The sequence below is a fragment of the Uloborus diversus genome, chromosome 10 (assembly GCF_026930045.1).
Source record: "Uloborus diversus isolate 005 chromosome 10, Udiv.v.3.1, whole genome shotgun sequence".
In the NCBI taxonomy this organism is placed as follows: domain Eukaryota; kingdom Metazoa; phylum Arthropoda; class Arachnida; order Araneae; family Uloboridae; genus Uloborus; species Uloborus diversus.
In genome coordinates, this window is record NC_072740.1 from 8,138,632 (window position 1) to 8,368,995 (window position 230,364).

The window sequence follows — 230,364 nt, forward strand, 5'->3', positions numbered from 1 at the left end:
TCTAATATTTTTAAACTTTCATGTCTAGTTAACATTATTAGATTTTATTTACATTAATATGAAAATTGGCTGAAAAAAATTGCATGAAATTTGGAATTTTTTTTGGAAAATTGGGAAAGAGAAAAATCGTCTCTAAGAAACAAACTGTTTTAACTATTTCTAAAGTCAAAAAAAAAAAAAAAAGAAAAGAAAAAAGAAGTGACGGAGGAATTGGTAGCATTAAAAATATTCATTATGATTATTAATCGACCAGAGCCGATTAATCAGCCGATTATCAACAGCCGATTAATCGGTAATCGGCCAATTTGCTTATTGGTGCATTCCTAATACGTATACAGTTTAATTCTCCTGGCTAGAAGAAAATGAGATACAGTCGAGTCCCGACTTACGCGAGGGATGCGTTCCAAGACTCCTCGCGTAAGTCGGAATTTCGCGTTGTGGAAAAATATATACATACAAATTTTTTAAAGCATACCAAATTCTTTTAGACACTTATAAACACCCCTCAAACTGTTCGAAAGTATTCCTCAACCATACACTACAGTTTTCTACATATAGAAATGAACTTTTACTGTATTTAAAAAATAAAAAAATGTTTTATTCAACATGAAGTACTTTAAGATGCACAAAATGAATGACCAATGGGTAGGAAAGACACACGGAAGTTAAAACAACACGGTACGCACATCACGCAGTAATAATAAAATGATGCACTATAACAGTACTGTTCAGTAGATAGAGTAACACTATTTACGAGTTTAAAAAAATGAAGATAATGATGATTTATGCTCCACATGATCAGATCTTTATTCTTATCTAATACATTTTTAAATACGGTTGCTTCGCTTTTTCTTTTGTAACGTTTCAATTTGTGACAACATCTCCTCTTCCTGATCTTTTTATTTATCCACAGTTAGTACAAAAGCAGCTTCCATTTTCATAATATATACTTTGCTAGACTTCTCTGCAAGCCTCAACAAGAAACCAAGTTCTGAACTTTTTGTTTTGACTTTTAATTGTACGTCTGGAAGATTCACTCATATTTATTGTCGCGCTACCGTGAACGTTTTGTAGTTGTTCAAGCATATCGAGAATCTTAGCCTTTTTTTGTTAAATCAGAAACTTTCTTTTTCTTCCCATCTTCACAAACTTTAGAGGAAGGTGCCACTAAGGAGCTCTTGTATTTCATCAACTTTAATATTTAAAATGAAAAAAAATAAATAAAAGAAAGATGCTGAGTGGTTATTTGATGCACTAACAACACGATGCGTAGACTAGTTTAGTGTGGGAAGTTTTGCTGTCAGTGCTGCTTGAAAGGATGTAATAACATTCTCGAAAACCTCCTTCCAAAAAAAATTCGTGTTGTGCGCGAAAAATTCGCGTTATAGCCATTTCGCGTAAGTCGAATCGCGTTGTAGCGGGAGTCGACTGTACAAACAATTCAATGGTCCAGTTTCGCAGTAAACTTAAATCGTGCAGAAAATATCTGGGTAGTATTATTGAAGCTGTAAGCTCCTCTCCCAGAAAATCCTATTTCAGATAAGCTCTAGGAACTGCTTCTGTTTATTGAGAAAATATAATAAACGATCCCGCTATATAAATAGCTCATCTAGATTCTATCCTGCGAAGGCTGCGAGAAGTTCTAGATCGCAGAGGAAATAATACTTCTTCCTATTTTCTAAGAAATATACGAGAATGTTGAAATTCAGTTGGTGATGACAAAAAAAAAAAAAAAAAAAATAATAATAATAATAATAATAATTACACATTTATAGCGAATAGCTTTAGTTTCCTTTGAAAACATTTCGTGTTTTTTTCAATTCATTTCCGTTACCTGATATCGTTCGACTTCGAACGAAGCATCTTAATTGTACAAGTGGTGATTATATATTTTGCTTGCTAGTTAGAATGCAATCAAATATGGTACTTTGACTTATATTTGCCTTTCAAATTTATTAATGCAGTAAAAACTGTGGGTTTCTAATCAAAAATTCAAGGTTTGTGTTCACTTTACTTGGTATACGGTCCCTCATAAAAATGTTATTCTAATAACTTTAAAGAAGACTTGAATCCATGTCGATGACTTTTCGTAGTGGAAAAATGTGGGGCAAAGTGAAATAGTTAAGCTAACTTGCATTTTTTAAAATGAGCAATTTGGAAATTTGTTATGAAAATTAGAGTACATAAAGAAGGAGCGATCTATTTTATAGTAGAAACTTGCATTGAAACATTATTTTTAATTTTTTGTCAGTAAATTTTTATAACTGGCTTGTTATATACGTTTAACATCCCTGGAATATTTAAGTCGACTGAAAAGCTTCTTATAGAAAGAAATTGATCCGTCTCTGCTGCTTCACCAAACCATGCTTGATAGCAGCCTCTTGAGAGAGAAATCTAGCGCTATAATCTATGAAACTTATGTATCGGCTAGAGGGATAATTTTTACTAAGGGACTGTACATAAATGATGTCACACTTTTTTCTCCATTTATGACCCCCTCCCTCTTTTGTCACGAAATGTCACACTTCACCTTACCCCTCCCCTCTCTGTCACATGTCACGCTGTTTTTCAATTACATAGTCTAAAAAAAGTGTGACGTCATATGTGTCTTGTTACCCCCCCTTCCCCGTTTCTCTCCCCCAAAACTCACAATTTCATGACCCCCCCCCCCTCATAGCGTTTCATCATTTGTGGGTTAAGGTAATACTAGACTTTCCAGATTTCTGAAGTGTTCAACCGGGACACTGGAAGACCCCCCCCCCCCCCCCAAGTGTTACGGTTATTCAAAAGGGTTCACAGCCTCAGCTGGTTTTTAGAGTGTTTTAGAGGGAGTTCATTCTTAACGCTATGAATAAATGATTATTAAATTATGAACCAAAACCAGGAGTAATAACACATGACCCGAGCAGATAAATTTAAACATTTTATTTCTTACATGTTAATATTTTCAAGTTTCTTAAGTAAGCAGAAACACTTTCAATAAAAAATTGAACAATATTTACAGTCGTATCCCGTTACAACGCGATCCGACTTACGCGAAATGGCTATAACGCGAGTTTTTCCTATGTAATGAATTTTTTTTATTGCTGACGCTAATTGCTCGCCTGCAACATGAAATTTTTTGGAAAGGAGCGGCGGAACGTTAGAATGGGCTTCATTGATACTAAATATTGGTTCTGTGACTGGACTTTCATCCCTTTAGCATCACTGAAAGCGGAAGTTCACACACTGTATTATTATAGTCTAAACCTAAGCAACGCTTTGCTTTATTAGTTTATACAAATATCCGCTCCGATGTTTGTATAACTTCGATTCTCATTCTACATATGAACGTTGATAAAATAGAATGGCTCCCAAACACATTTTTTCATCTAAAGTTGACGAAATTGGAAAGAAAATGAGAAAGTTTCTCACCATTAAAGAAAAGGTCAAGATTCTCGATATGCTTGAACAATTAAAAAAAAATTGATTGAAAGTAGCACGGCAATTAGGTATAAGTGAATCTTCGATACGTGCAATTAAAATTCAAGAGAAGGAGATCCGTAAAAATTCAGAACTTAGCTTTAACAATGAAGCTAACAGAGTAATAGGAACATCAATAGTAAATCAGAGTAATACAAATACAAACATCATGAAAATAGAAGCTGCACTTTCATTGTGGCTTAAAGAGAAAGAGGGGCGGTTCCGACTCTGTATAAGCCATCATCTTCATTACTTTAAAAATTATAATCAAGTTTACGATATCTACTGTTCAGTGCTATTATAAAGCAGTAATGTACTTAATGTAAGTACCGTATTGTTTTAATTAATGTCTCTCATTGATCATTGATTTTTGTGCTTCATAGCAGTAATTTATGTTAAATTGTTACGCTTTTTCCAAAATGCAGTAAAAAATTATTTCTTTATAAAAGATACGGTAATATATATATGTATATAGTTAAGAAATGGTTTTAAACAATTTAAAGGGTGTTAATACGTTTCTGAAATAATTGGGTATGCTTATAAAAAAATTTCAACACACGTTGTTCCACAACGCGAAATTTCGACTTACGCGAGGGGTCTTGGAAAGCATCCCTCGCGTAAGTCGGGATTCGACTGTACATGTTTTTTTTTTATTGGCTAGAACTCTTTTGGTTTTAACATTGTTGTAAAAACCTTCACAAGCTAATTCAATATTAATGTTACAAATGATAAAGTCCTAAATAATCATTCACAATTAATTATTTTTGGACTTTTTTGGTCATCTATAATCAAATGTATCATTTTCCGGGAAGTGAAGTAAACCGGCCGGGACACCGGAATTTTGTCTGAAAATCGAGACGTCTGGTTAGCCTAGGCTGGGTAATACAGACTTACTAATGTAGTGGATAGAGAATATCAGACTCTAAGTAAGATGGCTAAGCAGCCTGTTGATAATAACAAGGGGATAGCTCGCTTCGCGAGCCAACTTCCTGCGAAAGTATTATTTTCCTCTTGAAATGCCTTATTCATTTTATGTGGCTCCGTTTTCCAAAGTATTCAATGAGCCACTTCTCACATTTTCCCCCTGTCAATTCCAATAAAATTGTCGAAATTTTATCATAATTTTTCAACACCCCAGTGGCTGGAGAATGCATGTATAGTAGACGCCGCTTAATGTGATCACTTTGGGACAAATACTATTTGATAACAATAACCGACTGACAATAACCGACTGATAACAATAATCGAAAGGAATCCAGGAGACACAAAATAATGATTTTTTCCAATTAAGGTGCATTTATTTTGGCAACCTCATTTAGTACCAATACTCGTGTAACTTGCCCAACAAAATAACACAAATCTCTTTTTGTTGCAAATTTTACAACAACAAAGTCTTCAAAATCAAATTTATTATTTTCTACTATAAAATCTTGTATTTCTTCTTCAGTGCAGCTAAAAGGTGTGTCAATATTGTATTTCTCTGTGTTAGTAGTAATAATTTATTCATAAAAAATTAGTATTTATAAAAAAAAAAATTATAACAGAGAAACTTTTTCAGAAAAATTAACTTAAATTTGCAAATTTTCCTCAAAAACCAAATTTTTTTTTTGGAATAAATCTAGAGATTATTCCAAAATTAATTAGGCGTTGTTTAATGTGATCACTTTGGGACAAATACAATTTGATAACAATAACCAACTGATAACAATAACAGAAAAGAATCCAGGAGACACAAAATAATGATTTTTTTTCCAATTAAGGTGCATTTATTTTGGCAACCTCAAATTAAAATCACAATGACTCAACTAAACGCAGTTTTAAATTATAAATTATTAAATTAACAGAATGGAAATATCTGAATAATAAAAAGTTAAAGGTAAATTATGCAATTTTTAATCACATAGTAATAGGTGAAGTAAAATATGACCGTTTTCCCTGACATCCGTAAACCAGTTTTAATACACATTCAGCTTTTCTATCCTTTCCAGCATGGTTTTGCTTGTTGTTTAAATTTTAATTTAACTTCGCTTTGATTTCAATCTCGACACAATCCTTTAATAGTTTACAAAGTAATAGCAACAATGGAGGTCCTACATCAATGCCTTCAACATGTCCAGCGACTAAATTTTTTTAGGTGCAAAATAAAGTTTTCTTAGGGGGAGCCTGTGGTCACTGGGGGCGAACTTTCTGTAGCTTCATTCCTAGAAAAAATTTGAACTGCTATTGAAAACCACAAAATGCTACACAGAAAGTTAGTCTCGTCAGGGTTTGCCTATGTATTTCTATTAATTGGGGAACAAAAACGGGGAAAAAATGAAAGTTTATGAAAAAGTGATAACAATAAACGAAGACGCTGATTACAATATCCGACTTTTGTAACGTGTGTTAACATACAAGTGTTCCGGGACGATTCTGATAACATTAAGCGAATGATAACATTAACCGTGATCACATTAAGCGGCGCCTACTGTATATTCACCGCGTGGGGCACAGTGGCTTTATTTTGGCAATGTTGTTTGTTCACTGGGCAATGTGCTAAATCTTCGTGAACGGAAGTTCACACAGATTTTACTTTCGCCTTAGAAAAAAAAAAAATCCCTAACTGTTGCAAATACTGCCGTGTGCAGGTAAACGGCAGTATCTGCAGAAATGAGTTTTCGAGATATTTGAAGAAATGTATGTTGGATTCAACGCTAACAATAGGGAAATGTTGGAATGAGGCGTCTTTTTCGCTCCTTTTTTTCAGCGGAAACGAAATAAGCGAGCTTGTACAATAAAGATAACGTACAATAGATGACAAAAAAGCAAGAAAATGAAAAATGAAAAATTTGCAGTTACTGCCCTTTACTTGCACACGGCAGAATAGTCTAAAGAATTTTTCACTTCTCTTGAAGAGTCAGAAACCGATTTCATTATTAGGACACAGTTAATTGATGAATCTTATTCATTCATTCACACCTGAATGTCATAGCAATGACATTCTGTTAATTCTCCTCTCCCGAAACCAATTTGACTTTTTTCTCAAACGTTTTTGATATATCAGCTGCGTGCTCCTGTTACAATAATTCTATGCCTCCCTTGAGACATTCCCGTCATTTGAAATTTTCCCTTGAGTGGGGGGGGGGGGGTCAAAAGGTATATGGATGATTCTGCAGAAGTGGGAAAAATTGGTTTCCGCACTGATTTTTATTCTGTTTGATTTGTTAAAAAAGCTTTATTCTGGGAACTTTTATACTTCTTTAGATTGTAATTTCAATATTTAACTATGCCCAATAAAAAAAAAAGCGCCATTAAAAATAAAATTTTTCAGTGAAATGTCACTGTCTGAATGGCTATAGTTCTCATGTTTAAAAAAAGTAAACAAAAACTGATTAGAGATTTCAGCTACATTTTTTTGCAATGAAATATGTATGTCTTAAGAATATTTGTCATGAAAAAACTTCTAAACTAAGATAATGGTAATAAACGAATTATAACCTTGCAATATGAAAACATCATCTCAAAAAACGAGTGTAAACGTTGTCCGTAGGACTGTCAGCCATCCAAATGGTTGGAAAATAAACCTTTTTTTCCCTTGGAACATTTGCTCAAACTGTTGCTACACTACTTGAAAACAAGCATTTTAGTTTATTTTAATCTGATACAAGCTGCATTTTCACGTTCTTTACGCATTTTGTTTATTGGAGAAAACTTTAATTTCATTTTTTAGGTTTGTGTTTTTATTCCCTGTGGGGTTTTTATATTCCAGTAAAATATAAATCTAGTTAAATTTTGATAATATCCAGTAATGCAACTTGGAATTCGAAATTCTTGACAAAAGTTAAGCCTAAAAAGCTTCTAAACAATTTCTAAGATAAATTTTGATACTCTTTTGTCATGGATATGCACTTTGTGTTATATCACTGGTATGGTGAATAAAAACCAATAAAATGTATACATAATTAAATGTCAAAAATAAATAGTGATAAACCTTGCAACTCGAAGTTCTTGATAGAAGTTGGATTAGAAATTTGTTGTTGTTTTTTAAATTAACAGATTATAGTATATGATTCACTGTTATGACATTCACATATCTACGAAAAACACAATTACTAAAATAAAATAAGATACAAATAATTAAGCTCCTGTCATAATTTAATTCGTAACGTTTCAAGTATTTTCTTTCTTTTTTTTTCAGTTTTTTTAAATAAAATTATTATTTTTTAAACAAATGCGCCAAACGTTCTCTTTTTTATAGAATTTTCCATACACTCAATGCATATGAAAATAACGAGCTGATGTGTGCATCACATGACTTCCTTTTACACCAATTTAATGCTATTTCCCTATTATTGCAATTTTAATGGGATTCTCTCTCTAACTCTTTAAATATCACTAGCAATGGCCACATTGAAAGCAGATTTAAAAAAAAAAAAAAAAAAAAATCGCCAAATTTGTCGCCAAGTTGGCGACAAAACTTGGCAACCAAAAGACTGGCGATATATCGCCAAGTGACCGCCAAATTATAACACCACTTGAGTTTGCATCGAAATTAACAATGATTTCCCCCCAAAAAGGTGCAAAAGACCCCTTTAGAAACACCCGAATGCAACCAAAATAGGAGGTGCACAACTAGACCCCACTACGAGTCTATGTACCAAATTTCAACTTTCTAGGACATACCATTTTTGAGTTATGCGAGATACATACGCACATACGCACATACGCACATACACACATACGCACATACATACAGACGTCACGAGAAAAGTCGTTGTAATTACCTCGGTGATGGTCAAAATGGATATTTCGCGTGTCTATACATTCTTAGGCACTTTTCCGCATGTGGTCGAATCGAAAAAAAAACTCAACATTCATTTGGGGGTGAGCAAAATGGAAATTAAGGGCGATTTTTGAGTGAAAATTTTTTCGCGAATACAATACTTCCTTTTTTGTAAAAGGAAGTAAAAAACAACAAAACCCATGTCCACGTATATGTAAATACGTTATTTTCTAATTTCTTAAAGTCAGGGGGCAAATTACCCCGCTTGACCCCTCCAAATAACGGGACTGTGTAGAGACGCACACCGGACAGGTAGAAAACAACTGGCTTGCATAGAAAACAAACAACACGTGGAAATAGAATTAAATTCTAATCAGAAGACGATGCGATCAAAAATAAGTAGAAGGAAGAAAAAAAAATAACTGCCTTTTCACACTCTAAGTTTTAAAATTATTATTTCAATAAAATTTGTTCAGAAAGGTATGATTATTAGTAGATAATTTTATGTTAAGCTTTAATAGCTAAAAGGAGAATTATTTATTCTATTAAAATTTACAAAAGTCGGAAAATTTCAAAAAAATAGAATTAACCTCATTTGCTTCGAGAGGACTCATTTAGTATTAAAATAATTATTGTACGAGAGCAGACCTGATTAACATGCATTCCGGAGCGACTTGATGGGAGGTCACTGTGGCCTCCCAAAAAAACTTCCTTTTCGGACAAGTTAGTCTGACGAGTTGGCAAATTTGAGATAGTTAATAGCAAAATATTGCTTTAAAAATATTTTCATTAGATGTGGGTAATTGTGAATTTCATTCAGGAAATTGAGAAATACCCCCTCTGATAAGATCGGAGCGCCCCTACATGCATTACACTAAACAGGATTGTACTTACCTGTCGGTCTCTTGCCTTTTTGAAGATAGTTCAATGGATGTTGGTGGTGATTCAGTTGATAAAAATCGCTGAGGTTCATTTGATGTTGACGTTTGCTACATTTTTCTGTTTTAAGCCACCTCTCCATAGCTGTAATCGATATGTAAAAAAGTACAGTAGAACCTCCATTAAGGGACACCTCCAAATAAGGGACACCTCTATTTAAGGGACATTTTTTCTGGTCCCAGTCCCTTTGAATAGGGACTTCTATGTATTTACCTCTAATTAAGGAACACTCTGTTTAAGGGACAGTCACAAAACAAAAACAAACCAAAAAAAAAAAAAAAAAAATGCAAGAAATAATGTATAGAATACATTAGACATAAGAAATAGTGAATTTACTGGAATTCAAGTTTCACTTTTCCTCTAAAAATTAAATGAGGTAAGTTTGACATAAACATATGTGAAGGAGACAAGTTATGTATTGCAAAAAAAAAAAAAAAAAAAACTTGCTGAAATTAACATGCATAATTTGCCCTCTCAACAATTTATTCAAGTAGGTTCCGGGCCGACGAAGAATGCACAGCAACTAATTAGTTTTGTATATAAAACTTAAAAAATTTGGACATTAATTGTAATTCACGCAATATTACATTGTAAATTACGTAACATAAAGCAAGCACATGTAATGAATTACTTCAAAATTATTTCTGTATGCTAAAAAAACTTTGACATTACAAAATGTTTGATTAAATTTTAATTAATAAAATAATATAAACCTAGACATTTGAATAATTATAAATTTTATTTAACGTAATGACACATTTTCAGTATTTAATCTTAAGTGTAAATAGGTAATGCTTATTGCGATATTATACTACTTAGTACACAGTATGCATCAAATCATCCACCTCCGAAAAAAGGGACACCTCTATTTAAGGGACAAAATCTGGTCCCCTTAGTGTCCCTTATTGAGAGGTATCTACTGTATAACAACCGAAATAGGGGAGCGCTCTTCAGGTCTCCTACTCACATGGAGATCAAAAGACCACATGATATAATCTTTACTTTTGTTGCAACTTTTATCAAGAGAGGTAGCTCATTTTATTTCTGTCATTTTTTTTCTGAATTCATTTTTGAGCAATCACGATTGCTTATTGTTCTCATTTGACAGTCCTTGACGTTGTGATTATTTTTCAGCTTGGACCAGCAGCACCACCGCCCACCGGCGCGGCGGCGGCACGGCTGCTCTGGTCCTGAGCACTGTCCCCCGGAATCCACTTCTGCTGGGTGGTGGCGTCCATGTCCTTCACACGTATGCTCATACACACTCGCCAACGCGTGAGCGCCTTTACACACATACACAGACCTACGTGCACACACTTAAGCCTTGCACACACACAACTATACACACATAACCACCCAGGAGGAGGGACATGCTTGGGGGGGGGAGCCATTTCTGGAAACAATAACTCTAATGAGTAGGGTTTTGTCGCAACTCGTGATTGCGAAAACATAATTTGAATTCAAAGTTTCAGAATTCAAATTAGAGTTGATTAGAGGAAGAGGGTCACAGGTTTTTTTCTTTGTGTTTCTTTTTTCGTTGGTCTATCCGAAGTGACATCGCAGTGTTCATCGTTCTGCTGGCTTATGATTTGTTTTCGATTCTTTCTTTTTTTTTCTGTAACATACTCGTTTTCGTGATTTTCGGTCAAAATTTAGATGCCGCAAACACATTTATTAGGAAGCTGCGTTTCGGTAAGGTGCTTTGAAGCCACGTGTGGAAAAATTTCAAACACATGACACATCCTTTCCCCTTTCCATTCCAAGTTTAACCTTTGACCAGAAAAGTGGTCTTCAAAAATTTTTAGCATCCTTTTGCGAAGAAGTTCTTGCCAGCTGCAAAAAACCGGCAAAGAGGTCTGGTGTTTCATTTTGTTTGGGTGACATTGGGGTCAGGCATTTGGGGACATAAATTGAATCGAATTGGAGAAACAAACACTGCAAACTGGAAACAGAAACCTGCAAGCGCCGAGTACCGAGATAAGAAAGAAAGGGGAGAAAAGATCCCCGTTCTGACTTCTAGAGTAAAAAAAGGGGGGGAGGGGTCATTCATCAGGTTGCAGTATCTCAAAGCTGTCCAACTGTTTCCCCCAAATAGCAACAAATGCGTTGGAATCATTCTTCTTTAAGCCAGGGACTGACTCCCAGTGTTTTCAATATCGGACATAGGAATTTTTAGTGAGTAGGGATCCCCCAGCTAAAAACAACAATTTACCCTCTGTGGCACATTTTTTTCAACAGCGGGTTGGATCTGGAACGGGCTGGAAATTCGATATCATTATACATGTGAACAGCGCAACTGTTATCACTTGACCAGAAAACTTATGGGTATTGTTATATTTTATAGTTTTCTCTATAATTTTTAAACAGCACATTTATGTTTTATTCAAAATAGAGTAGAAAATCCACAAACTCAATATAATACATTAATCTTAAAATATATATATATATATATATATATATATATTGAAATGAAAATTTCTTAATACGTTTTTCGGTTAAAATATGGCAATTCAAGGCCCATTTCGGAAGTCGGACGTCGAAGTAGTAAACCTATTTAGGAAGTTGGACTATTTTGTTACTAAATGGTAGGTAATGGGTTAGCATTAATTACAAAGATGATTAGTACTAATTAAGTAATATAAAACATATTGAATAAAAAAATATGATAATGAAATCAATATTAATCATCAAACCTTTCAGAAATATGTACATATTTTGTTAAATTTTCTTGAAAAATAGCCCCAGGGAACCGAAAAGGAAAGAGCCAAATTTTGAGCACGAATCAACTAGTGCATTTTTTTTTTAATGCTTCGCCTGCGTATATTTTGATATCACTACTTGCATTTCGTTATTTTTCTTATTTTCGATGTTCCTTTTGTTTTGTTTGATATGAATTAAACGTAATAAATTATGCATTATGTAACTGCTTAAAGTCTTTTAAATTATTGTTGAAACAGTTATAATGTCTACCAAAATAACGAATTTTATCTTAACAATTATCGAGGGGGTTTGATTTTCAGTTATTGAGGGGGTCCGATTCTCAAACATTGAGGGTGTCCGAACCCTTTGGACCCCTGGTCGCGACGCCCATGGTGGTTAGTTTTGACACAGGGGTTGTCCATAAATGATGCCATTTTTTTTTCTTCAAGATATTTGACTCCTCTCCCACCTTGGTCCCTTCACCTTGCCTGTTTCCCTACTCTTGTCACATGTCACGCTACATTATATAAATAGAGTGCTGAAAATACTTTTATTTCAATCGAAATGTGTGATTTCACACTTCTTGTTGCCTCCTCTTCTCCATTAAAGTCTGACATAATTTGTAAAAGGCCCCACAGTGAATTACGTTGTGTCTATCAGCCAAAAAGACAGGCCCGGATCTGCGTATCTGCAGACCCCGCGGTGCGGCAGGGGGAAGAAGGGGGGGGGGGGCACGCCCTTAAGGGGCACAACGGCCCAAAAAAAAAAAAAAGAAAAACAAGTTGTAAACAACTAGCACTAACACTTATTAACGTTGCAAATCTACACTGCTGGCCTCTGGGGAAGGGTTCTACAGATTTTGCTGCAGGGAGGTCCAAAATGTATAGATTCGGGCCTGCAAGAAGAATTAATATCGCCCCACATAAAGAATCATTTCTGTACTTGTGAGGTAAAGGGTGCGATGCAGGGGTGAACTGGCCCATCGGTTCGCGGGTCGGTGCGCCCTTTTACATGTGCACCCTTGCATCCTCGAACCGGTGCGTCTTCGTTTTTTTTTGAATAAAATCTGATTTGCGTGGAAAGATTTTACTGATGCCGGATGCAAAAACTAAGATTTTTTAAAAACTTTCCGTACGAAGTTGTGATTATAGCCTGGTTGGGGGGAGGGGGGCAAAACGTTTCCGGCGAGGACTATTGCCTCTTCTGAATATGTTCAATGTTATCGCGAGACCTCTCCGACGGGAAGGTTTTTCTCACAACAGCCATCTTAAACATACTCACTGTTGAGCATCGGACTGGTCGACTTGTCCAGCCCAACCCTTCTGGATCGGAATGACGTCCACTCTAGATGGAGCAAACCCAACCTGGCAGCGTTCGTCGTAATGTTGTGCGTAGCCTTCACAATGCTGCCAGCCTAGGTTTACACCAATTATAATTATCATCAATAGTTCATTTGATAATGGTAATAAACGAATTATAACTTAAAAAGGGAAGTCAGCTGGAAGCTACATTTCTTGCTGTAAATAAGTATGTAAATTACATTCCTTGATATGTGATTTAAAAAATCTCTTTTTCACTTCCTTTTTTTCTTTTTCTTTTTTCTTTTCCTTCTTCGTTCGTTTCAGCTTTGAAATATTGTTCACGATTGTGTTTCGATTTTTCGCTTAAAAAAGAATATTCATTATTTAACTCTGATTTAAGACACATTAAACATTAACGAAATATATGACATCGTTTTTTCAGTATTTGACAAGGTCATGCAGCAAGTAAACTACCATTAAAGATAATAACTTCACAAGTGGTGCCACAAAATCACTTTATTGATGGCACGGATGTTAGTAGCGTTCTCTATGAACTAATTTACTACATACTATAGGTGGGGCAAACCTAACCTGGCAGCGTTGTGAAGACTAGGCTGGTCATAGTCACTATCCGGTTAGATGTTTGCCTCAACTATAGATTCTTTGATTGCCTTTGATACTATACCACTAACATTACGCTTTTCACTTTTAAGTTACTGTTGGGGTTTCTAAATAACTGTTTCAGTGCTCTAAAAAAGAAAATTACAAAATAATCTAGGGGGGGGGGGTAGAAAGCATAAAGCGGGAAAGTCCTAGTATTTACCCTCCTTTAACTCTAGTAAAAAAACTGCAGGGCTTGAAAGAATCTTCCGCATAGACAAATTACAGCACAGTTCCCTAGCGTATGTGCATTTAAAGTAAGACGTTAACAAAGATTTTGCTGGTTTGATTAAAATATTTCAACGTTCTTTAATTCTGACTGCTCTAAAATGGTACATATAGTGCTTGTTGCCTCCAAAAAAATAAATAATTAATTAACAGTTTTTGGCTATCTTGGGTCGCATTTAGGGGGGTCATGACCCAAGCCTTGAATCCGCGCTTGCCCATAATTAACTCAGAAATTCCCATCCGTCCAAGAGCCCCCTCAAATTCCACGAAGACCCTATTCAAGACCAAGAGCAATCCAAAAAAGAGAAAAATGTTCCTAAAAACACCTCCCTGGAAATGTCGATGTCAGTTTACGCCAAAAGCATATACAGTACCCACCGCTAATAAAATCACTGGATTGTAAAATCGAATCTGGAAGAACAGAATCATTGCAATATCAAAACATGTTAAAACCATCTTTTAATTAAAATCACTATCGCCGTTTTATAAAATCAAACTTTTGAACATCATACGTAAGAATTTTTTAAAGAAGCACCAAGAAGTGAAGGAATCGGTCTCAGAAGATGAGGAAATCTCAGAGTCAAATTTGCCTCTTCATTTTCAATAGATGTCAGAAAAGCGCTTGATAACGTACGATGCACTTTAGAACAAAGAGGAAAATGTGCTGAATGTTACAAAACACTATGTAAACTCTCAAACGATATTGAATCTTAGCTCTCCCAATTCTGCTAAGCAAACAACAATACACCTACATTTTAAGATCCTTGTGCAAATAATTACTAAAAAAAATGCACCTCATGTTTAGTTAAAATGATAACTGCCTTTTGAAATACTTAAAACAGAAATAAATGAACTAATTCCATTCATTTTTAGAGTATTTAAACTTCAAAACCTTTCATTTTTTTGAATGTCGGATAATAAAATCAGCAGCTTTATAAAATCAAATATACCCCGAACGAATGTGATTTTAATAAGCGGCGGGCACTGTATAGGAATTTTTGTGGGGAGCCCTAGTCAAATATTGTGAGAAACTTCCAAATTTAAGTTTGAAAATAAAATCTTTATTCGAAATGAGTGGGTAAAAACTTATTTTGGAGGGTCCCGGGCACCTTTGGCATCCCCCCGATATACGCCATCGGTTTGCACCACGACCCCCAGGATGCTGCTTTTACCCGCTACGAGAACCAGTGATTCCTGAGAGCGTGAACTCAAAAAGAGTTCTTTACAGGAAAAGTAACGGTAAAGTCTTCTCGCCGTCGTTTTCAATGCCATCGTGTCAAGTGCATCGACGTGTTCACCGTCCCCACCTGCGGTGAATAGTGTTCTTTTCCACCACTGGATGGCGCTACGAACGGCACCGGTTAAGAGTAGCTGTCTCGTACTGCAGAAGCAGAACTCTTGACAACACAGATTAGTTTAGGACGTCCGTAAAGTAACGGGAGCGATGCCGAGTGGAACTTAGCGCTGAGCCGGGCCTAGATTGCCGGGTGCTGATTTCAATTCCTAGTTTTAGAATCATTCCTAGTTTTTGTTTTGCTTCAATTTGTGCCTATACGATGAGAACTCCTCCAGTGATCAAATGATATTGGGATTATTTGGATCGGGCCCCATTTTGGGTCATTCATATTTGTGTGTGCGGACCGAACTGACATTTTGGAACTAAGTGAATTAATTAGATGAGAGTAAAAATGCCTCTTTGCAGGGTTTTAGTGGCTGGACTGATCTTGATATTATTGCATTGTGCAGCGGCAGCTTTTTATCAAGGTAAGCCACAATTTTCTTACTTTGCAATGATGTTCTTTTATATTTCATTAAAATTTGTATTTAGTGCCCATCTCTCGCATTTTACTCCAAATGAGAAATAAAAGAGAACAACTGCAAAAATGTGAACTGTTAAGAAGTTTTTTTTTTTTTAATTTTGATTTCTGTTATTTTTTTTTTTTTTTTTTTTTTACAATTGTGAATATAATATTTATTTATCAACCAATACTTAAACTAACGGTTTACTATTTTTAACGGTTAGAACGAAGATCTACGTTACCGTCTTACTAAATTTCACTCCAGGGGTGCCCATCCCCCTCAAGTTCAATGGCGCAAATCCCCCCCCTCTACCAATTTTTCTCAACCCTCTTTCCCTTTTTTTATGTTTTAGCTCTCTTTTCTTTATTTTATTTATTGAAAATGATTTTTATTTATTTATTTTTTAAATAATTTTTATTTATTTATTTATTTTAATATTTTTTATTTACTTATTTATACATTTATTTATTATTATTATTATTATTTTATTAGAAAAATTCTGTGCTACGTCAATGATATACACACACACACAAACAAACAAACTAAATAAATAAATGAAATAAAATTCAAACAATAAAATAAAATGATTTAAATTAAAAATAAATCAATAAGTAAATTTAAAAAAAAATTAAAAATCCCCCCCCCACATTTAGATGACGCATTTTTCACCATAATTCCCCCCCCCCCCCCGTGGGCACCCCTGTTTCACTCGTTTACCTAAAATTGGTTTAAGTTTCCAAGACAAACGAGTTTAATGCAGGGGCGCTCCGAAGATAAGTCCCAGTAGGTCATTGAGACCTCCCAAAAGTTTCTTATTCGGCACATTTTAGAAAATACTAGTGCAGAATTGCGCCCCCCCCCCCCTTCTCATGCTTATAACATATTATCTTTTCATTAAATGATGTGTGCGATCGTATTTTATCATTCGGTACAATTTGAAATTTCATTCGACAAATTGAAAATTCTCCCCATCCCAAAAATTTAAGTTCGGGGTGGCGCTGGTTCAATGCCTAGATACCAGAATGTCTAATCGGAGGAAATTTTGTTAATAAAATAGATAACTTTTATTGATTGAGTATGGGCAGTGAAATTGTGTCAGTTGCATTGATGAACTATGTATCTTGTTTGGATTTAAGAAAGGATGATTGTTTGATTTTTACGCTATCACGTATTAATAAAATTAATACATGATTAAAAAAATATTAATAAAATTAATTTAGATTTTATAAAGAAAAAGTAGAATGCAGCTTTTTTTTGAATATTCTAACTAAATTTTGAACCAAACTGCAAGAATCCAACGTCGATTTTGCCAAAGCCCGTTTTAATACAAAGTTTTCAGTTTTACGAAATGCAATGTCATCCCCCTCCCCCTTTTTTTTTTCTTGTGCCAAAGAGCGATAAAACACACATGATATTGTGTAAAATCGCGTGAAGAACAAGTACTGTAATATCAGGGGTGGCTATCCGCCCAAGAGTGATGGCCCGTTCTCTCAAAACTGCTCCCTCCCCCCCGGAAACGGTATCGTTGAAACAAACCCTCTTTAAAAATTTCAAGGCTGCAATCTGCGCAATGATCCCCCTTCTTACCCCTTCCCCTTCTAATGAGAAAATAATAAAAGTAAAACTTTAGTATTTTAAAGATAGTATAACAGAAATACTAGGTTTTTTTTTTTTTTTTTTTCCTGCTGACATACTTGGAAGTATTTTTTAAAAAAGCTTTAGCTCCCTCCCCCCTTCTACATCATCCTCCGTTTTTAATATGTTCTGCAACGAAAACACTCTGAGTCGGTCAATAATGGTAAACTTAACAAAGGAAATTTAAATTACATTACATTATTGCTTCTGCATCGCCACCCCCCGTACTTGCCGTTCTTTAGTAGTAGTGTCGTTATTACGTTCTGTTTTTTTTTTTCCTTTTGAGGCTAACAGTAAAAAATTCATTAATATTCTATTTGAGTGTCTTCACGAGTGACATAGATAGATTTAGGTGCGCCTCCACGCGCATGATTTATAAGTGCAACCCTTATCTTAGATTTGATTTACCACAAAACTTTTAAATTTCAATAGTAACATACAGTGTGGTAGAGAGATATTCTGGCAACATTTATATTCGTTAATTTTATTTTAATACAATAAAAATCATTATTTCGATGAAAAGTCAGAATTTGGTAAAGAAAGCTTGAGGTTCTTCTGCGGTTTCGCGTATTTTTCCGTTTTTGTCATTTTAAATTTTTTTTCTCTTTTTTTGCTTCTTTTTCTTTTCTTTTCTTTTTTTTAAATAGTGTATAAATTTGCTAATTCAGTAGTATAAGCTAGACTGGAGTTGGAAGAGTGTTTTGAGCTAACTGAAATTGGGACAGAACTCATGAAAAAAGACAAGTTTTCCAAAGATGAACCCCCCCCCCCCATTCTCCTATAAGCTCATTTCTTTTGCATTGAAAAGGACGTTCCTTGTAACGCCGAAACACGTGTCTGCTATAATCTGCATTTGACGTTGTTATTTCTTATTTTACTTTTTATGCACAAGGTATTTTTTCAACAAAATTGATCGTTTATGTCCCTTTTCCCCCATATTTACCTCCTGTAATGTGTTTTTCTCTTTTTAATTTATTTTAGTCTCTTTTATCTGATTTTTTCGACCATCAGGTTTAGCTTTTTGAGCTTTTCTCTCTTTCCATTCCATTTACATCAGCATCTGTTGAAGCATGTGCAATATTTTCCATCCTTAACAGAATTTGAAATATTTTCCTTGAGAGCGTTCGCCGATTCTCTACCAAGTGTAGACGAAAATTTTTCAATTTCTTTTAATACATTTTTTTTTTCTTTTTGAGTTTGAAAGTGTGGAATCAAAGTGCAAAAAAATAGTACTTAAATTACTGCTCTTTACTGGAAAGGAGCCAATGAACTTTTAATGACTCTCAACTGAAAATGAAATTCAAAGTTATCATCTTAAATGTTTATTTATTTATTTAATTCAGAGGGAACATTTGTACAGTTTCAGTACGTTAAAAAATATTCAGAGATGAAATCTGCGCCACAGTGAGTCTAATTGAAATCTACGCCAATGCGGCAATCTTCTCAAGTCATTATATAGTGGGCATGGGAAACATATGGGTTTCTTTTGAAGGAGAGGCGCTTGCGTAAATTTTTGCCTTTCGGTATTAGTAGAGATTACATTTTGAAACTCGAAGAGTAACATTGATTTTGGAAAAAATATATTTTCATTGTATTTCATAGTGCTATTTGTTTCGAAGAATTTTCCGATCGCCCTCCATTAAAGATAATCTAAAATTTTGATCTTATGACTTTAGTTTTGAAAAATTTCTGGTGGATAAAATTCGACTATACTTTTGCCCGAACATTGCACCTGCGATCAGGATCGTGTTACTAATTCTCCTAACACCCATAACGTTTTGATAGAAGGTACGGTTTGATTTTTCTAAGGCCTTACACCCTCACTAATTTTGGCCACAGCACCACTGCCCAAATAAAATTTTAGAAGATCGATTTGGCATCGATTAGTGCTCACTTTTTTTCAGAATTATCAGGGATTCCCGTCCCCCAAGAGTGATGGCACCCCATCGCAAATATTACAAAGTCCCCCAATAAACCAAAAATCCCGCAAAAAAAAAAAAAAAAAGAAACCGGGGGGTGGGGGAACTCCCTAAAATTTTTAATGGAGTTAGTTCATGTGTATGTAGTGTATATACTTAGTTTATAATATGCTAGAATGAGAAAACTACAATGAAGTTGTTTTATGATGTTAATTTTTATGCTAGAAGTAGTGATGTGGATCGGGTAAATACCCAGTGGGTAGGTAAATATTTTTTGGGTATTTACCCAGGTATTTACCCAAGGTCTGGGTAAATACCCAAAAACTGGGTATTTTACAAAAAAATGCAAAAAGTGAATGGGAAATTTTTTTTTAAATCTAAATATGAAATAATTGGTAAAACTGATACATACATATGTATAACACAGTTTATAATATTTTTTTTTTGAAAGATTTGATGAAATTATGAAAAACTTATCGTGAACCAAAGAATCTTTCTTTTCAATGTCATAATTGGAGAAATATAAGTAATTCAATGACGAATTTCAGGATTTCAAAATCACAATCTAGGTTAGTCATATCCAAAAGGAAGCATGAGGGATGTTTGGAAGAATAAACTGAAAAGTTATTAAGACTATGATGTTATTTATTTATTTAATTGCTGTTTAAGTGATAACCTGGCAAATATAGAAACAGTTTTCACATTAAAAAGCAAAAAAAAAAAAAAAAAAATCAAAATATTGTTTTCTGTTGCCTTGCTCATTTGCATTTGCTCCTCGGTACTTCATGAGGAAAATTTGTTCAAACTATTTTTAATACACGCAAATAGTAATGTAGGGTGGGAAGGTTAATATTTTTTTGGGTATTTATCCGAAGGCAGGGTAAATAACCTAGTAATTGCGCATTTTGTAAAAAAAAAAAAAAAAAAAAAAAAATTAGGTGATATCAAAAAGTGATGATTTTCTTTTTAAAAAAACATAAACCGTAAAACATCTTCAAACACATTTTACTGAAAAAGGAATGATCAAGTATTTTTATGCTAACATTTTTGTTGTACTGCATTTATTTTTAGTATTAAATTATTTTGCTCTTTAAATTAAAACATATCAGCTGCAACGTCTCTATTTTATCTCACACTCAATACATATGCTTGAAATACAATATGAAGGGAAAGTCAAAATATCAAAATGAATTAAGCGAACTAAGGACTGATACGCTATCTGCAGAATACACCTAAACACTTGAACTAGGTTTAAAGGAAATTTCTGCATATAGGATATAGGTAAATAAATATTAATAAAATATTGAGCGGCATTTCGTTACATTTTGATGTCATGCAGGGATATATTACTGGGTTATAAAAGACTAGGACCTTAAAAAAATTGATGTTTACTTTTTTTGTAACTAGTTAAGCTTTTTACTTTTTGTAGAATGGCTTTTTGTACCTGAAATTTGGCTATCAACATTGATTAGGCATATCCAACACATTTAATGCGAATATCGTATTAGATTGCTAAGTTGTTTCACACAATAATTCTTTGAATATGTGATTAAAATACAATTTTTGGGCAAAAATTTATTGTTTTGTATATGATTGGTTATATATATACATAGTGGAATACATACAGAAAAGTATTTTAGTTGAATATAAATTTTTGAAATAAATACCCGGGTATATACCCAATTTGGGTATTTACCCGGGTATATACCCTGGGTATTTACCCCTAAAAATAAATACCCAGGTATTTTACATCACTAGCTAGAAGTTATGATACTAGATTATGATAGAAGAGGTGCATACCGAAGGCCCGACTATCGTATGGGGACCACCTGATCTTTAGTCACTAAATCTGAAGGGGCTCAAAAATTACTTCTGGTAAAATTACAAAAAATTTTTTTTTGAATGTGTAAAAAGTTCAAAATCATTGTTATACGTTCATCCAAACACTACTTGCTTTCAATTAGAAATTAGGATCTGTAATGCAGGGCTGTCTATCAATCACCTTCAAGACCATGGGAGCAGGAAGACTCCCCCCCCCCCCAAAAACGTAAAAGACACCCCCCCCCCCAAAAAAAGTTAAAATACACTTAAAAATTCCAATGGCGCAGAGTGCCCCATGCCTTGGGGTGGGGGGGGGGGTTGCATGGAGTAAATTTATACACCCATCTTCTTACTTGAACAACCCCTGTAATAAGTCAGTAAGAGTAAAATAACAAAAAATGCTATTAACCATTCTTAACGGAGGCTTGCGTATCTTAACGGAGGAAGAATTAAAAAGTATCCCTTTAACGAGTCAAACCTTTATAAATTCTTAATAAATTCAAGTGCAGTGAACTTTCACCAAAATGAGTATCGATTCTAAAATGCATTTCAAGGTTTGCCCTTTTGTCTAATTTTATTTATAACAGTAGACAGTATTTTTTTAGTCATGATTAATTTATAAGGCTTAATGAAATCGAAAGAAATCGTCTATTTTCTGTAAAATGAACAGCATTTTTTTTTTTTGTCATTTTTCATAACGATGAAGTGAAACATTCTGTTATATGTTTCAAATATTTATTTTGGCACCATGTTCTTTGAATCTTTGTTTTTGACATTTTAAAATTGTCCGCAAACTCTATTCTCTCTTTTTTTTTTTTCTAAACGAAATAATTTATTGAATTAACTCAACATTGTGTGTAATAATACACTTTTCTCACCAAATAAAAGCCACAACATTCTTCCGCTAGTTTTAACAGCTCGGGGGAAGGTCCTAAATAAGTTCAGTGTTGTTGAGATACATACATCTCAATAACACTGAACTCTCATCACATGTAAAGAAAAGAGTTTGTCTCAGTTTAATATATATATAAAAAAAAAAAAAAAAAAAAAAAAAACATAAATAAGTAAAATAAAATTCATGAAACAAAAATTATAAATAAATCAATCGATAAATAAAATAAAAAATGGAGTTTTAAAACCTTCAAATCGTCAAACATTCAATGCATCAGCAGTCAGATGTTTTATGGCAAAACACTTCGAAGACGTAACCCTTACAAATACTACCTGCTCATCTTGAGATAAAATCATTGCTTAGCAGTTCGTGGTTAATCACCTGAATTCTTATTTTTAAAAAGAAAATGCTGTCAACACATCAACAAGTTTCTTCAATAATTGCCTTTCCTCGGCTAACTGTCATTGTTGCCGTAGAAACACTGCACATAATTAGAGCTGAAACGCACGAGCGTTGTTTAAAAGATACATCCTACTAAAACCATCAGTGGCACATTTTACTCTTAGAAATTGTGGGCTCATTAAATTGGGTTAGCTGCCCTTCAGCACTAGGTTAGGCACGAAGAAGACTGGTTATTAAGAGCTATTATAAGACACAAGAGATATTCAACCGCGATAAATAGATAATGGCCAATTTTACTCCTCACAATGCCTTCGTTTTAGTTTGAAGGTTAATTGGAAAGATAAATTTGGTTTGGGGTAATTAGCGGGTTTTTGCTTTTTGATTAATTATTTGCTCTTTTTTAAAAACGGAATAGGACTCTGATTTTGGCTTGTCAGGCTACTTAGTAGCAGCTGTCAATCTTGATTGCTAATTTAAATTTGCTGAACCCTGATTTAAACGAATTCGCTTAAACCGAAACTTTATGATCTTCCAAGGCAGGAGTTTCAATGGGAGGGAAAATTTTTTCGTTAGCAACAACTCTCCTGCATTGCGTAATTTGAACTGCATTTCTAAAAATGTGCAGCATTTTCTCACTCCGTAATCAAAAAATGTATCCTTATATATTATTTCTGTAGCCTGTTTTTGGTTTCTACGCCAAATTTCCCTCAATTCTTGGTCGATTTCTTTGATTTACGGCTAATTTTATAGCTTATGGTGCTGGCTACTGACGAAAAATAGACCCAAGGTCTAAAAATTGTTTCTTTTAGCCGAAAAACCTGTTTTAAAGAACCAGAATAAGGTTTTCGGTCAAACTTATAACTTTAATTTGCGCTATGACCGACAGAGCTGAGTAGCTTGATCGGCAGAGCGTTCTCTTCGTAACCAGGAGATTACGTGTTCGGGCCCACGTCCGTACAATCTGCAACAAAAAAAATTAGAGAAGTATCGCGCATTACATGAACACTGAATTAAATGAATAACAACTATGAGGGAATAGAATAAATGAGAAGGAAATGCTCCTTGCTGATATGAAAACATTCAGTGATTTTGTGCTAAATTACTTCGAAATTGCACGTGTTTTTTTTTTTTTTTTAAGTTTTGGCTTCGGTAAGGAAAGTAAAGCATAATGTAAGCGAAAATATAAGTAACAGGTTTAAGATTTCAGACTACAATAGAATTGTTTTTTGTTCAGAAAAAAAAATAATAAATCGTATATTGAAATATATATTCTTCTAATGAGTTTTTGACTCTTTGTACAAATAAATAAAATACTACCTCAATTTGAAGGGTAAAATATATATTTTTTCTTCTTTTTGCTAAAAAACAAATAGCTTATCACATTTTTACTACATTCGAAAAGCTACGCTTAAAAAAGAGCATAGTTCAATTTATTTTGTATTTTAACCGTGCTGTTAAATGATGAACACGTGCTGCCATCTAAGTTATAACGGTTTAAGCAGCCTACGATAACAAATTGTAAAAATTTTCAAAAATAAAAACATTTTTCTTCAATATCTTATCTTATATATTAATCCCCTCTCATTTTAAAACTTATCAGGCTGTCCAATGACGAAAAAAAGACTTACGGTCGAAAATTCAAGTTTTCGAAATCGCCTCTTGCTGTTTCAAAACCTTGATGCTGCCTGTAGTTCTTATGCATTTTTTAAAGCAAAGTTCTAATGCAGTTTTCCATTTTTTACGTCGCTTTCGGCAAAAAAAAAAAAAAAAAAACCTTTGTGTGTGTTCATATTTTAATAAAGCTTAACAGCACTGAACTTAGTTGTTCGGTTTAATTGATAAGTTTTTTTTCGGTAGAGCGTTCGGCTATAAACTATCTGAACTTCGGGCAAGCTTGGGCTGTCCGACATAATATCAAATTTATATTAGTATTACGCATTACATGTGCTCATAACATACACACCTAATAAAATAAATGCAGTGGGAATGCTACTTGGTGTTTCGACTCCTTTATGCAGGCTACAGTTATCATTCGGATAAGATGATTGTTAATCGAACTGTGTTCTTTGACTACATCCAGACCAATCAACATAATGTAAGCATAAAAAAGTATTATATTTACCTAAAGAAATCCTTTTTGTGCAGAAAAACATTTTTATTGTATGCTAAAATGTAGCTGTTTCTAAAGCAGTGTTCGACCTTTTGTACAAATGAAAAAATACTACGCCCCATTAAAACTACGAGTTTCACTCAGTAAACCTTTAATTTTTTATTCGCGCGAATACGATATAAAGCATTAAAAGTATTATCAACTTCATTAGCAAGAAATTATTTTCTACTCCTCTGCTTTCTGCTGAAAAAAAAAAATATATTTTGTCTACGTTCGAAAAATTACACTTAAGAACGGACTCAGTTCAACTGGTTTTGGTTTTGAATTTTAAGTGTTCGATTAAAAGAGAAACATGTGAGGGCATTTAAGCCGTAACGGTTAAAGCAACCTTCTATGTGAAATAGTTCAATATTCAAAGATAAAAACACTTATTTTCAATCAAATTTATTACTTCTCTAGAATGTTTGTTTCAATCGCTACGTGAGATCTTCGTCATTCTTTAATCAAATTCCATGCTTTGCGAATAATTTTAAATCGTATCATGCTGGTTAATGACAAAACACAGATGCATGATCTTATTATTATTATTATTATTATTATTATTTTTATTTATTTATTATTTTTTGGCAAAAAGCTTTTTTGCTGTTTTTTACTACGCATTCCTTCAATGAATAGCTTTCGAAAAGGAAGGCGCAATTGCTAGGTTTGTTGGGGTGTCGGGCTGTTAGTCAGAATGGCGCCAATGCGAATACGTGCCAATAAATATCTCTTTAATGTTTTTTTTTTCCCCGTCAGATGCTGACATGTGCAGGACTGTATTTGCCACAACCTGTTTTTTCACATGCACAATTATTGCTTTTTCACGAGTCACCACTCAGCCACACTTTTAATGACATTTATGTTTGCATTGAAAATATGTACGATTAAAAGGGGAGCTATGATCAAATTATCACAACGTTGTATTTAACGAGGTTTTTTTTACCGATGTCTTTAAATTACATGCCTTCTCTTCTGCGCTTACTTTTTTTTTCGGTTCTTCTTCATAATGTTCTTCCTTTGAAATTCTTAAAGAGCGAAATGCCTTATGAAACGATTTGAAGCACAGTGCGGAGTTCCGCACGGGTCGACTAGTCTCGTTTTAATGAATGTTCTAAGAAGCAATTCCACGGTAACAGACGTGTCGATTGTTGTACAAGATAGGGGTAGAGGGGGCACAGTAAGACACGGGGTACAGTGGGACGAATAGAACTTATCCTGCAATTCAAATACTAAAAAAATTAAAAAGATGTTTCATATTTTATTTAGCCTGCATGGCAACATCGTGGAGACTTGCCACTGCACCATTTCTTCTTGTAAGGAAGCTGTTATGTTCGCTATAGTTTTGCTGTATTTTTGCTTTTACCAGCCGATTTATCTGCTGGTACAATTATATTATTGCCTACGTATATTTCTTGTGAATTTCCATTAATCTGAATACATTATTCTGAGTTTTTGTGTTTCCGAACATGTAATAATACTCTAGAATAACCAAAACCTATGGCTTGTGGCGGTTCGAAAATAAGAAAGGAATATATTATAATTTCCCGAAGACTTTTGATGTTTTACTAAGTTAGAATAAAGCTTTGATTATCTTTTATATTTTATCATTCCCATTTTTTTTATCCTTTAATTTTTTATTTTATGTTACTTTTTTATTTCAAAATGACTCAAACGTTGTTTTAGACATTTTTTAAACTGTAACTTGTTCTTTATTATTGTCACTGTTTTTAAGTCTTGTTTAAAAACTGCTTTCATTTGTTTTGTGTACTATTCCGCCGTGAGCAGGTAAAGGGCAGTATCTGCAAATTTTTCTTTCGTTTTTTTTTTTTTTTTTTCGTTTTTATCATCTATTGTCGGTTAGCTTTATTGTACAAGCTTGCTTACTTGGTTTCCGCAGAAAAGAAAAGCACGAAAAAGCTGTCTCATTACGACATTTCCCTAAAATTAGTACTGAATCCAAAACGCGTTTCTTCAAATATCTCGAAAATATATTTCTGCAGATACTACCGTTTACTTGCCCACACCAGTATATATATCTCAACCTATACTTAATTATGTTTTAATAATATAGATGATTCTTATGAGGCTTTCTCAATGTCTCACTGTGCCTCCACTTTGGGAGAAATTAAGGCTCTTTCAAAAATAAATTTTTTAAGAAGGACAACTGAGAAAAAATTATGAAAAAAAAATTAGTGATAGCTAAAGAGTTTTGGAATCATGTTCTGAAATTAAAGTTTCTTCAGAACTACAATTGAAGAAAATATAACAAAAGATATGAAAACTCGCTCTGGGCCTCCTCTCCTTTACGCTAAAAAAACTCCAAATTTGTTGGATCCTTGTTTTTGCATAAAATTCATGAAGATCATAGACTGCTTCTATAGAATCTGTAGGTCCTATAAAAATCTGTTCACGTCCGTCTGTCTGTCCGTCTGAAGCTTTGTGTTCTCGAGAATCACTGCGAGTCGAGATTCGAACGAGAAAATGATCGATTCAAAATTTTCCGAAGAAAACAATAAGACCAGTCTCGTAATTGTACAACTTTAATTAGCGGAGATATTTATTAAAACGTTAATTAACATCACGTTCTCAGGAGTTTTTATTTCTTTCCTGTTGCCATTTTGCATACGGGTTTGCAAATAAAATTCTAATAATTGTTTTAAAGCAGGAAACTTTTAGCTGATATCCAAATCTTGAAACGACTTTTTCGTCTAGAACTTTATTTTAAATTAGCTTCATTTCTCTTTTATTCTGATATATGAATCCTAAAACTACATTTTAAAGCAATTTTTTCGCCTAGAATTCTATTTCAAATTATCTTCTTTTCTTTTTTATTTCAAGCAAAGATTTTTATTTCTTTCTGTTGCCATTTTATAGATATACGTTAACAAATAACGTTTCAATAAATGTTTCTGTAGGACTGACGTCATCAAAAAAGCCAGAGCATAACCTTGATTTATCCTCTGCCTTTTTTATTTTTTGCCAACGTATGGACTAACTCTTTTTATCAAATGAAAGTTGATTCTTTAGTTATATTTATTTATAGTAGTGTAAGTTTTCCATTACCAGCCTCATATCTTGGCAAATTTAGATGTGCGATTAATAGTTTTTTTTTTTACTTTTCCCCTTCATATGGGTGAGTTTTCAAATTAGTATCTCTCTTTTCTCCTCTTTTTTTAACTTTTGAAATTGTGACAATTTGAAAAACATTTTGTTGTAAAGATAAAAGAAGACGTTAAATTAAGAGTTAAGAATTTTTAAAATGAAACAGACGTTCCAAGATTAGAAAAAAAAGTTAGCTTTTAATGATTTTAACTAAATCTTTAGTGAAACTGATGCCTTGGATTAAAAGGATGCCGTAATTGGTACTTAATAAGTCCTGATGCTGTAATTTCATGTAATCAATCAAACAATTTGTGTCATTTTATGCAAAAAGCTGATTTTTATTATACATAAATATTTTGGATACAGTCTATCAGATGCAATTCAGTTTAACGTAAGCACAGGTTATAGTTGCTAATGTATATATTTTCATCTTTTGTGCTAATTGAAAATACTCATAATTTTTATGATTGGCAATTATTGTTAACATTTATGGGAGTTTTACCAAACATTTGTTTTACTGGTGCTTCGCAAACCCTGCATTACACGCAATTATTTAGTCCTTAGCCGTTAGAAACAGATGTCATTGTATTTTACCAAAACATCAACTTGACATCTCTTTCATTTTTGAGATAGCCCTTGCAACGCCGGGCGACGCAGCTAATTTATAAATTTTGAAGATTTCCCGAAACGATATTTCGTTAATATTTTTGGCTCATTAACAGATGTATCTCACAGATGAGAATTATTTGCTTGGCTTCCTAAAAAGCAAAATAGTTTTGAAGCAATAACTCCCAAAATGTTTTCTTGTAATTTATTTCAAAGTATGATAATTATATATAACTTTTATAAAAATTTAATGAATTAAAAAAAATAGAGATCAATAGCCCGTTAATATAAGCATTTGTTTTAATGGAAGTATCAGTTCTATTTTTTTAAACTTTTCTTTACAATGTTTGACAGTTTGCATTAAAAAAAATGACAAAAGAAAAAAAAAGAAAGAAGTATATCTAAGCCTTTTATTTCTTCTGAAAAAGGATGTGTGGGCGGGGGGGGGGGGGGGAGTGACCCTTTAGAAACAATTGAGATTGAACTGCAACTTCGGTTGCTAGGTTAGTTCTCATGAGGACTTGATGATTGAGGATGAGGATTATGATGACCAAACATCAAACAGCAATGACGCGAGCACTGAATCGAAGAAAAGACGATGTCTCGATTGAATGCAGCAATGTAAACGTGTACAGGAAAAAATGCTGAACGTGATAACGGTTTTCCATAGCGGTTCAGACGTTCCACTTGTGGGAATGAGAATTTCATGGAGTCGAGGTAAATTTTTGAATCAATAGCTGTTTTTAACCACCTAATGCATTTGCCCGTGTCTCACACGGGTAATAGTGATGTTACTGGTAAATTTACTCCCGTGTGGTCTCACACTGGCATCTTATATCGCGCGTTATTTTATTTCTGATGCTCATCTGAGATCAGTTCTAGTAAAAATAGATAGGCTAGATAATAATCAAACTTATTTCCCATAAATGGCACCATTTGTCAGCATTTTTCGTGTGTAAACCACGACGTGTATTTTGATGAATAACCATAAGCTTGTTATGAATTCTTTATCATTACACCACTTACTTGTGGTGTGGAAAAAGTAATGTATCTGTTTTCATTGATTTTTTTAGCCATTCTTATGTTTTATAAGTATGAGAATTAAAATTAACTTGAATTAAATAGTTTGAAACTAAAAAAAATGTAATAAATATCGTTTAAATTATGTTTTTATACCATTTTCTTAAGAATATAACTATTATCCCACCCACGCTCACATGTCGCAGCTGAAATTGCAAAAAATAACTCACAAAACACCTATATATTAATTTTCTCTCTCTCCCTCAAAAAAAAAAAAAAAAAAAAAGATCCTTTTTTGCCAGCTTTTCAGAAAAAAATCGAGCCTTAAAGGGTTAAAGAAATTGAGTTTTACTTCTATTAATATTTGAAAGGTTTTCTAACCTATCTTTATTTATTTAAAAAGCAAAGTTAATAACAGAGGAAATGTCTATCGAAATCAAAATTTTGGTTATAAAGTGAGGTTTGAATTGAAAAATCTCACCCGCAAAAAAAATTGTACAGTATTTGCATTTTATATTTTACTTTCGAAAGTGCAATATCTCTGTTACAACTTGTCGTGTGACTGATTAGTTTAACCACTTGTATTTTTTCAACACCAGTTCAATGTCACTTTCGGTTGTATTTTAAACACGCCTGTGCTACTGAATAGTTTAACCACTTGTATTTTAGCAACACCAATTCATAGTCATTTGCAGTGCATTTTGAACGCGCCAGTTTTAACAGTTCTGCATCACCAGCTGTCGCAAAATAGTTAAGATTTATAATTTCCACCTTTTAATCCTAGAATGGTTATGGAAATATGGGAATGGTTGCATAAAACCTCGAAAATTTTGGGGGAAAAAAAGTTTTTCCGATTTCTTTAAAACTTTATTTCCATTCAAAACCATTGAATTTCTGACACAAAATAACGTTCTCAGAAATTTATAATACATTCCAGTGCTTGTTTTCTTTAACTTTTTTTGTGTAAGGTGTCTCACATGAAAACACTAACGTTGAAAATACAAGCTGCAAAATATTTTTTTTTTTTTGTATATGTGTTCCTTTAATGTGTTTGTATTTTTTTATACACATTACTATTATGAATACATATATTTATCATCTAACAAAGTTGGAAAAAAAAAACCAAGCTACTTTCTACTTCAATTTACAAAAAAAAAAAAACCTTACAAATTCATGTCGAAAATTAATTTAATAATCAACAAAAATCATTCTATCCAAAATTAATGATTAAATGATAATTTGACTAAGTTAGATAACTTTTTGGGCTTTGATATAGAAAAGCTACTGGCGGTTACGAAGCAGAAAATTATTAATTTTAAGGATAGTGTTCTCACACAGAAAACAAATGGATTTTCTGTATTTTTAAATGTTCAACACTTTATGCTTGCTCAGAAAATTTAACGATTAAGAAACTACAGTATTCAAGCTAATTTTTCCCCTTTTTTCAGAAAATACAAGGGAATAAACTTTCTTTTTCACTGCCTTAAAATTTCCAGAAATTTTATATCTCTAAATTTTTTGCTATATCAGGCAATGCCGTAGATATTGGAATTTATCTCATTCTAGTTCAATACTAAGACATCTTTAAAAAATTATTTAAATTTTTTGATAGATGTATGGAGTAACTAAGCTTTGTAGCTCTATGGTGAGATAATGTTGAATTAAGGCTATTCTAAGAAGCATTTTCAAAACTAATTTAGAATCAAAATGAGTAATACTGTATTTATGTGGTGCTATGTCACGCAATGTTATACATAATACACTGAAAATTCATCATGGGTTTGGGTTGATATTTTGAACATTCAGTCATTTTGAACACCTTTTCTAAAACTCACTTTTAACCAAAATGACCAGCATTTTTTCCATGCGCGCAATATCACACATATTGTATTCGTATTAATTTTTGAGCATTCCGTCATATTGAACACCCACTTCCGCACTCTACTGCTCAGCAGTTTTCACCATAGTCATTAATACTTTAAACAGCATTTTTTTACCCATTTAGATTCAAAAAGACTGATATGAGTTTTACACGGTGTTGCATTGCGCAATGGCATACAACCGATTTACTATTAGCTTAACCTTTCACCTAATCAAATCATTTTATTTTACGCTGCTCTTCACTTTCAAGACTTTGTCAGTTCTAACCAAAATGTCTGACATGGATTTTATATGGTGCTATATCACCCGCTGCTGTAGAATTCACATAAAATGTAATGTAATGAATACTTTGATTTACTACCAAAGCGTCGGGTTTAAAATACAGCTTTCCTTATAAGATTTGCCTTATTTAATAGCATTCCTCTCCATTGAAGAGCTTCCTTACTGTGCTCATAAGAACTTGGTTAATGCTCAACACGACATATTAGAGTTAACTTGAGTTTTATAAAAAATAAAAAGGGCAATGAAATCAGGTAGACTGAGTACTAAAACAGAGGGTGGGCCTACTTTTCTTTATATTGCAATGAATAATTCAAGCTTTATCTGGTAGAACAAGCCTTTTACTTCGTCACTGAGCGCTATATCAAACGAATTCCGTCTACGCTATTCTTCCTTTCATTTACGTTACTTCATACTTAAGCTTCTATGCGTATCTCTAATTGGATGATATATTTTGACAGTGAAAAGGGTATGGTAGGACTTTAGAAGTAACACAAGTTGTAATTATCCTTCTCTTTTCAAAATTCATGCAAATTTGTTCGAGGTCTTTTACTTGTTTGAGTTCCGAGCAGTTGAAAAAACGTTTCATTTTCGTCAGGAAAAGAAAAGCTTGACTATCCTAAAAAATAAGTAAGTATAAATAAAAGGTGGGTGTGGGGAGAAGATATGAAGAATGAATCTTGTAAAGAAATGGAGGGTACACAAGGGGGAAGCGGGATATAATGTGCTGCCATTGTGAAAATTTAATGCTCAGCAATCCAACAAATCCTTCACTTAAAATGAAATGGAACATCTTTAACTAATATTTTTAAAACTTACGATTCAACATTATACTTAGGTTTTCAACTGTACCTCTGTTTAATAATGCATAAGTATCTGGGGTGGATTTCGGATATTTTCCAGCACCGGAAAACCAAAAGTTAACCCTGAGTCTTGACAAATTTTATGTGAAAGGGAAATTGATTTTCCCAACAAAGCAGTGCCGGAATGGTGTTCCACTGAGCTGCGGCACCAATTCACTCTTGAAATATATATATATATATATATATATATATATATATATATATATATATATATATATATATATAGAAAACCTTTTTAAAAAATATTTTTTAACAAGAGAAAAAACATTCCGAGGAGTAATTTGGTTGCTCTTCCAGATTATTTTTAAATATCTATAGTGCTCCCATAATGGTAAATAATAATTATTCAAAGATTTATTATTATTTTTTCATTTGTTGCCAGTCTCGGAGCGCTTGTTAGAGTTGGCTGATGGCATTTTTTCAGCTTTTGCCATCTTTTTATCGTTAAATTAGCACATAATTCTTCTCATGAAATAGCTATTAGTTTATGAGGGGGGAAAAATCTTTGAATTGAGATTGTAATACAATTTTATCTATTTTTCAGTTCGATGTTTGTTGCTCTTACGGTTGGTAGCTGGTAAGCATTGTAATCTCAATGAAAGCCAAAGGGATCGAATTATATATAGTAATATTACCACTACCCCGGCCTTTTATAACTAGGGGGAGCTGCGGTAAAGGATAGATTACCTTTTCATAGCAAAAGGAGCTGTCGAGAGTTTAGTTTATAGCTTATTTTTATGGTGGTTGAGCCTTTAGGGGAATGAAGACTTTTCATTATGTGCATGGTGCCGTCAGCCTCACTTGTGCAGGAAAACCCCACTTTTCATTCCCGCTTGCTTTGGGGATGTTGGAGGGAAGGGAATGCAGCGTGCTAATGAAATCCCGGGTCCTTTTTGAATTAATAGATGTGTAAAATCCCTACGGGTAAACTTGGTTTATGCTTGGATGCGTTGGGATGGTTCGGAACAGACCAACCCATGTTTTCTACTTACCCTCGGAAAGCTATGTCTACCCCTCATGCGCTTTCCCTTCTGTTTTCAACCGAGTGATGAAAACACTTGCGCTGAGGCATGCGTCATAGCAGCTCATGCCACATGCTTAACGTTCATCTCCCATTTGGATTTTGTCATATAAAAACAAAAGAGTGGCGCATCATGAATGAAAATACGAACGTTCATAAAAAACAAAATACTCAGATATAAATAAAGAAATACGCCATTTGACTCAAATCGTGATCAGTAGTTATTGAAACATAATAGTTTCCCTCTCTCTTATGTGTCATTATTTGTTCCACGATGTCGGAAGCAAAAATATTTGGTACTCCATTTCCACTTCGATTATAAAGACTTTTTTCATGCATTTGAAAGCGTGTGTGGGATATTATCCTTAAGCACACAATGCCCCTCTAAAACAATGATTCAGGTATTCACGACTGAGTTAGCTAAAGTAAAATATGATAGATTACATAAGTGCCAAATTAAAGGTTTACCAAACGGGAAACATGGTATGAACCTTCGATGCGCTAGTCTAGCTAATCCCACAATGGTAAGAATTGCTTGTTCTTCGTCACGTTTTTTACGGCTTTAACTTTGTTGATACCCTCAACATGAGTTTAGTCATGCAGGTCCTGGTTTTTGAGACATGTATCATTATTCGCAGAGTATGATGGTTGAATAAAACTGTTTTAAGACTTGTTAATTTAGAGAGCCCTTTCGAGCTTTTGTTTAAACTACCAGAAATAACTGCGGTAAAAATACTTTAATAAACACAAGAAGCATGAAATTGCTAATGTGTGCGTAAAAAGAGAAGGCAGAACGATTTAATTTAAAATAAAAGCTGGTTTGAATTTTTGAATTTGTGTTGTTTCTATTTTTACCTATAATTTTATTTTGATGAAATATTTTTCCCCCGTCATCTGTAAGAAATGGAGCTTAACTTTTGTTGATATCCTCAGCATGGTTGGGTTTAGTCATTCATGCTAGTCCTAGTTTTTGAGGCATTTAATCATTATTCACTAAATAGGATAATTGATTAAATCTGTTTTAAGGCCTGTTATTTAGGAAGCCCTACCGATACTTTTTTATTCAAACTACCAGAAACAACTATGGTAAAAACATTTAAGTAAACAAAAGAAGCATGGAATTACTAATGTGTGTAATAAGTGTGTAATGTGACGTAAACAGTGAAAGATTTGAAATGGAAACGGTTTTGAAGTTTTGAATTTGTGTTTTTAAATTTTAAATCGAAAATATTATTTCGATGTAATAATTTTTCCCATCATCTGTAAGAAATAGAGCTGATGCTTTGGTCAGAAAGTAAAAAGTTTGGTCAGAAAGTATACAACGTTTGAACCAATTTTTATTCCAGACTTTTGTAGCTCACCAGGATTTCTAAGAAAATAAGAATCTCAGGTTGACAATGAGATTTTTCGTTAAAAAAAAGAAAAATAAATGTTCCATGTGAGCAAGAATTTATGATTGCTCTGGAGATTGAATAAATAAAAAATAACATTTCGTGTTTTTAGTCAGCTTTCAGTAGGTCATTAGTTTAAATTTTGTTGAAAATTATCAAAATGAATCAATCAAATTCGTTTTTAAAAGAAAATTCATTCACTATTTCCAGCATTATTTAGTGTGCGTATTTATTTAACTAATATATTACACGTTAACTATTCCTTAAATTATTTTCTTATGGGACGTGTTAGTTTAATACCCCTGGTGTTTAGTACAAGCACCACTTTAAGTTAGTCATTGATTTATCTCCCTCCCTCTTAGCTAAGTAAACAATTAAGTCCAGAATAATGTAAACATGTTTTTTTTTTTTTTTTGTAAGCTAGGTTTTGCCAGATAATTTTATGTTTGATAAGCAGTATAGAAAACTCATAGCTACAGTACCTTAAAACGGTGTTTAATAACGTAACAAATATGTACAACAACAATACATTTAACGTAACAAATATGCATGTTGCTTTCATGGTTTAAACGGCCTGCTGCATTTTATGAAAAAAATCTGTTATTGTTAGTCCAATTAGTTTATGTAGCCATTTATAAATACAGCAAAATCCAACGATGTCAACTTATTTTGTATGTTTCAAACAGTATCTACCTAGCATTATGAAAGTTGTCCAAAATCATACGACATGTCAACCATTGAACTTTGTTAAACTAGTTAGTTTGACGAACATAGTAATAGTGACGTTATTCAAACATGCAAATTAAATTACGCATATGTGTTTCGGGTTTACAAGGGAGCAAGTGTCACCTAAGTGGTGGTGATTTTAATGATTGGCAGAAGTCAGATTACTGTCGATTAAAGATCAGTTAAACGATAGGTATTCTCGCGGAAAATCTCTCCGACTAATGTCAAAAATACTGTCACAAGTTAAAGTTAAATGCTTTAGGCGTGTATTCATCCATTTGAAACTTTAAACATTGATAATTTACCAGCCAGTGAATTCCCGGAGAAAATTACATTGTTACAGATTCTTAACAATTAGAAGACTATTAAAATTGAGTTTCGCTGTTTACAGCAATACACTAAAATAAAAAAAAAAAACGCAATTATTAGTTCAGAGTCTTGTTGGTCCTGTGCTAAAAAGAACACAAGACATTGAGCAAGTTTTTTCTAATTTTCAAAATAGGGTTCCGAGATTCGCACCGTCGGCAGAAACTATATAATATATGAAATTTCATGTATCTAGGCCTTTCAGTTTTCTCAAAACGCACCCCACAATCAAACACGAAAGCATTTATTTCATTACTAGCTGCCTTCAGCGGATTAGATCACTTTTTTGATTATGCCGCTCTTGATCACATTCAGCTACTAACGACAAGAACGCCGCCTTTTTGCGGCTGCTTAAATAAATTTAGCTGATCGTTGCTTCAAAGCAACAGTAGGATATCTGTTATCTCTGCGTTTAGATATCTTACTGGTGCTCTGAAGCGACGATATGTATCTCTATAAATCTATCCATTTAACCCATAAAATAAAACTAATCCCTCATCGTGTTCATCGAAAACGTCTCTATGTTCATCAATCTATATCGATCTATGAAGAATCTACACCTCTCTTTCCCAAATCTCATCTTTCTGTCTTCATGGGAAACGCACCACAAACTCATAAGCTTCCAAACTTATTCCAAACTCACAACGATTAAGAAATAAGTGAAAATTGTTGGCTGTTTTAACATAGACCCACCGATAGATACATTGCATAATTCATAACAATGTATTTTTATTTTTACCTTGAACAGATCTTTAGAGGAAAATTTCATTGTTAGACTTTTAACAATTAGGAGGCAGTAAAATTGAGTTTCGCTGCTGTCAATACATAAACACATTAATTTGTACAGGCTCTATTGAATAAAAAAAAAATGCTGTGCTGAAAAACACAATTATGTGCTGAAAAACACATAAAACATGAAATAATTTTTTTCTAATTTATCAAAAATCTTGCTGCGAGGCAGAATCTACATTTTTATGCCAGATTTCATGTTTCTAGTTCCTACAGTTATCCCTAGAAGCGCGCTGTAACTCATACAAACCAAACATTCTATTTCATTATATGGAAATAAATGTATCGATGATCTAAAAAGGTTTAGGAGAAACTAGGGAGACTCGACCCAATTTTTGTTTTTTCATTTCCCATTTTTTTCGTGGAATAGTTAGAACGAAATAAAAAATATAAATAAATAATTTGCCATTTTGCACATAATTATGGCTCAAAATAATAGCATAATTCCATGTAGAAATGGTACAAAAAAATTATATTCATCAAGTCTGCAAATGGGTCAAGTGTCCCTAGAGCTAGGGAGACATGACCCCCCTCCTGAATATAAGAAGAATAATAGATATTGAAATCAAAAACGCAGGTTTGATGGTGTTTTTCGTTTAAATAAATGATAGTTGAAGTAAATATGCAAAATGTTCACTCTTTAGGGGTGAAGTGTTACATATATATATATATATATATATATATATATATATATATATATATATATATATATATATATATATATATATATATATATATATATATATATATATATTTCTTAAATTAATCTTACTCCATATCAGCAGGAAGATTCATAGATATTGAAATCAAAAACACAGGTTTGATGGTGTTTTTTTGTTTTAATAAGTGATACTTAAAGCGAATATACAAATTTTTCACTCTTTAGGTGAAGTGCTACGTATATATTTTTTTATTATTATTTATCTTACTCCATATCAGCAGGAGACAGAAGTCGAATTCAAAACTTTATCAGATCATACCTATGTAAAATTACAGTTATTTTACTAAGTAACAACTCATTGGGCTCAAAGATTATTAGTATTTTAGTTATTTGTCAAATGAAAACAATTTTTAGACCAAATTATTATATATTATAGTTATTCATTAAAAGAAAAAAAAATCAGGCCTTCATATTCACAATATTAGAGTCATTGCATGAATAAAATCAAATCATCCAGCACAAATGACGATACTTTATCTATTTAAAAATAAAAGGTAATTGAAAAAAAAAAAAAAAACAGCAAATTAAACAAAAAATATCAAATTAATCTTTGGGTCAAGTCTCCCTACTTAGCTTGGGTCAAAGCTCTCTAGTTAACTTTCTTTCGTTTACCTTAAATTTTTAGCAACTTAGATTAAAGGTATATAAAACTACTGTATATCAATAGATAGCTATTGAAAAATGACTAAATCACACATGCATACTTTCAAAATCTTCAAACTTTACTTTTAAGATGCAGTATCATTTAACACTGAATTTCTTGAAAACCACTGACAATTCTGAAATGGCTTCTCCTTGCAAAATACTGTTGTGTGACTGTTCAACCAATAATATGAGTAGATTTTCCCCTAAATATCCTTTTCATGGAAATTCTTGAAAACCACTGACAATTCTGAAATGGCTTGTTCTTACAAAATACTGTTGTGTGACTGGTCAACCAATAATATGAGTAGCATTTCCCTTAAATATCCTTTTCATGGAAAAAAAATCATCGTGGGTCAAGTCTCCCTATGGGTCAAACCTTCCTAGTTTCCCCTGTTTTCAAACTACGCGAAAACAAAGTTATTGTTCTTTTAAAAATTAGCATTTTTAGATCATCCTCACATGCATAGAATAAACGGTTAACGACATCTTATTTGTGGCATTTATTCCCGTATGAAGTCATATATAATGCAACATTGTAACAGTTTCATGATATCATTTATTCAATATTCACTTTTGGTAATCTTTAAAATTCCCCAGACTAAAAGGGCTAAATTTAAATCCGGTGTTAAGTTACTGAGTGGTTTTACGCTGCATGAAACAAAATTTTACTTCAACTTACAGAATAAATTTATACACTACGTAAAAAAAAATCTACTCTGGTTTCAGATGCTGGAGTAACAATGTCTCCGCTTCAAAAGTTACAGAAAGTTCTCTTTTTCTTGGCGAACATGCTTAGAATTCTTATTATGCATTTACGCAAAAAGGAGCGATTTATTTTTTTTTTCGCCGCGACGAAAATTTATTTCTTCCAGCTAGCTGTCTCCTGAAAACGAATGTTACTTGGGAGGAAGATTAGGAGTTTCATCTTTCCGTTTCATGTTTAATTTTCTTTGCGGGTCTCTGAACACGGTGAGGCTCAGTAGCGCTAGTGCAAAATCACGTTAAAGATTAATTTGAGCATGAATGCTGAAGGCATCGTATATTTTAATATTTTTGTTGATTAGTTTTATTTTTGCATCGGATTTTCCAATAATGAGTAAGAAAAAATTAACAAGGGAATTGAACTTTTTCAGCAGCAGATTAAAATCAGATACTAAATTTAAAAAAAAAAAAAAAAAAAAAAGCATCCATAAATTTTCAGAAAATATATTATAGTAATAAGCATAGTAGCGCACTGTCTTAGAACATTTTCATGTTTCAAAAAGTTGAAGCGAAAAAAAAAACAGCATTTATATAATTATTGAAGAAAGAAATAAAAATTGCATGTGTTCATGTACTCGTGTTAGACGTTATGCATTTTAAATTCACACTTTTAAAAATAAAGTTTTGGATAAGTTTAGAGTGCCATTTCGATATGCAAACAATTTACGACACCATGACGTTAGTTCTTTTTAATTTTTGCCCTGTGTTAAAATTAAAATGTAAATTTTTCTAGAGTTGTTTAACTTTTTTTTTTGAGAATACAGTAATTGAAATTATATTGCTTCTAATTTTTAAAAAAAGTAAGACTGTTAATTGGTGCTCATTATGTAGTGGTTAGGAACCTCGCAAACTGCGTGTACAGCCCAGATTCAAATAATGATCGAAAATGTCTGCACTTAAATTTTGTACCACGCAAAGCTAAGATACGTTAAAAAAAAAAATACATATACAAATTACCCTCTTATAGCTCTAAACGAAGTATAATTTCAAAATATTTTGAAAAAATATGACTTCGCAACATAACATCAATTTTATACAGCTTATCAAACGTTTGCATGTAAATTGCTAAGCATGATTGCAAAATAAAAATCTTATCAAATTCTTAAATGTTTCATCAATAGAATTAAAATTTGTCTGAAATTTAAATCGTGCTGCCATATATCTATTTCTGCATGAGCTTAGAGTTAATCTAAAATTTAGGGCAAAAAGTTAAGCTCTTTCGAGGTGTACCATGTCCCAAGGTTCTCCACCATTAAATGAAATGTGAATATAAGTAAATTACGTCACATTTTAAAATGCATAGCAATTTTGATGTATTTTGAGGGAGGATTGGGAGTCCTGTCCTTAAATTTCTTTTTCTCATAAGAAAGTTTTCCGCCTTTTTTCAATCTTTATCTCAGTCATATCCATAAAGACGGAATTTATTCCAATTGTGAGAGCTTTTGCACTCGTGGTAGACACCTCCTGGAAGAAATAGTTGTAATTTTTGACATTTCGTTTGATCTAGGGAACTGGCACATTTCCGGAACAACATTCAAAAACTTACTGTACGTAAAAAATTCGGTGAAAAACAACATCAGTGATGGTTGCCGAACACTGATTCATCAAAACTCGCTAGAACGCCACCAAATGTAAACGTTCTTTTAAATCATCTCGACCTGAAAGATTCAGGCTAACACCATCGAAAACAATTTCGTAAAACGGCACTTTGAGCATCTATTTTTAGTCTTCACTCTAAAAACATGATTATTTAGAAGAAGTATGATTTCTTTCTAGTTCTGTTCCCTCTCTCTTAAATGTTTAACTGAGAAATCTAGATCGACGCTTTTCGAATATTCAGGCATATGATCTTTGGATTCTTAGTAAATATTAGTGTGTTCTAAATATGCGTAGTTTATCTGCTAAACTAAATATTATCACATATACGAAAATTATCAGAGAATATCGCAATTATTTCTTGGAATCCAAAAAAAAAATATTTGAACTTAGGATTCGCTGTGAATATTAGTGTATGTTACATGTACATAGTACATCTGTTGATTGATTTTAACTTTATCACATCAAAAAAAAAAAAAAAAAATCATCACAGTATACTGCAATTATTTTTTAGAATACAAAAACTATTTGAATTTAAGATCCATAGTGAATATTAGTCTATTTTACACATACATAGTTCATCTGTTGATTAAACTTAGCATTATCATATATATATATATATATATATATATATATATATATATATATATATATATATATATAGCAGTATATCGCAATTATTTTTTCGTGTCCAAAAAATAACTTGTGCCCTAGATATCTGTGAATTAATTTCAGGAACTAGAATTGATGAGGGTATTTTCAATGTGCAGTAAATTATTTTAACAAATTTTAAGCTTCCAGCATTAGATTTTTTCTATGAATGCTTTTTCTATTTCGTTAAGCTTGGGGCACTGAGGTTAAAGAAAGTCGTCTTAAAAGGTAAAAGGCCTCACGTTCAGTCATTTTTCTTATTTATTAGTGGTGCTGCACTTTTCCCCTCTCCCCTCAGTAGCTTAATCACTTTGCCCGCAGTGTTGTGTGGGGAAAATAAAAATCCCCTTCTGCCTTGAGGGAGAAAAATGCCGATTTCGATTTTAAAGAAAAAAAAAGGAGATTATTTTATGTTTGCTTCCTTTCTATCATTTTTTTTCTCCTGTTCTTTTGTTGTTAAAAATTCCAACCATTTAACTTCTTAAATTCAGAAAAAAAATGCTTATTTTTCCATTAAAAAATATTTTTACGGAATTCCGTAAATACGTTCATTCTGGTTAGAAAATTAATTGAAGTTATATGGTTATATTGTTGTTACTTGCCTTCAAAGCTGGATTTCAAATTAAGAAATGAATATCAGCTTCTGAAAAACAGGAATAGTGTGGTTCTCGAAAAAATGTCCCGTGAGTAACGCTAAGTTTTTTATTTTTTCCAGCTAACCAAAGCCTTCAAAAAATAATGCTGTTGGGGAATAATACATGCTTAAATATACTTTCAAAGCATAACAGTTAATCCCATATTTAATCAAGAGTTACTTGAATAAAATAAAAAACTTAGCGTTACGCACGGGATATTATTTCGAGAATCGCCCATTAATCTTTAAAAAATAAGAAATTCATAAACAAATAAAAGAAACAGAACGATTGATAATTAATGGGTAGAAACTGATTTTGAAAATGTGTTATGAAATTTTACATTCTGTGTTATAGTTTCTGACTTAAAATCATTTTTATGACCTGGGGTAGAGCAGTTTAAAATAAATATATTTGCTTTTACTTTTCATTGTTATTTTTTATTTTGTTAAAAATTATTTACTTGAAAGTGTGTAGCTTTTCAATGCGTCAAAAGTGGTTCTCATTTCCACTTTTACTTGAATTATATCCAAAGACAGTCTATGGACCAAATAAATCAATTAAAAACAAATAAATTAATAAATGTAGAATTGTCATAAAGAGATGAATGGATAAAATTTAAAGAAATAGAAAAAAAAAAATACATGAAAAATACGTGATTTTGTTGAAATTCTTGTTATCTTGATATTATGTTAAATAGTTAAGTAAAACGATCAGCTAAAAAAAATCAGCAACTGGGTTTCCTTTTTTAAAAGAAAGACAAACTAAGGTGGCTCAGCTGAGGGGGAGCTTGCTGTTTTTCTGGGGGGGGGGGGTATTGTTGTGTCACAAAGTTATTCATCTGAATACCCTAATAAATAAATAAATTAATTAAACTAAATAAAGAAAGTGAATATCGTCGCCTCAGAGCAACAGTAAGGTATCTTAGTGTTATTTCTGGGATTAGATACCTTATTGTTGCTCTGAGGTGACGATATATATATTAAATAAATAAGTTTTACTCCAATTTTAAAGTGCGCAGAAGATTTAATTTTACTCCAAAAAAAAAAAAAAAAATCTCTTAAAACTGTATCATTTGTTAGTGTTACCAACTGAGTACATTATTAGCAAGCTTTATTACAGAATATTTCAGAATTCTACCAAATTCTTCTCTGTAACGCAATTTTATTACTATATTACAGAATTCGGAGACCAATTCTTATCTTTTATAAAATGAAACACGGTTTGCTTTTTAAGTTACCTTTTGTGAAAGTAAACAGGTGCGAACGAAATTTGAGACTAAGCTGGCAAAAATAAGTAGATCAGCGAAAAGATTTATCAATCAAGCTCTTGCCAAGATACTCCTTGACAGGAGAAGCATGTAGAGGGAATTGAATGTATGATTTTTCTTGCAGCGTCCTAAAGATTTCGAAAAAACAACTTCACGGAAATCGATTTTTCTGTCGGATCTTTCCGTGTAAGATGAAGCTTCCAAGACAAAGAAATCTGTCTGACAAACTAAATTTTCATCTTTTTCAAGATATTCTTTTGTCTGGAAGATCCCCCCCCCCACTTAGTAGGGGGTGGCGTTCGTTGCAAAATCGACTGCAAGATTGGAACTCGGGGAACATAGTGATGATGATATTATTCTGGAAAATCGATGTGAAATCGCTTCTAATGGCACCTCCTGAAATCGATTCTTAGAATGTTCTAATCGGGAGCTCTTCGCCCCCCTAAGGCGAAAACTGAGTAGTAGAGGCCATAAAGAAAATAAGTAATACATGAAGAAAAATGAGCCTCACTTGTTCACTCACCGAGCCCAGCTGACCTTGCCTGAGGTACTCGTAGCTCCAAGAACCCTAGCTACTTATATGTATAAGTTGCATTTATACGGGGTGCTGCTGGTCGCGTGATGCGTTATAATCTGGATTGTTGTTCGACGCGAGTCGTATAATTCTGTAAGTAGAGGGAGGATTTAAAAATTAAAAGTTGGAATTTTTCTTGATTGTCGATAATATCTGACGATATCTGTTTAAACAATCGCCGAAAGACAATATTCTTCATTCAGCCTCAGTGACTTTGAAGTTTTCGTACCTCGTGAGCCAGTTGATTAATAATTTAGTGACAAAACTAAAATATTAATCAAAAATAGTAATAGTAATATAAAAATAGTAATTGTATAAAATAGTAATAGTAATATAAAAATAGTAATTGTATAAAATAGTAATAGTAATATAAAAATAGTAATAGTATAAAATAGTAATAGTAAAATTTAAAAATTAGAATTTTTCTTGATTGTCGATAATATCTGACGATATCTCTCTAAACAATCGCCGAAAGACAATATTCTTCACTCAGCCTCAGTGACTTTCAAGTTTTCGTACATTGTTTGAGCCATTTGATAAATAATTTAGTGACAAAACTGAAGGGTTTACAGTTCTAAAGGATTTAGCGTATTGGTTTTAAATGGAATTGAAATTAAAATAAGGGCAAAATTAAACTGTAACTTAAGAATAATAGTAATTTATTCTTTCTTCTATCAGTTAAATGAACTACGAATATTTGCAGCACAGTGAAATGAACAGAGGGAAATAAATTCATTCGTGTAAAACGTAGATACCCTATTAAAAAGGAACTAAGATTTCTGGGAAGAATCCGTTTTTGACAGATACATCAGTATTTCAAGATTCCTTCCCTTTCAAGCTCTTTTTGGTATGAACTAATAGAATAGGTACTATGTCTGGTACATAACCAATCGTCGATCTTAGAATATCATTGCTTCATTTTTCAAGGTGTGGACAACTTAAGAGGAGGATCAAAACTTGGATATGATAGCTCATTTTCGGAACTTTTCGTTGTGGTGTTTTGTTCCAACAATTGCTCTTCAACCACATTATTATCTTATTGATAAAAGCTTTCATTTTTAAAAACTAGGTTCTTTCCCCTTTTTCTTTTCATCATTTCTTAATTTGCCCCTACAGATAGGAAATGGTTGATTAACCGTGCTTCTCATCTAGGCTTGTTGCATATCCCACATTTATAGCGGATAAAATAAAATCGTTCCCTATACTAAGGTTAATTTCTTGCAGTTTGTTTAACAATTAAGAACTAGGAAATACGGGGCAATTGAGGTGTCTCTGTGCGAAGATGCTTGCTGCATAGCCTATAGTTTACATACAAAAGAAAAAAAAAAGAACCGTCTTGAACAGAAATGAGTTTGCTGCGTATCCTATATTTGAGTCGTTTATTTTGAAGTGAGGCAAGTCCATTTTTAAAAGGAAGGAAAATGAAATTTATGGCGTGTGTAGATAGAAGTGAATCTGATCTGTTTGACTATTTCTAAAATTTAGAACCAACAAAAAGAGAAAAAGGATCAAAATCCTAATTTTTGGGAGATGGAAGTTTTAGCTCTCTATTAATAAACCTGATTATTGAAGTGCCTATTTCGCAATAACAAAAAATGAACTTGCCCCACTTTCAAAATAAACGACTCATTTGTAACTCGAAATGAAGATGTGTGTTAAAAAAGAAAGGTTATTATTTTTGGCAGCATGAAAGCTTGTGCCATTTTTTTTTTTCATGTGAATTTCGAATTACTTTTGTAATGAAAAAGAAAAACTCATTTCAATTTGAAACTTTTTTTTCTTTGTTATCTTAAATAATATCAATTTCATGACATAAATGATCTTGTATCAAAAACTCTGCACTTACATTTTTTATTAAAGAAATGAAACTCTTAAAAGAACAATATTATTTCAGATATAGTCCCCGAAACTGATGGAAATTCTAGAGAGAGAAAAAAAAGTGCGAGATGAGCTGCCAAACGGATGCCCGTCAAATGAATCGTTGCTGGCTTAGCTTTCGTCATAAAGGGGGAGGGGGGGAGAAGAACGCCTGATCAGATTTTTTCGCTTTTCTTTCCAAGAGTTCTTATAGATGAAGTTTCGTAAGTGCGGAGTCGAGGAAAGGGACAAGATTCTAATTATGATAGCCCAACGTCAAATTCTCCATCTGTAAAGATTTCTCTGGCAACGGTAATTTGGACATCATTCCATTAAGAAAGATGGTGCGGTTGACAAATTGATATTTGGGAGGTCCGACATGCCAACTAGAACATTGTTATTTATTCCACATAGCCTGACTTCCCTTTAATTAACTGGATATTAAACACTCTGCTGTTCTTTGCACGAGTTTTGCGTCCCGTTCGTGTGCGGAAAATAAAAAATATATATATATAAAAGTTTTATTATCTGCCCGATTTGGAGTATCAGGTTAGATTATTTCGAGGAAGTTTTCTGCTTTGTTTCATCAGTAAAAGGAAAATTATAGTGTGTGACAAGCTAAAAGTTCATTTGCGTCCACGCATATGTAGCCTTTATTACAGATAGCAGTGTAACAATAGTTATGTACGCGATTCGAGTAATAATTGAAGAGCTGCAAAATAATTCTCTTTTTTCAGTCTAGTATTTCGCATTATTAATTTTTTATATGCTTACCCTCATATTAATTAAAGACTGCTTCGTAGCCAACATCTCTACTCTGTTGTGACCATCAGAACTGATATTATTTTTTTTTTTGCAAAGCTGATTATGATTGGTTAGTCCAACGAGGCTTTGTTTCAGAGAAGTTTTCTTGTCCTGCAAATTGCTAGTTGCATAGATTCTTTAATGTATGGTATATGTTTACTGCAATTTTTTAGAAGGCGATTCATTAACTTTTACTAATGTTGTTTTCTGTTTTTGTTCTTGCATTCGAAATTCTGGTGATTGAGTTTCTCTTTATTAATCCTTTAAAATTGTTCAAAAGATGTCCATACATTGTCTTCTGCTGCAATATTACTGTACTGAAACAAATTTAATCTAAAAACGAATGAATAATATTAAACAACTGTGCATTTGATTATATGTTGCATGACATATCTATTCTGAATACGCTGACAATGGGAGTATTTGACTCGAATGGCGCTGTCGCATAATGAATTGTGTTCCAATCAGTTCATACATACTCAAATATACTTCTATATCATACATACTCAAACGGATAATTTTAATTTTCCCAAGCAGGCTTATATACAATTCGTTATTGGATTGGATAAATATGTTGTGCTTATATTTCAAGTATTTCGCAGATTATCTTCACAAATATGAATGACACAAATGGGAAAAAAAGTGGCATTTCTTACCGGTAAGGTTTTTTCTTCAGTCAAGTACAGTCACTCTGGATAACTTTCAGCCATTCTGGTTAACTTTGCGCCACATCAAATTTTTTTGTATATTTTACTATTGAAGCCGGAAGGCTTGTACTCGGTTATGTGAAATAAGTTTTCTATTCTCTATTGTAAAAAAAGAAAGTTGGTAATCTTGTACGCAGCTCATTGCATCGTTCAATAATCCTGAAGTTACTCTTTGGGAGCTATTTTTGAAGTTTTTCAAAGTGATCTTCCTGCAATATTCAATGCAATATTATAAATGGTAGAACTCTGGGGATGTTATTGAGCATAAAGCGGGAGATTTTTAACATTTAGAAATTTTCTTTGCTGCATTCAAGCTCTACTTTTATTTAAAAAATTTTTTTGCATCTCTGACTGGTTACTCTAAATGATAGGATTTCTAAACACTAACAAATAATCTATCTTAAATGGATTTAGTAAGTATTTTTTAAATATTTTGATAACTATACATCAGCTTAGAAGTGCTTCTTACGCTTTATACCAATAAAATACAAGAAATTTTTTGAAGTACGGGAGGGCAACTGCAGAAGAAATTAATGCTCAAAGTAATTTTGAATGCTGTACATCGGTTTAGAATAACTATACATCAGTTTAGGAGTTTTTCTTTTGTTTTATACCGAAGAAATACAAATAATTTTAAAATATGAGTGGGTCAGTTACAGAAATTTGCTGCTCAAAGTTATTCCAAATGCTATATTTTGTATTGTATTTTTCACAAAATAGATTTTAGTTATGCGCAGGGTCACCGATTCTTTTGTCAGTTTGGTCACCGTTCTCCCCCCCCCCCTTAAAATTTGCGAAACATATACTACTCCGATTCCGAGCCTGGCGCTCACAATGATCGGATCCCTAGTTTCCGACTAGGCTGACATGGCCTCGTTGGCCCTAGCTATGCAAGAACTTTAAAGAACCGTGACTGAATTTTTACTTTCAACGCGAAGTAGGAATGATATTTTGACTGCACAGATTTTCCTCTTTAGAAATTTCGATTAATCAGCAGCAGTATATCTTTTAATGTGGCTTTAAAAAAATGTAATTTCAAATTTTCCTTTGAAGTTTTTGTGTAGTAAAATCGCATAGCAATCTAATTAAATTATGTACCTCCTTGAAATTTCTCCTAATTATTCTCAGCTTGAAAATTTCATATCTTTATAATCTTCAACTAAAGTGACAAACTTCAACGTTTTCTTTTTTTTTCTGGAAACGAACTAATTTCCAAAATAAAGAAAAACGTAATGAACCGATAACAAATGATTTTAAAAATATGTAATAGACTGAGCAAGTTTTATGTCGTATGCGTCTTAAAAATAATTTAGTAATTCGAACACGGCATGGAAAGTTGAGAAATTTATTTAGAGAAAGTGTTTGGGAAAAAAAAATTAACTTTTCTTCCTCCTAGTTTTTAGAATTAGCATATTTATTATAGTTTAGCGGCTTTTAAAATGTCTCAATATGATCAGAAACAAAAGAAGTTCATTAATTATAATACGAGAGTTCTTGAAAAATAATGTTCTGATTTAATACGACAAAACTAGAGCCTCTAACTGCAAGCATTATTCAGAATTCAAGTGAAAGAATAGTACGGAAAATGAACGGATTGGTGACAAAATTGACATTGATAAAAGAGAAAGAAGCTGATTGATGATGAAATCAAGAAAAGTTCTTTCATGATAAATTGAGAATTATAAAAAGGAAAAAATAAACCTTGTAAGATGGTACAATAAAATGAATGAATAAAATGTAGTACTTAAAAAGAATCAATGTGATTTTGAACATTTCGGGGGAGGGGGGGGGGAATGACAGAGAGAAAATAAACCTCTCGACACATTTCGTTTTATTGTTTTCATTGCGTGTCAGAAACAGAAAGTCGTCGGAAAACATTGGATTAACGCGAAATTAAATTACTCAAAAGAAGAAAAAAAATAGAGTAAGCAATCTAACAATGGCTTTGTGCCTGGCAAAATATCAGAGAATGGCGCAAAAGTAAGAAAAATCCACAAATCGCGTTTCGAATTTATTAGTTATGCCTTGATCCGTCGAGCTCTAGCTCTAAGCCACGCACAACAAGTTGAGTTAGCGTTGAGCAAAACTGATGCTCTTTTCCTCTGCCTTCAAACCAAAAGGAGGGTTATTATGATTAATGTCGCGTTGCGTAGCAACGAACTGGCAGTGATCAGCGTTGTGGTTTTCTACCGTATATGACTCGTGACAAGCCCGCCAATTCCGAGAAAAATATCGCTTGCGAGAGACGATATTTCTTTTACACGTGATGAAAAAGACGCATGATGAAGTTTGATGCCTGCTGTCCGGATTAAAGAAGAGGAACTTTTACCCTTGAAAATCAATTTGTTTAATGAATTGCTTCTTAAATTGAATACTTACATTATTGAAGTCGTTATATTGAAAGCAAATTATTAGAACAGTAAGGATCATTGTGTTTATTAAATAGTGAAATAACAGGGTATTAAACTCTAGGTTGAGTCATAAGTTTTGCAATAGATTACTTACTTATTTCGTAAGTAATACATTAAACTAAGTAATGAATTACTAAAGAAATAAGTAATCGAAATAAGTAATCAAAATAAATAAAATAACAAGTAATCGTAAATAATAATCGCATCAGAACTCAATAGTAATGTAAGTTTAGAAAGCATTCGAAGTACAGGCCATCCTGTTTTTTCGTTTTAAGCCATCTTTCAGCCATTTCTTCGATACTACGGCAGAAACATTTTATTATGATCTTATGATGGTAATCATTACCAGTATAATTTTAAGTTATATTAGCCAACTTGTTGCAGTGATGTAGTCACCCGAGCCTTCACATTTAAGCATAGCACATGTTTCGTGCAGTCCAAGTTGCATTTGGCCTTACTCGAATTTATAAAGCAAAAGTTCTCCAATTGACTTAGTTTGGCTAGCCATTTTCAATACTCCTGTTACATATACCCCGTATCAGAACTCAATAATATTGCTTAAGAAAGCCTAAATACTGGCTTTTTTATTGGTTTTCTTGCTCAATTCACTGACATTCTTGCAAGTTAACAGTACATTGTGAAGATTCACACATGTCAAATATTGAAAAACTTATGACTCACCCTGGTATAAAAGAGTAAAAGTTATTTTATTTTTTCAAGACATTTAACTTTTAAAGTAAATACGTTGTGCTGTAAAGGATAAAAAATTTCTTCAAAAGAAAGCCTTTTACCCAAGACTTAATATTTTCCATTCAGAATCCAAGTTATCTTATCTTACATTTTACTAATGCATATCGTTGAATTTGATTCTGCTAAATATTTGTGGCTTGCCGAAGTCTTTCCCTGAAACAAACTTGCTTTCATCGCTGTTATACTTAGAAGAAAAAACATTGTGTTCTTAATGCAGCATTTCCTCTGCAGAGAATCTTGGTCAAACTTCTGTTTTTGACAATTAATATTTTCCATTTCGAAACCTGTTTCTCTTCTCGTACGTTTATTTGATGAATGTCACCAAAAATCAAGTTAATTAAGCTGCATATTAGTGGTTCACTAAAATCTTTGCCTGAAACGTTTATTTGTCATTTGTCTTCATCACTGAACACCACAACTGGTTGCTGGAAAACACCAATCCTAACTTTTGAATTTAAATTTTTAGCATATTTTTGTTGAGATGCAATAATGTGTAACTGAATTTAGTCTGAATAATCATTAACTAAGTCTACAAGTGATCCGACTGCTACATGTCCAGGTCAATTTGTTAACAACATTAGTTTACTCTGTCATTTGTCAAATCAATTTTTATCTATTTGAAGACTTTTAGTCTTCCCCCATCAAATATTGATTGACGATTGATTTTCAACAAAATGAAATGCTGAAAGTCACTTTCCTCAGCAATTTGCCGAGTTGACCCATTAGTGCCCCAGAATCTCGGAATCAAACTTCTACATTTTAACTGTGTATTTTTTCTTTTATGATTGATCATTTGCGGAATGGTACGTAAGTATCGGAAAGCTAGAGTGTATGTGCAATATATAAACTAATAAATAAATAAAATTATATACTTTACAAAAAATTATTTTTGATAGCTTTGCTGAAGCATTATACATTAAAATTTAACCAGTGAACGATTTCCTATATTTTTTTATTATATAATTTTGGCATTTTATGTTCAGTAAATTGTATCCTTAATTTCTGAGCAGTAATTAACACCCCTATTTTTTGAAAGGTTAACATTGTCCTCATTTTTTTTTTGTGAAGGAAATGATTTTTTTATTATAAATTTTTTTTTCCCTTTTTCTGCAAGTTCCTAACAGTAATTAATTTTCTTACTTTCTCTAGAGAAAGTAATCTCTTCATTTTCTGCATGTTAACTAAAATTTTCAGCTCTATAAAAGTAAATAACTTCCGCAGTTTTTGTATAGTATAATATTTTCTTATGCTTTGCACATAAAGACAAATCTTGAATTTCAAATTAATTTGTTTATTTTCTGCAGAGTAGGTGATTGCTTTACTTTCTACTCAGTAAGTAAAATTGTCGGGGTTTCAAAGATAAATAACATCCTTACTGTACGAAAAGTTATTAATTACTTTATTTCGGGTGATTACTTTCCTTTTTTTTTTTTTTTTTTGCTTTGGTCTTCGAATTACTGGAAAGTATTAAAATAGCAAGTAGAGTAGCTGTAATGCGAAACGTTTTATGCTTTGGGATTTTTCATGTGGAGTAGGCTACTGTTTAGCAAAAATAGGATGACTTTAAAAATTACTTTCGGATATTCACCTTCGTGTATTATTTCTTCTTAAAATTTTCAAATGTGGTTGCTGTAAAAAATTCTTTCATGGAGAATCAGCCTCTATTTTTCTGTACTAATTCTTAGTATGTATTTTGATGTGTATGGTCGCATCAGCAAATTATGATGAAAAGTGAAGTCACCAAAAAGAAAAAAAAAGAAGCATTGAATTTGTTTCTGAAAAATTAAAGGTTGCGCATCCGGATTTTGAAACATTGTTCGTTTTGTTTTTTTCTTTTTCAAATTTCTGTGCTCTGTAATTATCACTCCGTGTTTCCGAAAGTTTTGCGCAAATTTCAGTCTATCCCTTCACATTTTTTAAAATTTTTACTAAATATTTCACGCATAATTTTAAACAAATCATAATGTTTTAAAAATTAAAAGTTTTAGATGATACATGTGAAGCAATCATCAAAAAATAAGCTATCTAAGCAGTAAGAAACGTGCGGGATTTTAACCAAAAAAAAAAAAAAAAAACATGCTGTTGTTGTTTGAATCCCTTACTGTTGTTAACAGTGTCAACACAACAAGTCCAGGAACCCATAATTAAAGAGAGATGGAAGAAGTAAATTAGTTCTTGAGAACAGGATCTCTATGAACTCTTAGACAGTGTAAAATATATGAAGGGTTAGCCTGAGAAGAGCTGCACTTAGAGCAGGGAGAGAAGATCTTCCTGTTGCTTCAAATTTCTTTTCCAGCAATTGATAAAATGCTGTTAAAAATTGTAATATTGAAAAACAAACCTATTCTCATTTAAATGCAGTTAAAATGAAAATGAAAAACACTCTAAATGAATTCGTTTCGATGACTTAAAGAATCATCATTCATTCCCTCATGATAATACATACTTACCGTGTTTAAGGACCTAGGGTCAATGCATCATCTGATTTGCTGTCTATCAATCGAATAAGAAACGTCAAATTTCGGCAAAATGAAATCAATCAGCAAATTTGATTGGTAAAAAGAACAAAAGAAAAAAAAAACCCTGCATCATTTTTCTTACGACTATCATCAAAGTTTTCTTGCTTCAAAAAGACAAATGTATTTTTGAGTGAAGTCTTAGAAGAGAGACAACTACTCTCTTGCCCAATCTGCTATACTCTCTGTGATCAAGATTTCTCCCAGTGTAGTTTTACGAACGCGCGCGTCATTGAAAATTCGAATGCGCTTGACTTGGCTGGAGGGGGAAATTCCTGTAGGTTTTACTTCTCTGCAATAGCAGGGTGCAAAGTCGTTAAGCTTCGTACTCTCTCTGCTGAACCCCCACTGCGTCACCCATTGAGAAGTTTCCTAAACTTCACTCTGCGCTAACAAAGCTCCTGTATTTCTAAAGCAACCGTAAAATTTTCCGAAACTTTCTTTCACTACTTAATAAGTAGGTTTCTGGGTTTAATAGGCAATCTTTTGGCGTAGACGGATGGAAAGTATAGGTACTGAAGAGCGTAGTGTTATCTTTGTACAAGATTTTTGTTGAGAAATAAAATTGTCATGCTATGTGACTTTGTGACGGTTTCGCTAAAATTGATACTTACACTTAAGTCAATATTTCTTAATTGTTGTGCTATAAGATAATTGATCATAATTCATAAATCAATGTTTCTGTCATGTATTTGTTGAAAATGGTGTTGAAATTGAAGATATCAGTGCAAGAAGAGGACAGCTTAATTTTTTACTGGTTTTGTGTTTTACATTGAAATATATCAAAAATATTATCTTTCATTATGGTAAAGAACGAAACATCTCTAATACTCCATAAGATATTTTTAAAAAGGAGCTGCTACGTTTCAGGATATAGTGAAGAAAAACATTTGTGGTTATCTATTTTTTTGTATTATTTTGAAACTAAAGTGTTGTCACATGATTCGTATTGTTTTATTAGAGTTAAATATTTCGGATTATTGTTGAAAACTTTAAAAATGAAATTTCAAAATTGTTTTGTGAACAATGAAATTCGTTAATTGGAGCTCTCCCCTTCTCGCTACGGGGTCTTCAATTGAGGCAGTGAGAAGCAAAGACATGTAAGTGGAAATTTTCAAGTTGTGAGTAAAACGCGATTAAAGATAACGTCCTAGGTAGGCTTTCCTTAAAATGTGTTTCCAATTCATGCTGTACAATAGGGCTACTAGTACTATTTCTTGCTCCAAGACAGAGGAGAGGTTCACCTTCCATTTGTGGCGGTTATCTCCAAATTTTTAATTTTGCAACTAAGAGCCCTTTGCTTCTCACTGCCTCTACTTTATTTCACCAGAACGGATAGCGGAGGTAAACAAAGCTATGTGACACTTGGCGATATCGTTGTCTGTTTGGCGCTGGGCTGATTCTAAACAGCTCCCTCAAAAATTTTTTTGAAGGCATATTTTTTTTTCCTTACTGCTTCTTTCTATAATCATCAATATTTTTAAAAATTACCTGGTATCTCCTGCAAGAAACAAGAGCGAGTATTCCTTTTGTGTAAATTTCACGTGTGTAGAACCATGTGTGGGGACACTGAAAAGCGATCAACTTTTTAAAAAATATTTTTTTTCTTTTGAAAACTATTGAAAGAAATTATCATTTCTAAAACCATCAATACCTTTTCCAAAAACTATTAATTAAAATTCTGTTTTAGTTCAATGAATGGTTAAAATGAATAGTGAATATTGATACATTTTGTGGTCACACTAAAAGAGATTTAAATACATCATGTGATTACTTGGATGCTAGTAGCAGTTTTCGTTGACTATCTGGATTAACTGCCAAATCTAAGCAGCGCAGCGCACTAGTGTTACTCATCGATCGGAACAAAGGTTAGCACATCGATAGAACACTTAAAAATATTGAACTCGTGTTTTTTTTTTTTAAATCGGCGATCAACATGATAATATTATCCAATGCCCCAATATTCTGTAGTTCAGGGGGAAATTCACTGCTGAATATTGGGTTATTGTAATGTTAGAGGGCGCAATATATTCTATTGTTTAAAATTTCAATAACAAAAATTCAAGCAACGATTAAAAATTATTTTATAAATATACATATTTCGCAAAAAGAAAACAAACTAAAGTTGACGTGTTTTAGGATTTTTCTGAAAAATTATTTTACACTCACTCAAAGGGATTGATTGCGAGGGATAGTTTACCCCTATAACTTGCATTTCAAAAAATAAAATAAAAATAAAAATAAAATTTTAATTCGAATTCTGAAATTTTGAATCCAAATTATGTTTTTCGCAATCACGAACTGAGACAGGACCCTACTCATTGGAGTTATTGTTTCTAGAAACGGCTCCTGTCCCCCTCCCCCCCCCAAGCCTGCCCCTCCTCCTGGGCGGTTACGTGTGCATAGTTGTGTGTGTAAGTGTGTAGGCTTGTGTGTGTGCGTAGACCTGTGTGTATGCACGTAGGCGTGTGTGTATGTGAGCGTGCGTGTGTGTAGGACATGGACGCCTCCGACGAGGAAAAGCGGATAGCTCAGGACCGGAGCAGCCGCGCCGCGTCACCTGCAGATTCCGGTGGGCGGTGGTGCTGCAGAGGCTTCTCGTTCAAGCTAAAAAAGGCACGGAACATCAAAAACGGTCAAATGAGAACAATAAGCAATCGTAATTGCTCAAAAAAAAAAAAACTAAAACCTGTAAAATATACTTTAATTTCATATTGTAAAATGCTTTTTTTCCCCAATGTGGGTTTTTTTTTTTTTTGAGCAATCACGATTGCTTATTGTTCTCACTTGACCGTCCTTGATGTTGTGGTTCCTTTTTCAGCTTGGACCAGGGGCCTCTGCAACACCATCGCCCGCCGGCGCGGCTCCTCTGGTCCTGAGCACTGGTCCTCCATAATCCCCTTCTGCTGGGCGGCGACGTCCATGTCCTACACACGCATGCTCATACACATACACTCTCACGCACTCCTTTACACTCAAGCACACGCTTACGTGCACACACGTAAGCCAACACACACACAACTATACACACGTAACCACCCAGGAGGAGGGATATTCTTGGGGGGGGGGGCAGAGCCGTTTCTAGAAACAATAACGCCAATGAGTAGTGTCTTGTCGCAACTCGTGATTGCGAAAAACATAATTTGAACTCAAAGTTTCAGAATTCAAATTAAAATTGATTGGGGGAAGTGGGTCACAGTTTTTTTTTTTTTTTTTTCATTGTGTTCAATAATCATTTCTTGACTCTTTTGATTAAAACATAAAAGAGAAAAATATATTGCACCCTTTCCCTGTAATTTAATACTCAAGGAGGAATTTTACCCCGATGAAGATATTTACTGCCGGATTAAAAAAAAAAAAGAAAAACACGGGTTCTCAACATTTTAAACTATTTTATCGTTGTGCAAAGTTTTATTCTGATCGGTGCGTGGCAACTGGATATGGTTACTAGTCAGTTAAAAACTCTAGTTATAAACTAGTTACGATGCAGGTTTTAAGTAGTTAAACCAATTACTACTTCTTTGCTTCTGGTGCGAAGTTGAATATGAAAGCTGGTACATTATGCATTCTACCTCTAATAATAAGAACCTGTCAGTTCAAGCTGACCTCATGAATACTGCAATAAGAACAAAATCTGAAACTTTCATAAAGTGAGAAAGAAATATTTCAAAGGTAATTTTCGCACGCTTAAAAATTTATTTTAAAAGCATTAGAGCATTTCCTTCCCTTGCGTTTTTGCTTTTTATTGATTATAATTTCTAAATATGATAACGTTGGTAAATAGTACCTTGGAAACTGTAGAATCATTTGCATTTTGATAAGATAAAGTTTACCATCGCCTAATTGCATTTAATTTTTCCGGAAATAAAATCAAAACTTTGCTAAGATTTTGTGGAATTTCTCACCTTTTCCTACCTGTATAAACCATGAAAAATATTCCATGTGTTTAAACTTCTGATATTTGTTTAGCAAGAATGCTTTTTCTTGTTGCTCCTCCAATCATGCTTCAAACCAAGGGATATTTTTTCACTCTTGAATTGGTTATTCTTTGCTGTCCTTTTAATTAATGGGTTCTTTTTTTTCCCCGTTTATTTTCTATTTTTATGCTCTTTTACTAAGTATTAGAGGGACAGAAAATAACCTCGCTCGCAAATAATTTTTTAAGGTTTTTTTTTTTTTTGTCATCGACGTAATTACCCTCATTATCAACAGCATCCATCTAGTATGCAAATTTTCTACCCAGGGTAAATAAAAATCAGTTGATTTTTGGAGCAAAATATCTGCAATTGGCATCTTGGATGCAAGCCGAATTTTCAAGTTTTTTGTCTCATAGAAAGTGTTTTAGCGATTGGAAGAATGGAAGTCAAATGGCCCAATTTGTGACGAGAATATTACCAGCAAAAAAGGAGTGATCCTGAAACATCGTAACACAAGACTATACTGCTCAAGGCGAACCCTTAGAAAATTAAGGAGCTGCGGTGGGCTGCTTCGCCTATCATACTTATCCTGACATTGCACCATCTGATTTCTCTTTTTTCCGATCTATAAGTGACAAAAAGATTTGGAAATTGGTCTGATATTCAAACTGCTGTATCGATATATTTTTTTCTCAAAAACCGATCAATTTCTATTTATCCAGGATTGAAAATTCGTGCAATACACGGCAAAAGGTTGTTGATAACGAGAGTAATTACGTCATCGATTAAAAACGAAAACTTGAAAAAATATATTTGTTTGAAAATACTTTCCGGTCCCCCTAATATTAAGCCTATCGAAGTACTTCATTCTTTCTACTAGTAACAACCAGAAGAAAAAAATGTTTTCTTGTTTTCAAAGTTAAGGATTTTTGTCTAGCAAGAGTGCTTTTTCTTATTACCTCTCCAATCGTGCTGAAAACCAAGTTGTATTTTGCCCATATTGAATAAGTTGCTTTCATACAGTCCTTTTTATTAATGAGTTTTTTTTTTTTTTTTTTTCAGTTTATTTTCCATTTTAATTTTTATTATTATTACAGTGAAACCTGTGTAAGTTGACCACTTGCGGTGCACTACTTTAGCGGTCATCTTAAACAGGTGGTCAACTTATAGAGGTTGAATTACATGATATAGATCTACTTCTGTGCCTGAAAATGGCGGTAAACTTAGACAGGTGGTCAACTTACAAGAGTGGTCAACTTTACAGGTTTTACTGTACTATTTAAAAGCATTAAGTCTGTTGAAATTTTTCTTCATTCTTCCTATTAGTTAATTCCAGAATTCCAGAAAAGTTTCCATATATATATATATATATACATATATATATTATATATATGAGTTTGTTTTCTATTTAGTGATATTTCACAAAGCAGAAAATCTAAGTAGTACTTTATTCTTCCTATTTGTTACGACCAGAGAAAAAAAAAATCTAATTGTTTAAGGCTTTTGAGTTTCGTACAGCAGAAGTACTATTTATTGTTATTTTATCTTAAATCATGCGAAAAAAAGGTTTTCAATTCATTTTTTTTTAAATTATATTTAGTGATACGTTAATAGTACGCGATGGATGTTTTTAGGAGTAGATGAAACGAATTAATTCTCTGCAAAATAAATGAGTAGTTATTTCTCTCCTTTTTCGTGTTTGTTACATTTGACAAACTAATAAGGAATAATCTATTGTCTTGTAACTTTGAAACGACTCTGCATTTCTCTTTTTGTAATTAGTTTGTTTACTGTATACAAAACGAAATCGTCTGATTACCCCAAAATGATTATCAATCGTGTAATGTGTCGAACCCGAAGATAGTGCTATTGAAAGTTTTCATTATGCAAAAAATTTAAAACATTTTAACATCATTAAAATTACACAAATAACAATCAGAATTTTTGCACATGTTTCAGGGTTATGTACCTTTTCATTCATAAACTTTTTTCTTTCTGATTTGAAAAGTGATTCCTTGTAATCCGGAAACGCGTGTCCACATTTCTAATTACTATTTGCTCAATTTTAACTTTTTCTATAATGTTTTTAACCGAAATAGTAGTTTTCTTCTTTATGCCAGAAAGCACAGCAAGCGTTCTTTGCCTTTACGATATACATTACTGCCCCACCTAGGATTAATAACTATTGACCACATTAGAGTCTCCAAGGTTTACAGTCTGATGTAGAACACTTGCTTTAGAGCTGTAATCACTACAACTTAGTCAAAAGATAAAATATTAATAAGTGAAATACAGACTCGAAACTCCTTTTTGTCTCAAATTTAGCGTGGCTTTACGATGTAGAGGGAAAAAATATTAAAAATCAAAGCTTTCAACTTCACTTTAATGTACGTGGGTTTTCTGAAATTTTTTCAGTAATGAAAGACACTTTCGATTTATTGGCATTTTGAAATACTTTAATGATTTTTGTGTTTCCGCGGCAAGGGAAAAGCCTTATTTTCAAATGCATTTCTGCTTTCTCATTAAATTTTCCCATTTTTTCAATCTCTTTCCGCGAATGAAATTGCAATATCAAAACATTGTAACGTTTATTTTTTGATGGAAAACTTCTTTTATTCGCTGTAAAGATATTTAATTTAATGATGTTCGTTTCACTCAACATTCAATTTTCGTCTTTGGACAACTACCGAAAATAAAAAAGAATCTGTGATATGAAAGTTGATGAAATGTTTTTACCTTCGAGTTTTTCTAAGTCGAGGTTAAATGAAGTTTTAGTTCATTAAATAGAATAAATTGTTCTTAAAATTTTGATCATTGTGTTATTTTTCTTAATTTTTCTAATTTGCACATTAAATGATATAATTTGGTTTAATGTACAACTCAACTTTTCCTTATGAATTCGTGATTTGCCTTGGTAGTTAATTAAAGTTATGTAACAATTATTATTATTTAGAATGTCCACTTATTCTAAAAGTGGCTGAGGCAAATGCTTCTAAATGAAATCTAAGCAACAACTCATGCTGTATGTAAATCTTAAATCAGCCTGGATGTTTATTCAAGTCATTTTACAATGAGGTTGAAGAATAGGGTCAAAGTGCTTGAACTCTTTCAATGAGTTTTTTAGAAGAGCTGGTGGAAGGAGAAAGTTATTTCAATAATTTCTCCCGATTTTTTCTGTAGTTGCTTTAAATGATGTTTATTCAGAAGAAACCTGTTTTGTTCCACTTTTGTACTTGAAAACTCTAATGATGATAAATGTTACTTTCGAAACTAATTGCATTCTATTGAAAATTGTTTTAAAGTGAAATGTTTACAAGTAAAGTATAGTGCACAAAGGAAATAATTCTGAAACAAATTATAAAATGAAAAGATCTTTCAAAATATTTTAAAAACTTTCTTTTTAGTTATCTTAGACTTAAAGAAATTCCACCCTTGAGTATTTGAAACAGAGTATTTAGTTTTTCATGAATGTTGCTCTACGTTGAATGAGGTTTTTCACATTTCCGAATACTAATTTAAAATTGTTTCTCTTAGAACTTGCTAAGACCCAATTAAAACTTTTCTTCATTTCATTTCTTTGGATAGTACACGAACAACTGCATTCTTGGTAGTTCAGTTTAACAGTTTTACGGTACGTAAAAGTATGTGTGAAAGAAAAAGATTATAGGGTAAATGATTAGTTATGAGATGCCCACAAGAAGTTTTTAAAAGTTTGGGTACAAGTGCTGCAGTTCTGTTTCATGGAGAAAAATAATTCTAGCAGTGTTAGCACTTAGAAATGGCACTTTTATAGTTCTGTTATTTTCATTAATTTTCATCTATGATTTTTATGTATAGTTTGACATAAATCGGAATACACTGGTTTGACCAGTTATGGTCACACTTGCTTCGTTTTGGACATACTGAAAACTGGTAATGGTCATACTAGCTGAATTCAATTATTTTCAGGAAATATGCAAAAACGGAATTCAACAATATTAAAACACCTATTTCTCTCACAATATAATCAAATTTCAAGTTCCTTGACTTATTGACTCAAACAGCAATAAAATTAAAAAAATGGGATAACTGATAAATCGCTTTTGGAAATTTCGTCTGAACAACAACAAAAATCAATAAATAAATAAATAAATAAAATAGAACTATTCTACTGCCGAAAAAAAAAAAAAAAAAATCAATTATGGTCAAATGTGCTCATAACTGAAATACGATTTCTCACAATGTAATCAACTTTAAAGTATCTTGACTTACCTCTTCGAGAGACATTACAATTAAAGAAATGGACTGCTGACCAGTGTTTCTGGATCTTGAAAATGAGTGTGGGTGCTCAAATATCGATTCCAGAGGGGGGGGGGGGGCGAACAAGGGTAAACTTTCAAAATGGAACTTTGAAGTAACTCCTTTAGTTTTGTTAACATTGCCTCCGGCGACTTTTAAGGGGCGGCAAATGCGACCTTTTTACCGTGTTTTTACCTATAAAACTTGATACAAAACTGGGAGAAAGACTGGTAAAGGTGGCAGTTTTAAGTTTTTGCCTGACCCGGAAAAATCGTAGATCTAACACTGAATAATTCCATAAAAACAAAAAAAATCAACATACATATTTAAAAAAAAACACTTTTCCAGAGAAAATATTCGTGAGAATCATAAGTTATTGAAACATAATAATCTAATTTGTTCATTTTGTTATGCCTAACTAAATATTGAAGAGTACGTAAATAATTATACAAAAACAAAGACAAATGTGTACGGATGGTTTTTTTATATGTTTAAAACAGTATTAAAATAGGAATAGGAACGCATTAAAATTCGTTATCTATTTCATACTCCATACTGCACGAAATAATCATCATTATTACGTGATAAACTTAAATGACCGAAAACATGTTTTTTTTTTTTTTCAATATTTGTCGTTTATTATTTTTCTATTCGTATTTTAGAGTGCATGTTGTACCAGTGGGATTAATCCAAGAATCTTCATTTTTCATTCTGATTATCAGGTCCAGAACTACGTACCCGCAGACCTTGCAGTGCGGGGGGGGGGGGGAGGAGGGGTCACGGCCTTAAGGAGCCCAACGACTCAAGAAATTGATTTAAAAAGCTAGCACTAAGACTTAAAACGTTGCAAATATACACTGCTGGCCTCCGTGGAGGGGCCCTACAGATTTTGTAGCAGGGGGGCCCAAAATTTATAGATCCAGGCCTGCCGATAATACTTCTTTCCCCCTCCCCATGGACATAAATTATGTAAACCAACAGAAGAATCTTTTCAATTGAACTGTAGAAGAAATGGTTTTTTAAAAAAAAAGCTGAAATATGTGTTTTTTCTTTCAAGGTTTCGAAGGATGCCTTGCCGTTCTGTCTCGCTTAAAAAGATCTTAATTGCGAAAGAGTAATAAATTACACCGGTCAAATAAGTCATAAATTAACAAGCGAAAAAGTAATATAGTATTTGAGAATTAAGATTTCTTACGAATTCCAGGATAATTTTCTAAAATCGGTGTTTTAAATAAGTATATAATAAAGAACAGACAAATCGCTTTTGAAAAATTCTTCTGAACAACAGCAACAAAAATTAATGAATAAATAAAATAGAACTATTCTACAGCTGATTTTTTTTATTTATCTTTTACCAAATTAAGCTTTGTTTTATCATCAATCCGAAGTAATTATTTTGTGTAAGAATGGCCTAAGGAAAAAAAGAAAATTTACTGTCATATGTGCCCATAACTAAAATACTTACTTTTAGTTGACTAGTTACGGGTACATTATTTTGTAATAATATACGAATATACCCGTTAATAATCTTAAATACCTTAATCAATGACAAAAATATACATATATGGCAGGTGGAAGAAAGGTATGGAATGAGTATGTTCCAATAATTGGCGACCTGCTGAAAACAGCAATGTCCTTAAGAAAGAAACCCTTCGAAAACTTAAATGCAAAGAAAATTGAGCTCGTAAATAAACAGGATCAACTCTTGATACGTATACAATTTGAAAATTCCGTAGTTTCCACATATTTTACATACTGGGGATTTCGATAAAAACTTTTATTTTTATTTTTCAGTGACTTAACTGCGACGTAGCATTATTGTTCTAAGATATAAATTTGCAAGAAAAACATTGGGTTAATCGACATGGTTAATCCATAAAACCGCTCAAATTGAATCGTGTAATAAAATGCCTTGTTGTTATCCTGTTGCACATCTTCGGTATTAATATTATTCCGGAAGTTATCTTATAAAAACACTCAAACGTCAAGCGGAACAAGATTTACAGGCATGCTACAACAACAACAGCAACCAAAGGATGAATTCCTCCAGAATGATTCACAAAAATTATGCAAGATGTTAATATTTCATACGGAAATCAAAATCCTCGTATTTTGCATCCTCTTCCGGTATCAACATTACTAAAAGAATGGCTTCTCCCGACTTGCGACATTTGGAACCTTTTCAAAGTTAGAAGAAGAAAGATGAAGGGGAAAAAAAAAAGAAGAATAAAATTGATATTTAGTGTTCGTGAAGCGCAGTAGAGAGTTCGCGTTTCTCCGAATAGATTTATTTAACCGTTTATACGAATATCACTTGAAGTTTAGTTCAGATTTATGATCAATAAAAACTTTTCAGGCCTTTTCCCAATTTGAGGTTTTTTTTTTTCAAATTACCATTGTCTTCTAGTCATTAAGTTATTAATCGAAATCCTTTTAAGAAAGGATTTTCAGAGGTAATTTTTTCTTGACTGAAATAGAATACATGTGTTACTACATAGTTGAAATATTACTAGGCAGGTGGCGTTAAAAGCAGAGTAAATATTTGAACATTTCACTTTGCCCCATATTCCCCTACTTACTTTATCATGTACAGTTAAAGAGCATTATTTGAAATATTTAGCTAATAATATGAAGTAAGATAATCTCTTTATTTGGTACAATATTTTAATAATCCTAATTAGTGACGCTATTTTTGAGCTCTTATTAAACGAAACAAAAATTATTGGTACTTAGTATCCAGACGAAACTTCTGTCAAGAAAGGAAATTCATCTCTACCTTGTTCCTAAGAAATACCCCATAAGCCTAATAATTTGTTTAAAAACGTACTGTAATACCTTCACATTTGATATCTGTAACCTACTTACGAGAAAAAATAGGATCATTAATTCACATCAACAGGATCTAACATCGAATCCCATTTCCCCTTGACGGAAAAATACTTCCCGAGTATTACGAAAAATAGTCCATAAATATTTGACAAGCACGGCTTGAGTGGTAAATATTTGAGTTTTAGTCTTAGATGTGCTAATCAAATTGTCTTCGCAGGGGAGATAATTGCGTTAACCAAATACAACTCACGTCTACTCTCCATTATGATTATCAGTTGATGTTCTTTTCTCTATGCAGTTAGACAGCTTGAGCATGATTAGAATTTTTAAAAGTGTTCGGTTAGATTAGAAGCCCTGACTGTACGTAGGCACGAATATTGAGTCATTAGCCCAAAATGCTAATTTTAGAACATTTGCTTCTTGAAAAGAAAAGTGTTTCTTTTTCTATCTAATCTTGTACTGTTGCCGGGCCATTATTCCGAATTACTTTTGGAATAAACTTTCAGTTGCTTCTAAGTGCAGCGAAAACTGCATTAGTTTTCTTCTGAAAATCAAGTCATGTATTATGACACTGATTACAGAGCTATGTTTCGTTAAAATCATAAGGTCAAAAATGTACAACAAATTTGTGATATAAGCTGTGAAATGTTAAATTTTGAATTATTGCTTTTAATATAAGATATATAATAAATTAAAATGTGTGCATTTGTTTTCCTAATCGTCAATTTTCTAGAAAAAAGTCCAGAAAACTTTTTTTTTATTATTGATAATCATTAAGACGCATTTTAAATCGAAAAAAAAGTAACGCATATTTTCCCGGTGTCTAATTTTCTACAATGAATAAATAGATATGTTATTTTATTATGTCTAATGAATTGATTTATTGTTTATGATTATACGTTAATAAAGAAGTGATTACTTTAACTTAAAATGTACAATTCTTAAAGCTATAAATAAATTCTTCGACTGCTGTTAATTCTTTAGTTCGCTAAAATGAAAGGACTAATTTTAATTAGAAATGACGCACATCAAGTTGACGTTAAGTTGCGCATTATTAAAAAAAAATATTACGTCCTATTTCCCATCTTTCTTAAAGGAGTCTCTAAAGGATTTGTGAAGAAAATCGAGTTTCTTGAGCTCGACAAATGTACGGATTTTTAATGAAGTAAGATCTTAAATGTACCGTTCTATATTTTTTCGTATTATTTTTAAATATCTGTGTAGATTATTAAAGTAATATGTTCTTTTATAGACAAAATATCTGCAAAAGCAGAAGCATTATTTATTTCTGTATTGTATTCTTTTTATGTAACTGTATTACGATGTTGATTTTTTTTTCAACCATTTTCTTGAATTCCATAGTACAAAATGTGCCTCTTGCTTGTTATGAATAAATAGTTTGTTAAAACCTCAAAGTCCATGCTTTTTTTTTTTTTTGCATTATACTATCGTTTTTCCGAAAATTTTATTGCGTTCCATCTCAAAAACTGTGCCCAAAGATAGTTCTTGCTTGCTTTGAATAAGTGGTGTTTTAAAACCTCTAAGTCCAAGTTTTTTCTTTCTGTTCATGACGCTTAGTTGCATTGCATTGTTGTCTTTTTTTCCGAGCATTTTCTTGCATTCCATCTTACAAAATCTGTCCAAAGACTGGTATTTTCTGTTTTAAAGTTAAACTTATCCAAGACGGTGTTTCGAGAATATTCAAATTTACAACTTCAGGGGTAATTTTCTTTAAAATGCCTTAGAGCGTCTAATCTAGGCCAAAGATGAAAAAAACAAAAGCTAATATACTGATAGATGATTTCTTCTTTTTTAAGAGATACCTCACTTTTTTACTGATCTTCCATAAAATCTTATGCAACTAAGCATGACATAATGCTGAAATTGATTGAACCGTGGAAAGATAGATCATTGATACGTAGAAAACATTCAACTCTTTTTCAGTGGCATTTGAACGGTTGGAAGTTACTAAATATTTTGGAGTGGAGCATATGCTCTTCCAATTACAAATATATTTACTTAACCAAATAAGTATGTTCTGTGTCTAAACCAAAACATAGTTTAAATTACTATCGTATTCGTAATTATTATTATTATTATTATTATTATTGTATTCATCGAAACTACTTGTTTCAAAATAATGATAAAATATACGGCAAGTTTGTTCAAATATTGAAAAATCTAAAAATTTTGAACTCTACACTAATCCAAGATCATCCGTTTATTCAGGTAACAAATCTAATTGCATGGCATTCGAAGTTTTAAAGGTTGTGCAGCGCAGTAAATTTAGAAAAATATCTGTATTATTTTTTAAAAATGCGATCTGCAAGTATTGATGAATTGTTTTGTTAAGCTTTTTACTAAACCCAAAAATAATAACAATGGAATTTTAATTAACCATTCGTGCCATATGCTCAACAGTTCGGTGGTTATGATCAGTAACTTCTGTAATTGGCAATAATCTGATTGGTTGGTGTTGAACTTGAGTCTCTAGCTGGACACTATCACCATGAGTTTTGCCATTACTAAGGATTGACTTGACGCCAACCAACATCACTAACCTAACTCTCAAAACACATAGATAATATGCAAAACTTTCAGTTGCTTTTCTCAAAATTGTCCAATTTTTTAAATAATTATCCCCAAAGCGTAAGTATAAGCGCAATTTTTCTATTTTACAATTTAGTGGTTTATCGTATATTTCTCAATATATTTTTTATAAGTTATTGTATGAGTATTTATATAGTTGTCACTTCTTCCTTAACATCAATGCTTTTTTTCGTCTCTCTCTTTTTTTTTTCAGTATATTTAGAAACATTTTTATACAATAAAGCACATTGTTGGTGATAAGAGCCAATGTTTCTCTTTTCTGTGTAATGCAGTTTCTTTAATGAAGTTATTATGAAGAGCAATAATATTTTTCGTGTTGTCGGTGTAGTGATGATAATTTGAATTATTTTGTTATAATTGTAGTTTTATTGTCGATTATAGTGCTAATTAAAATAATTAATATTTATAGCTACTATTTCTACTTCAAACTGAGTTCGCAATACATGATAATTTAGTTCATGATGCTTAATATAAATCATTAAGTTCACGAGTCTTAATTTTACCTTTAACGGCCGTTTTTGTTCGCGTTTGTTTCTTTAAAACATATTACTTTAAAGTTTCTTTAAAGAAATTAACTCTCTGTAAACTATTTCAACCTTGAATCTTTCTGCGATCAATATTCCAACGAGCATTTTTCCAAAATCGATTTATAAACTTAATTCTTACTAGAAAGTTTCGATTCCGTTCCTTGTAACTTTTTTTTTGAAACTTGCTTCCCTGGCATTTCTGTTATACGTATATCTCACTGAAAGTCGTTTCTCACTTGGCGGAGAATTTTAATTATCTTCTTTTATTGATTTGCTTGGTTTGTTGAACGCCCCAGTGAAACCATTCTTAACCGTAACCTTGAAAGATATTATCGCGAATGTTAATCCAGGGAGGTAGTAGTGTAGGTATTAAACTTCCGTTTTTAAATCGCTTGGAATGTTGCCATTAAAGTATTTTCGCAAATTTATTCTTGAGGCTAATCTTGATTTCTGGCGGCATTCAACAAGGTGCTTTTAGCTGCATAAAAATACTACTTATTTGATGTGGAGTTCGGAGAACTATTTTTTGAATTTTCATTAAAATTTGAATAAATGAATAAAAATAAAAGCAAATAAAATAAAAAATATATAATTTAAAAACAAAATAAAAAAGGGGCTGTCTACAAAATGATGTCACGCTTTTAGAGGGAGTAGGGTTCGTGAAATTGTGATAGTTTGTGACAAGGGAGAGGAAGGGATTAACAATAAGTAACATTAAGCATTTTTGTTTTGAGAATATGTTTATGAAAAAATAGTATGACATGTGACAAAGGAGAGGGCGGGGGGAGGCAAAAAATGTTGAAAAAAGTGTGACATCATTTATATATAATGACAGAACATTAATAAATTTTAAAAAATGGCTTTGCTTTCTTGCCTGTTTTGTACTCACAAAAGCTATTTTTTAAAACTATTTTTCTGCGTCAGATTTTTAGTATGTTTTTTTTTTTTTTTTTTTTTAAACAAGCGACGAAAGCATGCGAGCACTACGGTACTTTTAATGATACTAGCTTTTATTAAAACTTTTATACTTTTACTTAAAGTTTGTTAATAATCCATGTCTTCATGTTACATATCGTGTACAATACTGTCAATGATTTTATCGTAAAATGATTTTGAAATTACACCGCATGTGTATTTATATCCTGAAAAATAGTCATTTTGCCTAGATATATTGAAAGTATCTCTTTATACGAAAGTGTACATAGTAGTCTCACCAGTAAATGAACTCTTGAGTAAATTTTTCATTTTAAGAAATTTATAACATTGTTAAAAGTTGTTGCATTTTATTAAAGGCAAATAAAACATTTTTAGGTGTATGCATAACTGTTTCTTAAAAACTGGATGCTTTTGTGGTTATACTTCAGTTTTTTTTGGTGGGGGGGGGCGGTCAAATGAAAATGTAGTGTAGCTATCCAGTAAATGAACACGTCTGACTAGTGGATAATCATAAAACTGTCAGATGGTTTTCTTTTTGGTGCAATGTATGTAAAGAAGTTACTGTTACCAATTCATGTAAAACATAACTTCGGACACATTCTTAAAAACGGAGGGGGGGGGGGATCGAACTTCTAATTTAGATTAAATTTCCCTCGATAACTCTCTGGGATTAGAAATTATCGTGAGGCCCTCATAGCGCAGTCCATTGAAATTTTCCACTGTTTTGGGAAGACTTAGTCTCTTTTTGAGGGGGTGCGCCATCGTTCTTGGGGGGAGGGGGATAAGCACTTTTGAATTTTCTATAACTGGCCCCACAAAGTAATGCATGTATTCGGAAGTTAAATTGCAGTTCTGTTCGATTGGTTAAGGTGTTAAAGGATTCTTTTGCATTCATTTAAAACTATGGTGCAATGCTCCAAAATGACCTCTTTCATTTTTTTCTTAGAAAATGAAGTGTGTTCTCCATTTTTCTCGCCGAATAGCCAAGCGTTTTCCACTATTATACTTCGAAGCCCAAGGCAATCAAATGTCTTTGAAAACATCGGCCACGCACATATTGTGTCCAGTTAAGCAAAGAAGTTGTATGGCGGAAGTTGGCTTTTCAAGTCCAATAACAAACCTGACTTCTTTTCATAAGGGTTAGCTACGCCGTTTTCAAAACTGATGTGGCTTTGCAAAAGGGAGGTTAATAAACTTCCCCAGTCATGTTATTATAGATTTTTCTGTTGAGAAGAAAGTGTGTATCAACAATAGCGTCGACGGTGTTCATGCATACCAACTTTGTCGAGGTTATCGTTAGTAAATATCAGGAGATGGTGGGTGGCATTTTGGAAAGAGTTTGAAAAGCTATGCGTGATGTAATTCTGCGAAAAAAAGATTATTTAATTACTGGGAAACGTAACTAAATACTTATCTCATTAGAGATAAGTTATTTTTTAAGTTTCAGCAAATTGCTTAATGGATTGTCAATACACAAAGCATCGGAAAGGATTGTTTCCGTTCAAATACAAAACATTTCCTTTTTAGGTTGGTATAAACCTATTTGCAAAACGAGAAAGGCTGTTAGTTTAAATGAGGTATTTTATTTAAAACAAGGAAAAAAATGAAAAAAATATTTCTGCCAGTATTACACCACTAAATATAACTTTAAATTTGTTTTTGTCATCGTCAGAAGTTTAAAGTTTTACACAACTTCTTAATCTAATGCAGCTGCCTCTTCAAACGAGAAATTTATTGCACTTTAAAAGGAATCAGTGAAGGTAGTAGAGAGTAAAAAAAAATAAGTATTTTTGAAAATCAACACAGGGGATGTTGTGGCTCATAGAATGCGCATTTGAATTTCGATGGTTTGTTATTAGTAACTAAAAAGTAAATGTAATGCCCTTTCTTCTGTTTTTATGCAACTTACGACGTTCGACGCCTCACCCCCCCCTCAAGGTGTAAAACTTCAATGACAGCAGTTGTTGTCTTCAGTGTCTGTTAGTGTAGTATATTTAATTTTACCGTTTTGAATGAACCATAAACGAGTAAAAAATCCATTTAGTGCGATTTTCCTAATTTTAGCTAAATTTGCTTTTTTTTAAAAATGACTTTCAGGACCTATTCTAATTATTTTTCTGATTTTTATTAGTTATCTCCCCTTCCCCCATTCAAAATGCCATAAAAAACATACATGCCATCTTTCCACATTCAAATGTAAATGCGTTGATATGTACATAAAATACATGGCGTACGTGAAAAATATTGGCAGCCGGGAAAATAGCATAAAAAATGGTCTCTTTAAAAAACAAATTGCGCATTTCTATCCGGAACGAAATTTATCGGTATTGAAATACAAAGAGTTTTATTTAGTACCCATGCTTAATGAAGCGATTCACTGCACTCTAAGGGGTTTTTGGCACTTCAGAATTTGCCTCCTTCCGAAGTCATCCGTTTGAGCGGTGGCACGGCTTGCCACTCTATGAACCGGAAACTACGGAAATTAAGGGTGGTGTATTATTAGTTCGAAACTAATAGCATTTCTCGTCTGTGTAGACTTCAGTTTTGGAGCAAGTCATTGGTAGTTGTAAAACAAAATTATCAACCAGAGGTGCCCCGAACTCACATTTTTGGGAGGTCGGAAATTCTCAGTTTGCCGAAAGGAACATCAAATTTCGCCGAATTGAAAACCAAATTTTGCCGAATAAGGAAGTTTTTGGGAGGTCACGGTGACCTCCCGTGACCTCCCAATCGGGGTGCCCCTGTTATCAACTGCCTGCCCCTGTGGATCATGTCGTTGATTGAAGCTGAGGTTCTAAGACGCCGAGTTGAAATTTTTTTTCCAGAAAAAGGCAGGGTTGTGCACTCGGAGGGAAAATGACAGACTCCATCTCCTGGAATTTCAGAGCCATAGTCTCTGACTATTTTACCCCAAAATCCAGGGGTGCTCATCATCCCCCCAGAGTTAAACTGCACAAATCCCCCCCCCCCCCCAAATTTTTCTCAACCGTCTTTTCCTTTTTTATTTTTTAGCTCTCTCTTTTTATTTTATTTTTTAAGTATTTTTTGTTTATTTATTTATTTATTTTTCATTATTATTATTATTATTTTGTTAGAAAAGTTCGGTACTACTGCCAAATACATACACATAGACACACACACAAACTAAATAAATAAATGAAATGAAATATAAACAGAGAAATAAAATAAAATAAAACAATTTAAATCAATAAATAATTTTAAAAATCCACCCCCCCCCCCCCCTAATTTTAATGGCGCCTACTGTAATCCCCCCCCCCCCAGTGTGAGCACTCCTGCCAAAATCAACCCGACTCCGCAGCCCTACGGAAAAAAGGCAATGAAAATTTTTGGGTGTCCAAAAACATGATTTATTGTTTCAGCTCAGCATGCTAGTAGTCGAAGAGTCATGTATGATTCATTTAACCGAACGCAACGCTAAAACTAATATTCGTCTGTTTATCCGAACGAGTTCAGTTTTTGAAATATTTAGTAATAGCACCTTTCTTAAGAAAAAGAGAAAAAATATTCATCTCTGCACTTTTAAAACCACACAGAAGAGAGAACAATATCACTAATTAAGTCTATTTTATCTTAATAAAAAAATATTTTTCCCGTACTTTCCCTTTTTGCACTTACGTAAAGGGATAGTATTTGCTTATCTAACAACGTATAAAAATGAACGCATGCATAGATATTTTGTTTCAATTATTTGAGTTTTTATGTTGTAATAGCCAATGCAAATATAACAACATAATTTAAGCTACCTGTGCAATTCTTTCCCACGAAAAAAAAAAAAAAAATCCTGAAGGAAAAGAGAAATGGAAATAAGAAGAAAGGCGTAGCTGTATTCTTTTTTCAATCATCGTCCAATTCACTTTTATTTTCTTCATTGATACTTGAGTGAGTAGTTAAATTACAGTGTTCGTTTCAACGTGCGAGTCTTTTTTTTAATTATGTTTTAGATTTGCTCAAAATTTTATCTTCTCTCTCTTTTTTTCCTTTTGAAATTATTTCTACTGTAAGTGAAAACAACAAAACAGACAACTTTGACCGTTTGTTATTGTTTTACTCAACCGTTGCAACACAAACTCGTGCTTACAGGTACTTGTTTTCTTTTTACTTGCGGGGAAACTAGCATTTCTCTTAAACAAAACAATTTGTTGTGAATTTGTTTCGTCGACCATATCGCCTACGAGGCAAAAAGCCATTGAAATCCCTGCCTTATCTTTTCATTTGACTAATGTGTCAAAAAAGGTTACATTTCTCCTTACGTCAGCATTTCGACCGAAAGAAGATAAAAAAAAAAAAAGAGAGATTTTGTCTAGGTGAGGGAAAAAAGATCTTTTGCGCTATAAAAGTGTGCTCTCAAAATTCCCTTTTATCCTGTGTTGACGATTTTTTGGCTTTACAATTCCGCGTATTAAACGATACGTGAAGTGATGCAAGATGTGCCAGCAGTAGTAATGCACTCAGGAAACAACAGTGGGTCACGGGTTGCCAGATCGTAAAAGAAATCTCGCCATTCGCTTTGTTATGTTTCTGATGCGAGAGATGGCATTATGATGTAGTCGATTTACGCCAAACCATGACCTTTGAAGGAAAGGAAATGCCGTCTTTCTTTCTTTCATATTGCTGGCTTGAATGATTAGTGGCTCTAAATATGATTTTTCGTTCTTGGCACATTCACTTCGTGGAAATTGAATTCTATTGAATGCTGAAATATTTTAAGAACATAAAAATTTGTAATGTGAATAGCTTGAATATATTTTTTTTTTCTTGACCTGGTCCCTCCTTCTTCAGCAACTCTTTTATTATGTACTAGTGTGTGGTACCCGCACGACTTTGCCCGTAGTGGGAAATTAAAAAGTCTTTCTTTTCGCCGGTATATTTTCAAATAATGGATGATGAATTTCTCGCCAATTTGCTATGTTAATTTGCTCGCCGTCCTTGGTCGCATGGTAGTTTGCTCGTCTACGTTGTGATAATTTGCTCGTCCATGTTATGATAATTTGCTCGGTAAAATGTTCTTATTATTGGAATAGAAAAAGAACAAAATCGATTGTTCGAAAAATCGCTTCGAAGTGCACACCCCCATGCTACAAGCGAATTTTGTGCCATATATCATGAAAATCGGCTAAATGGTCTAGGCGCTATGCGCATCATAGACATCCAGACAGAAATCCAGACTTTCAGCTTTGTTATTAGTAAAGATTTCAAATTTTGAACATAATTCACTTTTATTTTATTTCTCTCAAACTGTAAATGACTCGAAAAAGGACGGATTATTTAAAAAAATAGAAGACATTCCTATGAAACATTTCTCCTGTTTTTAAAGAAAATGGTCCATGCAGGTTAAACCACAAAAGTACTGCAAGTTTGAGAAATCCAACATTTTTACAATTAAACTGATCTTCTAAAAGTGCAAATGCAGTAGAGGCATTTAAAGAAATCATAATTGCAATTTGGTATCATGAACAACCAAAAGAAGTGTTGCAAAACCTCATGAATTACAAAGCTAAAAGTAAGGTTGTAATTAAAGTCAAAGGCGGCCTAAATGATATTAAATGCTTTTCAGTTCAATTGCGCCAATTTCTTATCCTTTCTTATGAGACGAACTTGAATTGTTTCTTTATTCCATTTTATTTCGGGGGAACCGAAATGGATTCCAATATTTGATAACCTGGACTTTTTTTTTGTATACCATTTTTTCAGTACTTAAACCATTATTTTATTCTGTAACTTAACCATACGTCTTAAATTCATTTAATATATTGAAATTTAAAAAAAAAATGAGTTGTTGAAAAAATACTAATATTATTTCTCTTCTTTCCTTGTTTTATTCTCGAAAAACTCTTACATTTCTCAGACTTGCAATACTTTTGGTCAGTACTCTAGCTTTATCTCACTTAAATCATATAACTTTGGAAGTCAAACCTTTATTACGTAGTAATTAGTCATACATTAACCTTGAATTCAATATGGATAGATTATTTATGACGAATGTCGTCTTTAATTATAGCTTTTAACTACAAAGGAACTACATTTTTTTACCTTTGTAAAAAATTTGACGAAATGAAGTAATCCGCATCTGTTGGGTTTAGCCATTTGATTTCTGCTTTCAACAAGCATAGTTAGCATGACGGTCATAGTGAAAAATCAAAGATCTAACGTTTTTAACGTTTGCTTTTTAAAGTTGAGAATTATGAATTTGATTAAGCTTTTCTGAATTAAATAATATAATGAGAAGCATGAAAATCTCCTCATTCAACATAGTTGTGAATATTTTATGTTTATTTATTTTTCAGTTCATTAAAGAAAAAAGTTTCCTATAGTTAGATTATACTTTCCACATATATTTCTGCTTTTATTTCGAAGTCAATCATTTCTGCATATAAAATAGTAAATGTAACTGTGATCGAAAATAATTTCTTCCATAAGGGAAATGGTGAAACAAATGTAAATATAAGCTCCTACCCTCCTTTTCAATTATACGTGGATTCGTTCATATTGCATAGAATTCAGGCTATTTAGATGTGAAAATAAATTCTGACGGCTATGAAACTCAATACCTCTTTTGTTAGAAATTAATCCCTGGCTCTAAAGTTTAAATACGGTGTACTATTTGGTCTTCCGTATTTGGAATCCAACAAGAAAGTGAACCAAATACAGTTTAGCTGTATACTGTTTCATATATCGTCGCCTCAGACCAACAGTAGGATATCTTAGTGTTATTCCTGGAATTAGATGCCCTAGTGTTGCCTTTTTTTTTTTTAGTGGGGCGACTATATGTCCTTCTTTTTTTCTTTTTTGGTATCGTTTTATCTGTTTTTCCTTTTCTTTATTTTCATTAACATTTTACTCCTCTCAATATAATTTTCACCTTTATATCAGTCTCTGTTTTTACTTTCAATGATGTTTTAATTTTTGTTTTTTCCCCTTTGTATTTTCCCTTACTTTTCTGCCTCTGCCGTTTTACTTGTATCTTTCTTATTTTGTTTTTCAATTTCAATACTCCTTTTCTGTTTGACATTCTTCGTTGTTCTTTCTCTCTCTGTATATATATATATATATATATATATATATATATATATATATATATATATATATATATATACTCGTTTTTCTTTTTTCTTATTCTTATTTTTTCTCTTTTAATTGTTTTAATTCGTGTTTCCCAACTATCTATTCACTTTTCTCGCTTTCTTCCAAAATTCCATTTGATCATTGTGCGAAGTGCAATCATTCCTGAAATAAAAGCAAAACAAAAGAAAAACCCCATTTTTCTTTGGCGAAGCATTATTATTTATCTTTTCTTTTTTTAACTTACCCTCCTTAAGCTGTGAACATTTTTAATTTGAAGTGTTATAAACTGTCCTAAGTCATTAATAAGAATCTTTCTGACCTGAAGACATTTATCGAGATATTCAAGATAACATCAAACGCATTAATCTTTAATAATCATCTCTCCTAATTGCCCGAATTTTGATTAGACAGCTATGAAACTATATTTCAGTTTTAATTTTATTTCTTTTTACAATCAATGTCTTAAAATGTATTATTTTTCAAGGGAATCCTTTTAAGTTTGCTCTTTCACGGGTTATTTATTATAAGTTGACTAAAATGAAATGGAAATGTGATCGGTTACTTAGTGCTTCATAAGAGTAGATGCGTTTACTGCTACTCTTTAGATTTCATCATTGAAGCATATTTACCAATACACTGAGGGGCAATCTTTCAAAATATGTTAATAATTGGGATGCAATTCTAATGCAAAGAGTGAAAACATGCTTTTAAACTTTAGATTAATGAATATGATTAGGAAGTAGCATTATTTAAGAAGCAAAAGCCTTTTATTTCTGAAGTTGAGGTATGAAATTAATTTAACATCAATATAATGGTTATGTATGAATTACCATGGTTACAGCCATTTTTAAACATCATGAACATTCAAGAAAAGTGGAGTACTATCAGAAAAAAAAAGATAAGATTATGTTTTAAGCTTTTATAAAATCATCACTTTTTTAAAATCATGTTCTGAGTAGGGCATTGCTTTTCGTATAGAAATAAATGAAGCTATGTGTAGTATATTTTTCATCTTTTTTTCTTTGCTTTTTAAACGGAAGGATTTCCTGAAAAAATGCGATCGATCCCTTTTAAACTTTCAGAGATGTTCGTTATAAACTTATAAAAATTCAAAATTTTAAGTTGCTAAAACTAGCGTTCATTTATTTATTTTTTATTTGTTTTAAAAACTTACTTGTATAGAGTTGAGAAGTGCTACTTTTATCTGTATCAAACGAAATCTTTTGTAGTATAACTTCGATTTAACGATACCCGATTTAACGATTTCCTCAATTTAATAATGAATTTCACTGTTTCGGATTCCTCTCGATTTAACGATATCCTTGATTTAACGATAACTTTTTCCAGTCGATTAAACAAAACTTCCAAAAATGAAGCTACATCCTTTTTGCCCAAACTCTTTAGTTGTTGCTAAGCTTAGTATTGAAATAGGTACTAACAGTATTTGTAAACGGCTAGAGTAGATAAAATTTATTGTTATGCTTATTGTTTTACCACGTGTAAAAAAAAATTCCTCTATTAGAATGAAAAATATTGTGAGAAGCTCATACAAGTATGCTTTTCACAGTATTCAATTTTAAACTATTAATAACATTGATCATATATACGTAAATAGTGATGATTAGGATTTGCTCTTTTGTGATTCATTTTCTTTCTTTTTTTCATGCGCTTAGGACGAATGTTATACAAGCTTAACACAAGAATAATCGTATTTAAAAAAATATTTTTTCGAAACTCTTAACTCACATTTAAAAAATTGGTGCACGAAATTGAAGAAAATATATCTTTTTGTTTTATTGTTTAGGTCAATGTGTAAGTCTTTGTTTACACGACAATTTGTAATCCAGTTCGGTCTACCCAACGTGCAATATTTATTTATGTGATTACTTCAGGGACACTGTTTACCAACCACCGATGCCGAAAACTCAGTGAGAACTTATAGAACTCATTTGTGCAGCATTGCAAAACATTGCCAGAGTGATATTATAAAGGTGTGCAGCATTATACGAACCACTGACAGAGTGGTAAAACAAAGTGTGAAAAAAATGAATTACAGATTATATGTTTGTTGTAAGATAAATGGCTCACTCATTTAACATTTGAGGCAGTGAGAAGCAAAGGGATGTAAGTGGACATTTTCAAGTGTTGAGTAAAACGTGTTTAAAGATAAGGCCCTAGGTAGGCTTTCATTGATTTTTTTTTAATAAATAATGCTGTATAGCAGCACCTACATCCCTTTGCTTCTCATTGCCTCATTTTTAACTAAAAAAAACTTATATCTTTCCCTTTGACTTCTTGCATCAGTTATTTTAAGAAGTGTAATAGTTCTTAAAATATATGTTTTTAAAATCCGGTCATTCTTTTTGGCAATCCCTATACGTTTAAACAAGCAAATGTACATTTTAAGCAGTATGTGCATTTTAAAAGCACTGATATGGAAGCTTTATTGGGATTATTACATTTTTGTATTGTTTATCCAAATAAACAAACCTAGTTCGATTTTCTAAATCACATTCATTGATTCTCTAAAAAGATTAAATTTTTTTAACTCAGAAATAAGGTGATCATGCTGAAAATGTTGATCGTTCTTTTGAATTTTCCGGTTCTTTTTGGTCACAGCTTGTGTACTCCTTCTTAATTAGATGGAAATATGTATATTTCAGTATATTTCTATTAATATTGGTTAATGCGTATTTTAACGGTTTCTTTCTTCTTTTTTTTTAAACGTTCGTGTAATCAATTTTATTAAATGGCAAGTTTTAGCATTGGGTTTTGGAAAGCATCATTTGGTACCCCGTGATTATCTGAGTCTGATAATACACAATTTTATAAATAGTTAAAATGAAATTGATGCATTTCATTCAAGAATGAAAACCAGCTTTGGTTTTTAAGGCTTTTTAGGATTTTAATACTATTACTTTTGCCTACAAATCCCCATTTAAATGTACAAAATATTATATGTTCTACTTTTTATATACGATTTTTTTCAAAAATGGGAAACTTTTTATGCCATTTTCAAGATAAGATCAAAATACAATATTTTATTTCAAGTAGGAAATAATCGTGCCTTATAGCAGCAAAAAAAAGTCAATCCGACTCATTCAAAGTCGTATTACTTTTATCTACTTTTGTTCTCTTTTTAAGTATCCAGGAAAATATTCTAAACTATAAGCATATAATTCTTTTTGTTGGACGACAATGATTTTCCTTGTTCAAAAAGATGTACGAAAAAAAAGGAGAAAGAAAATACAAACACGCTTAACCACTATCAATACGTTTGGCATAACCTCTGCGAACTGCGGCTTACAAAAATGAGCGATGTTTGGGCCAACATAGCGTACAATTTTATTTGAAACCTATTGGCCACGAGCCAAGAACACGCGACAATCGATTCGTTTCGTTCTCCTGCGGCAAGGAAACTGCGCATGTGCGGTGGATGCTGCGCGGAAGGAGATCATCTTTTCTCTTCGGATGCTACTCTTGTGTAAACCTTGCAGCTATTGGATTTGCACTTCACACCCGTAAGAATCGCTCCTCTACTACTTATTTGAAACTGTCGATTCAAAAATAACTTCAAAAGAAAAAACAACGTACAGATAGTTTAATGAATTTTTAATTGGATAAAATAAACGAAGAAGAAAATTACTTTTGGAGAATAAAAAATATGTTCCTCCAAATAATATTTCAATTTGCAGTGTCAATTTATTTTTTTTAAATGCTTCTCTGGACCATATGTAAAATTGAAGATATTTGGTACTGCATAAATAGGAGAGGATTATATTCCCCTTTAAAGATCAAACTGATTTTTTAGAAATATTTTTAAAAAAATGCTAATAAATTATTTCCCAGTTATAACATATTAAGCTGTTTTGGAGCAGTTCTGCGAAACATTAATTTTTTAATACTAGACCTAATACCGCGCTTTTTCTATTTTTCCCTTTATTTTTTTTTAACTCAAGTAAACTTTAATATCATGCATGGAAGAAAACCGGAGCGTCATAAGAAGTAAAATAAATATTACTTTTAATTTATATTACACCAATTATTATAGTCTCGTTTTAAAGCGCAGCTGAGGCTTCGAATATCTAACTTCAAAAATTTGTAGGCTAAATGATGAGTAAAATAGACTTTTGAATGAGCCTACCAGATTATTCAGTATTGATTACATGAGTTAGGGCAAAATGCTGCTGACATTATTCAACATTCTTCAAAAATTGTTCAGTAAACATTTGTGTTTATTAATTTATTAGTGATAATATACGAACATTCAAGAACTCCGCATAAATTTAGCTAAATGTTTCTGACTTAAGTTTCTCAAAAAACATCGATATTTTGCTTTCAGTTTCTTTAAATCTGTTTTTCATTTAGTTTCTTTAAACATGCGAAGAAAAACATTCATAACGCATGCTCAGTTTCTTTATACTTATGAATAAAAACACCTTATCCGTTCAGTATCTTTAAACCTATAAACAAAACCATCTATGTATTTTACATTCGGTTTCTTCAAATCTGCGAACAAATAAACACTAATCTTATTTTTAGAATGACGTTAACCCCTTAACGTTCTTATTGTTTCCAAGCAAACGGTTATAAAAGTGCCAAGTTTTTTATTGAAGAAAATTACGTAAATAAATATGTTTGTACAATATAGGCATTATTTTTTATTTTTTTGGATTTTTTTTTTTTAGCTTGAATTTTGAACCCGGAAGTATCACGGACACGAAAAATAGGGGACTTTTGCTCAGCCCGTGATTTTCACGAGAGCGAGCGAAAAGGGTTAAACTACTGTTTTTTTTTTTTTTTTTTTCTGAATTCGATTACAATTTTGTTTTTTGGGGGACTCATTCGAATAATTTCAGATTTTTTAAATAAAATTTTTTCTCTTATATTTGATTTTTTACTTAAAATCTATTTTTTTTCTCGTGTTGACTTTACTTTGGTGCCACATTTACTTTGACAAGGCTCCATCGTTAACGGGATATATCACGCAAATAATGTGTTATAATTTTAATGGTTTTATAAAGAAATATTTTTTTTAATTTTCTTTAAAAAAGTTATATTCACCTATAAAACACGTTAGTAAAAAGAAATCAGGTGCAAGATGACCTTTCAATTTAAGGATTAGAAGTATTACACATGAAGCATTTATTATTACTTTGTTTCTAATGAAGAATAAACGGAAGTTTCGAGCAAAAACATATATTTAACTCTTATCAAATAAATAAATTTCGGAAAAACAGAGAAAAAAAAGACATAAAAATCGCAAATTTAGACGATACATCGTGTAATTAATATCAACGTAAATTCTTGAATGTTGACACGTCTATTTTCGCGGAAATCTTTTAATTTAGTCGTTTTATAAAACCTTATCGATTCTAGATCAATCTTCTAGCAAAACAAAAAACACATACCATTCATATGGTTCGCAAATAAAATATAGACAATTTTAGATTTTATATATTTAAGGAAATAGTTTTCGGTATAGCGATGCATTATAATGAAGCAAATAATTGCTTCCAGACTTCTGGTGACCGCAAATAGTCTAGTCTAGACTATCAGAAGCAGGTATTGCGTGAGACTGATTCGAGAACAAATTTCGTAATCTATGAAATATTTCTGAAGTTTTATATCGAAGACGGAAAAGAGAAATAGGCCGATTTAAAAAGTGCTCTATAAGGAAAACCTTTGAAGTAAAAAGGATAAAATTGTTTCCTTCTTCCTAAATACGTGACCGGGGTGTATCTTTTCCATGCCTTTCGAAACTTTTTATCAAGTCCTTAATGTTTGGTTTGGAAAAGATAGAATTGTAAGGTTTTCGAGACATCACAGTTAAATGTAATATAGTTTCCGGCACTTTTTACTTTAACTTAAAAGTAGTGCATTTCGATATTGTACTGATTATTTCGTTAAGTCAATCGAGGGTTAGTTTCTTTTTAAAGATTAATTGATGCCTCATTTTGTTACAAAGTGTGCTTAGTGTATGAAATTAACTAAAGAAGGGGCTCCCAAAATGGTGCTGCTGCACCCTGGGGTGCCATAAGGAGAAAAGAGGTGTGCCACGAAGTGTGCATGGTGCCAACATATATATAAATATACATTTGAGATAGACTAGGGTGCCGTGAGAAAATTCTACTTCTTCAAAGGGTTCTGCGAATCGAAAACGTTTGGGAACCCTTGGATTAAAGTGCAAAATGAAAAAATTTAAACACGGTAGAACGATGAAACAAATTGAATATTTTCACATCCGAAAACCGTACAAGCTTCTCTATCACCCTGCAAAAGTTTTTCAAATATTTCGCAAAAACGTTTTAAATTTAAAAACGCAGCCCAACGTTTATGTCATCTCCGAATAAGAATAGTATTCTGCCGCGTTTGCAGAAAACCTCAGTGCTTTGCGTCCAACCCGTAAAGCTTGAAATTCACTTTAAATATGAGTCAGCACACAGTTATTTTATAATTACTTCAGTGGCTGTGGCTTAGCGGAACACCAGTTTCAATCTGGAAGGATAAAAGATTAGATTGGGCTGTTTCACTAAAACTCGTATTAAATGTAGTGATCAATGCAATTATCGTAAGTGTATCTTGTGATTTCATTATGTGTTAATACTTATTGAACACTTCGCTCTTAGGGCTCGCCTGCAATCAATCAGACCTGGAGCGTACTTAAGTATTATCTGAGGGGCTGTCCAGAAATGATGTTACTCTTTTTTAAATATATTTTCGACCTTTATCACTAAGTATCACACTTCACCTTACACCCTTCCTCCTTGTCGTATGTAGCACTATTTTTCATAGACCCTCCCCCTCAACGCGTGACATCATTTATGGACGACCTCTAATGCAACATTTTTTTTATGTTGAAATGTTATGAGAACAGGGTCAGTTTTCAGTTGATCGCCGGACTCCCCTCCCCCTTAAAACTTCTAAAACTTAAACTACTCCGTTTTGGAGCCGGGTGCTAGCAAGGGCCGATCCCCAAGTTTCCAATTTGGTTGGCATGGCACCCCGTTTACCTGCATGATAATAATTACATCCTAACATTTAGTTATAATTTATAAAGCTCAATTAAAAGAAAATTACCATGTGAGGATAGTCCTACCAGAGAATGAGCAGTTTGTAGCTTTTTTTTTTTTTTGGTTTCTAAACGTTTTCTAGTCTATTAAAAACGTCAAGACTAAAAAATGATTTTGTTTAACCCCTGGTTAGTTCTTCGACTTGGTTGCGAATGGTAATTCGTAAACCAAATGCTACAGTTTTTAACGATATTTTGAATTTCTAGAAATGAAATTGTGCTTACCCACAACAAGTAGGTGATTTTTTTTTTTTTTTTTTTTTTGTAATGTAAGAGGTGAGGGGGGTATATGTAACCACAACATTTCTTGGGCACTGGACACATTTTAGCTACATAAAGTAGGAACAATTCCAATGATTTTTTGTATACTCTATTTAAATAAGTACAGCTCAAATAGTGCCCAAGTGACCATACATGCACTTATTAAGCCGTATATCTGAGCCGTTCAAAACGTTTGAATGGAAATATTCAATGTTACTGAATGTTTGGCTACCTATTTAAATAAGTACAGCTGAAATAGTGCCCAAGTGACATACATGCACTTATTAAGCGGTATATCTAAGCCGTTCAAAATGTTTGAATGGAAATATTCAATGTTACTGGCACGCAAGACTCCCCACCGAATCAGTTAAGGGTTACCGTAAAATGGTCCAACTATGGGCCACTTTTAGATGTTACGTAGATCTCTTACACTACTTGGTAAATTTTTTTGGAACTCGAAAGTCCGAAAAAGAGGCCACTAGAGAGCAAAATCATCGCCATGGCAAGAGTGGCCCATTGTTGCCCCTTGACACAAAGTTGTACCGTTTTACGGTAAGTGTTCATTTATTGAGCAAGATGGCTTTTGGGAGTCAACCCCCCCAGAGCCCTTGGTTTCAACACATATTTCCAATCCTAATATGATATTTTATATGCATGTAAGGATTGTTATTAACCCCCCCCCCCCTCAGATAGTAAATGTTGGCTGCACTAGTGGACTACCCTAATATTTATTCGTCGTCCTTCAAAGCAAAAAAAAAAAAAAAAAATGAATGTCGCTGAGGAGTGTAGATATGTTAGTGCTTCCAGAATTGAATTATTTTGCATTTTGGATTATGATGGCTTCTATTCAAAAAAAGCGTCTATTGTGCTGCATTTGCGTGCTTGGAATTTTCTTTTCAGTTCGGAAGTCGACAAAAAGACATTTTCTTTCAGTTTCTTAGGCGAAGCGCGTTTATTGTAGGCCACTACAGTTAACGAACTGCATAATCCGTGAAAGTTGGAAGGTAACACGTGCATGAATAATTCATGTTGTATTCGTTAAGCATTTAATGCTTTCAAAATTTTGCTTTATTTGCTTTGACACTCTCATTCACTTAGCTGAATTACGCAAATGTTGAACAACGAAAGGTTAATCCTTGGTAGTACAACAATTTAAAAGATGAACGTTCTTATTAATTGGCTGTGTTTTGCTTTACCCTCGTTATTCAACTTATGTCTTTAAGCATAAAATAAAATAAAATAGCATTTTAAGATTTTTCAAATTTTTTTTGCACGTGTATATTTAATATAATACCACACTAATTGTGGTGCTATTCACTTACACATCGCATTTACCAATTGTCGGTTTTTGAAATTTTTACTCCACGACTAGACTTATAATAACATAGTTTTATCATTTTTAATCCTTTTAAATTAGTTTATATCACTTAGTTAAAATGCAATTCTAATAAAAGATGCATGATGCCTGAAAATGAGCTTGAGTTTATTAACTTGCCTTAAATATCTAAAAGAGAAAGAAAATCATTCAATGGTCATAAAAAAAAAGGCGCTGAACATTAAAAATTATCAAAGTGATTCTCTCCAGTGAAATTTAGTGCTTTTAAATATTTTTTTATTACTAAATCTTTTTTTTACACCTTAAGGCAGCGCTGATGTTAGCAGTTCATTACTGCGCTGATGTTAGCAGTTCATTGATGGCTTTCCATTTATAAATTTCCTTTATGGAATACAAAAATAAACTGATATTTTAGTCTTACTTCACTAGTTTATAATTTAAGTAGGGGAATATGGGGCAAAGTGAAATAGTTCATGTAACTTACCTTTTTCAAAATGAGCAAATTGGAAATTGGTTTGAAAAATTACAGAACATAAAAAAAGAACTACGCATGTCGTTTGTAATAAAACTTGTATTGAAATATTATTTTATGTTTTCTGTAGTAATTTTCGCCATAAAAAAAAAGGTGGAAGATTTTCACTTTTTTTTTTTTTCATGGGGGCAAAGTGAAAAATAAAATATTAATTTAATGAAATATTTGCTCTTTGACCAGAAGAATGAATGAATAAATGAATAGATAATGAAACAATGGACAAATTAATAGATAAATACATTGATTAATATACGAGAAAAATAAATGAGTGAATAAGATAGTAATGAATTAAACAACAAGTGAATGAACAAATAAATAAGTGAATCCTTAAATAAAGGAATATTAATGAATTAATTAAGAAATGAATACTTGAGTGATTTAGTAAATAATTGAATAAGTAAATGAAATGAACTATTTCATTTTTCCTCATCCTCTTTGCTCCACATGCACCTGTCTAAGTGTAAAAGATATTTAAGGTAAAAATAAGTTTACTAATAAATAAATTAATTCTGCACCGAATATTAGTAGATCTCAATTCATCTTTTAAACGTTAATAATAAGAATTTTATCATTTTATAATAACAAAACTAATCTTTGACTTACATCAAAATATTACAACATGAGTATCAGTTTTGAAAATTGCTTGTATTATCATATGCTTTGACCTTCAGAGGTAACTTTTTTCTGACTCGAGTAGCATACAAAAAATCAGTAATCCAACGTCAGAAAGCACAAATATTGCAAAATATTGCAGACACGTGTTTCGGTGTTACAAGGAACACCTTTTTCAATGCAAAGAAATGTGAGCTTCTGGATGAAAAGTCATCCGAGAAAAGGATTTTCTCGGATGACTTTTCATCCAGAAGCTCACATTTCTTTGCATTGAAAAAGGTGTTCCTTGTAACACCGAAACACGTGTCTGCAATATTTTGCAATATTTGTGCTTTCTGACGTTGGATTACTGATTTTTTGAATTTTCAGCACAAAGGTATTTATTCGTTATCGAGTAACATAGTTAAAGAATTACCAGATAGGTGGCGCTAAAAACAGTAAACATTTCACCATTTCACTTTGCCTCCCCCCCCCCCCCTACAAGAAAGATCCTAGTTTACAAGGCACTATTAACGCTGATATAAGTTGTAGGCTAAAATTAAACATTAAAATAAACCAACGGTGGGAATTGGATTTGGAAATAAACCAACGGTTTATTTCCTACAGGATTGCAAAAACATTATAAAAAGACATCAAGGTGAGAAAAATTGTTGAATTCCACAGAATCCTATTTCATGACGTTCGTCGAAAATTGTCGACATTGCTATACCGCATGCCTATGGATAATCTTTAGCTAAGACAACTTCACTGTTGCTCGTTGTAATGAAAGAAATCGTAAAAATACTGGTTATTTAAAAAATAAATATCAAGTGTATTGGTGTGCGGCTTTCAAAAATGTACAAATTATGAAGAGTCAGTTTACTCATTTTTATATTTTGATGTTTTTTTCTTGAAAATCATGCAAGGGAAATAGAAACCATAAAAAAAATTCATTGACGCTTTTGCTCACAGACGAAGAAATCAGATGTGAAATTCCTGTACCGTCAGACAGTTTCATGGCAACAAGTTTCTCTTTTCAAATAGACAAAGCACCCAAATTATCAATTCTTCTTGGGTACTTTAACTTTCAATTCAGTATCTTATCTTCAATCTGGGTGCAAACTTGGTTGACCGGTATTGAAAGCAACAGAAGCGAAACAAAGATAAAAAGAAATACCCTTTTATTACCCAAAATCGCCATCATTAAAGTTCAACTTTTTGCCTCCAGAAACCTGTTCTTTTTTTCTTAGAATCCTATCCCGTTAAAGACAGAGAAATTACCTCCACTCTAATAACCGGACGTTGTAGTCAAGGGGGTGAAATCACAGTCCAGTCTTCCAAATAAAAGGAAAAGTGTATGATTCCTGGTAATAGTGCATTCCGTGGTAACGACATGCTGATGTGATACTAGCTACTGACCAGATAGTAGCTTGTGTCACGTATCAGTACCGTCTTCCTTTTTCTTTTTTTTTTCTAGAATCATTATTTTTGAAAAGGTCGCGCATATCAAAAGCACGCAAGTCGTGATGTTGCTGAAACTGCTGAGGCGAAACAGCAACTTAAATTGGTGTTCGCAGAGGATTTGAATTGCTATGAGTTAGCGTGGGTTGCGTTGGGTGTGGATACAATCTAAATTGCTACTGTGAACATTATGAATGCACTTCATGAGAATTTTGAACTTTTATTTTTTTCGCACCCATTCCTAAATGATTTCTTTCTTTCTTTTGCTTTTTTTACTAAATTCACTGTAAACCTACTTCCTAAATTCATAAAATGAATCTACTCACTTCTAGCATTTTCTCTAAGCGTTTTGTTTTCTCCAAACTGTTAAAACACAAGTTTTTTTTCGGTTTGTTGATATTTGTATATTTTAGTTTCAATTACTTTCGATTCTTTATAAGTTTTCTTCTTGAAAGTTATTGTAACACATTGTTTCCCAATCGTAGTACCTGTTTTTTCAAAGGAAAAATGCTGAACTAGGAACTTAGGTCATTACAAATATGTTAATAACGAAATCAGTAAAAAAAAAAGAAAAGAAATACTCTGACAAATGTCGTTTAATGTAAGATATCTGTGATTACGTATCCCTAATTAATTACTCTTGAGAAAATTTATCCTTCATAAAATAAACATTTGAATCCCGCGTTGCAAGCTAGAACGCACGATGCTCCAAATCGTTATTATCAATAATATTATCTAGTTAGATTTTCGATGTTGTTTTAAGGGAATATTTCAATGTTTATTTTTTTTTTAAAGTTACTTAAACTAGAGCATTAATTGTTTTGTAGGTTTGCATAGTATTTATCAAAAACCGAAGGTAAGAGAAAATCAAGTTTAATGCTCCCAGTAGATCATATAAACCTCTAACTAATTATTCTAAAAAAAACCAACCAACATCCTTCCTAAGCATAAAGTTACGATTGTAGTCATCTTAATTCATCAGTTTGTTGAAGTTTTATGGTTCTTATAATAATATGGCTATTAAGTAAGAGACAATTTTCAATTAGTTTTGTAGTCAAATTCTTTAAAATAAATAAGTCAATAAGTTTTCATTTCAGTCAAGTTATTCAGTCAGTATTCTAATTTTTTTTTCCAATCAGTAAGGGATTTTTTGTATTTTATTGTAGTCCTTTAAGATATCCTACTCGATTAGCTCATCTTCTCTCTAAATATCCAAAATTTGTTGTAACGGAATAACCTCTCCCCATCCGTCGATTAAAATGTTAATGTGCTCTTCATTTAATGACTATCTTTGCATTGTTCAATTTCGAAGCGACCATATTACTTTCTCAACAACAACAGTATTTCTTTTCTGCGCATAATGGCTCATAACTCAAGTGATTTAATCCCAAAAGCTGAGCCTTCTTGTTTGATCCTTAGCATCCGTTTCAGTCCTCCCTACAGCTACAAATAGCTTGCTGTCCCTGTCTCACTTTCTCCTTAAACTTAGACCTTGATTTGTTCAATTATTAAAGCTAAAGTATAATGGATATCTTCTAAGGTGAGATTTTAAATTAGAAATAGTTTATTGGCGTCGCGATTTATGTGCAACTATGAAAAAAGAACTAGATGTTAAATATCATTCTGAAATAAAATACTTCAATCAACAAAGATTTTTAAGAAATATTGAAAGGTGCTCATTTTCCAATGAACAATTGAAAGGGATTTTTTACAGAATATTTTTTTTTCATAATCGATGGAATTTTCCGAACCGAGTGGAGAAAGCACGCAGGAAGGTCAAACATACAGGTTAATTCTCAAATCGGTCGAACTTCGATGTCGATTTCGACCAGTCACGTGTGCGAAAGCACATCCGATTCACCAATAAAATAGCAGATTCGTCACGTGACACAGTTGAAAACGAGAACGAAATTAAATCCTATGCGTACGAGAATTCAGCTCATGTTTTCATTAATGCTTACTAAAACTATAAAGTTGGGCCAGAGAGTCAATAGACTCTCTGGCCATGGAGGAAGTAGCAAGCTAAAATATTAACTATTTCAATGCGGAAACTAATTTCAATGAGTTACTATTAAGTGTTCAGAGCCCTCGATTAAGTGATATCTTCCTTAACAATCGATTCCCTTAGAAAAGGAGACCAATGCTTTGGTTCGTACAAAATATATCTTTCGTTTTAAGGGGTTGTAAACAAAAACGGTATAAACTCAAAACTTAACAGAACGACATATACAGACTTTAGAGAGAATGAACGAAAGCTTAATTTGAAATGAACCCATTTCAGATTTTAAACCCATTTAAATTGTATTACTCATTTTCAAGAGCCACAACTCCATTAAGTGATCACCTTTAATGACATTTTACCGATGGAGCTCACATATGATCAATTTAAAGTGATTTCACTTAATGGTTCTCTCATTTCAACCGACGGAATTTCCTTGCAAAGCGGGGAAATACGAAATAAGCTTACAAGTAGATCTATAAAAACTCTATTGAACGAAATAAGGTTATGGAACAAAAAGTGGATTCAAATGTTATTTCAAAAGTGGAACTTAGTGTTGGCAATATTACTAATATAAGTGTTCTTCTACTACCGAATTCCGATGAAACAAAAGTAGTCGAGTCCCGACTTACGCGAGGGATGCGTTCCAAGACCCTTGGCGTAAGTTGAAATTTCGCGTTGTGGAAAAAGGTATGTGTAAAAACTTTTATAAACATGCCCATAAGACACTTGTAAACACCACCTCAAACTGTTAGAAACCATTTCTTAACTATACATTACTGTTTCTTAAACAAAAAATTGAAAAATCGCGTTATAGCCATTTCGCGTAAGTCGGATCTCGTTGCAGCGGGAGTCGACTGTAGTAACTTTAGAGTGGGATCACTGAAAAAATCTTTCATTTTTTATTCGTTTGATTTTCAAGCTTAGTAAAATCACTTGCTCAATAGCAGCATCAACTAAAAGTAAATTCAATAAAACTTATTTCAAAGAGGAAACTATTGTTAGTTATATACAGGGTTATTCATGCTCAAGAGACCTCCAAGTTATCTCCTTTAACGATTTATTTCCTATAGAAAAATGATAGTCGCTAAATTCACTGAATAAAACTTCCATTTTTAATCGATGGAATTTCCAAGGTGAATAGGAAATCGCGTTCAAACACATTATTATGGGTGCTTACTAGAACGAATGCGGGCTCTTTTATTTCAAAGAGGAAACTAAACGATTTACTCATTTTCAAGAGACCTCCATCAAGTGCTATCCTTTAACGACCGATTTCCGATGTAGCAGGAGGCGATCCCTTTAGATCTGTTTCACTGACTAAATCTTTCCTTTTTAATCGACGAAATTTCCAAGCTCTGTAGAGAAACACGTAATAAGCTCAAAAACTGCACCATTAATACTTAATAGAACGATAAATGCGGACTCGATGGCTATGCAGCGAAAAGTGAACTAAAACTATTTCAAAGGGAAAACTGCTATGCTTTATCCCTTGGGAAACATAAAAGATGAACAATACAGCATCAATTCTCCCTGCGAAGAACGTTAAAACCAAACCGAATAATAAATAACGAAGAACAATAAAAATAATAACCGAGTGGATAGTGAATATATATGTATATCTATATTTATATATAAGGGTAGGTTTTCTGTCTGGCGTTTTGCCAGGAATGGGATGTCATGTCAGTTCTTTCCGCTTGCTTCGATTCTGGAAATGTTGAAGTTCCCGGACGAAAATTGCTGCCATGACAACCAGCGCGTCCGTCCTCTTTAGTGTATTCTGGACACAGGAAAAGGGGGCACTGGTGTGACCTCTCAGCTGACGAAGTCGTAATGGGTTTCTCTGGGAAACAAACTCCCGCAGAAGAGGATATATGTCAGTAACATTGAAAAGTTTTGCTCTGGAAGGACATAGCTTTAGATCTTAAATAAGAGACAAAAGTTAGAGAAATTTATTTTTGAGGAGCATTTTTTAGGAAATAAATATTTGTATGAGAACTAGGTTCCGAAAAAAGATTAGGAGGATGGAGACTAGCTTCTTTCATTCACGCTTCTCGAAGTCCCTTGACGATAATGGTGTTTCTCTTCTTTTCCATTTTTTTTTTCTGTTGTTCGTAACCGCATTCCATTTGAGCTAAAATATGATTTATTTTGTAATTTTTCTGAACAGTGAATTAAAAATACTTTTATTTTACAAAAGAAAGATGTATTTCAAAATTTCATGTTGATTATGCTTCCTTTCTTCCTCGTTTTATTACTTCCTTTTACAAAAAAAGAAGAATTGTATTCACGAAAAAATTTTCAGTCAAAAATCGACCTTAATTTCCATTTTGCTCACCCCCGAATGAATGTTGAGTTTTTTTTTTTCGACTCGACCACACGTGGATAAGTGCCTAAGAACGTATAGACGCGCGAAATATCCATTTCGACGATTCACAAGTTTTCTCGTGACGTCTATATGTACGTATGTATGTATGTATGTATGTATGTGCGTATGTGCGCATGTATGTCGCATAACTCAAGAACGATATGTCCTAGAAAGTTGAAGTTTGGTACGTAGACTCCTAGTGGGGTCTAGTTGTGCACCTCCCCTTTTGGTTGCATTCGGATGTTTTTAAGGGGATCTTTTGGCCCTTTTTGGGGGAAAATCATTGTTAATTTCGATGTAAACTCAAGTGGTGTTACAATTTGGCGGACACTTGGCGATATATCCCTAGTCTTTTGGTCGCCAAGTTTTGTTGCCAACTTGGCGACAAAACCTTGCAAAAAATGCACCTTGCAAAAAAATTTCTTGAACAAAAATGAAGAAAACTTTACTTAATTAAAAAAGATACTGTTGATGTATGATACTAGATAATAGTAGATTTATAATTTAATAATACTGAAAATTGTGGCAACCAAAATTTCCTGACGTGATACGATCAATAGTAATGAATACGGCTTTGATCCTGCGTTGACACTTCGACAAATCACTTGGCACAGGGGACACGTACACGTGATCTTAGACGTAACTACCTAAAAAAATTACTTGAGATTAAGTCAGTGTCCATAAGAGGAATATCATTCGCTAAAGCTCATCCGATCTAACGAAGTGAAAGCTGCTTCATAGAGCTAACTGTCATCCACTATTACATTGCACACTTAAAACTTGCTATGATGCTTTCTCGGAAAAAAATGAAACCTTGGTGCAGATTTCCTAATTCAATATCGCCATTCCGAATTGAAACGTTTGGGAGGGCGGAAATTTTCAATTTACCGACTGGAACTCCAAATTTTCCCGAATAGAACTTCAAGTTTTGCTGGATGATGACAATTTTGCCGAATAAGGAAATTTTTGGAAGGTTGCAGTGACCTCCCATTGGGGAGCCCCTGAGTCTATAGGTCAGTTTATAGGGCAGTCAAAGGGGTCAAAAAATAGATAAATAAATAAATAAAACTTCGTTATAACCATAATTTTGAAATAAAAAGTTTAGTACAATGCACAGTAAAACTGGAAGGGGAATTGAAACCATTAAGTTATAACCATAAATTTGTTATCCGTGTTCTTCGCTATAAACGGTAGCGAATGTAGTTTCCTTTTTATGATTCTTCAAAACCTGAATAGGAATTCGGCTGTTGCATGTGTTATGGTACCTTGCATGAATAACATATTTACATTATATCGCTCATCGATGAACACAAAATTTTTTAACAACTCTGCTGGCATATTTTCAGGCTTTGTGTATTATATAAATATTTGTTATCGTGGAAAATGGGGGGAAAAAGTAATTGGAATTTTTTTATCATACAGGGAAATCCCGTTACAACGAGTATCAACGCAACAAAACAGTCGTTTCAACAAAATAAATTTTCAGTCCTGATTTAATTTCCATTTGACCGCTTGAATGCCATTACAACTAAATTCTAGTTAGAGATAACAAAATTTTTGGTCCCTTAAAGTTCGTTGTAATGGAGTTTCACTGTATTAACCGAATGTTTTTACAAAATTTCAAACATTCTAAATGTTTAAAGTCAAAATAGTATGCATCTCTTCTTTCCCTGTGATCTTCCACTTCATCCTTAGAAAGTTTAGTTTTGTCGTCACTACAATGGTCTTGACTGTTTCACGAAAAGGAATCTCACCTCTCTAAAAAAGTATCAAGGAGTATTTTCAACCTTTGAGGAAAAAAAACTGAGCAATATTTTTACGACGATAATAGTTGTACATCTCAAATATTTAAAAATTCATAATATAACTCTTGATTTAGACTACAGAAACCAAACAGAAAACAAATCATAAATTTTCTTTGTAATATCGTATGATTTGAGAATAAATCAGTCAAACACCGTTTTTCGTAAAAAAAAGAATAAATAAATAAAAAAAAAAATAATAAAAATAATAAAAATTAATTTGAATTTTGTCATCTTGAATTCAAATTATGTTTTTCGCAATCACGAGTGTGTGTGTGTGTAGGCGTGTGTGTTTGTGTGTGGGGGGAGTATGTGTATGTGTGTGTAAGAATATGTGTTTGTGTCTGTGTGCAGGCATGAATGTGTGGGTAGTTGTGTGTATTTTGTGTATGTGTAGGTGTCTGTATGTGTTTCTGCATGTGTATGTGTGTGTAGGGGTATGTGTGTGTATGGTGGTGTTTGTGTTTGTGTGTTTGTGTAGGTGCGTGTATGTATGCGTGTGTGTGTAGGATATGGACGCAACCTGGAGACGGTTTTTGCTAGAGGAGCAGCATCGTGAGGCCGACCGACGGGTGGTGCTGGCAGAGGGTGGCGCCCCTGTGGGAAATAAAATGATAGCACGCCAAAAACGGTCAAATGAAAGCAATAAGCAATCGTGATTGCTCAAAAAAAAAAAAACACCTTGATTTTCTCCACTGCTGTTTTTTGAGATGTACCAATAATGCCGGTGAGCGATGTATCTAAACGCTGAAGCATTTAATTCAGTTATTTCACCAAAGAACCCTGCACTCGTTCAATCGTTTCATGAAATCCCCAGTTGTCTTTCATGAAATACGGAATAAGATAGCGTACTCTTACGATATCATATACAGAACCAAAATGTTTTCCAAAATGTCCAAAATTAAATTACTTCGAGGGTCGAAGGTCAGCGTATTTTAGACGCACTGAAAATTAGAAACATTATTACTTTTTTCACAGAAATGAGAAAAAAAATCCTTTTTACTGAACACACTGGATTTTAATTAACAAATTGTTATTTGACTGGTTTTTTGCACGCCATTTGATACGGTTGGATTACCTGATCATTCGTTATTGCAACTACTTTGTCGATTTATTAATTAATTGTAGCAATAGAAAAAAAAAATCTTATCGTGAAAAATGCCCGACAATTAGTTTAGATAGGGTAAAAATATTCTCTCTCTATTGCTTTGATATAATGTTCATTAGGTAAACTTTAAATATCTGAGCAAAGAAAACTGAGTGAATTTTTGAATGCCTTTAGAAAAGGGATACTTCTCACGAGATGCTTACGCCTCTTAGCTTTGAGAAAGTTGTTACATCTTCACAATTCTTTCCATTAATCCTATTGTTGACCTTTCTGCAGCAGCTCTTGTTCCACCCTTCTGGTACCACTCTTTATGTGGGGGATAATTAAATTAAAGGTCATTTATCTCTGCCGAAGCGATACCAAGTGCTTTGGATTCTGTTCGCATTTTTTTCTGAAATAAAAAAGAGGTTGGCCTCTTTCTTTTTTTTTGACATTCCAAGTTGTTTCGATTCTTAGAAGAGGAATTTCTTGATTATCGTTTAAGCTGCGATTCGTCATAGACGTAAGTAACGAAACAATCCATTTGTAAAACTTCCGACTACATAACGGGTGTCCACGGATCGTCGATGTATGAATACGTTCCAGTAAAAATCCAATAAAACACTAACAAAAATTTGTGCTTGCATCAAAATTATTGTTATTTGGTACATGGGTGATGTTATATATATATATATATATATATATATATATATATATATATATATATATATATATATATATATATATATATATATATATATATATATATATATATATATATATATATATATATATATAAATGGGGTCCCTATTGTGTTAGCGGCGATGAATACGTATGTGGTGTTTACCAGAACACCCCCGAGTTATTATCAGTCACAGCGAAGCAGCAGTGAAGCGGCATGGCACAACCAAGCTTTAAAAAAAAAAAAAAATGATGCATTAAAAAAAAAAAGAAGTTTTGTAAGTTTTGGTTAGTCGAAGACCAGCTTATTTTTTTTATTGTCAATAATATTAACTTATTCTGACACTATCAACCTATAAACTACGATGGTCATTCCGTTTTTTTTAAATTATTAATTTAAGGTTATAGTTATTGAAAGAAAAAGCATGCCTTTGGGTAAAGGGGGTATAAGATTTATCACATATTTATTTAAAATTTCTTGACTCGAGTGCTGACTTAGATTTTCTCTTTCAATTGGATAAGTATAACTTCAAAAAGGTGGATGGCAATTAATTAGTCTATTAATAAACTCAGTTATTTATTTATGTTTTATAAACAAATGTACTGACTTTAAATTAGATAAGTACAACAATTTTATATTTTTTTACATAATGGCAGATAGCTAGTCAACTCTTTTAATCATTTATAACTTCATATTTGAGTGGAAAATGTACCGAACCAAGATTAGTTAAGCTTTCCCGCTTTGGGATCAATGGTAGGGCAAAGCGGGTTTTTCAAATGTTTTTTAAGTTTGACAATAAATAAATATTGGGTTTAAAATAATACAAAAATCACTTTTTTTTTGAAGTTCAAGAACCTTGCAAGGAAATAAAACCGAAGTTGTTGCGATTAAAATCCAAAAAACCACAAATTTCGAGCGTTCTTCCAAAACCTACCCACTTTTATGCCACCCCTTTTATATATATATATATATATATATATATATATATATATATATATATATATATATATATATATATATATATATAGAAAATCATACGCCACTTTTTCATGAATTTCATTTCATTCTGCACCGATGTGTCATCTTCGAAATTTTGATCTATCGACTGAATGCCGAAGAAATGGTAGATACTTCAGTTCACCAAAACCTTTTATTTCAATATCATTTCCGTATTCAATTGCTACATTCTCTGCCATGTCACTTCTAAAGCGTTCTGTGATAAAATTACATCGTACATTGTCTAAAACTAAGAGCTAAAGATAGCGCTCGACCGCGTTTGTCGAAAACGTGAATCAGTCATTAAATTACCCGAAGGCTGGTTAAGGCCTACATTTCACCCATACAAACAAAAAAACCGTTTAGAACAACTCGGAAACGTACCGCAAGATAAACACCACGTTTCTAGCAGCCAGCGTGACTGGTGAAGTATTATGATCGGCAGCTGCGATGGAACTTGAATTAGGCCATTCGCCGGGCCCTTCAGAATGGAACATTACCTGTTCGATCTTTAATTTGACATTTCAAAGGTTAACCCTCGCGTGTTAGGTCCAGCCAGGTGTTCGAACTAAAACCGGATTTGATTGCTGAAATTTCTCTTAAGTTTTGTATCGAGCTTCGATGTAATTTTAGTTAAAAGCTTGTAATCCCAACGTTGTAGGGATAGTATTTAAGGTAAAATATTATTGAATTCCAATAATTTTGTTCCGTTAAATTTGATGAATATACTTGTTTTTTGGTTCATTTGTTTGAAGTTGTGCATAGTAAGAAAAAATTAAATACATTTTAATTGCGAATCGATTAAGTATGACTGATTGACGAAACATTCAGTTTAATTTCAAACTTGTCTTCCCTCTTTCGATTCAATGAATTTGCAAAGTCAGTTTAAAAACGCGAGTCACTTGTGTAGCTGTACCACGTAGAGATGGCGGATGATTTGGAAGCGGAAACAGAATATTCATTTTGTAATTGCTAGTAGGATCAGCGAGAACGCGCGAGCAAAAAAGCACACCCTTTACATTTGCTTAGATATAAAATATTAATAAATTCAGTACACACTCACTAAAAGTATTTATATCATTTTTGAAAATTTGAAACCCCTGATTACCGCAAACGTGATTCCGAAATGCATTTAAATTGACAACTGTTTTTTCGTAGAAGGAAAGCTCTTAGAAAATAGTTAAGGATAAGCTATCAATATTTTGTAGTCGGCATAGGTGATAGTAGCCATTTTCTGAAAACATTTAAGTATTCAAGGAAAAAACATACAATCATTCATCATCTTGAAGGGTTTTATAATAACTTTAAAAAATAAATAAGCATGAGCGAACTTGAGACGGAAAATGCAGATTTGTAATTTGTGATGAAATTTGTTTCATCCAAAAAATACGTTCGTTTCTCATCATTATAAATTGAGCTTTATTATTGTCATTATCTTCATTATTATTATTTGGCATAGAGTTTCTTTGTCCATTATTTCCATCATTGGTACTTGCACATTACTTTAATAATTAACTTTCAATGGGAAGCAAAAAGGTTTGCTTTTTTTTTTCTGTAGAAGCAATGAATGAGAAGAACAACGTAATGCATCACAGTTTATTAACATTTTTTTTATCCCTTTTCATCATTTTTTGTCAATGGCTCTCTTACGGTAACTTCAAACCATTTGGTTTGATTTTAACAACTTTCCTTGATTTTTCTATTAAAGTAAATAATAATAAAAAAAATAAAGTGAGAAAACAACTGAAATATTGATGAAAATAAAACGAAGTACTTTTCGGGAATTTAGATGACCCCATTTACTGCAGTTGCAAGTATGTCCACGTGGGTCATAGTTCAACCACTCTAAAAGTATATATTTCACTTCTTTGCAGGGTCTGATTACCGCACAGGCCTACAAGGCCTGGGCCTGGGGCCCCCTCTTCCTAAGGGGCCCCAAATAACTTAAAGAATTATGCATAGCATTACAACTGTACATAGAATACACACATTTTTAAAATAATAGCCTTCAGGGGGCCTCCAAATTATTGTGGGCCTTGGGCCCCACTTAAGTAAGTCGGGCCCTGCTTCTTTGACAGCAGCTCCAGCTGTAGGACGTATACTGTGGTAAAGACAATTCTCAAATCTGAGAATTGTTTTATATTTAGTTTTCAGAAACTAATAGAAAAAGAAATAACTGCAGCCTTTCATTGATTAATAATATGCGAAATACGTAGGTAATTGAAAAAAGAGATCATTGTCTTGATCTCGTAATATTTAACATTAATTAACACGTTCTTTTCCGTTGTTTACTGATATGTTGGTGCGTTACTACAGTAATTGAGCAGTGACATTCCTAGAAAACGTATCATCCAGAATGGTAATTTGTGATTCCACCCTCTCCAAAAAACCCTTTTTATGTTTATATACAGTCGACTCCCGCTACAACGCGATTCGACTTGCGCGAAATGGCTATAACGCGAGTTTTTCTCGAGTGAAGAATTTTATAGCTAACGGGAATCTCTCGCCCACAACACGAAAATTTTCGGCGGAAAGTGGAAGATTAACTCATCCCTCTTTCATGTTCTTCCTCCTCTTCTGACGAGTTTCGCGACACGCATGCAATGTCAGGGGAAGATTGATAACAATCTGATTGCACAGCATAAATCATCACCATCTTCACATTTTAAGTTATAGGAGTAAATATAATTACTGTACTTGCTGTACAGTACTATTATAGTGCTGCATTTTTTTTTAATTACTACATGCTATACGTACCGAACTCTTTTATTTTATCTCTCACTCTCTCTCTCATGATTTTGTGCATCGTAACAATATTTTATGTTGAATAATACAGATTAACTTAAATTACAGTAAAAATTCACTTCCTTATGTAATAAATGGAAATATATAGTTATGAACTAGTTTATAAAACAGTTTGAGAGGTGTTTACAAATGCCTAAAATAGCTAGGTATGTTTACAAAAAATTCATATGCACACCCTTTTCCACAACGCGAAATTTCGACTCACGCGAGGGGTCTTGGAACGCATCCCTCGCGTAAGTCGAGACTCGACTCTAAACACGAAATTCGTACATTTTTCAGAAGCAACTAATTTTTATTTTTGTGGTATAACGAAACTATAAACTGAAATATGAGCATTAATTACAAATGAATTTTATGTTAAGTTTGACCTAGAGGCATATGTAACCGCTCCCCCCCCCCACAATATAAGTCTCTATTTTCACTGAAGTTTGATAAAAAATCTAAGATATATAGGGAAGAGGGGGGGATTTCAAAATTATTTACATTTTTAAAAAGTTCCTAAATCTACTTTGGGTGTGCCTCCCCGACTTGTGTCAACCGTGGAGGAGCCCCCCCCCCCCCCCCCCGGTAGTAACGCAACTGAATTAAGTAATACTCAAATCATACAACCTCGAACCCAACAAGAGTAATATAAGACAGAAAATTTCCGTCCTTCAATTATAAGAAAACAAAGATTAACAACTGGTGCGGATTGTCCTTGTCCTGACTTTTTAAAAATATGTAATCATGCATTCGATTTCTGAAGACCTGAATGCCACTTTTGTCTTTGGCTCAACGACAGCTTAATGACTGGAAATACATATTAAAATTCCGAGTGGTATTTATTCGGAAAATTTCGGTCTTCTGTGAAATTACTTTGAGTGATTTGAGAAATTTAGCGCGACAAATTACACCGCTAATAGTAGCTTTCAAATTCACTTTCCTTTGCAAGCCTGGAGCAGATTAAAGATGAGAATTACCACCAACTTCCAGCGTTAATTGAGCGAAAGTTAAATTCGCCAAATAACAGTCCGAAGCCAAATAACCAGGAAACAATTTTGGTAGGGAGCTCTAGCTATTCCGCTACCACCGAAACTTGACTCGACCAGGCCGACTGTAATTATCGAGTAAGTTATGGATTCTGGTAGATTTTTCAAAACGAGTAGATGACGCAGACTGAAGTAGGGGATAGTAATTGCAGGGTATGAATGGTTTGAGGTATAGGAAAGGAGGGGGACACTTGCGGCAGAAACTTTTAAATTATAGCTGTCTTGCTACGAATGCGAGTTTTTTTTCTCTTAAATTCACTTTCTATTAAACACCTCCCGGAACCTTGAAATACTTTTCGGAAATACCAGTGCTGCGTAGGAAAGCTCCTGTACGTTCAAGATTTACCTGTTAGTAGTCAACAAAAAGATTTCTTTAAAAGGTTCTTGGAAGTATTTCTTTGAAAAAGCTTAATGGGTTAGGTCCTACTCATCTCACTTTGGCCTTGTGGAGAAGTCCAAAAGTTCTTAGAATTACTTTTTGATTTTTAAATCCTCGGGTATTTCATTATCTTCTGGAAGTATAGCATTTCTTTACTAATTCTTCCTAAAGATGTACTCAAGTATATACTTGAGCAATTTTTAAAAATAAGTTTGCTATAAACGATTACATCGGAAGGAACTCAGTTTATTTGATCTTCAAATCAAATTAATGACATTGCCAGAAGAACTTCCAGGTGACTTGGATGTGGTTGCACATTGAAATTTCATGCTGTGGTGAAGTATGATCCTCTATAACAATACCCCTAATTGCTATTAGATACTGATAAATTCTCTTCTGCTGATAAAAATTTCTGTTGAATTATTATTGTGGTTGCATTAACTAAAGATTTTTATTCGAATCGTTATTTTCCCCTCGTGATTCTTCCCTTTGCAAATTCTGGGAAAGATTTAAAAAAAAAAAAAAAAGAAAGAAAAAAAAAAAAACAAAGTACGTTGTTTTTTTTCAAGTAAAAAAGTAAACAGGAAACCGGAAAATAGCGGGAAAACAAAGTAATGTTACTGCATCTGTTGGCATAAAACTGAAGAAAAACTCCTAAATATTTTATAATAATTAAAAGTTAAGGAGCAATACAAATTTTTAACCAGGTTCAAAGTGTTCCCGACACTTAAGGTTTGAGCTATGTGAAAAATGTCACGCAAACTAAATTATATCAATAAAAGTAACGCTACTTTATGTCAGAAGAAACACATTTCTAAAATTTCAAAGCGACAATGATTTAAATGAATTGATTTAATTCGGGGACTTGAATCCTAAATTAAATATTTTCTTTTTTCTTCTTCTTATTTTTTTTTTTTAGTATGAAATTTTATGGAAATGCTCCAGTAGTTATTCAATTCACCCGAGACGAAAAGCTTCAGGATAGTTATATACGCATACTGATTTAGGTTCAAGATAGTTTTCAATTGATTATCAATATTTTTCACAAGATAGTGATACTTACACTTCTGATTGTTCATCTTGTTTAAAACTCTGTTGAAATTGCTTTAAGTTAGCTCAATGTGGAACTAATGCCGTAATCAAATAGTAGTTTACATTTATCATTTTCATTCTTAATTTCAGATGACCAAACAATGAATTTGGTTAAAATATTTAATTTATCTGTTGTACCTAAACCAATAATGCCGGCATTTTCTTGTTTGTTCAAGACACACTGAGTGTGAAATAGCCATTTTTTTTCTGGCGAATGACTTTAAATTTTGTAAAAAGTATGAATTTCAGACCCCGAAGAGTTCCTATTTTTCCTACTTTTTCGAGCTCTCTCCTTATTTTCCTACTTTTTCCATTTTTTTCCTACTTTTTCTTTCTTTAGTATAGCACTTCTAATTGTGCATTTTTTCTTATTTTTACAATGCCGCACCAATAATTTTCTGCATGTTTCAATTTTAAAAAGCAAAAGAAACAAGCGAATCCTAAGTTTCGGCGTTTATGATCGACCTTTCTTTTTATCGCCCCAACTTCAGTCCTACTGTTTTTACGAAACAATAAAGAAACAGATACCGGCCAATTCTGATGCAATTATATATTATTTACCCCTCAATTAGAAGCTTTAATTAAAGTAAACCGCCGACTGTCCAAAAAGTGCGGGAAAAGCCGAATTTCCTATTTGCCAAATTTTTGTATAGTTGATTACAAGTGAAATGGAGCTCTATTTAAACAGAAAGGCAACGAAAAACAATAAAAGGAACGTAAGGAAGCAAAAAATGAAAAACCTGTACACTGTACATATTTTATTGATATTAGTACAAAATAAAAGGCTCAGATAACAAAAATTCGCAAAAACGGATCACTTAAAAAAAAAAATAGTGGAAACTAACTTTTTTCATACATAAATATGATTATTGTTCATTCTAAATCGTAAACATGATATAAAATTTCATTTTCTTTCCTTGCAAAGAGTGTATTTGCAAAAAAAAAAAAAAAAACTAGATGGGCAAAACGTTCCCGATTTTTAGAGAAAAACCGGAAATCAATTTAAATGCGAGATCCCGTTATTATTTCTTTATTTTTTTGAAGTTGGGGAATAGAGTCACAAGCAAATATATACTGTATTTTTTTTTTCTTTTTAATGGGTATTTTCTACTCAGATATATCATCAATATCGAGGAGTTGCTCATAATTTTTATGTGCTGCATTTATGGCAATGCGGCATTTCGGAACATATAACTTTTTTTGAAGACTCTTACTCTTTTCGGGGTGCGGCAATTATATCGATGCTGCGTATCAACTGTAAGTTATTGTGCTCAGGGCACCTGATCAAAGGGGGGGGGGAGTGGAAGAGATATATTTGATACCAGTTGTTCCCCCCTCACTCTCAATTTCGTGAACTATTTCCGAATTAATATTTTTGTCGTATGATATAGATCGAACGAAACTACATGTCTTCGCTTTTTATGCACTGAGAAAGAGGCATTAGTAACTGATCTTTGGCTTTGATAAAAATGTTATATTTACCATGCGTGCATTTTTCCTTTTTTTTTTCTGTGACAAATTTTGGAACAAGAAAGAAGTAAAAAACCATCAAACCAATAAAACAATATTCGTTTTTATTGCTTGATTCAAATTAAAACTGGCCCCTCATTCTGATTTTCCCCCGGGGGTGACTAGCAAAGGATGTATACTGAATGCAAATAAACATTAATTTGCCAAAGCCAGTGAGGGGAGAAATTGACCCCACTAACCCCTCATAAATGACTTGCCTGAAACAAAAATTTATGTTGAATGCTAAAAGTACACAACGTAATACAAACTCTATAGTTTACGTACTTCGTTATTTATTTAGTTTAATTATTTTATTATAAATTTTATGTCGCATATTTAAGAACAAATTTATTTTAGTTCTGCATTTTCAGTCTTTTTCCTTTTTCTTCAAATTCAAACATCTGCCCCTGTTTATGCAAGAATGCATGTCAGCTGCTGATTATTTTAACTAAAACTAATTTAATATTTGCTTTGCTTTTTGTATTATAGTTTATGACAACAGGAGCTGAAAGTTTTAGTATTTTCAAATGATGAATAGATGCTCTCGAAGGAATGCTTTCGTTTTTGACAAAAAAAATCTTTGACAAAAGTGGTTTTATTGCACAAAAATATTTTTTTTTTTGTGATCGCTATATTGCATTTTATTCTTTTACACTTAAAAATTTTATTACTGTATTGTTGAACAGTGTTTCTTTGTTTGGATTTTATTTTCATATATATCTTTGTTTCCACCAGTTTATTTTTCGTACTGTAGATTGTCAGCTTGTTTCTTTCGTTTTGTTTTTGCGACTTGGCCTTTTATTAAATCCCTTTAATACTTCAAAAGTACTGTTAGTTTATTTTTGGGACAGTTTTAAATAAAAAATACTGGTAGTTTTTACATTAGAAATAATATTTACTCTAAATTTGTTTCCTCTTGACATGTGTGTAGTCCCATCTCTTCCTATTTTTTCCTACTTTTTTAAGTGATTTTTTTCCTACTTTTCCTACTTTTTCAATTTTTAATTCCTTATTTCCTACTTTTTCCCCTCAAAAAACCACTTCGGGGTCTGCAATTTCCCAACAGAGAAAAGGACTGAGCGAAAATTTATCAGATGTGTTTGACGCATCACTTTTGCGTAAACGTAAAAATGTTTTAGCTCATTGGCTCTCAAACTTTTGTGTTTTGTGTACTCGTTTACCTTCTTTGATGGAGTATATTACCGATACATGAAAAAGTGACTCAATTCATTTATTTAGTAATGCATACAAGCAGTTAGTTGTTGATATAGAATCTATATTAGTTTTACTAGAATCTAGATTCATTGTTTTTGTGTTTAAATCCATTGACCGCCGCGGAATATCACATGTTGCAAAGATTCAATGGCAATTCCAAAAAAATGTGGAAATATATAGCACAAAGCGTAATTTAAATCACTGGCGGTTGACAAAAACTTGTTCAAAAGAAGAAATAAGAAAAAAGCTTTTAGCTTCGCTTATAATAAACTCTGCAATCAAGGGACATTTGTTACGGTTCCTTCAGAATCCGCTACAACCGGTTTTTCACTGCTCTCCCCTGGTCATATTTTGTTTTCAATCCTCACAAGTTCCATTGGTTATCATAAATATTAATGGCACTTTCTTTTAAGCTGATCCCTAAAATGCTAGGAGAAAAGATAAGAAGAAAAATAATAGTCAAAAAACCCTGCACTGATCCTTTTAGAAGGTACATCTTGATTGCTGAGAGTAATTGCTAAGAACGCACCTACATCTTTACCCCCTCCCCTTATCTAAGGGGGAAATGTTACGTTCCCCCTATTAGGAACACCCTCCAGGTATAACCTCTGATCTTGGCGCTGGCAGATGTTGTTCACTGGTCTTATACAGAAATTTTTTCGCGTGACCTCTTACTGAAAAAGAAAACTTAGGTGCTCAGGTAATTTTCGCAGGGAGAAAGTTGGTTTTTCAGTGATGAATTTTTTATGACTTGCTTTTTGTGATGTAAAAAAAGACTATGCATCCTAAGAGGCAATTTTTAGCTTGAGTATTTGCGCTGCTTTAGGTTGTCTATTTTTTTCTCTCCTCATCGAAGGAGCTATGAATCTTTTCTTCTTTAAATATAGTGTAGATGATGATGAAGGTTTTTTGCGTAATTCACCGTTAAAGACTGTGTCGTTTAAGTTGTAATTATGTTAGGCGGATTGCGTGCGCTGCAGCTGATGCAAAACTGTAAACTAAGAGTTTGTGTGTGTGTTTTTTTTAACTTTATTGTTATAATCCGAAAAACTATGAAAGCTTTAGCTGAGAAATTTATAGTTGTTTTTGAATTAACTTTCTTCTTTCGAAAATTTGTTTACCAAAACGACTCAGCAATTACACCGATTATTCGTAAACAATAATAGTAATAAAGAAACAGAAAATGTTTTTTACTAAATACTAAATATGCTTTTTTTTCAACGCATAGAAATATAGAACTAAAGAGGCGGTAAAAAAAAATCAACAGACCTTGCAGAGAGGTTGTTCTAAAAATGTCTTAATTTTTAACAATTGAAGGTTAAAACCTAAAGAACCTAGTACCCCTATCCCTAGTTTTCAAAATGAGCATCAAATTTAAATTTCTATTTTTTGTGTTTGCAATACTAAGGATATTTCATGCTATGGTGATGAACTGTTGAGTTGAAAAGAAGAAAAAAAAGCTGCCGATGTTTTCTTATTTATTTACTTTTATTTGAAACACATATATGGATATGAATACCATACTTCTGTACGAGAAATTCCTAGTTGCGCTACTGGGACAGTAGCAGCTAGCCGTCAAATCAAGCTGCTAGTGATCATATTTTACGTATACTAAAACCCCTATCACTCTCTGACAGCTTTTCTCTAAACATGTTTCTAAGCTGATCATTGCTACGACTTGCTTTAAGTACGATTCATTCAGCATTTATTGTAGATAAATTACGTGATAATTGGGGCTGGCTGTCCTTAAATGATGTCAGGCTTTTTATCAACATTTCTGTCTCCCCCCTACCTTTGTCAGTCGCACTTCACCTTACCCTCTCCCTTGCCTTCGTCACCTCATACGCTCTTTTTCAAAAGCATATACTCAAAAAAAAAAAAAAAAAAAATTCATGTTACACTTCATGTCAACCCCTCCCACCCCCTTGTCAAAAACTGACAATTTCATGAACTCTCCTCCCCTCCTCGAAACGTGATATCATTAATGGGCAACCCCTTATATCTTGAAAATTCGGACAAGCCTTTTATTGTTGTCACGTTACATAAAAAAATCGAACAAATTAGGCTTTATAATAAACAGGTGTAATATGGTAAAAACCATTAGAATGTCACTCTTAGCATTCACATTGTTATAGATGTTTTTAAGACTACACGAAATTATTATTATTATTATTATTATTATTATTATTATTATTCTTTTTTAAATGAAATATGATCTATTCGTTTTTTTTTTTTTTTTTTGATAAAATTATTGTGATTTCACATTCTTAAACTGATACACATTTGTGAAAATTTTATTTCTTTTACAATTTATTGAAAATGAAATTTTTCGAAAAGGAAGATAAGAGGGATCGGGATTTTCCTTCTTTCAATTTCTTTGATTTTCGAAATTATTATCTACTTAGATAAATTTGATAAAAGTATATCAACACTCAACATACATTCTTAGTTACAAGTTAAATTATATACTGAAAAATAAAACCCTAAGAAAGTATATTAAAGTACTGAAGCTGAACTTCTTTCTCGGATTCATCAAAAGACTTGTTCTTCCTTCGGAGACTCGTGAAGTCCCAATCCTTAAATAATTTACCAGTTGCAGTAAATAACTCATTGATTTTGAATCTGATTCTCAGTCAAAGTAATTAGGACGACCTATTGTTCAACCGCAGACACATCCCAATCTTCCTCCGACATAACTTTCATGGTTATTCTGATCTTCCTCTGCGGATTCCTGGAAAAAGAATGCTATTTTCCTCTTGCTAGCTAATTTAACCAGCATTGACCAACCGGACTGTTCGGTCATTTGTCAAGCTGATTACTAGATAGGTCGGAATGCGATTATCCGGAAGTGGAATAATGGGTCCATTAGAAGGAACAATCAACTTTCAGAGGATAGGGGAAGCAAGATTTGTGTGGTGGAAGATGGCGTGGGCAAGACCAAGTTCATTATCTTTCTTGTATCCTCATTAAGTTTTTTTTTACTAGACATAAGTTTCGTTTTTGAGAACCACTCATTAATTTTTGAAGACAGTTGAAGTTGTTTTGCAAAATCATTGTAAACGACATCTTTTATTCTGTTCAAAGTAATTATAATTTCTCTTGCGATGCTTGCAAAGACGCTTCAACTAGTCAATTAAACGGTTGTCTTGCTTCATGAAGAACTTTTTTAATAGATAAAGAGCAAATTTAAAAATATTCTTCAAATAAAATATTTTTTAAAATCAAAATTGAACTATAATATAATGTTTTCATTTTATCTTGTGGAGAAATATTTTAGAAAATAACTTATTTAATGACTTATTATTAAAAAATTTTCTATCTGCTCTAATAAATTTTCCTTTGTACTCTTTTGCATCAAGATTGTACACAGCAGAAATTATTTTAACAACATTTACATTTTTGATAAAAATTAAAAGTGTATTGTTCGCAGAAGCCGAGAGATTGGAGTAAGCTTTAACAATTTGAAAAAGTTTCATATTTATGAAGACGGTATTTAATATTAGACTAATGGTCAGGATTTAAATGGTTTTTTATCCTGTTTTTGTCCGAGTTCTAAGTATAGTACGTAATTACTTTTTTTCGTAACAACATTCTGTACTTCTCTGATAGTTGCTCGTAATTGTAGTTGTTTAAACATTAGAATTGTGACTGTGCCCATTTTAGTTTATCTAAATATAATACTTTTTCATCATTGACCAAGCTTATTCCTCACCCGAATTAGTTTCCCCCCCCCCTTTTTTTTTTTTTTTTAACGAACATTCTATGTCTTGAGGGATAATGTGACAATGATAAACAATCATATAAATGTAATTCAATTTCTTTGTAAAAAAAGAATAATATAAAAAGTAAGAGAAATAGCCAATTATATATTCGACATTTAGCGGCTAATCTCAGTGTAAGAGAATAGTTATTTGAGCTTTGGTACGGCTGAAATTTTAAGTCAACAGCGCTAAAATGGTGGAAAAATACTTAAACTCTTGTTTGTTTAACCTCGTTATGTTTATTGTAAATTTTTCTTTTACTTTTCAGGAAATGGTGATATACAAAATGAGTATGTTAGAACAGGCAACAACGCGACTGTGTTTTGTCAACCTGCTGCGGACATTGAGAACATCAACCGCATAGTGTGGTACAAAGAAGACAGAAAAATTATCGAATACATCAATGGTCGTCGTTCATATTGGGATGCTGGACCTCATGTTTCTCTTCTTCCTCATAACAATGCCCTCTATTTCCGGAGAGTTACTTACCAAGACAGTGGAGAATATTACTGTGAAGTGAACAATAAACGAACAAGGAGTTCTCTGGCCCGATTGCTTGTGCAAGGTAAGTCAAATCTTGCTCTTTCACATATGAAACAATGGAAGGGATTTCTATTGATTTTTTATTAAAAAACAATCGGTGCATGAAAATTTAATATGCTTAAAGTGAAGATAGCGTTACTGCAAAAATAAAAGTAATGAAAAATGTGTGTTTTCTCACTGCTGCTGAAATATGACCTATAAGGATTTCCTCAAAATTTTACTTTTATTCTTTCAATTATTGTTAATTGAGAAGAAAATTTTGTGTTTAAAAACTCTTGGTAAATACTTTAGGAGTTGTTATAGGAGCGCAAGTGGAGCACAAATCAACGTAGATATCCTCTCTCCGATTGCTCTTAACTTATTGGTAATGGACAAAAAAAAATGTCTGAGTCTTTAAAAATTCCCAAACTTAATTGAGTTGGCATCTTCGGCAACACTTGATTGACCATACCTTTAACTAGTCAGTTCGGATTTAGGAACGTTCTTAATATTTACTTACAAAAAAGTTTTACCACAATTGTTACAACAAGTTTCTGTTACAATTATTGAAGATCGTATGAGATACTAAGAAGACGGAGCGTGATTTCACCACAGAGGTGAGGGAAAATTTTGATGCTAGTATATTCCTAGGACATGTGTTGGTAGGGGTGGGTCTCTTAAATTAGCCTGTCAGATCACTTGATCTCTTCTGTCTCCATAGGGCCATGCGAAAAGTTTGATCTATGATGGCCACATAGACTGCGAAAAGGGCCTTGTTGCAAGGAATTGCTGTTGCTGCTGACGTTGTCCCAGACATGCTGGTTTTTCAAACTTGTGTCGTCAGCTACAGCGCAGGTGTGAAGCATGTACCACTACTGGTGGTAATCTGCTTCTGTAACTTTGTTTATTCTGCAACTTCTGTGAACTAAACTCATTTCAAGTATTATGTATCGTTTTTAGTAGCTATGGAAAATTGGGATCTCTTACGGATTCAGACATTTTTCTGCGTACCTCCAAAAAAATTGAAAACAATTAAAGATGGGCAAGGGTATATGCGTTGATTTGTGCTCCACTTAAGCTCTTATATCACTTCTTAAAATATTTACGAACAATTCAAAACGCGAAATATATATAGCTAAAATTTTATTTAAGATTTGTAAGATTTAGTTTCCTGTGATTTGGTTTTGCCGAAGTTCTTACATGAAATTAAATTTCAAAGTTACATAGAAGGAAAAGTTTTACACGAAATACTTACATAATATTGTGATTTTTTTTTACCTTCTAAAGCCTGAATTTGAAATCGGAGTAGGCCATTGTTTCTGCATTCTTCTTAACTTCGTTTCAGTAATGTATGGGAGCCTACTATTCTTTTTTATACCTTATAAACTCCTAGAAAATATAAATATTAATGAGATATTAATGCCAATAATAAACCTTAAAACTTTTTTTAACATCGTGTGGATGAAAGAAATTCTTCATTTTTTTGTTTTTACTTTAGTTTATGGTCGGTTGGCTGAAAATGCAAAAACCATTCTTTTTTTTTTTTTTTTTTTTTTTTTTAAAGCCGCTGAAAGTCAGAAGTGAACGCACACATGCCCCACGTCAAAAATGGGACATTGTTATTCGTGAAGGTTTTAAATATCTAATTTGAATGGCTTAATTGCTCAAATTTAGATGATATAAAAAATATTGGTATCATTTATTCACTTACGAATGTCCATCATAATTAATCTTCAAGTTTGACTTTTAACTCATTTAACTCAACAAACGTTCATAGAGCTTGTTGTGTCGTATTTAGTTTAATTCCTTTCTAAACTAAGCGAGGTGACCAAATTCTTCTCTGGAAAATCCAACATTCAAGAATTCAATGCCACTTGATGAAAAATCTATGAAGCATGACGTCTTTCAACTCTCCAAGTTTTGTTAGTGTTAACAAGCTAATACTTTTCCTTAGTCAAGTAAGCGGAACTAAGTGGTGCAATGGGAGTTTTTCACAGTTAAGCTGTTAATTGGTTCTTGGTACCTTTTTTTTTGTAACTGTAGCAAAATTTGATGACACCTAATCCATCTCCAAAAAGAAAAATTGCTTCTAACTTCGCGGTTGGTTTGTTAGCAAGATCCATTGTAATAAGCGACTAAATTAGTAAAAGATACGTAGTTTTTTTTAGAAAATATAATTATTGCTTGATCATTTTCCTAAGCAATAGATTTTTAGATACGATTTCTTTTTAGAAAACTAATATCCTGTGGAGGTTTGGAGAATGTGTGGCGTTAGTTTTATTCCTTTGTAAATTAGCGTTGAAATCCAGATAGCCATAAAGACTGTAGGTTGATTTTTTTTTTGGAGAATTAATTTGACGCGATGCTGTATTAGCAATTATGAATCTTAATTGGGGCAATTGTGTTTTTTTTTAAAGTATTGAAATTTTACTAAAAATATCTTTTGAAGTATCGGTTTGTCTGAATGTGGGAAAAACTCTAGGGTTCTTTTAAAAAACTGTGAGTATTTATTGTTTTTGCAATTGAGCTACATTTTAGTATTAGTTGTTTGTAGTACTATTAGTAGTTATAGATGCTTTATCTTTTGCATGTGACTGATGGCTTTTCCTTTGGAAGTCTTTTTCCGAAATTTGTGATTTGTTCTTTGAACAAACTCTCAATGCTATTCAGCTATCTACCGATTTATCTATCGATATCTTTATTGATTATTCTTATTTAGTTAAGTCTAATATGTTTGCACTTATAGAATAAATCGATGTACTGTTAAGAACGAAATGTTTCAAAAAAAAAAAAAAAGATATTTAAGGCAACTTGTTTTGCAATTCATCATCGTTGAATGGTGATGAATTATTGATTTTCGTACATTTAATTTTTTGTCCAAACAACAAACCTAATGATATTAATTTTCTGGAATATAAAATAAGAGAGACAGAGATATTTTATTTTCATATTTAGCAACTAAAATTTATTTTGACAACCAGTTACATTTATTTCTTGTTCTACCTTGTTTTCCTTCACTACTTTTTGTCTTCATGAACTTGCCTTAATTATTGCTCAAATTACTACACGGTATGATTTAACTGCTCTGATAAAAAAAGTAAAAAATAATCGGTTATTATCAATCTTAACTACTCCCCCTCCAATGTGGAAATGGGGAATAATTTCTAGAAATCTCTAAACTTTGAAGCTTTTTGATTTAAGGCAGTAAAATCAAAATCTTTCATCTTTTATAAACAACTTATTAACATATCATATTCGCGAACTATCAAAGTGCTTTAGTCTTTGATCGTGGAAATTATAAACTAATGTTTAAAAAGATTTTAAGTTTATTCAGTAAATTTCACAGATTTTAAGTTGTCTTCTCAAATAAGAGAACTTACAAATAGACGCTTCTGATTAAGTTGCTAATAATAACGACTTTTCTACCTCAATATACTTATTAGGAATCCCCCCCCCCTTTTTTGTAGCGGAAAAACAACTTGAGTCTTACAAAGTTGTATGAAAAATTGGTAACTGAAAACGATGGATTGTTCTTGAAGATACAACACCAAGTTAGCGACTAAATAAATAATTGTGGAGCGCCTATATTCAATAAAATTTTCTAATTTGTAGAGTTTTTAGTTCTCAAGGCTTTTTGAGAGCTGTAGGAAAGTTGCTGAAACCAGGAATGCCTGTTTCCATAGTTTGATTACGGCCATTTGGTTTAGAGTTTTGTTTTATTTTCCAGTCAGCCAAGTATCGTGAGGAGCAAGGGGCAGATAAATTTTAAAACAAAGGAAAGTTCAGAAGAAATTACATCTGTACTTTAAAATATCGAAACAGATGTCTTAATTGATGGATAAAATGCCCACCGAGGGAATTAAACAATTACTCTTGTCTTTAAACTTCATCGGTACTTATATATCCCCTGCCTGCTAGGTAAAGGGTACTTTATCATCTAGCTTTGTTTAAAAAAGCGACAGCCTAAAAAAAAAATAATTTTAAAAACTATCATAAAGAATCATAATTTCAAACCTTATGATAAACAAATTTTTATCCTTAAATCCCATCAATATCAATCCAATGAACAAATAATCACGCAAAAAGAAAAGAAACAAAAATGCAAAATAGATCTGGAAAATTTTGTTTTTGTGACACAGTGTTCTTTCCCTCTTAAGGGGAACATAAACATGTTTTGCATTTAAAAACTACCTATTCCTATATTAACCGAAATGCTGATTAAGTAGTAGGACAGTCTTCAATGCTGCACTATAAAACAAAACTTGATTATGATTTCACCTAGCTATCACAATCACATAATTGTAGCTTTAATTCAATAAAAAATAGTCCTCGTAAAAAAGTAAGTGGTCCTTTTGGTGATATTTTTCAAAACTGGAAATCGTTCTTTATTTACTTTACACGCAGTGAGTGCCGACTGAAGATTTCTATGCGTCTAAACACTAAATGCTATTAATAAGCATACGGTAAATTCAATTGAATGCGAGAAACGGGAGATGCATTTTACTTAGAAATTCACATCAACGATAACTGAACCTTTATTAAGCAAAATACACCGACGCAAAAAAAAAAAAAAAAAAAAAAAAAAAAAAAAAAAATCCCGACTACCCGCCTTCCCTCTAGCCTGCCTGTTTGTGTCTTCTTTTGCATCATCCCGCAGTGTCAGATGAATTTCGATAAAATATATCATCTCTTTTGATCCGTATATTTTCTCTCTAATAACAAAAGTAAAAGGTAAAGATGATATAGTGTCCCATTCCAGGAAAAATCTATTTTTGCTTCGTCTAGGCATATTCGCCCAAACCTGTCACATCCATAAGAGAAAACCGGTGCCCCAGCATCCATCAGGATAATGGAAGGAGGGTAAAACCTCATTAGAGAGGGTCCTCTCTAGGGTTTTAACGCGTTTCATTTCTTTAACTTTCTGAAATATTTAGTAACGGAAAATGAAAATTGCTTGCAGTTTTCTTTCACTTTGTAGAACTTTCGGTTTTAGTGGATCGGCATTAATTGGTTATTCTTTGCTACTTATGGAAATGCATTTACTCTATATTTGGTTAAATATCTTACCGATTCACTTAAAATGCTTAAAATAATGTAGCGAATGTATTGGGGATTTTTTAAAGATAAATGTTAATTTTTTGAAGAACATATTTCTGAAGCAGTTTTCTCAATGATTGAATTTGTAATATTACTTGATGTAGTAAGCAAGCCCTAGTTAAATCGCGACTCTTTATAACACTCATCACTCATTCAAATATATCGCACCTTTCTTGTCTCCCGAAAAATGAATGGAAAGCAAGTTTAGACAACTGTGATATATAAAAAATATTGTATTTATAAGAGAAAATCCTTTTCCTTTTTTTAAAAATCAAATTCAAAAAACAAGGATGCTTTCTTTTCATTTGAATTCGTAGTAGTAGATCCTCGTTTTACGCCGGGGTTACGTTCTGTGTAAACGCCGCATAAACCAAAACCACTTAAATTTAGATTTTTTAGAGTAGTATTAAGACAGGGGTTAGGTTCCATAGATTACATAAATACTTCATTCTAGTGATAGATGAATACATAATAAGTTTGATATGTACTTATTCCGATACATATGCGCAACGTGCAGAACAAAAACATGAGTAAACTTAGTGTTTATATTAAAAAAAAGCTGGTTATGATAGCCTTTGGGCAGTCATTAATAATTTTTCTCTGTAGCTCTTTGTAGGGCATTAACGCATCCACGCTTTAAATGCTTATTGAACTAAAAAACAGCGAAAAAAATATTAAATTCGTTTTTACACTAAAAAAAAGCAATCGACAAATTAATTTTGTTTTTGTTTCAGAAGAAGTTCTAATTTGAACATAAACTAAATTCATCGAAATTGTGGTTTTCATTGAAACACGTACATGGACTTTAGATGCCAGATAGATTTTGTTTGAAAAGTGCGCTTAGATAGGCGTATCAAAAAGGCCGAGTTAAATTAAATATGGGTATACAGTCGACTCTCGCTACAACGCGATCCGACTTACACGAAATGGCTATAACGCGAGTTTTTTAGGAGCGAGGAATTTTAGAGCTAAAGCGAATTTCTCGCTCTCAATACGAAAATATTTGGAAAAGAATTGTGATGCTAAATTTCGGCTTTGTTATTGACTACTAAACATTGACTTCGTGAATGCACTTATCATCCTTTTAGCATCGCTGACTGTGCTAGTTCCCACACCGCACTATAAACATAGCATTGTTAGTGTGTGTTTATTCCTTCTCCTCATTTTTCACAGTATGAAACTGGAATTTGCTTTTGTATTGTAGATTATAGAAACTCTGAAAGAGGGGGGTTACTATAGATGTAAATGCTATAAAAGTAAATGCGAAGCTACTATATTTAAAAATATATTAAAATTACGTTTGGATTGCGCAGCATAAATTAAAATCTTCTATTTATAAGTTTTAAATGTAACTTATTGTATCTACTGTATAGTACTTTTACAATGCAGTTCTTTATTATTACGATATGCCGTTGTGTTTTATTTTTATGTCTCTCTCTCTCCCATTCATCATTGATTTTGTGCATCGTAGTCAGTATTTTATGTTGAATAATTCAGTTTTTTAAAAAATAAGGTAAAAATTCAGATATTTTTGTAAGAAAAGGTAATACATAGTTAAAAAATGGTCTAAGACAGTTTAAAAGGTGTTTGAAATGCCTAAAATGATTGGGTATGTGAATAAAAAAATCATATACACAACACTTTTCCACAACGCGAAATTTCGACTTACGCGAGGAGTCTTGGAACGCATCCCTCGCGTAAGTCGGGATCCGACTGTAGTACAGTGGGTCAACAAAATAGTGATAAGAGACTAAACCAGGTTAGATTGACTTATGTCCTTCAGAATGCTCTACCAAAAAGGTAGATTCGATAGAAACGTAGACCTAAGAGTGCCATGTCAAACATTTATGAATTTTCAAACGTGGCAAAAATACTGACTCCTGTTCCGGATAACAAATTTCGATAGATATCGAGTTAAATTTAGTATGTAACCTAATCCTTTATTATGCTTCGGCATCTAAATTGAAGCCAGGTTCGAGTAGCGCCAAGCATCATTCTTGGCAACAATGTTTTCCCATTAGTTAAATTGCTTCATTCTTACAAGAAGCGTGCGTGTGATTTTATCATTAACGTTTTTATTCCAACAACCCATACTTATGCTGAAGTAAAGAATGTAGTCTAAGTAATATGTATAAATTGAATTATGGCTGTTACGTGTTTTTTTATAGTTAAAAAACTTTGAGTTTGGAATATTGCATATAATTTATTTATAAATTTCCTGGTACAGAAACAAATAAATGGCGAGCTACAGTAAAGGCATGGAGCAAATAAAAAGGATGTTTAAAAAAAATAAAAAAATATTCAGAGTATAAAAATCTACTTTTTGATGATTTTAAAAGATGAAATGAAGACCCCTCTAGTGTTTCGCTAGTGGATTATTAGATTAACATAAATCTTATTTTATTTATCTTAACCTCTAACTGGTGAGGTAGAGGTACACCCCAGAATAATTAGGCTTTTGCATTCAAGCGTTTTATAATGTTTACACATATGGATACTTATGTATATGTATGTCACCTACGATACTGTTTCAGTTGCATTTACATAAATTATGCCAAACTTATCGTGAATTTTTTTTTTACTTTAATTTGCTAACTTTTGTGGAGAACATGAGATATCTGGGGCTAAATACATCCTTCCTCAAGACTTACGTTGCAAAAAAAGAAAAAAAAAAAAAAAACCTTTATGTAACATAAAGGTTTTCGAGGGTCACTGCTTTTGAATTTTCTAAACGTCTAATTTCTACACTACCTAACGCCATGACATTAAAGAAAGTTACACCTTGTTTCATAGAATCACATCTTTTAAAATTAATTGCTGTTTGTTGTTGTTAAGTGTCCAAGTTAAGTCAATTTGAGTTTTTTAACTATCTTAAAATTTTGGCAGTTTCAGAATAAACATAATGTGTAGGATCGAAGCTGTCCAAAATAAAATCTGGCACTAAAGATGTCCTATCGAAGTATATCGCCATTTTTTCTTCATTTTTTCACACTGAAATGTTTTACGGTAGAGTAAATTTATGTGCGTGACATTATGTTTCCGGAGTAAATTTAAAGCTCGGTGGCATTGAGGCTCTCTAAATCTTATAAAAGTTGTTTGGAAAAAGAAAACAAAACAGTAAAATATGCTTCTCGAAAATTCATATAAGCATACTCATTTTTCCATTTCATTAATAAAAATAATTGCTTGCTTCACTTAAAACTTTTTGACGGTTTCGTAAAAAAACGTTATTTTGATGGAAAAGAAAACACATTGGGCGTTGCGTTTTTCCAGGCTTTTTAAAAAATCATCCGTATTTGAAAAAGAAAATCTAATTTAGCAAACCCTGCGCTAAATATCCGTTAATATTATCGAGCTTGCATAATCGTTCAGAGCATTAAAACGAAGGGGAAAAAATGTCTTCTGCTCGCTAATTAGTATGAAATGTGATCGGCCATCTTAGCTGATGAATAGTATGTTTTTTCCCCCTGTTTTTTGGGTTAATCGATGAATTTCAATTAATTGTTGTAGTAATAACGCAATAAGTTTTTCAATGAGTATTACCACTTGAAGAGAAAGAGCTTTTCAGCTATGAAAGAAATCCTACTAACTGCTCCTAACTGGGAATGGTGATTTTTTCTTTTTTTGTACATGATTTATTGTTTCCTTTTCAAAAATAAATATCGGCTGGAGTACTGAAAAAAGAATTGTAAGATAGAAGGGGAAACTGACTCAACCCTCCCACATGACCCCTTGCTGTTTCATGGTGAATATTCAAATCTGACGTTTTTCATGGTCTTTACTTGTGAGCTTATATCCGAAAAGAAAGTCATGAAAATAAAAATCAAAATCCATCAACTTTATTTTGCTCTTTGTATTCTTCAAGAATCAAGGGATGGGGGTGAACGGGATGGATTTGAAGGCAAGTTTGAGTTTAAAGCCAATTAATAGCCTTAACCGCACCCAATGATGACCAGTTCTCTTCTAGTTTAACAAGATTTTTCTATTTTACCTCTTCAAAAACACGTTTCTCTTTTCATTGAAGACAATGCTTAAAAAAGTGAGGGTATACTTAAGAAAAGGATGGCTTAAAAGAGCTGGTTCCGCTTGATCCATCTGAATTCTTCGAAACATAAGAAGCGTTTAGGTCAGACCGGTTTTCTAAAACCCGTGGACGTCTTGATTGATGATATCTGACAAAGGTTGTCCTGAATGCATTGCGATGTCTGTTATTGCCTGCAAAAAAAGCCGGTAGTGTCATTGGGTAATGGATAAAGGAACGTCCCACTTTGAAAATGTTAAATTACCCCTCTTACATGAATAAATCTACATGAAATAAAAATTATGTTCAAGGGAGCAATGTTATTCCAACCATATGAAAGAACCCCACACGAAGACAAAATTATGTTCAAGGGGGGAAAATAAATTTTCTCGCTTACGATGGAAAAAAATGTTAAATACTAAAATTATATTCTTGGAAAATATTGTATGGATGTATGAATAAAGCGGCATGTAATTAAAATTATTTTTGTCGAAGCATTAATAAAATTATGGAATTTTATTAATGCTTCGACATTAATAACACAACGACACACAATTTTATTAATGCAAAAAACTTTGCATTAATTCCAGTTTTAATGTGTTCGTAGAAAAAGCAATACATTACGCCTCTTGTACTTATAGGATCAAAAACATAACAAACATTACTCTTGCAGAATTTTAAATTTTGTAATTGAGTTGCAAACTTACTTACAAAATTTTAATTTTGTAAGTTATTTTTTTAGTAAGTTTGTAAGAATTTATTTTTTTTTTAGTAATTTTGTAAAAGTTTTATTTTTTAAGTAAATTACTTACAAAATGTTAAATTTTGTAATTGAGTAAAACCATTGTTATTAGTTACAGTAAATTATTCCTGTAAATGTGTGTATAATTTAATGTATAATTAAAAAATTTTCCTCTGAAACAATTTTACTTAACTCGTTTTATGAGGTTAAGGTCACATGTCGTTCAAAATATGTTTACATCAATCCAATATACACCAATACACCACTTGTGCAAACAAAAAATAAATCCTTGTAGAATCACATTTAGCACATTGAAACAACGTAACATTTCCTGCTAGAACGAAAAGCACAGCATATGAGTAAAATTGTTGTCATTGAAACAATTTCAAACTGTCCTCTTTAAAGGAATGCTTTTAACAATTTTCTCCCGTTTAGCATCCCGTTTTGTGCATTGAAGGGAGGGAACTTGCTAGTAATTTAGAATGAAGGGCCAAAACGCGTTTTCTAGTGTTTTTTGAAGGTGTAAGAACGATTGGAAAATTAACTTTTTAAAAATTTGGTGCAGAAAATAAACTTTGCTCGTCTGGATTTTAAATATATTTTCTTAGTGATCCAATTTTGTTATAGATTAATTGATTTGATATATCTTTAAATTAAAATAAAAGATAATAGGCTCCGAAAAGGCCACTTTTTCTTAATGAGCTTGTATCAGTATTTTGAATTTTGACTTTCACGGCTGTAATGGCATGGAAAATGTTCTATACAGGGCATGTGAAATCTAATAATGATATGTCTTATTTAATCAAATACTTCAAATTTTCAGCGCTTAATTATTAGTGGTTATGATAAACACTTCATTCAACATTTCGTGTTTGTGTACTGTTAGTATTAATTTACGCTCTGTGTTGTTCCTCCCTCCTCCATTTCTTTCCAGTGATAAATATGCCAAATGTTCACTTGACAGATGATTATAAGCCTATAGGTTTAGGAGAAAGACGGTATGCCAATGGAAAAAAGCCAATTGTTCTTCTTCAGTCACTATTAAAATTTACCAAAATGCATGTCGAAATTTTACATCTTATTTGAGATAGTGTTTAACTGCCTTTGGTCGCAAAGAATTTTTTGAATACCACTCACGAGTCATCCAACATTCGTACAGTAAAACCTGTAAAGTTGACCACTCTTGTAAGTTGACCACCTGTCTAAGTTGACCGCTATTATCATATGATTCAACCTCTATAAGTTGACTACCTGTTTAGGTTGACCACTAAAGTACTGCACCGCAAGTGGTCAACTTACACAGGTTTCACTGTAGTTAGGTACTGTCGCACGCGCCAAATGATGCTTAGTAGGTAGATTTAGACTTTTGAACAGTGAAAGAATGGCCACCATGTGAATCCTTTATTTTATGCAGTTTGTTTAAATTTCCTTAGTTACAAGAGTTTGAAGTTTGGCTTCGCTAAAAGTGTCAAAAAGAAATATGGATGCATTATCGAAAAATCAGTTGCGAGCCAAAAGAAGGAGTGTTGCAAAACATGCTAAGCTGCCTTCCAGTACGTCTTGTACATATGTTACAGTTAAAATACGTTTCATTGTGCATTTCAGTGTTTAGCTTGAACATTTCGAAATGCTATTAAAATCCAGTTGTGAAATAAGTGCTCAACTTTATTTCCTATCCTTATGGAAAAGCCTTGTGATTAGCAAATACTTCAATCAACAAATATTTATCACGAATAATTTTTATTACTGCTAAATGAATCCTAATAATAAGTTGCAAATTTGCCTGCGCTCCAGTCTTTCCTAGAATACATTTTGAAAGAACAAACCATGCAATAGATTCTTCTATGTAAACTTATGAAAGACTTTTGGTATATATAATCCGTATTTCCTTACTCAAGAGCCTTTTTAAGGATGCTCAATAGATCTTTCAGCGTCAAAGGGTAGCATCAACATCTGTTTTCTTTTATGATATCATAATTACCAAAAGCTTGCCGATTGAGTTTCCTCGCTCAATAGATTTGCGTTCCACGAAATTCAAATAACGAAATTGGTTATTCTTTTTTCTTGCAAATGCTGCCACCAACTGTCGCCAGAACGTGTAATCTTTTCAGAGGCGGCTTTGAGTGGGTAAGATAGAACGTCACTGAGCTCTTCGAATATCGATCATCCATTGCCGACGGAAAGATATTAGAATGCTGATCGAGTAATTGTTGGAAAAGTGTATTCCTACCGGCACGGTGACCTTTATGTGAGAACTCGTGATCGATCATGCGCAATAAATGTCGAATTTATGGGTGAACTAGCTAGGAGATAAATTTTTTCCCCTATCTGATCTTCGTGATTATCTTCTTTTATTTATGTTTGGTACTCTTGTCTTAACATGTTTGCGAGTTATTTTGGCTAATCTTATTCATTGGTCGTCGTACTTGAACTGAATAAATTTCACGGATTAACAGAGAATCTCTTGATGTTAAACAAGATTTTTTTACTATAATGCTATATAAGCCGTTAAGTGTCAAAATGCGATATGAATTTAATACTGGATTCAACTGAGAGTGAGTTATGAAGTTATTTATTTCTATGATCTTTTGCGGATGAAAGACTGCGAGCACAGTCCGGAAAAGTAGCAAACGCTGACATGTCATGACACTTTCTTGCTATCAACTTTTGCTCTTTATATCCTCTTAAGTGTCGGTTCTGAAAATAAGTGATTGCATACATTCAATGTCGGTAACATTTCGTTGTTAGGGGCCCCGGTATTTAAACAACCACAACAATAAAAATAATTTTTCCAATGATTCTCTCCGAGAATGCGGCAAAAGTACTGAAATTTTACTGAGGTAATTAGTAGCGCTCTGCCATTTGATGTTGACTTACGATTTATTTTTTACGTGGAATCAGTTAAAGGCATTAAAAGTAATTTGTAAATGGTAGTTTGTTTAATCGTTAGTATACTAAACATTTTTTATTTTACTATAAATACGAATTATGAATCAAATTTGCTTTTTAAAAGCTTTATTTTATTATAAAAAGATTGTACTTTAGTAGTCTTTACTAAATATATACATTAGGGAATTAGCGTGTGGTAAAAATTTCACTGGCGACAAGAAACTTGAAAGATGAGAAACGGAGATGCAGGGGCGGGAGTATGCTAGTCTAATTGTTGGACTAATTATTGAGATAAGCAACGATTGAGCGGAGCCCCCAATCCAAATATTTGCGAACAGGAAGGGCTCTTTGCAGTTCAGGGCTCCTAGGCAAAGTTTCAATTTGCTACGCAATAATAAGGCTATGAAAAGATCTTAAGAATAGAATTATGGAATCTTAATAACGGAAACAAAAAAGTTTCTCCTTACCATTAAATTACCTGTTTTTTTTTTTTTTTTTTTTGAAGTATAGAGAAGATATCGTTCTTCCTCTCTGATACCCTAGCAATCATCAAAACAACCATTATTCTCGACTTCGAATCTATTTTTTTTTTTTTTTTTTCACTTGGGTCATTCAATAGAAATGTCAACCTCAACCTCAGAATTTTTTTCCCCACAAAGCCTTAATTGTGACCTATCATTTCATTCAGCATACTTTCTAGTACATAAATCCAGTAACAGTTTGCAAAAATTTCATTCGGTGTATTTCTTCTGGCTCTAAACGTGCGAGGTTGTAGAAAAGGCTTACCATGTGCAAAAAACATGCGTCTACGTTTTCTTGTGTAATGTACAAATTTTTGCAATTTTTTAAAAGAACTATGTTTATTCTAAATGATTAGACGTTGGCCCAATAAAATTAACTGTTCTTTTTGCATACATTATAAGATAAGTATTTTAATTAATTTGGTTATTTCACTGAAAATATTTACGTTACGTTAGTCACGAAAATGTACTATTTTCTGCTTAAAAACTAAACCAGATGATTGAACCAAACAGCACTTTTTGTTTTCTTACATCTGTGTCATATCTACTTAAAAAGTGCAAAATATTTATTTTAGTATCAGTAGGTATAAAATAATTAGTGTGACTAACGTAACATTTGAGCTGTGACTAACGTAACAGTTTGCATGTGACTAACGTAACATTTTAAAAATAACTGCTAATATTTAAAAATTATTCAATTTAACGTACATTTTCATGAACAATTTTGAATATGTAGGCATTCTGTATTGATTAAAAATATAAAGGGAGAAAAATACCAGTAATATTATATTGTAGACCTTCTGTTTACTTAGAAAAATCCTTTTTTAAAGGTCTTTATAAAGATACTTCCAATTTAAAGAATCATTAAAAAAGAAAAAAGGTGAGTAAAGCAAAATGAGTTCTCTGCTGAATGTGCATTCAACACAAGAATCCAAGCTTAAGAATTAAGATAATAGAAATACAGTCTTAACAAAAGAGAACGTCTCTATTTTTTAGAAAATACATCTCCACCTATTATTTAAATGAAGTAATGGCTGCTCGTTGGAAAACATTTGAAGATGTTACATCATGATACAGTGACAAAGGGCGCTGCGGCCATATATTTCAGAAAATGCAAGAATGATCATTTAGAAATTCAAACATTTGTGGTGATATCTGGAATTAAAATGCATTCTCCAAAAACGTTCAAATATTTTTTTTTTAATATTACATTTTAATTCAAAAGCATGGACAACACTATTCGTTCGATGAATCAGTAAACCTTAAAAAATAATATGCCATTGAAAAGTACAACGGAGTTTCTTATGACGATAACTAGTATATCGGCAGAATACTAGAATTCGGTGAAACTATCAACTTGCATAAAGTTATTTTTTAAAAAGAGAGATATTTAGGATTTAATTAGCCCAAGAATGATGTCATTCAGTTTGTCAAAGCAGATTTTTTTTATTTGTTTATTTTTTTTTCGCACATTCAAATTGAGTTAATTGAACTGAATCCTTCCATTCAATTTCTTACACTAATATAGAAAAAAGTAAAGAAAGAATCATGTTGCAACACAAAGAAGGTTCCTAAAAGGTGTAAAAGTAATATAAGAGCAAGATATTAATTATAAAAAGTTTTTTTTATATGCATTCATTGCTTGTTATTCGATGGTTACGTTAGTCACATTACATTAGTCACACACAGTTTTTCGTAAAAGTACCATTAAGGGCCAAAAAAGATTCATCTGTAACAAATCTGTAGTACATTTTTAAAAATAGATTGTTTACCTCTTACAAATATAACGGCCAATTTTAAATGCCTGCGTTAAGTTTCAGAAAAATTTGCCTCGTAATATAAGCATTGTTTCTCAGGGTTGCAAAAATGTTACGTTAGTCACGATGCCTTTTTTGGTGAAAAAACACCCGTCAGCGCTCATTTTGCTTCAAATTCTTGGTAGAAATGAAAAATAGTCACCTTGTACATTTTAAATCTGCATATTAAACCAAAACACATTTATTTTTACTCCCGGTGTAAGTAAAAAGAGTTTGAAAATCAGCTGCGAATGTTACGTTAGTCACTATGGAATGACCCACCTTAGAAATCTGATAGACACTGCCCGATTAAGCAATTTGAGAAACCTAGGACACAACCTTTTTCGAGGTCCTCTGTGGTCAAACCTTAACAACATAAAAATTTAAGAGAAAGTTAGGGGGGGGGGAGTCAAACTCAGTTGATCAAATACTCTCACAAAATATGTGTTGTAGTGCAACTAATATTTTATCTTAACTGTGTAAACTTCGTTATCCCTTTCATAAAGTTAATTGATTTATATTGGAAAATTAAATCAACTAACTTTATGGAAATATTAAATTCGAATCATATTGGGGGAAAAAAAAGTTTGCGTGTTCAATTATTTTTGTAAACTGGGCCCTCTTTAAGCTCAGGGTCCGAGCCAACTGTTGTTCTCCCCCCCCTCACTGTGCACACCCCTAAATACAATGATACAATTATAATGCCTACAACCGGTACTAGCTATTTATTCAAGTTTTCAATGGCTCCTATCTTGTTTAGTTTACGTGTAGTTTAGTGCGCTGAAACTAAGAAGCGGTAATATAACAAATGAGACATTTACTTAACTTAATATAAAACTTCCTATAAATTTTCCTATAGTGGGACAAAGGAAAGGGAAGCTCTAGAAATTCTACTAACGCTTTAAATGGGTGTGAAATTAGAGGAGGCACCGATAGGTTGCATGATATTTAGCTCATTAAAGCACATATATTGCTGAAGAATAATAGCGCTGCAAATTACTGTCGTTCCTTTCGGTTTTGAGAAGGATTTCCTTTGATGGATTTGGAGTGGGAAAGTGTTAGCTGTTCTCTGATTTATTGGACTTCAAAGGAAACGTTCTCTGATCTAATGATTTTACGAGACATAACTTGTGAAGATTCAGTTTTTAAAAAAATATGGCATCCATCCTATAATTTGACTGCTATTCCTTAACAAGGGACGTCGTTTCGTGTGGTATATTATAGGCTATACTGCCGTGACCTGGTAAAGAACTGTAACTGAAATTTTTTCACTTTTTGTATTTCTGTCACCTATTGTACTTTACCTTTATTGTACAAGCTCGCTTATTTTCTTTCCATTGAAAAAAAAAAGCGCAAAAAGAACGTCTAATTCCAACATTTCCCTATTGTTAGTATTGAATACAAAACGCGTTTTTTCAAATATCCCAAAAGCTCATTTCTGTAGATACTGCCGTTTAAATTTCCATTTCCCTATAATGCCCACGGCAGTATAGAGAAATGAGTGAACTCACATTTCTTGATCAGCTTTTTCAAAATGTTTTCTGAAGTGACCACATTATTACGATTTTGGTTGTACTTTGAAAACCGAGGCGAAACTGTCCAAATTCTAAGCTTAAGAATGAAAAGTTATAGTATTTTTCAATAAGAAACTTGCAATTTTGACGTTAAAAATACGGAATACTTTGTATTCTAAAATATCATTATTGGATCCAATATTGACACTTAGCAATATTGGAAAAAAAAAAATCAGAATGAGCGTTCGTTATTGTCATTGCTCCGTTTTATGTTGTCATAAACTAAATCCATCTGAGTCACTTTGAGATCTGGAGTATTTTTGACGAGAAAGTTAATCGAGAACATAAAAGTCTAATAACAATGTCTTCTCTTTCAACTGCTAACAATAGGAAATACATTCCATTAACAATGTCATAGCTAGAAAGTTTTCAAAACAATAATTGTGGATATCATTTAGCTTTTGTCATGCACTAAGCAAATAAAACTTGCCTCTGTAGCAAATTTGCTCCCTTGCGTAAGAAGCAATTTTTGTAACTTAGTTATGTAGGATACATTGACAAGACGCTAATTTTTTTTTCTGTGATATTTTACTTTTAGATTTAATTTTCGGTTGTGCATTGAATCTGTATTCCTTACATTTGCGTATGTTAATTCTAGTCTTAAAGATAAATATTGTTTAAGTAAATAAATCTTAACACATTAAAATGTTTCTCAGAATAAAAATTGAGCAAATCTTTTATTTATTCCTATCCTACTCTGTATATATTCGTACTTGTCGAGGTAAGTTATTTTTTATTTTACTTTTGTAGTGTCCAAGTTGTTGAATGCTAAAATAATAACATAAAACGACTTTTTTTTTAAACTGTTCTCTTGAGTTACAACCAAAAAAATCCTGTTATTTTCTTCGTTTTCCATTCTTAGTCTTCCCTTTGCTTGTTTTCAGATAAGTACAATAATCTAGTTTTTGAAACCAGGTGCTTATCAAATTGGCTCATCTCCTTAGCTGTTTTGTAGATTTTTCTGCAAGAATTACGTTTCATGCATAACACTTGCGTTAATTGTAAATGTTCCCTTTTTGTGACAAAGCGTTTAGTATAATCCACGAATGCTTTGGCGTTACAGAAAAAATTTCACTTTAGATATAAATAAAATATTTATCTGAGAGCTAAGGTAAATATCATAAAAATATTACAAAGTTCAGTCGATATCCTTATTGAAGCTTCTCGGTTGTATCTAAAATGAGCTTTGTGTCTTACTGTCAATACAGTCATATTGGTTCTTTTTGTTATAAGTATTATGCTTGGCGCAGGTTTAATCTCGGCGACAATTTCTCATTTTATTTATTGCCGAAATGTTTGGTCAAAGAGTTTTGTGATACCATGCATTATTTTGCCTTTTTAATGCATTTTTCAACGAAACAAGTCATTAAACAAGACAAAAAATCCCGTTAAAATGAAAAATTATTCGACCAACAGTTCAACTAATTCATTAAAATGTAAAATATTTCTCAAAATTAAAACTAAGCCATTACGTAACTCAAAGTTACAATAAAATAATTCGCCAACTAGATAAAACAACATGAAAATGTAAAATAATCCGCCAATTAACTATGACATGTCCTTGAAAAGCAATAAAATCTCCGACAAATTGTAAAATTAATGCACGATCAGCAAACATGGCGGCGATGTAAGCGATATTTTTCTGTTTTCTTCTGATTAGAAAGTAAACAAATCGCCATTAAACCGATTTCAAACTTATAACGGAAAAAAGTACTGTCATAACTTTTACGTCTACTACGTCATTTAAATATGAAGAATTGAACCACAACATAAATAATCGAATACAATAATATTATTGCAGTGAATATTCTCGTAATGCATTTCCGATTTAATATCCATGGCAACTATTTCAGTTCAGACCTCGGTAAGATTTTTTGGTTCCAATCTGAAGCTTTTGTGTCGGACTATTTATTTAGATCACACAAAACCAACGAAATTATTGCAATGTTGTAAAAGTCGTTATACTTATTGCAGTTTTTACTTTAAAAATTAATTTAGGTTTTTATGTGAATGCAATATCATTTTTACCATATAACTTTCATGCGAAACCCACCATAGTAATCTGATTGAATTTTCCTCAAGATTACTTACATCATAAAGATCACAACTTGATGGACAACCAAAAGCACTGCAGCACGCGTTTCGGTGTTTTTTTTTTTTTTTGAAAATGCTCGTATTAATACGATGTTTTCTCATTAATTGCTTCCTCATAAAAGCTTTATTTCTTACTAGAAAAATAGAGCTAAAAACACCTATAACTGCTGTTCTAATCGACTTAGGAACTTGGAAAGAACATCATCTTACGCGGGAAAAATAAGACTTTCGATTAATATGCAATGTCTGTGTATACGAGGAATGATTCGTTCCTCCCCCCTTATTAGCCAGTTACTTTGAAAATTTGACAGAAATTGGACTAATAAAGGAACAAAATCGAATTTTAGCAACAAAACGCTTCGAGTTGCGTACCCATATAGTTTTGTACCAAATTTCATGAGAGCTGACCGAATGGTCTTTGCCTTAGGCCAGTCACAGAAAGTACGCAGACAAACTTTATGCTTTATAATTTATACAATTCTCTTCATTATTTAATGCAAACAATGGTAGAAGTAATGCATCGTAGCTGATTTTTGAAGCAACATTTAAGGAAGAATTTGCATTATGTGTATCTGTTTCGTTTGCGAAACATATTTCTTCTCTCCTCGTTACTTGCCAGCATTTAATGTTAAAGTGATCCTGTTATCAGTATAGTTGAACTCGCTTATAGCGAGCCTTGTTTTAACGAGAACTCGGATTTAGCGAGGAAATCTAAAAGATTTGGTTGGTACAATGTAAAGTCTATGGGAACAGAACTCGCTTTTAATGAGCAAACCCCGCTTAAAGCGAGCAATATTTTTGTAATTCATAATATGTCTGTTAACTTCCTCCCCAGAAAAGATTATTCTGTTTTTAGAAAAATTCCATTAGCTTTTTGAATTTAACCGAAAGTTAGAGATAAGACATAAATCATGAGAACAAGTGATTAACCCTGTTTTTGAAATTCGTGGAGTAGAGGAGTTTCGAAAAAATAGATATTTGTTGAAGAGATATACTTACGAGAGTATTGTAGCTAAAAGTCAAGAGAGAGAGGGAAAAAAATGAAATAAACCACCATAACGACAAATGTGAAGAATTTAAAGTTAAATAGCTCTCGACATACTTGACTTCCAAAGTTCAGAAAAACTTCAAACTATTTTGAAGTTACGGATGCAAAATGACGATGTTTTTCGGCCCCCACGTTTCTCGAAAACAATAACAAGAAAGTGACAATAAGACAGTTCAAACCGAATAACCAACTTCTTTGGTACTGTACAGAAATATAAAAATAACAAAGCAAGCATGTATGAATTGTAATGATTTTTTTCACGAACCCGCTTTTTACGAGCACTCGGTTATAACGAGCAAATATCGCGATCCCTTTGCGTTCGTTTTTCGCGAGTTCGACAGTTCAACTCGAATTAAAAGTTCTTCCACATGCCTGCCGCTTTCTTCACATCATCCGACGAAGAAAACATCTAGAGCCTCCGTGCTGTCAAAGGAGTTGATTAACCTATAATTGACATTCATGGTCGACCCGCCCCATTTCCCTCCACGCGAGCACAAAATTGAAAAGAAAAATCGCCCACGTTAATAGACCGAACTCATGAACAGAAGCAGCTGCTCAAATTGGGGCTCTCTCCGGCAAGCCTCACTTTACACAAATTCAACTGCTCGGCTGAGGTGTTTAGTAAGGCTTCAGGGTAAATGGATTTTTGAGTTTTGCCCTATCTTTCGTCATCCCCAAATCGTATACAGTCGGATCCCGCTACAACGCGATCCGATTTACGCGAAATGGCTATAACGCGAGTTTTTCATGAGTAATGAATTTTTTAGTGCGGACACAAATGACTCGCTTGGCAACATGAAATTTTTCGGTAAAAGAGCGGCGGAGAGTTAGAATGGGCTTCGTTGACACTAAATATTGGTTTTGTGAATGGACTTCTATCCCTTTAACATCACCGAAAGCGGAAGTTCACCCATTGCATTAGTCTAAACAACGCTTTGCTTTAGTTTATACAAATAACCGTTCCCATTCTTAACTTTTTTTTTTCATTTTACATATGAACGTTGATAAAATACATTCTGATAACATTCTGATCGCGCTGCATAAACCTTCTTCATTTTTTAAATTATAAATATATTTACTATATCTATACTGTTAAGTGCTATAATAATGCTGCAGTGTACATACTGTAAGTACCATACTGCTTTATTGTGTTTCTCTCCCCCATTAATCATTGATTTTGTGCAAAATTACAAAATTTTATGTCAAATAATAACGCTTTTTCTAAAATACAGAAAAAGTCGTTCTTTGTAAAAGATACTGCAATACATAGTTAATAAATGGTTTGAAACAATATGAGAGGTGTTTAAAAAGTCTGAAACAATTGGGTATGCTTATAAGAAATTACTAAACATACCTTGTTCCACAACGCGAAATTCCGACTTACGTGAGGTGTCTTGGAACGCATCCCTCGCGTAAGTCGGGACTCGACTGTATGTTTATTTGCAGTTGGGAATTCCATTTTATTTCCAGCACCTTAAATATAACTTTGAAGCGTATATCACCGCAACGAATGGTAGATTTCTGAAAATAATTCGCACTGAGTAGTTTGCAAGAAAAAATTATATTATTATTGTTTCCATTGCATTTTGTTTATCTTCGTCTTTTAAAATTATACTGTAAGAAAAGAAAATAATTATTTTTTGAATAAAAAATGTTGTTCTTTAATAATGACACACAATCTTAATATGAAAACAATAGCAGACGAAATTTCTGAATGATAAATCTTTATACATAAAGGGCTACTTCTGCCCGGATGTCCGGGGTAAACTTCAAAACTACTGGACGGATTTTAACCTTTTTTTCACCATAGATAGCTACATTATCAGGGAACAAGTTAGGCTATAATTTATTGCTAAAAAACTTAGTTTAAAAACGTCGTGATCGAAAACAGGAAATGTCATGTAATTTCCACATGAAATGATTAAAGATGAAACCCATTTTTTCGAAAATTCGTTGCCTTACAACAGCAATATTAAAAGTAATCATAATGTAAATTTTGAATTAAGGCTTCTCGGAGCAAACACGGGTTTAAAGTCATTTAAACATTTGGAAACTCTACTTTTTGCACCCTTAGGGAAACATAGTAGAGAGTTTTTTTTTCTTTCTGTGTGTGTGTACTATTTAATTAAATAAAGCGCACGGTTTTTTAGTGATCTTTGTTTTGTTAGTTCATATTTTGGAAATTCTTCAAATTTTTATGTGCTTAAATTCGTGTTTTCGTTTCTAAATGAATATTCGCTGGTTCTTTATACTTATTGCTATTTTACTTTTATGGGAAAATAAGAAGCTCGATTTTTAATCACGTCAAAGCGGTGTGTTTTGAATTCTTTCAGTTAAAACAGAAAACGAAAGAAAGTAGCGATTGTTTCTCACAATTATTACTGACCCAGCCGGGTATTTTTGCTAGTAAATGAAGAAATGATGAGGCTCGCTTTGTATGTATTTCGGTTTCAAAATACATACCAGCATCTTCCTAGCGCCATATCTTTCTGATGGTTATAATGAAATCGTTGTTTGAGTTTTTAACTTTCTTACCTTTCAATTCTGTTATAGCTCTTCTGATCTCTGCTCTTACATCTTATACAGGGGAGTTGAGAGGAATAGGGCAACTCTGTATTAATGTCGAAAGAAAATGTGAGCAATTACTTCTAGCTTGCCCTATAGACAAAGAAGCAAGCGTCCAAAGCTGTTACATTTACTGGACTAGCTAAAGATATTTTTTCACATTTTATTTCGGCATAAATGCAGCGTTGTCCCATTTCTCCCGACTCTCCCATATACTGCCGTGTGCAGGTAAAGGGCAGTAACTGAAAATTTTTAATTTTTAATTTTTTTTGCATTTTTATCATCTATTGTACGTTATCTTTACCGTACAAGCTCGCTTATTTGGTTTCCGCTGAAAAAAAGGCGCGAAAAAAGCGTCTAATTCCAACATTTCCCCATTGTTAGTATTGAATCAAAAACGCGTTTCTTCAAATATCTCGAAAACTCATTTCTGCAGATACTGCTGTTTACCTGCACACGGCAGTATAGATCTTGTCATATCTCCGAAGATAGCTTTATTTGGAGGGTCGCAAAAAAGAGAATCATATCCATATTTCAAGGATATAACATTTTTATGCCACAAAGTAGTTTTGTTGAACCTGTTCATTAATTAACTTCTTCGGTTTGTTAAATGCTTTTCGATCAGATGTAAAATTGTTGAAATTATAGCTTCAACTTGAAGAGGTCTTGTCCCATCAAAGAAAATAGGTTTATGTGCTGGCCAAGTAAAAGGGAAGAACATGCCAAGCTTCAACTTCTAATTCAGAATGTTTCTCCTTTTCTCTAGCTCTGCCAAGGAAGCTGCTGTAAGTGATAAGACAGCATCTGTTCAAGTTGATACCGAATATTCTAAATATTTCCATCAAGTCTAAGAACCAGCTAAATATTTAAAGTAAAGAGTTGAATTTCAGCCCACAAATCTCAATTTCTTTTAAAAATGTCTCTTAACATCATTTATTCAGCTATTCGTCTTGTTAACTGGTTTTACGATCGGAAATTAATTTTTTTTAATGAAGACTTCAACTTGTCAAACTCCATCGTATCATAATTTAATGCCAAGTTTTGAACATACAACTTTCATTCGAGGAAGTATCGTACATTTATTTGCTTCGTTTTTTAAAAGCTTTCATATTGAACAAATCTTCAGCCGTGTCTTAAAAGCAGAAAATATGACTCTCGGTATTACCCCGAGTTCTAATAAATAATTTCATAATTTCTTATATATTATCCATTAGTATTTTTGTTATTAACGTCAATATTTCTGTTGGCTATATGCATAATTTTAATAGCCTTCATCAAAGTTTTTAATCTTCTAAAATTTTCAAAAGTAAAAAGCTTATGAGAAGTACATTTTTTTAATTTTTATGCTGTCAGAGCTTCATACTTTACCATTTTTCTAGTTTTGCGCTGGCTGCGTGCTTTCTGAAACATAAATTGTAGAAATATTGAACAGTTTAACTTAATTATCTGTTACTCTTAAACTAAATATATTTTTGGTGAAAAATCGAAACACTCTTGCATAGTTTGCGCAATTCCTTTCGGTGGGAAATATCCTTATGAGCATTCAAGGGAAATTATTTTCCAAATGTCAAATAGATTTTACTTCTTTTTTTTTTTTTTTAATTACAGTTTTTACTAGTTGAAAAGTTGCACAAACTAAGTTGTCATATTTTCATTCATTCTTCCTCATGGTTCCAAACATATTTAAAATCATATTTTTTATGTTCATCAAGGTCCTTGCTACTTTGAGTCATACATCGTGAATGTATTTAACACAATTTGGCTCAATTATATTTTTCTCTTTAAATAAAGCATTGTTTTTTTAAAGAAAAATATACATATAAAATGAAAATAAAATGTTTACACATTTTTGTATTGAAAGCGAAACACAAAATGAAAAGCTTAACATTGTCAGCATTTTTTTTTTTTTTCGAAATTTTTCCTTATGTGTCACGAATTTGTCGCACAAACGGAGTTAAAATGCATTAGTGAAGAATCATTTTCCTCCCTCTGAATTCACAAAATATGCCATCAAATTACTTTCACCGTTTTATGTTATTTATTTATTTTAAGCGTAAACCTATCTTACTTCTAAATCTATTTTATTCACAAGCCGGTTCTTTCGACAACTGCATAAATATTTGAAAGCGGTTTTTGAATAATTGGTTTTGAATTAACTGTTAGCGTGTACGACATAACAGACAGAGATCTTGAGCTTGGATATTCACTTTTGACTTCGACGACCATTAGCGTTGGAAGCATTTTTCCGTTGACTCTTTTATTTTAAAACAGAAGGGAAAGTCAATTTTCAAGTTTTCGATTTTGTTTAAAGGTTAACTTCCTGTTTAGTTTTTTTAGTCATTAATTTTGCCTGATGATGTTTTGTTGTTGTTATTTAGCATTAATGTTGTTAATGGTAAATAACAATAAAAAGATGGAAGCTAGAGTGGAACATTTTCTCTAATGGATTGTGAGTAGATTTGGGTACTAGAAAATCATTGTGAAGTACAGTAAAACCTGTAAAGTTGACTACCCTTGTAAGTAGACCACCTGTCTAAGTTGACCGCTATTTTCAGGCACAGAACTAGATCTATATCATATAATTCAACCTCTATAAGTTGACCACCTGTTTAAGTTGACCGCAAAAGTATTGCACCGCAAGTGATCAACTTACACAGGTTTCACTGTATATAAAATCACCTGAAGAATTTGGGTTTGGTCTTGTTTCTTTAATTTTGATTGATAAATGTTATGTGTCGGGCAAAGACCGAGGAGCTCGTTACCGCGTCCAGAGACTGAAGTTTCGCGCTTGTTTTAGGCTCATTTGTATTAGCCACATTAGAGCTAAAGGGGGAAAAAACTCATAAAGAAGCTGAGTATATCTTTACACTGGTTGCTAAAAATATTTAATCTCACCAGCGAGAGTTTCATAAATATGTTACAGTTCCACATCGAAAATAAGATAAAAGATGTATATACATGTATGTAGTATGTACTAACTGGTTGCTACATTCCGAGACTTCCCTTTTTATCGATATCAAGATTTGCCCTAATGTATGGTACTTATCAGTTTCAAATGAAAATATTTGTCAGTTATAAGAAATTTATAGCATTTTGTAAAAACGCGCTTATCAAAACTTTCGCAGCATGCCATAGATAAATATGAGTTGGTTGCAGTATATATACCTTGTAAAAACTCTTTTTGTGAAAAAAAAGTTAAGAATTTTGTTATTCTGTTCCAAAAATCGATATTATAGCAGACCAAGCTGAAAATTTTGAGAGCATTTAAATATTAAAATATGCATCCTAGTTGCTTGGTAACAACTGAATAAAATTTTTGGTAACACCTGAAAATGTACCTGCTTTCGAAATTCGATAATAGAGAATCGTATTGCATAAAGAGATGGATCGTATTAAATTTTTGCAGCATCTGCAAATCTCTCCTGAGGGTAAGGATCCAGCTTTTATCAATTATTCAATATTTTTCTCTTTTCGTTCCTTTTTTAAAAAGTGAATAGAAAGTTTTACCGTGACTTCGGTTTTCATATGAAATGCAGTTATAAAATTTTGTAGCCAAAAAGATTTATTTGTAAATGCTCCGGATTTACGAACAAATATATATAATCTTTCAATATTCTTATGAAGTTTTAGTACATCGATTGTATTGCTTGTTCCAGATTTTTTTAATGTGCATTCCTGTTACGACCATTTGAGTTTTGCAGATTTTTAAAAGAAAACAGTAATATTTAGTGATGTCATAGTCACTTATTTAAAAAAAAAATGTCTCGTATGGACTACAATGTAAAAAAAAAAAAAAACTACTCGTTTCATAGAAAATCTCTAGAAAACTTGGATTCCATAAACTCATTAACTTTTCAAGAACCGATACAGCTCCTTCTTAAGTAGTGTTGCTTAAGAAGCTGTATCGTTGCCACTGTGTAGAAAAAACTGCAGATTTGCTGGAAAACCTCTAGGAAACTGGGATTCTATAAACGTTTTTAGTAACGATACAGCTTCTTTTAAAGTTAAATTGGCAGCGGTACTTAAGAAGAAGCTGTATAATTACCAGAAAACTTCATGGAAGTCCAGTTTCCTAGATATTTTCTAGTAGTACTGCAATTTTTTTTTTTTTTTTTGTGCAACTGTAAAAAAAAAAAAAAAAAAAAAAAAAAAAAAAAAAAAAAAAAAAAAAAACTGCTCATTAACTAGAAAATCTCTGCGAAACTACGATTCCATACATTTGTCTAATAACGATACAGTTAATACTTAAATAGCGTTACTTAAGAAGTTATATCGTTACAGCGTTACTTAAAAGAGAGCGGTATTGTTGCTACACTAAAACAAACTGCAGCTCTACTAGAAAACCTCTAGAAAATTGGAATTTCATAAACTTTTCTAGCAAAGATGTAGCTTCTTTTTTTGGTGAAATTGACAACGTCACTTGAGTAGAAGCTGCATGGCTACTTGAAAACTTTATGGAAGTTCAGTTTCCTAGAAAATTTCAAGCAGTACTAGAGTTTTTTTAAGTGTAGAAACTTGTATGAAAGTCTAGTTTACTAGCTTTTCTAGTAGTACTGCAGTTTTTATTATCATTTTTTTTTTCGCAGTGTAATGTCGTTAAATTAAACTGAGCCTCAAAAGTGACGACATCGACCACAGTACAAAATCCAATTATTTACTAAAAACCAGTAGTTTCATGGTGAGAGATAGTGATCATTGCCCGGTATTCATTTTTATGCATTAAAAGCAGAAGATTGTAAGTCCAGCTGCTTGATTGATACGCTGTAATAATCTCAATATTTGTTCCTCTTCTGTCGTTAACCAGTGTCACACTTCTCTGAGGATTGTTAGGATGGACTTTTGTGGTACATATTATTTCTACTTCCACTATATTTCTATCTTCCACTTAGCAGGAATTATCAACAAAGTGCACACAAAGTAACTATTGGATGCTATAAGAAAATTTTTACTCTGTATTATCATTTTGAAAATTAATCTTGTAAGACTTTAAGGCTTGTAATAAAAGAAAGATAATTTGCCTGAGTTTGAAATTGAAATAAATGAATTTTACAATAGTCTGGGATAATCTTTGAGCTTCGTGACTGAAATGCTAATTCTACCCGAGACGGTGGGTTTTAAATATCGGTCATAAAAGTCTTTCAATATTTTTGCCGGTACAAAATACGATAAGTAGAATAATATAATAAAAATACCTAAAAAAATGTATCCTTATACGGAATTATTTAAAAGTTTTGCAATGAAAATAGCGTAATTATCAAGTAGAAAAAGGGTACAGAGTAATCGGCTACCAACAAAATCAACTTTCAGTTTGAACATTCAATGTAAAGCATGATTTTTTTTCTTTAATTCGTAACTTTTTCTTGCTAATCAAAGAGTTAAAAGCATATTTAAACTTTTTAGTGATATCATTTACTAGCCAAAGTGATCAAAATTAGCTTGACTGTAGTTTTCCGAAGAAGATCTTTCGGACTAAGCATCTTCTTCGAATCGGAAATATCCCAGATGTGAAGAGTGAGAGTGAGTGAGTGAGAGAAAGAGAGAGAGAGAAGCTGATTGGCAGACCCAATTTCCCCGTCTCATTAGCTAACTTTTCAATTTCATTTCAAAATATTGATTGAATCAATAGGTTTTTTGTTAGCTCTTTTTCCCCCCTTTAGCTAGAGTTCTATATTGGAATTAATTTTCATGCTTTTATTATAGATATTGTTGTTATCGCTATACATATTGTTGTTATCCCCCCGCTTTACTTTCTCTACCCCCCCCAAATCAGTTCAAAACGTAAATATTTTCAGACAGCCAAAAAGTTGTTTTCTGTCACAAGGCATTGCACAAAACTTTATTTTATTTTACATATCATAGTAATGAATTAAGCGGTATTTAACTCCAACTTTTATCATCCAAGACGTGTCGTAGGTACGAACATTTTTGTTGAGAAGTTGTATCAGGTATAGTGAAGACAAGACTATTTTTTTACTCATCAAAATAAAAAAAAACATTTGTTGATATGCAAACAAACTACACAGAACTCCTGATTATCCGCATTAATTAATGTTCAGACTTACAAGTGAAAACCCAAAAACATATATAATTGAATAATATATCTGCTCGCCGGAAGTAGGTTGAAAATGAATTAAAATCCTCTTATTGTCGTGTTCCGTGGCCGTAAAAGTCTTCCTAGAAGGAGAGATGATCCCGTTCATTTCCAGCTGCTAACCTAATCCCTTATATGAAGATTTGATACATTATAAACACGTTACTCAGGGGTCCTAAGAAATTCTTTTCCCTTTCTATGCGCATATTAACCAATCTATTTATCGCATTAGTTTTATTTTTTCATTTTTATTTGAGCAAGGTAATGGTGATTTTTCAAAGGTTCCTTTTAGAGGCAGCAAATCCCAATCTTTTCCCCTAGAGAACCCCTTTCAAATTCCGAAAGCAGCTGCCGAACCCCTTGTGCCGTAAGTAATAAGTAACAACCAAAAACACGCACACACAGACACACAAAATTCTTGAGATTTTTTTTTTCGGTTTGATGTTGCTCAGTAGTTCACAACAAGAACGAAAACATAATTGCAAAAAATAGAAGCATAAAAATGTGATTATTTTTTGTTGAGCTTCAGTCAACTTCATAAAAACTCTAAAAAGGGATATCAGTGAAACAAAAAAGCTCAAAAAAGTTTTGCTCAAATATCTAAGTTTTAGTCTTAAATTTATCTGTAACACTAAACCAAAAGGCAGTTAAAGAATGATCTTTAAAAATACCTTCGAAAGAACTTCCTCGGAATAACTGAATGTTCTTATGTCTTCTAAGAAATTAGAAAGGTGTGCAAAATGCCTTCTTGAAAAGAACTACGAGTCCAAAGATATAGGATTCTTTGGTGCTTGTTCTAAATGTGCGGAACAAAAATGCGTACATTGAAAAATAATGGAAACGCCTATAATTAACTCTAGATATTACATAAAAGGTAGTTTTTAGCAACAAATATTTTTCAGCTCTCTAATTCCAAGAGAAAATTTCTGCTTTCAGAAAGTTTCATGAATGTATTCTTTTCAGACAGCGCAAATTAAGTTGCACTTAAAATTTATTATGGTTAAATTCCCAAGAAAGTTTTCGAAAGTAATTTTTTTTTTTCATACTTCCTGCGGTATTTTTGGGTTGCTAGCCATTCTTTCTCTGTTTCAAAAATAAAGCTCGAAGTAAATTGTAGTCGATGCAGTCAGTGGGAAAATCGTAGCAACAAACAGCAGAGCGATCGCATTTCTACGCGTTTATGGCACACCATAAGAGCAACGAAAGCTCTCCGTTACACTCAAATGCTAAAAAAACTAAACAGCGAATATTTACTAAAAAATGTTTCAGACGCTCAAATTTGCTTCATTTAAAGTTTCCATCATGTTTAATCGAACTTCCCATCAAAAACTTCTGAGAAAACCAAAGCATTCGTATTCTTTCATCTGAGTACATGGTATTCCAAATTGGAGCTTTTTCGCCATGACTTCTATTTTCTAGCATTTTCAATTTAAGTGGTAAAACACGCGCTTTCTAATGACACACTTAATTCTTTGAATGTAAAATGTGTCAAATATACTGAAGTTTAAATGTAAAGAGCATTAAATGTGCGACAGACAAATGAATAAATAATGAACAAAAATCGCTTGAATTTAAGACTTCATCTGAAGAAAGCATGTTAAAATTTTGCCATTACAATATTATTTTCGCGAACCCCCTTGATACCTCTCACGAACCTCCAGGGGTTCGCGAACCACCGGTTGGGAAACAATGCTTAGAGGCACAGAATAGAAACAAAAGCCGGATAATCAGATGACTTTTAAACTGCAGAGATAATCTGCACACGGATAAGCGAGAGTTCAGTGTGTAGTCAGCGACTGTTACAAGAAAAGTGTGAAAAATGAAACCAAATTCATCGCGATCAAAGACTAAATGTTTTCTTCCAAAAAGAATTTCTTTCTTTCAAGAGAGAGAGAGAGAGAGAGAGAGAAAGAAAGAAAGAAAAATAGTAAAACACACAAAAAAAAAAAAGTGTTTTAGACAACTTTTCAGTACGACAAATGCAATTCTTAAAAAGAAGAAAAACATTACTGTAATTTCTTACGTCTTCTTATTTGCTCCTTTCAGGGGGGAAAAACTCTGAATTGGTGGCATTCTTCGACATTGATATGTTGTTTCTTTTTAGCGTTATTTACACTTAGCATTATTTAATTCTTTTTTTTTTTTTGGAAAACCAAGACTACTGATTTTTATTTGCTGTATTCGAATTTTTAATTAAAAGTATTCTTGACTTTTATTCTAATGTGTCCAGAAGCAAAGGTGCTGTTGGGAAAGAAAAAGAGAAGACAAATGGGTAGGTTCTTTTGACCAAGGACGACGTTAAATTCAGAGATTTCCTGGAGCAATAGCATTCCGATCCAAATTTTCGCTGAGATAATGTCCTTGAACACCAAGCAGGGGGGCGAGATATCAAAGACGGTAAATGCAGTGCAGGAGGTTGAACACGTTCGACCCCTCTGTCTACCCTTGAAAGAGCCCCTTCTTTCTTATCGAACTCATTAAGCCTAAAAGATCCTGCCCCGAAGCTTCCTTTACCTGAGATTTGCCTTCTTGTTTTTGCTTTTCATGCCGAAGGTTTTGGTATCCCAATAAAAAGCAACTAAAAGCAAAAAGAAAGAAATCGAGATTAAAATCTACTCGGGGCACGCGCGAAAGCTCTGCAATTCACTCACTCGGGCTGTTGAAATATGTTGCATCCTGTAATAATGGTGAAATTAGCGAGAAGATCGCGCAGATACGGGAGCCGGTTTATGGAGCCGCCGTTGTAAAGATCTGTCAAGAGATCTAAGTTTATACGGCATTAACAGCAAGATAGCACTTATTAGGGAGGAGCTCAGATTCCCCATTCAGCAGTTGCTTGCCCATCTTTTGCGTGCTCTTCGCTTCTTTTCCGTAGAATGCAACAGTTCTTGTGTACCAGGTCTAATGATGCACAACTCTATGGATATTTGTAGCAAAAGTATGAACGAAAAGTCCATTAGAGTTCACCTATTGCTTCTTTTAGAGGCTAAATGGTCTAACCCGCATATACCGGAAAATGATGTTCCAATGTCCCACATTCTTGTTGACACAAATAATCCATCTAGTTTCACTCGAGTCACACCCGGTCGTTCATTTTCCAGCTCGTGTCCTCCCTTTCCGAAGATCTTTTAAATGCAAAAAAAGATCTAGCCTTTTTTCGTCGCAATTAGTATGATGGTGTAATTTCAGTTTTATTTATTTTTTTTTTTTTTCAATGTCGTTCAAGTACAACACGTACTTTCATTTGTAATAAAAAAAAGTCGAAAATTTGACCCGCGGGTTTTTAGCCATATCTGATGCTCAGAATATTTTCGATATTATAAGGGAATTCTCATAACTCTAAGCAGGTGTAAACACAGTTTTTGAAAATTTTGCCCTCCATTATTTTCTGCACGCAAAAGTTTTCTTTAAAAATCTTTTTTCCCCCCCTCTCTCTTTTTTTTCTTTCTTCTTTTGAACCATTAGTTTTTCTTTTGAATGTTTGAAAATAAACTACGCTAACGTATTTATTTCCTTGTTATGTTGTTACTATTGAATAAAAAATATGTACGCGTTGAGGAGATGGCAACCAACATGTTTTCTTGAAAACGAACATCCCCCCCCCCATTTAATCGAGTATTTTGCGTATCACGGGATTAGTAAACTGTATGTGATTCAAGTCAATATATTTTCTTTCATACAAATTTTCATCATTGCAGAATATTTCATCGAGCATACTACATATGATTTTGACTGATAAAATATACGCTAGGAGTAATGGAAAATAACAAAATTTCGTAATAACTTAACTTTTGTCATTTCAGTCGTCATAGAGGGTTGAGTGCATCACATTTAATTTGATAAAATATATGCGTGGGATTATTCAAACCAATATATTTCATAGAAACTAATGTTCCTTATTTCATCACATCACATTTAAAATTAGCTGTATCAAATTAAGCACTGACACATAAAATATATGCTTGGGCTGATTAAAAACCAATTTATTTCCTTACAAGCGGATTTTTAATTCGGAATTTCACATTTGATTAGAATTAATAAGATGATGAAATCCATTAGCATGATGAAATCCATTATATCTTGTAAACTGAATTTCGTCATTTGAACATTAAAAGCTTACAGTTTTTAATACCTCAGATGTGAGCTATTTTAGAAATGTTCACCTTATTTAAGCTTAAGAATTTACGAAAGAAGCTATTTGAAATTTGCCCTTAAATTAGACTAGTTTAAAGTTTAATAATTATTTTTAAGGCTTATAAATCTGAAGCTCTTGAAAGGAAGTGGTTAACTGAAATTGCTCCACTTCTAAATTTTCGAGTGCGAACGGTTAACAAACCGACTTTTCGTTGGTTAAGAGACGCTCCTTTAATTTTCATGTCATGATTTCTGGAAGTTTAAAAATGTAGTTAAGTTGAAGCTATACAAGAAAGTTGTAAAGTTATTGACATCAAGGAAAAGTTTAAAATTTAACTAGTTTAAATTCAAGATCGACCATTTTATACTTTATTTTTTTTTAATCAAGTGTTCTTGACGACAAATGCAGGTAGTTTGTCGTTGGATAACTTAATTGCATCATATTTAATTGATATCTCTTACAAATTAAAAAAAAAATCTTTTAAATTAAATATGCTGTCCTATATTTCGACTTAATTTTGAACACAGTGAAATATTTAGATGTCATTATAAATTTCAAATTTTGAATAATACAAGAGGTCGAAACTGCTGAAAATATTGTAATTTTGCTCTGGTTGCTATACATGAATATATTTCCTCTCCATCTAACGCTGCTCTATGACTTTTTATTTTATTGTTTTACATGAAATATCAAAGATTCAAGAATTGTCGAAACCGCTATGAATCTCAATGCCTTTTTGCAATACTAAAGAGATCTTCCTGAGGCAATTCAGTGTATAAATATTGAAATTTGAGTAATCAATTCTTCCGTAGGGTGGTATGACATTTCAGATAATATTTATTGAATTAGTCATTTTTGCGCTTTCCTAGAACAACATAGATAATAACTAATCCTAGAAGATGCAGTTATCAGCTTTTCTTTGATTTTTTCCCCCTAATACTGACTGCATTAGCCAATTAAATGTCAGGTGAATTACACCATCGAATTGCAGTTTTTGCTACAAAGAAGTATTTTGTTTTTGTCATCTTTACTTTGGTTTTGGTAATAAAGATAAATCGTTTAACTTAGTAGATTACTGCTTTTTGGGAATAGATTTGCAACAGATAAAAATTGAACTCTTTTCTTTCGCAAATATGTTAAATGTCTTATGATTGACTTTGGCTTAAACATGTTACCTTTGCTTGTGTTAAAGTGATAGTTTGTTTTAATGGGGGTTGAGAAATTAAAGTATTAATTAAATATTTTGCACGAAAAAATACTGAATTTGTGTTAATTTCATTGAATGAAGTCTTATTTTATTCATTTGATCACAATGGTACATCAATATTTCTGATTTCAGAAAAGTTACTAATATAAATTTACTTTTCCAATTGAAAAAAAAAAAGGTTAATTTTTGTAAAAATTAAAAATACGAAATTGCCATTTTTTTAAATTTAGACTTAATTCAAATAACTTAATTTCTTCTAGTTGATATTTTAACAACTTAATTACAAAAACAGAATTTTTAAGGAGAAAAAGAAAGCTTTGGCCGCGCAGTTATGTTGATTGGTAAATAGGCTAAAAATAAACGGAAATTCTTGACTTCCATTAAAACGGTGGTTATTCAGGTGACGCCGATGTATAACCGCTGTAGATTAAACGGTTTTGCGCAAAAAAAGATTTTTTTTTTTTTTTTTTTGTTAGACCGGTGGTCTGCAGTTGACACAAAAGTAATTTTTGGAATTAAACCCTGTTCAATCATCTATTGGGAATGGATCTCGATGGTTAAAACAATAAATCATTTACACTCCAGTCAAAATCTTAGTTGCATTCTATGTTTGACTCATCCATATCAGCAAAATCGGCAACATAGATTAATATTTTAGTACCATAAGACCGTCACATGTGCATTCACAGGGTATAATTTTGTGATTACACTGCGACAAAAACAGGATTTTACTTTTTATATCTTCCTTTAAAATGGATTTTTGTCTCTTGAAAATTATTTCTTGATATAATTCATCCTTTGACGCATTAGAAAACTCAAAACTGATTCGAAAACAGTTCTTTAGTATCTAAATGAATAGCATGTAAAAGTTTTCACCGTAAACAACGTTTTAATGTAGTTTAATTTAAAAGAATATGTTTAAATATTTCTGATAACATTTGTCTAATTTGCGTTGAAAGATATTTTGAAAATAACTGAAAACCATGTTATACTCACCTGTCTCTACATTTTGTTGAAAAAAAAAAAAAAAATCACTAAGTTAAGTGGTGAATAATTAACGCATCATTAAGAACACCAACAGCTGATAAAAATGCAGTTCAGTTGAATAAATTTTGTCACTCTACAGTTATTGCCAAAAGCTAAAGAAATAAGATTGTTTCGATGAATATTAATGAGAGTTGGCCGAATGCGATGTGGTATTCTTTTCCTCCTACTTCTGATTCTAGAGAAGACTAACTATCTACGAGGGGGGTTTAAGATAATTTCTACATTTTTCCTTTTCGAGATTTTTATGAAACATGTTCTGTTTAATTTCGTGATCTTACCTTCTACTTCTTCGAAGAATTTGCGTGGGTCGAGGCATACTTTTCCGAGCAATTGTTTTTCTTCTTCTAGAAGAAGAAAGAGAAGAAAAAAATGCAAACAAGAACATTGTGTGTGTAGCTTTAATAAGTGCTTACTGTATCCTTTCTTTCTTTCTTTCTCTTTTTTTTTTTTTTTTTTGCTAGTTCGTCTACATAATATTTTTAAAAGATGAGAATTGGGAATCCAAAATGATAATGATACTGATGATGATGGTGATTGCTATATACAGTCGAACTCGTTTGCAACGAGCTCTGATTTAACGAGAACCTGGAGTTGGTACAATGTTCAGCCTGTGGGAGAATAACTCGCTTTTAACCGAGAAAAACCCACTTATAGCGAGCAATATATTTTAATTTACAAAAGTTCTATTGACTTCCCCCTCTCTAGCTCAGCCAAACCTTTCCTAGTAAAAATTCCTGGAACAATCGGCAGTCAACCCAAAGTTAGCAATGAGTCATCATTCCTGTAAACAAGCGATGGTGGCCTTTTTCTTATTTTGTAGAGTTCACTACACCCGAAATCATTGTGGCTAAAATTCAAGCAAATGCAAAGAAAAAGAATAATGAAAGCGACGACGGAAAAGTATTTTGAACTTGAAACACCGAACGCATCCAAAATATTCAATGTCAGTTGAGTATGTAGAGAAATTTTAAACGTTTTCGAACCAGGATTACAACTGACAATGGTTATGCTCCAAATAACAATAACCAGAAAAGGCGATTGGGACTGAAAAGAGGGGAGGGGGGGGGCTGCAAGTAAAAACCATAGGATTTTTACCGGCAGCAAAAAAATGAAAGAAAAAAAAAGTACAAAATTTTGCTAAGGCTGGTTTTGAGAGCATATGAGTGGTAATTGATGAAAATCTAGCAGCTTAACTCACGTTTTTCTTAAGATTTTGATGAATTATGTACACAATAACTCTCCCCGAAGAAACACTTAGACATGAATTAAGACTCACATTATTTACCCCGAAGTATTTTGAGATGTCACCAACACTTGGTAATAATTTCATTAAGCAAGTATGACTTGTTTAAGTAAAACAATTGATTTACTAATATCTAAATAATGAATACATAAACTAATAGTTCCTACGTGTGCTAAATAATGCTTCGTAAACAGATATACAAAGTAAAATAAATAAATATGATCCGAAAATTTTGACACTTCTGCTTTTTTTTATAATTTATAGTTTTGGTTTCTAAATTGGAAAATAAAATATATAAATGAACGATTAAAAAGGGAGGGGGCGGGCTCCCCCCCCTTTCCTGAATCGCCGCCACTGACAATAACCCAACAAAAAGGCAAAAGGACAGTTTAAATAAAATTAATCTACTTCTTGGGAACTGAGCAGAAATAAAAGTAAACATTAGCGATAAAGTAAGTATGTATAAGTTTTTCTGATTTTTTTATGGGAACCCGTTTTTACGAGCACTTGGTCAAATATCGCGGTTTCCCCGCACTCGTTAAAGATGATTTCGACTGTATTTTTTTTTTTTTTTTTTGTGCGAAGATGATCCTATTTTGTTTACTAAATTTGCTTGTGTGATTCCAGAGGGAGAAAATCAGTAGATCGTTTAGTTGAAATGCGAACCATAATACCCTAATAAACAATATCGTGTATTTAAACATTGCACATGAAAATTAACTTAAGCTAATCATAGTTAATGTATTTACTGCTTAAAATAAGTGCGGAAGAGGAATTTTTGAATGAAAGGGTGAAAGAAAAAGTTTTTGAACACTACAACTTTGTTAGAAAAATTAAATGGTATTTTTGCTATAAAGTATTTTGCTGATTTTCACTTTTCCTTTTTTACATTTGATACATCTAAATCACTTTTACTTTCTTATAAAATAAGTAATGACGATATAAAACAAAAATGCCGTTTGAAAACAAGCGAAAGATTGTGCACTTTTTTATGCTTTGCAACGTAGAAACATTTTCTCGAAGGATAATCAAGCGTTTTTTCGTGTGGGGGTGAAAAATAATTGTGTGATTTATTTCACTCTAAATTACCATGCATCCCATGTCTTTCCGTTTTATTCGCTGGAGGCTAAAAACTAAAACTTAATTGTGCCTGCCACACAAATTTTAATAATACAGATTTTGAACCATATAAAACATGTTTTAACTGTTGGGTTGGTTCCCAGTATTATATGAATTTAAAAACAATGCTGTAATGATATTTTAGTTAAAATTTTATAAGAAAAAAAATCATTTTTTTACGTTATGATCATTTTTGAATTTTACTGTAAATCAACTACTGACCTAAATTACTCGAAATTTGGTGGGTGGGTTACAAGGTTAAATTTTAAAAATCTGATAAAAGAGAAGCGTTTGTTTTTTTTCGAAGTTAATGTGTTCATTTTTTTGTATTAAGACGCCTCTTAACCAGGGGTTCTCATCCCCGTAAGAGCAATGACATACCCCCTCCCCTCCCCCCGAATAAATAGTATTTAAATAAGAAGGATTTTTTCCCTTCAAGGAATGTACATAAATCATGCTGCGTACATTTTGATACGATTATTTTGGCACAACTTCGCAAAAGAGAATAAATGAAGACAGACATTTATTTCCGTCGTAAGTAACATTCCAGTTCTCTGAAATTTTCACTGAGTCTTCGCAATTTTACTTTGACTTTAAAACTGCCAACCTTGGATGGGTTTCTTTATCTCAATCCAGTTGATCTCGTGTTACGTTTTGATCTTTTAAAAATGATCTACAGGCTTGATCTTCTTAAATGCACTTTATAGTCTATGTAATTATAGTAGTACGTAAGATCTAGTCCTTTCTTCGTGAACATGACTGCATCTTACTTTTACTTCAAAATAAATTTTATCTTAGACGCCTAGAAAGTTTTCTTCCCTCGAATTTTCTGGGAAAGTCTCGTGTAATTGTAGGACTTTTTTTTGGCAAATTCTATGCCTTTCGGACCTCTTTTTCAGTAACTTATCTTGCATTAATAATAAAAGCATTTATCCCTCCGCTTCTAAAAGCAATTTTTCAGCCTCTCTATCGTGATGTACAACAAAATAAATTGCTTTGGTGCTATAGTAGAGGGGAGAAAAGTTACTGGTTGAAAATGAAAATAAAATATCTGAACATAGCATTGCTGCCTTTAATATTTAATAAAGAGAAGCTATGCCAACCGTATATTGCTCTTCCCTTACGTTATTTGCAGATCTAATGATTATAATAACTGTAGTGGATATCCTTTCGCACTGGCAGTTCTTTCATTTTTCAATTTTTGGAAACGCCCAATGAATATTTTCGTCCCCGACATAAAAGATTTTTCTTATCATTCGAAAAAAAAACCCCTCTTGCTATTGATTCCAGTTCTATATCACCCTGCAGACTTTTCTTTTTGATTTCGGATAAAAATATAAATTTTTAGTCTGAAGCAGGTGTGAAATAAATGGTAGAGAGGCAATTTCCCAAATCCAAGAAGAAATTTAAGGCTATTTTTAAAGCAAAAAAGTACTCCGGCGTTACACAGCTCCCTTGCAATAGATAACTGTCAAATCTGGATTTTATTTGCGAGTTTGATTTATGTTTGCTCATGAAAAAAAAATCTTTGAAGATGCCGCATTCATGCTTTGAAAATAAAGTATTTGCGGAGAATTACATTTAAAGATATCTGTTCAATAAAAGTGCTTCTTGGGGGAAAAAAAAAAAATCCTTGTGAAAAATTTGCCTGGTCGTATCATCGAAAATCTATAATATCTTCAGTTCACTGTCAGTTTTTCGTACTTTTCTTCTGATTAAGCCAGGTTTTTTTAAGTTATAATTTTTCTATTTCTTCTTTGTAAATAGAGTCTTCTTGCAAAATTTAATGTGTTTTCCCTTCTCCTTTTAAACATTCATTACTGTCGTTGATCGGCTTGGAATATAAACTGGGCTATCCCTTCCTCATATAAACAAAACATATTTGATTGTATTTATTTATAAGTCCTGTTATCGCTCCACTAAATTATGTAGCCTTCCTTTTTCAGTAAAAAATCTTATTGGTCACAATAGGAGTTACTCAAGTGTGAGTCTTTCTCATCAAAACTAACCACCATTAATTCGAGTTAGGTTTTTTGTCGTTCCATGGTGAATAATCATCATAAAATCTTTTGAAAGAACTAAATATCTCCATCCCTCTTTTATGAATTAGTTACTGCTTTCGTCAGATCCTTTTTATGAATTAGTTACTGTTATCGCTTAGTTTAGGAACAACACTTGGCTATCCCTCCCGGTTGAAAAGTAGCGCTTTCTCCAATATATGTATTATCAAGGGTCCCTCCGTAGTAAAGCCCTCGATCCGTCCGTAGCTCTGTGCGTAGAAGATTCGTCTTCTGAGTCGAAGGTCGCGTATGTTTGATTCCCACTAGTGTCCTGGATGTTGTTTTCTTCTCTGGTGTTGTAAATCCTTCCTGTGTGTGTCTGAAGGCAAGGCGCTTTGCACACAATCCTCTATGTGGGTGAAGCTGTTTAGCTTCTGAATAAATAATGTATTATCAGATGGACTTTTTTACGCTGCGTTAAATTTCCTTAATATCCTCTTTTAGTAACAAAACTTTACTCTACTTTTTTAAACTAAGGGCCCCTCTGAAGAATAAGGATTTTGTTGTAAAAGTTTGACAATTTTATTTCCTATTGAAGAGTTAACTGCTTTCATCGGAGGGTTAAGGAACTGATTTGCCCTCCTATAGAAACAAAGCTGTTTTTATTGAAGTAACTAGCATCCAAGTTTCTGTAAATGCAGCAACCAATCTTTTTCTCTTTTACTAACTAGTTAATAGCTATCCATTTTAGGAGTTGAAGTGTTATAACGGCTTTTTTCAAAATTATTAACCCCTCAAGAGTTTGGTTTTTACCTGTTCTTGTTAACTAACCGTCTCATTACCAAAACTTCACCCCCTTTTGCAAATACTATTCCCTCATCACCTAGTATAGGAGATTTACTTAGGTATCCCTCCTGTCTAAAATTAAAATGTTTCATTCTATTTACCAATGATTTTTAAAAAAAAATCCGCCTATTTTACTTGAATTTAAAAATGAAGAGAAGATTTAGAATACCTTCTCCCCCTTTTACAAATTAATTACTGCCTTCGCCTGGTGCAAATCTATTTGGGCATCATTCCTGTTAGAAACCGAAATGTTTTTCGCTAAATAATGAATAAGGATATGTCCCTAAATGATGTCACACTTTTTCAACAAATTCAACCTCTTCATCTGTGTCACGAAGTGTCACTCTTCGTCTTATCCCTCCCCTCTTTGTCACATGTCAGTTTTTCACAAGCATATTGTTATAAAAACGCGTGATGTCACTCTTGCAAGCTCTTCTCTCCCCTTTTCACAAACTCATAATGTCGTAAACCCTCCTCCCCCTGAAAGCGTGAAATCATTGGTGGATGTCCCCTAACACAGTGGATTTCAACCTGGGAGACCCCTAGGAGGGTGTGGAAAAATTTCGAGGGGGGGTAATGAGGGTATATCAGATAAAATGTAAAAAAAAAGAAAAAAAAAATACAAGCAATAATATATTGAGCAATCACGATTGCTTATTGCTTTCATTTGACTGTTTTTGACGTTCCTTTGATTTTTCCCACCAGCACCCTCCGTAGCGTCACCGTCGACCGACTCCTCACGATGCTGCACCTCCAGCGAAAACCGTCTCCAGGTTTCGTCAATATCCTACACTTACATGCATACATACACGCACCTACACGCATATACATATATACACCTACACACACATACATACACCTACACACATTCACAAACACATATACACAAACACACACACACCTACACATTCACATGCACACAACTACCCACACACTCACGCCTGCACACAGACACAAACACACATGCCTACACACACACACACATGCCTACACACACATACCCCCCACACACAAACACACACGCTTACATATACACACACACTCGTGATTGCGAAAAACATAATTTGAATTCAAGATGACAAAATTCAAATTAATTTTTTTAATTTTTTTGTTCATATGTGAATATTAAAAATCTGTATTCAAAATAAATTTTTGTATAGTAATGTTAAATTTTGTGTATGAAAATATCTATATTTTTACTTATTAACTGGTTTCCTAATCAGATGCAGTTTCTTATTGTGCTGCCTATATTAACTGCTAATTATTGTACTGCTTATATTAACTGCTAACTATTTTAAAGGGAGGAGGGGGACGACTGATATTATGCATGCTTTTACTAGATATGGTGGGGGTTGGGGGAGGGCGTGAACTCAGCTCAGTGTTCAAAGAGTGGCGGAGAGCTTCTCAAAAGTTAAGAACCCCTGCCGTAACACATTCATCTTCCTCAGTTCGATATTGAAGAAAAACTTATAATCTCTTTCTTCTCCGGTTTACAAACAAATTACTGCCATCGTTTGATATGCGAGATTTAGTTTGGAATCTCTCTTACCGGAAACCAAGCTCTTTCTCACTTTAAGTATTTGTTAATAAATTAACACTGTCTACTAATTCATCATTCATCTACTAATTCTCACAAACGTGAACTTAAGAATGAAAGGAAAAATACAAACCATAAAAAAAAGATACATAGTGCAGTTTTGAAGGTTTATAATAAAAACTCTAATGCGAGTAATGATTAGAAAATTCGGAGAAAGACTGCCTCAGATTTTTCTCTAAGTTTCTCCAGCCATTGCCCGTTTGGAGAGCAATTAAAGTATTTTTAAAAGCTAGCCTTAGTTTTTGTTTCTCTACTGCACTGTTTGCAGAATGAAGCCATAATAATGCTTCCTTTTCTGTTTGCATTACACCTTCTGTTGAAATAAATTACCATTTCTGGTACATTTAAAACCCCAAGCTCTTTAAGTAAAGAAACATAACAGTTAAAACCGTTGGAAGCTGTTTCTTTGTTTAATGTAGATAGGTGATTCTTACTAAAGAAAAAGTTTTTAAAAAAGGTTATTATTTAAACTAAGTAATGTTGAGTCGTTACGTTGTCAATATTTCACTTCTTTCTTCAAAACTAACAGCTAGAGAGTATCTTGTTGCGTTTTATTTTGTATGCTGTTGTTCACATAGCATAAATATCTTTTAGTCTTGTGATATTCGATTACTTTTTGTCGTAAGGTGAATCTTACATTTTAGCTTTTCTAAAAACACATATTTGTCTCAAACTTGTGTCCTATACTGCTAGTTAATAATGATAATAATAACAATAATAATAATAAACTGCATGACATTTAAGCAAGAATTCAAGCCGCGTATTTATAGAGAAATGAATTTGTTTAAAGTTGAAATTTCTTTGATTTGTTTTGAATTCAATATTGTCACGTACAAACTAAAACTTATGTGTCAGAGAATTGAAGTCGAAAGTAACGAAATAAAGTATTATTATCAAAATTACCTCTTGTCAAAGCTAATGCTACCTATCATTGTTACTAATATTAAAAATCATTCATAATATCTATAATTTTCAAAAACAACGTGTGAAAGTTGTGTAGTTCTTCAAGTGCAGGTACCCAAAAATCTGATAATTTAGAATACCTACTTTCAAAAATATTTCTCCTTTCATGCATCCCATGGTGACTAGTTATTTAAAAGAAAAAGTTTTGTCTATTACGGATTTTTATGTTAGATTTTAAACTTTCATTTTTTTTACCCTGCTGTGGATTATAAGATGGAATAGGTGGTAAAGTCGAGTCGAGAAAGAAGAATGGCGTATTTCACGAGAAAAAATGTCCAAGGTAAGTTAAGATCATTTTAAATATTTAATTAAGAATGCATGTTGATTATTAATTTAAGAAAAAATATTTAGTTATTGAGCTGCAAATAGCTAAGTTTTAAATTAATAATAGCATATTTTTCTTGGAAAAGCAGGTATGTCTTACATTAATGCATAAAATTAATTACTTGCAAATAAATCTGCTTCCGCATAATTCATCCTCCTTTTATTTAGTATAATCAATTGTCTTTATTATTTATATCAGAATTTAAACCGTGCGGATTTTGCAGATTAAAGGTAGGTTATCTAAAGTAATTGTTTTATCTACTTACACTTATAATTTGCCATCTGCTTTTGTATTCTAAAAACACCTAACAATTTTCCTGTTTGTTTCTTCTGTTTGATTATATACTTAAATTTTTATTTCGTTTCGACTAACAATTATTTTCCTTTTCTTTTTAGGCTCCTGATCTCTTCTGTATAGTGTTCGTGTATGAAGAAGTGGATATTTTATTGATTTCAATATGCTTTGAAGATATTGAAGTTTCTTTAATAAGTTTAGCACAAATGTAAAAGATTTTGAAAAGAAACCGACGAGGAATAGTACGAAGCCGTTTGTTTTTGAAATGATTAAAGCAATAGTTGCTGTCTCTTCCTTTTCCTATACAAAGACATACTTTATGCCTTTTTCTATATCCATATGTCATATATTGAAAGGCTTCGTAAATTCTAAACGTTTTCCAAAGTATGTAAATTTACTTTAGTTCTATGATGAAGATAGAACTGCTTTCTTAAATCAGATCAATCCTTTCATTTCGTCTGGATTTTATTAGTTTTGAATAAAAAACCATTCACAGAAAACGCTGAAAATAGCGCAAGTTACCTTTCTTTCTGTAATAAGAATGATGTATTATTATTAAATCGGACAAATTGATTTGTTTTAATTTGCTTTTATTTCATGATTTATTCTCATATAAAAGCTGAATGTTTTTAATATATTCATGTAGTGAGAAAATTTGCTCTCAAAATTTTATTATTTATCTCTGCAGAAAACATTGTTTCCATTTTAAGAGCAAAATTTCGTAATTCTTTTCACCATAAAAGGTGAATGTTTTCAAGTGGTAAATGTTTTGCACTCAAAATTTCATAGTTCATCCCTGTGAAAAACCGTAATGTTTCCTTGTGAGTGAGAGTGTGTTTGCGATCAAAATTTCATGATTGATCTTGGCATATAAACTACACGTTTTCAGGTAGTAATGATTTTGCTTTCAAAATATCATAATTGGCATAGTTTGAACGAAAAAGAGCGTTATGTTTGCAGGTATTGAGTGATTTTGCATTCAAAATTTCATGATGAATCCCGATGTAAGAGCTTAAACGTTTTCAAATTTAGTAATTTTGCACTCAAAATTTCTTGATTTATAATGACATATAAACTATGTTTCCAAGTGGTCAGAGAGTTTGCTCTCAAAACTTCGTACCTAGCAAAGTTTCTCATACACATTACTATGATCCTGTTGCATGACGATGGAATATTGCATAATAATACATATAATAACTGTCTATCAGTGTCTGCATCTGTTGCTTCCAGTGCAAAAAAATGCATTTCAGTTTAGTAATATTTAGTTTAGTTGCACAATATTAACTTTAATTTAGGACTTGCGTTAAAAAGTTATGATATAAAGTGAATGTATTTTGTTTATGTATTGTATGTGCAAAAAAAAAAAAAAAAAAAAAAGGTTTTATTACAAGTATTGAAAGCCTGAAATTTCTCTCTCTCTCTCTTTTTGATAAACGCTTGAAATAATTGTAAACTTTTAGTGACTTCCATGCTTTGAAGTTCTTAAAAGCATGATAATATTTAAATGACACTAACAATTTTAAACCGGAGTTAAATGATGTATTTATTATGTTACAACTGTAAAATATATAAGTTTATAAGATAATTTTTACTTTGTTTAGATTTTTAATAGATAATTAAAAAAAAGCATACCCTAATTTCCTACCAATTTTGTGCATTTGTAATTAAGTAGTATCAGATAGCCTTTAACTTAACGAAAAAGATTTTGAAGATCAAAGGTTTTTTTAATCAAAATATAAATATGAATAATTGTTTAGATATAAAGTAACAAAAAATAATATTTGTTTTGAGTTAAAAAGTGTAGATTTAGAATCAAAAGCCTAATTGTAGGTCTGAATAATAATCATGAATTAATTGAGAAATAATGCTTGGAATAATATTTTTGATAACAAAATAGAGCATTGTATTAAGTTAGAGAAATGTCACCAAAAGACTTGTGAAAAACTTCATAGTTTTTGTGATTTTATGAGGCGTTCAGTAAATATTTATTGTTTTAGATTTTAGACGAAAGGGACTTTCTTTTTAGTCTATATAATCACAGATTTTAAATGATTTAGTCGCTCAGAAGCCAATGCGGGAAGTTCAGAAATGAACATAGTGTATTTGTTATTCAGCTTCGAAAATTAGAAAAAATAGGGCTGTCTGACTTAGTAAGATCGAAAAACAGAAAATAAATCATTTAATTACTAAGAAGAATGTCTCGGGTAGCTTGACCAAATAATGAACATTTCAAGCTCCATTTCATTTTTAGAAGTTCGTAAATTCGATGAAAATACTGTAGCATTTGGTTTTTGCATGACTTAAAAAAATATTTTTCGGATATGTTAAATTATAAAAAAGTAGGAGAACTTTAATGGTTCTGTTTCATTAAAAAAAAAAAAAAAAATAGAAAAAAAAATTCTAAAATAAACCGATCTTATAGATTAATCATGAAATCTAAATTGGCACCGAAAAATGCTCAAAAATAAGACACTCATTCAATTATATGCGACCTGTGGATTAAACCCAGAAAATACAGTACAAATCTTCATTAGCTGAAATTTTAAAAACATATATATTTTTTTAAATTTTAGATATTTTTTCTCCCGCAACTAAGAAATAGTCTGCATAATTTCTCAATTGTTTGCGACGCACATCACAGCATCACGCTGTGTTTGTTACGGGGTTACTGTCAGCAATGTAAAAATCAAAAGTTTTGAAACCTTATTTAAAAAAAATAACTGTTCATTCACTACTTAGACTACCCTGTACCTTTAAAATTTAAAAAAATCGAAAAATATCAAAAAACGAAGTTGACCGCATTAACTTCTGAGTGACTTGATTCATGCTTTAAAGAGAGAACCGCTTGGAAATACATATGATGGATTCAAATGTTTCAAATTCATGCATTTAATATGTGATACTTTCAATGTTTTGTTGCATTTAACTTGTTCTTGTTGTTTTTAACCTTTTTGACATCTTTACAACTGTTGAATAGTATTAAATAAACGTTTTTGCTTTTCTAAATGTGTGATTCTTTAGACTCAAAAGCAGTCAAATAATAATTCAAGTGTTAAAAAATATAAAGCATGGAACTATATATTTACACAAAAAATGAATAAACGAAGTACTTCGCATGTTTTAGTAAGAAGATGTAACACGAAATTAAAGTTTATATTAATGAATGCATGAAAGCGTATATTTTCTGGGATTTATTAAACATACTTTTAAAGGGTGTTAATGGGACAGTATAACATAGAACTCAAATTTATATTAATAAATGAGATATTATGTTGTAACATTTATTTAACAGTTTTTCACCGGAGAAAATTCTGACTATATATTTTTTGGCGATGCAATTTGCTGCTGCTCAGAAACTTTAAAAATATGTTATTTCCAAGTATTTTTAAAACAATTTCTCAACCGTTTAGGAAAGATGAGTTACATCGAAACTTTTAGCCATATTATTTTAATATAAACTGAGTAAAGAAACTCAACATGATATCCAAAGGAGTTTTTGATTTTCTTATCCAATTCCAGATTCTGGTCGTAAAAACGAAATTACACTAGTGTTAATCGTTTTAAATTTACGAGGGGAACTAAGGTAAAGGTACAACAGACAGTCATAAGTTTGGATTTAAATAATATGAATTTTAGGCGAGTAAAACTGATGTTGCTGCAACCCATGAATACTGTGCAACAATCTAGTGTTATCAGAGTGAATTTTATGAGCCATTTGGTATTTACAAGGCAGTGGTGGAAGGTCATGAACAACGACCACGAGGTCTGCCAGTGTTTCATGCTCATATGAGTTTAATGAGGTTTTAGATCTAAAAACAAAGAACTTTTGCACATTTTGAAGAGAAAAGGGGAATTCTGTCCATTACTCATCTTATCTGGTACTGGGTATCATCAGCGTAGCCCGTGTCTGTTAATGGGGGGGGGGGGGGGGGGGGGGGGGTTGGACCTTTTTTCGAAATTGAGCAAATGAAAATGGAATTAACTAATTCAGAGGATCCAGAAGCAGCCAAACGTTAAATAAGATGTAGTTGAATTAGAGAAAAATAGTTTAAAAAGTCTAAATACATTAAAAAGCTAAGAAAATTGTGTTGATCTGAGAGCGATGTCTTTAGCATGTCTGTTACTGATGCTGTTACCCTATTAGTTTTAGAATTGTTACAAAAACTCATTAGAAATTATTAAATTTCATGCACCCAAATCAGTGTTAGCTATATACTATTTTTCTACACTTATGCATTTAATAATCGAGAATGTTACTTACAGGATGAAAATGAGATTAATAGTAGCTGATAGTTTTATGCAAAATACATGTAGAACTAATTTGAAGAAACATATTTTGGGCCTACTAGACACTCCTTAAACTATGTAAGTTTAGAACGTAAATCAGTCCAATTATTCACATCCGAAAGTATCATCACCAAAGACATGGGAACAGGTTGAGCGAACCGGTTTCCATGTCTATGATCATCACAAGTCATTTCTACAATAAAGTTATTCCTTGAAACTCGAAAACCTGTCTCCGAATTCGTTTTGCACACTTGCGCTTTAAAGTGTGAATCCGTTCAATATTTATAAAAATATCGTATCTTGTGCAAAGTGGAGTGTCATTTTATTAAATTATTTTCCCCTAAATCACTATCCTCTTTCCATCCCGTAAATTGTGTTGCTATTTAAGCTCATTAAACATTTTTCTTCATACTTGTTTGGTGAAGGAGCTCTAGTTTTGAAAGCAATAATTAAGTTATCAAGTAAGAAAATATCAAAAATTTAAAAGGCCTCTTAAATTCCTTAATAATAGTTTTCGCCATCTTTTCCTTCCTGTAAGCAATTTTATCTCAAACTGGTGTAATTTATGATAGGAATTAGTTTTTCATATCAAAATTTTAAGACATTATCTAATATAAACTGATGAATAAACTTGGTAATAATAACGTTTTTTGCAGCTCATTGTATCTGATTCAGTACGTAACGGGAACTTGAATTTGAAGCAAATCGTGATTTCTCGTTCGTATTGATTCATGAAAATGTTTTTCTTTGCGTATGCAAATTAATTTCTTTATTGGGAATTGGATGAGGTTCAAAATGGTATTTATTCATGAACATTTTATTCTGACTGAAAAAAAAAAAAAAAGCGGGAACGTATTAGTTCAAGACTTTTAATGTTTTTTTTTTTTTGTTGTTGTTGTTTTGTTTTGTTTCATAATATTTCTCTTTATCATTGTTTTTTTTTTGTTATTAAAAAAACAAGCAAACATAAACTGTCACTTCACAAGATGAAACTGCCTATGTTTGGCTGAAGTAAGGACTTACTAACTTAACTAAGCATAAATATAGTAAGTACTGCTTTTACTATAGAAAATTTAGTAAGTACTTACTAAATTTAAAAAGTATTTACTTCGGCCAAACACGCGCATTCTCAATCCCATATGATTTAAAATCGGCTAAACTATTTTCAACTTTTTAAAAAATATTAATTTGATTGTATCGAAATGATGAGTAAAATTAGTAGTTATAATTCAGTAGTACTCATAACTCAGTAGTTATAATTCAATCTATTATAACTACTGAGCCACCGCAGCGCGTGACTGGGTCAGCTAGTAAACGAGTATATATATATATATATATATATATATATATATATATATATATATATATATATATATATATATATATATATATATATATATATTATATTAATTATTTCTTGTGATTAAACATATCCAAAGTTTATTTAAATGAGTGAAAGCTCTCCATTTGTATAAAAAAGAGTCAGTATTCGTTTGTGTCTTGCTTCAAAATTGCATGTATCTATGCCATTTTTCTGCTTTGCATATGCACATTAGACAACATCGACGAGCCGCTTCGTCGAAGGACAAACATATCACTCCTAATTTTTTGTAGATATTGATACCAAAGTTTAAATATGCATTGATGTGTAACGATTTTACATTTTTCATCGGCATGATATTGACAAACTTAGGAAGATTGCTCAAAATATCTCCCGTTTAGTTTTTTCTCTCTCGCTCTGAACCACCGGTATCGATCGAAAAAAAAAATCTTTCTCGCAATTCTGTGGCTATTGATTACTAGTTAAATAAAGTTGAGAGGAAAGGTTAACAGTATTGGATAAAACACTTCGTGTAGTAAAGGATATTTTTGGTATATGTTTTTTTAATTATTATTTTTTTCTTTCGGTATGTGTTCAGCTTAGTAGATGTTTGATGGAGGTGACGTAAATCGGATACCAAAAGGGGGAAATGCCAAATTTGACCTTCTTCAGGGACCGTCTTTAAGCAAAATCCAGTTCGGTTGAAGAACAAAATTGAAATATTGGTTAAATCGATAAAGTTTTTAGTTCCGAAAGTAGACCTTGACAGTGTTAATTAACAAAGTAATAGTTTCAATTTTTGAAAGATAAGCATACGAAATTTTTGTTCTTAGAAACTAACAATAGCGAAGTTCGATTCCAAATAGGACAGGATGGAAAACCCGTTCAGTTTAAGGATAAGAAATCTCCGATAGACGATGGATTACTTGTAAACGATTCCATTTGCTAGAATTTGGGAGATTAGCTCCGATTTGAGTGAAGGCATGCATATATGTATAGCTGGCGCAGTTATTGCATGTTTAGCGATCAGTGTAGTTCCGAAACAATTTTGATCTTAATACGTCAGAAGTGGCTTACTTTTCAAACATAAATATGTTTGAAAAGTAAGAACTTTCTGAATCGTAAAACGTTCTTTCTAAAAGTCAACTTCATTTTCTAAAAGATTTAGAACTTTCTGAACCATTCTTCAGTCTTTAAAATGAATCACCTTCCTGTTTCTGATCATCTTGTACTGAAAAAATATTCTACTCTAATGTAAAGCACACTCAAAGAAACAAATAAATAAATAGCCCGTAGTATACAAGATTCGAATACGTATGGTCAACTCTGCAAGTGTAACAAGCTGCTCCTTGTTTTCCCATGAAGAAATCACACACACAACTCTTAGACGATACTTCTTCTTACCAAAGCTAGAATCTAGACTTTTAATTATTTTTCGCAGATGTTTTATTGGCTAAATCATAGACGCTGTATTATGTTGAGCATACGTTTTATTAGCTAGACAATAGGTGTCGTTTCAGGATCGTCATTTTCTCGATTATAGAATGCCTAGTTTTAATTGGAAAGATGGTGGTATTGATCTACTCTTTCTCAAAGAAAGAAACGCAGTAGCGTTCAATTTGTTAGAAAATGGTCGGTTCAGTCGATACGGGATGCAGAATGTTCCGGACCAATGAATGCCGGATTATGCAACGAAGTACCAAAACACTAAATTTCAATTACGCAACAAATTTTTTAGCAGATATGAAGTGAATTCGTATTTTAATGTACTACAGTCTCTGCTTTCATGCCGTTATTAGTAAAAATGACTCCATAAATGCAATAACACCGCACGGTCACAACACAGAATTCCTCTCCAAATACGAATAGCAGACTGATTAATATTGTGTGGAGAACCATAAAAAATGCTTTTTTTTTTTGTTTAATGAGAACTCACGCAGGCTTCGCTTTACCACTTTTCAGAATTCGGTTCTAAAACAGATGATATCAAACTCGACTCTTAAAAAATGGCTGTGTGTTGTTCTAGGATAAAACTAACGCTGATAGTGTGAATAGCTATCCTTAATCATTTGAATGCTACGAGATAAGATCTTTTCGGGAAATGTGAAATATTTTAAAGGAATTCATTTCCGATTTTGGCAGAGTTGCAAAAAGAAATTTTCTTGTACTCCTAATGCTTACGCAATGCATGAACGAGAAAAGAAAGCTGCAATAAAGAATTTTTTTTAAGCCTAAAATTAATTGTAAAGACTGATACCAATCTGAATTACTGAAACGAAGTCTTATCCATCGTTCTTGATCGTTAAAAGATAAAATTTTTCATTATTTTGAAGAGTAATAAGGAAAACGTTTATTTAGTTTTCACAAATGCAACGCTTAAGTGCACAAAATGTCTTAAACTGTGAAAAACGTGAGTTTTATCAAGAGTTATTTTTAGACCTTTGTTATTTCTCCATTTATTTTATTCCTCTTTCTTTCCTATTCACCGTAATAGAAACGTTATTTCGAGTATGAATGAGATCTAAAGATTCATTTTAATACTTTTCTTCCAATAAAAAGAAAACAAATGCTACAAAATAGCTACAATAAACTGTTCGAAGCCTTTAAATAGAGTTTAGGAAAACATTTATCTGCAGTATCTCTTCTTTTGCTATTTTGGTTTAAAGAAATTTGATGCAGTACGAATTGAGAGTTTAATTGAAAGTGACTATGAAACTTAAGATTCTACTCGAAAAATGTATTTCCAGAAAATCAAACTAGACATAGATTAAATTGAGTCATGTTTCTTCTTTCATTCAGAAATTGAGGTCAAGGTAAATCGTATATGCTCGTTTTTTGTCTATTTTTTTTAAATTCATTTTTGCTTTTCTCTTTTGCTTCTAAGCGTAAAAGTGCTGAAATTGTTCATTACATAATAATATGTGCTATGAAACATCATACATTATGAGAATAAAACTTGTTCTCTAATTTTAATCTTATGATGATTTGTACCCCCTGAAATTTTGCGCTAATTCCCGAGAAGGCGGTAGGAGAATAATAGCAGCATTAACTGTTAGCCATATATATATATATATATATATATATATATATATATATATATATATATATATATATATAATATATATATATATATATATATATATATATATATATATATATATATATATATATATATTATTTGATAGAGGAGGGCATATCATCAATCATTCCCTCACTAAAACACTGATATATTTTACTTCTCTCGGCTGTGACAATCTACGAGTATATGTATAAAAATGGCTGTATGTGTGTGTTAATATGTTCCTCATAAAAATCTCGATTGCATTGGATCTTTGACGAATTTGGCACTGAGATTCTTTGATGCTCAGGAATTCACATATGGGTGGGGGGGGGGGGCTTATTCAAATCCAGTTTGTTGGAACTGGACTTGGTTTGTTTTCCAGTTTGTCCAAAATGTTGGATCTCTGCCAAATTAGCACAAAGGTACTTTGATGCTCGGAAATTCACATAGGAATTTTTTCACTCCCCCCCCCCCCCATGCGCTCCATAAAATGGAATGTTTACACCTATTGATAACATTGATTGAATTCTTGGAATTTTAGAAAAATCCAAAGAGGTGTAAATTTTAATTTTGTGTCGTGAAATAGCTCATTTCTACGTGTTCACATGCACTGTTTTTTTTATTTTATCTATGCCTGATTGTTGAACACGCGTCACTTGAAACAACTTATAGTTTTGATGTAGGCCGTGCAATGCAGCTAGTATCAGTATAAAACAATTAGCAATGATCAAATTGTTTAATATGAACCCTAATGTTTGTTGAACTTAGTGGGAAGTTGTTTTCCACTGCCTTATAAAATATTTTTTAAATATTTGCCTTTAGCATAACTCATGCTAAAATTCTAAACTACAGTTTACAAAATCATTTCGTGAAGGCATACTAATCCTTAAAGGCCCATATGCGTAAAACCGTAAAGACTGAATTTTGTATTAACGAAGCAAGTTACACAAGTTTTAGCGAACGAAGCAAGTATCTTCCTAAACATTTAGAATTAAAGTTTTAGAAAATCAAATTGTCTAAACCTAAACGGTATGCAGAAGCAACTTCTGGTTCAATTTTAGCGAGCAATTTTCGTAATTAAATCCACAACTCTTACATAAATTTGTAAGCAAAAAGAGAAAAATCTAATTTACTTTAGCAGGTATAATTATTCCTCGAAGCGCTGGATTACTCAGCAGCAGATTCGAAAATGAAAATTATATAAACAGGAAATTATCCGGTAACCATCGTGACTTGCTTTCGGATTTGAAGCCAGTTGGGAGGATAATTTTCTCTCTGCACCTGTCCATTATTTCCCCGTTCAGCTGATTTACGCCTGATTGTTTGATATCTTCCATTTTCGAGTAGCTGCAACTCGTTTGCTCCATAGATTGTAATTGCCCACAGGTGCCTAAAACTCTTTAAAATAACCTTAGCTTAATTGTGTTGATGACATAGCAGAAATAATTGCTTGCTGAATATTTGCGGTACTTATAACCCGTTGAGTTTTGTTAGTTTTCTTGCTCATACTTAGTTAAGTTTAACTTTTTAATGTATATATCAGAGGTTCTCACGTCATTGGTGCCCATCCCCCCAAGTTCAATGGCGCATCCTCCCCCCCCCCCAAATTTTTCTCAACCCTCTTTCTGTTTTTTATTTTTAGCTTTCTTTTTTATTTGATTTATTTTTACAAAAATTTTTTATTAATTTATTTTTATTTTTTTAAAATTCATTTATTTATTTTTGAATTTATTTATTTATTTTTAATTATTATTTTATTATAATGTTCAGTACTGCACCAATAACATACACACACACACAGCAACTAATAAATAAATGAAATAAAATATGAACAGAATAAAATAAAGTAAAATAAATCATTCGATTTAAAAATAAATAAATGAATGAATTTAAATAAATAAATTTAAAAAAATTCAAAATCCCCCTTAAAAAAAAATTTGCTGGCGCAACTTGCGCCATAATCTCCCCCTGTGGGCACCCCTGTCTCACGTGTTTTCAGTAAAGTATCATCTTTGAAACTCAAAATTTCACCCGGAACATAAAGTTTTATATCGCAGCTATAGGTTGTATTTGGCAAATAGAACGGTTAAACAGCAATAATTATATTGCCGTGCTAAGCACAGAAGTCATATCTCCACATGGTATCAAAATTGAGTTACATTGTCACCCGGTGGGTCTTCGTGACATAATTTGCCTAAATGCTATGTTTAATGGTCATTTGTGAGTGGGAAGTATTTTTTTAAAAAATCTGAAAAAGTGACTTCTAAATCAATTATATGGGGGCGCGTGAAACTTTAAAAAGCAATATCTGATTTTGAGTTCAGCTGCAGTAACGACTTATGTGTTTAACCCGGCAGTTTAGAAGATAAGCTTAGTTCATAGAACCTTAAAACTCACCGTTTATTTTTTTCCGCACTAATGTTTCATTGCAAACAGAAATCATTAACGTAGGGTAATAATAATTCACTTGAAATAAATTATTGCGGATTTGCAGTAAGTTATTTTATTAATTTAGTATATATTTCTGACAAATTTTTACTTGGTTTGGTTGAACAGAAATTTAATCTAGCTGATTTTTGGGTCGTTTCGAATGAATATTGCTCTGCTTTAAAATGCGATCAGTACTTTGTTTCAGTATCGAAAGGTCGTAGTTCAGCCGTTTTTGTTCAGCTAAATATATTTTAAATTTTAAGCATTTAATATGATTAATAAAAATAGTTTTATTTTTCTACGTTTCGTTATGAAAAACTCTGGGAAAATAGTTTGTTTTGTTTATCTGAATAAATAAAAAGAAATTTCCAAAAACATTTGAAAGGAAAAAATTTAAAAAAAAATCATGTACTGAACGAACACAAGTACAATAATTTGAACAATGGGACCCACATGCACTGTATTTTGAATCATTATATTATTTCTCTGTATATTTAAAACAGTTATTTTCAAAAACATATCAGTCAACGAGTATAATAGAGAAAGTATCTTATCTCAACGTAAACTCACGCTGAATTTTTTTAAAAAAAAATCCCAGAAACCCGAATATGCAATATGCTACACAAATTGTCAACTGACAAAATTATTTTGCAATAAATGATGAAACTAATACGCCAGTTGATAAATCTCAGCAGTTACCGTTGACAACAGACACATAATAAAGGTCAGATGACATGAATTAATTGTCATTTGATAGTCCTATTTTCTGAGGATAAGTTACTTATTTTTGTAACAGTAAAATAGTAATAATAAAATTCTAAAATCCTCATACTTGTTGTCGTAGGGAAGAAAACAAAAAAATTCTTTAAAAAATGTTGTTTGTTGAAAATACAGAACAGCCGATTATGCATGCTAATCAATGTTCGATTTAAAGTCAGCTGAAAAACACTCAGACACTTATAATTGAACAATGATCTTAAAAAAACGCAAAATAACCTAATAAATCTGCTTTTCTTCAGTATCTAGGGGCAAAAAAGTTGACCTCGTTACTACTCCTCTTTTAGAAGAACAATGATCACTTCTTGGTGATTAGTAAACATTTGAGTCATTTGTGTACAACAAAATTATTCTTGCCAGCTAATCAACACCATTTATCATTTCAAACGAAAAAACCTTCGTGAAATAATTATTCCTCTACCGACCAAAAGTATTCGCTGATAGAGAATGTTGTTGCTTTTTGACTTGAAATTGCTAACTGGGCAATGGCCACAAGTAACGAACTGCCATTATAAAACCAAACTGTAAGTATTTTGTAACATTCAACGAAAAATATACGTTGTAAAACTCATCTTTTCCCCTGGCTTATTTTACTTTTTTAGCTTATATTAATGATATAGTTTAACTTTCAAAGTACATTTTGAATGTAACTAACCGACAATAATCAAAGTAGCATGGCTGTCAGTTAACATGTTTTTACATTTAAAAAAAAAATCATCCAAAAGGTATTTTGGAAGTTTAAATATACCATTAAATTCTGCTTCAAAAATACAATAACTCGGAGGAAAAGTTCTTCTGTATACTGTATATTTTGCATTAAATGTTACAAAACACTTACTGTTTTGTTCCAAAAATACCGATCAGTTACCCCCGTTGACTACTCGATACTTTCAAACCCACTGCTTTTGTTAGATTTGCAGGAATACACTGTAAAATGTCCGAAAAGCCTATCCTTTGTTACCAGCCTGGATCTCATGGGATAAACCTTGATTATCCTCCTCGTTCCCCTTGTCAACTCTTGATCCCACCTCGCGTTTGTCGTTTTATTTTCAATTGCCATGGAGAACCGGCGAATCTCAAATCCATGTTGACATTTCACAGGAAAATCGCTCCTGAGACACGTGCGGGCGTTCTGGAGCGGACTCAAATTCTTGTAGAGTTGAATGAGCACGTGCATATTTATTTATTATTATCATTTTTTTTTTCATCCGACTTTGTCATCCCCCTGCCTCCTCGATGATACTTCCTCATTATCCTTACGCGCAGGAAGTCGTTTCAGTCAGATGATAGTTGAGCTCGCGAGGATTTTTAGAGGAGGATTTCGCGTTTGAATTTTGTCATTTTATCACTTCCGATGTATGGTTAGTTGGAAGTTTCTTTTTGATGTAGATCAGCAGTGACCGTCGATCTCGAGCTAGATTTTGGTAGATCACGTTCGCGCCCATGTGGATAGACTAGATTTTCACACCCTTGATTGTTTTATCTTTCTTTCTTTTTTTTGAATTTTCATATTTCATCGATATTCGCATTGAACTGCAGGATGTTTTGCTGGCATAATATAAAAGTATAGAAAAGGCGTCAACTGTGCTAATCTAGGACTCTACTCGTGTTTTTTGAAATTTAATAAATAAGTAAATAATTGAAAATCGAAAAGGATCTTATTTTTGTCCTTATTATTTATTTATTTATTTCAGGGGGATTAGCTCGTAGTTTTATTTTAAAATGGCTTGGTTTCTCAGTGGTTTTGTAAGTTTGGTGACTACTGCGGTAGATAATCTGTTGAAACTTCACATACAAATGCTAATTTATCCTTTCTCGAGTCTTTTGACCCAGCAATTTATTAGATTTGTTGCGGTTGGCTTATAGAATAACTCTACCAAAATACGAAAATATAGTTATTTAATGAAATAAATTTCGAACGAGTTTAGTTAGATTTTATTCGTAGCTCAACAAAAGAAAAGATGTTGAGAAGACTTGAAACCAAATACTTTATAATGACTAAAACTACCAGTGACAAAAATGGGAAGATGATCTTTCTCATGTTTAACGATTAATTTTCAAGTAGTCATGCCGGTATTAGTAGAGTTTAGACATAACAAAACAGACATAACAAAAGGTTGAGCTCCGAAGCTTATTAAAAGCTCACAATGACTTCAAAAGGACTCATTTTTATGAATTATTTACAATTCATAATAATTATACATTATTCAATCACTATTTTATGTTTCTAAACTGGTATTGATAATAAATATCGAAACTGAAGGATTTTGCTCTCTTAAAAATATTTTTTATTGTTGATTACAGCAGCACGTTATGTTGCAGAACAAAACCCTACATAGTCAAACTCCCTTGACATTTCTTTGGAAAAATTATTTATTTATTCAAAGTAATTAAGCGGAAGAAAATGCTAGCGGTATGTGTGGTTTGTCTTTTGCTATGAATTTTCTAATTGCTTCTATCAATCGAGAAATGTCAAGTGCTTTTTAATGGAGTCATTTTAAACTTCCCTGCTCCTGAAATAGTTGGCAGCAGTCGCATGCCTTACAACACTCTGTTTCGCATTGCAGGAAAGCTGGATTTTTGTTATAATTGGAGCTTGTACAGTACCTGTGAATTTATGTGCATTTCCCAGAATGCCTTTCTTTACCTTCCTCTTTACTTTTTAACTGAATTTGAAGTTTCATAGACCTATGAGAAGATGATGTTACAATTCGCCTCAGAGGAGAGTATTGTACAGTAAGATACAATCAATTCCTATCAAGTTTTCAGAAAAGTTTAGGATCAGATTTTTTTTTTAAATTGTACTCTCGTTTATATTTTGTTAGGTTTTTTTTTCCTTTTCATTTTGAAATTGTTAGATCGCGTTAAAATGGTTATTTTATTATTTTAGTTTTGCCCGATAGATTCCTATCTCCATTTTGCTCTTTACTTCTCTCATTGAATTATTATACTGATTAAATGTCTCTATTAAGATCTTTCAATAATATATAGAATAATTAAAAAGTACTACATATAAACATATGAGCACACGACACACCTTAAAGAATATTAAGCCCCCCAACTTTTTTTTGATATATTGTGTCCTATTTTTTTAAGCCACTACGAGGTCAGAAAATAGCCAAATGGTTAAAATTTGAAGTAAATAGGAAATTAAATTCTTCAAAACTATTTAATTCAAAAACGTGTTACCTAATTATTTGGCTTGGTAGTTGAGCGTTCAATCGAGGTTTATTTAAAAACTTTTTTCATGAATATTTTGTGGTTTTGTGTACAAATAGTTACCAAAAGAAGTTGAATCACATCTTATTCATAAAACTGCTAATTGTCAAAAAAAAAAAAAGGAAAAATATATGAATGCAAGAAATATTACTTTCTAACACGTCTACATGAATACAGTGCACCCATTTTTATTTCTTTTGACATTTTATAGCTTTTTTTTAATCAGTAATTTTACTAATTTCGAGGACTTTATTAAAAGTATACTTTACATCAGTCACGTGGTTTTTAGCCTCCAATTCTGTGGATTTTATTTCAACCACCCCCCCTACTGAAATTCCTCCCAAGTACTCTATATGAGCTTGGCGTTTGGGCACTAAACTCAATTTTATATCGCCCCTTCTCGGGTTATCTCCTGTCATAATCACCCTAAAACATCTTCATCATTCCACTAAAAGCGGAGAGTTATGGCATGAAAACAGCCTCCACTCAACAAAGATCAATAACTATCCACCCTCCATAAAAGCCCGTTGCTGTCGCCCCATGAGGATCGCAACTGTTAAAGCTATTTTATGCATCCAACAGAAGAAACGTCATCAATCAGGTTCTGTTTACTTTACTGTATGACTCACAGTAATCCTTGGGACTATACAGTTGGGAAAGGGAGTCTTTTCTTCCTTCCGTTTTATCGTGTGGAACAGCAACTTCCATATCTATGTGTTACTGCATACCCAGCTTTTGTAGCCGTCTATCAGTGTACTCTTCGTTTTCCCATCAGAAATGTTCTTAGTTCTCTTATCCCGTCCACACCAGATGAGGGGTGTACGTCGAGTTTTTTTTTTTTTTTTCAGTACTTTCTAATGTGAATCCCCCCCCCCCTCCCTGAAACTGCTTTTGAAAAATCTTTTTATCATACTGATTTTATGGAAGACCTCCTAGGCCATTTCTTAGTACAATAACATAAAATGTCTACTTTCTACCACAATCTTAACGCAGTTGGAATCATTTTTACCACTACGGTACTTTTTTATGAAGCGACGCTATACACAAATACTGACTTTTATACTATAATGTACCCTAAGTTGTTATTTTTGGCATGGTGCTATTCTGTAAAACAGCAACTTTTCTGTGAGCCTTGAGCTTTTGTGATCGTCCATCCTAAACTTTTCGTCTTCCCATCAGAGATATTCTTTGTACCTTTATCCTGTCCGCGCCTGATGAGAGGTGTACGTCTTTTTTTTTTTTTTTTCAGTGTTTTCTAATATGAATTTCAATCCTGGAGCTACTTTTTAAAATTATTTTTATCATACAGATTTTATGAAAGCACCGTATGCTATATTTTAATAGTAAGAAAAACTCTCTACTTTCTACTGTACTCTTAATGCAGTTGGAATCATTTTTGTCCTTTCATCACTTTAGTATGAAACAACACCATCAACAAAATGGATTAAATGACTCAATCGATCATGAACTTGCTTCAATGTTAAATCTAAATCTAAAGGAAAAAACATTTCTGTTTTTCATTATATATTTAACTGTTTCAGGAGAAAAAACTAAAATGTATTCAGAAACTCGGCATTTTTCTTAAATTTTCAGTGCTGAAAAATATATTTTATCCATAATTATGTTTTAGATAGAGAGGTTTTTATTTCTCTCGCAGGCACTAATGTTGACCTTTAAAATAATTTTTGACCTTTACAAAAAAAAAAAAAAAATGTATACATATTGTACGTCAAAAGTTCTTCGAAATGCAGTTTTCTCGAGGAAAATCCGCCGTTTAGCTCCGGTGCTATTGATGCCTTTAAATTTCTCCTAAAACGCTAATGTTAAATGTTTTGAACTAAAAATTGTGCAAATAAAAAAAGAATGGGTATGAAGTTTTCTACCCGAGAAAAAGGTTTATTCGATTCGGCTTTTTCCCTCAAAAGTTATTAGGGAAACCAGACAACTTAAACTATGTCATTGTTTGGCTTAAGTTCAATAGTTTAACATTTAAGCGGCGACTTGTAACAACAGAGGAACACCATGCACAGATACTCCATGATAGTTGTGTCTTTAGATTTTCACCTTTTATAGGACAATGAGAGCTCCGATTGTTTCTATTAAACTTTTAATATGTTTTTGTTACCGACAACAGTAACTCATTCATTTTAAAACGGAAACAAATATACACGATTGGAAACTATTTCACATGGATCTGTCCACGAAGGATGCTCAATATTAACAGGATAAATATTTTGGAAAAATTTTCGATTCATCAAAACAACTGTAAAAATTTCTCTTACAGATTTAAAATAAGCCCTTTCCACATATAGCACAAAAGGTTTATCTCACCCCCCCCCCCCCACTTCAAACTTTCTAAAAGATAAATTTGCTATTGTCAGCAGCTTTCTATTTTGGCTAATTTTAGGTTGATTATGATATTTTTTCGTTGTTTAGACTGCTGAAATCAATCTTTCTATGGATTAGAATTTTTAAAATACTCTAATACTGTGTAGTTAATTTTCGTCATTACTCCAATTCATAACACTTCACTCTTCTTTCATTTTCATGTGGGTGATTGATAAGTTAAACAAGCTTCAAAACCCTCAATGTAAAATCATCATTATTATTATTATTATTTAAAAATAATTTGCAAGGTAAATAGCAAATTCCTGCATTAGGTTTTCAAGCATTACCCGCCGCATATTTATCTTACTGGTACAAATTAATATTTTAGCACATAATATGCATAATGTTTGAGTTCAGAAATAAAAACCTTTATGAATAAAACTGCTATACGTCTATATTTTACGAAGTTCCAGATGATTTAAATATAGGTAATTATATCTTCCCTACGCTGTTTGACGGTCTACCTTTTTATATGGTTAAAAAAAATATCTTTAGAAAACGTCAGACTATCTATAATGTTCACAAAAGATTAAAACTTTATTAATCTAATGTTTTTAAGTTTACACAACTCCTTTTACAAGCACTCTCCATTTTTACAAATTAATCTATTATTACTAATGGAAAGAGAGGAAAAAAACGTCCATTCTTTTTTACTGTGAAATGTTTTGAATTCCTCGTGCTGTTTTTATTTTTTCTTCAACATTCAAGTGGTTTATGACTTTATTCTCATTTTACTGTTTCAACGTTTCCTCGAAAATCTTCTATTTTAATCCTGTCACTTAATGCTTAGTTATTTCTTCGTGTTTTATGTTGGAAAAGCTTTTTGACGTGTTTTATTTGCTATTTTCTGGTAGTTTTCGGTTTGGAGAAAATAAGTTTGAATTTTTTACTTTTATCTTATAAATAGGACCATTTTGTCTCTTATTTCTCCTTTTCTGTCTTATATTTCTCAACTTCTTGCTTTTGGAATAAATAATAAATTACAAATTGTTCTTAAGAAAAAGTATAAGAAAAACATTCATGAATTTTTTATGCATGCAACACAAAAATGTTTCTGAATGTATTTACGTTTTCCCATTTGAATCTTTCATTATTAATATAAATTAGTCTTCATTTTTCAGTTTTTTTCTCTTTCTCTCAATCTAATAATATAAATGTGTTAAATAAAATCTCATTTCTGAAATTTATTGAAAATTTAGTTTTTACAGGTTACAGCGCTATTTACTTTCCAGAAATCGGGGATTTAGACATCGCTTTTCATTTTTTTCTTTTTCTCTCCTCCTTGCGTGGTATCAAGTTGCCATTTACGAAACAGATAAAATAAACAATAGAAAAGTCTTTCAGATCGGACTGCCATTTCCTCTGACAACAAAGTAACTCTTCACTGCTACTATAATAGGAATCGTATTTTTAAAGATGTAGGCTCGTTCCTTTGGCAGACGTTTTGAGGAACTATTGATTCCATAATGAAGTGATGAGCGCTTTAGAACTTTTAAATGTACTTTTTATGTTTCCCTTAAAATGAAATCTTGTTTCTCAGATATTTAATTCAAGCTGCCTTAAACGTTAAAACGAAAATTAGGAACAAATTTAACTTCTGTTATAAAGATATGGTGCTTTCTTCGGGGCTTAAATTCCGTAGCAACTCATGGGAGCGGAGCTCCTACACTTCTTGTCAATTTTATTCAAATTTGAACATTTTAAAAGAAATTCAGGCTGTTTGTGTGGAAAAACAATTGTGGCAACTATAGAGCTCCTGCACTTCTTTTACAAGAAGTTAAGTCCTGGTTATCTCAATATAATTCACGAACAAAAGAAGATTGGTTGGATTTTTGGAAGAAACAGCAGAGTTTTTTGAACTGACTTGATGAGCTGTTGAAATAATAAGAGCGCACAAATTCAAAGTATGATTAAAATCGTACTCAATTTCTTTTAATAAGTATTGTGTACTAGAATTTTAAAGGAATGACGCAGGCGTTTAACGCATTACGTGTTCAACGTCCCTTAGGGATAAGGTGTTTTCCTTCTATAACTTGTATAAAAAAGAAAATACGGCAATTTTTTTGAAATGAAGTATATTTTAAACAGTTTAATGACTTTTTGAAATATTTAAAGCGCGTAAACTCATTTTATGATTATAGTCTGATTCCAGTATATTTCGAATTGATTCTTACTGTACGATGCGTATTTTTTATAGTAATGATACACTCAAATCCGTTCTTTGAACGTCGTTAGAGATAAAGTGTGTTCTTGACAAAATTAATGTAAGACAGGAAATTGAAATTTTTTTTTAGATTCTTGCAGTTTTTGGTACTATGAATCATATTATGACCTGTTGAAATATCAAGAACGCAGAAGTTCTATATATTATTATAATCGTTTTTCAATGCCATATTTTAAAAATGACTACTGTAGAATAACATTTTTTAAAGAAATACTATACTCAAAGTCCATGATTTGAAAATAATTTAATTTCTCGTTACATTTACTGTTTGTTTTTTGGGTATCCTTTCTTTGTAGCATTTTCAATATTTTTTAAAAATAGTTTGGTTTAAACTTGTGATGTGTGTCAGATTTAAGGCAATTTTAAAAATCTGGTATAGTGTATATTTACCAGTTGTTTTTTTTTTTTTTTAATACTGGCACCAAATTAAGAAATATATTTTGTGAAACATGTGGGAAGATGACTGATAAGCAGCTTTTACAATGACTGATAAGTAATATGAAATGTAACAACTTATCGATAATGTATTTTTAGGGATTAGAAATGACAATATATACAGATTTAAGTTGTCGTTTGACGTTTTAAACTAAAACCACTGTGAACGTACAATATTTAAATTTCATTAAATTCTACTGCGAGTTGTATACTCGTATGTTCCCAACTGCTCATTAAGTATTTTATTCCCTCTTAGATTGTTGCCAATGCTGGTGCTAGGGATGTTGCCAGGTGCTGGGTTTATTGATGTTTCAATTACTGATGCACATTTATAGGTTGAATCATTCAATTTGGCTACTATAGGAGGTAATGATGACGATGCCAGACCTGTAACTTTTAGATTCCAGAGCGCGTATCTTTGCCGGTGTGATAAATTGGCACAGCCGTGTGTCACATCAATATTCAAATAAAGACCAAATCAATTGAAAATGAGTTTAATTGAACTTCTTAGTTATGTAGCATAATTACAGTGCTCTTAAAGAAGCGTAATTCAAACATGGGAACAAAATTTCTATCAATGTGAGTGACTCAAAGCACGCTTCGTTCAACGTGGTTCAGTGGTATCTGATTTGTTTTTCTGTGTTCATTGCAGGGACCGTTTGAGTGTTGTTGCCATCTTCAACTCTATATTTTTCCTTACGGGGTTAGATTGAAGATTTTGCTCTACTTGGAACACTATGAAACATCCCTAGTCTTGCCTCAGCAGTAGACTTTGAAAATGAAACGGTTGCCTTTGTGCAGAAACCATCAAGGAACAGTGTAACAAAACCCCGAATGCGTAAGATAGCTTTCACAAATAATGCAATCATCACTTCTTTCATTAAAAACTTCTTCAGAATTGAAAAGAAGATACCTTGTAACCAACAAAGGCGTGTATGCAATAGATTTGCAAAATTGAGCTATCGTAACGTTGATTTTCATCACTTAGGGCTGTCCCGCCGGCCGATGCGCCCTCCCACCTGTGCACTTTCAAACGCCCTCTGTGCTCTCGAACGCCCTCTCGCGCCCCCCTCCCTTTTTTTTGCGCCTTCGCTTTTTTTTTTATTACGCCTTCAAACCTGTGTGAATTTTTTTTTATCTTTTTATCTTTTTTTTTGGCGCCCTCAAACCTATGCACCCTGGGTTTTTTTTAAGTCCTTGATATTGAGCGCCTTTTTTTTTTTTTTTTTTTTTTTTTTTGCGCGCTCGAAATTTTCTTTTTATTTTGTTTTATATTTAGTTTGTTACCTGAACGTGTGCACCTTCGTGTTTTTTTTTTTTTTTTTTTTTTTTTGCGCCCTTTTGAGAGCCAAGTTGGCGCCCTCTTGGGGGACCCAGTCCGCCCCTGCTTGCAGTAAGTTATGGGCTATGCAGATTACATTTATAAAATAGACCACATCAAATATGTCTTTAATGGAAGCGGTAGGTTTACTGATTGGGAATTATTCTTTCAGCAATACATTAGCGTCGGCACATTGATAAAAACTCCCCCCTCGTGAATATCTCTAAGCTGCGATTTGAAACCCTGAATAGAACCGAACAATACCCCAATAGCCATTATTAAAGCATTTGTTTCCAATCTACTTTGAAAGGTCGTTAAGTTCTACGGGAAAAGTGGGGAAGGGAGGATCTCCGCATCCCGAAAACGCTGCGTTCAATATTCATTCATCATCACCCAAGCAGACGAACATTCCCAGGAACGGGGAGTCCTATACCCCTCTATTAACGCCCTTCCAAGACTTTAAAAGATGTCCCAATTTAAAGGACATTACAGGAACCCAGCCGTAAAAATGGTTTCTCGCTTCTCCACTCAATAAACACCAGGGTAGAATGGGAAGCTGAGGTTGTGATTGAATATTTATTGTAGTGGTTGTCAGAGGTTGTCGGGTAGCTTAGTGTGCTGATAGCTTATTCTAGATGCTAAACGATGCAAAACTTGATTGGATGATAAGACGGTACAAGGCGAGTGGAGGGGCAACTGTTGTACATTGATCGCTGTGTGCACCTTGCAACATTTTCTGCAGTTTTGATGGGGGGGGGGGCTGCCTTTAAAGGATATATTGTCAATTAAGTACACACTTGTTCGTCAAGATGAAAACCACCATGTTTAGAAATGCTGCTGTAAAGCCTAACCTTGTATTTAATTCTTAATTGCTATTAGTTGCAGTGACTAATTTTGAAACGTATAGTTAGGGTTAACTGTTAGGGTTTTAGACTCTTAAGAAAAACTTTATTATTATTATTTTTTTAAATCTATGTCTTGATAAATTCACTATGCTATAATAGTTTATATCTGGCAATGCGTATGCAGAAACGTATCCATGATAACAACATATTTTGATATGAAATTGTAAAGAAACGTTTAGACATTTTTTTCGGAAATTACAAAATACAACACTTCGGTGCGTAGAAAGAAAAGTATGTGGCAAGATGATTATGATGTTGCCTTTCTTTTCTTTCCCATCCCCCCCCCCAGAAAGTTCAATTTCTACTTGTTCACGGGATTTACTCTTGAAAAATCCGTTGAAATATAATCCTCAAGAGGCCAAGAGAGTGTTTACTGCAAGTTCGAAACAAATATCGCACAATTTTCATTATTACTTAGTTTATTAGTACGTATTTACAAAGTAGAAGTTTCTCTGAAAATTCTTCGCCAAATTTGTACAAAAAACCTGTAAAAAAAAAAAAAAAACCTTGCCTACTTATTTTTTGCAATTTAAATTGTTTCAATTTCAATTGTAAAAACCATGATACTAATTGTTTAGGTTTATACCTAAAACTGAGATCCGATTGCTGACAAGTTTATCTATAGAAAATGAAAATTTCTGACTTGGATTTTATTATATATATGTATTATAAATTTCCACATTATTATCAATTATGCTTAACTTTTCGACACCAGTATATATATATATATATATATATATATATATATATATATATATATATGAAATACGCGTGTGCTTGTGTAATGATAAGATATCAAACAATAGTTGATGTATTGGACGGGAAATACATATGTACAAAACAAACTGTTGAGCACTTTAGTTCCGCGTCAGTACATAAATCGTCAGACATTTTTCGATCAAAAGATTTTATACAATAAAACTGTTTTTAACTTATACTTAATTTTTAGTTAAAATTCAACCAAATCTTTTGCCAGTGCGCTTAAGGATCTCATTTGATTTAAAAATAAATACGGACATTCTAAACTACCTTAAGATTGTTTAGAAAAAAGAAGGAAAACCTAATGTATTCATTTTATTCAACAAAGATTGCATAAATGAGAGAGAACAACGGTGTGACACATAAATTTGCGAAATATATGGCATGCGTGCTGTTTGTGGCATCCCCCAAAAGACGCGTGTGCAATATATTTTGTAATTTGTGAGTCACAACGTTTTTCTTTACGTTAGTTACCGCACAATGGTTTGCGTTATTTCTCAAAGGTTAACTGACACGAAGATCTAAATATAACTTCAAATTCGCATAGAAAATTTCGATTAAAGGAGATGTAAAGAAAATTGAAAATTCATATTAATTTAATTTACAAACATGTTAAAAATCTACAATACGATTCATTTTGAATTGGTTAAAATTATGCGACATTTGTTCGTTAATAAAAGTAGTAAACTGTATAAAAACTGTTTCTGGATTTGCTGTAGATGATAGGATGCATATTAGGGTGGGTCGAAAAACACTTTTTTATTCGAATCAATTTCTAATAGCGCGGAAAACTTGCGCATTTTAATATCCTGTTTGCAGGAATAATAATTAAAAAAATTATAAAATAACTTTTAAATCGCGCAAAAGCCCTCAAATTGAGAGAAAATTAAAGAAAATCGGCAATTTTTTAAGACGCATATTTTTTCAAAAAATAATTTACTTCATTTCTAGTAGTATAAAAAACAATTTGTAGTTACCGTTATGTATGGAAAAAACTTGGGGGCACACTGTCGATCATTTGAATTTGCGCAGAAAACCTTAAAATACCATTTTTAAAAGTAAAAGTTATGTTATTTAAAAAAATCTTAAGCTGACATAAAGCTTTCCAAATATACTATTAAACATATTACATTATTAATGTTTCACATACATTCTTCTTCTGCTGACATGACTCAGGACTCACCATGTGCATGAACTTCATTTCAAAATGTGCAAATTCAATGGAAGTTTCAACGGAAAACAGCAAAAATCACGACCACTCAAATGTAAATACATATTTATTTCTCAAATCCGTGGTGGGGGACAATGGAACACCCCCTAACCCCCTAAATAATCGGCCAAATCAAATGGCGGTGGCAGCAAGTCGAGTACAACGCACCACCCTACGTAATCAACCAACTAATTTGGGTGTGATTCATTATGCTGAAGTTCTTCAAATTCTGACTACGTATCAAATGTTCTTTATCAGATTGTTATGTGGTGTGAAAACCTTTTGGGTTTTTATGCTCGCAATAGTTGCTTGCAGCCTCTGTTGCAAGTTTTCCACATCTCTCTACCGATTGAGTGTGGTATCATATATTCAAGTTATGGCAGAGCTTTGACTTTCAATGAAGTTCAATGTCTTCTGTTGCCATAATTGACAACAATAATAGTGGTTATCAGCTTACACTTGAGCCGATCAATAAGTTCAGGATAATCTTTGGCTTGAAAATTGATTAATGAAAGCTTGAAAAATCTAACCTGACGTACTACTGGCGGCTCTCAAGTTTTGCTCATCTCTCTACCGATTGAGTGTGTTATCAAATATTCAATTTGCAGCAGAACATTGATTTTCAAAGAAGATTAAGTATCCCTTTTAATGCTTTACTTATTTTTCCTTTATGTTAAACTAACTCGGGACTCACCACGTGTATGTAGCAGCAAGTAGAGTTCTCTCCCTTTTCAACACCTACCCAATTTGTGTGCGATATTCTGTTGAAGGATATTTTACCCTTTCGTTGAAATTTCTATTCCCCGAGCACAGAAAAACTTCAAGAAGTGATCCAGAATGAGCTGTTAAGAATCCCTGACATCTCAGTTATCCCCAACAGTTAACTGTGCTAACTAGGTGTTAAGACTTCATGTTTCCCAAATTAGTCCAACAAGCGTAATGAAGATGCTGGAAAATTATAGATCCTGTTTGTTTTGGTATTAAGATGCATGATACCATGAAAGACGGTCGGAAGCATATACTAAAGGTCATTCAAACAGCAAGACATTTTCCGGATAACATTAAAAAAAATCCTCGATCCCGTCATTCATAGAAACTCCTTCTTTTGTCATCCTGAGAATATGTTGTCCCGATTATATTGGACTACCCACAGCACATTCAAGAATTAGGCTTCAGGAGAATACTGAAAGTCTGAAATGAGCAGCCAGTAGTACGTCACGTTAGATTCTACTAGCTATCACCAATTAAGTTTCACGTCGCAGATTATCCTGAACTTACTGATCGGCTAAGTGTAAGCAGATACCTCTACTATTGTTGTCAAATACGGCAACAGAAGACTTTGAACTTCATTGAAAGTCAAAGCAGTGCCATAACTTGAATATTTGATATTGAATATTTGATGTTGGTTGATTGGGTAGGGTGGTGAATTGGACTCGACTTGCTGCCCCCGCAATCTGATTAGGCCAGTCATTTAGAGGGTCAGGGGGGGGGGGTCCATCGCTCCCACCACGAATTTAGAAATAAATATATATTTACATTTGAGTGGTCGTGATTTTTGCTGTTTTCCGTTGAAACTTCCGTTGAATTTGCATCCTTTGACCTCCCCCTCTCCCCCGGAAAAATTTGAAATGACGGTCCGGCACGTGGTGAGTCCGGAGTCATTTCAGCAGAAGAGAAATGTACGTAAAACATTAAAACGGATGTTTAATAGTAAATTTTCATAGCTTTTTGTCAGCTTAAGAGTTTTTGAAGTAATAGAACTTATACTTTAAAAATGGCATTTTAAGGCTTTCTGCGCGAATTCAAATAAACGACAATGTGCCCCCAAGTTTTTTCCATACATTTCGAAACTACGAAGTATATTTTTTTTACTATTTGAAATTAAGTAAATTATTTTTTGAAAAATATATACGTCTTTAAAAATTGCTGATTTTTAAAAATTTTCTCTCAACTTGAGGGCTCTTGCGCGATTTCAATTTTTTAAAAATAAATTTTATATTATTTTTCCCGTTTTTAGGATGCTAATGCGCAAGTTTTCCGCGCTATTAGAAATTGATTTTTAAAAAAAAGGTGTTTTTCGACCCACCCTAATGTATATGTGACATATTTATAGATGTTAAACATTCGTGCCCAATATCACACACGGTTTTAATTAGAAAAAGTTAAATGCTGACGTAAAGGAAAACATTACGTATTTTCTTATTTTAACGTTACAAAAGTGCGTGTGTTTACAAAACTCGTAAAATTCGTGAAAGAAAAAAAAGGACTAGTTTTGTTTTCCAATTTTAGATAGTAGCTATCTTTTTTTTTTTTTTGCTTATGAATATATGTATATCCTTCGAAAATATTTAAAATAGCAGACAATTTGCGATAATATTTTTGAAAATACTTGTAGTTTTCCTAGATATCAAATAAAAAGGAAAATACGTTCAAAGAGTCAATTCTCAGAACTAATTTTCTACCTGACGAATAATTTGAAAAAGCATTTATCGGAAATTCCAAGAATTCCTAAAATGAGATGCTATTCAATTTAGAAGAAATTAAAAGCAATTTCAAATGCGCTTTCGCAATCAATTAAAATTTTGTTTCGAATTCAATTTTCACTTCCTGTTTCCAAGATTGAATTCCGCATATCCTTTTAATAAAAGGAATAAACCAACAATACGTGACCTCTTACCTTTAGGAAAATTATTCTTTTATTCTTCTTTTCCCTGCATTACACAGCCTACAGTTATACGTTTCCTCCAATCGAAGAAGATTCCCCCTCGCCGGTTTAAAATCCTCTCATTAGGATTCCGAAGAACAAAAGGGCGTTTTGTGCATAGTTTTACAACCACACTTGTAGGAGCTAGTTCCCTTTTAGATACTTCTTTTTGCAGTTCATTTATTTGTTTCATAAACAATTCGGAAAACTTAGTTTTGTGCTTCCAACGCCGAAAGACTTTTTGCAGATATAAACTTATTGAATCGAATTGATGTTCCTTTTCCGTTTTCGCAGTGTGCTTTGTTCATAATCAACGTAAAATAATTTCAAATTACGATAAAAAAAATTATGTATGCACCTTTTAAAGTCTGTATAGCTTTAGAGACATTTCGCGAAAAAGTCAACCCTTTGTTCCGCACGTGACGGTTCATATATTTCATTAAAAAGTAATAATTTTAAAGAGTGATGACGAAATTTTTTGCTTAAGCAATCACACATAAGTTTGTAAATTGTTAAAATAAACAATTGTTAATTGTTTATTTTAACAATTTACAAACAAAATAAACAATTGTTAATTAATATTTTAAAGTATTATTTTTAATGAAATATATGAGGCGTCACGTGCGTGACAAAATGACCGTTTTCCGTGGAATGGCCAGAATATTGAATATCGTAACGCATGAAGTATTTTTAAGTGCCAACTTCGATTATTTAAACTTATTCAACAGTATTGTGCATGTATTTTATATTAATTTAAGGACACATTTATTTGTAAAAGTATTCTTTTAAACTATATCATATAATAAACTAAGAATTTTTGTTCTAATGTAATAATGTTTTTGTAACTCGTGTTGGAATGGTAAAAATATCACTTAGATTTTTTTCTTCTTCTATCTTAAAAAAGTGTGAACTCCATTCGAGTAAAAACATTTATTTTCTAAAGTAAGAAAATGTTTTCAATTTGAATGGAAGTCAAATCTTAAAAAATGGGTTGATCACAACCTGATTCAAAATATTTTGATTCACCAAACGACCTTATCTACGAAAAGAACCTGGTATAGGATAATGGTGGTAAATGTTTTTTATTTTATTTTTTGCATTTTTGGTTGTTGTTTTTTCTTACATAAGAGATTATGAGGGATTTTCTTTTTGTTTATTTTTTCATTCTGTAGATGTTTTAGAAACATTTTTCAGGTCGTTTTTCTGCTTTTGTCCTTTTTGAGCCCCCTTCCCTCCTTTTTTAAATTTTTTTAAATTTTATTAAATAAATGAGTGATATTTTTCATTTTGGAGACATTTTCTTTCTTTCACGAAAAAAAGGGTTGTATTTGATTCTTTGAAGTCGATTTTTGACACTTCAACTCAGAAAGAGAATTTTCATTAGAACACGTATGCGTCAGGTGAATCTTGTTATTTTAAATATGCTTTAACAGCAGATGTTGAGGTTGAAAGGAGTTTTTCGAGATTTAAGAATTTGCTTTTCGTCTTGAAGCGATTTTAAATCAAAATATTTTTTACGATGCAATATAATTATGATTTCCTGGTATGTAATTTTAAATAAATATTAGTCAATTCTTATTTAATTTTGTCATTTATTTATTTATTTTATTTTATTCACAAAGTCAATGAGTGTTTCAATTATTGCTTTATTTTTTATTAAATTTATAAATGAATGAGGACATACATATTTTTTCCTAATTTATAACAATAACAAATCTGATGCAGAACATTTACTCTTAATCTCTTAATTTTTCATAATATTATGTTTTATTTTAAGGTCATTTCTAATGATTTTTACATTCTTTTTTTTTCTTTTTTCATTTTTAAAGACAATTTTGTTAATAACTTTCAGAGAACTAATCTTCTAACCGCTTCTATAACCCTATTGAGAGGAAGGGGAAGATGATTCAAATTGATTTAGTCGTGTTATAATTTTTTGTTGTTAATCAATTTTCCGTGACCCTTTGTGCCGGATCTCGAATCGCTTTATTTATTCTTTCTAAGTAATGTGAAGGGACCTATCCCCTCCTCCACGATTATAACGGGATACTATTCTAAAAATATAAGGTTTTCATAACTTTTTCATTAAAAAAATTGAGTACTACTTAAATGCATCAAAGATTAGTTGTTCTGACAATTAAAGAAATAAAAATAATCGGAAATCATGATGATGAAATTTCAATTCGAAAAAAAAAAACTGAATCAATTGAGCCCCCCCCCCCTTTTTTTTCTTTTAAACATATGCCGTCTATTAATTTGCACTATTTGTATTGGTTCAACTTACTGTTTTCAAGTGAATTCGTATCTGACGCTTTTTAACTGATTCAAATTTATGTTTTCATTACAAACATACATAAACAGGCGAAAAGAGAGACTGATAGGCATGAAGATCGTTCTTTGACCACGGAAAAATTCCCAAGAATCTTGTCAAATTTTCATTTGTTTTGTTTAAAAGTTATTTGTAAGTTAATCAATTGCTTTTTTTTTTTTAAACATTGTTATAACCAATAAATCAATAAGGGAAACGAACTAGTGCACGATACAGTCAATAAGTATTCTAACAATTTTAAAAACCCACTTTGCCAAATTTATTGAGAAATTCTTGACCAATTGTTCAGTAACGTCGGTCATATAACGAATATGTTTCAGATCGTTTTCCAGTAAGGATTCAATTACACGTGCATTAAGGGGTCAACAGCTACTTTAGGGGGGGGGGAGAGAGATTTATTGTTCACAAATACTATCGTAAAAATAAGAAAGTACTCCGAATTTCAACGAAACAGTTAACTTGCTAAATACAATTATTGCATACAGATTTTTAAAGGTTGCAAATATATTTACGAAGCTATAAGCATTTCTTTCAGAAATGTCAATTTCAATGAGAAACCTGATTTAAGTGTATTATAAAAACAACGATTCAGGAAAGTTGATCACATGCAAAAATAGAAAATAAGATCGAATGTTTTATTAAAACGTTAACGGATAACAATTAAAATAGTTTACTTCATGCTAAGTCGAAAAATAAATTTGGAATGTCTTATGAAAATATCAAATGACAAAATTCAGGATAGTTTACCCCATGAAACGCTGCAAAATAGTTTTAAAAGCCAAATTAGAACGTCAAAGGACGCCAATTCAGGAAATTTTACTCTCTGTTGGACTAAATAAAATTTATAAATTCATCGAGAAAAATCACGAAATTAAGGTTACAAGCGGGAAAGCAAGTACTAACCTTTGTACGACAATTTTTCTCTATTGCTGCTTCGTTAAAATTATTTTTGATTGAGATTAGTTAAAGAAAAGAAATTAAGCAAAGCCTTTCGCCTTTTGAAAATATTTACTTTTAGCCCCCCCCCCTGTTTTTTTTGGGGGGGGGAGGGGAGGGACGAATGATGTTTCCCGTACTTAAACATTAATGTATTATACTTCCTCCAGTCTTAGAAAGGTATTAACTAATCAAAATGATTAAGTAGTTTTTTATGGACGCTAACATTTGTTGAACGTGGTAGAAAGTTATTTCCGATTGGCCTGTAAAAACTATTGGGAGTAACTTCCTTCTTTATATACAGTAGGGTTAACCTTTACGTATCTTTCTCCTAAGAATTATAACTAGCTTTCTAACAAAACAGCGTGTTATTAACGATCAAAACAATTAGTTAAAACTTTTTTCTGAAATGTAAAAATAATAATAATAATAATAATAATAATATTATTATCAGCTTTAAATACATATAGAAATTTTGAAAATAAATATACTGCAGACATCGCGCGCACACACGGGATTTCTATTTGCTAATTCTATAATTTACATTCTCTCATCAAGTTATATCACGCCATCTATCGGCATCGCTTTGTATTCACAAAGTCTTATTAAGCCGAAACCACCGAATATCCTTCCATTGTTTTTGGGCATGCATCAAAACTTCCTTATTCCTTTGATATGCATTGTTTTCATGTTTATTACTTGAACGAGATGGCAGTTTCTAGCTCTATGGAAATCTGACGACAATACCGGCGAATGAAAACTTATGCGTCTTGTGAGTCAAGTTCACGTCATTGAATTTTTCTAGCCGGTAATGTTTGAAAAAAATATATATATATATAATGTATTAAAACAGCGACAGCTGTATATATTTCCTTTTGATATTGGCTGACATTCAGGTTTGGCTAATTGGCCCCATCTTATTGGTTTGCGTGTTTCAAAAGCTATTAGGAAAACATTTTATGCCTTCATTGTAGATTTTAAAACTGAAACAAAGTATCTTGCTATTGATTGTTTCATTTCTTTTTATTTTATTTATGTATTTATTGACATCAATATAATGCTGTTGCTATTTTTCATTTATAAAAACAAAGATGTTTTAAAAATCATTTTTGCGTGCAACCAAGTATTGCACCGCGAATTACAAAGTCTCTGATTGCTGTCACTGAACACATTAAGCCCTTTATTGGACTGCTTTATTTCCTGTTGACTCGCGCTACAAAGCGAAGTCACTTAGTCGAAGGATATAACGCAAGATTTTCGGGAGTAAGGTACAGTAAAACCTGTGAAGTTGACCACCTGTCTAAGTTGATCGCTTTTTTCAGGCACGGAATGAGCCCTTATCATATAAATCAACCTTAGAAAGTTGACCACATGTTTAAGTTGACCACTAAAGTAGTGCACCGCAAGTGGTCAACTTACGCAGGTTTCACTGTATCTCAGTGCTAAAGTGAATTCCTCACCCACAACCAGTTGTTTGAACCAGACAAAAATTTGGGCTATCTTTTGATTTGTAAGTCTTTGCATCTATTAGACTTTCTTTCAGTAAATGCAGAATGTCAGTGGTCTAAAACAGTTAATGTTACTTTAAAACAATTTATATGTGACTTTTGATAATAGTTGATTCATTTCAAAGAAAGAAGTACCTATCTTTAAATACAAAATCCAGTTCTTAAAGTTAAAGTTTACGCAGTCTTTGATTTTTCTGCAGATGTTTTTACAAAACCTTCACTTATTCGATACTGTGTTAAAAGTTCTACCACTCTCATTGTAACCACGAAAATGCTTATTTAAGTCATCGAGCTGAAAATCTTCCGAGTTAAGTTTAGTAGAAATTTTAAAATTTGTGCATTAGTAGCTTAGTTTTGATCATCTAACGTTTTACTGTTTCGGCATAATCTAACGTTTTACTTTTTCTGCACAAAGATAAACATTTTTATTTCTTAGTTGGTTTATAGAATGTCAAAATACACATTTTATATTCCAAAATGTGTATTTTGACATACTATAAATATTCCATTTGCGTCTGCACCTCTGAGATGTCCTTTACAAACTGAGTTGTGTGTCGCATTGTTAGTTAGGAAGTCAAAGTATAGAACCAATCGTCATTATAATTAATGCTCACTTGCATATTTATTTCTGTTTTTATTTCTGTTTGATTATCGATGTTTATTTAGTTATCCGTGCAATGAAATGTGATTTATATGGGTTGACCGTGAAAATTATTAAAAGTTCCAGCTGCACTGTAATTTTACAGTGCACCTCGAACTTTTAGTAACTTCTGGCTTACCAGAATCAATTTAGTTCTAGACATAATTTTGCATATAAATCGAAGTAAATTATTTTTAAAGAAATCATTATCAACTGCAGCTGGCTTCGATGTTGTTCTCTGGCCTCCTCGATTCTCGTTTGCTTCTTTAGCGAAAACAAAATACTTTTGAAGTATATACTAATTAAAATATGTACAAATATGAGAGAAAAGGACTACTTTATTGCAATTTTGGACAGATTTTGTACATAAAGGGAGGCATGAATCTTGAAAGAAATCAATACAAACCGTCTCTGGTTGCGATGTTGTTTACTGACCTTCTCGTGTCTTAACTTAAGAAGAAGCACTTTATGCTCACTCTCCACTCATTAAAATATATAAAAGATGAAGGCGAAAGTACTTCTTCATTGTAACTTCCCATTCAGTTGTACCTGTGATATAGAAATGTGATCTTTTTTGTCATTTTTTAATCTTAATCTAACCCAATAATAAAAGCGAATAGCCATATCACACTTTATTTGGAAGAAAAAGTTTGAAAATGCTGTAATAAAAAACGTCTTTTAAGACTATACCTGACTTAAAAATATTTCGTTCTCCCTACAGATACATTATTAAAAAATTATTAAAACTTATTTTAAAGATTCAAATATTTCTATCACCAATGTTTATGTTTTTGGAAGTAATAATTTCTTTCTCATTAAGTTCGCACCAGTTTTGAAAAATTCTATCATTGTTGCGTTAGTTTTCCCCCTTCATTTGTCTCATGTGAAAACGTAATCTTTTCTGCATTTCATTTCTGAACTAGCATTTCTTCAAATTGATTCAGTGTAACTACTGCTTCTAGTACTACACCTCAATTAAGAACGTCCTCCCTCCTTAAGAAAACGAGCTTATGTGTGCCTCACATGACTTCCTTTTTCTCCAATTTCATGTCATTTCCCCATTATTGGCATTTTTAATGTGAGTCAATAGTTTACTCTGTAAATATCACCAGCAGTGGCGAAATTAAATTCAGATTTAAAAAAAAATCGCCAAAGTTGTCGCCAAGTTGGCGACAAAACTTGGCAACCAAAAGACTGGCGATATATTGCAAGTGTCCGCCAAATTGTAACTCCACTTGAGTTTCCAACGAAATTAACAATGATTTCCCCCCAAATAGGGGCAAAAGACCCTCTTAAAAACACCCGAACTCAACCAGAGGGGGAAGTGCGCAACGTGACCCCACTAGGAATCTACGTACCGAATTTCAACTTTCTACGACATACCGTTCTTGAGTTATGCGGCATACATACGCACATCCGCACATGCGCATACATACGTACATACAGACGTCACGAGAAAACTCGTTGTAACTAACTCGGGAAGCGTCAAAATGGATATTTCGCGTGTCTATATGTTCTTAGGCACTTATCCACGTGTGGTCGAGTCGAAAAAAAAAAACAAAAAAAAACTTCAACATTCATTCGGGGATGAGCAGTATGGAAATTAAAATCAATTTTTGAGTGAACATTTTTCGCAAATACAATACCTCCTTTTTTGAAAAATGAAGTAAAAAAGGGAAAGAAAAGAATGAGAGCAAAATATATTTCCCTCTCAATAATATTTCAATCATAAATATTAACATCCCTTAAAGTAATAATTTCCATCTTTTTTTTTTCCTTCGGAAAAACTGAATCCTTACAAAATTGATAGAACGCGGTTATTTTTAGAGAGAAAATAGTTTTTCAAGAAGATGAAATATTTAATCCTGGGCAAATATTTTCATACTTTGAAATTCGACCTTGTTCATCTTTTCACTTATTCAATCTCCTACCGAAACTTTGTAACATAAAATAGGATGAAATATCAGTTGATGAGAAACGAACTATAACCGAAAATGATTTTCGCGAGTCAATTCCTGAAATAAAGTAATAAATATTTTGTTACGTCGCGTTCTTGAAACATGAAATTCAGTCACAAATAATAGTGCATTTCTTCACAGTGAAAGTGCAGTGCATTTCGTCTTGTTTTTAATAAGTTGGTTCCGTGCTGCGCGTGAAACTTATTTTTCTCATTTTGATGGATAACCCTTCTCATATTTCTTTTTTTTTTGAAGACATGACTGATTTGCTTTCGAAGCCTGACGGGGTTAAGAGGTCTTCCTTTTCTTTCATGTAATCTGCAACTCTTACACGAAGATTAAATTAATATTCCTTTTTCCATTTCTGGGAAAAAAGTTTTTACTTGGCTGTTTCAATGGATAAAATGGTTTATGTTATTCCATGGGATTCCGTTACGTTTTTGAAACTTATTTTAATTCAACGTTTCGTTACTGAAAATTTAATTCAGCTGGAATTTTACCGAACATTTAACCAGCTGTTTCTCCACGTTACCATATCAGTTAAACTTGATCGTGAAAATTTGCGCTATTTGGCTCGATTGTAAGAAGACCTATCTTTACTACTTTATGAATTTATCTATTCAGCCCTTTTGGTGTGAGTGTTTATGAATCTCAGTATGAAAAAGATCCCTCTAGGATGAAATACATTCCCTATTTTACTACTATTTTCAAATACTGTATTTTTTCATGGTATCCCATGATTTTTTATCCTTCAAGGTATGTTGCACATTTACAGTTAGTTTCAGGGGTGCCCCCCCAAGTTCAATAGCGCGAATTCCCCCCCCCCCCCAATTTTTCTCAACCCTCTTTCTCTTTTTTATTTTTATTTTAGCTTTCTTTTTTTTATTTGATTTATTTAAAAAAAATATTTATTTATTTTTAAATTTTTTTAAATTTATTTATTTATTTATTTTTAATTATTATTTTATTAGAATGTTCTGCACTACACCAATAACATACACACACATAGCAACTAATAAATAAATGAAATAAAATATGAACAGAATAAAATAAATTAAAATAAATAATTCGATTTATAAATAAATCAATAAATGAATTTAAATAAATCATATTTAAAAAAATATATAATCCCCCCCCCCAAATTTTGGTGTGGCGCAGCTTGCGCCATAATCCCCCCCCCCCTGTGGGCACCCCTGGTTAGCTGAAGATTTGTATCCTCCCAAAAACATTCAACTGTCAGCTATTTTAATTAATATGATTTTTCCATAATTAGCTAAATAATCGGTTAAAATAATAGCTAATAGCTTCTCTAAGTTTCTAATCCGGAATAATGATCCTCCACTAAAAAGCGGTGTCATGTGGATGTGTTGTTCATTAACGAACGGGTCTAAAAGACCGAATCCTTAAAACTCACGATTTAGTAGTCTCCTAAAAAATGAACGACCGTTTTTTTTTTTTTTTTTTTTTTGAACGGTGAATGTTTTGGAATATTGTTATGGAAGCACATTTGTTTCAGTCCATTAGTTCGTTTATTTGAACTTTGATTAGTCTTAAAATTACACTACACAAGTAACCATAATAGTTTTATTTATCTTTTATATTTTATATTAAAAAGCGTTCGGCATCACTTGCTCTTCAGCTTTTCGTTATCATAAACATTTTTTTTATTCTTGTGCTTTGTATTATAAACTGCTTAACATTTATTTGTTAGTTTTTACTCGTATTTAATTTCTTAATTTATAGTCTTTTTCATTTCTTTTGATATTATTTTTATGTTAACCTAAAATACGCATTAAAAATTTTTCTTTTTTTGTTTTTTTTTGTTGTTTTTTTTTTCTTCTATGACTATACTACTACACTTGGCGATATAATATTTCTCTTTAGAATTAATGTACTATTTCACGTTAGTTCATATCTTATTATATTCATTCATTTTTCACCACTGGAAATGCTTTATTAAACAGTATTCAATGATTTTTTTTTTTCATTTCTTAAGATCAACTTGCAAATTTTCTGACGTCACGAAATTTTATTTATTTATTATTTTAAAAAATAAAACTTGATTACTTTTGTTTTACCATGCTGAAATTGAACCTCCAACTTTTGGAATGGAAAAGATATTTTATCACTCGGCCACCGATAAATATCTTACAAGTTGAACTATAATTTGTTCCTACGTATAAATCTAAATAAAATATTTATGATTAGATTATAATCTAATGCTAATAGTTATTATACTAATGCTTATTAGCATATTTTCTTTCTTTCAAGTAATTTTAGTTGCTTTTCCTAAAAATAATATTACTGATCCAATGAAACAGTTTCAATGTACGTTAGCAGCTCTCGCAGATAGATCACCCTCATGTGTTTTTAAATGAACGAAGTCGTTCAAAAGAACGAAATAAATGCACGGGTTAAAAAAAATAAAAAAGGAACGATCATCTGATGAACAGATCATTAAAAAGCGTGACATTACCCACCTCTATTGAATAAGTACTATATTGTCATTACCACTTTCAGAAACCGAATTTTGATAAAAACCTTGTCTTACTTCCATTTCGAAAAAAAGAAAAAAAAAAAAAAAAAGAAAAGAAAACCATCCGGCATTTCCGAAAAGAATGTTGAGTGATTTTTACTTTTATTTTATTTTTTATCAGCTCTCTATTTCAAAACGTGCCAAACTTTATTTATTTATTTTTTGTGGTTTCCCCTTACAGGAAAGGACACGTGCAACAGGTTTCGCATTCTTAAGAAGTAGGATTTTCTTCGTTAATGCGTCAAACAGCATTTTAAACAGTTCTGCGAAATTCTAAATTGGTTTCGTAGAAGCTCTTAAGTGTGTCACCATTCTAAAAGAAAAATAAAACATTTTGATGATAAACCCAATATCAGTAAAATTCGTGCTGAAGTATTTTTTATTTCATCGTAAATTGCGCACACATCCCATAATTTGGCAAGCAGACGTCAACCGTTTCACCGCCCAGTCCACACCACGTTTACATAAACAGAACTTCACTCATTTTCCTTCGCTCACAGAAAATTGGGCAAAAAACGTAGTTTTCAGAATTTTCGCCATTACTTTTGTTTTCGGAATATCCACCCCCTGGGGGATTCAAACGCAATTATTTCACACTTTGCTGGAAAATGGTGCAAAATATACACATCGTGCCTTTAAGAGACGACTCATCAGCGAAAACATCAACTAAAAGGCACATTCTTGATGGAAAAGAAAAAAAAAATCTCGCATTGTGTCGCTAACTAATGAGATGTGCGTGGTTATGGAATGATTCATAACGGGGTATCTTACCATTCCCCCTCGTGCCTGAGTTCTGAGGTTCCATAAATGATAAGGGTGAACACCGAGTACACTTCCTGCCTGAGCACGAAGATTCTAATGAGTTCCTTTCCCTTGCCACCATCCAGTTGAAAAGCAGTTGAGTACAACATTATGGCGGATATTGAGTTAGGAATTCAGAGGTGTAGCGTCCGACTTTGTTATTTTTAAAAAGGTGCCTGAATGTTTGAAGTTTATAATTAGTAACAATGATGAACTAAGAAAAAAAAAAACATTTTGGCTTTGTGTCAAGAGTTGTAAACTGTGGATGAATCGGATTCTGTGGGTGAATGTAGCTTATGTTTTGGTTCAACGTTGGGTAAATGAGGTTTGATTGAGTACGTTTTAATGTTTTGTGATTTTTTACATGTTTCTTACGTTCAGCAAAAAAAAAATATTAATTTTTCTCTTCTGGTAAAGTCAAACCTTACGAATAATCAGACACAGGATCTATCCGGTTGAACAAAAATCCGATTTGATTGAAAAAGGACTAACGTTTGACCATCAGATGAAAATATACCTTATGAAGAGGAAATGAATCCCTAACATTTTTAAAGCGTTTTAACTGCTGGAATATCACTTATAAGAAAAATGAATCCGATTTTTACTTGAAATTGAACTAAACAAAACAAACGATATTTAACAAAATAGTGTTAGTCTCTTGTATAAAAATAAAATAATGTCAAAATTTCCCTTTTGCCTTTATTTTTATAAATCTTTCATTTTTGCAAATCAGATGCAATATATATTTAGTTGATTTTCTATTTAATGATTTTCAAAAGAACACAAAAATCGTCCTTTGTAAAATGCGTCCTTAAACATATATATTTTTTTTCTTCTAAAAACTACCGTAGAGGGTCCGGACAGTGAAAAGTCGTCTTTAAATAGAGAAAGTTGTTAAATACTTGTAGAGCGTCGTTAAACAGAGAATCAACAGTGTATACAGGCACCGACAAAAATTGCAAAATCTTAGGAGCCAGGAAAATTTTCCTTAAAAATTTCTTAGTCTATTCGGGAAATTTTATGCTGCATTGCTTCTGAGGGATTTTTGTCCTGAAAGAAATAATAGTCGACCGGAGGTTATCGACCCTATATCCAGAGCCTGACTACTGAATAGGCCAACTAGGCCATGGCCTAGGTCCCCCACTCTTTAGGGGGCCCCAAATTTCTTTTTTTTTTTCTAAAACTAATAGCTAAAACTGTTTTCGGCAATGGCTAAAATTGCAAGGGTTGACTACACAGGACCCCCGAAAAAGTATATGGCCTAGGGCTCCCTGATATTTTAATTGAGCCCTGCCTATCTCTCTCTTTCTCTCTCTCTCTCCCTATATATATATATATATATATATATATATATATATATATATATATATATATATATATAGGGTGTATCAGTATGGCGTTTACAGACTTTCATGGCAGATAGAGTACACCTAGACGATGGGAAACCACATAGCAGTGCATGGTCAGAAACGCTTCCCCTTTCACGGTAGTGGCAACACAAATAACCAAAAAGACAAGACACGAATAAGAGAAAAATCCATTCTTATTATCCTTAGTACAGCAAAAAACTAAGAAAAAAGAACATGAAGGAGCCAACGATCGTCATCAAAGTAGGTATTCGCAAAGTTATTACTCTCCCGGGCCGTGATGCATGCCTCAATCTCCGGCTCAGTGAGAATTGAACGTCAAAGCGAGCACGGCAACAAAAACCGCGTGTGCGCATGCACCGTCAACTGATGCTTCGGTTTACGTAACGACATCTATCGTGCACACCAGACAAAAACTTACCAGCATTTTTAATGTATTAAAAATAATTAACATGTTTTCTCCTCTTATTGGTCCTATCTTTCTTGTGTTTTGTGTCGTCACTATCGCGTCAGGAAAGCATTTCCGACCATGCATTGCTATATGATTGCCCATCGTCTAGGTGCACTCTATCCGCCTTGAAAGTCTGTAAACACTGTACTGATACACCTTGTGTGTGTGTGTGTATATATATATATATATATATATATTTCCTTCCCTGGAGAAAGTTAAAATGATAAACCTGCTGGGTACTACAGCAAAAACTTCCTCAATGCATTGCAGTGTAACTTTCAGAAGCATGAAAAGATTTTCTCATGCATAATGACCAAAAAAGAAAAATCCCTTTTGCGTGTTACCAAGCAAACCGTCCGTGCCGGAAAAACGGGGACTATCCGACGCCAATTATACGTGACTCCTTCGGTATCGATTTTGTCGGGCAAATGACCCCTTTTTGCTATCGCTCTCTTCAAACAGAAATGAATGGGAAAGCTGACCGAATGAAGAAATCGTTGATGACCCTCTCCACGTAGTCCCCCCCCCCTACTTTGGGAAATTCAACCTCTCCACCCTGAAATGGATAGGAGGGCAGTGTTCATGAATTTCGTATTACTCGTCTGGATCAGTAAACGGATGATACAATAGCTCAGTGGAGACGGTAATAAAGGAAAAATTGAAATATATTTGACGTGTCTGAATAGTGTTTACTAACATGCCCTCTGTCGGTCGATGCGAGCCCTAACTGCTGTAAACATCATAAAACTCTGTAGAAATGGTTTCATTCCAATTTATCGGTACTAAATTCTTTGCTAGTGAATATTTGTATATATCAGTTTGTCAAAGTCTCAATGATTTAGGATATACGTTCTTCACGTGTCACATAATGGTAGTCTAAAAAACATTGATATATATCAGTGAATTGAAAATGGTATTAATTAGTTCTGGTACTTTTATCTAATTTATTCATTTAATTAAGCATTTTTAATTGTTTACCCGAAATGTATTCAATTACAGCCAGGGTTGCTACTTTGTCCACTTTTTCACAAAAAGTCCGGGACGCAGGAAGAAATTGGACAAAATTAGACGAAATGAACGAAATGAAAAATCAACTGATTATCCATACATAAATTTATTGTTATGGTGTAATAAAATTAGTATATAATTCTAATACATTCTATTATGAATTAATCATTTAATTAAAATAGAATGATAGTTAACTTTGTTTAATTACACATTGGTGCAACTAATTTTAGATCATAATTTAGTTAAAAGTTATAAAATTTAACAATGTGAATAAGTTGTTGGGCGAGATTACACCATTATATATCACAATAGTAGAAATTAAACTCAATGGAAAAGTCAAATGAAATGCATGGAGACATTTATACAAAACAAAGCTTTATAGATCAGGGGTGCCCACCTAAGGGATATCATGGCGTAGTTGTTTGAGGGGTATTTTTTTCATTTCTTGGGGGTTGAGGGGGGTCTTTACAATTTTTAGGAGGATGTCCCCTTGCTCTAAGGGAGCGGGCGCCCCTGTATAGATTAAAAACATTTTATTACTGTTATATTTTTCGAGTTTTTATTGATGTCTCCCTATAGTAAAATATTTATGTTGTCCTCATAGTTTTATGGATATGTTAATGTTACGCAAATTAAGAAAAATTACTTTTTTAGTAGGGTTGTGGGTACTCAGAACAGAGTACCGGAAAAGGCTATAATGAGCAAAGGAGTAGATAGCATTAAAAAAGCCATTTATCTTCATTGGGGTCTAATAAATTGACTAAGAACAGCCGAGCTGGGTTCAAAGTCTGTTCCTGATTACCACATTTGTATTGGAAGAACAGATTTCAATTCATGTCAACATTTCCTTTATTAATATCAAGTAATTTTTCTTCTTCTTCTTTTTTAAATAAGATTTTTAATGTTTTGAGACTCCAACCTTTAAAAATTGTTTATTTCTACTTTTTAATTTTATAAATTCATTTATTATGAGCAATAAACCTCCATATCACAGAAAAACATCTTAAAATTTACAGCTGATGTGTTTGTTTTTATAAATGCTATTACAGACATTATAACTTATTAACACTCTTTTGATTTATATATACACTTACATAAACTTCAACTGATTTTCCTTTTTTCATTTTCACTTTAAAATATTTTACAATCAATTGTTTATATACATTTTTATGTGTATGCTAAGTTTATATTAAAATATTACTTGAATAGAAATAATCTATATAACTATTTATTACTTTCAAACTTCAAATTTTTAGCTAAAACTTTCAGTTGACTGAAAAAGTGGACAAAATGACATTTAGTCCGGGACGGTTTTTTCCGGGGTGGACAAAATAGGACAACCCTGATTACAGCAGATGTGAATTTTCAGACTATCCCTTTCTGTGCCGTACTAAATTTTGAAAGGAAAAAAAAAGTTGTTTTAATTGTACTTATTTATCTCGATTTAAGCCGTAAAAAGTAACAATATGTATAATGCAAATCACTTACCTTTTCTCTGTATTTTTTTTTTTTCTGATATACACTACTGGTCAAAAGTATTGCAAGTTTGAGAAATCTGTCACTTTTTCAAGCTAAGCCACCAAAAATAGTATTTTTGAAATTAAACTGATTTTTTTTTCAAATTGCAAGTGTGAAAAAAAAAAATTTAAGGAAGCAATAAGTGAAATTTGGCACCATATGGATATAGCGTAGATTCCATTCCTAAAAGAGCAGTTACTGTAATCAAACGAGAGGAGGCCGAAAAACATGTTCTTCGGTTCAGTTGCTCTCACTTATTATTTTTTAACCGACTTCAAAAAGGAGGAGGTTATCAGTTCATACCATATGTATGTTTTTTTTTTTTTTTTTTTGTTCACTTACTGCGCCTCACCTAGTGAACCGATTTTGACGATTCTTTATCTAATAGATAGAGGATGGTCCAACTTAGGTCCCATTACTTTGACGATATTTGTTCATTAGAAAAAAGTTATGGGTATAAAAAGTCAATTTCATCCTTTTTTTGGGGGGAGGGGGGTATTTTGTTTGTCCACTCACAGCGGTTTACCTAGTGAACCGATTTTGATGATTCTTTTTTTAATAGATAGGGGATAATTCAACTTAGGTCCCATTATTTTGTTTGACGATATTTGTTCATTAGAGAAAAAGTTATTGGTAAAAAACAGTCAATTTCATGCAATTTCCCTATTCGGATCCAGGCTATGGATTTGGGAGGGGAACCATTTTAGAAATTATGTTTATCGAAGGTATATGAAATGTATTATATTTTTGAAATTACAGTAGAATCTCGTTTATCCGACCCTCGTTCATCGGGAACAAATTTTCTGAAAAAACATTTTCATCGTTACATAAATAATAATTTTAAATTACGCCAGCAATAACATAGCTACAATAAGCCAAACGTTCGCTTTTTTTTCGTGAAATGAAACGCTCCTATACAGATTTTACAATTAATGATGGTGGTCAGAAAAAATGACGGTCCTTGAGAAAACTCCAAAACTTCCGTCAAAAATCGCCATTTAGACCTTTTGTTTTTGGTAATGTAAATGGAAGACAGGGAGCAGTGATTTTCTGTCGAAATATTTTTGTAAATTGAAGCCACTGGTGACATTATGGAGTCGAGGGCCAAGTTGGTAGAAAGAACGCAGAAAAGTGACTCTCTTTTGGAAATGTTTTAGAAATTGTATTCTCTATAAAAATGCATTTTGAAAGTTATTCGTAGTGATGTTACGAAAGGATGTGGGAATCGGGGTTTTCTCTCAGAAATTTTGCAGAGCAAAAGAACGAAAAGTGAAGTTTTAAGCTTTCTTTGGTCTCATAAAGAGATCATGACACCCTTTTGGCACCGCGCTTGGACTCTATCGATACACTTCAATTTGCCACTCGAAGCAAGGGTCCTGCCTGGTTTATCCCAGGTCCAGCAGTGGTCAGACTCAAGGTATTTTGGAATATTTTTGTGTAAAGATTTCTCTGGCAGTGATGATTTTTGGTCATTTACTGAACCGTTTTCGATAGGGTGGTTTAGTTGTGACATCAATTACACAGTCCATCTGAGACAAAACCCTCAGAATCATCTAGGGTTTTGGAAAAGGAGCGTTTTTCTCATAGACTAGTAATAAGAGTAGACCGAGCTTTCCCACACTTCCAGATGAAAGAATTGGTTCATGGATACATCATGTGACTGGTGGGAGGCTTGGCGAAAATTTTGGCAGAATGGTTGCTAGATGGCAACATTATCTATAGTTTGGCACTCGACATGTATTTTAAGACGTATGTGTTTTCATTATAATTTTTTTCCAGGTGCTGAGATTGAACTGTTTTTCTTTTAGTTATGCATTATTTTGACATTAGTAATTAGTTTTTGATCACAGTTTTCAGTAACTTTTATTTCATTTGGAACTGCTACGTCAGCGTTGGCGTGAACGTAATGACGTAAACGTTTTGCGTTAACGCAAAAATGTACTAATCGGTATCTTAAATTGAAATTGTAGGTAAAAATCTTACCGTTTGTCAATTTTTTTTTGGGCGCTTGCATCTTTAATTGCTTAGAGAGTTATTGAAATTGACTAAAGAAAATGCACAATGGAATCTAATCGAAAAACTCACTATATTAACAAAATATTTACAACTTAGAATAACAAATTTACAAATCGGACTCCATAAAAGATCATTCTTCCGTGTTCCATCAATTCTATTCATTTTATTTCTCGCGAGCGTTGATCGTCTGCTACGATCAACGCCCGCTGTTGCTAGGATATCCACCAGTCACATGGTTTGGTTCATGAACAGCAAAAGAGTTGCCATAGCTCGGTCTATTCTTATTATTAGTCTATGGTTTTTCTAGTTTCCACTTCGTTCCTCCCCCCCCCCTCCGTAATATAAACCGATTGTTGCAAAATTTTGTTACCATATAAAAGTAATATTAATAGTGATTGTTATGAGGATGTTGAAAGAAAGCTTCTCTGAAGCATGCATCAAGTTTATTCCCCGTCATTGCTATAGTGGGGCAAACTTTACCTGGAAGCGAGAAGAATCACCTATGCCAATAATAGATATTGAGGCTAAGTAAGGAGATGTGGGAATGCGTCACAAGCAACTTGTATGTTGTGAAATATAAATTAGTTTTTGGAAACCGTTTATATTTAAATGGTTATAATTAAATTAACATACAAATGAATCCCAGAGAGGAACAAGGACAAATTTTTATTGCCAATCGCTTGCAGTTTAAGGCGTGTTTATAGTTTTTTTCTTAATATATGGAGCATTTTTATGAAAAAATAAGATTTCGGGATAGTAATTTCGTACTATTTCTGAAATACATTTGCACTAAAAAGAATGGAATAAAATAATTTTGGGAAAAAATAAATAAATAAATAAATGAAAAATAGAACCGACTTCAAAATTGCTCTAAATAGTGAAAAATAATTTTATTCTTTGAACACCATCGATAATACTTTTAAACATAATTTTTGAAGTTGGCGCAAAAACTAGAAATTAAAATAATTAGTACCATAATTCAACTAGCACAACTAAATTTAACCGGGCCCAGTTTCTTCAATACCACTGCATACATTATGGATTGGTGACAGCATATTTGAGTAACGGTATACATGTTTCGCTTCTAATTTAGGATGATTTTCTTAAAACTATGAACGAAATATGGTTGCACATGATTTAACTTTTTGTTTTTGCGCCAACTTCAAAAATTGCGTTTAAAAGTATTATAGATGGTGTTCAAAGAATAAAATTATTTTTCACTTTTTAGAGCAATTTTGAATTCGGTTCTTTTTTTTTTTTCAAAATTATTTTATTCTACTCAGAGTCACATGAAAGTGCATCTTTACATCATTTTGCTTGAAGGGAGCCACATTGGATTCTAGCTTCTGACGAGCTGAACAATTTTTTTTTTTTTTTTAATTTTATATTTTATATGAGATTGAAAATTTACTTGTGTTTAATAACTTAATCATATCTTGTCTTTAAACTAATTTAACATTTTGACAAATAAAGTATTAGTTGAATTGCGGGAAAAAACTTGTCGGGGGTTTCCATGCTTGAAAAAAATGTTAGACTTACATTACTTTTGTCCAGTACTGTTTACACAGAAATCTTTCAGCTATTCATTTGAAATTAGTAGAATATTTTCACGCTCTCACATGCACATAGAAAAAGGTGAATTGGTGCCGGACCGCACCAGAACGCCATTCCGTCATTGCTTTACCGGGAAAACAACTTCTCCATTCACATGGTCGCGACTCAGGATTCAGTTCTTTCTCATCAGGGCTGTGGAGTCGGAGTCGGAGTCGAAGAGTCGGAGTCGGACTAATTTTGGGGTAAAGGAGTCGGAGTCGGAGTCGTTAGAAAACATGTCGACTCCGACTCCGACTCCGAGCTTCTTTTTGTCTTTCATTTTTACTGACTCTCATTGCATTTTTTAAAAACTGACTACTAGCAATTGGTTCGATTACATGTATAAAAAGTTACTAATGAAAAAAAATAACTGCTACAATGGCAATCATCTAGCTTGAGTGCTTATCGAACTTTCTGTAGCCGTCCCCTAGTTTGCTTGCTTTTTAACTTAAATAATATATAGCAACTGTCAGCAAACAGTTTTATCACCTAACATTTTCAAGTAATCAATTTCAAATAAAAATAAAAATATAGTGTTCTGTTCGATCTCAGTTATAAAATAGTAAAAGGGACGTAACAATTTAGTAAGTCGGGGCCCGTACCTCAGGTGGACACTTTTGAGAGTGATTGATAAATTCAAATAAGTTCTTGCGCGAAAACACGAATACAAAAGATCCGATGAAATAATCTAATGTTTTTTTTTCTTTATTAAGACTATTTCTATAAATTTGGTTCTCACTAAAAAATTTGGAGCAAAATAAGTATAAATGATTTCTTGATTACAATACTAAATAATTGCAGTTAATCTTAAAATCTTCACATTAAGGTTAATTCTAAAGCAGCCAATAAAATTGAAATTAAAAATTTAGCGAAGAAGAAATATAGGTATAGTAAAAACTATTCGTATAAATCTGTATACCGCCGCATTTTGTGTAAAATTTGCACCTGACGTATATGTGCCCTATTTTCGTTGAAATTTTATTGATGAAATATAATTTAAAATATAATCGGGAGAATTTTCAGAATTAAAGTATTTATACCTTTTATAAACTCTGAAATTAACTTTAGGTGTCACCTACCACATGGGTGTCACCCGGGGCAAACCACACCCTCTCAAGAACTTGGACTTAGAAAAAAAAGCTTTTTTCCTCTCAAATTACAGCTTTCAAAAATTGAAAACACACGATTTGATCAATATCTATTTGTTAAATATTAAAGGGGGCAAGGTAATCCTTTTCAATTTTTTTAAAGGAATTTTTAAGTCATTTCATTTTTAAACTCGTAACTGTTGGAAAATTTGATTTTTAAATTGAATTTCTAACGTTGTATGCATCTTGGGTTTACAAAAAAAATGCGAAATTTTCATAAAAAGGAATTAATATTTTAATCTCTGTTTAAAGGATCCCCTTCTCCTGAAGGGAGAGAGGGAATTGAAAAATACAATTAAAAAAATCTGGAGTCGGAGTCGGGCGTTTCAAAATCCAGGAGTCGGGGTCGGAGTCGGCCATTTTCCTTCCGATTCCGCAACCCTGATTAGCATTCCGGTACTAAAAAATTTACGAATTCAGCCCTGCTTATCGGAGACACATTCTGTGATTTCAGTTGAGTTAATTGAGAGAGAGGGAAAGGGGTATTACAGATGCACAAGAAGGCTATTTAAATTCAGCAATTAAATGCAGTTTACGTACATCAAATAGTTTGTGCAGTATGTCTCATGAATATGATTAAATATCGTACACCGATAGCAAGAATGTGTCGCCATAATTTCAGTTTGCAACTTGCGTTGAGTTAGGGGACTGCTGCTTCAATCAATTTTGCCAAATTTCGACATGCGTTAAATTATCATCACGTTAGATTTGGGGGGTCATGTTGAATTCATGTGCAGAGTATTTGTGCGACAATAAGTTAGGAGAGGGGTTCCCAAACTTTTCCAAGTAGCGGCAATCCTTGAAGGATAAGAATTTTATCGTTGCTCCCTAGTCTATCTCTATTCTGCCGTGTGCAGGTAAACGGCAGTATCTGCAGAAATGAGTTTTCGAGATATATGAAGAAACGCGTTTTGGACCCAATGCTAACAATAGGAAAATGTTGAAATTAGACGTCTTTTTCGCGCCTTTTTTTCAGCAGAAACCAAATAAGCGAGCTTGTACAGTTAAGATAACGTACAATAGATGACAAAAATGCAAAAAAAATGAAAAATGAAAAATTTGCAGTTACTGCCCTTTGCCTGCACACGGCAGTATTGTACAGTCAAATTCGCTCATTAGACTATCGGTTAAAAGAATAGCCGCTTAATGTAATACATTTTCAATGTACCAAACCGTTGCTGTCTATTATTTTATTTCTGTTTAATGGAATATCCCTTTTAATAGATTTTTTTTTTTTTGTGGAAAATTGGCCATTCCAGTAAGTGAGATCGACTGTATATGTTTATGACATGTTGACTTCGCGGCGCCTTTCACTTCTCTTTCTGCGGCCAACACTTTGGGAGCCCCTGAGTTAGAAAATGAATTAACTGTTGTGCGATAGATTTGTGCATGACGGTGAAAAAAAAAAAGGATTATGAACTACCTTGCAGTGCCGGATCTGGAATTTTTTCGAATCGGGGCAAAAACTTGAAACTGCCGCCCTAATCTATCTTCCATTAAGTTTTATATCTATCCTTATCAAATAAAAAACCCCCCTCAAAATAGGGTGAATTTACAGCCTCTCCGAATTTAAATGACTAGATAATTAAACAGTAAACAAATAAATAAGTTAATTAATTAATTAATAAGAAAATAATAAATAACTGAATAAAATAGTGAACGAATAAGTAAATGAATGAATAAATAAGTGAATTATTAAATGTAGGAATGTAAATGAGATATTTAACAAATGAATACTTTAGTGTTAAAAAAAAATATTGAATATAAGTGCTAAACGAAAAAAACTATTTAACTTAACCCCAACCTTGTTTATCCCGCATGCATTTGACTAATTGTACAAAATATTTTAAACAGAAACAAGCTTATCATTAAACAAATTAATACTGCAACTAATATTGGTATTCTCAAATAATATTTTCAAATGTTCATTACAAGAACTTAATTATTTTATAATAACAAAAATAATTTTTGACTTACGACAAAATATTACAATATATCAATTTTTGGAAATTGCTTGTATTATCATATGTTTCAGGGGGGGGGGATCTTCAGAGATAACTTTTATCTGACTGTAATACAGAGTTTCCTAAACTGTGGTCCGTGGACCCCTGGGGGTCCGCGGTGCTATTCCCCCCCCCCCCCCCAGGAACTCTCGGGAGTGAACGCACTACACATTAATTAATTTTGTGTACATGACAAAGTTAATATTGTTACAAAGCTATAGTAAGTAAAATGCAAACAATGAGGCACATTTTTACAGTTGGGATATTATACTTCAAATAAAGCATTTTTATTCCTCTAACTGAATTTCAAATAGAATTTTACTTCCATGATAACTCAAAATAATAATGTAAGAAATTAAAACCAGACCTGATCTCTGAAAAATATACAGAACAATGAATAAATAAATTTAAAGGAAAAAAGGCGTAGTTTGTAGTTTTTCCGGAGATGGTCCGCGGAGATCTGAAGTTAGGGAACCTCTGCCTTGGATGAATAAGTACAAATTAAAATGTTCTGTTATTAAATAAAAATAGCTCAATAGTTTTTGCTCAGTCTGTTTGTCCAAATCATGTCCTGGAAATGTTTCTTTGTGAAGGCGGAATTTAATATTTATTCGTAATTTGTCACAAGGCACAGCAATTTTTAACGGCGAATCAATTCACTGTTTCACTTTTTGTTTTCGACCAAGATTCACACCAGCGACCAGGGTTGCCAGAATTAAAAACTGTAAATACGGGACAGGCTTCTAGAAGTGAAAAGGTTGGGGGGGGGGGATATTTTTGAACCGTTTTTTCATGATAAATCTGAAAAATTTAATCGCAACAAAGCATTAAACCTCACGAAAAGTCGCCTATCAAATTATGAAAATCGTTTTCATTGCGATTGACGACGCATGCGCAGAGATATATAGTGAAATCTCGTTACAACGAACTTAAGGGACCGCAAAATTTTGTTCGCTGTATCGAGAATTTCGTTGTAATGTAATTTAGGCAATGTAATGAAAATTAAATCGGGACTGAAAATTTCTTTCGTTGAAACGGATATTGTTGTATTCGTATTCGTTGTAACGGGATTTCACTGTATTTTTAACATTAGTCAATGAGTAAAGAAGAAGCAACCATTCGATTCCTCATGATCACTGCCAAAACAAAAACATACAAACAAAATCAAAAGGAAAATAATTTTTGCCTTTGCTGCCACATGATTTTTTTTATTGCTCATTATTTCACATTTTTTGTTTTACCTTATTTTTTTCCCTTAATATAATGTCTCGTTCTGTAAAATATTGCTATCGGCTAGAATACGGGAATTCAGCTGTCCCGTATCATGGATATCGTTCAATCGAGGAGCTAGGCAGGTGAGGAGTTTAATGCAGCCAAATCCGGACCAGTTACTTTTATCATTAAATTCAGGAAATCGTTATATCGGATAGCGTTAAATCGAAGTTATACTGTATTAGAGAAATGTGTTTTCGTTGCCGTACAAATACAGTCGAACCTCGTCGAACGCCCTGTCGTTCAAACAAAATCGTCATTATAACGAGAGGTCGTTATAACGTATTGCATGTTATTTAGTCATTTTTTCAAATGCACGAATCATTTCTCATAGTTATGCTTCATTTTGAAAGAGACTTAAATAAGTTTAAAAACATTTTGTTAAGTTTCTTTTCTTTTCAAAAATTTTATGCTGAAATCGTAGAAACTTTCCGCTTTTTGACTTTTTCAAAAAAATATAATTCGTTATGTCTAACATTTGTGTGCCGGTATTCATCAGTTTTTTGACCCAAAACCAACAACTAATTCTTTTCAATGGAATTAGTTTATCTTTAGAAACATAAAATGTTCACATATTAATTTTCGAATAGTTAGTCTTGAGGATAATACAAAAATTGAAACTTAGTTTCGGGCGTTGTATTGGAATGAACGGTTCAGTTCGAACAGTCTAATGCAGAGTTTCCCAAACTGTGGTCCGCGGACCCTCGGGGGTCCGCGAGTCCATGCCAGGGGGTCCGCGGTGATATCCAGCTAAAACGTTAAATGTAATTGCGATTAAAGGACGAGTAACGATATTTTAATTTAAAAAAAAAAATGCACATTTATAAGGAATATAAAAGTTCTTGCTTAGTACATGCAGGACGCATCCCTCCCCCTCCTCGAAACTCTCGGAAGTAAATTGTTTCAAAACTGTCAGGATGGCGTTTGCCCGAACCATAGTTAATAATTAAAATCCTAATACGCCATAAAAATGCTACTCATAGGAGAAATTAACACACATAAACTAGGCTAACAGTGTTTTGGTCACTAACTTCAAAAGTTCATTTTTATTAGTAAACTTGTTGTCGAAATTTGGTGATAACACTTTTATTCCAAATTAAACTTCAATAGAATTTTACTTCTATAACTCAAAATAATAATGTAAGAAATGAAAATAAGACAAAAGCTCTGAAAAATATACAGAACAATGAATAAATAAAAGTTAAAGGAAACAAAAAGCAAAAAAATATATTAAAATAGATTTAACTGTATCAAATCTTTTTTTTTTTTTTTTTACACGCGCCGGGAGGGGAGGGGGGGTCCCGCGAAGTTCGTAATTTTTTCGGAGGGGGTCCGCGGAGGTATGAAAATTGAGAACCTCTGCTGTAATACACTGCATATGTTACTACATAGTTTGAATATTTCTAGATAGGAGGCCCTAAAAACAGAGTAAAAATTTCACTATTTCACTTAGCGCCACATTCCCTTACATTTTTTAAAAATTTTAATGAGAGAGAAATTTATAACTCCTACAATTTTACTTCATGTTAAGTAAGCACGGATAAAGTTCTGCATAGAAATCCTCCCCCCCCCCTTCTGTTGTGAAGGGGGAAAATACAGCTTAGTCTCACAAACAGTTTTCGAAAAGGCACTAGTAAACCTTGTAAATTTATTTCAATATACAATGATATCCTTATTTAGAGAACTTCTTCGGCTCTAAAAAAATTTCAAGAGTTTATATTCCCTTATATTACTATAGATCGATAGTTTAGGTGACCTATCACTAAATAGGTCATTAGTGGAGCCGGGAAAAAGCTTTGAAGGAGCAGCCAATTGTTTAACAAAACAAAAAACGGAAACAGCGCAGATTCTCACAAAGAGCTTTCGAAAAGGCACTAGTAATCCATGTAAATTTATTTCTCCGTTCGTTATATACAATGATATCCTTATTTAGAGAACTTCTTCGGCTGTAAACAACTTTCAAGTATTTATATTTCGTAATATTACTATGGACCGATAGTTTAGGTAAACAATCACCAAATAGGTCATTTAGTGAAGCCGGGAAAAGTTTTGAATGAGCAGCCAATTGTTCTTTTTTCAACTTAAGGGTATGACTTTAAAACTGACTGAAATCTGTCCTGAGCTACCATCTCACCTGAATAAAAACAGAAGAAAAAATGGTGAATTTGGTAAGAAAAATCGAAAACATAGTCGTGGTTGTTCACAAACGGGTTTTCTTTTGCTAGAGAAACGTGAGAATCTTGTGTAATTTGCAACGAAACTCTTGTCAGCAGCCCCGTTTAAAACCACCATTTTTTTTCACTTCATCTTATACTCTTAGAGACAGATTTGCTCTACAAGGATAAATTCGTCGGTTGTTTTAAAAGAAAAGTACAGCAGATAGAGATAATAATCAAACAGAAGTGCATTCGTGCCGAAACACAGGAGTGCCCGTGTGGTGCAGTTTTTCTGAAAAAGTAAATTTCTCTTTCTGATGAAATCAGTTTCAATTTTATATTTTGCCAAATTTTTTTTTAATTTAAATTTGAACCCTTTTTCTTTTTAAACTTGCTTGTGAAGTGATAATTACTTAAAACTTTCTGTTTTTATCATTCTGCTAAAGAAGATGATCAAGAAAATGGAATATGCAGCATTCACAGATAAGCATTGGCAAGGAAAAGTATGTTCCTGCAGAGTTATCTAAGGGAATTTAGGGCAAAGTAAAATAGTTAAAGCAACTTGCCTTTTTGAAAATGAACAAATTGGAAATTTATTCTGAAAATTGCAGAAATAAAGAAAGAATAAGATATTTTGTTTAAAAATCTTGCATCGAAGTATTGTTTTTCGATTTTGGCAGTACATTTTTACGTTTTAAAAAAGTGAAAAATTTTCACTTTAAATATACATGGGGCAAAGTGAAAAATAAAATATTTTTCTTATGAAATGTTTTCTATTTGATTACTAAAAATATTTTTCTTCTAATGAATGAATTAATAAACGAATGAGTGAAGAAATAATGTAACAATAAGCGAATAAATAAATAAATTCATTGAAATGAATTTATTTTTGACATGAAGTAGGAGGCGTTGCAAACCGTGAAAATATTTTTGCATTTCATTTTGCCCTACTTTCCCCCTTAGTCACTTTCCTTTCACTTAGTGATGGTGTCAAGGTTGCAAATTTTATAAGTTAAAATTACAGCGAATTGCAATCTCCTGCATATTTCACGCACTTTTCAAAGAAGAAGCTTTCACGTTTATTAAGATTATTAAAACTATTTAAGTTTAAACTAAGTTTAACTAAGTTTAAAATTAAAACTAAGTTTAATTAAAGTTTAATTAAGTTTAACTATTAATAACTTTAAGTTTAATTAAGTTTAACTATTTAAGAGAAGCTTTCACGTTTATTTGCTGTTTCATGCGGAAGTTATATCACTTTCCGTGTCAAAGTTTAAACGCACTTGTTCGCTTCTTTAAGTTGAAGTCTAAAGTTAAAGATTTTTTAATTTTAAATCATCATTAATTTAATTTTTCTTCTTTTACATAGATATTCTTTAGATGGAAATTCTTGCATACTTAGCCGACACATTTTGTAAAGTAAATGAGTTATTACACAGCGCAGCATTTTCACCTTTTTCATTGTTCATTGTAGAACTTCTAAAAGACAAGTTTCTGATTGACTTCTGTCTTAGTGTTTCAAATGAATGTACTAAAATGCCATTTTAAGTTTTATTACCTTTTTTTAAAACAATTTTTATGTGGAAAAGAATTTGCATCATCTACGTGCCTAAAAGATAAACAGCAGATTTAATAGCAAAAAATAATGCCAGATTGAAACCGTCAAATATTGGGCCAAATTTTCTTCGTTCCACAAATGTTCTATTAAGAGTTTTTTCAAAACTAATGTATGCTTAGCTAAAAATCAGTTAGTTTATCAAATAGTGTTGTATTTATATTTTGTAGCTGTCATTTTAGTTTTGTATCAGTATTTGCCCTTAGTTATTTCTCAACTACGTTTGCGTTTTTTGTTATGAATATGAACTAGTGGGCAACGCGGGAAAAAATGATCTCCCATACCTTACTGATTTTTTACTTTGCAAGGTATATGCCAATTCCTTTCAGATTCTCGAATTTGGAAACTGGCAAAGGAAAAAAAAAACTTGCGATCGAACTGGACAAACAAATGAATAAAAAAAAATATTATACGAATAATAAAATATAGAGGACATTAAAAAAATATTTGTATGTGCAAAACTTTTAAAAAAATAGTTTCAATAAATCATTTGTTTAGCATCGATGAAACTGGATAATAAACTTAACTGCCGATATGATTTCGTACTCAAAAATTATCGATAAATTGTAAGTGCTCTGGTCACTCAAAAACCATTGGTGACCTTTGCAAACACATAAGGATGAAACATTTGACACACAAAGTCAAACAATAAAATAGAAGGTCGTAGAAAGGAAACACAAAATGTTTGCTCTTATTTGCATTCATGATTCAGGTAGCTTTAAATTGAAACACACGAAACGGTAGTTTTTGACTAAGAATAAAACAGCTTGTTCAGTTCATTGTTTTTTAAGTAATCTATTCAACGGAACAATTTTTTGTCTATATAGTTAAATGCATCAGATTTAATTCTATTGTCAGTTAGTATTTAAATGGATATTGACTCATTTTTAAAGCCCTAATGAAAACTTATCAGAGCGTGATGATTACATACACAAGATACTAGAGTATTTCAAAATACTTGTTACACTCCTTTATTATAATCTCTAGCATTTAAAGAATCTTTTCTCTAGATTCTCCCACTCAAATCACAATTGACCTTCATTCTATTATGAAGGGTTAAGGGGGGATAAAACATGATCGTACCAAAGGATAAATTTTGTGTCGGCGCAGAGAAAGAGGAGAACGTTTTTAGCTGACTAGCTGCGTTATGCGCTGTCAACTCCGATAAGATCATCCTCCAGTTAAAAAAAAAAAAAAAAAAAAACAGAAATATTTATAAAAATTCCACTAACTTTTCCCCAAAACCCATACAGTTACAGCCCAGCGATTAGAGCAATCGTCCGTTTACTGTTGAGGTAGAAACTATAGTGCCTAGAAAGAATAGTGTGCCGATCGGCGCTTTTTCCCCTTCGATTCTTGAAGACAAAATGTATGAAAACCGCTAGAGGGCAGTGCGGTCGAGGTGTACGTTCAATTTCGCGGTGTTTACATTAGTAGACGCGGGATTTTGTTACAATTTAGTTCCGCGTTTCTCTTTTTTACCTTTATTTCGTGAATATTTCATGAAACAGCGTTTAAGGCTTTTAATGGAGGCATCAAATTTTAATCTTAGAAGAAGTAAAGCTTCATCTTGTTTCGTACCAGGGTGCAAAAGTGGATACAAAACATGCAAAGAAAAAGTTTCGCTTTTTAAAGCTCCAGCAGATGAAGAAAAACTAAAGAAGTGGGACTCGTTAATTCCCAGGTTAGATAAAGTTTTTGATAAATATTGCTCAATTTGTGCTCTGCATTTCGAAAAACATTTTATTGAAACGCATAATGAGCATATTATAAATGGTGAGGAAGTTTTGATTCCCAGGGGAAAACTTTTTTTAAAAGACGAGGCAATTACGACAATTTTCCCAAATCTGCCAACATACTTTACTAAAAAAATACCAAAGCAAAGGTCCATCAGGAATTATGCAGTTAAGAAAAATGTTCCCTGTTTGAAAAAAATAAAACTTGATCTTTCCGCAGATGAAACTGAAATAACCACGTATAAATCTATTATAGATGAAATTGTTCATATTAATTTGCCTAACGAATATTGGGTTTGTATGAATTTAAAAAAATCTCCAAATATTGTAGTTTTTGTATATAATGAAAATTATGTGGAAAATAATATTAACGATAAAAAGATCATTATTGAAGTAGAAGAAAATTTACAAATCAATGCTACTATTTTGGTCAAAGGTGTAAAAGTAGATTATCCTGTTCTTCGACTCAGACTGAGAAGCCCTGATAATTTTAATTAGCTTCAAGAATTTAGAAGCAGTTTTATTTTGTAACTAGCGGTACCCGCACGACTTTGTCCGAAGGAGAAAATTAAAAGGTCATTTGATTAGCCTGTATATTTACAAATAATGGATGATGAATTTCTCGCCAATTGGCTATGTTCATTCGCTCTTCCCATGTTACGATTCCACGTCAGGATAATTTCGTAATTTACTCGTCCATCTTATGATAATTCTGCTTCGGAAACTGTTTTTAAAATTTAAAAATAAAAAAGAACAAAATCGAATTTTCGAAAATTCGCTTCGAGGTGCACACCCTCATGCTACAAACTAACTTTGTACTAAATTTCATGAAAATCGGCCGAACGGTATAGGCGCTGTGCGCGTCACAGGGATCCAGACAGAATTCCGGACAAAATTCAAACAGAGAGACTCGGCTTTATTATTAGTAGAGAAATAAGAGACGCGCTGTTATTGAATACTTAAGGGCCATTCATTAATTACGTAAGGATGATTTTGGCAATTTTTGACCCTCCCTCCCCCATGTAAGGGTACGTAAGAATTTTCACCCCCCCCCCCCCCCATTCTTATGTAAGATTCCATTTCGTTTTTCAAAATGATAAAATAACAAATCTTGAATCGTTACATCACTGGAATCGTTATTAAATTCACATTATTAAATTAAACCTTTTGCGTAAAGAAATAGTTACTGAAAAGAATCTAAACTGAATGTTTTTTCGACTTTTTTTTTTTTTTTTGATGTAATATTAATTACAAATAAAACATGCCGTACGCAATGCGACTCCTTTATTATATTTTACACTATAAATTTTTTGTAAAACAAATAAAAAAACATCTTATCCTAACACGTTTCTTACCTTCCAGACGCAAATGGAACATAATCTCTGCCAAATCACTTGACCGCGCAATGTCTAATGTGAAATATCGACTTGGAAAATATTATGTAAGAATGAGTTTGACCCTCCCCCCCCCTAAGGTACGTAGAGACTTTTCCAACCCCCCTCCCCCTTGGGACGACCCTTACGTATTTAATGAATGGGCCCTTATAGTCTACTATTTTCATTGAAGTAAGGTAGTTTTATAATAAGGTAATAAGGTAATTTTATATGCTTCAAAAAATAAACAAACACCCATGTAACAATTAGCACTTATTACAGAATTTGTCTTTTGCGCAGAAATAAGTTTAATCCGAAAAACGGGGTTTTTAAACTGCGAAATCATAATGCAATCGCTGATTTAAAACGAGTCTGATTGAGGAGCATAACGTACTACTCGAGTGCAGCGCCATCTGGATTTTCCTCAGATCTGACCTCACTTTTTCCCCGCCGATCGGCACACTACTCTTTCTAGGCACTATAGTAGAAACTAGGTCAACTCTCTCTCCACGTAAATGACTACCAGCGCCATCTTATGTTGTTTAATGCAACCACATTTTTGACATTACGTTCACCGAAGCAGTGAAAATATGAAAGCGGCTTTTTTAATAATGTGTAACACCTGCCTTCGCAGCGCTGTTTTATTTTAGCAAAAAGGATTTCGTTTTTATAAAAAGCGGTTTTGCCCCAGTGGTTTTAATTTTTAATTTTTAGCGTGTTTATTCCTTGGATCACGTAACCGTAAAAAACCAAGTTTTTTTTTTTATTTACCCTTTTTATAGCAGTAATTGAGCTTCTAAGGTACTTTTGTTTGAATTTTTCATTTATCTACAAAAATTGAATATTCGTTTTTCGGCCCTGGAAATTTTGACAGAACTTTAAATCGCTTATAAAAGCAAAACTTTTTATGTTTTATGTTATACTCGCGATAGATCATAATTTCCATTTTTTTTTAAAATTAAATGTTTCTTAATATTCGATTGGTTAAATTTTGCACTTTTGAAAAATTTGTTTGATAATATTCTCTGGATTATGTCTTTCTTTGCTTATTCTATTCGATTTGTCTTTTAAATTTTATTATTTTGTACAGTATAAAGTACACAAACTTGATCTTTATGTTCAAAGTATTAATTTTAAGTTCAGTTATAGTGTTCTTGGCGAAAATATATTTTCTTGAAGTCAAAGAAAACCCGGTCCAAACAGTATTTTTTGCTGAAAACATTTTCATTGGTTTTCTTTAAAAAAAATGCATTGAAGAGCATTGTAAGGTCCTGATGTAAGGCAAGTTTGTGATCTTTAACGTAAAGTTGGATATCTCTTACTATGAGATTTAAAAAAAAGAAAAAAAAAAACATTTTTGTACCCTCCCCCCCCCCTTTGAAAGAAAACATAATAATAAAAATCTCTTCCATCTCATTGATTCATGTTTGAAGTTGAAGCTCAATCGGATGACTTCAATCAACCTTTGCCGACCTGAGTCTGGATTTTGAATGTTATAATGAAGTTAAAACAAATTACAGAGGGAGGCCGAATTATTATACTTAAACACACTTTTCTGTATTTTTACTGTTTTTTATTGTTGTTACAGTTCTATTCTTTGAACACATTTTAAAATTTATTTAAAATATCAGTTAAATATAATAGCGTGAAGTACCTTCTGATCGATACTGTAAATAGATAAGAAAAATAATTATTTAATATTTAGTAACTCCGCCTTTTACTGCTATCACGGCTTGGATGCGGCGTGGCATGCTTTCAATACATGATATGGCTACTAGAGTTACCTAGTATTATATATATAAAGTCGTTAGTTTTTTCCGAAAATCACACTCACAAGAAGCTTGTAACTTGAAATTTTAGCAGACACTGACCCTGACGTCTATCACATTAAAATATTTAAAATAAGAGAAAAATAAAGTGTTGCCAGAATAAACTTTAAACTTTAAAATGAATTGTAAAATGTATTGAAAATAATAAAACTATGTAACAACAATGAAAATGGCGAAAAGTTTGTTTGAGTATAATAATTTGGCCACCGTTTGTACATTTTGATCAATATTGATGAAATATTATATTCAGCAAATCGTCAAGTCGCTTGGTATTTTTTTAAGCTGATGTTTTGCAATCTGGATAAAACGTAAAATGAACTTACCCAGAAGAAAGGTTGGCTCTTTTTTAACAGCTATGGGGTCGTTTAAAAATGATTTTCCGCTTTCAGGGGTTGAGTGGAGTTCGTGAAATTGTGGCAGTTGGTGACAAGGTGGAAGGAAGGGGTAATGAGAAGTATGACATCTCGCATTTTTTATAAGAATATGTTATGCGTGACTTGTGACAAGGGGAGGGGAGGGTGTAAAGTGAAGTATGACACTTTGCGACGAAGGGGGAGAGGGGGTCAAAATTATGAGAAATAAAACGTGACATTATTTATGGACAGCTTCTAATAATACTTAAAAGTCTTTTTCACTTGCAAATATGACAAGTTATTTTGCCAGGTTGAAGAGCACTCATCCGGAATAGTATTGCCCATCTCGAAAGCGGTAGCGAACTTTGTCTCTTTTAGTTCACACAAATTCATTTGATGTTTTATCTGAAATTCAGTTACTTTTATACTTTTTGCAAGCAGGTTGACTGATTTTTAGGTAGTTTTGGTTTGAGTTAATTCAAAACAAAGAACAACAGAGAAATTATAGAACCACCTTGCCGTGGGAAGACATAGCACAGTATTTGCAGAAATGAGTTTTTGAGATATTTGAAGAAACTCGTTTTGGATTCCATTCTAACAATAGAGAAATGGTGGAATTTGGCTTTTTTTTTTTTTTTTTTCGTGTTTTATTTTCAGCGGAAACCTAATAAGCAAGCTTGTACAATAAAGCTCAAGTACTATGGATGACGAAACTGCAAAAAGAAGAAACATTTGTAGATACTGCGCTTTAATTTCCCACGGCAGCACACTATCCTAATAACTACGCTTTAAATCTTTGTCAAGGTGCCTCTACAGCTGCACTTTACTTTTCTCTTAAACCACATAGCCGCAATGAAGAAATGTCTCTCAAAGCCTTCTTATGTTTGACAGATAGTGTAAATCGTGATATCATTGTATGTTTTCTTATGCAATTTTATTGTTCTAAAACTAAAGATCAAAAAAGTGCCAAATTTGATGAAGATCCTACGTAAATTGAATTTGTAACGCTCTTCCTTATTTTTTAGATTACAGGGAAGGGATTCATTTTGCACTAGGCATTTAGGCAAAAGATCTAGCAAGCAGTCTTAAGGTTTATTATACTGTATTTATTATACTTTTCAAAAATAGACACACTACAAAACCTACTGCAAGTATTTCGGTGTATTTCACATATCGAATAATTCGCTTACGTACCATGTCCCCTAGTCAACATGATGCTACAAAAATCAACAGCTATTGTCCGTTTTTCTCGAGAAGGCACTTCGCCACGCTTCCTCGAACGCAGAGTTCCATTTTACGAGGGGGTGGTCAGTAAGCAATCCACGCGCTTCTAAAGGAGACAAAACCAGACATAATTAACTTGGGCGTGCATTTTAATGTGCAAAAAAGTCTTAGTGTCCTTTACATCACTTGCTTCACTTGTCTGTTGTCATTTTAGTTATTCTTACATTTTAAAAACTGCTGTTTTTAAAACAAAATGCTGTGATCCGAATATACCTTCTGCCGAAAACAGCGAAATAGAATGACCGGATACCACGTGACGAGGGAGGAGTCAAGTGCTTTCTCGTAGAAAACGGACAATACATCCATCACTTTGAATTTGGCTGTAGTATCCTATTGGAAATACATGGCTTTCATTATTTTGCACTAACCGGCTGTTAGTTCTATTAGAACACGCCTGGTTAGATCGATTACTCTATGCGAAGTTATTATCGGTTATGGCGAAAATTTTGGTTTATATACTGTGTATGGTTACTAGCGCAAGAGCATCGATATGTCAGGGCCAAACTATGGTCATAGTTGAAAGCCTGCCAAGGTACGGCAGATAGTGTAAGTGTGATAACATCATGCTCATTAGAACTATAAACTGTCAATATGTATATCCTGTGCCTAGAGTTTCTTTTATAATGAGTTTGAAAAATTATTTTTGACTATATTGCCTTATTACATGACACAGTGCCAATTAATATCTTTTTTGCAACAGATATCCCTGATCCCGGTGGCATGCCATTGATAATGGGTTTCACATCAAGATCTGTTAATTTGTCGTGGGCTCCCAGTACAGATAATCATAACAGTCCGATTCTTCATTATATCATTAATGTCAGGTAAGAGCTGTTTATTTAAATATTGTGTTTCTTACATGTTTCATTCACATAAAGCAAAAACTTATGGAGACATCTGGTTTTAGACGTCTAATATTGGTTTTGGTTATGACAGGTGATTTTTACTGTCCGAAAGTGTTTTAAACTCTCCAATAGTATGCTAAAGCTAAAGGAGTCTAATCTGATGAATTCGTACTTACTGCAATGTTAGTAATGAATAAATATAAACATTAGTTGGTTATTAGATAATTTTTAGAAAAAATTGATCAATATTTTCCTAGAGTAGATTCGTGGTAATTGAGTTTCAGATCATGAAATGGACACTATAGTCAAGAGAAGAAAAATGACACCAAAGCTGTAAAAAAGTCTCCAACGCATATATTTTTTCTTTAGTTCAAAAAGTGTCATTTATTGCACTTAAGTCAATTATTGCACTATACAGTAGAACCTCGATTATCTGAGTTAATTGGGACTGCTAGTGCCTCGGATGTCGGAAATCTCGGTTAATAGAAACTTTGTAGAAAATCTGGTCAAAATAGCAAACTTTTAAAATGTGTTAATTAAAAATACAATAGAATATTTTTAAAAGATGAAAATGAACACATAAAAAGTAATATTTTAGTTAAAAAACTAAAATTGGAAAATAACTTGTATTAAGATTTAAAAAATCAATTTAATTTTTGTGCAATGCCAAGTTAGATATTAAAAGAAAAAATCACAAATTTCCAGAAAATAGTTTTATATTCAAATAGAAAATTCATCATTTCATAAAATATACGTTATTTTCTTTGAAAAATAGACTTCATTATCGGCTCGGTTAACAGAAAATCGAAGCTCGATTAATCGAGGTTCTACTGTATTTTAAATTCCCTCATTTGTACGTATGCATAAATATGAAGGAAAACTTTGTTACTATTTATTATAAATAAAAAGTATTTAAACTCATGCGAACTAATTGAAATTTTTAAAGGGTAATTGCAACTTTTATGTAGAATCAGCTGTATAAATAAGTTTCATATGATTTAAATATGTATATTTGAATGTTTATATTCAATAAATTTTCAATATAAAATATTACTTTAATATATTTTATTATGTTTTTCATATTTTCTGACAGAATACAATTTTACTAAAAATATAGTTTTTCACACTTTTGGACACAATTGTTTTAAACAGGATTATCAAAACCATGGTTTATAGCGTAGTGTCCGAAACCTTGCAAACCCTGACCTGGAGGACGTTAATGTTTTTGAAAAGCATCATTGTATGTATCATCTTTTAATGTAACGAACATTGCTAAACGCAACGATATTTATCGGGGCTGATTTTTAATTCAACAGTTAGTTATGAAATATACAAATAATTATTTTCATTTTTAGCAACTTGTTTATTTTACAAAGCACTGAAAAACTCAAAACATTGCTAAATGCAACAATATTTATCGGGGCTGATTTTTAATTCAACAGTTAGTTATGAAATATACAAATAATTATTTTAATTTTTAGCAACTTGTTTATTTTACAAAGCACTGATAAACTCAAACCATTGCAAAGATTTAGGAAACATAATGTTCTAAATTTCAACTAGTATCATTCCTATTATTCGGTTTTTCTTTTTTGTCCTCTTTCACCTACAAATATGTTTTATTGCAGCATATGAACCGTTCATTTTGAAAGTGGGACACGTCCATTTTTTGTTTTTGCGAGATTAAAGTAAGGTGTTTCAATAATCACTTTTATTAATTAAGAGCTAAAACTTCCATAGAAAAGCAATAAGAGAGAGATTCTGTTTTTCTTTTAAAATTTATTTATTTGGATCTAAATTTTTGTTTATAAAAGGATCAGACTAAGTTTTATCTACAATTATCACTATCTTAATTTTGTTCAAAAGTGGATTTGCCCCATTTTCAAAATAAACGGCGCATATATTCATTCTCCTTTATACGAATATGAGTTGTTTAATTTTTTGTACTACTTTGGAAAGTAAAATTGTTATTGCAACACCTTCTATATACAGTGGCTCCCAAAAGTGTTCGTACACTTTGAAATTTCGTAGTAAAACCAAAATAACTCAAAACTGAATTCGAATATGAAGTCCAATATTTTTTTACATCATTCCTACGTCATTTTAAATGCAACCCATTGGTTTTTTCAAAATATTGACGGATCATCTTTTTGAAATGGGTCAGAAAACGAAGATACAGAGAAATAACACGCCACAAAAGTCATCGCACACTCAAATATTTTCGAATAAATTCATGATTAAAATTATCATATGCCGTTTTATTAATATTTTTGCATTGTGTTGACCCTTATAAGTTATTTGGCTTAAATTTTTTGTTTATTTATTCCTTAATATTGTGTTTATTACTGTAAAATGACTGGTATTCGCAAAAAACCGCAGACACCATTCAAAATTTGATTTTTTTTCCCACAGCAGTGGTAAATTGGTTTGAAATGTCTCTAAATTAAAGAATTCATTTGTTTGTATAGTAAAGTGCTTGATAAAATGCTTTAAAGAAAGGAATCGGACCGAAAACAAGGTAAAAAAAGGTCAACCGGCAAAGTTGACAAAATGTAATCGGAGATTTAAAGTTACAAAATTCATGAAAAATACACATTTAAGTGCTGTAAAAGTTTCTGCAGAGTTAAATGAAACATTTTACATTTAATTTTCACCTAAAATTGTTTGCCAAGTTCTCTGATTAGCTGGATTAAAGGGGACCTCTTCTCGCAGAAATTTTCTTGGACGTGCGAAAAACAGAAAGATTACGCTTTTCGTCGCAAAATCAATGATAAATAAGCTAAAAACGTTTTAGAATCACGTCTTACTTACAGATAAAAACTAATTCAACATTTTTGGTTAAATTGTTGCTTAACTGTAAGTAGAAAAAACTATTATGAACTTAATCTTAAGAACTTATTTGGATTAGTAAATCAGGACGGTGCAGGTGTTCTAGTGTGAGGGTGCATATCAGCATCAGGACTTGGTAGTTTGTAACTTTTTGGTGAAATAAGGAATCATGCTGTTCCTTTAAATATTTTAAAAACCAATTTTGGACTCTTAGCCCAAAATGTGGTTATTGGAAACAACTTTGTTTTTTTATCAAGATAACGATAAGAAGCACACGGTTTTCAACGTTTGCGTCTAGTGCCTCGAAAAGTGTCCTAAAGTTTAGAAAATACCCCCTCAATTTCCAGATTTTAACTTAATGTAACGTATTTAGAGATATCTGGAGGCTAGATTACGAAAATAGGGCTTTAAAACGAAAATAAAGCTAGAAACAGTGAGACTCGAAGTGTGGTTGAACACTTACTCAGAAATTACACAAAAAAAAAGAAAGAAAAAGAATCATATCTATTCCCAGACGTTAAAAAGGTGTTATGAATACTGTATGATAATCTACTAATTAATAACTTAATCAAAAGTTAGATTATTTCATAATATATAGACATTTTATAAAGTGTACGAAGACTTTTGTGAGATAAGATTTCCGGCACTTTTTGGTTTTTGATTTTTAATAAAATAAGTTTTAATATTTTTTAAAAACTTTTCATGTAGTTTTGTTAAAAATTGATCATAGATCTTATAATTAAATACCTATTCCGAAATATTAAGCCTAACCCATGGATTTGGGCCTATTTCGTTGAAAGTCGTAGGTGTACGAAGACTTTTGAGAGCCACTGTATATAGTGCCTTTTTTATTACAAGTATTCTCAAATGACAGTGACTGTCGGCATTAATCAGAAGCATTTTCTGCACATTTTCTTAATCCCTAAAAAATCTGAAATGACTGTCAAAATAAATGTCTTGTTAGCTTGGCGTACTCTCACATGATGATCGCTTTTATCGCTTGACATAATCCTTTCTGCGCATTGATTTATTTCGTCATAAAAATCGCAATGGGAGTAAAATAGCCTTTCTAGTGTCTTGTGCCCTCAATTACTGTCCACATTAGCTAGAATTCCCTCCCCCTTCTGCCCATTGCATCCTGTTATTAAATGAACCATAATGAAAGATTTCATCCCTTATCCAAACCCAATCCGAGGCTATCAAATCAGTGGTCAGTGTTAACCAATCTCTGCGTTTATTCATACCGACATAAAAACCATAATGGTTGTAAAATTTTCAGATTTCCTATTCTCTCGTATCCTCAATTGTTGATGGGGTTTTCTATAACTAAAATTGTTCTTTCAGCGTGTCAAATCTTATCATAAAAAGTATAACGACAGCTAGTTTTGATACACTTTTCCTACTTTTGCTTGTTCGGGAATGATGATGCTGGTTATTCTTAAACAGAATTAAATTTCTTCTTGAACTTTTCTCACCTTTAAATGATACAGAAATATAAACGTAATGCTCTTCCTTTAAATGTAAACCAACACCGGAAAACCAGCTAAACCATAAACTATAAGGTTCGAGTCTTTAATACTCTTTTCATTTTTATAACGAATATTAACCCAAATCAGCAAAGGTGGTTTGGGTCCTTACTATTCTCAGTTTTCGGCCGTCATTTAACGAAGGAAGGTAATCGTGCTTTGTCAGATGAGATGGTTTGAAGGAGTAGGGTAACCTTGGTTTAAAGGATGAGTGCACTTCTTGGCTTAGCACGTTCATAAAGGTCAATGTTGGCTCTCTTTCTGTAAATTAAAAAACAATTGTAGAAGAAACTGGGTTTTTAAAAAAAGTATCTTCCTAGGACAGCATATTCTCAAATAAAATTTATCCAGAAACATTTTCAGATCATCAGTTGATCTACAACAATCCTATTCGTGTTGAACTTTTGTGAATGGCTTATGTACCGGTAAAGACAGTCAAAACACTGAGCAAGAAAGTCTTACGGTGAAGTATTTTTTTTTAAATGCAAGTCCACCGTACACCCTAAAAATCATTTCTCATTTTTGCAAGAAATTTCAGATTGGTTTGGCTCCGAGGAAGACCGTTTGTTGGATGAACTGAGTGACATTATCAAAAAACGATTAATTAAAACTCAAATTAATTTTTAATTGCGTTTCTTTTGTGTCCTGTGCAAATAAATACCGTGCACGTGGCCCGAGCAATTAAGTAACGGCTGATCTATAGTATCAACTCCAAAACTATCGTAAGTTTTCTCTAGCGCTCAACATTTTTACTTCCATTTACAAAAAAGGAAGTATTGTATTCGCGAAAAAATTTTCACTCAAAAATCGGCCTTAATTTCCATTTTTCTCACCCCGAATGAATGTTGAGTTTTTTTTTTCGACCCGACCACACGTGGATATATGCCTAGGAACGTACAGACACCAGAAATATCCATTTTGACGACCCCCGAGTTAATTACAACGAATTTTCTCGTTACGTCCGTATGTACGTATATATGTGCGTATGTGTGTATGTGTGTATGTATCTCGCATAACTCAAAAACGGGATGTCCTAGAAAGTTGAAATTTGGTACGTGGACTCCTAGTGGGGTCTAGTTTGCACCTTCAATTTTGGTTGCATTCGGATGTTCTTAAGGGGGTCTTTTGCCCCTTTTTGGGGGGAAATCATTGTTTATTTCGATGTAAACTCAAGTTCTTAAAATTTGTCGGATACTTGGTAATATATCACCAGTCTTTTGGTCGCCAAGTTTTGTCGCCAACTTGGCGACAAATTTGGAGATTTTTTTAAATTTTTTTTTTTAATTTGGTTTCAGTTTGGCCACTGTTGGTGATACTTAGATAGTAAATAATTCAATCACATTAAAATTGCCAATAATGGGGAAATGACATTAAAATGGAAGTAAAAGGAAGTCATGTGATGCACACATCAGCTCGTTTTACCCTTTGAATTTTTATTTTCTGACTTGTTGAAGCTTCTTGAAAATTGATAGGGTTCAGTAATCATAATAAAGTGCTATACTAATGTGAACATGGTATATTATTTAAAATGATGGATTACAGTTAGTGGGGCTCATCTGATAAAGATTAAAAACTTATTTTTTCACTAAGAAGATAAATAAGACAGATTTCTAACAACTGCCAACGTTTGTTTTTGAAGTAAACTTCTAGCAACAAAACAAAAGTAAAAATGATCGTTTCTTTTGTGGATGCAACTGATTTCAAGTATAACTTATACCTTTCTAAAGATTATAACTGTTATTGGGAAGTAAAAGAAATGTCCTCTATATATAAAATAAAGCTATGAGCTTTTATCAAAATATCAAATTCATACTTTTACACTGTTATCTGATAAAATAGTACTTCAGGAATTACTGTCTATTCTCGAACTCCGTGACTAGTAGCTGCGAACGGTTCCAATAGAAAAATGGGTGATGGTTTAAGGAAGCGCACATCCCGGGGCATTCAGTTTTTTTCTTGCTCGTTACTTCCTCTTGCTATCACCCCTGTTTTGATAATATCAGAAGAGACCTGACGCATGCGCTAATTCGAGTAAGGTTTCACGTTAAAATATCGGACAGTAGTCATCTTGTCAGGCCATCCAAGCAATCAATCAGTTACACTTCGCATGTATTAAGTTTACTAATAAAATGTCATAGAAGTGTTTACAAGTAGAGATAAAGTAGTGTTAAATAGTGTTTATAACTTATGAAGCACTCTTAATAACGTCCCCAAAATTTACTGTAACGTAGGGAAGTGAATGCCTTTAGCAGGAAAAATGTTGCTTGATTTGGTCAGCATAGACTTAATAAGAACTCTAGAATGTATTGTAAGGCTTCAAATCTACAATACGAGTTTTATTTCATTTCCGTAGCAGAAAAGACAAACTGAAACTTCTTCAAAAAAGGCAAATGTTTCTTTACTCATTTGAAGGTAATTTCTTCATTATTGTGATATTTTAAATTCCGTAAAGAAGAAGACTACAAAAACTCATGTACCGTAACGCTAGTTTGTTAAGCTTCAGTTGTCGTTGCAATTGACAAGGTTGATAAAAACGTATTTCATATTCGAGGAAACCGTTACGCTTTTTTCATCACCATGTTTCACCTTGTATTCATCCGGCCACTGAGGATTTCTGATTGAACTCCGATAAGGCACTCACCTATATTTAAACCAAAGAATGACTGCATGTAGATCGTGTTATACAGCGCGGTATTTGTAAAAGTGACCTACATAGTTATTTTAACGATTGTTTGATTTCATCTACTGCACTGAAAATTTGTTTCGGAATAATGACTAAAGATTGATCATGAATATGCTAATAGGTGCTTCATTAGTTTCGCAGTTCAAACCACATTATGCTTATTTATTTTTCGATCAGCCTTTTTCAGGTATATACTTCATATTTTGTCATTTCGGTCTTGTTTCGATTGCTAAAGTACAATAGATGGCAAAATGCAAAAAAGTGAAAAAGGAAAAATTTGCAGGCGCCGATCTTCCTTCGCCAGTATTATATAGTGCGCTTCTAAGGTAGTGGTGTTCCTCAAAAATTCCCCCAAATTATATAATTTATGAAATATCATCAATCACATTTCAGTTTATAAATTTCTAAGCTTGAAAAAAAAAAAGAAAAAAAAGTACGATTTGTCATTTAATACTTAAGAATAATAAATGTAGTAAACACAATATAACTCACAAAAACTTCAATCCTTAATACTACTTTCTGCATAATAAGGCAAAAAGTTCTGCATAATAAGGAAAATATATGATCAGATACGACGTATATTCTAAAATTACTGCTTGCCTAATAACAAAGCTAATGATCATTCAAATTAATAATGAGGTTGCCGACCACCTAGTTTAACAAGAAGTCTAAAGGAAATCTAATATTACCCTATTCTGTTTCATCATTATTCCTACATTTCGTTGTTAAGATAATGAAATAAAAAAATAATAGTGAGACGGTCTTGGGCAAATGCACTTAGCAAACTTTATGAATCGTTATTTAAAGACCTGTCTTTGCGAACAATATTGCATTATTTTTGTAAATAATGTATTATTTTTGATTCAACATTTTTTTTTTTTTTACATTTCAATTCCGAATCCAAATAATATATTCTTTTGGATTGTTTTGTTGTTTGAATTGTACAAAAGTTGATATTAAGGTTACGTATCGAAAAGACAGAAAGGCGTTGCTTAGACTTTGTTTTAATTTACCAGAATTTACTAAATTTAATAATGTACTAAAGGGCTCCACCCCCTGCTAATTTCAACCACCAGACACCGTTCGCCCTCTGCGGTGACTCAACGCTGCCTCCGGCGTATGAAACTTGATAATTTTAATGCTTTTACCCATGGACGTCCTCAGGACATCCTGGCCGTTCGGCCCTTTACGGTTTAGAATGGTGAGACAAGGTCGAATGACTTTCCTTGAATGTTCTGTATTTAATGGTACCAGTATTGTCCTAGTAAACATTCACAGCCCGGCAAAGATAGGGTTACAGACCCACAGACAAACGCGCTCAGGTTTTGATAGTATAGGTTAGAGTTTTTTTCATTTATTACATCCGTCTATTTATCAATCCATCAATCTATATTTATATATATGAGCATATATATATATATATATATATATATATATATATATATATATATATATATATATATTAGGGTGGTCCTTATTTATAAGGAAAAAAATTTTTTTTCGAATTTTTTAGAAATTATTTGCCAGAATGTACCTTTATATAAGACATGAAAATATAACAAATTTCAGCTCAATCGGTTAATATTAACACGTGCCGCATCGACGCTGAAGTTGTGAGATTCAATGTAAGGCAGTTATTACCTATAAGAACGACAATGTACGCTCGACTGTAAACATAAAATTACGCATTTTTTTTAAATTTTAGTATAAAAACATACTAATTAAAATGAAAACGTAAAATAAAGATATAGTTTATCCTAATACTATATTTTTTATTTATTGAAATGATACATCCACTTCAGATACATATTTTGGATTTAAGTAAGCCTCCTTTTGTGGCGACTGGGAACTCTCTCCGGTACTCCTGAACAACCTGAATAAAAAAAAATAATATTGAATGTGTTTTCTAAACCTAGCCTATATAATGTGTTCAAGAAAAAAATAACAAAAAATTAAATTTGTTTATACATACCTGTATCAAAAATTGTTTTTGATGTTCATTTTTCGTCATTTTTTCATTGTAATCCTCAATCAACTTGACTCCTCTTTCTGCAATATCATTTGTACATTTTAAGGTTGAAATGATATTTTTTCCTGTGCGATAATCCTCTCTGTTTTCCCAATTCAGCGGATCGTCCTGAAGAAATTCAACACAAATACCGAATCGTTTAAATAACTGAAGTGAATTGGCGGACAATAATTCAGTTGGTAGATCTTTTTGAACAAAATTTTGGACATCTCGGATTTGCAACGATAGTTTTTTCTCAATGACTTCTGTCTCTTCATTTTCTTCTTCTTTTTCATTCACAGTTTCTATGTTTTTACTTGCACATTCCATAATTTTTTGAGCCATTCTAATTTTTTCAACTCTCTCAATTCTATCGTCAAATATTGCCATGGCAGCACACTCTTCACTTAGATACCATAAATGGTTTAAAAATTTTGTTATTGCAATGGTTGCAATGTTTTCATTAATATTTTTAAATTTAACCAATTTTCTCAAAAAATATATATCATTTAGGGGAGCTCCTGTAGTATTCGTTGCTGAAAACCAGGCCTCTACATAACAGTATACAACGAAAACGCAAATTTCTGCATTCAGTTTGGAATTATCCTTTCTCATTTTCATTTGATCGCGAAATAAAAAAAGTTTTAAACAATAAATCGCTTTAGACATCCATCTCGCTAAATGATATGCACCGGGGGCCCTAAAACTCACATTTGTTTTATCTCCCAAAAAAATGAGCGTCAATTGCAAAAACTCTTTGTAGTCATCACGTGGTTGCTCTTCTGCAAGTTTCTGTTTCACAAAATAAATAATTTCGGGCGCTACATCTTTCAGTGCATTATAAACGGCTTCATCGCTGGTATAATCTAAAAATTTCATTTTATCAATATTCTTCCAGTTTTCTTTAAGTGCTTTGAATTGAGCAATTTCAGGGCCGGATGTTACAATTGCTTTTGTCCTCGTGAATACACCAGCCAAAACGACCTCAAATATATGGTTGTCGGCATGGAAGCCACAAAATATCTCGCCCTAACCTTTGTTGAAGCAGAACTGCAGCTCCTTTTATACGTCCAGTGTTTGATGCTGTAGTATCAAAACAAAAGGCTTGAATTTTTTCGGTTAAATTCCATTCATCAGTGATATGGAACACAGCAGAGCAAACTTCCGATCCTCCTGATGATGCAATTCCAGGTACTCCTAATAATTGTTCAAAATCTAAACCAACCGCGATCACAGGAAGCCGATCAATTTTCTCATTTTTTGTGATATCAGGCAATAATTTGGAACCCCAATGCACTTCAATAAAATTTGCATCATTTCCTACCGATTTTATTGATGAATATTTTATTTTCCGCAAAATCTCTCTATTTCTTTTGATAGACGATCTATTGAGAACAAACTCGGTGATATCTATATTAAGAGCTTCTAGGACGGCAGAAATAATATGCATTGCATCCCTGTCACTCACTTTACATTTGTCCAAGGCAGCGGCCAGGCGAGGTGTCATTAACGTCTTTCGTCCTCTCTTGTTTGAAGATGGACCCTGTTGAGATTCCGATATGAAATATATGTCATCTTCACTGTTGTCTTGATTTATCACTTTTTTTCTGTGAATCTTCGTGTTCTTTATCTTCCATTTCAAAATGTCCAATCGAACAACTAGAATTTTCCAACAAATCTTCTTTTCTTTTCAACTCTGCAGCTGTGCGTTCTTCTTTCCGCTTTTCCTTACGTAATAATTTGATATCTACTCCCAACAATACAAACCTACTCTACCTTTCTCCCTTTGCTTAATTAAAAAATTCTCTATCTTCGGCGATTTTAATCTCATTTAACGCATTTAAGGTGGGCAATATCGAAAAGGTTGTCTAAAGCTTCTTTAAAATCATTTTCTTTTTCTCTCTGCCGTTCAGTATCTCTATTTTTAGATTTTTTCTAAATTTCTGACATTATCGTACAAAGATTTTTAATTTCGAAATACAGTTTTGAACGGTTTTGAACTGGGATTCTTGCTTTTTTTCCAAAAAACGACCACTTCATCAATAACTAAAGCACTGCTGTCATTAAGATTTAAATTTACCACTCTCATGTTATAAAAAAGTACACTCAAAACATCTCGTTTACATGGTAATTTACTACCGCAGATTTGATTTTTCATCACTCCAACTAGATAAATATTGTTCCGCAAAGTGGACATTTCAGCACTTTTATCAATTACTTATATAGCACGTCTTTTCTTATGCACTTCAAGTACGAAACTAAAACGAATGTAGCATTGAACAAATAATATGTAAAAACAAAATTGACTTGTCGAGACTTGTAGTCGCGCTTGTAGCGAATTCGAACGCACTTTACGCCGACTCGTCCGTAGCATGTTAGACAGTCAGATGTATGAAACTTCAAGGCCAATGCGGCACGTGTTTAATATTATCGGATTGAGCTGAAATTTTGTATTTTTAATGTTTTGGTGTAACTGAACAAAATTACAAATAATTTTGAAAAAAATATGAACTTTCGAAAATAAGGACCACCCTAATATATAATATATATATATATATATATAGTATATATATATATATATATATAGTATATATATTTTGTACTGAAGTGTCAAAATAATTTGTACACGCATGCGTATGCAAATGATAGAGCACTGTAAAAACTTTTGTTTAACCTTACTCCATAAAATCTGTGGCAGCTTAGCTACCTCCACCGCTCTGGAGTAGCTTAACTGATATAACTGGTGTTAAGTTACACATCGCTTGTGGAAGGTTACACCATGGTATTGTAACTATAGCGTAACGTCTCACTAATTTCTGCTTAAGGTTACACCAGAATTTATGTATGCTTTCGGAGAAATTGCTTGAAAGGCTACACTTGAGCAAAAATTAATCTTTCTTCTGACTTTCGTGGACGATTTATCAAGTTCATGCTCATACAACTAATATCCACCATTTATTTGTTTTAATATACAAACAAGATATTTTTGTTGCACAAAGAGAGAAAATGACCTGAGTGGTGTCCGAGCTCACTACACGACGTGAATCTCAGACAGGTCGCAAAGCAAGAGCTTTTACCGCTCCGCCACCAAGGACGATTTTCGTTTCGCTAATAAGAGTTTCCCTGTTTTGCGCAGATTCTGATCTTTACGCGTGCGCTTTGAATTCTACTGAAACCATGGTGAAAGGTTCCTCCAACAATTTGAGTTTTAAAACAATGATGCTACACACTTTAGAATTCGTGTAACGTTACACCCATCAATACTGGTAACCTTACACATTTTTTTTTACAGTGAGGAATGAAACCAATAAGACTAATTTGATGCAATCAGTAACTCCTATATCAGACGAAAAGTGTCTGTCAAGGTTTCTAGATCGAGTACTTCAGCTCTCATGGTAAAGATATCGTGATTTGAACTTGCCATAGCATGTCCGACGTTTTGATAAAAGTATAACAATGTATAAAAAGTATTAAAACAATAGTTTTTGCTCAGTGATGGACGTATCTCATAAGATTGGTCCGTTACTGAGCCTATTTAAATATCGTTTCTGGAAATGTTGAAAATGTAATTGAATTATATAAAAGAAGAGCTCATCCACTATAATATTAAAATCTGTTCGCGTCCGTCTGTCTGTCTGTCTGTCTGTCTGTCTGAAGATCGATCTTCTCGAGAACCACTGCGAATCGGGAGTCAAACGAGATACCGATCAATTCGAAATTTTCCAAAGAAAACAATAGGACCAATCTCATAATTGTACGACTTTAATTAGCGGAGATATAAATTAAAACGTTAATTTAACATAACGCTATTCAGGAATTTTTATTCTTTCCTGTTGCCATTTTGCATATGGGTGAGCAAATAAAATTCTAATAATTGTGTCAAAAGAGATTTTTTTGGCTGCTGTCCAAATCTTAAAACAACGTTTCCATCTAGAATTTCATTTTAATTAGTTTAAAATTGGTTGCCCTATTCGGACATTTATCGTCTGTCCTTTCTTATTTTTTCACATTCAACGTTCTTAACTCTTTTCAGCATATGAAAAATGTTTCTTTTAGTAATGTTTATTGATTGAAGTGTAAGTTTATCATTGACCGACCTCATATTTGGGTACATTTAGGATGTGCGACTAATTATGTTTATTTTGTTGAACTTTTTTCCATCACATGGGTGAGTTTTCGAATTGTAATAAATCTCTTTTTTCCTTCCTGTTTCGATTTTTGCAATACAGTTTGTATCGTTAAAAGAACACGTTAAATTAAGATTGTTTGGATTTCTTTAAGTGAAACAGAGTTTGAACAAAAAAAGTCTGTTTTTAATGATTTTTAACTAAAGCTTAATTGGAATCTGATGGCCTGATATTAAATTAATGCTTATTGGTATTTAATAAGTCTTGGTGCTTTAGTTTCACGTAATCAACAAAAAAGTGTGTGTCATTTTATGTAAAAAGCTGATTGTAATTGTACATAAATATTTCAGATATATTCTATCAGATTTAATTCAGTTTAAAGTGAGCACATATTATAGTTGAGAATGCATATATTTTCATCTTTTGTGCTAATTGAAAAATACTCATAACTTGTATTATTGATAAATATGATTAACGTTAAAGAGGTTTTTGCCAAAAATATGCTCTACTGGTGTTTTGCAAACCTTGCATTACGCGTAATTATTTACTCCTTAGCGCTTTAGAAACTGATGTCAGAATAATACAAAAACATCAATTGAACAGCTCTTTCATTTTTTAAGTAGCCCGTGCAACGCCGGGCACTCAGGCTAGTATTCTTTATAAAGTTCATGCAATGAAATAAGGATCCGACATATTTGGAATCTTTGTAGACTTTGGTGCAGCAATTGATACGTCTATTAAAATAGAGTTGCCCTAATGTGTATATTCATAGTAATCAACTGTATATTAGGGTGGTTCAGAAATACATGTAAAAAAAAAGTTTCTCCTAGATACCGGGACACCGCTCATATTTTTAGACTTGTGGATAGCAATATAACTGGAAGAATTTCAGCTTCCTATTTACACTGAAAGAGGGTGCTCAGCCCCCTCCACTAACTTCATCAGTATGGGGTAGGGGGTTAAAAAAATACATTGAAATAAAAAAACAACGATGCATATTATAATATACACGAGTATTATGCATATACATTGCAATAAAATAATTATTTGCAAAAAGAACAGCTCGGGAAATTAAATGTTTCTAAATTTGTGACATTTTCTATGCTACGGCTAATGTTAAATTGAGGGATCACTGAGCGCCGTCTTAAAATTTGAGTAAGAAGCTAAAACTTTTACTGCATAATACTATTAGTAAGTCTAAAAACATTAGGGGGGTGTCCTGGACTCTAACTGGAAAAAAGTTTTTTTGAACCACCCTACTGTACATACTAGATCCAACTCATCTTCCCATGCAGTCAGGGCCATATTAAGGCATGGGCACTTAGGGACCAGGACTAGGGCACCAAATCTGTTGCATAAGTATTAAAAATTTGGAGTAATTTCATATTGCATTAAAGTAAGGTGAGAACATCAAATGTAGAAAAAATGTCTAACTGAAATTTTAAGAAGCGGCACCAAAAAAATTTTGTGTCCGGTGTCGTCAAAATCATAGTCGGTCTCTGCATGATGCAGTGAAAGCCTATTAATAGAATAAACTAACTACACAAATTTTGTCCTCATTATCCAAAATATCATGCTTTGTGCGCCATTTGCAAATAAAAAATCACTTTTCAAGGAAAAAATCTAGCTGTTCATTTTACAAATCTCAAAAATATTACATAATAAACGATCAGTGCTCATTATGTTATAAAATGGAGTGCATCAATGTGCCTATTGATGCTTGTTGAATTGAACAATCAGGGAAACATAAATTTACGTTTCAAAAGCTCATTTTATCTGTGTATTTTGTAAAGAGACAAAGGGAGTAAACAAATAAAATAAATTTAAAAAAAAAAGAAAAGCTGTCGGTCAGTGTTCTTTTAACTAGGTGTGATTTATTAAGTTTTTATTAAACCTAGTACTTTTACGACATACCTATTAAAGAAAGAATATGCGGCACAAAAATTTGAATTAGAAAGAACAAGAGTTTGCCTATCTTTTGCGTTTTGTAAAATCAGCGTCAAAGTAATCTTTGCCGCAACGAACACATAAGTGCAAATTAAACACTCGAGTCTGTAATCTTCTTTGAAAGATAAGTGAACAGCTATTTTCATATACGTTAGTTGTAGAGCCGTTAAAAATCCATATTTATCTCTTTTAAAAATTCTTAACGGACAAGTCCTACAGTACCATGACCAAGGATAGAGGTAGCATTCTGAAGGAAATGTATACTATTAGTGTTTCATTTCGTTGTCTTTTCATTCTCATTGGTAGCCATCGAAAAAATTTTCGACCAGCGTTTTTTTCTTAATCATCCAATTCTAATCTCATGATCCATATTTAGTGATAAGCTCATTAATAAGAAAGAGAAATTTAAGAGAGATCTTATCTCAGGAAAAATGCTAAGAAAATCTACTACAGAACCTATTTTGTAAATTTTAACTGAATCTTAACCCGATAGTTATCAAAAAATACAGATTGTGTCGGAAATTTGTAAATATTTCTTTAAAAAGCGTTTCATAAACTTTTTCGTTTGCTGTTTTTATGTCATTATTTACATATGCAGATATATCGCAGCGCTCTCCGACAAGAAAAGTGACACAATTTAAAAAAAAGCATTAGAGAAAATCAAGGTTTTACGTATAAATACATACTTACTAACTTATTTACTCTCAAATAATACAATTCGCAGACATTTATGAAGTTTATGTTCACCAGTTGACTTTTGTATTCTAAATCAATAGTGTATACAGTGAAACCTGTGTAAGTTGACCACTTGCGGTGGCAGTACTTTGGTGGTCAACTTAGACAGGTGGTCAACTTATAAAGGGTGGAAATGATTTTTTTTTTTCTCATTTCCTTGCACCATGGACCATGTATTCATTTCTGGAATCATTGCCACTTACTCTTCTGTTTAAGTCACTTTTATTGTTTAACATTACTTTGAAACAATAATTAAAAAAGTGATTCAAATATTTTTGCTTTTTTTCCTCGTTTTTTACTAAATTAGACATTGTAGTTTTAGAAATTCCCGTATGTGTCAGCTAATTGTGCCAACTTTCTTCCTTTTCATATAATTTTAATATTTCATACTTTTTATCAATCTCAAGTTCAACTAACTTTCTTTTTTGAAACCATTTTATGTAAAACTTTTACACAAAGAGCAACAAGCTGGACTCTCCTAGTTCATAAAGGCAGTTGAAAATGAAAATATCCTACCTCTTAATCCCTTGCACCAGAAATAAGTAACTTTTCTCTTTAGTACAATTCCAGTATTGCCTCAAAATATTGCTACTGGAAGAAGAGACTTTGTACTTTTTCTACTGACATCAGTTTTTTTTTTGTTTTCATTGAACAGAGAGTACAAAAGCAATCTCAAATAGAACAACAAAAGAAAAACAAGTTCGGAGAATTAGGAGCAGCATAAGCTTTATGCTGTTGTTTTATTTAGTTGGTAAAATGCTGGTCTAAAGCATCAAAATTATTCTTGGAAAGCTATAAAAAATAATAATAATAAAAGGAAATAATTTGCTTGATTAAGTTTAAAAAAGAAACCTAGTGGTCAACTTACAAAGGGTTTTTTACAATACTCCGAACCAAATTTGGTGTACAGTAGTGGTCAAGATAGACAGGTGGGCAAGATAGAGAGGTGGTCAAGTTACAGAGGTTTTCCTTCATTACATAAGATAGGTCCAATTCCGTTTCCGACAAAAGCGGCCAACATAGACAGGTGGTCAACCTACAAAGGTGGTCAACTTTACAGGTTTTACTGTATTTACTATTGATTGCATCGTCACTATTGATTGCAATGCCAGTAGTGATCGTCACAAGCATCAGTTACGTAAACTAACTTTTCGAGTTTGGTGGCAAGAAAGAACATTTAAAATTTGATTTTAAATCAATATTCAGTACGTTTTCTCCTATTTTTTAGATGCCTGGATGTGATACATTGATTGAATATGTATTGATGCTCGGTCCTCTATTGTGAAATAAAACGTGTTAGATTATGTTATATTACGTATTGAAAAAGCTAATTTTACATTTTAATACATGAATTAATTCAAAATTTAGTGTTTTTTTTTTTTTTTTTTTTTTTTTTGCAAAAACATTTATTAAACACATGAACTGCGTGCTTCATTAAAACTTGAAACATTTTTTGATAATGACAATATTTCAAGAATCAATTTTTGCTTTAAAATATGCTTTAGGAAATAGTAAGGAAAGATTGGAATTGGGGAGAGTGATGGGTCATTCTCCAGAAAATGTAACTTTTGAACACAATCAATTTCAAATTTTGTTTTCTTTTTTTTTTCATTCTTACATGAAATTGCTACCTACTAGAAGTAACCATAAACAATGGCCCAGCTAAGTTCCAATTATTTCACTCATAAATAAAAATAATAAAAAAAAATGCCTTGTTTACGGAAATTTAAAAAAAAAAAAATCTTTTAACGTTTAAAAATCGAGGCCCATTTAATATCAAAGTAGTAATTTTGTTAATTGTAAAGGCAATGAGTTATTTTAATGATTAGTGGGAATCCAATATTAAGCTCTCTTTTTAACCAACTTCAAAAAAGGAGGTTATGAATTCGTCATGCGGCTTTTTATGTATGTTTTCGTATTACTTGAACAATATTGGGCCGATTTGAAAAATTATTTTTGTGTTTGGAAGGGGTATACTTCCCAGATGGTCCCATGTTAATTTTGTCTGGATCTGATGAGGGGTCTCGGAGAAGTCTAAGAAACTTTATATTTCATACGTTGTGGCTACGTAGACCAGCTTTCGCCACTGCGCGATACGTCACTCACAGGTCACGTGGTTTTGGCGTGAATGGTGAATTTTCAACGGAGGAATCTTGTCTTGAACAATATTTCATTCTCACGCATCGGAATGTTTGATTTTCAAGGAGCCGACTGATAATTTTAATTATAGTCTTACTATTGTATTTATTACTCATGTTGCAAATAAGTAAATTAAATGTATTTTGCTACGAAAATAGTTGAATTAATTAATTTAATATAAAAAAAATTTTTGTTAAAAACTAACTTCATTTATCATTAAATTTTATTTTTTTTTTCAAATATTTCAGTTTTGAAATATATTTAGTGTCCAATCAAGGGGAATTGAAGACAAAAATTCCCCTCCCCCCGCCGATTAAATTTATATTCCTTATTAAATACAGTGAAACCTGTGTAAGTTGAACACTTGCGGTACAACTACTTTAGTGATCAACTTAAACAGGTGGTCAACGTACAGAGGTTGATTTATATGAAAAGGGCTAATTCCGTGCCTGAAAATAGAAGTCAACTTAGAGAGGTGGTCAACTTACAAGGGTGGTCAACTTCACAGGTTTTACTGTATATCGTAACTGATGTCTAATTTCTGAAGTTTG

At 32.5% G+C, this 230,364-nt stretch overlaps 1 protein-coding gene across 1 annotated transcript; it reads left to right on the forward strand.

Annotated features, from left to right (window-relative positions):
• The first annotated feature begins 15,478 nt into the window (after positions 1–15,478).
• LOC129231641 (neural cell adhesion molecule L1.1-like) lies at positions 15,479–213,382 on the forward strand. Its single transcript, XM_054866005.1, has 4 exons — positions 15,479–15,816; positions 107,036–107,332; positions 211,675–211,798; positions 213,301–213,382. The coding sequence occupies exons 1-4, from the start codon at positions 15,729–15,731 to the stop codon at positions 213,380–213,382; spliced, it is 591 nt and encodes a 196-aa protein (XP_054721980.1). The 5' UTR covers positions 15,479–15,728.
• The last annotated feature ends 16,982 nt before the right edge of the window (positions 213,383–230,364 follow it).

Bases quoted from the DNA above. Each gene is read 5' to 3' on its own strand.
- LOC129231641 (XM_054866005.1), top strand. From the start codon at position 15,729: ATGAGAGTAAAAATGCCTCTTTGCAGGGTTTTAGTGGCTGGACTGATC. The intron at 15,817-107,035 runs GTAAGCCACAAT...TTTACTTTTCAG, and splicing joins AGCGGCAGCTTTTTATCAAG to GAAATGGTGATATACAAAAT. The intron at 211,799-213,300 runs GTAAGAGCTGTT...TTTAATTTTTAG, and splicing joins CATTATATCATTAATGTCAG to CAACTTGTTTATTTTACAAA.